The sequence below is a fragment of the Haliotis asinina genome, chromosome 16, assembly GCF_037392515.1.
Source record: "Haliotis asinina isolate JCU_RB_2024 chromosome 16, JCU_Hal_asi_v2, whole genome shotgun sequence".
Classification (NCBI taxonomy): domain Eukaryota; kingdom Metazoa; phylum Mollusca; class Gastropoda; order Lepetellida; family Haliotidae; genus Haliotis; species Haliotis asinina.
Window position 1 is genome coordinate 44,229,472 of NC_090295.1, and position 288,358 is coordinate 44,517,829.

The 288,358-nt window shown below is 40.1% G+C and overlaps 11 protein-coding genes and 1 pseudogene across 16 annotated transcripts; 7 read left to right on the forward strand and 5 right to left on the reverse strand.

The window, feature by feature from the left end:
* Positions 1-20,057: 20,057 nt before the first annotated feature.
* Positions 20,058-60,262, reverse strand: LOC137268197 (DNA-directed RNA polymerase, mitochondrial-like). The gene is made up of 32 exons (XM_067802734.1): positions 60,083-60,262; positions 57,791-57,931; positions 56,311-57,209; positions 55,355-55,483; positions 47,635-47,793; positions 47,134-47,202; positions 46,467-46,568; positions 44,957-45,106; positions 44,344-44,437; positions 43,604-43,677; positions 43,199-43,330; positions 42,445-42,561; positions 41,982-42,023; positions 41,447-41,523; positions 40,141-40,207; positions 39,504-39,639; positions 39,060-39,193; positions 38,496-38,596; positions 37,466-37,586; positions 34,309-34,393; positions 33,444-33,555; positions 31,096-31,174; positions 29,554-29,676; positions 28,922-29,044; positions 28,196-28,273; positions 26,608-26,796; positions 26,165-26,322; positions 25,362-25,460; positions 23,242-23,314; positions 22,866-22,948; positions 22,297-22,373; positions 20,058-21,553 (listed from the first exon to the last, which is right to left on the reverse strand). Exons 1-32 carry the CDS (start codon positions 60,222-60,224, stop codon positions 21,504-21,506), a joined length of 4,215 nt encoding a protein of 1,404 aa, XP_067658835.1. The 5' UTR covers positions 60,225-60,262; the 3' UTR covers positions 20,058-21,503.
* Positions 60,263-60,457: 195 nt separating this feature from the next.
* LOC137268373 (E3 ubiquitin-protein ligase TRAIP-like) lies at positions 60,458-67,240 on the forward strand. Its single transcript, XM_067802933.1, has 3 exons — positions 60,458-60,552; positions 61,615-62,161; positions 65,063-67,240. The coding sequence occupies exons 2-3, from the start codon at positions 61,642-61,644 to the stop codon at positions 65,884-65,886; spliced, it is 1,344 nt and encodes a 447-aa protein (XP_067659034.1). The 5' UTR covers positions 60,458-60,552; positions 61,615-61,641; the 3' UTR covers positions 65,887-67,240.
* Positions 67,241-71,471: 4,231 nt separating this feature from the next.
* LOC137268377 (E3 ubiquitin-protein ligase MIB2-like) lies at positions 71,472-88,687 on the reverse strand. Of its 2 annotated transcripts, none has more exons than XM_067802937.1 (19): positions 88,558-88,687; positions 86,196-86,412; positions 85,863-86,034; positions 85,341-85,447; positions 84,417-84,614; positions 83,639-83,775; positions 82,868-82,972; positions 81,024-81,128; positions 80,409-80,574; positions 79,435-79,616; positions 79,007-79,155; positions 77,895-78,051; positions 76,888-77,042; positions 75,953-76,082; positions 75,407-75,509; positions 75,046-75,131; positions 73,848-74,017; positions 73,290-73,519; positions 71,472-72,210 (listed from the first exon to the last, which is right to left on the reverse strand). In XM_067802937.1, the coding sequence occupies exons 2-19, from the start codon at positions 86,395-86,397 to the stop codon at positions 72,173-72,175; spliced, it is 2,592 nt and encodes an 863-aa protein (XP_067659038.1). In that variant the 5' UTR covers positions 86,398-86,412; positions 88,558-88,687; the 3' UTR covers positions 71,472-72,172. The 2 variants fall into 2 exon arrangements, with proteins under 2 accessions (XP_067659038.1, XP_067659039.1); XM_067802938.1 differs by having other exon boundaries at positions 88,513-88,635.
* A 1,501-nt stretch (positions 88,688-90,188) lies between these two features.
* LOC137268390 (translocation protein SEC62-like) lies at positions 90,189-117,493 on the forward strand. Of its 2 annotated transcripts, XR_010955031.1 has the most exons (10): positions 90,189-90,714; positions 100,440-100,548; positions 100,674-100,773; positions 101,666-101,795; positions 102,461-102,568; positions 109,240-109,317; positions 110,117-110,177; positions 110,682-110,801; positions 111,510-115,307; positions 115,340-117,493. XR_010955031.1 is itself a non-coding variant. In XM_067802958.1 (9 exons), exons 1-9 carry the CDS (start codon positions 90,622-90,624, stop codon positions 111,950-111,952), a joined length of 1,242 nt encoding a protein of 413 aa, XP_067659059.1. In that variant the 5' UTR covers positions 90,189-90,621; the 3' UTR covers positions 111,953-117,493. The 2 variants fall into 2 exon arrangements, 1 of the variants encoding a protein (XP_067659059.1); XM_067802958.1 differs by having other exon boundaries at positions 111,510-117,493.
* On the reverse strand, positions 110,742-129,402 carry LOC137268383 (uncharacterized). Of its 3 annotated transcripts, none has more exons than XR_010955029.1 (5): positions 129,306-129,402; positions 127,084-127,385; positions 120,234-122,819; positions 112,582-112,637; positions 110,742-110,816 (listed from the first exon to the last, which is right to left on the reverse strand). XR_010955029.1 is itself a non-coding variant. In XM_067802949.1 (3 exons), the coding sequence occupies exons 2-3, from the start codon at positions 127,382-127,384 to the stop codon at positions 121,345-121,347; spliced, it is 1,776 nt and encodes a 591-aa protein (XP_067659050.1). In that variant the 5' UTR covers position 127,385; positions 129,306-129,402; the 3' UTR covers positions 119,004-121,344. The 3 variants fall into 3 exon arrangements, 1 of the variants encoding a protein (XP_067659050.1); XR_010955030.1 differs by having other exon boundaries at positions 110,742-110,819; XM_067802949.1 differs by lacking the exons at positions 110,742-110,816; positions 112,582-112,637 and having other exon boundaries at positions 119,004-122,819.
* Positions 129,403-131,147: 1,745 nt separating this feature from the next.
* Positions 131,148-136,020, forward strand: LOC137268588 (enhancer of split mdelta protein-like). The gene is made up of 4 exons (XM_067803162.1): positions 131,148-131,687; positions 132,713-132,805; positions 134,724-134,799; positions 135,488-136,020. Exons 1-4 carry the CDS (start codon positions 131,661-131,663, stop codon positions 135,931-135,933), a joined length of 642 nt encoding a protein of 213 aa, XP_067659263.1. The 5' UTR covers positions 131,148-131,660; the 3' UTR covers positions 135,934-136,020.
* Positions 136,021-136,391: 371 nt separating this feature from the next.
* LOC137268403 (sodium- and chloride-dependent glycine transporter 2-like) lies at positions 136,392-167,181 on the forward strand. 2 transcript variants are annotated; one of them, XM_067802971.1, is made up of 14 exons: positions 136,392-136,417; positions 148,376-148,515; positions 151,057-151,188; positions 151,839-152,145; positions 153,436-153,568; positions 154,527-154,661; positions 155,615-155,718; positions 156,133-156,257; positions 156,816-156,928; positions 157,836-157,967; positions 159,799-159,898; positions 162,593-162,693; positions 163,335-163,505; positions 165,899-167,181. In XM_067802971.1, the coding sequence occupies exons 2-14, from the start codon at positions 148,395-148,397 to the stop codon at positions 166,022-166,024; spliced, it is 1,800 nt and encodes a 599-aa protein (XP_067659072.1). In that variant the 5' UTR covers positions 136,392-136,417; positions 148,376-148,394; the 3' UTR covers positions 166,025-167,181. The 2 variants fall into 2 exon arrangements, with proteins under 2 accessions (XP_067659072.1, XP_067659073.1); XM_067802972.1 differs by lacking the exon at positions 136,392-136,417 and adding an exon at positions 138,210-138,405.
* Positions 167,182-170,231: 3,050 nt separating this feature from the next.
* LOC137267811 (sodium-dependent proline transporter-like) lies at positions 170,232-178,139 on the forward strand (annotated as a pseudogene).
* Positions 178,140-179,857: 1,718 nt separating this feature from the next.
* LOC137267812 (sodium- and chloride-dependent glycine transporter 1-like) lies at positions 179,858-189,765 on the forward strand. Its single transcript, XM_067802247.1, has 13 exons — positions 179,858-179,978; positions 180,416-180,547; positions 181,383-181,677; positions 182,008-182,140; positions 185,482-185,616; positions 185,791-185,894; positions 186,342-186,466; positions 186,911-187,023; positions 187,770-187,901; positions 188,037-188,136; positions 188,447-188,547; positions 189,072-189,242; positions 189,637-189,765. Exons 1-13 carry the CDS (start codon positions 179,858-179,860, stop codon positions 189,763-189,765), a joined length of 1,791 nt encoding a protein of 596 aa, XP_067658348.1.
* Positions 189,766-199,773: 10,008 nt separating this feature from the next.
* On the forward strand, positions 199,774-207,451 carry LOC137267813 (sodium- and chloride-dependent glycine transporter 1-like). The gene is made up of 13 exons (XM_067802248.1): positions 199,774-199,894; positions 200,350-200,481; positions 201,347-201,641; positions 201,973-202,105; positions 203,360-203,494; positions 203,669-203,772; positions 204,224-204,348; positions 204,797-204,909; positions 205,620-205,751; positions 205,881-205,980; positions 206,291-206,391; positions 206,898-207,068; positions 207,323-207,451. Exons 1-13 carry the CDS (start codon positions 199,774-199,776, stop codon positions 207,449-207,451), a joined length of 1,791 nt encoding a protein of 596 aa, XP_067658349.1.
* A 5,276-nt stretch (positions 207,452-212,727) lies between these two features.
* Positions 212,728-237,338, reverse strand: LOC137268541 (E3 ubiquitin-protein ligase Midline-1-like). The gene is made up of 9 exons (XM_067803110.1): positions 237,219-237,338; positions 220,436-221,062; positions 219,402-219,497; positions 218,325-218,555; positions 217,651-217,673; positions 217,059-217,186; positions 216,151-216,302; positions 215,019-215,229; positions 212,728-213,094 (listed from the first exon to the last, which is right to left on the reverse strand). Exons 1-9 carry the CDS (start codon positions 237,336-237,338, stop codon positions 212,796-212,798), a joined length of 1,887 nt encoding a protein of 628 aa, XP_067659211.1. The 3' UTR covers positions 212,728-212,795.
* Positions 237,339-244,715: 7,377 nt separating this feature from the next.
* On the reverse strand, positions 244,716-246,029 carry LOC137267814 (uncharacterized). Its single transcript, XM_067802249.1, has one exon. It carries the CDS (start codon positions 246,027-246,029, stop codon positions 244,716-244,718), a length of 1,314 nt encoding a protein of 437 aa, XP_067658350.1.
* Positions 246,030-288,358: the final 42,329 nt, after the last annotated feature.

Genomic DNA, 288,358 nt, shown 5'->3' on the forward strand with positions numbered 1-288,358 from the left:
TATGAACACTTTGCTGTCTGTGCTGCATGAACGCCTATTAGGTTGTTTGTGACCTATTTTATCTATTGTACTACGTTGTGAATACTATGGGTTTATTTGACATTATGTTGTATATTTTTTAATGTGTGTCGTGATTAATATAGTGTGTATAGCGAATCTGTGTAAGATGTTTATGTTCTTTGAAAGCTTATTAATAACTATAATTGTAACATATTAATATTGAATTATCACGCAATCGTCCTGTGACTGCTATGTATTAAACTCCTTGTTTGTTTTACTCAGGTGTTGTGTTGTGTGTGGGTTGGTATAGCCGTACCTCTTGCCAAGCGAGCCAATTCCCCGAACTTGCGATTTAACATAAGGTTTCATGGTTTTGTGTGTTGTGCAATTGTTTTGTCTCCATACACCCAGATAAAATTTTATGCTTTGAAAGTGCAGATATCACAATTCGAGATGACCAAATTATGGTGACCTCGCACTGTCTAGGGTGCCAACGTTCGAGTCTGACCACTCTACACAGCATGGTCTTCACAAACTATCAATCTGCAAACAAGACTTCGTCATATGTGTATTTCGAAACAGCAGAAGTTGAAAATCAGTCCTGCTGTAAGGTGATGGGACTGACGACAAAAGTATCATCTACGCCATCGACAATACCCTGCAACAACGTCGCAACAAACATCATCATCTACGCCATCGACAAGACCCTGCAACAACGTCGCAACAAACATGATCATCTACGCCATCGACAAGACCCTGTAACAACGTCGCAACAAACATCATCATCTACGCCATCGACAAGACCCTGCAACAACGTCGCAACAAACATGATCATCTACGCCATCGACAAGACCCTGCAACAACGTCGCAACAAACATCATCATCTACGCCATCGACAAGACCCTGCAACAACGTCGCAACAAACATCATCATCTACGCCATCGACAAGACCCTGCAACAACGTCGCAACAAACATCATCATCTACGCCATCGACAATACCCTGCAACAACGTCGCAACAAACATCATCATCTACGCCATCGACAAGACCCTGCAACAACGTCGCAACAAACATCATCATCTACGCCATCGACAATACCCTGCAACAACGTCGCAACAAACATCATCATCTACGCCATCGACAAGACCCTGCAACAACGTCGCAACAAACATCATCATCTACGCCATCGACAAGACCCTGCAACAACGTCGCAACAAACATCATCATCTACGCCATCGACAATACCCTGCAACAACGTCGCAACAAACATCATCATCTACGCCATCGACAAGACCCTGCAACAACGTCGCAACAAACATCATCATCTACGCCATCGACAAGACCCTGCAACAACGTCGCAACAAACATCATCATCTACGCCATCGACAATACCCTGCAACAACGTCGCAACAAACATCATCATCTACGCCATCGACAAGACCCTGCAACAACGTCGCAACAAACATCATCATCTACGCCATCGACAAGACCCTGCAACAACGTCGCAACAAACATCATCATCTACGCCATCGACAAGACCCTGCAACAACGTCGCAACAAACATCATCATCTACGCCATCGACAAGACCCTGCAACAACGTCGCAACAAACATGACCATCTGCGATGATATTTGCGTCTGTCCAAGACAAACGCGATACACCCACTAGTGGAACCACCACCAGCAGGCACGCGAGCAGTTATTTTATTTATATTATATACATAACATATTTTTATTCATGAAAATCTAAATAACATGAATAAGGATTGGCGCAACAAGCCAAAGGCTTGTGTAAGTGCCTCTCCATTAACTACACTATAACGCAATCAAAACCGTCTACGGTAAAGAGGCACTGAATTATTTCAGAAGAAAGCAAACACAAGAGTTATTTACACAAAGGCATGAGATCATTAATATTCGGGATTAAGTCTACACAAGTTGCTTTAAATGGGTTCATAGTAATTGTAGTCTAGAAAATATTGAATTTATTTGAAAGCAGTATGTATTTATGAACAGAGTCAATAACAAGTTGAATAATTCTGTTGCTTGAAGTTTGATTACCTTGAAGAATTGAATTTAAGTCAAAGCCATTAGTGTAGAAAAATTGATCTGATCTTATTAAGTCATAATAGGGACAAAAAAAAAAGTAGTGGGGAGAGTCTTCCCGTGGATACCCACATGCACAATTTGGATTATCTGAAATATGTCTATCAAAGTGACGAGCGGGCCGTTATCACCTAAAGCGTACCATAGTAGCCGCAACAGAATAGTGTCAATAGCTCATTCATATGTCAGACTATGACGTTCGTCTAATGCATCCATGTGTCAACTGAAACCAGACCACAATATGCAAGTAGCAAGAAACTGTGTACGGACACATTCCCCATCAGGGCGATTCCCTACGCCATTTCCCCACACCTGTTTTGTAACCAGTAGGACAATCTTCTACTCATCATAAAATAGTAGCACAACGGATGCGATTGGATTAACTGGGCTGTGCATTATGTGTACTCGCTTGTTAGGGGCGATGTTTATGTGTGTTCGGGGCGGGGGAAGTGGGTTGGTATTGTGTTTCTTGGGTTTTGTTTGGATGGCATCTACCGAAGGCCTCATTACTGTATTTGGCCTTATTACTCGCCCGTTGAAGATACTGAAGTGTAATATTTTACGGTAATACTGCACTAGTAGTGTAATACCGCTTGACGTATGACGTCAAAATGGTTCAAAGTTGTGACGTCACAATGCTAATGCCGATGTCGCAATTTTACTAGCCCTTGCTTGACTGGCGGAAAGCTGAGAGTGATCACACTGTAGGGAATTTCGCGGTAGTTTCTGTCAATTGATGTTGGCGAGTAATAAACAGAATACTAAACTCACTTCCGTGAAATATCATTTTTATTAAACTCGTTAAAGATTTAGTATCAAACGAGCGAAATCATTAACTCGCTTAATGAAAATGGTATTACACGGAAGGTGCTTTAGTATCCTCTATTTATCCATGATTAACTTTATCCACAATATAACGATATTTACAGTAATATATAAATAATGTGGTAAATTACCGTCCCATCCCAAATTCTGAAATAGAATTCCAAATAACAGTGGAGGCCTGAAGCTCTGTGTATAGCTCCCGTATATGTATACTGTGCGTTAAACAAGGAAAAAACTCATATCAGGTGAGAGATTTCCTGCAGGATGGCTTTTGGCTGTAATAGTCACGTGGTTATTTTATGCTGGCAGATAGTCAAGTAAAGTAGTCATGGACATGAAGAGCTATACAATTATGCCCATAATCTGTACTAGCCACAGAGAAACATCATGAGCTGAGAGATCATCGATTAAGGTACCCATTGTAGTATGTATGTTTCTGTACCTGCAAGGATATCAAGATTATGCGATGTGATCCGTAGTCAACAAAGTACGTTACGTGAGCCGTTACGTGACATCGTGAATTTAAGTTATCGACTGCATCATGCATTGCACCTGGGAAACTATATAGTATATCAGATTATCCTTGACTGCACGTACACCTCTCGCTTCGTTTATTGTCACGTTACTCCCTAACTATATACTTTGGGAGTGTATACTTCAGAGATTACAAGATGATTCGTCTAATTTCTCAGCCCCTATACATGTGGTTAGTCCCACCTGTCCGGTTTCTTTGATATGCCGACAGATAATCCTGGACGGGGAATTACAGTCTTGTGTTGGATCAGGGATAGTCTACAACAGGGATAGGTCACTATTACTTGCAAATACCTTTCAACTAAACGTGTTTCCCTTCGAAAAATGAAACGAATGTGTGAAAGAGGTATTTATCGACAAAATTTAGTCTATCTTCGCAGTGAATCGAGAATGGAAGCCAGTGAGCTATAACATACTGACTTGAAACTTTACTACAAATATACTGTCCTAATACTGACAATAATAACAATTATTTGACTTAAACTGAAGTGAAAAAATAGTTAACTTATCTTCTAGATGAAGGTTTTCAGTTGTCACAACACTCAGTGAATATTATCAGCTGTTGAAAATAAACCAGGCTCAATCTTAAATACTAAGCTGCCGCCATATTGGCCACACTGGTCACGTGACGAGTTGAGGCGTACGTTCAGGGGGCTTTTCGAGGGGTTTCCTTTCCCTCTGTATAAAGTCTCCTTGGCTGGTTCCACTGACGCTTGTTTTGGGTAGTAGAATACAGGACAAGTCGGATCAATATAAGGGTATATCTTTATAGGGGTTAAAACTTTCAAAAGATAATCTATTATAGCAAGACTCTAATACTGACTATAATTAACAAAGCTTCATAATATGACAGTCTGACATTCATAACAATATATACACAATAAGGATGCATATCAATAAATAGCCAGTAAGATGCGACACTGCATCGAGGTATTGTACAGATGATTTTTGTCTGCTTAACACCAATTCTCACGAAATGTGCACCATTAAACATAACAAACTTGTGAAAAGTCAACTACAATATTTTATTTCGTAAACTGACATGGTGTAAGTACACCATTCTAAAAGTAAACATATGAATATTCAGGACTCAAACTCTGAAAGTAAATTCTGTGCTGTTGGTTATAGCTGACCCCTAATTTTTCGTAGTGTAACTTACGTTACGCACATCGAATGCATTCACATGCCGGTAATTTCTGTATAAAGCAATTACACAGGTGACATTACTGTGTTCATTACTACCTGGAGTCAGGATATATGAATAGGACATGTGAATATGTGTTCTGTCATCGGAGATAGCACACAGCTTCATTCAAAACAACAACTTGTGTTCTCAAGAAGTTGTGTGCATGGATAGCATCACTTTCACTTCAGTTAGCCCGAGCCTACATATATCTACCAAACAAACGTTTATATAATGGTAAATATCAACGCATCAACAAAAACATTGTTTAAAAATCATTTGCGGAATAATGAAAATAACAATTTGTCGACAATTCTGAAAATGTCTTGTAGATTTCCACTGTTAGTAACGAAAATTTCAGGTTTCTGAAATACAACGAGACAACACGAGGAAATGTAATCAAGTAACTAATGAATCATGCTGTAAAGGACATCTAATTAGTTCTGTCAAATATCCCGAAAAAGTCAAATTAACTGTTTTTTGGTATGGTATCGTAAATTACAGCACATTTCTGAAACTCTTGGTAATGTCTGCTTCATCATGAGATGTTAGTTTATACGTGCGCCGATAACGACCAATGGCTTGAGGGGGATGGACTGTGCAAAGAATATCCTTAAAGGACACCCAGATTTCATCCAAACGTTGTGGCCACTTGAAATGATTTGATCCTCCAGTTTCCTGCATGAATGATACAAGACAATCACTGTCGTCCGGGTCCACCTCTTTAACCTCTCCAAGATACCAATTTCCTTGATACACAACAGCAATGAAGTCACCACTGTTAGGTACGACTGTGCGGGGTTGATGTGTAGCAGTAGCTTCCTTCTGCTCAGGATCAGTGTGTTCCAGATCTGTTGGATGTTCTGATGAAGGCTCTGCTGTATGTTCTACCGGTGGTATCACTAAAGGTTCTACAAATGGCTCTGGTGTAACAACATCTGGTCGTGGAGCTGTGGTCTTCAAGATGGAAGAAGGTAACCAGTCAGTGTGGTAATTACCATCCAGACACATAGAACAGTAGCAAGATGTGGGTCTAGCCATAATGTTTCCCTTTGATGTTCCAATGACTGTATGAATGTTCATGGTACCTTTCAACGGGAATGTATCCTTAGTCAGTTCCTTAAGTTCCTCCCTGACAGCACCGATCTCGTCACTATTAACGAAGACATAGGTGCAGCTTTTGTGGTTCTCAGATCCCCATTTAAAGAAGTCCTCGGCATCCTGGATGACAGACTTCTTCTGTCGAACAGACAACTCTGCCATCCTCTTCGCAGTTCCCCCCACTCCGTCACATGGACCCTTCCCATGCCCTGTTTCAAAGTAGTTCCAGGTTGCAGGTATCCAAAGTAGGTTTTGGTGGTCAGATATTAAGAAGAAGACAGTTTTGTTGCGATACTGGGAGGACGGGCTGTCTGTCCAATAATGGATCCACTGAAGATCGCCAATATCCATCTTGAGTTTTGGAATTAAACGTTTCAGAAATGAAAAGACACTTCCTGCATTGTGTCCGATGTCATCTGAAACAAACATGTAGCTCGTGTGTTTCAGTTTCCCTGATGCTGATCTGTAATATACCACAGTTGGGTGCAGAGTGATAGAGCAGGCATTCCAGTAAGCACTCTGGATTTCATCAGCGTTATAACAGGTATAATTCTCTGCAAAGTCCATCAGGACAGTAACATGTCCCGAACGAAGTTCTTGTTTCAGATCATTTAGTGCTTTGTATTGCTCCTTTATTCTGACAGAATGTTCGAGAAACTCAGCAGTGTTTTTGTGGACAACGGAACAAAAGTCTGTCTTGCTAAGATGCCTTTCAATCACTTTCATCCTCTTCTTGCCATCACCACAATTAACTTTTTGCCACTGCTCGAAGGCAACATCTCTCTCTTGGATACAGGACAAGAGAGAATTCAAATCAATCTCCTTAACCTTTCTGGCATAATCTTCTGGATTAGGTGGAACATCAACCCCTGCAGTTCTAGCAGCTTTCAGAAGCAGAGCCATGTTTTGATGTTTTTGGCACAGGCATCTGTTTTTTGATGTGTACTTTGTGAGTGAAGAATGTCTGGGACGCAGGCGGCAGAATGTAGCAAAGGACATTTTCCATTCCTCTGATTCTGATGTGTACTTCAAGAACGAGTTCTTCAGATTGTCTGTCAATACTTTACGTTGTCTAGTTTCATCATCAATGTTCTTTTTGTCTGCCTTCCCTGGCATCTGTCGACTGTTGACGTCTCTAGACAAAAAGTGTTCAACTGACATCTTTGCCTTTTCATGCAGGACCTGCAAGCGCCGTTTCTTTTGAACAAAGCAGGTTTTGGAGCCAATACGAGTTCTTCTGTTCATGCCTACATTCCGACTAAGAGCACGTTTCATTCGGTATTTCTTCACAATTTCGCCTGAGACAATCTGGTTAATCACTTGTTTTCCCTTTATCCCAGTCACCTGCCTGGCACATTTCAGCTCATCACTTACAACGTTGGCCAGGAGTAGTTTTTTCACAATAACTTTAGGCAGCTTTGATGGACTAATGCCGCTGTTCCTTAATTCTCCATCAGTTCTCTTCCTAGGTGTAACATTAGATGAAGATTCAGGTGACTTGCTTGCAACTGGATCGATTTGGACAGCTATCATATTCTTCATCGTCCTCTCGTACCTCTTGCTGACCCTTTTATACTTTCTCATCAAATCTCTATTCATGGCTGTGAGCTTGTTGATTTGTTTCCTCTGTCTGGCAGATATCCTGCTAATCCTTGTTCTTGTCCTGGTCCTGCCTGGAGAGACAAAGGGTAACCATACCACGAGTGGATTTGGAGTGGGAACCGTGCTGCTCACTTGATTTTCATCCTCTTCAAACTCTGATCTCACAGTAGAATTATGACCCGCAGTACCTCCTTCCTTTACTTCTCTTTTCTTCTGTCTGTGCTTCTGAACCCCCCTCAGGACATCTTGGCGTCTCTTTCTTACATCTTTCTGTGATCTTTCCGATATTGGAAGGTAATATTTTCTCATTCGGTCCCTCTCCTTTCTGTGATAATTCTCCCCTTCTTTCTTTATCTTTCTCCTTCGGTAGTCTCTCTGAATCTCAGTCCTTGTCTTTCCCATGTTCTTTCTGCAAAGATGTAAGCATTAAGTAAACTTTGTGTCATTGTGTACTCAAAAGGAATAAACAATCGAAAGTGTAAGCTTCGTTACCATGTATGTAATGTTCGTTGTTTAGAAAACGCAAAACAAAACCTGATAGGTTTCGTACATATAAGGCTAAATATCGTCAATGAAAACAGACAATAGCCTGGAGGACGTGTTCCAGCATAGAAATATGGACTTACATGTCTCTGCAGCTTTGGAATTGGACGGAAATACCTTATTCTGAAATATTTGTAATCTCCGTTACTCATCCTTACTACACTGTGTAGTATATAAACGCCTTCTTTGTGCCGCATATATAAAAAACATTAAGTTCACTGCATAAAAGGCTATACGAAACCACAACCAAGGGACTTTCACCAATAATCTTTCAACAGTGTAGATGTAAGTTTGTTTCAAAAGTCCAGTCATCCGTAATCACGTTACCATCAGTGTGCTTGCTGCACTGTCTAATATTTCCAAAAACTACAAATAGGAAAGGACTTTATGTATGAACAAAAAAACCTATGATGGTATACAGATATACATTGACAACTTTACATACCTTTTCGTTGGTCGATAGTCAATCAGAGAACACCTTCCGTCATTCAACTTTTTCAAAATCGTATTCTTCACGTAAAAGTGTGATGGCCGCTCTAAACCGCGATTTTCACAAAGAGATGTAACTCTCATTTGCACAAGGAAACATTCCCGTCATGCATACCATCATAAACCAGGATCTTGGATGCAAGGTCTGAAATGTGATAACGAAAATTACATCACGAAAATTACACTTGGAATTTATTTAACTTGTCATTTTCAAATAATGTGTCATTTGACTCCAATCAGGGCATAGGGTATGTGTATATTGGTCATCAATTCCATATATGGGGTGGAGACACCTGCAGACTGTGCGATACTGACAGCAGGCCAGTATCGTAGATTACAGGCTTAAAACAAACCTCTCTTCCAGTAACTATAGGCACAGCGGCAAAGAAAAGCATCTTTAAGGGATGAAATTACAGCCTACATATGAATTTGTTGAGCATTTTGCAAATTCTTTGACCATTATGTAACTTTTACTTTGTACATTTTACATGTTTAAATTCAAAACAAAAAAATGTATCGAAGATTACAGAAAATTGGGGACAACATGTCAACGCACACATTTTTTTCTTGTGGTGAGGTGTTTGAAAGAGGGATATGTCTGTCAATATTACATGCACCGAAGGTCTCCATGATACTGTCTCCCTTGAAATACAGTGAATATAGTGATCAAGCGATAAGGACTTATTGGACTACCCCCATTGTGCGACATGGGTAAAATGAGCGAAACGAGGTGTTTATAATGATAAGTATTGTGCTAAACACTAAATGTACGTACCCTATGAATATGAATAAGTGGCTCTACGTGTAACTTTGTAATCAAAGTCATAGTAAAGCCCAAGAAAGCACATATAATTAACTTGAATGTCATCGACACGACATTACACCATTGTGCACATTTCGTGAGAATTGGTGTAAAACATTGTCCCTTGTATATATCCACTGCCTCCTCTATTTGACGATAGGTTGGTGGAAGCCAGTGAAGGATATATTATCATTGACCAGTACCTTGATTACTCACGCTCGCTGACTTGGTTGACACGTCATCGGTTCCCATTTGTGGAGATCGATGCTTCAGACTCGATTATTTACCGACTGCCATTTTGTGGCAGCCATTAAGCGGCTGCAACGATAAACTGGTCGGTGCTATTTGTAACCCCGCGGCAATCAAATAAGACGTTGTAAATAAGTCTAGACGGTGCCCAGTCAACGCTTACGCGGCGGAAAAACGTCTCTTACTGGGCAAATTACATCTCGTTTTAAGGATTTCTGATGTCATTTCTAAAACAAACATTGCAGGTAGGAAATGTCTAAAGTACTAAAGCTTAAATAAATGACCGGGTCATGTCAATATAATGTGCACTATGTCATAACTCAGCATTTGTAATGTTGCACGAAAACTGAGGGCATTTTATTGACGTTGCATTTAACGTGAAATTGTTAAGCCGTCTGTATCTCAACATAAAGCTTGTCTGTTTGTTGTTAAAAAGTACTAGTATATTTTCTTATTTATCTCACTGAGATTTTAAAAAATAATGTTCTCTTGCAACTAGAAGTTGTTAGCTTTTTAGATATTAGTTCAGAGAGTTAGCTCAATCTGTAATGAGGTAAGGTGAAAATGTGATGAGTGGGTGTGGTTATTATTGTAGTTCTGTCACAGAGCCACTACCTGAAGACAGTGCCAAGCGGGTTAGCAATAACACTGGAAGCTGACCTCAGATAGGATATGAAGATATTATTGACTACCTAATTAAGTCCCACTCATTTGATTCCAAGGAAATGAAAGCTTTTTCGAGCAACATATGCATATAATTATGTGCAGAATGGATGGTTAGGTGATATTCAAAGCATTGTGGAAAATGAAGTTCATTATTTTAAAGCATGTGTGTCACCCTCTCAGCCAGGAGCCTCTAAAGGTCCATACAGTCCTTGGATTGCTGTAGGTAATGATGGTACTATCTTAACTGCATGTTGTACTTGCCCAGCTGGTCATGGAAGGTCATGTAGTCATGTTGCAGCCATCATGTATACGTATGCTGTACATCTAGCCTGGTTACATGGATGAGCTGGTAAATCTTGGACTGATTTACCATGTTCATGGGGACAAGGGACTGACAGTAATGAATTACTCAGTGAATTAAAGGCTATGAATTTCAAGCATCAAAAGATATCTGATGATCCCAGTAAAGCTTCAGAAACGTCTACATCATTGAAAAGCAAGCCATGCAGATTTAAGCGATTTGTTACCACAGAAGAATTTACTGTGCATGTAAATATTTCTCCACTTTGTTCTCTTTGGAAACTGAAGGGAACACTTCTCCGTAAAACATTTTCAGCAACTGAAAATGTGAATCCTATCTGCAAGGAAACATCTAACGATGAATCCAGACATGGATCTCATGATATTGATTATAGCAAGACTGTCACAAAATTGAAATGTTCTGTTTGTCAGGAATTTTATGACAACTATGTTAATATTCCAGAGTACAAGAGAGAAAAATTAAGTACCTTAACATTAAACCAGGGTGCATCATCAAGTCCGCTATGGAAAGACAGCAGGTGAGTAAAAACACCTGCATCAAAGATCAACACTGTACCTAAAACAAGTACAGCTGACCCTGAGAAATTCCTGAACAGTCACTTGTATGAGAGGTTTAAGGGTAATGACAGCACCGCTTATGGAGTGAACCATGAACCCATAGCAAGTGCAGATTATCAGGTTATCTCTGGGAAGAAAGTAATGTGTGCAGGAACTGTTATATCATCACATGAGCCATTTCTGTCAGCTAGTACGGATGGAATCATTGAAGATTCTGCAATGTTAGAAATAAAATGTCTTGCAACATCAGTGCATGCAATGATTGACTCAGAAAAAGGTGATGTTCAAAACATTGACAGTGAACTAGTTCTTTACTCAAAAGGGAGAAATGGATATTTCACTCAGGTGCAAATGTGTATGTTGTGTACAGGAAAACATCAGTGCACATTTCTTATGTGGAGACCAGAAGAACGTGACAGAGTCCTGCTTGATGGTGCATATGATTCCAGTTTTGTTGACAATACACTGTCTAGATTAAGAGCATTTTATTTCAAACATGTGCTGGTTCAGTTGGTTGAGGACTTCAAGGCAGGTCGGTTTGTGTTGAGTGAGGAATACTAGAAGTTCTGTGTGTCACCTTAGCATGTCTAGGGTAATTAACACAGTGTCAGCTCATAACTTACAGTTCTATATCCTATTGATCTCAAATGCTATTTTATTATTGTTAATGTGAAGTTTGTTTCCTCAGAGATGAATCAATAAATTGCTATCTGTCGAACTGATGTGATGTATCTACAATGTTATGGCCTTACTTTTGCTGTTTGAAAAGAATTGTACATAACACGTAAGTATGTACATTTTTTTCCTCACTGACACCCGTGCTTTGAAACCCGCACCTTCAGAGTAAGGCACCGAATCGTCAGCCGCCTAGCCCACTCAGCCAACGTTACTTCCACCAAAATGGAAATCGGACAACCGGTAGTCTAGACTGCCTGCTTTGTGTATCTCTCTGATAAGTGTGAATTGGCACGACTCTACGAAAGCTATGATTACACAATGCCATTTAGAAAGTGGTCAAAAGCAACACATGGTCTTTGGCATTTCACTTTCTTAGTTAACTTAGTGTGCTGCTGATTAGGTGCCTGACTCTGAGGGTGCGGGTTCGAGTCCCAGATGGGACTCAACCCCAAATAGTACTAGAACTTGTACTTTACTAAGAACGTGAAATCCCAAATATGACATATGTTGCATTTGACCATTTTCTAAATGGCATTGTGTAATCATGCTTACATTAAATGAACAAAAGTATTGTTCAAGTCAAATATTATTTTACACACTAGTAATTTAAAACAAATGATTAGCACATTTAGGTTGATAAATGAATTACAATTTATCAGTATGAAATGAGTATGTGTTTTTGTTTTTAATGAATTGTGATCACTATATTGATCAGTATTTGTCTCAAGTAATTACTCAGTCATAAATTGAAATGTTTTACCTCCATGAAACTGAAGTATTGCAGTGTCACATATATCATGGGGCCATATATACAGTGGTAGAAACTTGTGAGAATTTTCTTGTGGCCCAAATGGAGATTTATCAGTGAAAAAAAGATCCCACTTTTTGTGGTCACTAACTGGTATGTCTTTACTAAATATCAGTGGCTCAAAGACAAAAGTGGTGACCACTTGACACTGGTAGTTTCTGTCACTGTATACATGGTCGTATGCATGTGGCAGTGTTAGGGTTAAGGTAAAGGTAAAGTGAGATTTACAAGTTTGCATTCATTGAAAATCTACAGGTTGGTCTTTAAACATAATACAATGATAACAAAGATCAAGGTGAGGTGAACATTCAGTTTAATGATTTACAAATCAATTTAATGAGAATAACTATTTATAATCTATCATTATTTTTTGTGAAATGTCATATTGTAAAAGCCATAACATCTCACTAGCTACAGTGACAAGTGACAAGTCTCTTAGTTTTTGTCCAAATGCTTGACCTTGCCAAATATGTTTAAAGAAAAAATACCTCAATAGTTATTTGGGTCTGAATTATCCCCTCTTAAAGAGGGGTAGAATCATACCAACACTCCACAAAACTGGAAACTGCTTTTTATCTAAAACTGAAGGTAATTAAAATTTCTAAATAAGGAGTGACACAAAGCCTCCTTTCGAAGAAGTGAGGGTACCCCATCTGGACCTGGTGCTTTATCCAGCTTCAAGAATTCATTGCTTTCCTTACTTCACCTTGTGTAATAGGATCTGACAAAATGCAAGAGTTAATACAATCAATACATTTGACAGAATTATGGTTGGAAATGAATTCAAGCTCACACTCTGTAACAAGTAGATGAATTAACAAATTTCTGAAATAAGCAAACCAAGATTCAATCGGTATATTGTTGCAGTCGTGAGAACCTAAAACACTTCACTTTTACAACAAAATATTTTAGAACTTCTTTCATCCATTACACACTTAATTTCATGCGCTATTTTATTTTTATAAAATACATTCTTATCTTTACAAACGTTTCAATAATGCTTTTTGCTTCTAGATATCATCTTAAATTATCTGTAGATTTGTATTTTCTCAACAAATTCAGATGAAAATATATGTACATTTACGTTTCAATTCAGAACAATCTTTATCAAACCACACAGGTTGTACTTTCTGTGTATGCATCTGTTCAGTAAAGTGAATAAAGTCTTCACCTGCACAATACAAAAACATCAAACGTCTATAAACAGCTGCATTAACATCATGTTCAATGTTCAAAAAAGAAACAATGATTTCTCAAAAAAGAGGTTGGGATCAACCTTTCAATAAACAACTGCTGACCACAATCACCCCACTTGTATTTTACTATAGGTTCAGTGTCAACATGAGCAACACAATCAGATCTATCATGCGCAGGCAGAGTTAGCTGTAGGTAATGAGATATGGGCAGATGATTTAGGTCAAGGGAAGAGGAAATATATACATTAACAAACACATCAAAGACTATTATATAGTCCACTAAGGGTGTTTAGTTATTGCTAATACAAGTAAAGGAGCCATTACTATCAACTGGTTTACAGGCACTGACAATATGGATTTCCCAAAGTGTATATAATTCTAATGGCAATAGTTCAAAATGGTTTGTTTATTCATGCTCTGTTTCTCTTTTCTGAGAAAATAGACTTAAATTATAAACATCACATCACCCTCTTCATCTAATAAGTAGTGATCATTCCAACCATGCATCAAAATCACCAATCAAAACTATGTCAACTTCATATGAAATACATGCAAGTTATGAGTTCAATCAATGTCACTTTGCTCCAATAAGCAAAATAAAGGTGATCTATGAGGCAAAATGTAGACAAAGCCTAAGATAACTGACAGAATATCATAATCAGCTGTTTATAGATTGAACCCACAATTGTACCACTCATCATGTAATCTTACAAACAGCTTGGAATAGCCCATTAGATTAAGCAGCCTACTGGACGTCTGAAACAAACGTCACTACTCAGTCTTTGTCTTGATAAGGTCTGGTCTGAGGTTACACAAGACTGCACACACTTTGACTATCTTATCCAACTTTTGAACAGAATTAAGAGGCAGAACCTCATTCAGTATTCTGTAAGACTTCAACCTGGCAATTGCCCTTTCTACATGTATTCTTACGAATGCAATTCTTCGTGTTTTTACACAACGACTGCTTTGTTCTCGGGTGTAGTATAACCAACCAAAATACTGCTTATACTACGGGGACTACTTTCTTCTGTTTCGTCTGCTTCTTAAAGAGACACAGACAAGCAACAGTTCAAATGAACCTTTATTTCGGAAATTACAATTATGCAACCATGACATTAACCATGACATGAAAATTCCAAAGACTCAGCGTCACGTGGTCGTCGTGGTCGTCGTGGACGTCGCCCTCACACAGCCTTGATGACCCGTTTACTTCCATTGCACAGAATGTTGCTCATCATCTCATCCTGTTGCTCGTCAACACTTTTATACTCCCCAATTGCATTGCTTAGAACTGTGCTCAATTGTTTGTGCGATCAACTGCTCATCCACCCCCTTGTCTAGAGAAGAAAGAAAATACAGTCAGAAAATGTACGGTATCAACGACATATTAGCAGAAATATTGAAAGAATTAATTTCAACTTTATTTTGTATCTTTTCGTTACAAATCCAATAAATACTGTTGAAAATATTAGGACGACTTGTTCGCTACGCTTAAAATAACTGGATTACTATGGTGGTGGTGGTTGCTAGGGGCTCAGCAAATTTGTACATGAAAATATTAAAGATTAAAAACTTCCGATAATGTAGTGGTGGTGTCATCGCTTTTGAACATATCCTGCAGGATGGTCGCTTACACAATGTACATGCTTCTGTATAAAGCCCACCACCTCCCCACTAGCCATAAATGTATGAACGGTCCCTACTGTAGTACAGGGAAATGTTCCGAATAATTCTTGTCCATTATTATTAGCATATTTCACATGGGTGCAGGCTAAAACGTCACCACAGCAAAACTGCACCTGGCGAAAACGTCACCCTTTGGACAGAACGGAACCTTCCCTTGGCGAAAACGGCTACAAATGTTATGGCAAAAACGTCACCATTTACAATTTTAAAAAGGATAAACATTGATATGATGACTTTATTGTATTGTGAACTTTGGATAAACATTCAGTGTTTCGCAAATAGCCTTTGTGAAATAAAAACATGTATATTGTAGATATTATTGGATTGTGAACTTTGGATGAACATTGATGTGATCACTTTAGTGTTTCGTAAATAGACTTTGTGAAATAAAAACATATATATATTAGGTAAGTAGACGTTATTGGATTGTGAACTTTGGATGAACATTGATATGATCACTTTAGTGTTTCGTAAATAGACTTTGTGAAAACATATATATTACCTAAATATAAATAAATAATATATCAGGAATATATCAGGTAAGTATGCCCATCAATATATAACACTAACACTCACCAAGCTGCTTGCATCATGTTTAGATAATAAATGCGTCTACTCTGCCGACAATGTTTGGAAAGTGAAAACATCGCACCTTTCAAACTGTATTTAAAGCACAGACATGTACCCGATACACATCATTCATCACAATGTCTCACCACTGTGTTGTATGCGATAAGACTGTCCGAAGAAATCAACATGCTGTGTCTTGCGACCAGTGTGAATTATGGACTCACAGAGTTTGTGGCACCGGTATATCTGTATCACGCTACCGTGAGATATGCGCAAATGAAGATTTCCCCTTTGTATGTGTTCGGTGTGAAGGGAATTCCTTTGACAACATGCTGGACACCGTCAACTTCCATCTAAGTCTGGAATCAACTGCCGAGTCAAATCCCCCAGAAGAAGAAGCTATGGATCTGGACGCTGATGTAAGGGCTCCTGATATATCTGATATTAATATATCATCAGCGTCACTGCCACCTCCAGACCGCCTGGTCCCAGAACGTGGTCGACTGCACACGAGCCACACGACTAATGTTGATGCTGACGCACGTGATAATTGTGCACGGGCGATAGGTTCGGCACGTGACTACATGTCTGTGCCGTATTACCTCTGGTGTGCCACCAAGCAAAACACGAAACATAGCAGAAACTAAATCCCACACTGGCACTGAATAACAAGGACACACTACATTATATACTGTTGTAATATGATGAGGACGAAACTCCTGTACTTAGATTCTACTAGATTCAAAACAAAGGAATTCAGAGAACACTTTGCGAGACGTATTGTTATGTGTTTAATATAAAAACTACGGTTCATTTAACACCCGCACAAGCATTGTGACAAAAATGAGTACGTGTTAATATTAACCTTTATTGCTATTTTTCACCTTCAAGGGGTGTTGTTTCTTCATTGTAAGTAAGTTATACGACTCGTATGAGCAGTTCAATCCACGAACTGGTTGGTTATACTTCGCGGCTCGTAGTATAACCAACCAGTTCGTGGATTAAACTGCTCATACGAGTCGTATAACCTCTACCTATACACTCTCTAGCACTCAGTTGTTTACGACCCTTCATGAAAGCAGGAATGTTCAGTTTCACTCTTCCAGCATAAAGTTCATTGCTTATTGTAAAGCCTCCATCTTTGAGTGAGTGAGTTTAGTTTTACGTCGCACTTAGCAATATTCCAGCTATATGGCGACGGTCTGTAAATAATCGAGTCTGGACCAGACAATCCAGTGATCAACAACATGAGCATCGATCTGCGCAATGGGGAACCGACGACATGTGTCAACCAAGTCAGCTAGTCTGACCACCCGATCCCGTTAGTCGCCTCTTACGACAAGCATAGTCACCTTTTATGGCAACATCAGGTAACAAGCTGAGTTCTTGGTGATATACACATCACTTGCACGACCCCCATAGTATCTTGAAATATACATAATATACCCATTGGGAGCAATTGCAACAAGAATTTTGGTAGTATTGTGACTTTTATATATACTATAGGTTTGAGCTCTAACCTTCTAAATGCACCTTGCAAGAACATTTCTGTACAATCAATAATGCAGGTAGTGTGTGGATAAAAAGTCTTAAAGGACTTTGGCAGTGCAGTCCTAATCACATCTCTTGGGAGCCAAACAATGCCATCTTTTAGCTTTCTGGCTAAATTTGAGATACACATTCCAAAAATTTTACATGCTAATTGCCTGGAAATGGAAAATCTTCTCCCTAGATCATGAAACTGAATTCCGAGCATAAGTCTCGTAAGTGTGAGTAGTGTTTGATCTGATGGTGGCATGTTAATGTTTGACTGCAGCACAGATGTAAGATAAGTTATTAAAGACAGAAACACTTGTAGAGTAAGACCAGTGTAAAACACAGAATCAGTGTCAGTCTTAATACTGTCTCCAGAAAAGGCAGGAACATCCACCTGAACAGAGACATTCTTTCGGGGGGTCAAGTAGTGCTGGTTTGGATACTGATGATCTACTGACGTCTTAAAATCAACATGTACTCCTACAGCTCTGTTTGAAATAGGTCTGTGAAGAGAAAACCAAAAGTTTAGTTTACAACATTCACAATCAGTTGGTCTGGAATCATCATCCCCCGTTTACACCTCTTCAGCTTGACACACAGGTTCTGCTTCAGCCTGATACTCCTCAGAGAGTTGATTGCTCCTTGGGGTCCGAGAAACATCAGTGAGGTGGTGTCGGAAAATGGCCCTTTTTCCTTATGTCACTTGGAGAGATGAAAGTTAAAGTAAAACAGGCCATTATACATTTCCATTTACATCAGTAGAAACAGTAGAAATTCATTCTTTCATAAATAGTTACCACCATAATTGTCACAATAACTTGACATTAAATATATCACTTGTAGGACTATATTGTACCTTACATCAAACTAAATGTACACTAACCTTCCTTTCATATCCCAGATGTAACACTGGATCAGGATTTTGTTTGCTTGGATGGCCATCCAAAAAATGAATTGAACATACCTGAAAAAGAGTTATAAAAATAATCACACAAGTAAGTACATTGGGTTATCAAAATTTCAACAATTTTTATTTCACTCCTGGTAAACACTAAATCTAGAGCCGTTATGTTTATGTGAAAAAACGAAATACTGACAATAAAGTAATTCTTTGAATCTGCGTACAGTAATGATACATGAACGGTAAACTAATTAAGTAATTAGGATAAATTGATCAATAATGTAATTAATAAGTAAAGACATACCGTGCCATACCATGTTATCGGGAATTTGTTGCATAGTTTTACCCCACTAGTACTAGAGCACTGTAGGCACTACATGAATATGTCTAATTATGAGATAGCATATTGCGCCACTAATTATCTTGATAAATACATACCACACTGCTATCAGATGTGTGAAAATTGACCTGATTAACCCGTGACACCCAAACACGACGACGGTCTTCATTCACTTCCTAGGAAACCTGTGGAGATGATAAGGAAACAAGCAGGGGCAGTCCATCCGTGGCACTTTATGAACTGTACAGATCGATTCCTTCCATATACGAAGATTCTTCTGGCTATTTGTACAGTCTTTCCTAGCACAGATTCTCCCTGATCCACGACCATAAGGGCTACTTTTGTTCTTAGGCATATTTTCGAAAAAAAACAGTAAGTTTTCCGACGTCAAACATCAATATAAATTTATTTTGACATGAAAAATATTTTTCGAACCGAAGCGAAGACAGTACGTTGCCAACCTTTGCTCGCTTCGTGCGCATGTAAGAAAACTGGTCATTTTATCTATGCTGCGCAACCCATTTGCGCTACAGGTTGCCTGTGGTCAATGTTATGGGTAGCCAAATAAGCCCGGGGAACAACATGCTCTGCATGCTTATTCATGTGTGTCCTCTAATCCAAGGATATTTCCTGCTGGCTGCTGGCAAATGGGGGTACACCAATGAAGTCTGGGACCAACTGACTTGGGAACCAATTTGTTAATGATGGATACAGATCAAACAACATCGAAGGTTGGCATAACAAGATCTACATAGTGACACTGTTTATTCAGTGGTGAAATCCCTGTTAAGTCTGAAATGGATTGGTCTCAATGCCTTTTTCATCGGTCCTAATCATAGCATATTCATGTACACATAAATAGAGATTAATACATGAGTGCGTGCGCCATAATGTTTTTACAAAACGAGTATCTGAAAAAAAGTCATACATGTATTTCCAGAGCGAGAGAAATTCGTTTTAGGGTTTATTACACGTGTGCAACATATGATTTTTATGTACTCGGTTATGTTTCACTGTATGTATAATAAACTTGGTTACAGTCACTTCCTGAAAATATGAGCATAAGAGTTACCGTTCTTAGACTTCTGGCCATGGAGATGGTCAAGGTCAAAAGTTCAATACCATCACAGTCACTGCTGACAAACCAAGTCAAACAGATGTCTAAAACTTTGCTGTGTCAAACTTATGATTGTCTCAAAATAAAATCTGGGTCCCTACACATTCCATATTTACTTATTCAAACTCACAGCATTATTACATCTGTCCTTTCAAACCTTACCCAGTGATGTTTCATTGTATCTCCAAATATAGCAAACTATTTCATGTGATACTGTTAAGGAACACAACATAAAATCTGTTAATGTAGTTTCATATAATAGTGATTTATTTATATAGCGCTGTGTATCTGTCTGACTGAAGTCATAACAACCAACAACCACTGAGGGATGATGGGACAACAAGCAAGAACATCAGTTCATTTGACTTCTAGTCATTGAACTGAAAATGAAAACAAAACACGAAATTCATCACCATTCATATTCATATTCTGTGAAGAAATCATTTTCCATACAATCCTCAAATTAAAATGCACACAAACCTTGTGTACATATTTTTCATTAAAAAAGACTTCATCAGTTTCAACCACACACCTCCAACACATCCTGCATTAACATGAAGCAGTAAGGCACATAATATTAGAGTGGGTGAATAGAGTCTGAATCAAATAAACCAGTGATTAACAGCGTGGGTATTATGTCACTCACTCACTCACTCACTCACTGGAATATGATAACGCATGATCTGCTGAATCACACAGCTGTCATTTCTAACTGTCAAACAATTTCTGCTGCTTAGAACACTGACCAACGACCAAAACCCAGGCCTACACCAGGCAGTATAATGACAACATTTGTACAGACACCATGATCAAAGCAGAACAGTCATGTGTCAGTATTTTTCTCATGGGTCAAGGTAGTAGACTGCACAGTAGAGAGTGACTGAGGGCTGGTTGGTTGGTTTAACATCACACTCAGCAATATTCCAGCTATATGGTGACAGTATATAAATTATTGATTCTGGACTAGACGATCCACTGATCAACAGCATTCAGCAAATTTGACCACTCAATTCCATTAGTTGCCTTTTACGCCAAGTAAGGGTAACCAAGTAAGCAGATCTTCATGCATGGAGTTACTGAGGTTGTGAACTGGGTTTAGAACCACATTCAACTGTATTTCAGATATGTGATATTATGTGAGTTTCTTGGACCATTTCAGTAAAATCCACAAGCATCTAAATGCATCAATCAGGATCCAAACCAGTGATCACAGCTTTTTCTTAAATTTCAAAGAAACATAGCAGCTTCCATGACTCATCAACTCCAAGACAAAGTTTCAAGGTGGAGGTCTGAAATCTGCTCTTGCGTTGGATCATCAGGATTGCTACTTGAATTTATAGTGGTAGTTATCACAGTATTCTGTCCCTTCTTTCTCCAGTTTTGACTAGAAATATAATCTTCATCTCTGAACTTCCACAGACAGCATAAATCTTGCTAAAAAGAATATAATCCACCACAAAGATTCCACAGAATCAGGACATTCACCTCTCTATCTGCAACATCCATCCCTTAAAATTCACAAGACAGGAGCCACTCTCAGTTGTTTCCACAAACCAAGAAACCATGATCTCATGTCTCATTTACAGCAACATTGTTTTCTCAAGAAGACTCTTCATGTCTTCCCCTTATCACAGTTGAAATGCTGAGGTCATAGTGTTCCAGATTCAGCATCGTGTACACCACTGGTCCCTCAGCTAAAGAAGTAGACAGACTTCAACACATTTGTCAGATCAAATGTACCTGAAAGGATACAAATAACAATCACACAACCTGTCTACAGATGTGGTAGCTGCTAATTTTAACATCCATGCCACAAGGTCCATGCTTGTTTGATGTTAAATTTAGCAATATTCTGGCGACGACTGTCTGTACATAATGGAGCCATGAGTCATACAATTCAGTGACCAACAGCATCAATCTATGCAACTGGGACATGTTAATGAAGTCAGCGAGCCTGACCACCTGATCCCGTTAGTTGCCTCTTACAACAAGCAGGGATTGTTGAAGACAATCCTTTCAAGGATTACATTAAAACAATATTAATTTTTTAGAGGACCCCCCAACTCCAAACACGGGCGGGTGGCATACACAGAGGTGTCTGACCTTGTCATGATGTATTGTACTGCAAAGCATTTCGAGCTGAGGTCAAAATATTATTTCTTTTAAATGTAATACTTGCAAAGACACAAAGGCCGAGATTCTAACCCGGTTCTTCACGGGTTTACTTGATACTATGTAACAGACATAACATTATGATACAGGTCTTAAGATAATAAAAATGAATTATATGCCTAAAGTGAGATTGACTTTTCTACAGTACAATATGCCTGGTAGTGTACAACAGGGCCTAGATTTTCAGAGCTTACTCAGTGCTAAGATAGTTGTAAGTACCACACATGAACATTAACCTAAGACTATCTTAGCATGAAGAGCTTTGAAATTATAGGCCCAGAACATGATATAAGCAATTGTGACATCCTCACCACGAGATGGGACCTCAGCCAACACAGAACTGAGGAATGTCTCAGCAATTTCAGGTTCAGTTTCTGAATCACCATCCCTGGAAGAAAACGAAGAAACACTCATGAATCTGTAACCTCATCTTAAGGACTGATAGCTACATAAACCATTTTCACATAGCTGCAGCATGATGTATAGATATTAATTTGTATACTGTTACCATGCTTCACCTACCTGTTCAAAACCTGGAGAAACTACGAAAGTGTGTCAATGTACCTACCTGCTGAACATCTGCAGAAGATACGGACACAGACGCTCAAGGTACAACCTATCTTCTGAACACCTGCAGAAGATTCTGACACAGGTATTGAAAGGACAACCTACCTCCTGAACACCTGCAGGATATACTGACACAGGTACTGAATGTACAACCTACCTGCTTCACACCTGCAGAAAACCCTGACACAGGTACTCAAGGTACCACCTACCTGCAGATCATTTGTAGGAGATATTGACACAGCTCAAGGTACCACCTACCTGCAGAACATTTGTAGGAGATACTGACACAGCTCAAGGTACACCTATCACCTACCTGCAGAACATTTGTAGGAGATACTGGCACAGATCTTCAAGGATGGGCTGTTCATGCAGGGCCACAAACTGCTCTCTGCATATCTGATCAAACACACATCAGGGAGTTTATTAAAATATTTTTTTACATTGGGTTATTTTTTAAGAAGGACACCACAACTATGCTTCACAGATCAGTCTTCACAGCTGGTGTCTGCTGACAATAACATATATGTATGTGATATGTATACTGTAATCTTAAGAACACTTGAAAATTTGTAACAAATCAAAATTTCAGAACACATTTAAAGCCAACAAATGTTTATTTTTTGTACATGAGGCCTGACAATTGAAGCCAGTCTAAGTCTGTGTTTATATATTGCATGTGTGAGACTCACTCTATTCATGATCTCCACATCAGCTGGATGTGTCCAGTAGCAGTCGTGTACAGACACGTAGGTGATGCCAGCCCTGAAACACAGAGTCCATCAGAGTGTCAGGAGGAATTAAATATACTGGACAAACTAAGTTAGGGATATTGGTATTTTGATGACTGATATTTTATCAGTATGTCAATGAATAAATACATCATTCATAATTTCAAATATTGCAAATATCACTCACTATTTTTGTCCAGTATATTATCACCGTTTAGATAACTAGAAGACTTTTCATTAATTCATAGCCAACGTATATGGGAAAACATACTCTAAAGTTTCACAGGTAGGATGTTGTCATCTAACCCTGTTTCAACAGGATGGAGAACCTTGACAGTTTGGTAACTTTGATAGTGACATCCAACTTGCATGGAAAATTCAACTATTATTTCACAAAAGGTTCTTTTGTATAACTATTTTGAGAATAGTTAGTACCTGAAGAAAAATCCCAAACGGTGGTATTGTTACGAGAGTGTATTTTCTGTAAATTGTATTATTGATTAAGTGATAGTTATTATTGGTCACATTTCGTATCATAAATGTTCAGCGCTATTAGTATCTTAGCAACAGGCCTTTAAAGTAGTGCTCCAGAGTTGCCTCCCTTGACTAGCAGTGTTTACTTCCAGGAGCCTGAGAAAGTTCTAATTTGGGGGCAATGTTGTTGCAACGTGTTTGAATATTCAGGAATTAGTGACTGTGAACATATATAAGGCTGATTATTGTGTTGACACACACACACATGGACACATGAATAACTGGAGAACATCATTCGGCCTACATCAATCTGCCTGCCTTTGTCAGTCTCTGACCTACATGACCGCTGCGTGACTGCGTTACCCTCTGTACAACTTGTTTCTCACTCTCAAACCAAGACTTTGGTGAGTTGATATATCTGTGAGATTGCCACACGGAAGTATGATGAGCCAGGTTGTTTGTGGTTATTGATTACATTGATAACATGAACACAATCATGCTGTAGTGCTCCCTGGGATATTAAATAACCCAAGCTGCATGTGGTGATCTCATCACAACTGCTACATGTGCGTCAGATCGGTAATGGATCGAATTCTTGGAAACCTTCACAGTAAGAATCCAAATTAGAAACACAGAGGTGACTTTGACTTTAACCCATGGGACCACCATACGACACATACAATGACATACATACTCTCTATGGTTCAACACAATCAACATTTGAATGAATGTGGATACACTGTGTCGGTTTTCTACAGGGGCACCTGCTTAATTCTGCATGTACACCTGTATGACTGTGTATACTCTGGGGGTTCACCATGTGGACGGATACCTGCATGACTGTATAGACTCTTATTTGGTTCATCTGTAGGGCTCTGTATACTCTTTATGTGTTCACCACTGGAATACCTGTATGACTGTGTATACTCTCTATGTGTTCACCACTGGAACACCTGTATGACTGTGTATACTCTCTGTGTTCACCACTGGAACACCTGTATGACTGTGTATACTCTCTAGGGGTTCACCACTGGAACACCTGTATGACTGTGTATACTCTCTATGTGTTCACCACTGGAACACCTGTATGACTGTGTATACTCTCTATGTGTTCACCACTGGAACACCTGTATGACTGTGCATACTCTCTAGGGGTTCACCATGTGGATGGACACCTGTATGACTGTGTATACTCTCTATGTGTTCAACACTGGAACACCTGTATGACTGTGTATACTCTCTAGGGGTTCACCACTGGAACACCTGTATGACTGTGTATACTCTCTATGTGTTCACCACTGGAACACCTGTATGACTGTGTATACTCTCTATGTGTTCACCACTGGAACACCTGTATGACTGTGTATACTCTCTATGTGTTCACCACTGGAACACCTGTATGACTGTGCATACTCTCTAGGGGTTCACCATGTGGACGGACACCTGTATGACTGTGTATACTCTCTATGTGTTCACCACTGGAACACCTGTATGACTGTGTATACTCTCTAGGGGTTCACCATGTGGATGGACACCTGTATGACTGCATAGACTCATATGGTTCACCTCCGGGACAACTGTCTTGACTGTGGGTCCATGTCACCTACCTCAAACAGTACAGGGATGTCAGCATCATGTGAGAGGAATCCAGTGAGTGGATGAAGTTTGGAGGGAAAGCATTTTTCTGTTTAACAGAATTTGGTTTGCTGAAAAAAAAAAGTACATGAAAGTTTTCTGTAAGACCAATCATAAATTCCGAAGTGCTTTATGTATGTGTTGAACAGTGTTCACCTTTCTTGTGACTCAACAGAATATGCTTGGCTCAATTTCCTAGTTATGAGGAAAGAGATGGACTTCATCTCCTTTTAACAAATATTTCAGCAAAACTGTGTTCTGCCAGTTATATACAGGAAGAAAAAGTTCAGATAGACATTCACCACCTTGCTTCAGCCCATGGATATGGGTATGGTGACAAGAATCACAAGCTTGTATAAACTGGAAACTGAATGTCTGATTGTTTCACCTTTAACACAATGTCACTTGTGCCATCAACAATTGACATCATATACAAGTTCAACTCAAACAGTAAGAAAAGGATAAGACTCAAAGTAAACACAGAGTAGAAGTCCACACTAGATAGATGTTAGCTGTTTACAGATGTACACATAATATTCCAGATGTTTGTAATCTGAATCAGAGTCTGCATCATCCAATCCAATGACCTACTTCAACAGCCTGAAGACAATATGGATGTTACCACACTGATCAACTAAACTTGAAAGTCTGATCCCATCAGCAGCCTCTTAAAACAAGCATTGCCTCCTGCATAACAGCTGCAACCTCAATCTCCAAAGTGCTTTCCCATCCCACACCCACCCATACAAAAAGACTGGAGTCAAGTTGTCCCTACTTTTCATTGATACAGGAGTCCATGATGTTCATTCCAAGCCTGCTGAAGGTCAGCTGTTTGTGGTAAGGCTGCACGACCAACAAACCGAGGGGTGTTATCCATTCCACTGGCTTGTGGCGGATCGTGGAAATGAGCTGCGCACTCAGAGTCAGCCAGTCCTGAAACACAGAGGAGATTCATGATGAGCAACATCAGATACATAAACCATCAAGTTCACATTTCAAACAGTGGTGTCTATCAGATTCTAACAGTTATCTTTATTAGAATCTGTACTATATCTTATAGAAGTACAGAGCACGATGAGCTTGATTTGGGGTAATTTAAAGACAACAGTGCATAGATACTACACAATTTCTGAAACTTATATACAAATGCTATCAAAACAAATATACAGAAACATAAGTAGTCACTAAAATGAGTGCGATGCCATAGAAAGTATTCACCTGAATTTCTCTTGTGGCAGTGAATTTCTCCCGGAGACACTGGAAGGTCTTTTCAGTGAGGTAGGTACTAGCTCTCCACACTTCCTCCTGGGGGAATTCTGGTATATCTTTCAGTTTACGCTGGATCTGGTACTTGGCACCATACTTTGTGACACCATACACTGTGGTCATGACAGTCTGTTTGATGACCTGCGACATGGACATCACACTTAACATGACAGGCTTCCACATCAGTCAGACAATGTGCTCATGACATAATGTTTAGGTAACACTTTCAGTTCACATCAGCAAACATACTGATGTAATACGCACCTCTGTTGCAGTGGGTCGCCTAGTGACAGTAAGGTTCAGATGAGCGTCAAGGTTCAATGTTGTTTTAACGCTCTCAGTAGCAGACTTTGCATTGTGTATTATTTTAATGAATGCTAACTTTGTGCCTTGAAACCAGAACCTTTCACGAACTTTATTTCAGGTGCTATGGTAGTTAAAGTCATGGCTAAAGATTGTCACAGAATAATAACAATTCAAATTCATCAATTAAATATAATTTAATAATTAATAAAAGTAACCAAACAGAATAAATACAAGCTTTCCTCACACCTAGTAATCTGTTTAGTGTAAAAAGAGAATCCTTACAAATTAATTCCTACAAAATAAAGCCTACTGTAATCCTATCATTTCCCCCATCCACCAATCCACACCACCCACACACACTAACTATAAGGAAAGGAGGAAGATCCCCCGACTTAATATACAACCAGGGTATCCTGAATCAAACAACTTCTGAGAGTGTTACATGCCCTTATATACCCCCAGCACTAACCATTAACCCTGGTCAAGTAGCTGCCTTCTGGCCCACAATGAAGTCAGCCAACCAATCATGGCAGCTCAACCATACTGCACTTGGAATGCGTATAAGAAAACACATCAGGATATGCCAACTGAGCTTGGCATGTCAGCACAAGCTGCGACTGTAAACTGACTGGGAAAGGATAATTCCAACAGAATTTAACTGTCAAAACGAAGGTAACAAGTGAAATTTTATAAACTACATGCATCCTCTTAAGAAATCACTTATTTCTGGTAACTAACATATCAAACTTCTGACTAATTAACATTACAAACCCAATACCTGATAGCATGGAAAATAACACTTCTTAAAAGAAAATCCATTTTCCTACACTGACAACACAAAACAAGTAAAAAGCTCTGAAAACGTAATATGAACTATTACTGGTTTGGTATTTTGTAACTGATAAAACATTACCAATCTCCTATGATCTTTGAAAAATGATTATAATTAAAAAAACACCCCAAAAATGTCATATTCCACAGGTGCATTTGTTTGTTTCTTGAATGTTATTTTATTGGTTTGTTTGTTCAGTGGTTGATATTATCACAGATCCACTGGTGTACAATGGTAGATAATCAACCAATAAGAAGTCAGCCGTAACAATGAATTATGAGCACCTGCCAACACACAAGAATACAAAGTTGTTGCTGACAGCCATTAGCAGGTGGATACAGCACAATGTAAATTTTCAGTATTATTATTCTTATGACACTGGCTGACTCTGCCTCTACTTACTTTTCGTCTGACAAATCCATCCAGCAACTTGGCTATCTCAAGTCCCTCCTCTGCATCCCGTTGCCGCACCTGCTCCACCTGCAACATGTACCACTGCATACCACCTGCATCTTCAACATAATCTTCATCAGCTTGATCACCAGCCTTCATCATATTGACATCACCATCATAAGCATTACCACATTTTAATCTACGTTAACTACATCCCCTAAATTAACAAATCTGCAACATCCAACTAAGAGAAAGGTGTAGCTACCTAAAAATTTAACAAATGTACATATATTCTAAAATAAATTTGTAAGTGAGTGAGTGAGTTTAGTTTCATGCCAAACTCAGCAATATTTTATCTATATGGAGGAAGTCTGTAAACAATTGAATCTGAACTAGACAATCCAGTGATCTAAAGCATCAGCATCAGTCTTTGCAACTGGGAGCCGATGACATGTGTTAACTAAGTGAGCAAGCCTGACCACCCGATCCTGATAGTCGCCTCTCACAAAAAGCATGCGTTACTGAAGACCAGTATTCTAACACGGACATGCATGGGTAAAATCAGCAAGCACATCAATGAATATTAACATATTTTTCAGATTTGCGGACTTTCAGATATTTCAGGTGTCAGTGAATATTTGACGCCAAGGATCATGTTCAAGTCTTCAAAGCATCAAATACCCAACTCTACCCTCAAATGACATTGTTTATCGCTTCAATCATCACAGTCCCTACCAGCTCCGCCACATCACTGTACACATCTTGAGGTTCATTAAAAGGACAGAGGTTGACAGACTCCGCACCCGACTGGTCCCGCCCCAATGCAGCGTAATGCTGCAGTCCATTACAAGACCCATCCTGAAACAAATATATTGGTATTTGGTGGCATTACATTTGCTTATCCAGGAATTATGTTTGTGCTTTTGTTTCCATACACCAAATAATAAACCAGGCACACTACCAAATAGAAAATACATGCTCACTATAGTCTCTTTGTCTCCAAATGAAAACAATGAAGTGCAAAATAACTGCAATTCTGAAATAGTGCAATAAATGTGAACACGATACATGGCAATGAATACCTTTCAGAGAGGCCTTAGGTAATATCAGTTAAGCACCTATTACCATCAAATGAAATTTCCTCATATTTTTCTAAAACTGGTGGTTGGGACATCTTTTTTATGAGCATAACTTGACAGCAAAAACTGTTTAACTTAAAAAATATAAATAGAAACACTAAGAAAAGAGGAAAAGAAAAACATTGGTCATCACACCATACAAGTAATAGGTGTGTGGGCACTGACAGTGCCAAGATATCAGGTCTGTCCAGCACTTCTGCCAAATGTCCCCAAACTTTTCTCCCTTACCTGATGCACGGGCAGGTGGCAGACATACTGAGAGGGGTCAGGTGAGCGGACAACGTTGGCGATCTCCTTGCAGCATGCCAGGGTCTGCCAGGGCTCATCTGATCCTTGCCACCACCTGTTTCCCTACAGAAAATAGACACAGGACAATGGACACAAAGCACTGCACACAATTTAACACCAGGACAGTGATTTTGGATACTGAATTCCACTCAAATGTCTAAAATCATTCTTCTTTCTTTCACATAAGTTTGTGATAATATTCTCTGAGCCTTTAGGTCAAGACTTTGATGTAGTGGTGACCAGGTGTATAAAACCTAAGCGTCAACTCTATGTGCAGAAACTTTCAGTGTTGTCACAACCTCTAGTGTACAGTACACAGCCCTGTGCACTTAAAAGAACCCATGAATCCATTGGTAAATGAATACATGCAAACACCTAGTTGTGGAAAAAGCAATGTCCAGCAAAATTTGGACAAAGTATTGTGACTATGTGTCCAAATCCTACCAGCTGTGAATGGGTACCTCGTAAGGATAAGAACGCCACAATGACTCAGACTCAGAGTTTTATAATCCCCAGGGAGTTGAGAATGATAGTATGATGTGATTACATTTGCATAGAACAGCACACATGTTGTCAATCTCATGATTGTCGGATCCAGACTCTATCATTTATTGACTACTGACATGTAAGACAAATATTACCAAGTGTGGCATTGAACAACAAACAAAGAAACTTTAAACCTAAATTTCTCAAATATTCTAACGGAACATCAAGTACTTCTGCTGACTAAAGTACTTAAGACAATTCAGGAGTATTCCAGGTTTATGGTGGTGGTCTTGATATGCAGAAAATCATCCAGATATTTATAGGATTTCTTTTATTTTATGATCAACCTTGTTTGAACTTTTTGTTATTTAAAGAGCTGTGGCAGTTCTTACCATATCAACTGCCGATTAATCTATCATCACCAAAAAAGGCAGATATGTACCCAAGTAAGGTCAACCCAATAATATCTATCATTTAATTACAAATGAATCCATTAGTATGTTCCACCGCTCGTCTGACAAGCACCCCTCCATTAGAAGCACCATCTCATAGACTCACCCAATGAAATGGTGAGTGAGTGAGTTTAGTTTTACTTTGTTTTTTAGCAATATTCCAGCAATATCACGTAGGGGTACACCAGAAATAGGCTTCACATACTGTGCCTATATGGGGAATCAAACCCAGGTCATCGGTGTGATGTGTGAATGCCTTAACCACTAGGCTACCCCACCATCCCCACTTAACAGTAACAACCCAACGGTCATCACTCTACTACATCCACATCACTGTTTTGCTAGACAAAAATCCCTGCTGTGCTAGAACCTTACCACTACTTCATCGTGTACCAATAATGCCTGAAGCTATGATTGGCTTGTAACCCTTTACAAACAGACAAACAATATGATGACAGACACACTGCTGAAAGTAGGACCAGAACACACTCGCTCAGGCCTTACAATGATAATCAACATTTCCAATTCTCAAAAGACAACATACCGTCATCGGATTATCTGCTGAGTCTAAAATATCTGGCATCATTTCATTGGCATACACCAATCGGTCTTTGTTTGATGATCTGGAAGAATACACAGAGAAACATTACAGGGATTTCTGTACACCTGTGCTCCGTTGTTCAAAACAACCTTATCTCTTAATGTCAACCATATCCCTAAGATTACAACCTTAGACCTGAGAGCAGAGAGTGTACAGAGATGGAATGAGTCAACTGGACATGCTACATTCTTGTGGTAACTAGGGACGCTTCCCTTACTCCTGCGATGAAGAGTTCAGCCTTAGTTAAGGTTACGGTCTGAGTTAAGGTTGCCCTAAGGTTGTTTTGTGCAACGGGCGCATCTTTTTCTTAAGGTGATCGCAACTCTAACCTTAGTGTCTATGGTTCATCATAGCCAAGGTTGTTTTGAACAACAGAACACTGCTTGGGAATGATATTTAGCCTGTGTCAAATACATCAAATGCCAGTAATCATTCTCAAATTGGGATTATATTTCCTGTATTGCAAGCAGTTACATGGTTCATAAGTTAATAAAAATCATCCTGGTTTATTATTCAATATGTAAAACACTGCACATATAATCAAATGAACCTTTGAATCCTGTTTCATCTCTTCACTTAGCAGTGGAGTCTTCATTTAAACTCATCAACACCAACGCCTAACATTCAGGAATCGTAAAAAATTAATAAACTCACATATTTTTTTTCACTCTTTTAACCATTACATATGAAAGACATGGCTAGTCTTAAGCAGAACCCCAGGTTTTTTTTCTTAAAAAATGGAGTTAATACCAAGCAATTAAAAGTTGCCAAAAAGTCGCCCTCTTCCCACTCGCCTGCTAACGAAACCACACACAGGTTACATATCTCTGTCACCAGAGCACTGCAGCGAAATGCAGTGATGGCATGGGAGGAAGGATCTTCAGTTACATATAAAATGTGTACATGTCAACAAAGACATGCCGAATCGTTAGGTTGCCATCAAATGCTCCCAGGTGTCAGGTGATGGTGTCACCATCCACAGATTTCCTTGGGACTCCTAAGTTCATGTTAAATATGTTGTTTGTGAGTGCAAAGTGAGCATTGTGGAAGCCTGTACCTATTAAATGGGGTGATTGGACACCCAACTAACTTCCTAGATAGAAGAGGCTATTTCCATCGAGTTAAACAAATCCAAAATACTTACTAATAAATGATTGACAACCAAAAGGATTTTGCACGACACAACCTGTAAGACAAGGATTTCTTCCTGGGAAGTAATCAAGGTTTTCGTCGAAGTGACAGTAATAGTACAAGTAGTATTATACTGACACCCACCTCACTTCCAAGAGAGAAATTGTTATGTTACAAGCAATGTCATGCAAAATCCTATTGTATATCAATCAAAATACATAGTTTACTACCAGTAGAAAGTAGTTTAGGTTTTGTAACTCGGTGAAACCAATCGTAAATAGCATTTATTCTCAGACTGACGGATGTTCTCAACTGGGAACCGCCATTTTTCAAAATTGTGGCATCTTGGTCTAAAGTCAGTTTGAGAATCAGTTAGATTTAGATTATTTCCTACTCATAGTTAACTATGTTTTTCAATCGTGACCAAAAAGATTTTGCATGACATGCTTGTAAGAGAATGATTTATATCCATTAAGAAGTGATTTTGATAGAATCGTTGATGAAAACTAGTTGTATCTCGGAAAATAAGCAAACCAGGTGACAAAATTAAATGGCAGTAGATTATGATGACATAAAGCTTTCATTTTCAAAATAATTGTCATGACTGTGGGTTAGACAAACATATAAACAAGACAATTTACCCCTGTAAATGTACATGAATACTACCGCAACCCACCCAGGTATACCTCATATTAAGTCAAAGGGGTGTGCTCCTCTAAATGGCTGAAATTTCGTCTGCAGGAGTGAAATGTGCACTGTTGTCAAAAAGGTTGATTTAAGGTAATTAAATGTCGAAATGAGTAGTTTTATTGATGGGGTTTCATTAATAACAATGTCAATAAATGATTTATGCATCTGTAACCCCTCAAAGAATATATGATCTTTAAGCAGCTTTTATCATTGATTTTACTTTAAACATGAGGAATAATATTACTTCGTAAGCAATCTTTTTCAGTAGGTCTAAAAGCTAATATTATCCACAGTGCCAACTTGACAAATACTCTGGAAGGAAATACATTTCCCAGCCAAATCTACATCAAAGTCCCCCTGTATCTGTCATGTCTCTCTATCAACATCTAAGTGTAACAAAACCGTCTTACAGTCAAACATCACAACTGTAAACAGATTACAATACAAGATATACTGCTGCTGCACTGTACCTCTTCTTGAAGCCAGTCAGATTGATGAGGTGAATCTTCAGCCAGTCCAACCCGTGATCACCCAGTGGTTTACCCTTAGCAAACATCAGAATACTCCGAGCTACGTCACTCCCTGAAACAAAGCATGACAACACACTTATGGAAAATGATAATAACTGAGTATAGTTGGTGCCACTACGTCATGGAGGACATACTCAATGCATTTCATTTACAATACCAGTGCGGGATGCAAGCGCGGCCCTAATTCCACAAGGCTATCTTAGCACTAAGACAATCATAATTGCTACTCTTTAACACAGGCTTATCATAATTGGAGGGCTGTGATCACATGGAGAGCTGGGCCCTGGGCATTGGGTAAGTCAGACTGAAGATATCATCACTTCGTTACATGACCTACTCCTTCCATGTTAGGGGCTACAGCTAGCATTGGCCTTGTACATCTCACAGACACATTTTCATTGAAATAGCGGCAGGTTTTCATTGGAACAGCGGCACTTGTGACGTACCAACCCACTGAAAGAACTGGCAGAGATAACTTTACAAGAATCTTTAATCTTCTAACACTGCTGAAGTAGCTTTGTTCCAGACTTTGTGATACTTTGTAATATCTGACACAGTTCACTCATATACATAGCTACCATTCCTTTTTGAAATGTCATAATATCACTCGTTATTAGGAGTTTTGCGTATAACCCAGTGAGTATTCATCCCGGAAGTGATGTTTCTGGCCATCTTCTTATTAACCTTGAAATTAAAATTGTTTAAAATATTAATATATTTTAGGTCCTTAAACCTTGAAATTTAAATCACCTCGAAAGCTCTGGGTGTCTCAAACCTCGAAATTTTATGCCTTAGTTCAACTCACCTAGATGGTTCAGGTGTGGGGGACAGGGGTACGTTCGACCACGGAAGTCAATGTTGTGGGGAAGCCAAAACACCTCATCTCGAAACTGAAAAAGATGTATTACTGTACTTTCAAAGACCAGGTTGTTTAACACTGCAGTGAAGCTGATTATGTCCTGAAGATACAGTGACTGAAAGCAGCAGCAAAGAGCAGCCTTGTAACCGGACCTTAGATACTTTAATGTTTTTGAAAGGCATTTAGAAATTGGACAAACATGAAAACATCACACGTGAATGCAGAGATGCCAACCCTATTTGGATCCCATGTGTAATGACGTTGATGAAAAAGTGTAATTTGGGGGGTTGGAAGTGTAATGATAAAACAGTTAAGTGAGCTCACATTTATTTTTATTACTGTAGAGAAACATGTTGCCTTCTTTGCTTTCTGCAAAAGATTCTTATCTGGGATTTGTTCATAGCATTTCAACTGTTCAGCTCCCATGGATGATTTCAAAATCATCATGGAAGAAAGTGCTTCTACAGATAGATTTGGCCTAAAGTCAGTCTTGTTTTTCGTCATTTGAGAGAAAATTCTCTCACTATCAGCATTGCTGTGTGGTATTACACATATACCCAGCATCACTTGTGGCAACAATTTGTACTTCATCTGTCCTTCTGGGGTTTTAAGTAATGATACTAAATTCCAAGCTTCATCAATTCTCTCTGACTGTAGGATCTCCTCATTCAACTGTCTGCTTGATAACTGAGAAATTCTGATTCCAAACTGTCACTGACATCACCAGATTCAGCCTGCAAGGATTTGGTCAGAACTGGGAATCTAGTGATGAAATACTCCAAAGAGAGAAACTCTGTAGTAGTTCTCAATGCAATGTCCAAAACTTCAGCATGCTGAAGAAGGTCCTTCTCCAATGGAAACGATTTCAGCATGTAGTTACATGAATTCACAAAAAACTGTCTAACTTCTCAGTAGAAATCTTCTACTGTCACAGATTTTATTCCTGCTTTAGTCTGGTCTTTGATATAAGTCCTGGCTGCAGTTCCAATAACTATCTCCTCTTTATTTCTCTGGTTTCTTCTATTCTCAATGTCAATACTAAAAATGTCCTTAGCTTCTGCCACAGCTTTTGGAGTTAAGAATCTCACATAGAGATCTGTTAACACTCCTTGTAGAATCCTTCTCATTTTATGGATTTGTGGAGACTTCATTTGTAAAGCCAGATTGGCTTTGTTGAAAATGGGCAAAATGTTTATCAGAAAGAGCATGTACAGTTTGGTTCTGGGGTCCTGAAAACCTGCCTGTATTCTTGTAATCCTTGCCTCACTACCATGACCTTCCTCCAGAGTCTCACTTCTACTTTGTTTCTTCTTCTCAACTTTTGATCTTGAAGCCTGTCCAGAGGAAGAACTTTCACTTTTCTCCTTTTGCTTCAAATTCTTTTGTGCTCCTGATTGGTATTTAGTTGTTTCCTTTGCCGTTTCAGCATGATCATTTTTCTTTGAGTGTTGCTGCTTTATTTCTTCCTTTGTTGAATGGTTAGGATTCTTAGTTTTCTTACTTTCACTGTCTTTTAGTTTATTCTGTTTTAATTTTGGTACTGGTTGTGACATGAAATATTCTTTCCGAGGATTCTTTCCGAGGTTCCCACAATACTACAAGTCTCTTGACACAATCTTCCAGTGACAGCCATCTAGTTGACACATGCTTTATCACTCTTTTAACTTTCATTCCATATTTCTGTTGCAGTTCTTGCACTTCATGTTTTCTTTTAGAGCTTTTGTCAAGATAACAGTTTATCAAAAACTCTTCAATGTTGCAAGTCAAAGCTTTGGATCCCTTTTGTGCAGCTAGGTGGATTAAATGACAAGGACAGCCTTCTATGTGAACATTTGGATTTTTGTCTAAAACAAACTTTGACACACCTTTGTGGACTCCCATCATGACTGAGGCATTACCTGATCCAAATGAAACACAATTTTCCCAACGAATGTTCCTCTGACTCAATTCAGTGTCCATAATTCTGAAAATGTTTTCACCATTCGATTTCCCATTGCTGTCAGGCATTGACAACAAGACAGTCACAACTCTGCCAAGCTTACTGTCAAAATATCTTACAACAATTGGGTACAACTGACTACTAGTCCCATCATTGCTGCCATGGGTACAAACTGACCCAAAAATGGACCCACTTTCATATGTTCTGACAATTTCTGTGTTTTATCTTCTGCTAAAGTATTCATAACTGCAGTAGTTTTACTTCTTCCACATGTGTATTCCTTTGCTATTCGTGAAACTGGAAACATGCTCTTGAATAATTTTGTTGCATGGTCAGACGCTGCAATCGGAAGATTGTGTTACCAAAAACTGCGTAAAGAGCACTTCAGCATTTGTAATGGAATTAACTTCTGTCTCCTGCTTAATGATAGACTGTAGTATAATCGGTATGTCTTTTTGTTTCAACATGTCTTTTGCAATCGTAATGGCCTCCATGAGAGATTGAAAAGTCAACTTTACACAATGTACAGAAAACATGCGTTTCACCTAATCGTGACGGTTTCAGGCATGGGCCATTCCTTACGATACTCCTGTCTGAACTTTTGAACTAATTTCTTTTGCTTTGTTGAAGATTCATTGCCTTCCATGTCGAAACGCTTTCGTTTTGACATCTTGATTGCTGAATCACGAACCGGAAGTACTGAGATGCAGCGAAGACATGTGCACACAGCTCCTTACTTTGATATGAAACATCACGTGACTTTAACTATCTAACATAATGTAGGAATCGTCTGGAATGCCATGCGGTGCTGAGATTGCTTAAGCATTACGGTGATTCTGCAGTTTGTTCCCTACCTGTCGCCTCTGTTATTTTGCACATAACAGACTATCAGTGATTTTTTGGTTAAAAATCATAATTGTTTTTAATGTGAAGCGTAACAGCGTAAAATGGGCATGAAAATCGTAATTATTACGCCAAAAGCGTAATGGTTGGCATCTCTGGTGAATGATGAAAGAGCCAGAAATAGCTCTGAAATGTTGTGCTAAAGAAAAAAGCGAATCCGTTATCCATAAAAAATGTCCCATTTGTTCAGATCCTGGTGCTAATCAGCCTTTACAACCAAGAAGTACAGGAAAACTCCACAGCCCATGGGAGTACACTTACATGGTTGGATATAGACAGTTTGTACAACTCTGTACACCACAGTCCATGAGCGTCACTCCTCTGCTGTCTAATCTTCAGTCTCTCCATGTAATGCTTTGATTTTTCCTGGGGTGTCATATTTCTGCAAACAACCAAAAATCAATGGTCAGGTATATATACTAAAGATACCACACCATTTATGCCACTAGTTGCTAACCTAGCTAATCTACATTTTGCCTTGGACTTCAGCCAATGCCAAATGGCTGACCACCAACATCTGAAAACACATTCAGATTGGTCCTCCTAGCCCTCCTGCCAACAATCAATCAATCAATCAGGAGCAACATCAATGACCACCTAGTACAATGACCACCTAGGAACAATGACCACCTAGGAACAATGACCACCTAGGAACAATGACTCACGATCAAGCCTGACCACCTTATCGAGTTTAGTTACCTCTCACAACCATCACCGACTGCTGAAGACCTACTCAAACTTCAACTTCCCATGGAGGAAGAAATGATGAAGCATCTCAAGGTTGAACATCAGCTCAGATTTTTAATGTAATCTTTCTATTTATATCGTGCCAAACTTCACACTAGGTATGCTCATAGTGCGAACTATCAATAGCATAGCACATTATTACCTTGGATAACCAAAGCTGCCTGTTGGGCACTAAAAGGTTATAGAAACATGACGTATCCCACCAGGTATCTATTTTTTTCCTTAGTGAATAGGGCAAATTTTGAACAAACTCACTTGCCTAAGGTACGACGTACCACATGTGCTTCATTGTGGGGCTGGACTGAAGTCCCAGCAACCCTCAGGTGTCGAGCTGATAAACACGGTCACCCTACCACAGACTCTCCGTGCTTGACATTGCTTAACTTCAACTGATGTGTGACCTCAGCTCAGCACAGGACCACCATGTCTGGTCAAAACTTTCATATACTGATTCACTGTCATCCAACATTACAAGAAGAATATTCTTGGATCTTGTTGATTAGTCAAATGATGTTGAGAATATAAATTAGTAAATGTCACTCACTGAGTAACTTTTGGCATGGGGGGACACTCGGACACAGGGGGAGGGATGTCAAGCTCCTGGTTGCCTTTGTTCTTGAAGATGTCAGTGATAAGGTCCAGCATCTGAAACAAGTGTGATGTGACAGGTACTACAGATGTGTTGTGACAGGTACATACAACTGTGTTGTGACAAATACATACATGAGTAATATATCCGGTAGCTGCTGGGGCAAAGGGTCAGCTGTCTGCAGGTGTTATGTGACAAGTTCATACAGGTGTGTTGTGACAGGTACATACAGTTGAGATGTGACAGGTACACACAGGGGTCAAGTGATAGGTACATGGAGGTGTGATATGTCCGTTAACTACTGGGGCAAAGTGTCAGGTATGTGTCAGGTGTTATGTGACAAGTTCATACAGGTGTGGTGTGACAGGTACATACAGGTGTGATGTGACAGGTACATACAGGTGTGATGTGTTTGGTGGCCACTTATGTAAAATGTCAGGCATCTGCAAGTGTGATGTGACAGGTATCTATAGGTGTGATGTGACAGGTATCTGTAGGTGTATTGTGACAGGTACATACAGGTTTGTTGATGATCCAGGCACATGCTCCAAGATTGTTCAGCGAGTCCAGCACAGCTTGGATCCTGCTGACTGGGGTTTTCTGCAGGCGGTCAGACTGCCTATTCAAGTTGTCAGGACGTCGCACAAGAGGTACTGTTGCCACAGATAAACATGGTTTTACTCAATATGACATGGGAAGCAAAAAGCCTGATCAGCAAATACTGTAATAAAGAGGCATGTTTCTTGGTATTGGGAAAGACATAAGTAGTAAGTTACACACTGTAGTCATGGCAGAAGGGGGTGGGATATATTTTACAGAAATATGTCTTAAAGTGGAGATATAAAAAACTGTTCTTCATTTACAATTACATGCAATATGAAAACCAGTTTTTGATTATTAATTCAAGAACATACATTACTATACACCGGTACATAGATTATGTCTGACGGTGGGAATATGTACCTGATCCCAGCAGAAACCCCCCATGGTTCATGGACACCCAGGGGATCGGTGGTACCAGCATTGGGAGGTCACAAGTGTCAAAAGTCATTTCATCAAGGTCAGCACCCTGATAGACACGCACTAAGGTAGGATTCGGCTGAAAAGACATATTACACTACATTGCATCCCAAGACATCTGACATTTTAACTCCTAAGTGATGTTCATGTAAATAATCATATAAATAATCAGGGCACGACTAATCAGTTGGTAACAGTGCAAGTAATGCTCCATGCCACTGGTTTTATGATGACAACATGAAGTCCTGGCTTAGAATTGGTCATTAGCCACTCATGCTGATTGTAAGAGGCAATGAACAAGATCTGCTGGTCAGATTGGCTGACTTGTTTGCATATCATCTTAGCCAGGTTGAAGTTCATGATGTCAGTCACCTGATGGTCTGGACCAGACTTCCTTGCTGACAGCAAACAAATTGATGACACTCAAACAATGCACAGATAGATTCTTGGTGAAAAGATTCATGGTGACTTACTGAGTATTGTCTGTACATACTTCAATTCAATCAAGAAAACAGCCTCTAAGTGAATCCAAAAACAAACCAAGAAAACTGTCACAACATACACGGAGAAGCCTACTTACTTTCAGTTCTTCAATCATTCGGTGCCCGTAGGTTCTGTACACAGAGTAGAAGGCTGGTACCATCTTCCTACAAACAAAACATCAGTAAAGTAGTACAGTCGTCAGTCTTGATTTGATGCCAATGAAAATCTCATGCAGACTGATCAAGAAAAAGACAAGCTCTTCATTAACTCAACTCAATTTTATCAGGGAGCCTCATAACCAATCAGATCAGACAATCAGGTGATCAACAACATGACCCTTGATCTACCTATTTGAGATGAAATGACGACCAAGACAGTAAGCTTGACCACCTGTTCCTGTCAGTCACCTCCTACGACAAGCATGGGTATCATTATTAGCAATGTTCTGATTAATTGAAACAATCGTAGATTATCTAGGTCACAGTGACTGAACAACAAACAATCGATTACATTTTCTATTAATCGAACACAAAAAATTTTGGAACTACTGTTTTAGTGTTTGGAACACTTGATGATGGAACATACCTTTGAAGTTGTCAGGTCCTGAAAACGTGTTATTTCTTAGAAAACTCATTTTATTAACTGAAAAAATTATTACTGAATATTTCTTAAAGACTCCACAGGAAGATTATGTTGGTGATATATCAGTCATCACTTTATGGCAGCAAGTTGCCTCATGTTATACTTATCTCAATAACAACCTGGATAGGGAAATCTGAAAAAATGACGCTAACCACATTTTTTCAGTGATTGTTCGATGGAAATTAAGCAAGCATCAACTGTGAGATTTCAACCAATTCCCAACACTAATCCCTTTGACATAATACGATTGCATATCGGTGACAACTCACACAGTCAGAAATATTCCAGTTATATTATGGCAGCCTGTAAATATTGCTCAGTAAAGTGTGGACAAGACAAACCAGCAATGGAATTTGATAGCATCATCCAGCCAGTCAAAGCACCAAGAGTGACATGCTCCAGATCCACTATGTGATCCACATAGTTACTTACTTTGACAGGGGACTATCAATCAGTCTGCAAATCTGGTTTCTCAGTCCCTCTTCTGACTAGCATAGGTTACTGGGGGCCTGACCTGGGTAAGATCTGGGTATGAATTGATCTTCAGTAAGCTACGTTTCTTGTAAGAGGCGATGCTAATTGGTGCTCATGCTCTTGATTACTGGATTGTCTGCTCCAGACACAAGTATATACAGACTGCTGCAACATAGCTGAAATTTTGTGTGGCAAAAAACTAAGCTCACTGCTGGAGACCTACTCAAACGCAGGATCTCCAGGGAAGATGCCTGTGTTTCGTGCCTAAGACCCAGGTTTGTTCTCACCTTTCATTTGTGTTCCTGAATAAATTTGAATCTATCTTCATGTCATACAGGATGACATCAAACAGGGTCTTCCCAATCTGTGGACAGACAAAACATGCAGGAAACAACAGCCATTCATGTGATAATGGTTTAATTACAAATCTAAGTGAGAGTGTTGTTTAGAAAGAACTCTCGGGATCACTAAAAATAGAAAAATCTGATTTCAGATGCAATTCTTCTGTAACCCAGCCATGCAGCCATCTAACATGGGCAAAGATTCTGACAGTGTGCAAGAACTCCTCTACCTCTTTAAAAGTACCTCTGCATGATTTGTGTAGCCATGTTTAATCGTTTAGATAATCAAAGGATCAAAAGTGAGTTGTGATTGGTACACTCAACTTCCCTGCATAAACACTTGATTGGATAAAAAAAACAGCCAATGGAGGTAATAAATTCATGCAAACGCATCTAGGGTATGGTGTGAATTTATGGGAACGTATACCCTGGAGATATGGAGGATAAATGACAGGATGAAAAATTGCTATGTAACACTTACTGACTTAATGATGTGGTCTGGCCAGGGTTTGGGTGGAACATCCTGAAAAACACACAGGGCAAATGACAAACTCATCCAAATGAAGATGTCATACCATGGTTGATTGTGTGTTATTGTTATAAAATTAGTCATACAATCAATAACATCAACTTGAGAACTTACACATGAAATACTACTGTGTGTTGGGCTGAATAGCAAACTAACCAATCAACAATCAACAATCAAACGGAACAAAATTGACGTGGGGTTAGCTAGCATTCACTATATAACGGTAGTGAGAGTGACTGAGTTTAGTTTAATGCTTCTATTATCATTATTCCTGCAATGCCATGGCAGGGGGACACCAGAAATCAGGCTTCACACACTGTACGCATGCCGGTAATGAAACCCCTGGTTTAGGTGTGACAAGAACCACTAGGCTACCCTACCATCCCTTAAATAACAGTAACTACTGGGTACTGACCAGTGATGACCACATGCCCTCCTTAGTGATGATGTGATGCCAGCACTCTCTGTGATTGGAGAAAGGGAAGTCTTTGTCATTGTAGTGTTGTGCGTACTGCTGATACAGTTGGCCAATCTGCAGTAAAAACAGGACAGTATTTTTTGGCTGTTGTAGTTTATTTACATAAACAACTGAGAACCTGCACAATCAACAAACCTACCTGTCATACCCAACACCCCACGACATTGCCATACCCATACAGTCATAGCCACCATCCCACCACCCTGTCATACCCATCACCTCACCACCCTGTCATACCTAACACCACACTGTCAAAGCCAACACCCTATGACATTGCCATACCCACCATTCCACCATAGAGTCCTACCTACCACCCCATCACCCTGTCATACCCACCACATCACCACCCTTTCATACCCAACACCACCCTGTCATACCCACCATCCCATCACCCTGTCATAACCAGTGTCCCACCAGTTGATCATATCCACCACCCCATCACCCTGTCACACCCACCACCCCTACCCTGTCATAATCAATGTCCCGCCAGTCTCTCATATCCACCACCCTGTCATAACAACTTGACAAAGCTTCTTGTCACCTCAAAACACCTCATTTGATCATTCCCTAAGAGACCCCATCTCACACCTAGTCATGTCCATCTCTACAACCTGTAAATTGTGGAATCCGACACACCAACCTACTATCAATAAGAACTAAACAAGACCCCCATTACCCTACCCTGACCCACCTTCTCATCAGCCCTGCTCTTGGTGTTCTGGTGCCGGATGAACCTGTTGTAGATGCTGTAGCCCAGCTGTTTTGACAGGATCCCCATGCTTGGACTGAACGACTCCGAAAACAATGCAATCTTCTCCATCTCCTGAAAATAACGTTACTACATATGTACCAATGTATTTCTGATAATGACAAAGTATGCTTATAGTTTAGCACACCAAACTGCAATTTGCCAGCAATGTAATGAAAGATCAATAAAAAACTAAATCTGGACCAGACAATCTAAGGATCGACATCATGATCATCAATTTAAGCATACAAAGATATATCAAATACAGTAAATCTGGAAGCGTGACCAACGAGTTCCATTAATTGCGTCTTACATCAAATATGTTTCCGAAGGTCATATTGTACGTACAGTGAACACACAGTCGACATATTCGTCTGGTGGCAGCAACTTGAGATATGGCAGGAGGGATACTCCATGGGTAGCTGGAAACACAACACACAACTAAAAATAGATGAATGATATGTGTAGTATTTTTATAGCATGAGTATCATTGTAACTCACATATAACGACCTACCAGCATTACCACAATTTCCAAGATAATCACGTAACCATGTTCTAGGATAGTATTAAGTAACCTTTTGTTGAAGTTAGTCTCCTGGTAATAAACCACCCAGGCAAAGTTGCCAGGACATGCACTTCATTCTTCTCGCCTGAGTGAACAGTACCACAACCATTCCGGCCTACACATGGTTCCTCACTGACCTCCCATGTGCACGTGCATGTCTCTCAAGCAAAACTACTGTCATTCCCTCTCCAGTACTCCAGCCATCCATACGTACACATACGTTAACACATGTGACTCTTGCTAATAACAGTTTTAATTTTCTTAAGCATAATGGAGAAGACAGTAGCCGAATGTTCTTAATTGTCCAGTGACTGGTTTTGAGAAGAAGGCATACTTTCAGAATTTCGAGTAAGTCAGCAGATATTGCTTCACGTAATGACTCACCTTCAAACATGTGTCAAGTAGTGTAACATGATGTTTGCATAACATGATTTTCATGTGAGTTAGCAGATCTTGCTTCATACTGTGACTTACTGGAAGACTCGTGTCAAGTAAGAGATTTAACATGACATCATGACTCACCTTTAGACTTGCGTGTCAAGTAGCGGATCTTCTTATCCAGGCCCTTCTTGAACATATCCCGCCACTGACTTCTCACAGCATCCAGTTTCTTCCGCTAGAACAAAACCAAATTATTCCTGAGATTGTTTAATGTCATTTTTATCAGAAATTCCTTTATGTCATTTTGTATAAAAGCACTTTCAGAGGCAACACAAACACCTCCAGAACATCATAAATTCCAGTTTGACTGTCATTCAACTTCACCAATGATTAAGCTATTTTCCATTCTGACTTTTTCAGGTCTGAGATGACCTACATCTTCAAATGACAGCAACATGTCTAACATGAAGCATACAAACTCATAATGTGAGAGGAGAGATTTTTTTTGTTTGGTTGTTGTTTACACCACACTCATCAGCTTTCCCGCTATTTCATGGGGGTCTGCAAATAATCAAATCTGGACTACACAATCAAATGACTGACATCATGATAATCGATTTACATAACTGGGATACCATGAGAGGAGTTAACCAAGTCAGCAAGCCTGGCCAACTGATCCCGTTGGCTGTCTCTCACGACAAGCATGGGTTACCAAAGACCGGTATCATAACCCGGATCAGGAAAGATAACTCACATAGTCCTTCATCTTCTTGGTAACTTTGGGTCGAGAGGCAATGGACTTGACTGTGACGGTACCCTTCAGCTCACGCTCCAACTGAGCCTTCATTTGCTGAGACAGCCTGTCAGGGGACACAACTCCAGCATAGGGATTGTGCTCCACCACCTGTGCACAAAAACTGTGAATGGTATATGGGATAGAAGCATGTGTAAGGTATGTTAACACCCTTAAGATAAATTTGTCGAATTCTGATTGGTAAATAGCCACAGGATACAAAACTATGCATCGGGATTTGCCAGGGTGTATACACCCCATCAAATCTGTCACATGACACGCTACATGGATTGTTCAAATGAAATTTACCTTAAACGGAATGTCTGCCAAACAGCTGATCACTTTGAAGTTAGAGTTGGCATATACAAGTATGGGCATAAGCAGAGCAATAAAATTGTTTCCATAATTTTGTATTTGTTTGTGTCAATATATACATCCAACAATCAAATATGTCTGTCTTTCATTTCTCGTTTAACAAAACCTCAAATATGATCATTTTATCATAAACTATGCCATCCTGGCACAGTATCCAAAAATACCAAAGCTCCGACATGTAAGATACATAGTTGTGGGTGCCAGTCAAGCAAGTTGATAAATTCAAATATCTGGGCTACTTGTTGACATCTGATGGAAAGTGCACTACCGAAATACAAAGGCGCATTGTCGCAGCCAAAGTCACCTTTACGAGACTACCATCAATCATGACCAACAGAAACATTAAAATGGACACCAAATTCAGAATACTACAAACGTATGTGTGGTCGGTTCTTTTATATGGTTGTGAGTGCTGGACAATCACCAACAGCACGAGGAAGAGATTGGAGGCAACTGAAATTTGGTTCCGGAGAAGGATTTTGAAAATATCCTGGACAGAAAATCAAATCAAGAGGTCCTGGAAATGGCAAATACAGAAAGGTCGCCAATAAAAACAATACGAACAAGACAGATGAGATTCATGGGCCATGTCTACAGAAAAGATGGAATCAAACAGCTTAGTATGATGGGAAAGATCGAGGGTAGAAGAAGCACAGGACAGCAGCGGGAAACATACGTAGACAGCCTGAACACCTGGGCAACATCAAAGAATATGAGCAACAATGGATTCATGAATGCCTCGAGTGAGAGAGATGGATGGAGAGGCATGGCCGTCAATGCCTGTTCAAGGCAGGACACCACATGATGATGATGATGATGATGATGATGATAATGCCATCCCGAGTTATCTCCCTTTATAATCATAATGAAACACCATGGCAAAACGTTTTCATCTCACTCTGCTGAAGGTTGTAGTTCTATATACTGTACTTCGCCATGTATCTGTACCATGGGTTGGCTGTAAGGACTTGCAGTCCATATTTGTATGAAGCAGTTTTTACTCTGTTTCCAATAGTTCTGAACTGCCAACACTTCAGAGAGATCACATGACAAACTGCTCTAGAGAATGTCCTCTTTTCCTGGGTATCCTGCCTACCTGATCACTGGGTTTGTTGAGGGTCTCCAAGAGGGGTCCTTTGTATGGCTCAAACTCTGGCCCTGGACGTGGTGTAAACCCCTGTTTGACCTGGAGAATCACCTGGTGGAAGAAACAGAAATGTCATCTGTGTCTGTGCTGTTTGAACATCAATTTCATTATAAAGACATGCATACTTTTAGTGTTTTGTTCATCTCCATCCCTGACCATTGAACAAGGGAAAAAGCATAAAATATAACAAGGTGTTACTGATTTCATGAAATGTTAGAATTTAGTTCACTTGGTTTTAGTCTTTGAACACTTAATATGAAGTAAGATAAGAAGCTCTGATTAGAAAACAAATTATTATCAATGTAGACAATAAAAAATGGTACAAGTGTTATTTTTTTCAAATCGGGGCATAAGATTTCCCAGCTCCCAGGAAAACCATTACTGTAATTGCCAGCTTACCCATTCAGTCACTATTCACACCGTCCATGCACTCACGCTCTCAACTCACCAAGTACTCTGTCCACTCACTGACTCACCAACTAATCTACCTTCTCTCTAATTCAACTGTTAAGTCATACACCCACATAATTTCACTCACCAGTTACTCCACCAATCCCTCACTCACTGACCCACTTTAACTCATCAATCACTCTATCCAATGAGCGACCCACCACACCTGCATAACTGCTTCAAGCTCCTCCTTCTTGAGACGACAATCGTTGAGGATGTTCTCCAGTTCCAGACCCTGATATCAACAGAACTCTGTTACTCTTATATCCCACAGAATAGGTCACAGCTTTGAGTGATCGTGAACCAGGCAGGTCTACAGTCAGTCAACTGAAGCCTCATATGAAAATTCATGGAGATCAATCAGACCAACTTAATGTAAGACTTATGTGGGAACTCTAGCATTGTCTGACAGCAAAGCATTGTCAGCCACATGGCCCATGCAAATGTCAAGCATGGAATACTGATGCAAACTGAATGGTCATTGGTCACTCTGAACTGGAACCAAGACCCTACTTCATGCATAGGCATGTACATGAACTCTACAGCATAGCAGTCAAATTATATGACTGGGAAGGAAAAGCTTTCTGCATTAAAACTAATGACACATTTCAGCACAAAGTTCCAATAAACCATGGTTTGATTTGCGTGATTCTGACAATCAATTTACCTGTTTTTCCAGATCGTCAATAATACTTCTACACAGATCCACATCCAGCTTCTCCTGGTGATGCAGACACTCTAGACAGGCCATGTATGTCTGCAGGGTCGGCTCAAGGCCATCTTTCTTTATGAAGGTGAACAGGTCCTTGATCTTAGCCATGTTTCCCTTAAGCAACATGAATAAACACTGCCATTATATATACCATGCAATTTCTGTAAAGCAGAGATTCTAGGATAGTTTGGGATAAGTCCATGAGCCTGAAGAACATGACCACTTTCCACTTTGAAGAAAGTTTTGGGTGAGTTATGAATGACAGCATGTTACATCAAACATAGGCATCACACAGTACAGCAAGGTGAATGTTAAAACCCCAGCCTTTGGTGACAACAGTGAGTAAACGTTGCTGAAACTATCTGCCATCCTTTGACCTACTTTATTATGTCTCATGACAGACTCCATTCATGGCGGTAGGAGGATAACGAACAACGGAATGGAACAGCACTGGAACATTCACCAGCAGGGAGCTGTTCGCAGAATACCCTGTACCATAGGAAACCCACACAATCTCAAAACAATGCACTTCAACCATTCTCTTCATACACAGTTTACATGTCATATATCTTAAAAAAAACCAAAACATTCTAATATGACCATATTTCCCCATTCTCATAAAATCCACTAGGGACAACACATCACAACATGAATTATTTCTCTTCTTTCTTCCCAATCAGAAGACCTGTTACACTGACTTAGATCCAACTTGCCTAACACAAGCAAATGTGGGGCAAAACATATCCCGTCTCTGCCGGGGACTTGTCTTGATGTGACACACAAGACATTCAATAGCTAGCTTGTCTGTTGTCCATGAGGGCTATGGAGACAAAATTGCTGGGGAAGAAGTTCCAGTTTTCCCAAGGAACATGGAAAATTACCAAGGCCTTACGAATAATCACTTTAGCAACAATGTTGCTAATTGCACAACTAACTCTGATTGCAACCAATCACAAATCCTGAACACTTGCACAATGAAAGGGCTGTATTAGAACAGCGGTTCCTAGGAAGATATGACAGGTAACCTCTGTGGGGTAACCACTGAAATAAATAAAACTGCCAGTCTACCATCAGGACCCATAGACTTAAAAAAGTTATTGACACTGACTTAACTATTCAGGCCCTCATAAAAAAATGAAGTATTTTGTCATGAAAAATGAATCAATGAGTAAATTTATACAAACCTGTAGAGGTTATGAATTCTTTGAAGAATGTCCTCCTTGGGGTACATATAAGCATTTTTATGTCCATTAAAAATCCCTACGACAGTTGTAACTATTTTGATAATAAAATATTTACAAAACAAAAAACTCGTTTTTGTCTTGTGGGACCACCTTTACAGGGCCCCCCAGGCCCCCTACAGCCAAGAGCAGGTAACTCTGGCCGTCTACCTCGCACCTCACTTTTCATGCTGAACGTATCAGACAGAATGAGGGGAGGCGGGTGGCCGTACCCCAAGGAGGACATTCTTCAAAGAATTCATAACCTCTACAGGTTTGTATAATTCTTTTTCAGAAGAAGTCCTCCTTGGGGTACATATAAGCATTAAACAGACTCCCGAAGAGAAGCAATTGGGAGTGGTATTCTGTCTGACAGCAACAGTCCATTCGATCGAAGTGCAAATCTACAATCACACGGAAATAGAAAAGGCACCGACCTGGTCACCTGACCGCTGATGTCAATCAAGGCGGGGGCGTGACAAAGCTGAGGACCCGCTTGTCAAAGCTTACATGCCCATTGGCTAGAATTTGGGAAATCCCAAATGAGAAACCCCGCCCACCCAAATCAAAGTTTGGAGACCTGGACGTACGGGACACTCGCCAAACTGAACCTTGTCCATACCGCACTAGCAAGCTAAGCAGGGAAATGGAAAGGAAAGTAAGGCACCCAGCCAAAGAGGGCGGGACTAAGAAACCATCACCAAATATCACCGCCGATAAAATGGGAATGGATAGTTACCCAACACCGAGTGCAAACAGATATAGTTATCAAACAAAGCTTAATCAGCTTGAGCAGAACTATTCTGTCTACTGCAGGGAACTGACTGACCGAACCGAGCACACTCTCGTGAGTGTCTGTTCAGTTGGTAATGACGGTTCTGACGTGGCCACTGCTCTCACTGAGTGAGCTGACAACCCCTTTTTGGGGAGATAAGCCTTTAGGTATATAGACCTTGCAGCCTGCGTATCAGTCGGATAGCCAGCCATTCCGCCACCACAACAGCAAAATAGCTGTTTCTCCGTACGGAGCAAGGCTATTCTCTTAAAATAACTTTAAGAGGTTTCATAACGTCTAATACACGAACCTTACGGTATGTATTATCAGACGACGCAGGCAGCATGCACCCAGTTAGATCGATAGGCGCGGTCATTCGAAGCGAATAATCGAATTTTTTTGGGCGGTATGAATCCGGTAAGCGAATGCTAACCCGATCCTTATGGAACATAGTAAGATCCGGGTCTGAAAACATGACGTGTAAGTCGCTTACACGTCTACCAGACGTAACCACCACTAAAAAGTCGTTTTCCAACTTAACAGTCGTAACGACGGGTTGGCCAAGTCATAAACGAGAGGAGTGGGTAACCATTCCAATACTCGAGACAAATTTCACGACCGGACGCAGTCTGTCCACGCCTGCAAGAAAACGCTGTACCCGGGGGTATTGTCCCAACAAGGCACCCTCAACGGGTATGTGGAAGGCTGAAATAGCCAGGGAGTAGCCTCGAATCGTAGAAGCGGCTAAGCCAGATTCTAAACGAGACGGTAAGAACTCCAATACTTCAACTACAGTCGAAGAAAAGGGATCGAGAATCCCTCTATTTCCACACCAGCGCGCATAACAGGCTCACCTATCCTCACACTGTACATTTGTGGAATCCGTCCACGAAGCCAGAATTGTGTCTGCAACTGATGCAGGAATTCCGCTCTTTTGGAGACGATTCCGGACAGTGGCCAGGCCACCCACTGAATCCTGGGGATTGGGGTGAGGCTGGCCGTCCTGGGATAGTAGGTTCGGTCGCCGCGGTAACAGTACCGGCGGCTACACTAGCGACCTGAGTATTACCGGAAACCAGCGTTGAGACGGCCACAGAGGTGCGAGAAGCACTAGTTGCCGCGCTGGTTGGGTGGCAAGCTGAGACAGAACTTTGGAAATCAGGGGAATTGGCGTAAACGCCGACACCACCCTGTCCGTCCAGTCCCGCTGGAAGGCGTCGGCGGCAATCGCTCTCGGATCAGGAATCCGCGAACAAAAACCCCGGAATCTAGTTCGTCACTCCAGAGGCAAACAGATCCACCTAGAACGACCCAGACAACTGGGAGATAATCCCGAATATCTCCCGATCGAGCAACCACTCGTGGGGAGCCAGAACACGTCGTGAGAGCGCATCTGCACGCACGTTGTCGATCCCTAAGAGATACACAGGCATAACCCGTATGCTGAACTGATCGCACCATAGTAGAAAACTGCCACGCCTCCTGAAGGAGCGACGGAGACACAGTGCCGCCCTGCTTCAGAATGTAGGACATCGCCGTCTGGTTGTCCATCTCTAGACAAACCACTCGGCTTCGAACCTGATCCACGAAGCGTTCGAACACCAACGTCACAGCTCTCAACTCTAACACATTGATGTGCAAGGTCGCCTCTTGGTCGGACAATAGTCCCGACATCACGAGGTCGCCCAGGACGCATCCCCCCCAACCCTGTGAGGGAGGTATCCGTCTGAACTGTGAGCGACGGTACCGGGGTCATCAGAGGTAAACCTTTGAATAGATTCCCGGTATCTGTCCACCACCGCAAGTGACGTATCAACCACTGGGGAATAGCCAGATTCTTCTCGTAGCTCTCCGAGTGGGACCACTGTTGTGCTAACGCCTGCTGAATGGAACGCATTCTCCGACGTGCACGCCAGACTATGTCCACCGTCGCCGCCATGTTGCCTAGCAACTGAAGCCACGTCCGTGCTGAGGCAATATGGGACTGAAGGAACCTTAACACTATGCCCTGTACCTTAAAAATGCGCTCTTGGGACAGAGAAACCACCCCTCGGGTTGTCTCGAACCTCGCCCCTAAGAAAACCAGATCCTGCCTCGGCACCAATTGATTTTTAAGATAGATAACCCAACCTAGTCTGGTGAGAATATCCATCACCTGCTGTGTGGATTCTCGACTTAGGTGTTGGGAGAGCGCTCTGAGGATCCAGTCGTCCAGGTACGGGAAACAAAAGTTGCCCTGCGCCCTGGCGACCTGAACTGGTACTAGCATGAGTTTGGTGAACACCCTTGGCGCCGTGGAGATGCCGAAGGGGAGCACGCGAAACTGATAACAAACCCCGTCGAAGGAAAACCGAAGGTATTTCCTGAACTCGGGATGCATCGGTACATGGAGGTATGCGTCTTTGAGGTCGATTGACGTAAGTCAATCCCCTGCCTCTACAGACGAGATCACTAACCTCAGTGTCTCCATCTTGAAAGACGGCACCTCTATCAAGTTGTTCAAACCCTTGAGATTTAGAATGGGTCTGAACCCTCCGTTCTTTTCGGTTACCAGGAAATAAGTGGAGTAAAACCCCATAGTCTCCTGTCCTGATGGAACCATCTCTATAGTTGCCTTGTCCAGTAAAGACTGAATTTCGGCACGGAGGATTGCCACCTTTTCCGGCGACTTCGGCACCGGAGTGCAGCAAATCCCGGCAAAAGGAGTAAGCTCTCGCTTCCACTGTGGCGTGTGGCCATCCCTGAGTAATAACGGGAGGCGACCACCCACAGGAATTTCGGGTAGAAGGCAAAGTGTCCCGGCCGACGGCAGAGATTGCCGCTTGCAACGGGACAACTGAGGGCTCCGGAGGTACTCCCTTTACCCCTGCCCTTGCTCTTCCGTGCCTGTAGTGGAGCAGTCCACTTCGGCGCATCCTTAGACTGAGTCGCAGGATAGCTTGAGCTGAGGACCGAAGGCCGCGAGCGAGAGGTGGAGGGTTGTTCAAGAAAAGACTTAAGAGTCCTTGAATTGACTAACGGCCTCCGCAGCCTCACTAACTCCCGTCAAAGCCCCCGGGAACAGGGTCAAGCCCAGTCGGAAAGGCAGAGACAGCAGTGCCTGCTGTGTAGCCGGTGAATACCTGGCGACAGCCATAACCTACGAAGGCCAATCACAGCATACATCATCTGACTCGTGAACGCATTGAGTCGCGCGTCAAATGTGAATGCACCTCCGTAAGTTGCCGCTCTAACGTGGACGAGGAAAAATCCTCGTCCCCGTCCTCCTGCGACACCACCTGCCTCTGCAAGACAGAGAGGTAGGCTGAGTGCACCGCAACCTTAAGTTGCTGCACGGCGTTCCGATATTGCTCCTCAAAGGAGCGGAAACCGAGCGCAACACCTGGTTCGATGAGGTACAAAGCGGCAAGCGGCGACCCTGACAAGCCGACGCCTGGCAGTGGCCAGACGACCCCCCAAGCGCGATCGAGGCGTACACGCACTCGTCGACAACGGGAGGGTCAAATAGCGCATCGTCCCCCATCAAGTAGCCGGTCAAGCTCTGGGAGATCGAACCGCTAACGGCTACCCTACAGGAGCGGATTAATTACCTCACTGAGGAGTGAAGGTAAAATAGGCAATTGAGCCTCAGCCACCCTACACGGAGCAAACGCTTCCCCAAGAAGACGAAACTCCGCGGGATCGGGGGCGTCCGCAGGGACGACCACCTGCGGCACAGCCCCTTGATCTCGGCTACCCTGCACGGAGTAAACACTTCCCAGGAAGACGAAACTCGGGTCAGTGCTACCGCGATCCATTCGCGTACCTGCCCCGGGGACGAACGGAGCGAAAAGCTCCGAATCGGCCTCCGTCGGTTCGCCGAAAAAGGAAGGCGTCGAGACCTCGTGAGATCGACCGCCGAAGTAGGGACCCCGATGCACTGAGCGGAACCGATGCAGGCGGCAAAGCCGGTGCTCGAACCGCCAGTTTGGTTGCCGGTAACCCCGACGCACAAGGGACCCGTCAACAAGGACAACAGACCCAGAAGCGCCGAGTTGTCGGAGTCGGCCTACCTCTGGTTCACTGAAAAACCAGGGTGCCGAGACCCCGTGGTGTCGACTGCCGAAGCAGGAACACCCGATGCACTGAGCGGAACCGAGGCAGGCGGCAAAGCCGGTGCTCGAGAACCACCAGTTAGGTTGCCGGTAACCCCGACGCACAAGGGACCCGTCAACAAGGACAACAGACCCAGAAGAGCCGAGATGTCCGAGTCGGCCTACCCCTGGCTCATTGAAGAACCAGGGTGTCGAGACCCTGTGGGGTCGGCTGCCGAAGCAGGGACACCCGATGCACTGAGCGGAACCGAGGCAGGCGGCAAAGCCGGTGCTCGAGAACCACCAGTTAGGTTGCCGGTAACCCCGACGCACAAGGGACCCGTCAACAAGGACAACAGACCCAGAAGAGCCGAGATGTCCGAGTCGGCCTACCCCTGGCTCATTGAAGAACCAGGGTGTCGAGACCCTGTGGGGTCGGCTGCCGAAGCAGGGACACCCGATGCACTGAGCGGAACCGAGGCAGGCGGCAAAGCCGGTGCTCGAGAACCACCAGTTAGGTTGCCGGTGACCAACGGTACGAGACCCGATGGACCGGCGCCGGCAAGCGGAATTGCACCCGAGCCGGTGCTCGGTGCAAAACCCCTAGAGCCAGCTGGGAAAACGACACCAGAGCCGTAGCTTGGATCTGAGATTCCCACAGGGACAGCAACCGTGCCTGAGCCTAGACCCAAGACTTGGGTGCACCCCGAAACTGTAACAATCAGAACCAACTAATGGTAACTGATGTACAGAAAACATACGCAATTGAACACACAATATGCAAAATATAAACGCACGGGCGATAATAAATTGCCAAAATACATTAACCCAGCTAAACAAGAAAGTATAAGCGGATAAATGCAATAACAAGTGTGCACACACAAGTGCGTAATGCAATGAAAAAGACGAAAAGTCTTAAAAACCAACATCCCCATTTTGACTGAAACAAGAACAAATGGGTTAAGACATCTTAGCATGTAAAACATACTAATAAGAAACACGTAGGAATAAGTGAGACGCAAGCGAAACACTTCCCGCACTAAAAAGAAGCCATAAAGACCGCCATCTTGCCTGCCACATGACAGGAAGATAGGACCCGACCGGCAAAGTTACAACAATATATGAATGAAAATTTCAGCCAAGAAATTCCAACTAACGCCCGTGCGAAAGAAAAGGAACCATACATACAGTAGCTGACTCTTTCTCACTCATAATTCCGTAGGCAGATAGCACAAAAACTATCTAAATGGACCACACACGTCTTTCTAGTCGAACGACAGCATGAAAAGTGAGGTGCGAGGTAGACGGCCAGAGTTACCTGCTCTTGGCTGTAGGGGGCCTGGGGGGCCCTGTAAAGGTGGTCCCACAAGACAAAAACGAGTTTTTTGTTTTGTAAATATTTTATTATCAAAATAGTTACAACTGTCGTAGGGATTTTTAATGGACATAAAAATGCTTATATGTACCCCAAGGAGGACTTCTTCTGAAAAAGAATAATTGCTGGCTACAAGGAGCTATACAGTTAGAAACGACCGGCCCAACACATAATACATCTGCCACCTGCCTTCAGACAATAGTTCTAAGGCTGCATTGACTCACTGTCTGACCTGTTTTGCCCATGCGCTGATCATCAGGTTGTAGGTGTCAATATCCAAGATGTGTTCCATAGCCGGGTTTGTTGGGTTGGACTTCATCATGAACTGGTAATACAATATGGCTGACTGGGCCTGGTCCAGCTGCAACAGCATCAACAGCCATCACAGCAGCAGGTACATCATCAACTATCCACATACAACAACACTACATGATACTAGTTATGCGCCATTTTGACTTTAACTTCGTAAGACCTTTCTAAATTCTATATTTCCTAAGGCACAGGACAAGGGGCCTGTAATCCTGTACATCTTTTGAAAACACAGAGTGATTAATTTATAACCTCTGAGATCTTTTTATCTAGCTTGTCTTTGAGCAATAACATTCAACCTTCGGCAGAATTAGACACAAAATATTTTGCCATGTTATTTCCTGAATGGCCATAAAGGGAGATAACTCCAGGTCGTTTAGTTTATGAAAAAAAATCAGCCGATATTGTTCCATAAGCTTTGGGTATTGACCAATCAGAATTAGACAAATTTGTCGCAATAAAATTCTACACTACATACAACACTGTACACACATTACCTCCAGCACCACACAATGACACAATACAACACCACCTTTAACATGTTCAAAGTTCAATACCACACTAGCACAGGCAACACAGTACTACACTAGTAGGCACAATACAACAATACATACAATACATCCCCCCACAATACAACACCATCAACAACACAACAATGGCTAAAACATGTCACATGATTCGCTGACTATTATACTGGATGTATGTCCATTTTTATACTATGTTGACAAGAAACACAAAGCTAAATGATACCTTGTATGTGCTCTAATTATCCATCAAGTTATGTATATGTATTCTGGGCCGGAGGTCTGTTCCTGGAATAAAATTTTGTTTTGTGGTATCTGTTATACAAAACCCTCCCAAATGCTTTCCTTCACTCACCATGCCTGCGGCAGAACAAGCCTCGATGTAATGCTTAACATCCTGGTTCAAAGACTTAGTCTTGAGAGAGGAAACATTAGCAAAGGGACTACCATACTCAAGCTTCTTGCCAATCTTGGAGGCACTTCTTGTAGAAGGCTGTCTAGTCTTAGGCTTCACTGAAGAATCTGTTTTCCCTGATAACTGATTTTGTAACTTCTCAGCATCTATCATACGTTTAATATCCTGTGCTTCACTGTGTTCATCATATTCATGTTCAGATATGTGCCGAGCTATCACAGCATCAAGTATTTCCTCTGGAATATCAGGAAAGGATTCAACTTCATCCTGAACAAAGGATCCCTGAAACATCGTCCCACTATCATCTACAAAATCTGTATATTTGGGACAAGATTCTGCATCCACTGCACCTGAAAGACTAGGCGTGAAAGTGTCAAACCCAGAGGCACCATGTTCATGGTGTTTCTTATCTGTCTTCTCTGAACCATATTCCTGTAAGATTGGTTGCCCTCGACGATGGGCTTTCTGGAAGTCTCTATGTTTTCTGTGTTTTAAAACATCCTCACTCAGTGACTGAGAAACATCCTCTTCCTTCTTTGAAATCAAGAACTGACTCCGGAACGCCTCTAGAGAAGCCTGCCAATGTTCTTCCCCTTGTTGTTCCCTGTACAAATCAGCAGAATGCTCTATGTAAGAGGCACCTGTCTTACTAAAGAATTTCCTGCTTTGTTTTTTTCTTTGATGTGGAAATGATTTTGAAAGTTCTGGGTCTTGTCTTTCTTTTAAAAACTTCAAAGAACTTGGCACAACAAAAATGGCATCTGACAAATCCTTGGTTGTCTCCCCTTCTTCCTGCATCATGGCTCCAAGGGCAAGCTGAGTAGTGCGCATGCTGAGCACTGTGGAAGAAAAACAGGATATGTCTGTCGATATGCATGATAATATCCAGTGGGGAATGAATTGAATTACCCTACCATGAATTTTATTTGTAAATGATGTTTTGAGAAATTTCATATTATCCTGCTGAAGCAGTTTACAAATGAAAACTGTACTCTTTGAAGATCCATCCACAGAAACAACACTGCATTCGTAATAACTGACATTCACATGCAGCTCAGAAGTCAATGTTGAGAGTTAAAATTTGTTAATATTTCAATATTTTCAATGATTGTCATTAAGGCTGAAAATATTAAAAATACTCTTAAGTACTCTGGAACTGTGTCGTCATCATGCTGGTCACACAATTTGTTTAATCATGTGTTTTTTAAAGAAATTTTAAAAACACAACATCTGCCAGTGGCATGGTACAATACAAAAAGGAAAGCCATCCAAAAAACTCAAAAAGTTACATGACATTACTTTTCTTTACACATTCCAAGTATACTCTCATTTTCTGTACAGCCTACTACTGGTCAATGTCATGTTTGATGGGACATCACCTGCTTGCATGTCACAACTGGCATAATGGTATTAAACATACCCCTGAAAAGGTCTCTTTCCACCTTGGCTTTCGAAATGACAGGTTTCTTCCTTTTCCATTTGTGTCGACCTGCAGGAACTGTAAACTTTACCTTTGCAGACCCACTGGAGGACAATGTTGATGTGCCACTGAAGCACCTACCTGGAAATTATGAGTAAGTGAATATGGTTTTATGCCACTTTAAACTGCAAATCTTTCCAGCTTCAGCTAGTTTAGGGGTAGGGTCAAAGAAATCATCAGGAATCAAGTCTCTTTGCCCTACATTGTAACCTTGAACTGACCTCTCCATGTTAAATGAAAACTTTTCAAATATGGACAAGAGTAAGAAATGATACATTTAGGAATACACTTTCTTAGTTAAGTTCAAATTCTTTAACGACTGACGGTTCAGTGTATGAAAGGCTGAACACTCACTTGTAAAATATTTGTCCCATTGGAACTTAGACAGAGTTATCTCCCTTTGTATGCATCATTAGTTGAGAAAATAATTATGGTCATCTGTTTCTGTAGAATTATTTTTATAAAATCACATTCCTGTGTCATAGCTACACTTCAACATCATCATAAAGAGTAAATAAACAATCATATCTTGCAAGTAAAATGAGACTTTTTATCATCTGTATTGTAATCACTGAAGCTTTCTGCAGTTGTGTTTCTTCAGAACTCAGTAAAACTTCCTTTCGAATTACATAGCTCTGAAACAAAAAGCTGATAGCCATCCCTGCAACCAGAAAATGTTTCCAGACAGAGCCTGAAAATGCTCCTTAGTGGATAATAAATAACAGAAGACTGAAAAGTAATCAGGATGAAACAAACTAAATAACAACAGAGTCAAAGAAGCAATTCCAACAGATTCCAGTTTCCATTGCCGCTTGAAACCATGACTGAAGAGCTTAACAGATTTCATTAACACAGCCATAGCCTACCTGGAAAATTCAGTCAACACATTGCATACTACAGGTTATCCAGGGTTTGACTGCTGGATAACAACTGTACATGTTAACAACAGTGGAAGTTAAAATATCTTTCAGTTTGTATTGTATACTTACAGAACATTGCAAACTAAGGGTAAAATCATTTTTAAAACGTTATTCCAAGTCACTCATGTGCCTCTATGAATTTATATGGCTAAAAAGGGAACAAAACATTTCTGACTTTTAAATTTAATCATCCAACTGGTGCCCTTTCTAATTACTGGTAGCCCTCATATTCACCAAATGCCAAATGACATCAGCTACCCATCAAACTAGGGGGCCATGACTTGGTTAACAGCCACCAAGAAATCCTATTGAATATTATGGATTATGCTTTTATAACTTTTCATCTTTCCACTTCATATACACGAGTAAGTAAGTATGCACAATCATGTGTTTCAGTATTCGGCAATAACATGTACACATATTAGCAACAATAAAATTCAGTTAATTTAATCATCAGTGACAACTCTTATATTTTCAGGTAAATTTCATGCAACAATTACGCCCATAATTACTGATATTAATTCTTCTTGGACATACAAGTTTTGTCACACAAGTTCTGAAATTGTGTATTTGTCATCCACTTAATGCACAGTTAACGACTGTATCTGTTTATTACAAGTATTATTTAGTGCTCGATTATCTAAACTATGTAGAATAACTCAGTTTTGTTCATGTCTCTGGGTGTCCAGAATAGGTAGTAATCACTGGTTCACATTTGGTATTTCTCATATTTTGTGTCAGGAAAGTACAATAATCATCAGCAGTGATTTCAGAGTAAGATGACCCACAAAGATTTGTTTTAAAATTTATCTTCAGTAACCCATGCATGTCATAAGTGATGACTATGGGATTGTGTGGTCATGCTCGCTGATTTGGTTGACCACCACATGTCGTCCTATCCTGCCTCCACAGAACGATGCTCATGCTGTTGATCACTAAATTATTTACAGACTGTCGCCATACAGTTGGAATATTGCTGACTGCAGCTTAAAACTAAAATAACTCACTCACTCAGAATAAGACACAAACGCATAATCAACCGAACGACTTGTCAGAGCACACTCAGAATTTACGTAAACTTGCTTGACGCCTTGCATAATCAGATTCATAAACTCTGCTGTCAACAAGCTATCCTGACAAGGATAGTGGGTGTTTCCGATCTATACCAATGAAAGCTCCACCTTTCGTGAAATAAATAGTACATACCATCACCCTTCAACTATTCACTCACACAGCACGTGTTTGAAGCACGTTCGTCTGCAGCGTTCCTGTTCATCTTCGCTGAACTTTCATCACATTGGTTGTAGCTTACCTGACACGCAATGAACCAGTGAATGTCTAGGATCTGTCGTAATTTCACACCCCTCTCTTAACAAGAATCCATTCAATGATGCTCTTCTGTGTATGTCGATTAGAAAAACAAGCGGTCTTTTCAATCGCAATAAATGCGACATCGTGTTTACCGTCAGCCATGAAACTCCATGCACTTCACCTTAAGGGAGACAGTATTGTACCGAAACAAAAACAAGTGTTTGCAATATAGTACATTTCATTTTCTGGAGATTTTATAGATTTGTACTATTAATACTTACAATATATATTTTTGTTCTACAACATACAACATGTATTCATATTAAAAGGTAATAAATAGGATACGAATAGTTACGAGCATAACTTCTCCCCGGAAGTGGACTGGAGAATTTCGTAATCAATCGGCGGGAAGGACGAATTAGTTACTCCGCGATCAAGATAAACAACGCAGGAGTTGTCCACATTATATAGGTATCTGTTTACAGATCAAAGACCTAGTTTGCTTTCGAAACGAGTAAGAGTTCCATCCGTTCCCGCATCCAAAGGTTACACTACAATTGTTAAAGAAAACTTAACAAATTACTAGAGAAATCACAATAAATTTGAATAACGACTTAAAGTCCAAAATTTCAGTTTGGCTTGAGGGAAACGGAAGGAACTCTTTCCCCGAAACGTTTTAGTTTCGTGTGTGTATAAAATTCCGATTCAGGTTCTTTATTTGACTTCGACACAGGCCAATCTGCTGAGAAAATATCCTTAAGCGTGAATGAAAACATTATTTCATACTCAGAATCACGGTGATACAGGATCATGTATTGCTTGTCAGAATGATGATTTGACCCATTCTAGGTCAGTTCCTGCTGCCTGATTACCTCTTGCTTAAATATGACACTGTTACATTTGACCAATATTTGAAAACTGCTGACAGTGGCAAAGAACCATTCACATCATTTGTGTTTGCTGTCTGATCTTCTGCAACTGCCCCCATTCTACTTTTGCTTATTTCTTTGTATTGGTGGGTCATTCCAGAGACCAATAATCCTTTGCCTCAAAGTTTTTTTTGGAAAAATCAATGTTGGTAGGTTGTTTATGTCACAGACAGCCTTATATTTTCCTACCTTTCCATCAGAAAGCTGCTTCCCCTCTGTCTTATAGTTATATAGAGAGTTACATTTGCTACAAGTATTTGGCTCACATACAAAATCACATGTTTCTCCACCTGTGACAATTTGAATTCACATTGTTGTCACACATTTGGCTGACAATACAACATCTAGTAGGGCAGTATTTCAGGGAAAATACACATGAAATGGTGGCCAGTGGCAACCATGTACTCAGCAAACTAGAAATGTCCACCCCAACCGTAAGCCTGGCTACTGTGCCAAACACATGCTATAATCGCACCCAAAACTCTATAGCAGCATGTCCATGAGCTCATAAGACACATCAGAAGAGATAGTAGGATTGGATGCCTTATCATGCTTATTAAATAACCTGTGCAGCTGATAAGATAAGTTATGACTTTTTTTTCAGATGTAGAGGATTGATGTCAACTTCATCATGAGAGCTCAGTGTTGCATATGTGCAGACCTCTTTGAAAATGATGACAATATCAACATTGCAGCAGTTCCCTGCGGACATACATTTCACGAGGAATGTGTCATGAAGTGGGTGGAGTCTTCTAATTCCTGTCCTCAGTGTCGTAAATATGTAAACAAGAAGCAGGTCATTCGAAAACTCTACTTTGATGCTGGAGACGAACCAAATGAGAAGGAGAAAGACCCTGATAAACTTCAGAATGAGTTGATGACATTGAGAAGCAAACTGAAACAGCGAGATCGAGAGAAAGCAGAATTAGAATCGTCCAAAGACTTGTTGCGAAAGAATGTACGTGACATTGAGGAAAGCAAGTCTGCAATACAGAAATTGTTGAAACAGGAAGAAGGAACTAGTTCATCGTTACGGAAGCAGTTGGCATACTTTGAGTCACAACAGAAGGCACTAAAGACAGAAAGAGAGTCATATAAACGTGCACAAGCCAAGTTGGCAGCGATGCAGCATGTGGAGGGATTACTGTCAGGTGGGTTCCTCTGGGGGTCACAGTTCACCCATATATCAGCACATCACAAACTTGCACCATCGCTAGACACTTAGTCCTACTCCTGTATCCATTTATGCTTCAATGTGGTATCAATCCTCCAAACTGTGTACTTGTTTTTCAATAACATGGCATGATTGCTAGTCAGGGTGGGTAATAATTATTGAGCATCTCAAACGAGTAAAATCTGATCAATGAACCACATGGAATACAAAAAACGTGAAATGGTGAAAGTTAACTATTGTCATTCATAATGTATTATGTCAGAGTGTTGTAACACTACAAGTGGAGAGTATAAGTGACATTTGTTATGCTTAAGATCATAATGATCAGAAGAGCAAATCAGCACGTACTGAACATGCACGGGAGAACCTTTGTCTACTGAAGCCAGCTTTTATCAGTTATTGAAAATAATTGGACTGAGAAGGAAACCCCACCTCACCTCAAACCCCACCTGCCATAAACATTGTGTTCAACGTTTGAACATTAGTAAATTAAAGGCGCACTGATGCGGAGCAATTTCCGTGTATTGGTGGTTTCTTTTTTTTTTTTTTTTTTCTCCTGTGAGTACCCAGATGATATCCCAGAATTCGTGACTGGTTCGTGATCTCTCTCCCATATGTGCAATTGATAGTTTATGTGTGGACTGATCAACAAAGATGAAGTCATTTTACTTCGTTATTATGAAAACAAATCAAACACCTTGAAGTTTACTCATCTGCCAGTGGTATAAAAAACCCGTTAGGACTGAGAAATAACGAAGTCAGTGTACGTCTTTATATTTTGTCTTATAACCTAATTAGTTACTTGTCACATTTGTATGCATTTTGAAAGTTAATTAAAAAAAACCCACACGGTCTGCTTATACTTACAGTGAATTTCTAACATGATTTAAATATCTAAACATTGTATAGATGGCCAACGTGAATCATATTTCACCCACACCCTATTCATGACCTAGTGCATGTTTTCTGTAATACAGATTCTGCTGTATGCTAGAAGAAATAAATTAAACCAAAACCAATTTAAGACGTACGAAAGTTATAGCAACTATGTCAGGCTATTACATCGTTCAGGAATGTATCCATCAATATCCACATAAAAGAACGATATTCCATTCGTCTGCAGCTGGTAAATACACCTGCTCTATGTCTTGAGTCTTTCAACAGTCTAATATGCGAAAAAAAATTTCACACTGGTGTATACGTAATCTCACTGGTCACCCAGGACATCACACCTGGCAACTAACTGTATGATGTCCGCCATTAGTTAGCCAATAATGAGCAACAATCAATCAGTCAAGGCAGTGGCGGTTAATTCTTTGTAGAAAGGATGTTGTTTTTATACCCATACTTTACAACAGGGTGTAAACAGTATAGATTACGTAAATCTACACTCATAAACACTGCTTTTTTGATAAATCCGCTGTGGAAGTAATTAATCAATCAGTGTGTTATCGGTTAATCCTTTGGTCGATGTTTGTTTTTGTTACTCAGCTGATAAACCCTCTTGCATCACTTACACGCACATATTACGTAACATTCAATACGTTTGCCGCTACAGACCTTAATTTATAATGTTGAGTATTTACTCCAGACAGGAGAAATGCCAAATGGGAACCTATGTCGAGTAATTTTAGTGTTGTTACCACTATTTATACCCATTATAAATTCATTAACTGACCATCAAGTGAATGATGACAAATAACACGTGTAGGTTTATACCACAAAACGCGAGTTACAGCAAGGAAAATGTAATCTCTGTGTCGCATGCAGCCTGAAAACACTTATGGGCCAAAACTATTTTGAGGATACCAACGGAACTTCATTGTTACAGAAGAGTGAGTGAGTTGAGTTTTACGCTGCACTCAGCACTATTCCAGCTATATGGCGGCGGTCTGTAAATAATCAAGTCTGAACCAGACAATCCAGTGATCAACAACATGAGCACCGATCTGTGCAATTGGGAACCGATGTCAACCAAGTCAGCGAGCCTGACCACCCAATCCCGTTAGTCGCCTCTTACGACAAACATAGTCGCCTACTGTTAAATAAGAAGTGAACATAGGTATTTGTTGTGTACTTGGGTAACTGGGTATAATCATTTTTTTTTACGTAAGAAAATTTTCAGATTTCTCTACCAATGGCAAAGTCGTTGTTATTAGTTTATGAATTCAGATAAATCAACTGTGTGTTTTTTATTATCATAGATAATAAACCAGGGTCATAGCTACAAAAATTTATGTATGATGTTAGTTATGACAGCTGGACCAACCCTCAAAACTATCTAAATATAAAGCTTTGCGATCTTTATGAAACAAATGGCTTGCTACGTGCCTGTAGACATCATATTTTCACATGACATGATTAAATATCGAGGTAAAAAACACAGAAATAGGATCAAATTGGATCAGTCACTATACCATCCAGGCATCAGAAAAAAAAACTACACTGCTGGGATGTTTTGTTACAATCAGATAAGGAATACCATGGCTATTTTTCAATAACAGCATGTGGCATCCGGCCTAGTCACTTTTTAGGGTGAAGAAATTCTGCTAATGTGGACAGGAGCCCAGTCCCTTTGTCCATCACGGTCGAGGGAGCGAATGCTGACCAATTTGCTGCTTGGTTTCATAATTAGACCGTTGGTGAAAAACGTTATTCGTTCCGCATCAGTGCCCCTTTAATACTTGCATGGACACAATCTAGTATGCCACTCTGTTATGTAATCTGGTGGACAATCTCAATATAGTTCAGTATTTTCAGTAATCACCTGATCACAACCTCAAAGACTTTATTCCCTGGCAAACTCTCATTTAATCCTTCCATTGTAGCATATTTGTAGTTGCAAGATCCTTAACACATCAATAATACATCTCTTCAGGTTGTGAAAGTGATGCAGAGTCCATCCTGGAACAGTATGGAGAAGGGAAGTCAGCATCGAGGCAGCTTGCCCATTTCTGTTCCATTATGAAGCGTGAATATGAACAGGCCAAAACTGAAAAAAGACTCCTGAAGGACCAGCTTGATAAAGTGAGGCGTGAGTTGTGCACCAAGACCCGTCTTCTGTCAGAGTGTAGCAAGGAGCTCCAAACACTGAGAGACCACTTCACCCAGTCAGAGGAAGACCTCAAACATGCAGAGCAAGATAAAGAAAGAATGAAGAAAAAAATTCATCATTTAAAACGAGCTATAAAAAGTCCAGATTGTGCTAGTTCCAGCTTTGTTGCAACATTGACTGAAGACAGTCCTGCATTTATCACTCCTGTTAAACCAGGTCTTCAGGGGAGCAAAGATGGTGTCATTGACCTTGAAAATACTCCTGACCCAAAACTGGCCTTGACACCAGATTTGTTCAAGGATACACCAACAACTGAGGCCAAGAAGCATTGTGTTGAAAATAATATGAAATTTGTGAAAATTAGCACTGCTTCTACACAAAACCCTGCCAAACGACCAAGAAACGAATCAAATGATCCAAATCATTTAACAGCTTTGGGGTCCTTGAACATCTTCAAAAAGAAGCAAGGCCCATGTTACCCCTCTGTGTCAAGGAAGGGTTACGATGGACTTGGGGGTCATACAACATTCACTCAGGGGTTAGGTGGTAAACCCAAATTTGCAGTGAGAAAAACAAAACCAACACTGTCCAAGAGAAAGGACTGCCAGCAGCCTGATTTACCATCTCTTGGTAATTTCCTTGAGTGATACAGGAAGAAAGAGCCATGCTGTTTGTGATAAGTGATTAAAACTTTGACCCCAAAATTTTATTTATCAAATTCAGGTGTGAGGTTCCTCATTTACACATTGAGGGACTTCTTTTCATAATGATTCCAGTTTGTGTCAGTGTTTTTATTATATTTAACAGCAGACATTTGATTGACTGATGCCAAACTGCTGAAGACCTGGATAAGAATATGATCTTCAGTAACTCATGCTTGTTGTAAGAGACAACTAACAGGATCAGGTGGTCAGACTGACTGACTAGGTTGACACGTCATCGTATCCCAATCGTGTAGATAGATGCTTATGCTGTTGGTCACTAGATTGTCTGGTCCAGACTTGATTATTTACAGACTGCCACCATATAGTTGGAATATTGCAGAGTGCATCATAGAACCAAGCTCACTCAGTGACTAATTGAATTTGGATGTCAGTGGTATCAACACATGTAGCTGATGTGCTTCTATATAAGTGATGCTCATGATGTTGATCACTGGATTGTTTAGTTCAGGTTTGATTGCATGTATTTACAGACCGCAGTCATATAGATGGACAATTGTTGAGTGCCTCGTTATAACAATGAGCAATCATAATAAATGAGTCTCTGTTCACAGTATGTGTGAGTAGTGTAAATCTAAATTTACTCATTTGAAGTACACTGGACCTGAATAATGATCTTGTGATACTAAACATGTTCGTGTTATGTGTTGACCACAAAGCAGGAACATATAATTGTACAGATTTATCATTTCTTGACAAATCCTTTGTAAACCTTTAGATCATTTGGTTTTTTTTACTTCCAATCTTACTTTTGACAATACATTTAGAAAATGAATCGTGTCAAGTCAGTTGGCAAGACATGGTGTAGTATAGCTTATTAACCTGATGCATTGAGGAAATAAGGGATGATATTAATTCCCTGAAGACAAATGCTATTCGCAGAGAATGCTTACTCCACAAAACTGTGTAATGAACCTGTGGCCCAGTCCATGAAGTATTCGTAGCATTACGCCATTCTTAAGCCAAGGCTATTTTATGGCATTACAATAAATAAGACGTTTTGTGAATCAGGACCCTGAACAATATGTATGTAATCATTATCATATGTTTCCAATTGATCTTAGAGATCTGTAGCAGATTTCTGTGGGCATTACTGCCTGTTTTCTCAAACAGGTATTGGTTCTCAAATGAAATGTGAACATTTCCACTGGTTTTGTATGGTGAGAATATATATGTATTTATATTGGTTAAAAAAAAATATGTGGCTACTGACATGAAACCCTTTAAAAGAAAATGACAAACTTTACAGAAAAAAAAGAAATTATATTTTGCCTCAAAAGCAGACTTTTGTTATATTTTATTTTGGTGTATTCAGGTTACAGATCTTGCCAGTGTATGCTGGAACTATGATGTATGGTCGATATGTACCGCACACTATAGTGACTATAATCAGTATCTCCATCTGTTTGTTTGCGTCACACACTTACAATCAGTAGGTCACCTGCACAGTAACTGTTGGCTCATCATCCCAAGCAACATCATAAATGAATGAATGAAAACATGGATTTAAACTTTTCACAAATGAGTGTTGTCCACGAAACATACAAGTACCTCTATATGCTTTTCCATATCATTTCAAAATGTCTATATGTGAAAAAGTTATATTTGCAATCCATGAAGAAATATGTATGGATGACTTATATTTCGAGCAGAAATCTTCAGGGCCACGCATTTCCATTTTTAGGGGGGTTTTTTTCGGGGGGAGGGGTATTTTTAGAGTAAATGAATGAGTTCAGTCACAAGTAGTCATACAGAAACCATAATAGAAGAAAGATTAGCAAGATGACACCTACAGAAATTTATCCCAGCATAATGAGAAAATAGCCTCCAAGTTACCCTTTTTCTGAAAAAGGTGTGACATCTAATTTGATTACCAATAACTACCTGTAGGGCATCAAGTCTGATGTGTTAATACTTGGACCAGAGATTCAACAGAATCCGTTATCTGTGATGAGTTTTGTGCACCCAGTGAGGAAGAGGAAATTAGCGACACCATTGTCAAAACCACATTCAAGGGCTGGAAACAGTTTTAGAAAGATATATAGGTGTACTGACCCTAACCAAGTAGCTTCTATATATTTCTTTCTAACACTGGTTCTAAGGGATGCACACCCCTGTGGAATACATGACAGTCTGACAGTGATAGTGCACTTTCATGTGCATATTTGTTACAATACAAGAACATAAATATGACTTCAGACTTGACCTCATTACTGACCAGTGGTCTAGCAGCACAGTATGCGTGACTTTCTCCAAGCAAGTTACAAATATTAGCAGCCATCACTACTTCAGACTTCCAGGACCTGACCCAAAACTCAAGTGTTGAACCATTCTCTCTCCTAGTAACAGCATCTGATGGATGAAACCTCCATTTGCTGGTGCATGATGTAGTCAAATGTTTAAAGAGCTGTTGAGTCAAAGAACGTTGTTACATTCTCCACGTGGGTAAGATATGTGAAGCCCGTTCTTGTCCCCACTGCACTGTAATACCGTCATAAACTGTGAGACACTCCACTGACAACAGTGTCTGCCAAGAGAGAGATGGTGGTACCATGTCCATAGCCTTATTAGACCAGACTAAAAATGTCAGTGCCATGCCTGCCACACTGCATTAATTGAACCAGGCAATAATCAGCATGGTGTCTGCTCAGCCCCTTCTATGTGGGGCATCATGGCACAGTGAAAAAACAAGCGCAAACAGAGAGAGGTTCATGAATCCTTTTCACCTCTATCTGTAATAACTTGGTGTAAGATCCACTGGGTTACATGAACGAGTGGGAGGAATTGCTAGATCTATAATTCTCCTGAGATAAAGAATAAAGACAGATAAAAAAAATGTTTGTGGACATTGCAGTGACTGACTGGTTTTGCTGTTAATACCTTCAGGACAAAAGCTGGACTTGCTATCAGTAACGTCCGCTATCTGCATGCAGCAATTAAACGACTGAGGAACTGTGACATCGACGGTCAAAGGGAAGTAACTGTAAACGCTCTTGAGGAACAGTGTCATTGACGGTCAAAGGGAAGTAACTGTAAGCTATGTTTTCAACTTGCTAAACGGATTTACTTCCCTTTAGAAATCTGGCAACAAGTCTACATTTCACGTGGCTGGGTCCCGTGAAACTCCAGTAATAGATTTGGGTGTTACTTTGAGTGGGTCCAAACTGATGAAAATGTTTTTGGACCCCCTCCAATGTTAAATAGATGGGCAGATGTAAACTAGAGGGGGTCCTCACTGAATTTGATGAGTCAAAACACTCCCAAACCCTCTCTTGAGCCCACACTGAAACTCCCATCCCGTAAAACTTTTTTCGACGACCGCTAAGTGTTTTGTTAATTAATTCAAATAACCTGTTAAGTGGCCAAGATCTGAAGCTTCTGGTGTGTTTTGTTAAAGTCAAGTGGTGATACATTCAGTTAGAAGTTTCATGCGTTCCTTGTTTTGTTGATAGTAGAATGTTTCCTGATTGGCTAGATGCATAGCTTCATGGACAACAGGTAGGCGATTTCAGTCAGATGAAACCAGGTATTCTGTTACCTCAACAAAACTCATTATATCTGAGGCGCCGTTGGACTTGCAACCACTGTCACGGATGCAAAGGGCGGGGTTTTCACAGCCGAGACAGGCCGTGGATGGTCAAAGGGAAGTAACTCTAAATCTCTTTTTCCAATAGCTAAACTGGCTTACCTTCCTTTCAACAAGGGACACAACTCCTGACAATTTATGAATGCATTCGTAACTACTCGTGTCATTCCGGCAAGTCGGATCGAGTAGTTACGAATGTTCATGAGTGGTTCGCTCCCATGCTTTGAGAGTACATGGAGCGTGGGAAGTTTTAAGCGGGACGCTGAACGGAGTTCGGACAAGGGAGTTCACTCGAGTACAATCACGATTACTTCCCTTAGACCATAAACAACACCATGTAATCTTCAGCGTGGTAGTTTTTGCCATCAAGATAGACGTAGAAACAAGATAGACTTAGATGAGACGGAGGCAGGTGTCGTATCTGAGGAAGTGAAAAACTGTAAAACATCATTCATCCAAACTTCGGGTCATGCACTGATCAAGGACTGAAGTGCCTCTTGCTGTTTTGGTAATGTTTCCTTAGCTCAGTGACTGCTGATGTATTCAAAATGGTCAGACAGAAATAATCTCACAAAGTTTGTCTATAGGAGTCATTTAGATGTACTTTGGATGTGTATTTGGCTGGTAGGTGATTCGTTATCTCCCGATGACTTGTTTTGCTTATTTGGGTTTTTTTCCCCTTACTTTACTTTTCCGAATCCAGTTTTAGAGGATCAATGCCCTCACAAAGAGAAAAGAATATCCAGACGTGTACCTTCAGGTTTAATATACTTAACTATCAACAAAACAGAGTTTCCAATAACATGTAGGTACTCGGCGCTATAATCGCAAGCCCATGATTCAGAGGAATGGCTCAGAATCCACAGGTTGAAGCTTAAGGTGAGGCCGTTTGACTTGTGAGGTGAAAGTTATTAATGTCTGGAGTCGTGTTAATGACACAAACAGAAGCGCCAGAACGAAGTATAATGCATTTATAAACGTTGCCATAAGGATCTGCATTGCGTATCGTGTATGTGATCCACAGGATGTTTCCATAGTCTGGCGCCATCGTTGCATGCTCCCACGCAATACGAGTTTGTATGGTTGCTCGAAGAACTGCCTTGCTGTTTGCACTCAACAGGAATTTCAGTATGTAAATAAATGAGTCTGGACCAGACAATAGGAATTTCAGTATGTAAATAAATGAGTCTGGACCAGACAAACCCCTTTTGCCGACATCGTATATATACATATCACGGTACAAGAGCTACTGCTTATTTCATTTTGTTTCATTAAAGAGTTGCACAAGGGTTCCATACCAATGTATGGGTTTCATCATCACAAGACATCGATTGTACCCTCTCTGCAGTCTGCTTGCCAACATCCGCTTTTACTGTCGGGGCATGTTCGTCTTTTGTTCCAGCCGTTGAAATAGTTATATACAACTACCAGATTTGACAGTGGAGCCACCAAAAGTAACAAGGGCACGTCAGTATATAACACTGAATGAATATATGTGCAAATGTTTTTGCTTAGCTACAGATCTTGTGTTCCAAAGATTCTTTTAACAACCAATTTGGCATTTGCTCTTAATGAAGTGTAATGGACGTTCATTGGTGTTTAACCGTTAATAATTAATCCTTCCATCGTTCAGATGTCCCATCACTACCCAGCTGACTATATAGTCCCCAAATTATTACCAATAATAATTGGCCCAACAGTCAGCTAACTATATAGTCCCCAAATTATTACCAATAATAATTGGCCCAACAGTCAGCTAACTATATAGTCCCCAAATTATTACCAATAATAATTGGCCCAACAGTCAGCTAACTATATAGTCCCCAAATTATTACCAATAATAATTGGCCCAACAGTCAGCTAACTATATAGTCCCCAAATTATTACCAATAATAATTGGTCCAACAGTCGGACAGAAAAATACATATATTCTTAACATTTTAATCTCCACATTCCACATATTGTGCTATTGCCCATTTAATATCATAAATATAAGGAAACATGTACATATCACCTGTCAGTTACACATAAAAACAAAATTAGTCCATGTTCTCTGGTCCAATACTTCACTAGATATGTAGGTCAGGCTCAGGTGAAAGTTACTTCCTTTGCTGTGGTTGTTAGTACGTGGTCCTCCAGTTTCCAGGCGGCAGAGGAGATCTGGCTTCACTATCAATCCAGGTGCCGTCCAAAATCGTCATACACGATAATTGAATTTTACACAAATGTTAAGTACATCCATCTTGTAAATGTATCTAGAATACAACAGTAGTATGCGCACGTCTTATAAGTTTCGAAAAGGTATATCTTTCGTCGAAACTGAACATAAAGACTTCGATTTCATCTTTTTATTCCTTGATCCAGCGTTCCAGGGCCTGTTCATCAAGGAGCATCTTTTATTTCGTCTACATTTATACGAAAATCATCTCGGAAGACGCTTTCCGATGCAAAAACTCCAGGTTTTGTACGTGTAATATCATTTTCAAATCACAATCTGCAGACCATCACAATGTACAAAGGTATCACAAAAAAACAAAGACTGGCGACTAATTCCAAATGTCAAAATAAAATAAAAAATTGTCTTCATCTTCAAACACTCTGACGTCAAAGAATACTTGGTTAGGATCACTGCACTTTGCACAATTCAGCGGGGTCTATTTCAGCTGAAATGAAAATATTTTCGTCAGGATGACGGTCGGAAGAGATAAATAAACAACTGTAGTATTGGTCACCAATAGAATCAATATGCACCTCCATCAACAATAAACCCGACCCACCATGTCTCAACTCATCACATTCGCCGATATGTCACGCCGAAATGTTTCTTGTATATTATTATTATTATTTAGCAAGAGATCGACACTGTTGATGAAAGTGAAATGTTCACTTAACCACCGCCCTAAAACAAACTGTAATTCTATTACCCACGAAGCAATGCCTGAAATGGTTTGTTGCTTAACGTCACACGGGGCAGGATTCAGTGATGGAGTCCCCACCAAACAAGTGATTGGCCCCATGAGCACCAAGCTACGCAGTAAGGATACTGACATACACCAGCAGTCAGCGAGCCTCACCTCCCGGGCCTCCTTTCACACAACACTATGATGATCGTAAATCACTAAGGTAAACTTGGTGCCATGTTAAAGAATGGGAGTCAAGATTAACCTTGGAAAACGCTGCTTCGTGATAGGACCCAGGGTGTCTTACAGCAAACATGGGCTGCTGAAGACCAGTAACAGAATTCAATTTAAAGAGGCCGATATACCTCAATTCGTTTTGTACTAATACGCGTCAGCTCATAAGGTTTCATACTGAGTTATGCATATACTCATGTATATCCATATATCCGTATATCCATGAATGTAACATAAATACACAAATGCAAGTGTCAATCTGTTACTGACACACTGACACTGAAGACAGGTCGGACACCTGCTTACACAGATTCATGCGCACATATTTATCACTGCAACATGTGCATGGGAATGGTAGTGAAACAAACGATGCACATATAGCTGACAAGTGCTGGACCAGGGTTGGGAAGGGTATACAAGTTACCTGTACAGACTGGGGCTGAAAAAAATGTGGACCCCGTGAAACCAATATGCAGCCAAATGCATTCAGTGTCCATTCTTGTGTAAGCCAATCACTCAACCTTCTTTTAAGTACCTAGACAGTTATAACGTCAGATACACATTAACTCTTAATTCAGGGAGATTCCCCTCCACTGACTGGTTCTTACCCTCTCTCTGCTGGATGGTGGTATTACACATGGGGCACTTGTTGGTTTTGGTGCAGCAGGACCGACACAGGACCTTGTGGTTGCACGGCCTCAGGGTGATGTCTGACATCGCGCTGAAGCATCTGCAGCAGGGCAGGGCCATGGTCAGGGTAGACATAGGGTTCTGATCATCTGCCTTTGCTTGTGGTCGCTGTGGGGAGCTTCCAGAGCCAGAGTTCAAGGACCCTTGACTGAAAGACACAATCTGTCTTGGACCCAACTATCGATATACATGTAGTGTATTCACTCAGAGTCACCTTTCCAAAGCCAAAAGTTCTTTACAACTTCATATGTCAAATCTGGAAAATATGTTTTGAGACACTTTAGATGTCAATCAGTCAAATCCGAATAAATGATCCAATCAAATGCTGTGTAGCATCAACATTGCCGGGGCTTGGTCTCCCTTTCATGTTATTGAAGAACTGGAAAGAAGAACATAAACTGAAAACGTGTGTTGCAATTTCATGATATAGGTTTCGACATATTTCATACAACAATCACAAATACGTTTAAATTTACTTTTTCTGAATGAAATTCTTGACGATGAGCTTTATCCTCTCGCTGTTACACAACTGGAGTGGAGCAGCGCCTATGTTGTTCTTGAGGTTGTAGGCAGCCTGGTGCTTCAGAAGTAATTCGGCAACATTCACATATGTTTGAACATCCCGCGGAGACAGCGACGCCTCTCCCTGGACAAATACAACAATATAAACATAATAAATATAAATAAACAATACATATAAACAATTATTATCCCTAAACGGAGACAGAAATAACGGAATCAGGTCCATTCCGAAGTGAAGGTTTGAGACATTCATTGTAAAAATAACATCCGAAAATACTTTACAAATGTTGCTGAGGGAGAGAGAAACGTATCTGTATTACTTGTGTTAGAAACCCATGACAACATATTCATGAGCTAAGAATGTAATGGGGCTGTGGGGTCACGCCGAGGGCCCGGGTTCGATTCCCCACATGCGTACAATTGTGTGAAGTCCATTTCTTGTGCCCTCCGCTGTGGTATTGCTTGAATATTGCTAAAGGCTGCGTAAAACAAAACTCGCTCAATCACAAAATATGTGTAATATCGTGACAGCACACGTGCATGATGAACTATTTTGACTTGAGCAAATCGTTGCAGCGGGCGGCCTCAGCAACATGTGTCTAAAGAAACCGGAAGTTATATACATTTCCGGTCTGCTGACCTTGACATTCACAAGAACTTGCAAGAGTTGGTAGTCTGAGAAGTGAGATGTTTCTGAACCATAGTGTAAATAGTCTATAATTATCGCACGGCACTGACATGATGAGGTGCTAATGTCAATAACTGAGCTATGTGGGTGTCAACTAAAATGCCCAGCACGAAGATTCTTTCAGTTCTTGTTGATCTTACCTTTCAGAAACATGCTTTCTTATCACATGAATAAAACCAAAAGGTCGTGGGGGGTCGGTCATGTTATAGGTAACTTCTGATGACCTTTTTCTTTACTAGAGGTTACCTACCCAAAACGCGGTCATTCCCCGATCCTTCAGATGATATATATCGAATCATTTCATCTTACTGAATTTAATACTCAGGATGAGACCTACATATAATTGCTTTAACGACCATGTTCACACGATACAACCATCTAAAATATGTCAGGCTATCATCATAAAGCCTCGATCTCATATATGACCTTGGCCTACACAGGACCTAAAATATCAAATATCTCACTGCTTCTTTCTTCTTCATTGAACTGTGAACGAAAAGCATATGGAGTGGCGTGTCGCCTTTATCGTTGGTATTGTTGACATCGGCACCTGGAACAAGTAGAACCAATAGAAATCAATAACAGACAACAACTGGAAATGTGTCGAAAAAAAATTTTTTTTAGTTGCGATACTCAATGAAGATTGAAACAGCTTACGCTCATTATAAGAGGCATTTAGGGTCGGGCGGTGAATTAGCTCAAAGCGAGTCAGTACGAAAGTAGTTGTTCATAATATCACTCACTCGGTTGTCGGAATCAGACTAATTTACAGGTCGCGGGAAAACAGCTGTGACGGTGCTGGACACGGCGTAAACCAACACTCACCTTTATCCAGCAGTAGTTCCGCTACACGGTAGTTTGGTTTGATGACTGCCGTGTGTAATGGAGTGTCACCCTTCAGTCCCTTCCTGTTCACATCGGCTTTGCCCTGGACATGCGCGTAGGCATCAATATACAACATTTCATTCCAATATAGGGTAAATATAATATATATCCTATACTGGTGACACCAGGTGTCCATGTATTTTTCTGTATATAATTGCTTTGGTTACACATCTATGCTTTATGGGTTTTTTGTATCATATCGTATCAGTCAGGATCTGTCACACTTTTCTTTTCAGATGTTTTCCAATTCCTAATGTACAAGTGTCCATTGCAAGCGTCTATCTTTCTATCATTCGATGATCCTGAGTTCAAATCCAGATTCTCCCTTTTTCAAGGTTAGTCAGATCTCTATAGATCTGTGCTTGGACATGATGCAGACAAACCGTCGTCTAACCGAAATGCTGTCCCAAGCGGCATGGAACCCTACTAACGTGGACTCGTTGTCTCAGAAGACAACACTTCTCAAAGAGAAGTTACAGGACTCACTTTGTCGATGAGGAGTCTGGCACATTCGACATGGTCGTTGGCTGCAGTGATGTGTAGAGCACAGAAGCCACCGCCGGCCATGAGCAGGTCCACCAAGGATCGGTCACGTTCTAGGATCTTCTCTACGGCACTATCATAGAAAATCATATGATGAAGGAAACTGATGTGGCAGACCTTCAAAGTGTTCATCCTATTCAATAAACCCAACTAAACATATTTCAGCATAACAAAGGATAAAGTACGTCTTTTAGTACCCAATGATCCAGATAGCATTCAGTGTTGGGCCAACATTAGCCGACATTGGCCCAACGCTGATAAACACTGGGTCAATGTTGGGCCAACGTCTGAATGCTATTTGGGGAACTTTCATTTCATTATGATAAATTCAGTTGATTTGTTGGTCATAAACCCGTATCCGAAAAATACTCCTTTGGAGCCTGTCTGGAAAGGTTGGTTGCGAGCATAGCAGTCAAATTAGTACGAAACAGTTATAACCAAGAGAAATCCTCAGCTCGTTACGGTGACATTAATGTGGTGATGTCATTTCCAAAATTAACTTGGTTAATAGTTGCTACTGGATCTACTGTGTCCATCATGCTGTGGAGTGTGGAGTGAGTGGCCTCAACAACATTAACAAACAAATCCATCAAGAATACGAAACGAAGGATAAGATACATAACGTTCTGTTGGTTCGTAAACTAGTATTAAGCAGACCATGTATCTTATTGAATGGAATGGGCTACTTCAAACTACATCTGCACATTTACTACCAAAGCTGGGCACATGTAGATGATAATTAAGCATACAGCTTTATCAGAATAATCGCCATTGCAGAATACGGCCTTCAACAGCAAACAAAATAATCCTAAAGATAAAAAACACCTATCACCAGAGCATGTTCCAGAAAAGGTTGGTAAGTAAAACTTATGCCTTACAATACATTGCCCCTGAGAGAGGCCAGATGAAGATGGTTGAAGCTCCTTTTGTTGCACAGCCGGAGGTTGATGTTTCTGCTGCCCAGAAGAACCTCTACGCAGTCATTGCTCCTGACCTCGATGGCATCATGCAGGGGCGTGTCCATCGATCCATCCTGTTAAAGAAATATAGAATCTTAGACGCTACAAATTATGTTGTTTTTGTTTGTTTGTTTGTTGTTGTTTAACGTCGTATTCAGCAATATCCCAGCTATGGAAATAATCACATCAAAACCAGACAATCCAGTGATTGACATTATGAGCATCGATCTATGCAAATGGGATACGGTCACATTTGTCAACCAAATCAGCGAGCCTAACCACATGATTTCTTAAGTCGCATCTTACGACAAACAAAAGGTTGCTGAAGACTAATTCTACAGACCAAATCTTTATGGGTGCTATTCACCATGTACATAAGGACGAAAAGGAGCATATTTCTCTGGAATCGAGATGTCTGTTTAAATCCTGCTTGTCAGTCCTTTTAATTGCCAGTAATCATACTGTGCAGTTTCCTGCAATATGTGAAGAACACTCTGTTGTCCATTCAAGACATTTACGAAAAATCCTTATTTTAACCATAACAAGGAAAGATTAAGAAAGACAGCATTTCGGAATATATCCGTACTCCTTCATGAGGTAAGCTAAAGCAAAACTACGAAACATTCTGTTCCTATCATAAAGAATTTGGCATCCATCAATCGTTCCTGTTAAGTGAATCACTTCTAACTGGCATTCAAAAACATCGTCTCACCATTAGCAAAATTGTATCGCGTTAGTTCATCGTGTCGGGAAAGAAGAAGTCTACAGAGGTTTTCTGTGGTACAGAAAAAACAATCACCTGTGGTAACTGATAAACAAGAACGATAATGACTGGATCACTAAAGAGTAGCATCTCTTCACAACTACCCCATTCACTGAGAACTCAGTACTGGTATTACACATGTGAAAAAAATTAAAGCACTTACCACAGAATTAACATCCACTCCCTTCTGGATGAGCAGTTTGAGGGTCTTCGACAGGTTCTTGTGTACAGCCAAATGGAGCGTTGTTTGTCCATCGTTCAGAGTCACGTGAATGTTGGCGCCCCTTTCAACCAGCAGCTGAGCAACTACTTCTTTGCCACTGGCAGGGAATGTATTATATTCTCATGATGTTATATGTAACGACATCAGTTATTACGATATATTGGTTGGTGATTTGTCCTCTGACAGTTGCCAATATATCTGTTTTTCAAGGCATCACTGAACTGAAAGTCTACATATACGTGAAATACATGGTATTAATCATAAGGCATTACCTTAATCCACCAAGGAACAGGGAGGCATGGAATGGGTGAGTGACAATGGTTTACCCACGATCTTTAATATAAGCAGGGTGTGTCAACGAACAGCAGTGAGCCATTGGGGACAGATTTCCGTTTGGCTTGAAGCATGAGCTGTGTGAATGTACCAAAATGAAATGCGAATGCAATTTCCGGAATTAAACATGTTGTGGAAAAGTATCACAGAGCGTTTCTTTGTTATTTTACGTTTGGGTGGTTTCTGCATTTATTCTTCTGTTACAGCTCTTTGTATTCACATACCTATTTAGCTCTTGACCCACTCAGATTTCTAAAGATATCGGGCTTTCACGCTGGATGCCAGATTGAACCGTTCTTGTTTTGGGCGACGACGAATCCACTGCTCGTCATGGCAAGATGTTTATATATTTAGCAGCCCTGAATCCGTAACATGTCTCTAAAGTGAAGTAACTGTGTGTTCTGTATTGTTGTTCGGCTTTGTCACGATCGGGAGTATTAATGACACCTGCTCATATTTTTGGCTCGTTTTAATATGGACACCTTCACCATCATAGCTTTATTTCAAACGTGACGCCATTGTCCCTCCTACCATTAACATCGCAGCACAGAGTGTCTGTGTCTGTGGCTAGCGCCTGGCTACTCGGACCTATTAATGTTAAACAAGTTTGTAGCGCTTAACCCTAGGCACATAGCATCTAATGGAATGTTATGGATTTGTAAGATAGCGGATAGTCGAACGTTTTGAACTTAGAACCCCGCAACAAGTCATCTGCTCACCCTATTATTGCTGTTGCGATGGCTGTGACACCCTTTTTACCTCTGGCCTCCATGTCAACCCCGCTGTCGAGGAGGATTCGAACAATGTCTGCCTGTCCTTCGTGGGATGCTATCATCAGAGGAGTCAGTTCTTTGATCGTTTCTGTAGCCTGCATAGGACAGTGAGTGAATGGGTGAAAATGCAGAGATACCAGGCGTCTTGTGTCTGGGTGAGTGGAGATCAGAAAATGTTTGTGATCATTAACTTTCTGTGATGCATTTGCAGCAAATATTCTAAACAATACAAAATTGAAGGGGAAAATGACTTCAGATTCTAACTGATTCATTGCTCTCTCTAAGTTTCTCAAACATAGATCTAACTTTGAACTGTGAGTGAAATTCTCTTTGCGATCCAACGAAAACTAAACGGTCGTCAGCCAACTATTCACCATTTTAGGGTTGGCTTTGATGATGGATTTGACTGCCTCTTTGTCCCCTGCCAGGATGGCCTTGAAGAGGTCACCCGAATTTGCCCCTGGTGCAGCAGCTCGCGCGGCCATGGCAGCCATCATCCCCATCACCTGTTTATCCAGGAGTCCGCCCAGGAGCTGCATCAGGGGACCTCCTAAACCTGAACACAACCGGACTTTGCGAATACAAAAATCCTCAATAGTACATGGTGATAACGATAGGCAGTGTAGGAAAGACAGCCCGCCCCAATGTCCGAGTCCGAATTTTTTTAGGACGGGTTAAAATGAAATTAAATCTAGTCCGTTTTCATGTCGGGTCAGTTTTAGCAAACCATGACATATATAATGAATATAACCTTTCTGAATATTGCCAAAGGATACTAGAATAATCAAACAGACAAAATTATCGCAAAGGAATTCGATGACATATATTTTCTATAACCACGTATCTGACTTTTCAGATCTTAATGGAGATGTTGATGACTTGTCTGAAGCCTAGTTCTGTAATGTTGTAACCAGGTGATTCCACTAGGAGATATTTAACAGTACAAGCTCTCTCTGTGTGCATATTAAATGATAACTTAAAATAAAAGAAAAATGTTTAAGTCTTGAAATGGCGCTTCATTTATATTTGGAGGATAAGCTAGATTTTGGCAGGAGTGGTAAAAATTTGACCAGCCATTCCTGTGGACAGACTAGATTTTCTACATCTTTCATAGGTTTTGTCTGAATAGCAGTCTTAGTATAGAACTGAAATATAATAGCTGCTGTTATTTAATGGTCTTTATTTTTGCTATGTTTTATAATGTTACTCCAACGAAATGTACCCTCTCATCCAGATAGTCTGGCACAACGGCTACGGCAAAACTCCATCAGTTTAATGATCAGGAGAGTGCATCATAAAACAGACAAATCTAGCAGTCATTTATTTATATGTATGAGTTTCTACACACCTCCAAGTCCAGCAGTTTCCCCTCCCCCAGCTTCCACATCGTCCACCCTTTCCCCGGGGGCGGGGATACAGCATACTGGATTAAAGATCCACTTGGTGGAGCCAAAGGACACCACAATATCGCCGTCACTGTCCACTCTCACGACTCGACCAACCTTTCCCAACACCTGAGAAAACAGGTCCAGTATAAACATCAAACTTATGGCTAAACCTAAGGCCTGACATTGGGTGTTTAAAATGGACCAAGATGACAAATTTAGGTCAGCTTTCATATCACTGCAAACTTCAATGTTCTGTCTCTATATGCATGTATGTTTATCTCTATTCTATGTGATATCATGAAATACGGAAATATCAGTGGATCAGTGTACTAAATTAATATTTCACTTTAACAACATGTTCTGCCTTCACTGTCCGATTCAGTGACCACTTCATCAATGGCTACACACATTTCAGAGTTATTTCAAGAAAGATCGTTGAGAAAAATAAAGTGAACATTTATATTTTCTTGTAAAAGCATTTTTTTCTGATGGTTGATCGGAAAAAAAATTGAACTAACAAGGAAGACACTATGGGATGACGTTCTTACAGTGGCGGAAGTGATGAAGCCCCTCACCTGCTCCATCCTGGAGTTCCACTCGCCATGCCCCTCCTGGAGCTGCTGCACCTTCTTCTTGTCCCCCAGGACCCGCACCACGGTGTTCAGCGTGTGCTCGGGCACCTGCAGTGTACACACAATACAGCAAGAGCCGATATCGAGAGTGCTTGCTTTTTCACCTCCATTAGTCATATCATAAACATAGCATTATCACAGCATGTACCCCATAATTTTCACACATGTTACCCTGTGTGGAATTGAACCCGAGACTTCGGCATGACGAGCGAATACATTAACCAGTAAGCTATTTATGTTTGTCAGGTGTATATCGCAGGTGTACTGTTGGCATTACATTTACACTCACTATATTACCAATTCATAAGCTGTACCGCAGATAACATAACGCCATTTAAAATTTTGAAAGATGAAATGCGACTATCAATTTCCAGCAAACTATACTGAAAGGCGAAAAACAACGTCGTAGTTTTCAGTTCATGAAATTTATATCAATGACATAGTTAGGTCAACTGTTTTTTCACTTGATAATATCAACCAACATTTATGAAACATTATTTAAAGTGAAAAACACGTCGGAAACATTTTCCTTGAAAATTTGAATACTTTTCACTGTTTTTGGACAAGGATCACTTCACCCAAACTCATCATTGAAAGCACAATGCACGTGGATCTCATGGACATCCAGGGTATAAATTGCCACCCTGACTGCTCGCATATCAGTCGTTTCCTGACTACAGCAGCTATGCAACGGTAAACAAGAGATCAACGTCAACAGGCCATTGGACGTCTACATGCTGGACACCGCGCTTCTGTCATCGCCATTGATTTCAACTGTTCTGTTAGAACGATTGAACGTCTCAGAGAGCGATTCCACGCCACTAACAGCACAGATGACCGTCCACGTAGTGGTCGTCCCCGGGTAACCACACAACGCCAAGACCGTCAAATCGTCCGTCAACATGTGCAATCTTCCAGAAGCTTGGTCCAGGACGAGGGAATGGTGTGACAGCTGCCCGGTACATTGATCAAGTCCTTAGACCCCGCGTTGTGCCGTTTTTTGCACGTCATCGGAACCATGTTTTCCAGTAGGACAATGCACGTGCACATACCGCCAGACTCACCAGGGCATTCTTGGATCAACACAATGTGGAAACCATGCCATGGCCAGCCCTGAGCCCAGACCTAAACCCCATTGAGCATTTGTGGGATGAGATCCAAAGACGCCTCAATGACGTCAGACCACGGCCGACAACTGGAGACCAACTACGGGCAGCGTTCCTGAGAGTGTGGGCACAAATTCCTCTGGCCTTTGTGAATCGGCTCGTACACTCCATGCCCAGGAGGTGCGCTGCAGTGGTCACTGCCAACGGTGGTCACACACGATATTGACTCTCGCTCCCTTCAGTGACGTCATCGATGATTACCATGTTTCAAGTAACCAGAAATGCAATATGAAACTATTGATTATCCAATAACAGTTTGTTGTCTTTTAATTGTAGCCTTGGTCCTCATAAATATGGTGGTTAAAATTACACCAGTTATTACCACGTTTACAAACGACGTTTCTTTTGCCTTTCAGTGTACATATGCCATACACTGTTCTGGGCAGAAGAAAATATGTACTTATTGTCCACAACACAACCAGCAGCACCCATTCAGTATTTCTTCATCGTTTCGTTTTCAACAAACATCAAACATAAGTGTATGCTTCCTTTCGCTTATCAATTCAAGCTTGAAAAGATTGATAAAATTCATAAGGAGATTCACAGAACGTTGTCATAGTAATTCATGATGTACACAGATTCAAATGCTACTGGGAATAGAGAGATAAACTGTCTCGGTACCTTCATGAGTGCCTCTGTCGCTATCCGGTACTTACTGCTCCCGAACTCAACACTGGCCATGCCCTGACTGGGAATGTCTTTGATAACGCCGATTTTCCCAATACACTGAAACAATCATTCAAGCCATGATTTCTTCCTGCATCCCTGAGCTATATGACAGTTCTGCTGCCATGGCTGTTTTTGGTGTTAAAGAGGCCCTCATAATGACATTAGTATTTAACTCATATCACGGCGGATGTAAATGAGGGGAAATAATTCTGTGATTGAAATGATGAGCAATAATCTACGCCGTGACACAACCAAACCAAATTATCGTGTGTGATCAACCGTTAGATTACAGTGCCTCTCGCGACCAGGATAGGTTGTGGAGGTCCAGTTCGGGCCTGGAATCCTCACGTGATCCTGTCCTCGGAAGGATCGCATGCGATCCCTAACTGTGCGATACCGACACAGATGGCTAGGGCACTCACCTGGGGAAATGGGTTTTAGTTTAATGTATATAAGTACATATGTTCGTACGCATGTGCTTGTGGATGTAGGCGAACGCGTGATGCGTGAACGCATGCTGAAGCCATTGTTTCGGTTCTTGTTCACTGAGCTGCCATGCCACAGTTTAACAGCCAGATATAACGACTCCTGGCCTACCAGTCGCCCTTCCATCTTTATAATGCCGGCCCTCAGACACGGTACCATTTTCTGGTCTCTTTTGGTGTGACAAGACTTGATAGCAAGCTATCCGAGTTGACAGGTTCCAGAGTGTTGCAGCAGTACCTGTGACATGCCTGCTGACCACCCTCCTTTGGCCACCTGGATCTGTTTGAAAGCGTCCTTGTCCACTTGAACACACACTTTACATCCGGCCTCTAGCCTCGTATTGTCCACGCTGTCCCTCCGTACACTGCTCACGTCTGAAAAAAGGTACAATGCTGAGTGCGGCGTAAAACTAAACTCACTTATTCACTCATTCACTCACTTGTGATGCTGATTAACCTCATTTTTCGTAAACTGCAATCTTAGAGCTTAAAGATCAAAGCACCCATTATCACAAAATCTATATGTTTTCTTAAATCGACTTACACAGTGACTCGCTGATTAGTTCTTTCCCAAAATGGATGACGTGTTGTACTGAGGAGCATATTGGGGCTTAAGTGAATACATGTTTGCGTGAAAGTCTAGGAGACAGGACGAAAGGACGATCCACCTCGTTATAACGCAGAAACATACTGACTTCAATTTCCTTCTCAGAAATACGTCAACAATAACCATAATCGCACATTGACTACGCAAGCATTGCCACAACACAATGGCAGACAACAGCCACATTGTCCATTTCATTGATGCAGCTCTCATTCTGTTTTCAGGAAACAGTACTTTATCGGGACGGTGTCATTATGCTAAATTATCATAGAGAGGGTAGGGTTGTGAATGGTTTGAGCAGTGTATACGGAAGATATAAAGTACACGAAGAGCGCAGTATTGGGTTCAAATAGTGTTTGCGAAAGATCGGATTTGTTTGTGTTATTATTGATGTAGCGTTACATGTATGTACCCAACACAGGCATGTTGTCCCTGTAGTAGGACGGCCCGATCCCCTCCTCTATGTACTTGAGGTCAACCTTCCCCTCATGGCCGACTCTGTAGATGTTGGAGCGGCCGTTATCCCACTTGACCCTCGCGATATTCCTGATGGTGGTCACGTTGTGCTCTTCTGGGATCTCAGTTATCTTCCCCTTGCTCCCCGGCCCGCCTGCAGAGAAGGCAATACTGACACGTGATTCTTGATAGAACGTCCTGCACAACTATTATAAACCGACAGTGACGTCACTTTATTGTTCTTAGGGGACACTTTATCTGATAATATCCCTTAAATTTGATACAATCTCACTTCCTTGGGCAATTATCTAAATAATGTCCCTCTGATCCGGACATTATCTTAATAATGTCCCTCTGACACGGGCATTACCTTAAGAATGTCCCTCTGATACGGGCATTATCTTAATAATGTCCCTCTGACACGGGCATATCTTGATAATGTCCCTCTGCCCCATGCATTACCTTAATAACGTCCCTCTGTCCTTGAACTTTGAATTATTATTTGTTTTGAAGACTGATACGACTTTGTCTTGCCATCACTGAATATGATCGTAAATATGATAGTATTGACAACTTCCAAAATGTAGTGCCAACATGTAGTGCCTGCGTCCCTTGGGCATTTCCCGCGCGAAACGGACTCACCTGTCAATAATTCCCTCGGGTCATGTTATATCCTACACTTAAAACATACCTCTAACCATGTTCTCATTTCTTTTCTGTCTGCATCAAGTGATGTAAGGTCACGAGTGAGTGTATGAGTGAAACGTGGTTTCACACCAGAATGGACATTACACATTGTACCCAAGAACTAATCCAACCCGGGCGTACGCTTTAACCATTAACCACTTGCCACCCCTAATCTGATATGACCTTGACCTACCGTCCTGTTGACCCCACTTCCAGTCCTCTCCCCGAACAACTCGCGCTCCAGGGAAGAGTCCAAGAGATCTGACCTTCAGGCATCCGGAACGTTTCTTGACTTGAGTTCTGAAGAGGTAGATATAATGATACCTTATCTCTGTAGTCTACGGTCAACGGCCTACCTGGGGACATCTATTGGCCTACCCAGGATGGGCAGTGCTTGTCTTCAGCAAAAATGTTTGTTGTAAGAGGTTGCTAGGAGGATCGGGTGGTCAGTCTCGCTGACTTGGTTGAGGCATGTTATGCATGATATCGAATCCCACTTGCGATTGTTTTCAGATCCTAGTAACTGGGAAATTGCTGTGAGCGTGGCGTTAAACAACCAACAAACAAACCATCTATTGGTCAGGGAGTCTGGGAGTTCATTTCAGCCATTTAAGATTTCCTCGTGTTTCATTCCTAGACGAATTGTTATGCTTGATTTAGCAGAAAAGAAATCCCGATTAGCCACCCTGCAGTGCAATAATCTCCGTTGCTTTACCCTTTGTCCCCTGGGACGTCATGACGCACAAACACGTGACTGAGGTCATGCTTGTCCGCGGAGTAGCAGAGGCAACACAAGCTGGCGTCCTTGCACTGACTGCAAGTCCATTTCGTCCCGAAGAAGTCCTTAGTGTCACACCCACAACACGTGACACCCTTGTGACGTATGCCTGGGGTTGTAGATAACAGATACTGCATTAACAATCATAATCATTTTCGAAATGTCCACTAGTGACAAATGATTTGAATATTAATTCTATATTTATATAAGCCAGAATATTATTCCAGCATGTCGTACAGATTCGTTATATATACACAGGGGTGCACATACCTACAGTAGAACTGTCAAATACTCTCAGTTCATGCTGGCCATTCTTGCCCGCCTTGCACGTGCTTCTCTGACCACTGTCCCAGATAACGTCAACAGCGCCAGCGCCCTCTAACGTCGCTACCGTACCAACGTGACCTTCACCTCCATCGCATTCGCTGTTTGTCCAATCAGGCCCTCGGATAACTCTTAGACCAATAAACATTGTTTATGTTGTGTGCTGTAAATAGATTATGGACACCACTGACATAAGATACATTACTGGTATGTAACGTTTGGAGATCACTAAAAGTCACATATCTGTTATTTGGACATCCACCTCAAAACACAGATGGTTCTTACCACCCATGTCTTCTGAAGTGTTGAGTAAATTCTAAACATGTTTATTAAGCATTAAACACACATGATATATATATAAAATCATCCTCGATATCTCCAGGGCAAACGTTCCGGTGAATCTCCACTATACCCTGGACGCGTCTACGAGTCCGATAATTTTATTACCTCCCTTTGCTGGCTCCGTATTCTGGGAGAAGAGGATCAGTGGCAAGATCCCAAAACTGGCTGTTTCCGGGTGACGTAATTAGGAAGGTGCTATAATCCACTTCCAGAAATGGGACTGATGGAAATCGCACTGCCATCATTAATTACGACTAATTAGACTGTGTGAGAATGAAATTGGGTTAATTAATCCTGTGTGAAAATTAAATTGGCTTAATTAATGCATTGCATTGATACCATTGCTACCTTAAATGGGACTAAATCCAATCAGTTAGGCCGTAGTTACAACTGAGCTTGCTCGTGTCAACAGAGATAGGGATCGCAACTGCGAAGGTTTGTTCGCGTTGCGATTCATATTTTGGGGAAATAATACAGACAAATTGATAGGTCCGAAACCTAAATATGCAAGAACTCCTTCTACCTCTTCCAGAGCATCTCTGCATGGTTTTTGTTGCACGTTTAATCGGTTTGATGATTTAAAAAGCGAAAGCGAGTTCTGATTGGTTCGCTTAACTTCCCAACGTAGACACCTGATTTGATAAAAAGCCAACCAATAGAGGTAATAAATTCATCGGACTGAGCCGTAGATGCATCAAGGGTATAGTGGAGACCTATCGGAACGTATACACTGGAGATATCGAGGATGATATAAAATGCATTTGTAGGTGATCTGAAATTTGAACTTACATCAAATTATAGTCATAAGGAAGGAACCCATTAAAATGGTCTTGACCAACCAAATGCCCATGACATCATACAGAGGTGCAAAACTCATTCACCACTTCATGCTTGAAAACGGTATTAGTGTCTATACCGCAACGCTGGTGCGAAAAAAATTAATTGGCTTTTCGCGTGAATTATTGACATGAAAATGCTGGTCTAACCCATCAACCCTTGATTGAAAAAACATGAAACAGCGCAAGAAATGAAACACATAGCCACATAGATTACAACTTCTTTTTTATAACGTTGAGCGATGTTTCGATATAGATTCTTACATTGTTATCAACCTATGTGAATACAACCAAATAATGAGAAGCTTTATATACATGGTATGTTGTGTCAAACAACAGATTAACAACAGCATGTAATAGAATAAACAAGTGGTACATAATTGGAAGGGGCCAGTAGGGAACCAAAACAACAAAAAGCACTTGTGATGAAGACAGTGACGAGGGAGATTAAGTATTAACAACAAAGAGACAATGCTTATATACTCCATATGGTTTGATTAGTTCTTCATAGGCCGATGGTATGTAGTATATTTGGTCTCTATTGATCAAAGGTTTGTGGCGGAGGATTTCGATGGCTTCCTTTTTTGTGAACTCTTGGTTTTTGGTTGACAGGACTTCGAATTCGTCGAACGTTAACATCGAAACGCCGCCCAACATAATAAACAAGAAGCTGTAATCCATAAAGCTGTATGTTTTATTTTTGGCTCACCAAGTTCTAGAATGCCCATTGAACAAGTATTCAACATCGTGACTACTTGTGTCCAGCTCACCAACACAGGTTTCTGAACGTGTCACGTAGGACAGTTCTCTACCTGCAGATCGGATCATGATGACATTCATACGCGATCACAGTAACCTTTATGCACAACGCTGGCAGACAGCCAACATTGTATATTAAATTTCTGAAGGTCAAGTTCATAAAGTGATTTTTTTTATTTTTAATAATGTATCACTGCAATAATCTGCATATATATAAACATGTATTCATTCTAAGAAGGTATTTCCTGATAAACAGCGTGTTAGTTCTTACCCTGAAGACTGTCCATCCTTTTTCAGGAATGGCATATTGGTGCTGTGTTACGTACCTTCTGTGTCTGTATTTATCTCTCTAGCACAGTTTCCACGCTTACCGATTCTAGGAAGACACCAGGTGTGCCAGCAGCAGGAGAGGTGTTCCTCCGATGCCCATGCAACAGTTACACCCGACCAGGAAGCTATCCGGCCAGGTCCAGACTGTGACAAGGTTCTAAACTTAGTTTTCCTTATCAGGGTTTCTACTTTCGGTTTGAAACAAACGCATTTACTCGTCGCTGGCAGAGTTTGTGTTCCTCTGAGTTGTCTGTTCTACGTCCGTCATTATGGAGGACTTCAAAATGATTGGGGAACGTATCCACATTTCAGTATGTTTTAGGCCACAAAATCCGAACGTTGCGTCAGCGAGTGAGTGAGTTTAGTTTTAAGCTAAGCAATATCCCAGCTATATGGCGGCGGTCTGAAAAGAATCGCTTCGGGACCAGACAATCCAGTGATCAACAACATGAACATCGATCTGCGCAACTGGGAAGATATGACATGTGTCAACCAAGTCAGCGAGCCTGACCACCCGATCCCTTAGTCGCCTTTTACGACAAGTATAGTCGCCTTTTGTGGCAAGCATTGGTTGCTGAATGCCGATTCTACCCCGGACCTTCACGGGTCTCTGGACGATGAACCAGTGTAAACCATCAGTCCAAGTGTTTTGTCCAAACATCTAACGAGTTATATATCATATATATTAAATCAACAAGTATTTATAAAAAATGAGTGATAATTGAGGAAATTGTGTGGAATATAATATTGAATTAGTTAATGTGCATCTGAAAGGTGAAGCATATATTAACCGTTGATGAATGAACCTGGTACATTTCAGAACAAAATTTATTTTAAACGCAGGGGGCACTGCTTTAAACCAATAACCTCGCTTGTGTGGAAACATGGAACATGATGAAGAAGCTGGGATAGGTTGGCCGTGTGGTTAAAGCTCTAGTCACTGCCTAGACCTGGGTACGATTCCCCATAAGGGTGAAAGATGTGAAGCCCATTTCTGGTATATCTTGTTGGGTGTTGCTGCAATATTGCTAAAAGCGGTGTAAAACTAAATTCACTCGCTACATGATGTCGGGGTCCGAGTCACAGTTAGGTACATTTGGGTAATACGTTTTATGTCCCGTGGATATTGAAAGAATATCACCAGATGCGGTGCAAAACGACGGTAAAGTTAAGTACTTCTAGAACTACGGTGCATGAAGGTTGCTGTTCATGCCGTCTGTCTGCGGGCCCTCGTTGACACCGATCCGCGAAACAGGGAGGCTGCATGTGAAGGTTGTCTGGTCTGGGTATGCTCCTGCCATTTCCTGACTCTTTCTCCTGCAACGTTTATCGTTGACGCCAGGTCTACAGTTTGTCTCCAGAAAAGAGTCATCCTGATTTCCTCAGCTTTGACGACTGACCGCTATGTTGGTTCAATTCCTGTTTTCAGTTTCGCAGAAGTAAAACAATATTGCATACTGTGACTATACGTACACTGACATTTCTTTAACACACTTTAACGCATGCTGTTCTGGTGGAAAGAATTAGTTATCTGGAGAACACTATTAATTTTACTACGGATAAATAGCGACATATTTCTATATGATCTAAAACGAGTTCGGTTTGAGTAAATGCTCTTAGAAGGAAGTGCTATTACACGTGTTTATGTTTATGTTTCATTTTCAGAATTTTTAATCTACCATGCGTCTAAAAGCATAAACATGTAAAAATATACTTTGAGGACTGATTCAGTACCAGTGTAGTTAATTTTGTTTATATGATATTGCAGACTAAAATCAACTATTTAATACTTTGTGAAATCTTTCATATGCAGCATGATTTGACATAATCAGAGACCATATATAGATTATATGGTCTCTGACATAATGAATCTTATTTGTGAAATTCGTCTTTTGCTTTTGGATGTTTTTGGGTTTTTTTTTTCATTATTCAAAAATAAGCGACAGAGTGGATATATTACTGTGGCACGTTCAGAGACTCTATAAAGGTAAGAAATTTTACACACGCGGGAATCGAACGCATAATCAACTTATGGATGTATATAACAGTATACACAAAGGGAAATATTCTGGGGAAATTCTCTGTTATCCCCCTTGATTGGTCACATGGGGGGGTTTTCCCATTTCGAACCAAAGCGAGGTCAAAGCCACGTAATGGCGGTCGAAAGAAAGACGAAGAGTCGGCGCAAAATGGACGAGGTAAGTCTCTGAATGAACGTATGGTGATCTTTGCGGTATCTGACGCAACTTTGCTTATTATTTATCCAATACATCCTGTCGAAATGAATATCACGTTCGGACGCCAGTCACAATCTGCCTCGGAACATGGAGTTGACTGGCATATGTCAAAACCAACAACCTGTGGTTTTGTAAACATTGATGCATGCGTCGTCCTTGAACATTAATGATAATTAATAATGAGACCTATTTCGTACATTTAAATGGGACAATGTATCGATCGTTTATTCCAGTCAGTAAATTGATCAATTTCCATCCATGTCCTCTCACAGTGATCATCAACGTATACCAGTGCCATCTGTTACTTTCAAAGTAGGCCTAATCATCAATATCATAACAATTCAAAAATAGAAATACATTCGGCGATCGTTTAACAGTTGCCATAATATATGCCATACACTTTATAGTTAAAAGTTTGATCCGATGTGAAACTGATGTTAAAATTACCACCAAACGTGAATAGATAGAATTATCTAATAGATAATGGATTTCAGACTGAGAGCCCAGTTCTGCAGTCTTTTTCATAAACGTCACTTTAATAACTTAGATATCTTCTGCATTAGTGTATTTTTTTCAGGTTTCTTCCTTAACGTATGTTGTATGGTTTTGAGTGTGACAGACTATTACAGACTAGAATAGCATATGTCTAATATTTCTAATATAAATGACAAACAAGCCCTTCCCATAAAATGGTAAACCATGTGCACTATATTATTTTCATGACACCAGGGTCTGGTGTTCTAACATCTACTACTGGGCACCCAACATTTCGTATTCCTGTATAAGTGTGATGTTGCTTGAATATTGCTAAAAGCAGTTAGTCAGTGTTACAGAAATATTCTCGCTTATGAAGCCGATCTCTTTGGAGTGATGGGATAGCCAAGTGGTTAAAGTGTTTGACCAGGTTTGATTCCTCACATTGGTGCATTTCTGGTGTTCATCGCCATGACGTTGCTGGAGTATTGCTAAAAGTGACGTAAAACCTTACTCACTAACTCACCTTTTGGAGTGACGAGCGAAGGTTTATTATTACCCCAGATAACCTAAACCGTCGGTGAAGCACTAGAAGGTTGGTGATCACGTGACTTACCCGGGTATCCATTTTCTGCTGGGTGATACTGAGGCAATATTGAACAAACTCTATGCCCAACATTTTCTAACTTCAACATATTGATGACCTGCACAGGAACAGTATCCACTTGCCAAATTTTGTAGAATTGCATGGACTGTATAAGTTTGTGACTGGGTCCACATGACAGATATTGAGTAGAGCTGACATACAGTACAAATGCAGAACAATAGGAATATGATTGATGAGTTTGTTTTTGAATGTTTTGCCAATTTATACTCTTTCAAGTGTCAAACATCGCTCATCTATCCTTAAGAGGAACAATATTTAAGTTACATTTAGTGATGGTTTGTGCTGTTTTCAAATGATTGATTAAAGACAAAAGAGTAATCATGCTAATATTATATAAGTCATTCTTTCCTTATTGTTGTCTTAGTGTCTGAGATTTGAGACCCATTTGGAAACAAGTGTAATACTTATTCTAGCATGACTTCAGTAAATACTGGATTGTGATTGGTTAATCAAAGTCATTCAGGGGTATACAATGAGGTTATATACCTCCGATTTTCCAACACAGTGTATAGTTCTTACAATATCTTAATAAAGCAGTTATAGTAGAATAGAGGTAGACATGCTATATTGGCAACCTACAGGTATAAAACGAAATTATAACTGAGATTGTATGAAAAAAAAACATATGGTTGGGTAGGAGTGGGTATTGCAAAATATTGCGATGTGAAGCATATATTAAGATATGTATTGGAATATTTTGCAAGAAGTTTTTTTCAACAAGAAAGTCAATGCCGGGGCATCAAGTTAATTCTGGGGCAAAAACACAGAGTCACTATGTTATGAAGTTTTCCGAATGTGTGTAAAAAAATACCAGTTTTCGATCAGCGTATATCGCAATATGTATTGCTTTGATGCCTGAACCTGTTATTATCAGTAAACTGGTTATATTGCACGTATCTCAGGGCATGTATCTTAGTGTACCAGTCATAGCACACACTGATATGGCTAGCAAGCTTCCAATTAACGATAGCTTAACATGTTTAAGTTTGTGAAAATGAGAACTCCCAAACGTAATCATTTTTACTAATATTAAAACCATTACTAAAACAAGAAGCACTTCCATGTTCTCATACTTTATGATATACTCTGATATGTAATCATTGAACAGATACAAATGTTTTTGTACCTGATGAAACATGCCTGTTTCAAGGCAGTAAATGTTTCCAATTACAATGGGGGTAGCCTAATGGTTAAAGTGTTCGCTCATCACGTCGAAGACCAGGGTTCTGTTTCCCATATGGATGCAGTGTTTGGAGCCAGTTTCCACTGTTCCTTACTGTGGTATTTATGGAAATACAGTAAAATACTTTTATAACGAACTACAAGGGACCACTGAAGTTAGTTAGTTAGTTCGCTATTCATGAAATTCCCATTGAAAGAACAATAAAACCCACTACGTGTATAAGATACAACACATTCCTACTCAGTTTATTCATGCATTCATTCATTCATTCATTCATTCATTCATATTACATTCGTTTCACAACAAAGTTAGTGATCTTACACTGTGCACGCTTGACCAACTGCATACATCCCACAGCCTCATTCAAGTCGACAAGCGGATCGAAAGAAGACATGTCAGTTGTTTTCTGTGAGACAAGAAAGTTCTTCAAAGTTTGAAGCACCATATTGGCTTCTGCGAATGAAGGTGGGGCCTGGTCTCTTTCATCAATGTTTGGGTCGTCATCATCGCATTCCGAATCAACTCGGGATATTCCGTCGCGCTGATCGGAAACTGTCTTTATGATGTCTGTTTCAACGCGGACCAAAGTAAGCATCGCTAAATGGCAGTGACACTGATTGAGTTCGCTCAGTTCGTTATTCACACCATTAATTAGTGTTACCTGGAACTCGCGGGGATTGCAAATCAATTCGCTATAGCCATTAGTACCTTATAGAGAATTCGTTATACACGACTTTTTTATATGATAATATACAGAGGTTAATTCAAGACTTTTAAAACAGTTCGCTATAGCTGTCAGTTCGTTATATCCGTGTTCGTTTTAAAAGTATTCTACCGTATTGCTAATAGCAACTCACTCACTCACTCACATCAATCTTAATTAAATATTTCCTAATATCTCCATTTCTTCATTGTTTGCTTTGAGAACAGACAATCTTTGGCTTATAAGAAACTGTACAGAACAAGCATAACTAGTTACATTTTCACATCTAAAGCTCTTATGAACAACATTATCTCATACACTGATGAAATATACAGTGTCAATAATAGTGAAAAGTCAATTGTAGACCCATGTTGGTTAACCCAAAAGCTGACACTAATCATTCTGCATGATTCTGGTAGGTATTCATGCACCTATTTTCATATCATGAGACATTGCAACCAATGTGCATGCTCCCATATATCATGGGATATGGGTGTAGTCTCATGGACACTAAAGGCTGGAAGAAGTTAAATGACTTACACCCAAGAAATGTAATAAGTGGTGGCAGAATTCATTAAGTCTGAAAACTCCTGAGAGACGAACCATAGCAACAAGGTATTGCAATACTTTTCACCATTGAATAGATTGTATTATGTGTCCAAGGAATGTCAAGATAAGAAATACATTTGACTGACTACAAGCACTCCTGACACAGCATTTCTCCATGATACAGAAAGTATATGCACACTGCTGTTCAGACGGAACTGCTCAGAAGTTCAGTTACATTTTCTGTTGCTGTGCATTGACTTATAAAAGTATGGCAATATGAATTAAACTTATCATTTACTTTTAAATTACAAAATTCTGACATATTTGACATGTTGTTTAAAGTTTATACGGGTCAGAAGTTTGATTGCAGGTCAGAACACAATTGCATGATTAACTTCACTCTTTACTCCACCAAATGGAGGGGAAAAATGGTAATTTGATACCACCTTAGCATGTAGACATTTATTTAAGTCAAGTAAATATGACTGGAGTTCAATGTTGTTGTCACACAAAGGCCCAAGTTTTATTCTCCACTTGGGTACAGTATAAGTTATCACATCGTGACGAGGGAAATACAGGGTTTTATCAGTCCCGAGTAAGGTTGTATTCCCCGAGTCAGAGTAAGGTTGTATTCCCCGAGCCGGATAATGTGTGAAGTCCATTTCTGATGTCCCCAGCTGTCATGTTGCTAGTATGAAAATTAAAGTGGCATAAAACTATATTCACTCCCTCCCTGGCCGTACAGTTTATACTAGATAACAGTAGATATGGCACCTATATGGGGTTAATGTTGTGCTTTGAAATGAGCATGGTTTCACTCAGATATTTACCCCTGGAGAGATGAATAATCCTTGGTGGTTCAAGGTTTAAAAGTCATGGACCTGAGCTGGCATCTCACTGTACTATCAGTAGTCAGAAGTTCTCTTGAGTCTGATGAAAGAGTCATTTTCCTTGTTAGTCTTCTCCATCTTTTCATGAAACATTTTCCTTGTTTTTCTTCTCCATCCATTGATGAAACTGTCATTTTCCCTATTTTTCTTTTCCATCTTCTGAAGTAAACACAAAGAAACAGGCTTAAATAAAAGTGAAACAGGACATCAGAAAAATTGAGAAAATGACAGAAGACAATCATTATGTCTTTATCATGTTTACATGTGCTAACAAAAACTGAAAACGCTAGGTATGTGTTAAATTTTCTGAATTATTTCCTTTTGTGTGTATCCTCATATTTGCCTTACCTCCAGTGGATTTGGGATAGAACATGACGGAGATGTAGAGCATGCTTCCTTGTGTTGACCACATTTTAGTTGTGTACCAACAGCCACATTCTGCTTACTGCACTAACTAGTCACAACTGAGTAGTGACAGCATGGCCAGTTTCTCTGACGATGAAGATGAAGATCGCTTGCCATGGGTGGAAAGGGTAACCCTTTCTAGTAGTTTACAGTTTTTGTGCTTCTTTTCATTTACATTTTGTAGCAACATTTATGATGTGTTATATTTGGGATTATACTTTCTCTGAGAAGTACAGGTTCTTGTAGATTTGTATTTTCTTGGATTGAGTCCCATCTAGGATTTGAACCCATACTCTCTGAGAGAGGCACCTTATCGCCAGCATGCTCAGTCAGCAATCTATTAACACTCAGCCACAAAAATGGATGTCTGACAACTTGTGCTGCTTGTAGTGAAGACCACATTCTCTTTGTATCAGTTCTGTAAAGCCCATTTCTGGTGTCCTTTACCATGATATTGCTGGAACATTACTAAAAAGCATCATAAGAATTATTTCATTCATTCACTCTTTGTACCCATCTGAGAAAAATGTAAATTTTCATGGCTTCTACAGATAAAAAAAGTTGTGAACAGACTTTGACATTTGACCAATTTCTAAATAGCATGAGCATTTTGGTATCATATATTATCAAGTGTCAACACCTTGCATCAACACAATCTTATGTCATACACCACATTATGCTCAAGATCTTTTTCAGATTTTGTCATATTATAGAATTGATAGAAATGTCTGAAGTATAGTAATGGAATTGTTACATTCTATAATAATGATGGATTTCTATGGAGCCTGGTATCCAGGTCGAAGCTGTTCAACAGTGTATCACAAAGTTTAGGAGGGAAAGGTTTCTGAGAAGACACAAGTTGTAGCAGTTGACTGAAGGAGTCAAGAATGGTTTGCGTCAACAAGCAATGTATACATGTATCAGTTTTAGTTTGTATCAGTATTATCATTAGAGCTTTGTTAGCTAAAAGTATCAGGATGATTTGTTCCTGAGTTGGACAGATGGCACTAGTGACAGACCGATCAACATCTGAACTGAAGGTGTCATTGTTATGATTGATTTGAGATCGCACATGCTCAAAAGTATCATGAAAATCAATATGTAGGCAATCATGTTAAAAATAATATCAGTTACTCTGTATGTGTATTGATAGAGATTGTATGTAGAGCTACAGTCTGTAAAATACAGATTCTTCTGTATATCAGTATATCATTAGTCTGTCATTTTCAAAACAGATATGTACATTTGTGGAGATGACCTTTGTTAAACAACATGGACATTGATTAATTCCTGATACATCCAACGAGATGCCATCCTCTACAGTTTTATCGTAGTCACTACGAATTTTAGCCTCAAAACTACACCAATACACTTAGAAATTCAACAAAATTTGGAGAAAATTCATTAAAATTTCTATATATGAACAAAACATTTATTCTTTTCCATTAATAAATATATTTTCAGATTTCATTTACCTTCCATTCATCAGATTTGACATATTTGAGCTGGAATCATTGCAAGTAACATTTTGGAAGTATGGAAATTAAAACTTCACTCTTGACTGGTGCCATATTATCTTTCTCACAACCCACCATGATTTTTAGTATTTAGGTGAGTACTAATTTTATGGTCAAGGTACTAATTTTGGTAGTTGAAAGTACTGTTTACAATACCTTGGGATTGGCATCTCTTTATCCATACAGCGACACACATTGACAGTTAAAAACTTAGGTTGATTATCTTGTCTGACCTTTCTATCATGAGTGGAACAGTTTTTAGAATTCTCTACATGCTGACATATCTTTGTCTTACTGGCTAAGGTTACCAGAAACAGATACATTCATTATCAGTCATGTTGCAGAGTGGCTCACTTCAGTATTCTATGTCAGTGCAACTGCATGTAGATTAGTTGCCATGGTAGTTGGTGCATTTTCATTCTTCAGCTTTGCCTTTTGATATTGACTGCAACTCCTATCAGCTCACCCGCACATAGAAGGCTGATCAGACAATTAGAGTGTCAGCTGGTGTTAAAGGGGCACTGATGCGGAGCATTTTCCGTGGACTGGTGTAAACTTTTGTTATTGTTTTTCTCCCGTGAGTACCCGGATGATATCCCAGAATTCGTGACTGGTTCGTGACCTCTGCTGCGCAGTCCGTAAGCGCAATTGATAGTTTAATTATAGACATATAAACTGAGGTGAAGTCAATTGTACTTCATTACAAATGTATTATGAAAACAAATGAAACACTTTGAAGGTTAATCATCTGCCAGTGGTAGAAATGGTAAAAAAGTATTAGGACGGAAAAATAACGAAGCCAATGTGCGTCTCTATATTTTGTCTCATAACCCTAATTAGTTTATTGTCATATTTGTATGATTCTGAAAATTAATAAAAGAACACACGATTTGCTTATACTCATAGTAAATTTCTAACATAACAGCAACATTTATACATTGTATAGATTGCCAATGTGGATCCTATTTCATACACATACGCGATCTAGTGTGTGTTTTCTGTCATACATATTCTGCTGAATGCTACAACAAATAAATTAAAACAAAATGCAAATAATGAACGTAAAACAGACTAATTTTATAGCAACAGTGTCAGGCTACTACCTTGTTCAGGAATGTATCCATCAATATCCACGTAAAAGAAATCGTATTCCATTCATCTGCAGCTGTTAAATAATCCTGCTCTGTGTCGCGTGTCTTACAACTGTCTCATTTGCGAAAAAGTAACACATCGTTTCACGTCTTTCGTTGGTGAAAACTAGATAAACCTCTCATTGGTCTCCCAAGATAGCACACCTGGCAACTAATTGTATGATGTCCACTATTCTAAGTAATTTAGTTGACCAATATTGAGCAATCAATCAATCAACGCAAGGGTGGTTAATTCTTTGAAGGAAGGATGTTGTTTTTGTATTCACACTTTACGACAGGGTGTAGTCATCTACACACACTGCCTTTTGACAAATCCGCTAGAAGAACAAAAGTAATTAATCAATCAGTGTGTTATCGGTTAATCCTTTGATCGATGTTTGTTTTTGTAACTCAGGTGATAAACCCTCTTGCATCACTTACATGCACATATTACATAACATACAATACATTTGCCATTACAGACCTTAATTTATAATGTTGAGTATTTACTCCAGACAGGAGAAATGCCAAATGGGAACCTTTGTTGAGTAACCGAAGTGGTGTTGCTACTAATTATACCTGTTATAAATTCATGAATTGACCATCAAGAGAATGATGACAAATAACACGTGTAGGTTTACACCATCAAACGCGAGTTACAGCAAGGAAGATGTAATCTCTGTGTCGCATGCAGCCTGAAAACACTTATGGGCCGAAACTGTTTTGAGGATACCAACGGAATTTCGTTACATAAGGAATACACACAGGCATTTGCTGTGTACTTTGGTAAATAAGTGAAATAAGTTTTTTTTACGTAAGACAATTTTCAGATTTCTCTACCAAAGCCAAGGTCATCGTTTTTTTGTTTACGAATTCAAATAAATCAACTGTGTGTTTTATTATCATAAATAATAAACCATTGTAGCTACCATAGCTACCAAAATTTACGTATGCTATTTGCTATCACAGCTCAACCAACACTCAAAACTACCTAAATATACAGCTTTGCAATCTTCCGTACTGAAACAAATGGCTTGCTACGTGCCTGTAGACATCATATTTTCATGTAACATGATTAAATATCGAGGTTAAAAACACAGAAATAGGATCAAATTGGATCAGTAAGTATACCATCCAAGCATCTGAAAAGAACTACACTGCTGGGATATATGGTTACGATCAGACAAGGAATACCATGGATATTTTTAAACAAATGGCATGTGATGGGCATCCGGCTTCCTGACTGTTTAAGTGAAGAAATTTTGCTAATATGGACAGGAGCCCAGTTCCTTTGTCCGTCACGGTCGAAGGAGTGGGCGCTGACCAATTTGCGGTCTGCTTTCGTAATTAGACCGTTAGCGAGAAGCATTATTCGCTCCGCATCAGTGCCCCTTTAAAGCACCAAAGTGTCAGCTGTTGTGAGTTTATGGTGGAAAATTTACATGATTGACATTATACAAGGAGAAAAAAACAAAAACAGGCTTTTTCAGGTCACCTATCAATTGATATATAAGTATCACCCGATTGGCCAGTCGCTCTTGTATGATTTTCTATGTTTCCCACTTACAAGTAAGTTGCAGGTAGCAACTCGGTACTTCGTGGTAGTGCTTCTTTATCTATAGGAACATGGAATCATGCATGATAAATGGAAATTACTGATGTTTTAGAAATGCATATCAATGGAAGGGAGATAAGCCTAAATCTGTTTTTCTTGTGTCGTCTGCAAAATCTAGTGATGGCTATGAAACGATGTGCCTTGCATTCTAATAAATAAATTTTGACAAAGCGTTCAAATGTAGTCTCTGTTAATATTAGGATGGTGAATTACATCACAGTGACTTTACTGAGACAATACCAGTTGGAAAAACAAGAAGAAGAAGTGTACGATCAGATACCTGTGCTTAAAACAGTTCATAATTAACATTGAGGTGTTTGGTAAGATAAATATGTTGTTCACTGGCCCCTAGGGACCCTTGGGTTGATGTACCTTTAAGAACCTTCAGGGTCAAGGAACATAAACAAACATCGAGAGTACATCAACGTATGCCCCCCTCATGACCAGCAAAAAATTTAATTTGTACAGAAAATGGCAAGGACATAGCATCACCAGGTAAACATGTTATATCATTCCTGGGAAACACTAAGTGTTGATTGTTTCTTTGTCACAGGTGCAGGAGAAGCCCTCGAAGGAGGAGTATGCCGTTGCCAAATTTCTCAGATTCGGTGTTCCAACCAGACAAGGAAGACTGGTGGGAATGACAGTTCAGTGCTTCTTCGGTAAGTCTGATGAATTGAGGTTTATTCCGACAGATGAATCATCAAATAGGTAGAAGGAAGATGTAACACACTGTGTGTTCGATGATGCAACAATCACCTGCTAACATTGATTTCTCTGTCTGCAGCCAATAAAGCTGTGGATGCTCTGCTGGAATCCAAGTGGTCGAAGCAGGCCAAGGAACCTCTGTTCACCAACCGGGCCTCTTGTGTAGCCTACTGCAACAGGTACCTCTCTTTCATCACCAGTTTTGACAACAATCACACCACGAAGGAAGTCACAAACAGAAATACATACACAAGGCATATGTGGGCAAGGCTCAGATACTGAACTCTGCTCTCGTAATGTGTTTGAAGTAGGAAGCAGAATGAACTTTGAAATAAGCCATTTCTGTATGCTTTGATTGTTAACAAGTTCACAGACAGAATGAAAGTCCAGATATCTGGATATTTCAGTTTAGAGGGCATTTCAGAGATACCTCTCATTAAGCCTGGTCATTCCCGTCATTAACAGTTTGTTATTTGTAAGTAACTGCTCTCCACTAGCCTGGATTGTATCTGTTCCACAAGTCATAAAATATTTAACCTGTGAAGGTCCCGGGGTAGAATAGGCCTTCAGCAACCCATGCTTGCCATAAAAGGCAACTGTGCTTGTCATAAGTGACGACTAACGGGATCAGGTGGTCAGGTTCGCTGACTTGGTTGACACATGTCATCGGTTCCCAAATGCACAGATCGTTGTTCATGTTGTTGGTCACTGGATTGTCTGGTCCAGACTTGATTATTTACAGACCGCCGCCATATAGCTGGAATATTGCTGAGTGTGGTGTAAAACTAAACTCACTCATAAAATATTTATAAAATTTTTGAACAAAATTATGCTTTACTCAAAAATATTTGTCATCTGTTCAGATTGCAGATCACATTCATGATGCAACTGAATCATACGGTGGATAGGTGGGGAATCCTAGTAGTTAGAGCTTAACACACCAAAAACCTGGGATTGAGTCCCCACATGGGTGCTGTGTGTGAAGCCGTGTTTTTGCTGGAATATTGCCAAAGGCAGAATAAAACTATACCCCCACACACTCACTCTTTCACTCACCATATGGTGTTTCAGATTGCTTCAGAAGGGTCTGTTCCACAGGGCAGAAAAGGTACAGAGAAGTAAGGACCGAGACAAGACTAAGAAGAAGAAGAAACTCAAGGATGGAGAGAAGGATGAAGAAAGCAATGAGGAGACAATTCGGGTGAGGTGGTTACACTATGAGGGAGGGAGAATGATCAGCCCTTCAACTATGAAATGCACAAAGAATTAATTAGGATCAAGGGGTTAACTCCCTTACCTCTGCTGTATCACCAAGGATTCTAGATGCTCAAACTAGTCTACTTGAATCACTCTGCCATGTAAACACATTGTAGTCCTTATTATAGATATGTCCCCATTCATTGCATTCTTCTCTTTCATCACACTTGATTTTTTGTACGTAGTTAATTACATCTCTGGTTTCCTGTACCTTAATATATATTTATACTGTACTGTACACTTAAGTCATTGTCCACCTGAAGAAGGGGAAAGAACTAGCCCAAAACTTAAGGAATTAAGATGTTTATCCAAATTCAAACCTCATGCTGTACAGTGAGTTGTTTTCAGTTGGATTCAAAGTGATGATGTATGGTCAGGCCATTGTCTGATGCATTTAGTCCTATATATTACCAGGACTGTGAGGAAATCTGAGGAACCAACCTTTGCTGACAGATTTACAGCAAATTAGGAAAACCAGAATTGTATGAAATTGACTTTGTTAACCCTGTTATAGATGAATTAGTTAAGATTTCTTGTCACATGTTATCAAAAAGAGAATTTGAAAGACGATGAATCTGAAAAGCTGAATTATAAAATGATGTGATTCAGGAGAGAAAGAAAAAGGAAAAGAAGGGCAAGAAGGATGGAGAGACAGAGAAAGAAGAGGTAGAAAAGAAAGAGGAAGGAGATAAAAAAGAGGAAAAGAAACCAGAAAAGGTAACAGGAATATACATGATGATGTTGGTCATGTGATATCATCCCTGAAATAAGTGTCAATCACCATCAGGACATCAAGTGTTGGGAACATGGTAGGAAAGGGAGGTAATCCTTCATGGAGGCAAGGGAGGTAAGTAGGATTAGCAGGTAACAGAGAAAGCTGCAGTAGAGTGCAGCAAGCTGCATACCGGCTACAAAAGCATGTTCAAAGAAATACAGAGTATGGCATGAAGATTAAAAGCAATTTTTAACTTACCTTACCATAGGTCTTATGCATATTACCTCAAGCTTCGCTAGTAGAGATCAGACAGACGTTGATTCGCCATTCCCTGAATGGCTACCTCGTATAATCTACGGATGTAGTCACGGAAGTGACGTGATCTCCCTACTCGCGGGAAAGCGAGCCATCCCAAAATTCACTTTTACTTCTAGCGTTCGTCTGATCAGACGTGTTTGTTTCGCTCGGAGTTTTCTATTGTGTTGAATAAAGTTGTCGTTCAACAGGTAGGTATGTCTTGTTTCCCTAGGTGTGTGGTTAGTTAAATTGAATTTAACTTCACTTACCTTGCTACCTCGTGTTGTAAATGTTTCTTTTTTTTCTCACTTCGATGTGGGTTTTCCTGCGTTGTTTGTGAGGTGTCATGGCGGCCTTGGAGGTTCTTTATTCCGTCAGGAATACTTCCTCCATCTGTTCTGCTATTTTGTATGGTATTTCCTCCCGATTTTTGCCGTTTTTCATGTGTTTTTTTGTCCCACGTGGCATGTTTCACAGGTAGCCATGTTGGTTGCTAGCCGTCGCTGTCGCGAGCTTACAGGCGTACCCACTTTAGGTTGGGGGTGCGCTTTTGCTGCATTTTTTTATGTAGGGGTGTTTTTCGTTTCTACCTCTAGCGTTATTGTTTTATTTCACGCTTCGGGTATGTTTTTATCTGTTGCAGTTAACTGTGTATGACTCGGCAGTTTTGTACTGTCTGCAAGGGGCAGAAGTCAGCCAAGGATCCCCACCCCTGGTGTCCGGATTGTGCATCGCAGACCTGTTCCCTTGACAGCCGCTGTCAGCATTGTACTAGTCTTTCTGTGGCGGATTTCAAGACCTTTTTAGCTGTCCGTAGAAAGAGGTTTACTCAGCGGAAGAGGAGAATGTCTTCCCCAGCTTCTTCTTTAGGTTCTTTACAGGACGACCCGGAGCTGCCTACCTTTACAGCACCAACGCCGACGTCTGGTTTGGAGCGCTCATCTACGACGCCGGTTCGATCGTCTCCGGAGCCACTTCGCTCGGACGCCTTTGTTGACTTATCCCGTCCGGACGCCTTAGCGCACCCAGAAGTTCAGAGGCTATTACGGTCTCTCCTGACGCCCAGCACTTCTACTAGAGAGCCAGCGCCGACCTCAGCTACTGTGCCAGCGCCCATGTCAGCGCCTGCCTTGATTCCCGAACTAATTTCAACGTCAACGCCTACGCCTATGCCAGCACCGACACCTACGTCAGCGCCTATGCCCACGTCAGCGTCTACAGCCTTGATGGGGACACCTTCACTGGTTCCAATACCAGCACCTATACCTACGCCAGCGCTTGTTCAGACGCCGGCTCCTGTGCCTCCGCCAGCGCCTTACCGGATCCCCAGGATCTCTCACACGCTATCTAGAGAAGAGGTGCTACAACGTCAGCTAGACGAGGAGCGCGCTCGGCGCTTAGAAGCTGAGCGCTCGAGACGCAGATCATGGTCCAGATCTCCGAGGAATCGGCGCTCCCGTTCTCCTCACCGTAGTCGGCGCCGGCGCTCGCGCTCATGCTCACGCTCTCCTAGACGACGGCGCTTCCGTTCGCGATCCAGATCTCCTCGGCGCTCTTCCAGAACCCGGCGTTCACGTTCACCAGAGGCCTCGCGAGTTTCACTGAAGGATTCTTCTACTCGGACGCCTTCTACCTCTTCCACCCAGCGGCGGGAATCGACTTCAGTCTCTTGGGAAGATTTGGAGGAGCAACACTTCTGCCCTGACTATGAAGAAGAGGCAGGTGTAGGCGAGGATGATGGCACCTATCTACCACTATCGGCAGTGTTTGAGTGGATTGCTGACAGGCTACCTGACTGTCCTTCTCCGTCAGTCGATCCTAATAATCCGGCGTCCATCCGTTTGTCCCCGGAACTACTAATTCCACCTCATCCTATGGTGGCGGAGGCAGTGTCTCTCCTGGACGAGGATTTTGCCAAGCTGTCTCTGAATCCTACGATCAAGGCGTCTAAGTCAAGGAAGTCGGATTACAAGATCCACAGCCTAGACTTCACAGATAATGGTGCAGCCCAGGACGACTCACTCAAGCGCTTGTCAAGTTCTTCACTCTCAGCTTATAAAGTGCAGGACTCCAAATTAGCAGCTATTGACACGGAACTCAAGCGTATGCTTAAACCCATTTCGGCGTTAGCCTCAGCTACTTCAGCGGCTGCAGCAGACCTATCAGAAGACAACGCCTCCAGGGTGGATCATCTCACGACGATTTTCCAGTGGCAGGGCAAAGTTCTTCATGACTTACTCGGTCACTTACGTGCAGCGTTGGCTATGACAACTTCGGTTCGCCGCTCCGGCTTCCTGGATACATGTAATTGGCAGGAGGAATTTAAGCGCCAATTACTTCGGGCTCCCTTCACTTCCAAGTTTCTGTTCGCCGACAAGATTCCAGATATTTACAAGTCGCACGCGGAATTAACGAACACTGAAGTCGCGCTGTCTACCTTTGAGGCGCTTGGTTCTGCCTTTCGTGGCAGAGCCAGAGGAAGTGGAAAGAAGCGCTATATTCCCAGGAGGGAATCCATCCGCTCCTCCTTTGGGAGGGGACGGGGCCGCACCAAGGATAATGACACTCAGCGGAAGCCCCAGGAGCGCAGCCGGAACACCCCCTCGATGCCAGGGCGAGGCAGAGGCAAGCGCCCCTACTCTGGTCGCTGAAGCCGTGGATGTCTCCGACTGGGACCTCCCACCCCCAGTCGTACCTGTCCATCCGACTCCAGTAGGTGGGAGACTAGGGATCTTCTGGCCCAACTGGTCATTCCTAGAGGATCCGTTTGTAAGCAAGATTCTGAAGTCCGGCTACAAACTACCATTGGTCGAGACTCCACCGCTGACATCTACTCCCCAGTCGCGGATATATCCTCAACACCAACTAGCTCTCCTAGAGTCCAATATCGACATTCTGTTATCCAAGAGAGCCATAGAGACAGTGCTGGAACCCCACCGCTCCCCGGGGTTCTACTCACCCATCTTCCTGGTGCCAAAGAAAGATTCCGACAAGATGCGCATGATTCACAACATGGCGGTCTTCAACAGACAGTATCTGGCCGACCCTCCTCATTTCCGAATGACGTCCCTAGAGCAGATTCGAGCCAAATTGTCTCCCGGGGCTTGGCTAGCCAGTCTGGACCTACAGGACGCTTACCTACATGTTCCCATACATCCGCGTCACAGGAAGTACCTGAGGTTCGTCTTCAACGGAATACATTACCAGTGGAGGGTGCTTCCGTTTGGCATTTCTACGGCCCCGTGGCTTTTCACACGCATCACGCTTCCGGTTACCAGGTTTCTTCATCTAAGGGGAGTGGACTTCGATCCATACATAGACGACTGCCTTCTCAACCACGGCAGTCCTCTACTGCTACGCAAACACTTGGACTTCTCCACCCGCCTGCTGCATCAACTGGGTTGGATGGTCAACACCAACAAGTCACATCTGGAACCAACTCAAGAACTGACCTTCATCGGGGGATTATTTTTAACAAAAGACAATCTTGTCAGGATCCCTCCAGATCGATGGCTAAAGATTCTGGCGTTTGCGGATCGAGGTCTCTCTCAACCCATGACCCTCAGAGAGTGGCAGTCTCTGTTGGGTCTTTTGACATCGGCGCAGGATCTTACTCTCAGAGGGCGCCTTATGCTACGGCCCTTACAGAGGTTTCTGTCACCATTCATCCAGATGAACGACCTCAAGTCACGGGTTCTTCTACCTCCACATCTACATCAGTATCTCCGGTGGTGGATGGTAGAATCGAATGTCTGCGTCGGCGTCTGTTTGGAAGACTCCAGTCACGACCACGAGTTGTTCGTGGATGCGTCTCTACTAGGGTGGGGCGCCCATCTGGCGGGCCGAACGACCTCAGGGCTGTGGTCCGACGCCGAAAGGTTGTGGCACATCAACAACCTGGAATTGCAAGCCGTCATTCTAGCAGTTCGCCGCTGGCTACCGATTTTGTCCAACACCAAGCTCCTGGTGGCGTCGGACAACTCCACAGTCGTCTGGGTTATCCGGAATCAGGGCACGACCAGGTCCAAGCAACTTCTAGACCAGATGTTCGTGTTAGCAGATCTGCTAGACAGCAACAGGATCACAATCAGGGTTCGACACATACCCGGCTGCAAGAACATTCTGGCAGACGCGTTGTCGCGCCCAGGCAGACCTTCACCGACGGAATGGATGCTTCATCCAGACGTGTTTCGTCAGATTTGCCTTCGCCACGGGAGACCCTTGGTGGACCTCTTCGCCACCAGCTTCAACCATCAGCTACCAACTTACGTGTCTCCCGTACCGGATCCACAGGCTTGGGCAGTCGACGCTCTATCTCTGTCGTGGGAGGGTCTAGACGCGTACGCTTTTCCACCACCCGTTCTTCTCCCAGAAGTGATTGGCAAGATCAAGCAGACACAGAACCTGAGACTGCTTTTGGTCGCGCCCTGGTGGCCAGCCAGACCGTGGTTCCCCGATCTGCGACGCCTCGTCAGCGGAGATCCGGTTCAGCTTCCAGATTGGCCACACCTCCTTCGTCATCCGCACAGCCAACAACTCCATCCAGATCCGCTGAGATTCCATCTGCACGGCTGGACCATTTACAGAAGGCATTAAGGACGAAAGGCTATTCCTTGCATGTGGCGAATGCCATAACCCGAGCTCATCGGACATCCACCAGATCCCTCTATGATGACAAGTGGCGCTCATTTGAAAGCTTTTGTGCTCAGAGATCACAGGATCCCATGACAGCTTCCCCACAGTTCGTGGCGAATTTTTTGATGTTTCTACGTAATTCCAAGCATCTCAAAGGGAGTACGTTGGGTACCTACTTGTCAGCATTGAACTCCGTCTTGGCGGTCAAGACGGATCGTCAGATTTCTAAAGTTCCAGAACTGGTTGCCCTGCTGAAGGCGTTCAAGTTGGAGGACCAGAAGGTCAAGTTCCGCCCTCCAGCTTGGGATCTGAATGTTGTTTTGCAACACTTGAGAGGCTCCCCATATGAGCCCCTAGAGGATGCTTCCTTCGAGCTGTTGTCCAGGAAGACGGTCTTCTTACTTGCCCTAGCTACGGCAGCTAGAGTTAGTGAGATTCATGCCCTGGATGTCACACAAGTGCGTTTTGAACAAGCTAGGCATGGTCGAGTCCACTTGGGATTGCTGTGGGACTTCATTGCCAAGAATCAGCTTCCCGGGCAACCAGATAGACGGTTCTCCATCCCGCCTTTATCGACCATCCTCGGACGACATGATACGGAGGAGGAGTTCCTGTGTCCAGTCAGGGCCCTTAGATATTACATCCAGAGGTCTGCCTTGAAGAGACATTCCCGAAAGAGACTGTTTATCCCTTTTTCTTCATCGTGCAAGGGGGAAGTTAATAGAAACACTATTGCTCTGTGGCTTCGTGCGACTATCCTGGCGGCGTACGATGCCAAGAAACTCCCCCATCCGACGGCGAACAACCCCCATGAAATTAGAGCCCTGGCGTCCACTATGGCCCTCCACAGGAACTGTACGGTGCCACGGATTATGGAGGGTTGTTTTTGGAAGTCGTCCACCGTTTTTGCCTCACACTACCTGAGGGACTTGGCTGTCGAGGACATGGAGGGGCTTCAGTCTTTTGGCCCGTTGGTGGTTGCACAGCAACTCACCCAGCCTTCCGCCCATTAGGTAATTGTGTTGTTCTTACCTTTGGTCTTAAGATTAACCTCACCCTCTGGGTGCGTCGGTTTCTCTTTGGAGTTCCCTTGGGTTATCCTTTGTCCTGTTTCCAGGTTTGCCCTGTGACGTTGGCATTGGTCTCCCGGGTCTCCTGTGCATGTGCTTGGTCTGCTGAAGATGTGAAGGTCCTCCGGAGTCCACACCACCGTCCTCTCTGTCGAAGCCATATGCATAAGACCTATGGTAAGGTAAGTTAAAAATTTATTAAAATCTAAATATTTTAGATATTTAAATACTTACCTTACCATAGGGCGGTGACTCCCTCCCAACGCTGGATGCTCCTCCCCACTTTGGACTCATCGGACCTTTCTTTCCTGCTGCCAGTAAAAGTGAATTTTGGGATGGCTCGCTTTCCCGCGAGTAGGGAGATCACGTCACTTCCGTGACTACATCTGTAGATTATACGAGGTAGCCATTCAGGGAATGGCGAATCAACGTCTGTCTGATCTCTACTAGCGAAGCTTGAGGTAATATGCATAAGACCTATGGTAAGGTAAGTATTTAAATATCTAAAATATTTAGATTTTAATAATTTTGTTGAAATGCCCGAGGAAAATTTACACATGTCTGTATGCATCGTAAAAAGGGATGACTGACTCTAAGTATGCCTCATGTGTCCTGTTGGACGGATTCATATACTTAAAACAGCATACTTCACAATAATTTGGTTGTTTCAGGAGGAGGAAAAGAAGAAAAAGGAGAGGAAACTGAAGCTTAACATGCATGACGATCAGCGGTTCTTGGATGGAGACGAGGTGAGACAGGTCATGAGACAGGTCATTAATGTGCAGAGAAGGGTGTTGCCTCTGTGGAGATTTAGGAATGGTGATGTAACCAGATGGTTAAAGCAACCCCTTGTCATCACATTCAAGATCAGGGTTCAATTACCACATAGGTACACAACCTGAAGCCCCTTTCTGGTGTCCCCCATCACAGTACTGCTGGAATATTGCTAAAAATGATGTAAAACCTTACTCACTGTGTGGTGGATTTTCTGGTCCAGACTCAATTATTTACAGACTGACGCCATATTGCTGGAATATTGCTGAGTGCTGCATAAAACTAAACTCACTAACTCTTTTGAGGTTAGCAGTAGTAGTCTTGTTTGTATCAAGACCTGACTAGATATATATCAGTTTGTTGTAGTAGTGAAGGACCAGCTTGCTTGTTACCAGTAGTTACTCATGCTGTCAACCGATGGTTCACTCGTTTTAGAATGTATTTTTATTTTTGTGTATTTGTCCCTAAAATATATATTGATTGTTGATGACATGCCCAAAACACTTTGTTAAGTTTGGTTTTAATGAAGATGTTTGTGGTAGTATGAGTTGTTTTCCTGACAAGCTAGGGGCCCATTTCACAAAACTTTCGTAAGCCTAAGATCTCTTAAGTTTTCTCGTAGCCATTGTGCTTCCTATACTGTAACACAGGAGCTACAGATGCTACGAGAAAAGTTACAAGATCTTAGGCTTACGAGAGCTTTGAGAAATGGGGCCCAGGTGTTTCATAGTTCAAATGTGTTTCATAGTTCTGACACAACCTGTCTGTTAACAGGTGTATGTATGGATATATGATCCCGTCCCACTCAAGACCTTTCTCATCGGCCTTCTCATGGGTAGGTAGTGTCTATGGTTGCACAAACATTATTTTCATTCATAGATGAGAATCAGCGCATGGTTCCAAACACCTGTTGTTGGTCAGTAGTTCAGGAAACTAGTAGCCTAAGTTAATGGACTTGGATGGAACTCTGGAGGATTGATGAAACTGACCCTACTGTTCCTAAGTCTCCCTAGCCTCAGGGGGGTAGGGTAGCCTACTGGTTACATCGGTCGCTCATCATGCTGAAAGTCTGGGGTTTGATTCTCCAGAAGGACTCAATGTGTGAAGCCCATTTCTGGTGTCCCCTGCCATGACTTTGCTAAAATATTGCTAAAATCAGCATAAAAACCTCTCACTCATTATAATACAGAACACATGTTAAAAAATAACATGAATGTGATATAAATTTGAAAAATTGTGATATTGCTGGAATATTGCTAAAGTAAAAAGAGCGAATATACTGCAAAGTGCAGTGTTACATGACAGTGATCATGATGAAGTGTTGATGCTGGTGTTGTAGTGTTTGGTGCCACGGCTCTGTGCCTGTTCCCGCTGTGGCCTGAGGAAGTGAGGGTTGGAGTCTACTATCTCAGTCTGGCTGCTGCAGGTTTTGTGGGCTTCATCCTTTCTCTTGTTGTCGGTGAGTAACTCCATCCTGCTTTTAGAAAGAAATATGTGGAAAGAATAGATGAACTGATTAATTAGCATTTTCAGCAGAAATGAATGACTGATCATGCTAATTAATGTATGTATTAATTATCGTGAATTCAGATTTATTAGTCTAGTGGTTAAAGCGTTCGCTCTTCGTACTGAAGACAAGGGTTTGATTTCCCACATGGATACAATGTGTGGAGCTCATTTCTCGTGTCCCCCATCATGATATTGCTGGAATATTGCTAAAATCAATGTAAGATTAAACCCACTCACTCACTCACTTACATAATAAGTTAAAGGATTTTGATGGGACTCTGGAAGATTGATCGACATCAAACCATACACTACTGTCCCAATATCTCTTTAGCCTCAGGGCCAGTTGTCTAGTCATGTAAAGACAAGGGTTTGATTCCCCACATGGGTACAATGTGTGAAGCCCATTTCTGGTGTCCCATGCCATTGTTATGCTGAAAGACTCACTCACTCACTCACTCACTAATGATTGATACATGTATATTACATGTTCATAACATGTTTATGAAAATGGTGAAGAGCATTTTGTCCTCATGGTATATTGCTAGAAGTGGCATAAAACAGAACTCACTATGAAAATTGTCATGTTGTTAGGACAAAAAAAAGTGGCATGTTAGTCATTTCCAGTGTTATGCTTACATCATCTGTTTTTGGTTTCCAGTTCGCCTTATATTATTCTGCCTGGTTTGGATTGCTTCACTTGGAAAACATCACTTCTGGTTCTTACCAAATTTAACAGAAGATGTTGGTTTCTTTGACTCCTTCAAACCTCTTTATAAACATGATTACTTTGGCAAGGACTCAAAAACAGACAAGACAAAGGAGAAACAATCCAAGGAAGAGAAGGAGAAAGGAAAAGGAGAAAAGGTTGAGGAAGCCAAGAAGGAAGAAATTGAAAAGGATGACAATTCTGGGAGTGATAAAAGTGAAAATGGGGAATTTGAACTGGTGGATAAGAATGAACTTACTGAAGAAGAAATCGCAGGAACAGGAAATGAAGAAATTCAGGATGAAAATGATGATGAGATTGATGATGAAGATAATGACTTTGATGATGAAGAAGATTCAGAAGACGACAACACTGAGGGAAAGAAAGATAAATGAGTTAACAGTTATCAGGATTTGATGAAGTAGCACATGCTCTGCACTGGTAGCAAAAACATTGAGCTAAAGGGACCTGGATATGAATGAATGCTTAAGAATGCTAAAGGTTCTATTTCATCAAATATTGATCTATTATTTGTTTTATTGGGGAAATATGACTGTTGTAAAAGCTATGTTAGTACATGGTTATGTCATCATCTTTGTATGTATGTTATTTACAAGGTATGTAACACTGTGTCAGTTTAATAAACAATGATCATCATCTCCTGGTCATACGTAATTATGCCGTATGACCCTGGCCTTTTCTTTATCAAGAATTATGAGATATAGTCAATTACATTTTGGTATTCTTATTAGAAGTGTCCACCACAAACATCTACTTACACATTCAGATTATACAGGCTAGTTCATGTCAGTCTGTGCATGAACTTTTCCATGTGGTCTGGCTGAGAGATTGTTGCTATCAACCAGATTGTGTTTAACTCATCATCGATTTAGTATTCTGCTTTGGGCAGCTTTGAAGGTAACATTGTATCAGGCTTGCTTATTGCAAAATTTTGTAATTATTGCATTTTGAAATCAAATTTGTATTTCAGTGTTGCAGTCTTTGCAGTACCCCTTCTACTTACCTACTGTTTGATCAGTGAACTTCAAGCCGACTACACATGTGTTGTCACCTTGTTAACTGGAATTAGAAAATTTTGGCATTTTTCACTCACACTTGAGGAAATATCTGAGCAGATGAATCCCAGAGGGGAAGTTTGGGTATGGTAGCAAACTGAAAAATAGCAGATGCAATTCCTGCTTTGGAGTAAAATCTTATGAAGGTATTCTGATCTATGATTTCTGTCTTAGTTGTTCGTTATGATGAACTTCTGTCCTGCATGTCTGTGATAAGATAATAGCACTAGTAAGTGGAGTTATCTCCCCTTTAATGTGGTGGCCACCTTCACAGCACTCAAATAACCTTGGTAACATGCACTGTTCATGTCATGCCCCTCCTTGAGAGTAACAATGATTTTGTGAAGCCATAGCACAGCACCACCTACAACACTTGAATGTTATACTGATGACATGACAAGACATATATTTATGTGTCCAAGCATTGTGGGTGTCATGTGACAGAAGAACCCACTATAAGCAGCAGGATGTGCATACTGACATGTACGTCAGTTATTCAACAAGGCCTTTCTTATTTTAAGACCAAGAATTTGTTAAATGTGAAGTTTGACAACCCAGATATCAAATAAAATTGGGATGACTGTTATTGTCTTTCTGTTGCAAGCCTCCTTGCTTCGACCTGTTCATCAGTGTTGTAGCTCTGTAGCAATAGCAATATCAGTAACCGGAGATTCCAACCCATACACCAGTTTCATTGTATTTGTTATAAGAAAACAACAAAATATGTGACTGCAAAATATGATTTGTTTGAAAAAGTACGTGAAATGAAATTATCAAATCGCATTTCAACTACACTTTATTCAGTACCAAACTACTGATGTAAGTGAGTACAATGTTGGAAACAAGTTTTTGTTTTTTATTTATGTATATGTTACTTCTATCTTTGGCCCTGAATATTGAAATGTTTGGCCCAAATACTAACTGGTCTAAGTAAGGACTGGCATCTCTGTATTCCTGGCAGATCGATTATGTCACAGTAGCAGTATAACAAACTGATGAGTGAACTAGTTGCCTTTTTCATTTGTTGCTTATAGAACCAAAATATTTTACTTGAATTAAGTTTGTTAAGAATTAAGAAATAAATGATGTATGTCATAGCATGGTGATGATTAAAATGGTGGAGATGATTCACTGTATGCGTTAAGTCTTTTGCATTTCAAAGCTATAGACCTTTACTGTGTTGAGACATCTACCAGGTATGAACCAAATGTCTAGGGACAATATCAAGATCAAGCAAAGTATACATAAAGTATGTGTTGTCACCTGAAGAAAAGTCATGATGAAAAAACTTTCTAGTTCAGACTGGCTCACAATAATTCATCAAGTCACACTTACACTCTTATATATTTAGAACAGATTTTTTGAAGAATTATCATCCTCTCACACCAACACACACTCATATGCACACATTCACACACACTATGAATTTTTTAATTAATTCCTTGTAGGGTACAATACCTTGTATGTGAGGAGGTAAGTGTGATACTAACAAAAGTTATCTCCCTTTAGTTTCACCCATCTCCACATCTGTCAAATAACTGTGGCAACAAACACTGGTTACCCCAAGACACTACCCACCAATACAAACACATTAGTACACCTACCCTTATTTAATCACAGTTTTTGCTAACTTGCACTACTTCAGACTAGTTTGTCTTCCATTCCGCATACTGCCATGTTGATTTATGACATCACTGATGAACTGTACCTACCTTACTTTCCTGCCCACCCAGTGGACTTTCAGATTTATGACTGCTTTCCCCATTGTATGTCTTTTTGCAAGTATATTACCTGACTTTGTAAGTTCAGTAGTTTGAGCATGTGTCTGACTCAGGTATGTAATTCTTCACTCACACAAGGATACGTTGCTAAGCAGAGTTGTGTCCCTTTTGTCATGGTTTAAGTGCATGATTAGGGGCAGTAGGGTAGCCTAGTGGTGAAAGTGTTTGCTTGTCATGTCGAAGACCCTGGTTCCATTCCCGAGATGTCGACAATGTGTGAAGCCCAGTTTTGGTGGAAATGTAGCTAAAAGTAGCAACCATACTCACTTGAGTACCAGAATAGTCATTGACAGTGTCTGTTCCTTGTTAGCATCATGTGCTCTTTGGATACTTCTGTATGATATACATCTATGACCTGCATTACAGTTGTGTTTTCTCAGATAAATTAATAATAATTACTGAAAAATACTATGCTTACTCACTGGAGGAATTTTGAACATCTAAATAACAGTTGCCAACTGCAGGCTTGTAAAGAGAGTTGAGTCAGCAGCAAGTTGTTCACACGTTTGTGTTAGGTCTCTATGGTTAACATTTGTCTGTATATATTGCATTTTAGAAAGTGCTTCACAGTTCCTTTACTTCGTTTTACATTTTACTGATTGCAGGTTACTGTCCTTTGCTTTTTGTGACGGACCATAAGTACATATCAGTGGACTATTTACAGCTTTTCCATATAACCTATACATTGTTTGTGATGTCAGGAAAATGGCTTTTTTATATTTCATGAAAAGTTTTCACACATCTTTTCTAAAACATGTCCACCTATCAGAATGTATTCTGTTACGAACTGACAACTGAAGGCTGGTGATATTTTTGATGATAGCCATTTAATTTCAGTTTGCTAAGCAATGAATTTAAAGGTTATTAGATCTGTATAATCTACCAAACAATTCGTCTCTGTTACATTGTGGATGGGGCACAGTAGGGTCAGAAATGGAAGAATGGACACAAAGGGGAGACAACTTCTGTATATCACCATAGACAAGACATGTTTCTAAGTACCTCTTACAATCCCTTTAGGCCAGACCAGTTTTTTTTCTATCTCTCTCTCCTGCGTTTAGGTTTTCTGCTCCAAAAATAAAATCCCCGGGTTTTTTTTACCCAAGATGTAAACTTACAAGAAATCATTTTCTTGAGATTGTTCTTTGCCCCATATACTTAACAAATTGCCAGAAGTAAATACTGTTAATACTTACAACTAATGTTACTTTGACTGCTGATTTATTATTCTCTCTCTCAGCACTTAGTTCAGCTGAGCTGGAGGTTTTTTCGCATCTGCTTTTCACCAGCCACATAGCGACGATACCAAGTATGCACACATAGACATTTTAAATCTCTCTCTCTCTCTCTCTCTCTCTCTCTCTCTCTCTCTCCCTCTCTCTCCCTCTCCTGTTTTTTGAGGACCAAAATCCGTAAAACAAGAAATTAAAATTGGTCTGGGCTTAACTACATTAAAATCAACATACATCACTCATTGGGAATTGCTTTCATTCTGCAAGGGTTACAAATATGCACAGCGTGTATTTGTTGTCTTGGCAGTAGATTCTGTTTCTTGATTAGATGTCAAGGCCCGTTACACAAATGTATTGATTATATATTAGTTTAGTTTAATGTACCACTAAATAAAACTTCATGATTTTGTGTGTGTTAAAGGAATCAGATTTAAACATTGTTCTTTGTAATGTCTTTACATGTTTTAAGGGAGTTAAAATATTTTTGTATCACTTGGTACCCATTGACAGATTTGTAAGATTCGTACTATAATTTTAGCTTGCCGACATGTGTTGAGTTACTTCTGACATCAGGTAGAGTGAAACACAGCTGTGTCTTAGTTGTGTAGAGGTATTAACATGTCTAGTCATCATAGGACAGTAGGTGGCACTAAGGTTTAATTCCCCCAGTGTACAATGTTCAAAAAATGTTTTCGTATGCTATGACGCAATGGGGAATTGAAACATATTTTGCATTTGAAACATTTCATGTCAGTTTAACTTCTTAGTGAAAGGCATTGTGTATTCTTGTCTTGAGTGTTGCTAAAAGCTGTGTTGACCTCAGCTCAACCACTCACTCCCTCTAGTCAATCCGAAACTTAATCAGTCTGTCACCATTCTTCACACATCATTTGTCATTTTTAATTTACATAAGTTGAACATGTTTAACAAATTTGGGTTTAGTTATATATTTAAATAGCAAAGATTGATCACTCAAAATTAAAGAAATTTGCTTGTTTATATTGTCGTTGTTAGGTTAGCATGTACTTCTGGGAGATGAACTCAGGAGACATCGATGCTTTTCTAGTTTAACGTGCCTATCTTTTGGATTATCATACTTCTTTGGTAGTTAGGTTATTTTCTTGAATTATTAATTATATTCTTGAATATTACATACACAGATACAGAGAGTCAAGGAAACAAGATGGTAGTTCATCCTCCAGTCAGTTTGTATGCTTCATGCTGATGTCAGCTGGCTAGCTACGTTGACTTTAGTCTTGACAGTGGATACCATAATCTGCAGTTTCATGGCCTTGTAATAATGTGTGAAACAAATCCCTAAACGAAACCCTTTCTGTCAAATATTTGTAGTCACAAACTGCTAAATTGGTACTCACCTTAAAATCTGAACCAGTATACACTATTACTGATGTTTGAGGGACAAATCTACTTGGCTGGGATGCCTGTTCTCCCAAGTGTAGTTCCCCTTTAATTTCCTAGAACTGTCATTACCTACAGTCAAACTCGTGGCATAATAATATTGGGTTGAATATTATTTTAATTATATCAATATGAAGCAGCTGCTACAATTTATGCATTTATTTGAAGTAAGGATTTGGTTTGCAGGAGTATTTACTGTTATTTTCAAGCTTGTTGTGTTGAGAAATTCAGATAGTTCTATGTTGTAAAATATACATGTCAAAATACTGAAGGCCTACTGTTAATTGTTAAGTTAAAACATGTTTTGGTCTGTAAAACGTTTTAAACCCAAACTGTTTTGATGAACCATTACAAATTATTTTACAAAATTATGGATTTATGTGAATATTGTTATCATAGGCAAAGAATAAAAATACAAAGATATGATATGGATGTGTTATGTTTTTTTGACCCAACTAAGGAACAAGAAGACAACTTCATTATTTCCAAGACACCTTAATTCTTAATCAATATTGAAAAAAGACAAAAATGCATTTACTGAAGGCCTGCCATTTTGGTCCGTGGTGTGCAAATGTTACCTCATTATGAATAGCTTTCATATATCAAATGCCTGTCCAAAACAAAGGAACTCAGTGGACTTGCTGTATGTAACCGGGATGGTCGGGTAGCCAGTGGTTGCAGTGTTTGCTCGTCATGTGGATGACCAGCATCTGATTCAACACATGGTTTCCGCTGTTCCCTGTCGTGATTTCACTTCAGTATCGAGTAAAGGGGAGTTAAAACTATATTCATTTACTCCAGTCTGCAGAATATTTTTACACAAATGACATTATTTACAGTAATTTGGATTGAAATAATATAATACATGTATATGTTTTATGATATGTATATATCAGCAGGGAAGTCTCATCAACATGTAAAATATTGTAGGTGCCTTTCTTATGTACACATTGAATTTAAGTAAGCATCCCCTTATACACTGCATCATAGTGATGTAGCTGTCGATTACTCCATTGTTTAGTAGCACATTTTGGATAATGAAAACAAGGTTTCAGTTTGAAAGATTTTGCCAAAAACACAACCCACATGCATGTGAACCACCCTATCCACTCATATGAAAAGCAGTACCTCTGCCTGGCTGTTCAAGGGTACTGACATGTGAAAAATATGCCATCTGTTTCATCCATACACAATAACATGAGGAGGAGACTTTAGGTGGGATTGAGATTTCAGTGCCCTCAGCCATCAGCGTGGTCAATGACTTACTCATTAGAAGACTTGAAACCGAAGACACAAACAAACAGGTGCTGTCAAGGATCAACCAATTCCAGGGCAAACAAGGAATATCACTCCAACAGAAGATCACGACCTGGCCCGATACGTGAGGTGTGGACCTTTGCCACGAGCAGCTCTGGGTGCACCAACAGTTGTTGGTCAACCAAGGCGGTGTGTGAACCTTTTTCAGGCTCTTGATTTGAGGTCCTGAATGGTCATCAGGTGTCTGACCCTTACTCTTTAATATTAATGGCAACATCTGCAGTGGTGTTTTGCTCAATGACCCTGGAACCATTGGACCTGGAGACAAATCCATTGGTTATGTGAAAGCAGGTGACTGCTCTATTTTACAGATGGTCGTCTGAGAGTTTGAAAGTACATTAACACTGCTGGTGTCCTGAGGATCATTCATCCAACTGTTCCCTTTTGTGGAAGCTAAGTTATGGAGTGGGGATGTGTCTCCGATGAGTACAAGTCAACATTAATAACTATGCAGGGAAATTTTGGCTAGCACAACAGGCCGTTTGCCACAAAGCGGACCAATGAATTGCAATCTAACTCAACTAACTTTTTTTTTTACCATTTTAAACAAATACTTTCAACTTGGCCACCTCCCCGATCATCCATTTGTCCAGTGTGAATATACAACTCATTGACACGTGCTAAATTTCCCAAGCTGTATTTCTGAGAGAAAAATAAAATGTGTTTCTCCCTCATCACTTTTTTTGCTACCAAAAATTAAAAATCAGTCCTACCGCATGCCTTTCGAACAAAATGTGCACAAGAAACATTTAATTATTATTATGCAGCCTAATCAACATAAAACACCTAATGAAATGCTGATCAAAGTCCAAACATGAGTAACATTTACAAAACTAGAACACACTGCAAATATAAGGGAAGTCTATGTTATACCACAGGGAGAGGAAAAGCAAAGTTATAGACCTCATTTAAATCTCAGCCAACAGACAGGTATTCAAAGTGATCTGGTTGATTATGTGGAGGTGGGATGCTGCTTCCTATTAGCCTATTATAAAAAAAATCAGTCCAGTTATATTAACATCTACTCTCTGAAACAAACATACAGTATTTGATAGCAAAACGGTTCACAAATAATAACTGGAAAATGTAATGAAAGATCCCAGACACCTTTTTCATTTACAGATAATCTCAACCTGCTACACTTTCATGAAATAATAATAATTCCATTCACGTGTATGCTCAGAGTGAGTGAGTGAGTTTAGTTTTACGCCGCACTCCGCAATATTACAGCTATATGGCGGCGGTCTGTAAATAATCGAGTCTGGACCAGACAATCCAGTGATCAACAACATGAGCATCGATCTGCGCAATTGGGAACCGATGACATGTGTCAACCAAGTCAGCGAGCCTGACCACCCGATCCCGTTAGTCGCCTCTTACGACAAGCTGAGTCGCCTTTTATGGCAAGCATGGGTTGCTGAAGGCCTATTCTACCCCGGGACCTTCACGGGTTGTATGCTCAGAGCACAACAGAAGTAGAAAGTATGTGTCAGAGAGGCATAGGTGGAACAAAGTGCTATTTGAGCTCTTGATGTTTGAATTGGGTCACTGATGGTAGTCTTCAACTCAATTGAAAGAGTGTTCCAGAAGTCCAGATAAACTGCGTATGTGGGTAACATATGAATGGAAAATTACGCATTGAAAAATGATTGGTGCATACCGATTATGCATTTACAATGTTAGATACACCATTAGATTCAAACAAATGTGAATGGAATATTTTTATATAAATTGCTTGCATAATTAAAAAGACATTCATTGCTATCGAGTTGTACTGTCAGAGTAGGATGAGTGAAAACAATTCCATTATATTTAAGTTGGTTTTGATTGGTATGACAGAGCAGTACATACCTGCTCAGTAGACTCAGTGACATCTACTTAGCAGACTAAAATCACTGAAATGCCAACATGTTTGAAAGCAGAGGGTAATGGAAAATGAAATACCAACTCAACTTTCACAATACCCACTCCATAAAATACAGCGGGTACAGTACCCACATGAGCTAAATCTCATCTGTGCTGAAACTTAAGAGAATGATCAGCATCCAAAGGTTTTCAGTTTGGTGTGCTGACCAACAAGATTGTGTTGCGAACATGATCTGAGTCTCCTGGGTGCATGGTACTCGCTGACCAACTCTCAAAGATGGCTTGATGCTGTTCTGTTGACACGTTGGTAGGTGAGTTTCAAGACTTTGAACTGGAGTATCTGGAATGGGAGCCAAAGCATGGACATAAGAAAGTGCTTTTGTGATCTGGTAAGAATCCTTGTAGCTGCACTCCAGATCCCCTGTAGATGATGTATCTGCTCTGTGATGCTCCAGCAAGAAGACTATTGCAGTAGTCAAGCCTGGTGCTTCCGTGCCTATGCAGAGGAATCACTGAGAATGTTGCAGATGTTGCGGATGTTGCAGATGTTGCGGATGTTGCAGATGTTGCGGATGTTGCGGATGTTGCAGATGTTGCGGATGTTGCGGATGTTGCAGATGTTGCGGATGTTGCAGATGTTGCGGATGTTGCGGATGTTGCAGATGTTGCGGATGTTTCTCATGTAGACACAGCATTTCCTGACTATGGCTTGGTCTCCTCACATAAATATACACTTCTGCTTTCTTGGATACATCTCTATGACAGACTGTATAATCCAATATAATCCACCTGTACTCCTGGTCAGAGCATGTTTATACTTACAGGTCACCATCATCCCAATGAAATAAATACTATGGCATTAACCACAAATCAATACACATGGCTGTGAAAGCCACCAATAAATATGTCCTGAAATATGACCATTGCTGATATAGTATGAAGCACTCATCACATATGCTGTCTGGGTTTGGTATCATTCTGTTTCACATTCGAAAAACATCAGTTAAGGGAAACCTCTTTTGACATCCTTGCATACAATTGGTTTTGAAAGTTTTTTTTCAGGGGATACATTATTTGTAGAGGTATGTGACTTAAGTCAATTTTCTGTGCTGAGCTTAAATTTCTTGATCATCCCCATTCTCTCTACCACAAACAAGGCATCCATGTATCGACAGACACAGACTGGGAACAGGATGCCATGCTCTCCTGTGAGGACAGTCACGTTATCTCTACCTTCTCTGACCCACACAACATTGTTTCCTTCTGTGTCGACTATATAGACCTTGCCGTCATGGCTACATGCTATCCACTGTAGTGGACTCTGGAGCTCCAAACTCTTTCTCGTAGAAACCAACCCTGCTTTCGTTACATGCAGGACCTGCCCCATTTTTTCAGCAACCAAATAATATCCCCGCGGTGACGTGGTGATGCATGTGGGGGATTTGAAAAGGTATTTATTCATGACCTGGGCAATGGTTTTCAGGATGTTTCCTTTCAGGTTCACGATGTGTAAGGCAGGGGGGTGTTCGTCTTGACCACAGGCTATGACTGAGTCAGCATCTACAGTGGCAACACTGAACAATTTCTCTTTCACTTTATTCTTACTCACAGTCTTAAGCTCAGGTGAGACCCTGACTGTGAGGATAGACTTTTCATCTGGACAAGTAACAACGATCCTTTCATTTTTAAGTTCTGTGAGTCCCCATGGCTTACCAGATAGCTTTAAGCTGCTATGACAAGATCCACCTTCATCAGTGTAGAAAGACTTGACACACCTGTTGTTCTCATCTGTCACAAGGATAGTTTCCATATCACAGGATTCCATGACAAGAATGCTCTTTATCCAAGGATCATATTCATCTTCCAACTTACAATCAGTTTTTACCACATGGCAATGGGAAAACTCTTCCATCTCATCCTCATCATCAGACTCTGAATCTTCCAGATCATCCATAGTAACCTCTATGGTCTCCATCCCAGGATCATTAGAATCAGAGGGGGCCAGTCTCAGGTGTCCAGTTTCCTTAAAGTCCAATGTTGTCCTTGCAGATGCCAGTGAATCTCTGTAACTACTGTTGATGAATGACTCAACCTTTGAGGACAGCTTGATTGTGGCTACTGCTTCCTTGCCATCCTCTTCATCCAAATCGTCAGATGAGCTGAGATCACTACTTTCATCAGCACTGAATACTGGATACAAAGAGTCAAATTTCTCAAACACTTCATCAACAACAGCAGCAGCATCTGCTGTAAACTGCTTCTCCTTCTGCTTGATGTTCTCCACACCTCTTTTACAAATGTCATCAATTTTAGAGCTGATTTCTCGTTTCACTCTTTGGGACATCTTTTTTCTTTGACTTGATGATGAATTTGTTTCCAGGCTGATTTTAAAGTTGTAACATTCATGCTTGACAGGAGGGATACTGGCAGCTATTCTCTTCACATGGTGGTCTTTGCAAGTAGGGATCATTTTGTGGACAAGAATGCAGGACTGGCAGAATGTGAGCTGACACTGAGTACACTGAACCACTGCTTGGATATTTCTGTCATCACCTCTGCAAATGTCGCAATCTGGAAACAGATATCAGATAGGGAATAACAGTCATGAAATATTTGAAACATACATCAGACATGCTATAACTAGTGTTATACATGAAGTGGTGTAAGCAAGGGTGTAGCACACATCAGATATGGAATAACTACACCATCAGACATGGAGTAATGTTAGCAGAGGAGTAACACACATCAGACATGGAATAACATCTGACGTAGCATAGCATGCAATAAGTGGAGTGATAACCTCCCCTTCCTAGTTCCAGCTGTACTTTCTACTGCTGGTCATCCCCAGTCCATACTCCCTGAATATCTCTTGGGATTCCAGTGAATTAATTGTGAACTCAAAGGATATATTTTACTGTGTAAAATGTTTTATAAGGTTATTTCATTTCAAATTTCAAATGATTCAAGAGGTTTGTGTGACATAAAATGAGCAATGAAACCTAACCTAAACTAATTTAAATTTAAGAATCTCTGCAGTCATGTAGGAGCATGCCTCCCTCAACAAGTGCACCTCCTCCTCCATCTTGCTTTGAAAGGCCAAAGCAAGGCCAAAGCCCGGTTATTATCCAAAGGGATGCAGGAGTGTAAGTACACCCGAGTTGGTTTAGTTTATCTGAACTGAACCCGCTTAAACAGGACAAAAGGAGAGGGAGTAAAAGGGTTAATGTCCTTTTGATTATTTTGTGAGATGTACCTCAGATTCTCAGAAATGCATTCAGTCATGAAGCACTTGGCATCAGTGAAAGAAATAACGTTTGTCCATGATGTCCTGGAATTGTTTATTTCCATGCTATCACAAGTATTGATAGTCATTCTTTTTTGCAGATGAAAGAACTGCTTCCCCCGTCCCACATTTACCTGTATGAGGACCAGTTGAGAAGGGCCACCAACAAAATCTCTCGGAGTCCAGATGGGAGGAGGGATGGCTCAAGCTGTGCCAGGTACTTGTTGGGCATATTCTTCTCTAAAGAAGATATGTCAAACAAGTCCCTGACATCAAATGGACAATATCCCTGCCTCAACTCATACCTTGTGAACGGGATAATTGGTGTGTTAAATTCAGCATTTTGATTTGTTAGAACCTGAATAACTTTAGTAGATTTAAAAACTTCATTTTCAGGTGTAAATTTGTGTGTTTTTTTGTTTACACTTGCTTAAGTTGTTTTGAATTGCATGCTGATTGAAGTATTTTAAAGATAAACATTTGAAATCAGTGCTCTATTGCCAGCGTAAAACCTCAGAAACATCTCATATAGCCAACTTTAAATTTGTTAAATTGAAAATGTATATCATGGATTTGTATGTATGCATCTCAATGACACTGATTGATTTATTCTCTCTTTTGTTTTTTGTAGAATACACTATGAGCATACCAGACTCACTCAGGTCAGGTATGACCTGAGTCCTCAGGAACAAACTTTCGGCCTTCAGATGCCGGGGGAAAAAAGCAGCTGAGCAAAGCTGAAGCTGTACTGTAGACCCGGCCCTTCTGTGACTATTTCTTTCCCTTAATACCAATGTGTGTAGGAGGCATATACACAGGCTTCTGTGGAGGTGTATTTGTTGGTTCTCATTAAATCACTGAAGATTTAAGTTGCTGTGCGGGAAATATACAAAATTAAGTAGTCAGCACAATCAAATTGGTTGATAAAATAGCAACAAATATAAGTGTGAAAATAAGAGGAAATTCAAACGTCTTTCATACAAAATCTTGGTAAGAAGAATTTTGAAAATGAATGAAAACATATTTTTACAGAATCATATAAAAATCCATTCTTTCAGTGTAATGTGTTGGCCAATCAGATCATGTGAGTTAGTGAAGTCAAGTGTTGACAATATGATTTTGTATACCTCCAGCACAGCAACTCAGTCTTTGGTGATTTAATAAAAAAAAACCCAGATGCCTCCCCATGGAAAGCCTCTGTATATGCATCCTATACACACTGGAAAAAATTACAAAAGCTTTTGATACTTGTGGCACTTTTAAAATACAGTATATTAATTGCTGAGTACATTATTGTCTGGTTAACATATATTTCTGTGACGGACCTTTACATGTTATATACTAGAGAGGTTGGATGGTAAACCTGGTCTCAGTTTCTAGATTTTCTTACCTACAGTGGGTTATCATTTTCCTAATGATAAAATATATGCACAACTGACAATTTTAACAGTTGAATAACATTGTATGGTAAATGAATATAAACTTAATGTGTGGGTACATCAGCAGTATATCACATAAACAAATTGGTCTAAATTCTCCAGAGAACATCACCCTCAACACATTCCATGTTAAATTTTATTCAGATAACTTATTACACTCCCACTAGGAATTAGCAGGGTACATAGTGTCCATTCCATCCTGCCCATCATTCCATCCTGCCCATCATTCCATCCTTCTGTATTGAAACTTTGTCTACAGAATATCTCTTAAACTTCACATGCTGGTACACTAAACTTCACAAACTCTTAATCATAACCCATTGATGTGCCCTTTGCTGTTTCAATTTCAATTTTTCCGAATTTCTTTTGTTGCTGTTTCCATAGAAACATGAATTGGTGCAAAGTATGCTTGACGGTTACCTGGCCACAGCGTATCACCAAAACTCATAATACATGCTATAGCTAGGTTCACCAAACTTAATACACAAGTGAATCATGACCCACAGATATGCCATGTGCAATTAATCTGTGATTATTCTGACTGTGATTATTCAAAGTGACGTTAACTTTTCACTTTTCATGGTCTTTCTTGATGCCAAGTGTACCAATATGTGGTAGATTCTCTGTATCTAGATTAGTTGTTTACTTCATGCTATCAACATGTGATATATTTTCTGTATTTGCATGGATTGTTTTGGTCATGTGATAAGTACAAATATAGTTCTGATTGATTCTAGATAGTTAATTTCCTTGTTTCATACATGCACAGTCTAAGTGAACTTAGTCTCAGTGTATTTCGTTAAACTCCACCACTGAATCTAACAAAACCTAGTAGAAGGTCGCGTCAGGCAACCTTTGAGCAACTAATCACAGTCCAATGAAATGCGAGACGGTAAAATAGATTTAACCAATCAGACAACGGCTACTATTTAGGGATCGGAGGTACTTTCAAAATATTGAGGTCACTGACACAGATCTCTCCACAAACAAAAATCTGCATATAAGACCGTTATTTAACCTGTAGTATATACGCTTTAGGGTTTCTGTTGACATGGTTACCATTAGCTAATATTTCCGCAAGATGACATCATTGAATTATATTAAATATTGCCAAAAACACCATTTTCAGCATCTGTTTACTCGCCGTTGTCATGGTTGCAAGTAAGCAGTGTGCATCACTTGGAAGCGAGTGCAAGCTAAATAGCATTCGGAATCATTCGGGTATGAACCTTTTCGAGATAAAAAGTTCAAAAGGTACCGGTATGTGTGAATGTCCACTTTCATGATTTGGTAACCTGTGTTCCGATTGGTCTATCTCAAAGGTTACCTGACGCGACCTCGTACTAGGTTTTGTTAGACTCAGTGGTGGAGTGTAACAAAAAGTACTGAGACAAAGTTTACTTAGACTGCATACATGCATAAAGGGGTACAAGCCAAAACTATCTAACATGTATTTAAAATTTAATAAAGTCAACAAGAAAATTTTGTGAGCTGCTGATCACAACATATATCAATATCCATGTCCCAAAGTGAGAAGTGAGGTTGCTCACTTCTACATTTGTAATGATGTTGTACACTGATGATTTTTCAACAAACAAAAGTCAGGGATTGTTGATGGAATGAAAACATTTGACGAGGTGGATATATATATGCAAGTTTCAATTGTGGAAGGGCGCTTCCATTGAGACCCCATTTAAAACTAGGGCACCTCAAATGAGACTCCATGCAGACAGCAGTGGGCTTCCACTGAGACCTTAATGGCGCTTAACAAGGGGACTTACAATAAGACCTCAAATGGCACTCCAAATGGTACTTGGGTAAGAGACTTTAAAGTTTAAGTCTTTAGCAACTTATGACATTCTAAAGAGGTGACTAAACGGTTCTGGTAATGATGTGTCTTAACTCCCCACTGCATAAATCATTGCTCATAATATCAATCACTGGATGACCTGATCAGATTCAAAGTTTCCATGTCAACATCTTTCGACTGGAATATATTGTGAAGTGCAACATTACACAGCAAGCAAACTGCACAATCTAACCTACCCCCTCCCCTTTGACCCCTGACCTTCCTCCCCAAGCCCACCTTCTTTCCATGCAACCACCCCCTCACCTCTGTCGGAAGGCCTGTGCAGGCCCTCCTCAATGGTGTTCCTGATGATGCAGTTGGTCCGCAGCTGGGAGACCCACTGACGCAGTGGTCTAGAGGGGTCGGGGACCTGCGTCTCTTCTCGGCAGCTGGGACATTTGATGCCCATCACATGCTTGTCATGCTGTGCTGATGAGTCAAGATACTTCTGGAGACATGAAGCACAGAAGTTATGAAGGCACTGAAGAGTTTTAGGATCTCTCAGAACCTCAGTGCAGATAGGGCAGCTTAGGTTTTCCTCAATTGCAGCTTCAGCTCCCTCCATCCTATACAAAATAAACAAAGACTATTTTTCCTTGATATCACTAAACAACCCTACATGTAATAAACAATGTTTGTGATATCACTATTCCCTTTATCCTACATGCAATGCTTGTGATATAATGACTCCCTCTATCCCTCATGTAATGCATGTAATGATATGTAGTGATATCACTACTCCCTTTATTTTACATATGTTTGTGATATCACCACTTCCTCTATACTGCATGAAACAAACAATGCTGCTGATATCACTACTCCCTCTATCTTACATGTAAGAAGCAATTCTTGTTAAATCACTACTTCCTGTATCCTAATGTAATAAACATTACTTCTTAATGTAATAAACATTACTTCTGATATGACTACTCTCTCTCCTCTGTATGTAACAAATCTTGTGATATCACTACTCCCTCTATCTTACATTAATAAAAAATGTTTGTGATATCCCTACTCCCTCTTTCTTACATTAATAAACAATGCTTGTGACATATCACTGTTCCCTGTTACCAACATGTAATAAACAATGCTTGTGATATCACTACTACCTGCATCCAACATGTGATAAACAATGCTTGTGACATATCACTGTTCCCTGTTACCAGCATGTAATAAACAATGCTTGTGATATCACTACTACCTGCATCCAACATGTGATAAACAATGCTTGTGACATATCACTGTTCCCTGTTACCAACATGTAATAAACAATGCTTGTGACATATCACTGTTCCCTGTTACCAACATGTAATAAACAATGCTTGTGATATCACTACTACCTGCATCCAACATGTGATAAACAATGCTTGTGACATATCACTGTTCCCTGTTACCAGCATGTAATAAACAATGCTTGTGATATCACTACCCCCTCTATCTTACATGTAATAAGCAGTGCTTCTGATATCCCCTCTCTCTCTCTGTCCTACATGCCATGTTTGGATCACCACTCCTCCCATCTTACATACAATAAACAATGCTTGTGATATCACTACTCCCACTGTCCTAGATGCACTGTTTGTGATATCACCACTCCCTCTATATTACATGCAATAAGCAATGTTTGTGATATCACCACCACTGTATCCTACATGCAACAAACAATGATTGTGATATCTGAATAATAAAAGAAGAATGTCATTTGTAATATTACCACTTTCTCTATTATACTAGTAAAAGAGAATGTCAGGTGTGATGAAATTCTCCCTTCCAGCATGTCATTAGCTAACATGTAATGTGATGCTATCAGTACACCCTCCATCCAGCATGTCATCAAAGGGAATATATTTTGTGACAGTATCAGAACTCTTTCCTCCCGCACCTAATACACACAGAACACCATATGTGTGAACTTTAGTCCTTCTATTCATAATTCGTTTTACCACAAGTAGTACGCTGTGTATTTCCAGGAATCCAACTTTCGGTTTCAGGAAATGGATGGTTATGGTTTACTGTGAAATAATAGGTACTTTCAACAATTTCTTTCAAGTAACAAACATACACTGTTTCTTTTTCCTTACAGCGTACGTTACATGTCGTAATACTTGGCGAAACTCTTAATAACGTATATTGGTAAAAGACGAGTGTACTCCATATACTCCATATGGCATATATTGATCTAATACATTACACGTGTTAGTACGTCCTGTGCTAGCCTGTCTGTCCAATGTTAAGCGGTTGCCGTCTTGTATAGCGTCACTTCTGTATGTTCTGAGAACAATACAATGTTAGGCAGCTCTTTTCCGTGAGGATGCACCTATCTCTGATGAAGACTGATTTGTATTAATGTATTAATTTCTGTCAAACAAGATCTGTCCTTGATAAAATATTTGTAGAACAAAGAACAAAATAAAACAGAAATAAATTCTACTCAGAAACACCATACTGGAAACCAACCCTATTATCTCAGTGACAAAAACATTTACCTGTTTCATGGCTCGCTCTTAACTCGGTATATCAAGACAGAGCCCGTCTGTACCAACCCGCAGCGCAGTGTCACGGTGACATGGACCTTTCAAATCTACTAGCCGGTGACAACTTGTTGTCGTTTAAACTCAGACAGACATCTGTTGGATGTAATCGCACAAGCGATGTAGATATGTAAGATGCCCAATCTGAATATTGAATATGGAGAAAAGTGAATATGAAATTCATATTCATATTAATATTTGATAAAACAAAAACTGGAAATCATGAGATAATGGATTGAGAACTATAATGACGCCGCGTTGAAATATGTACAGTCAAGTCAGCTGATTCAAGATGATCTGAGCGAGGGTTCTGACACACCTGCACCTGTAGATACATTCACACATCCCAAACACATACACGCACGCACATACATACGTACGTACGTTCGTACACACACACGCGCGCGCGCGTAACATACGTCTAAGGTGCCTCTAACCGCGATGCATTTTGCATTACGTCACAATGTGTTGACGTCGCTGCGCCATTCCAGTCTGCCCCCTCGTAATCGAACTTTTTTGCATTACGTCACAATGTTTGAGCTGGAATATTCCTAACAGGGATTTTAAGCCAATGCACTTCCATACTCGTATCGCGTTCTTGACCTGGACCAAGCATTATCGTTAATCCACTATGGCAGAAAACTTGTTGAATTACGCAAAGATCGGGGAGAGTGTTTGCGGATGTCGACGTCTTTATCATAAGAAAGTCAATGTATGATCACCCTCATCAGGTCAGTGGATGTCAGAATGCAGAGACTCGAATATATGAGAGAGGTAAGTTGACAAAGAAGTCAGGACTTAATTAGTAGTGACAGGACGAAAACTTTACAATGAAAACCAGTATAATACTGATTGAATGGGAAGCTTATAAGGGGAGTCATACAAATACATTAAAAGTAATGGATAATTTTTTTGTCGGGATAATAATGTCTTAACAAATTTGCAGTCAGGATTTATGCCAGGAGATTGTACTGCTTATCAAGATACACATCTATATGACTTTGTAGAAAGTTATAGGAACGTCAATAGATCCATAAACACTTATTTACAATTTCATTTTTGGGTCTCAACCTAAGTATGTGCAGAGACCTGGTCTCTGGTAAGTGGTACAAGACAAGGGCTACCTTAAGTGATAGGTCCATATTTTCTGTGCGAAGTAGCATGCAGAATTTGTAAATAACAAACAAGAGAATTACAATGACAAATATGGTGACTTAACATCGGAACGCCAGCACGTAATTAGCAGTAACTAGATGGCAACTGAACAATGGCTGGTCGGTTGGTTGGTTGGTTGGTTGGTTGGTTAACTCCGCACTTACCAATATTCCAGCTATATTGTAAGTCTGTACATAACTGAGTCTGGACCAGACAATAAAGCGATCAATATCATGAGCATCAATATACACAATTACAAGGAGAGCCAGCACTTATTTAGTACTGACTTGCAGTAGCAAAGTACTATTTGAAGCCAGGAGTTCTGACAGGTGATTAGCACTGATTGGTATTGATGCTGATGTTAATTTTTTAACCAGCGTTATTAACTGTTAATCTTTCAATATGTATGACTTCTAAATGACATTATAAGAATTATCGCAGACATTGTCATCCTAAGAAAATCAAAAGTATGATAATTATCAATATTATCAATATTCCAAGGACATGGAACAATGTAGCTGTCAATGACGTCACGGCTGACTTTGTTTAATACCGCATTATACCCAGCCCAAAATGTTTTTCGCATAAAATGTCAAAAACGTTAATGAGCGAATAAACTGCAAAATCCACCGTCTTCAACACGACCACTCTACCTAGCAGCGGAACAGCGGGGACGTGACATAATTGTCTATGGAGCTTTGTGGCACTGTCACGCACGAGGCTTTGGGATTTAGGAGGAGCGCAGTTAACGAGGAACAACGCTGATTTCCCTCCCACCCCCTCCGATTCCAGTCATTTTTACATCGTACACGAATCGTTTATATTTCAATCTTTTCACGGGTCAGGGAACAATTTCTACACCCGTTTTGTACTCACCTCATCCCCATTAGCAAATCTCGTGGACGAACAATTCCATGCAGACCGTAACTGTCTCCTTAAATCAACCCGCCATACAACACAGTTACCTATGATCGCGTAACGCCTTTTCTTAAGGGGGACGTAGGGGGGTCTTCAGCATGATGGAACGCTCATTAGAAAGTCGTGAAGGAATTAATGGTGACTAAAGGATTATGTGACCATTACTTGCACCACTGACGTCGTGGTGAGCTTGAAGTCTGCAGACAGTCGTCAGATTGTACCTGTTCGGCTGCAGACATGGACGCACACCGGAGAGAGAGTCTGGTAGGTCTTTGTCAGCTGTATATTAACCACATTACACCTTTGGTGTATAGTTGTTATGTCAGCATACGTTATGAATATAATTGATATTGCCGAATTTACCTAGTTATCTCTTTATGAAATATGTATAAGATCTGTTGATGAACTTTTTTTAGCAATTTGGTGGGACGATTTGATATAGCTTCTTACAGAATTATGAAGCAGGGGGTATTTAGGGTTGAAAAAGAAGTATGTGTACAACTGTATCTCTGCAGTCGTTATTTCGTTATAGATCTAGTGCGTTTTCTGGAGGAACAATACATGTGTTTGTGTTTGCATAGTATTAAGCTACTGACAACTTTTAAAAGTTTGTTTTAAGGATTTTGAGGGTGTGATTCGTTAGACCAAAGTTTGGCCATTGAAAGTATAGTTATTTTATAAAAACAAAAAATTCCATTAAATTGAAAACAAACTCAAGCAGATTCAGAACCTGAGGAAAAAACTTTATTTGGTTCCATTAGGGCTTTCGGTTTGCAGTAAGTGTTGGTTGAAGGGGAAAGTAATATGTCGTTTGGAAAACGTAAGATAAAGTACATTCGTTACATCATGTTCTGTTGTATGTTTAATGTTGGTGATGTTATTGTAGCTGGAAATACACCCATCGATATCCAGTCGTTAAGTCTGTGATATGACCGATTAACTACCTGAGTGATGACAATTGGAGTTACATTGTTTCCCCGTGCTGAACATAATCAGTGTTGGTTTTGCGTTTTGAGAAATACTTTTGAGCATAGTATCAAACGTTATCTTTGTTGTTAGTCTCTCAGGATATTTCGTAAGATGGACGCATGATGTTTACATACGCATAGTAGAATTAGCGCTCGTCGTCGTCGCCGCCGTCGTCGTCGTCGTCGTCGTCGTCGTCGTCGTAGTAGTAGTAGTAGTAGTAGTAGTAGTAGAAGGAGAAGAAGAAGAAATCACTTTAACCAGTATTTTAGGCAACTCTTCCATTTATTTTCTGCACATAAATGTATATCAATCCGTTCCAGACACGTAAACACCTGGCCGAACGAAGGAGACGAGCCAAGATAAATTACTACCTGGATGAAATTGAAGCTTTGATCTCACCGCCGGCCACCAAGGTAAGTTAACTATGTCCAATCTGATTAAGGTGAAACAGTGCGTATATCCGCCTACTGTAACTCATATAATTCACTCAAATTAGGACACAAGCAGAATATCACGATTGCGAAAAATTAACAAACTCATTAGAAAGTTAATAATACGAAAATCTGAAGAGAAGACAAAGAATATGAAGTAAGGGGACATACGGAGAGAGATGTACCAGCACATGCATGCTTTGTAACTATTATGTCCAATTCAACCATTGCAATACCTGTTTGTCGTATGTCTTACATTATATATATATTTTTTTTTCAACCTCATCGGGACTCTCACACCTTGGTACACTTGGGCGTAATCTGTTTGCACATGCCCTTGAACTTGGTTGAATTTGTGAGAAAGTACCTTTGAAAATCTTGTGGATTCTGAGTTACAGTAATGTTCTTGCACAACGTTTGGTAAAATTAAATACAATCGCATTACAAGCACATAAATCAGCAGTGTGAAAGGTCTCCAGCACCCCGTGTCACGGACAATAGCCTACAGTATTGCTGGACAGTTTCAACCATTAGTTGTTGCCTGAGGCCCATTGGCCAGCGACGCTTACCGGCCCCTTTCCGGCCCCCAGCCGTCAGGTTACACAACTCCCCACCCATCCCCTCCCATCCCTGCCCCCAACACACCATCCCGACAAGATACCATTCACGTCGGAACCTCCAAATACCTATTAAAATTAGTTCTTGCTTCCCGTCATCCGCCCATCAAACATGTGACAGTCACGTGGCCTCTGCTCAAGGGCTGATTATAACCCTGTTCGTCCACTAATAAGCACTTGTTAGTGTTTTCTTAAGTGATTTTGACGCATGAGTAGAAAGGCTGATATGTCTATACATTGGCTTGTCACAGTGTAGCCATGGAGCGTATTGTATCGGGTGCTGTGGGCGGGGTAAACCGCTGGACGACGATTCATTCGGCTTAGATTTTCTGTTAAGAGAAAATTACGCTTTCAGGGACAGTGATTGGATAATGAGATAAGAATTATCCGAAAACTTCATATTGTCATTGTTGAAATCTGACTTAAAATACTTGACTGTCCATAATGTTTCGTTTCACAGATTGCAGACATATTTTACTGAAATTATGATCAGTTGTTCGGGTACATTTTATGATTCGTTCTTATTAAACGAACAACGAATTCAGAATGAAGAGACCTTGTCCAATGTAGCTTATACAGAACTGCTGCTGCTGCTGCTCCACCTCCTCTTACTACTACTACTACTACTACTACTACTACTACTACTACTACTACTACTACTACTGCTGCTGCTGCTGCTGCTGCTGCTGCTGCTGCTACTGCTGCTACTACTACTGCTACTACTGCTGCTGCTGCTGCTGTTGCTACTCCTACTCCTCCTCCTCCTCCTCCTACTACTACTACTGCTGCTGCTGCTACTGCTACTACTACCACCACCATGCACCACCACTACTACTACTACTACTGCTGCTGCTGCTGCTGCTGCTGCTGCTACTCCTACTCCTACTCCTCCTCCTCCTACTACTACTGCTGCTACTACTACTACTACTACCACCACCACCACTACTACTACTACTGCTGCTGCTGCTGCTGCTGCTGCTACTCCTACTCCTACTCCTACTCCTACTCCTCCCACTACTGCTGCTGCTACTACTACTACCACCACCATGCACCACTACTACTACTACTGCTGCTGCTGCTACTCCTGCTCCTACTCCTACTCCTGCTCCTACTCCTACTCCTCCTACTACTACTTCTACTGCTGCTGCTGCTGCTACTACTACTACTACTACCACCACCATGCACCACCACTACTACTACTGCTACTACGACTACTACTACTACCATTCCACCAGCACCACTACTACTACTAGTACTACAGTCTACAACATGCTGTGTTGCAGGGGACACCTGTGAAGATGGAAAAGGCTGAACTACTCGAGAAGACAGTGGCATATTTAAGAGCCCTACGTTCGAACGGTAAGAATATACTCCACGTAGTGAGTAGAAATCAGTCTTAGCTTACAAAATAACTTACACGTTCAAACGTCGACAACTGGCCATTGTCCGATCTTACACTTTCAATTGTTTCACTTCTGACATGGTCAAATACTGATCATTACGATTTTGATAAATTTCTCAGTTTACTTAGGCTAACTTAATTCTCCACTGTGCAGATTGCATAACAGACTAAACCAATGCAGCTTTCTTCCGGAGAAGGTAAATCTGCGTTGTTATGATGCCTGGTGGGTAAAGCGATGGCTCGTCTTGCCGAAGACCCGGGATCGAACCCGTACATGGGTACAGTGTGTGAAACCCATTTCTGGTTTCCCCGCAGTGATGTTGCTGGAATATTACTAAAAGCGGCGTCAATCACTGTAGATGAACCATTTCTTATATTAATCTAGAATCGGGTACGGCTGATTCTTAAAACCAAAGATGAAGACCCGGATCTGTGGTTATGGTACCGGAGAAACCTATTACTAATGGAACCACTCACAGCAGTATGGCTGAGTAAGGCCCTTTGCCGATGGCCAAAGGCTTTTTTAGTTTTAGAGAGTGGTTAGCACTTGATTATCGGCTGCCGCCACATATGGGGCGTGTTTGAACATCAAACACAAACTGTGACACACCCACTCACTCGTTTATACTAGTGTTTCTGTTGCAGGTGTAGACTTTCGTCATTTCCGTCAACTCCCGCACCGATTAAACGTCTACTCTCCATACACAATTCCTCCAATGACAAGCAGAACGTCACGTCAAGATAACGTCGCCACCGACAGAGTCACTGACGTTATTCAACCATTGAACTTGAAGACACAGACAAACGACGATGTCAAAGAACACAATTCAGTCACGACGCCTGAAGACCTTAAAGCAGAAACCCAAGAGAGGAAACCCCTAACGGACAATTCCAAAGCTGAATTGAATTTATTCACTGCGGTAAAGGCTGAGTGTAACGGCGACCTTCGTGTTTGTGACAGTTCTGTGGAGGAGAATATGATTTCCAACCTGCTGGTGAAGCAGGAGAGGACCACAGACCTTTCATTATACGAACTCGAACAATCCCACTTAGGAAACATAGTGTGGAGGCCGTGGAAGGGAATAGTTTAGTCCGCTTGGGTTTGTCATGTAGAGGTCGAATATACTTGCGGACAAATTCAGTGCATTTCAAGAATAAAAGTTTTTGTTTTTATTAAAGACAGCTTTCAGATTTGTGTTTGTTTACCAAAGGTTTCTTCAAACATACCAACACACGCATGTCAGTCTCATGCTTCATGCAGCTATGTACTGCAAGATAGTTTTGTGGAACACAGGGGTTAAATGGTGGGGGAAAGCACCAGCATCTTAAACTGTAAATCGGCTTGGTCAATTTATACGAGTGAGTGAGTTAAAATATACGTGTCACATCAGCAATATATCAGCGAGATCGTGACCATAATTAAATGTAAATTATAAAACACCTGTCAAGGAAGGACACTAAAACAAACAAGAATATCACAGTATTAAGAGTTAAACCTAGCATCTGTCTCTAAAACTGTATTTAAGTTCGGACAGTACAGTATAAACGTAGGCTATAGATCTCCACCAAATGAAGGTAGGTCACCACACTAGGGACCATGGGGACTTTTGCTGTATTCTGTATATATCTATAATGTACATGGGTATATTTTGAATATTATTGAGCAGATTGTAACCTGGTTATGGATCTTTATTAGATTGTGAACATGGAGATATTATAACGTCTTCTTCGTTGGTTCTAATACACGTTAAGAGCAACTATTGCCCGTCATGATTAACACTGCGTAATCGTTGAGTTGAAATAAATACTCCCTGATTTATTGATATAATGCAGGGCCTATGTACAAAGTAAAATATGACGATTTGAATATGCAGTGCCCTTTAGAATTAGAAAGTGAAAATGAAAATGAAAGCCAAATGAATAAATGCGAGAGAAGCCAGTGGTCACCGTCTGGTTGGACTCGTGTATTTCCATAAAATACTGATGGAAGGGGCACACGTGCCAGCACAGTTACTGGTATATTTAGCTGGGCTATGTCATCTCCACCCTTTCTAGCACATCAAACTGTTAATCACAGTGCCCCTGCCTCGTAACAAATAGTGAACTGAGTAAAAATGATAATGATTTTTTGCTTTTGTTTTATCTTTAGGACATAAATTCTGTTCAAACATCACAGAGGTGTTGGGATGTTTTGATTATGATTTAGCGTTTCATTGAGTAGTATTTGTTTGTTAGCTTTCGAATGCAATTCATCAGTCCGCTTTTGGGTCAAACGGAACGAATGCGACAGAACTGACAGATGTCCAGAAGAGTCCACTGTGGAGGACCTTCATGAGGTAGTTTCCCCTGCGGAGATCCGCCATCAACATGATATACCTTCTTTACAGGTCTGTATATATCTGGCCTGATGGTGTGGACAATGTTGGTTTCAGCATACACACATATATTGCATACATGCATGGCCACATTATTACCTTGAAATACCTGAGCTGTTAACAGTAAACGTATCACATATTTTAGTTGGATCTTAGGCGCTTAGTGTAGTGTAGTGTAGTGTAGTGTAGTGTAGTGTAGTGTAGTGTAGTGTAGTGTAGTGTAGTGTAGTGTAGTGTAGTGTAGCATAGTGTAGTACAGTGCAGCATAGTGTAGTGTAGAGTAATACAGTACAGCATAGCACAGTGTAGTGTAGTGTAGTGTAGTGTAGTGTAGTGTAGTGTAGTGTAGTGTAGTGTAGTGTAGTGTAGTGTAGTGTAGTGTAGTGTAGTGTAGTGTAGTGTAGTCTAGTGTAGTGTAGTGTAGTGTAGTGTTGTGTTGTGTAGTGTAGTGTAGTGTAGTGTAGTGTAGTGTAGTGTAGTGTAGTGTAGTGTAGTGTAGTGTAGTGTATAAGACCAAAGTCAATCATGTGGCACCATTTCAGGGGATATTTATCACCGATAAATCTCATTCTGCAGATCCGGTTGTTAGCATATATAATTCTCCGTCATGTTAAACAGATTCTGTCTATTAAATTAATACCCAGATTGCGGAGACGTGAATAGTTTCCACGGAAACACATCAGAATGAATAGTCTGCGTAGGAAGACAGTAGGTAGATTACTAACTCTGGCAGCTCTCACAGCATGGTATTGTGTGATGCTTGGTATTTTTATACTTAATGTTCCGTCGGTAATTAAAATTAACCACGTGTTTCAATGTTTATGACTTATACTGAATTTGACTATATACAGTTTCCAGTTGTTGACGTTCAGCGTCACTGCTGTAAGTATTAACTGACTCAGTGTTCCATAAATATGAGTACATTACAGCTTTTAGACAAGACTGCACAGATGTACATCTGATGGTTGTTGAATGCCTAGTTACGTAAAATCAATGTAGCTTAGCAACCATAGTGATCCGTAGGAAAATATTTGGTGAGTTTAGTTTTACGCCACACTTGGTTTTGAATAACTGTAGCTTCTTTAGCTTTCGAGTACTAGCGATGGATACGCTCAGTATGCCCTACTTCCGGTTCCAAGGGATGTTGTCTTGGCTGACGATCATGGAACAACATACTAGTTAATGCAGGTCTGTAAACTGTAGAGTTACCATGCTGGCAGTTGACATGTCGTATTGTGATATGGTAGTGTAATGTTAATCAGTGTTGCAATTGTATGACATTAGTTGAAGGGAGTGGTGAGCAATTTACCATCCTTAGACAAGGGGACCAGTTTAATCGGGAATATTCCAGAACAACATAGTCTAGTCCAGCATCGAACAGAACATTGTGGTCGCTATTTAGACGATAAAACCGGATAGACGGACTTCAGTGTCGTTTCACATTATTAATATCAAGACCGATGACTGGCAGACTAATGCTTAGTCCTTGAATATATCCCTTTGCCAGTCGTCAGTAATGATGGAAGACAACGTTGGACCATCGCCATCGCCGTACACAAGCCTTATTTTCAATATTTGTATTTGCACTCAGAGAATACTTCTGAATTAAATTTGTAAAATATGTTTTGATATAAAATTGTAAAAAGAATACGCACAATACTGATGAGTATTTTAAGACGATAGCAGGGCAAGCTGTAGCAAGTTTGCTCTTACCTCTGTCTTCACTGAATCTGTTTTTATGCAAAACTACCTGGCCACATATTTCTTTTTTCAACCTGTGTCAGGAACGAGCAAATGTTACAATAGAAACAATCAGTAATCAATAACCAGCAATCATATTATGAAGCTCCGGCGATTACTGCTTTACTTGCACGTCCCACATACTTCAGTAAAATACTGTTATGTGAAATTCGTATTTTCTTAAAATGGTTGCTCACCGTGGTTTATGCACATGCCGTATGCGACGAAGTGTGACAATAGGAGCATGCATTTATGCTATGCAGTTATTTCCCCTTTTCTTGCTTCTCGTCATACTTCCTAATATTTTTGCCTCACAAACATGTATCCTGAGGTAAACCCGGACAAGCGTTATCTTCCCTTATTAAATTTATTTTTGGTATACTGTTTTGATTGGCGATACTATTCATACCCCTGGTAACAGTGTGAATATACTGGTAAAAATTCATTTTATATAGAAAACATTGTCAGTGTAAAAAAATAATTCTCAGTGATTTTTTACAACATTCCTGTTTTTCAGAAGTTAATAAATGTGTCATATCCAACATACTGCCTTGAAAATCAATTTTTGTCCTTTATTTCATATCAGTACTGAAATATCTTTATAAAAACACCAACTGAATAAAGAAAGTAAACAATTTACTTTTAAGAGAACTTTTATTGACAAATTACTTTTTACAGACGGTATGCCAATTGCCATCAGTATTTGCAGTATTGTACTGGCTAAAGCGCCAGGCTAGTGATCCAGCGAGGTAAAGGTTTCGGGATCGAGCCCACCTGTGACCGGGTTTAAAAACCTTGGAGTCAACTCTGTGTGCAGACTCTTTCAGTGTTGTCACAAACCCTAGTGTACATTACACAACCCTGTGCAAATAAAAGAACCCATGAAATCCGTTGGTATATGACCAGATGGTGGCCACATGAACACTTGCATACACCTAGTTGCGGGTATAGCAACGTGCAGTAAACTTGGACAAAGTGCTGTGACTATGTGTCCCAGTCCACCCAGCTGTCAATTGGGTACCTCGCTAGGATGAGTGAGCCACGATAAACTCGGTGCGCCTAGTGACATCAAGAGTTGTATACTCCCCAGGGAGTTGAGATTGAAATACGATGTGTTGTTGAGATTGACATCCGGTGATCGAAGGAAAAATATCTAGCGCCTAGAGAAATTGCCTTGCAGTTTGATTTGTGCGCCATACAAGAACACTTAGAATAATAATAATATTGTTTTTTACCGACTGATAGCAATTTAGCAATTTCTTTACATTCTGATATATAGTATGGAAATGAAGGTATTACATTTTTCTCTGTATTTGAATGTTTGCCGTTTATCACATAAGTGAATACTTAGTATTGCCCGAAATGTGTGAATGTGTGACTTCTATCATCGTGTTAATGTATTCCTTTATGTGTGAGCCTAATAACAACACATACGTGACTTTAATCATTTATGGGTTTTTAACCCAAATAAATAAATCCTCATATGACTTTAAGAATGAATGGCATTTATAACTATATGAATATTTTACGTTTATCATGAACATGTGTACCATCGTCAGAAGAATGGACCCGTGAAGGTCCCGGGGTACAACTGTACAACCGACTCTCCGCCCGTCAGATATTTCTTATGAATTAGGAAACATACGGGTTTTGTCGATGCTATCATTAAACGAAACACTGCCCTAGTTTGCAAAGAAACAATGAGCCCGCGGCGACTGTTGCATAAGAAATCGGAAATGTCCAACTCGTGGCTGTCCCGTGTTTGTGGGATGTGACCTCAGGGACACGCTTGACTGCAGTGTTTTATCTCGAGAGCATTACCCTGGACTGGTGACTGTCCGGTGAATTTGACGACATCTGCTGAAACAGTCTCTGGACACTGAATAGTGATATACACCCCTCTCACCTAAGGTAAGGTTCCACTTAACCATTTCGTGCCAGTACATGAAGATTGGATGTCGAAATCGTCATTCATAGTTTATTGGCCATTCAACAATACCTTTGACATAAGATGATGACATGAAATTGTGTGTGTCATAACACAAGTGGGATGTGGCATGTTTTCTGTGAGAGCATGGTTTCATTCGAAAGCGAATTGATAATTAATGAATAATTAGATAATTATAAATATCGGTGGAAGTGCTAATCACAAGACTAACCGTTCTTGTTCCCGTAAGTAATTTTTCAAACATTCTTCAAAACTCCTTGAAGGTGCGGGGTAGAATAGGCCATCAGCATCCCATGCTTGCCATAAAAGGTGATTATGCTTGTCGTGAGAGGCGACTAACGGGATCGGGTGGTTAGGCTCGCTGAGTGGGTTGACATATGTCATCGGTTCCCAGTTGCGCAGATCGATGTTCATAGTGTTGATCACTGGATTGTCTGGTCCAGACTTGATTATTTACAGACCGCCGCCATATTGCTGAGTGTGGCGTAAACCTCAACTCACTCACTCACTGTTCAAGTACTTTTAAACAATCTGAGGAACGTTCTCATATACCAAAGAGGAGTGAACAGGATGTGCAGTTTGGTTCACTCTGATAATTTGTATCACTACGTACGATATAAACGTTAGTTTTCGACAGGTTTCTGGTGTTAATTTGGACTTTATTCTTAAAATGGAAACAGTGCTGTAAAAAGATAAATTTATTTCATCATACTTCAGCATACCAAACGTATATTTAAATTATATTTTGTTATATTTGGTGATCTAACGTTTCAAGGAAAGATCTGGGTTAGAACTGATCTTCAGTAACCCAGGCTAGTCGTAAGAGGCGACTAACAGGATATGCGACTAAGCGACTAACTTTTGATAGTTTATCGTTTAAAATCAAGAAATTTAATTTTTTGTCAGTTACAGTTATCTGCTTGTGCACATTTAGTGAAAATAGGTGATGGTCAGGCAAACACATTGTTCTAGCTCTCCAGTATCGGTTGGGGAACTTGAAACGATCTCTGAAAGGTCCCTTGACGTATGCTGGATTCTTTAATACGAGAGGGGGAACTCGAAACAGCGTCTTCCCATAGTCAGCTCCAAATTCGGCTAAGTTCTGGGTCCTTCACCGGCACATTCAGGGTGGACCTCCCCACACTTGTTTCGTTCGTGTTTGTAGCTACCCATGTACATGATGTGCCGACGTCGCCAAGTATATCAAACAACCACGTCAACTCCAATGGTGTCTTTGCTCCAGGAATTTCATTACATTTGAAAATAAGGCTGGTACTCAATTAATCATGGCACATTATGTGTCAAAATACATATACACAAGCATGGAAGCAGAATCAAAGAACCTACGTGCACACAATGTAAGATTGTCCTTTTCAATATTACTACCCGTCTCATGTTGTACGAACTCTGTCTTATGGTTTGCAGTTCTGCCCTGTACCATTGTGGATTTTTGTATTGGAAACAAAACACCACGAAAATATATTTATTACCTGTGTTTTACTGTACATTTGCCTGAGTAACAGGGACATAGTACTAACTTTAGCGGGGTTCAGCTCGCTTTTCTTTATGCGTGTGTAGCCGCTCTATCCTGGCGATGGAGGAAAATCTGTCCTTGTAAGTTATGGAATGCAAAGCAAATCCCCTTGATAAATATTCATGTCAGTCAGATTTCAGACGGCATTTGTTCGCTCACAGTTTTGGTAAGAAAAATAAGGTCATCACAGTCTTTGTAATTATTTTCGACGTGTAGTCCTGTACTTCCACGCATGAAAGATTTCGGTCAACTCTTTACAGAGACTTTTTTTCAAACCGCCCTAGTTTTTGAGCGTGCATTAACACTATAAGATACGTGCATTAACACTTCCAGATAAATTTGATATTCAGAATTTCTGTGTAATGTTATAGTTCATCAAGTAGGATTTTCACTTTTCTGACAATACAATATTGTACTGCAGAAATAAATCCCGCAGACCGAGAATTGTGAATGGAATTTCAATCCAAGTTGCACAAGACAAACTGCCAAATTAAACGACGCTTTGTATTGTACACAGTGAGATTTAGAATCTAACAGTCTCATAGTTTTACTATGCCATTGTTTCCAGTGACAGTTCAGGTTTTGTAGGCCTGTCCTTCCGGCCTTGATGCTGACTTCGAGTTTGCCATTCGTCGTCTCTTACTGGCGATCTTTTCATTATGTCCACATGAATTTCCCTGGTACCTGTTCCCTGTCATTAATGGGTAAAACAAGGACAGGTCAACTCGGAGTCAGTATACTGTGTCTGAGTAGGGTATTTATACTTAACTGCAGGATAGTATCTCACTGAGCTAACTCTATAAAGGATAAAACAGGCACACACACAATCACACGCACACACACAATCACATACACACAGACACACACGTCGACATGTCAGGCAGATATTCCTCAGTGCATAGTGAAATTATTAAGTCTAAATGTAACGTTCAATTTGAAATATATTTTGAGGTATGGTGAATTTACTGGCAGATGTATGGACAAGGTTAACTAAATTTTTCACCAAACCACCGACCTGGCTAGCTGCACATTTAGACCGCCCATCAGAACATTTTACCCATGTCGGACAGCCGAACAGGCCTTTTTCGTACACTGCTGTATTTCGCCCACAATAACCATTCCAAAGACGTTTTTTGAACAAAGTTAAAACGTCATAAAACGTTATACTCCGATTTCTGTTGAGGTAAGCCACCCATGAAGGTGGTCTTCAGCAACCATGTTTGCTGTAAGAGACGACTATCGGGTGGCCAGACTCGCCAAGCATTGTCACATGTCACCGTATCTCCTTTGCGTAGATCGACGCTCATGCTGTTGATCATCTCACTGTCAGATCCAGACTCGAATATTTACAGGCTACCGCCATACAGCTGCAATATTGTTGAGTGCGTGGTCAAACAACACCCAAACCTAAACCAACCCTCCTTGAAACACCCATACCTTACGTTCATATCGTTCGTTCAACACATCTTCGCTTCCATTACCCGTCCTTCACTTGGATGCTTCTCTGGATAGTTAAAACTACCCTCTCCTTAGCATTGATTTTTCTTATCTTATCTCACACATTAATGTCGCAGTTTGATTGGCAGAGTGCTCTTTTATTATTTTCATTGTACCCAGTGTACAAGCGAGGTATATTGAAGGTGGTCAGACTCGCTGACTTGGTTGACGCGTGACGTCGTATTCCAGTTGCGTAGATCGATGCTCATGCTATTGATCACAGGCTTATCTGGTCCAAACTCGATTATTTACAGACCGGCGCCATGTAGCCTGAATATTGCTGAGAGCGGTGTCAAACAACAACCAACCATCTAACCAACCACTCAAATTAAACATGATTCTAAAAGGGTAGGAAGTCTGCAAATTCTTCATTTGGATAACACTCCCTGGTTCATTCATCGGACGCTTTGTAAGTAACTTTAACGTTTTCCAGTTATTATGGCTTGACTTGACAGTACAGTTGGAAAGAGTTTGTTTTGTGGCTTCTATATGATGTCGACGAGCTCCAGACGTGCTCCTTCAAACTGCTGTGAAACCACTGATGAGGAGGTAACAACATCACCATTGTCAGAACATTCAGTTCCACCCGAAAACAGTCACTACATTGGTGCAACGACTAATTCATCAGACATTCTCGAAAATGCATCGGTAAAGTTTTGCGACAAGTTGTGTAGCCATTTATCTAGCAAGAACCACATGACATGGTCTACCAACACGATAACGCAAGAGAGCAAGACTGACAAACGACTTTCCTCATAACGCCACGTTGTACTTTAATATATGTGTTAATATATCTATGAATAAATGCATGTATAACACAACCTTCCGATGTGTAATGTCAAACAATGAATTAGATATTTCACAAAAAATACATTCATTGGAACAGATGTTTCTCGGGTCATTTCACCTTCACTTATCTCCAGGAGTAGCAGTAATTATCCCAACAAAAGATCTTTTATGGATAAATCGTCTTTTTAATTCTTTGAAACACTACGTTTCGGGGTCATTTCAGACCCATTCATCAGGTGGACTGACAGTTGATGCTATGACGTCACCTCTATGACGTCATGACTGTGGGAATCACAATCACAAGGAAGGGTATAGCATAAGTGTAGTTTTAAAACACTTGACCTGTTACAGACAGATTTTTATTCAGTATAAGGCTTTTGCTTTTTACCAATGACCTGTTACTTACATAATGATTATGAATTTATGCTACAGTTTGAAAGTCAATACACATTGATGATGAATTTATACCAGCTTTTAAACTTGACAGTTAATACATAGTGATTGCTAATTACACAATGATTATTGATTACTTCTGAGAACGAAGAGATAAGTGACTTCACATGTATCAAACCTCCATCATGAGTTAATTAATAGGTCCCACGCGCTTGGCAGGTAGACACCTTGGTCACAATTTGTGTCTTCTGATTTCTACTGCCTCTTGTAATACCTTTCTAAATACCGCGAAAGGACAGCATGTATATTGTTTTGAACAGACTTCCAGTGAATGAGTGACTTTGGCTTTACGTCACTTTACTAATACTACAGCACTATCGTGTCACAAACACTAGAAACCACTGTACCCATGTAGGGGATCGAACCCGGGTTTTCGGCATGACGAGCGGACGCCTTATCTACAACACACTCCAGTGATGAGCCTTCACGTCATTTACCAAATGTGCTGGGTACCACGTCTAATATTATACGGTTCATTTAAGACCGGCACATGTTTCTTGGCACCTTATTTACCCAATTTCTAATCCGATGCCGTAATAAGCTACCTTGTTTGTTGTTTAACACAATGCACAACAATATTCCAGTTATATGTAGCGTTCTGCAAATAATCGGGTCTGGACCAGCTTAACATATCAGATTGGTCAATTGGAATTAGGGGCAGATAATCTGAGATGGCGCGAACCACAGGTCCAGATCCAATGGTTGCTATGGGATGTCTAGCATCCGTGCCTTGGGTGAACTTCAAGATCGGTCTTAGGTAGTATTGCATCACCAAGATTTATTCACAAAACTATATTACGAACTGTCCGATATACACTTTTTAGTCTCGACCATTGACTGTGTATATTATTTGAGATGAGTAAAGTGAACTATGGTTAGCACGAATAATAACTGGTGGTCCATTTTTATTTATTGTAATTGGATTTTGCTGTAAATACAATATTGTATAGGAATAATTGCCTTTGTTTTATAATTACTTGTGGTGTTTATTTGATCTTATGTGATGATATTACATCAACATTCATACAGTCACAAGCATAATTTACGACATAGACAATTGGGCTTGTTTGAATACAACTCATACAGAACATCCCATTGAAAAGAACAATTTCCATGACAATATGAAATTAATCTTTTCGATCAACATGTTGAATAAGATTTTCGATGCGTATATTTAAACACACAGAAAACACAATGGTAAAATTTCGGGATTTTAACTTTTACTGTTCTGCTCACGACAGTATACACATGAAATATTGGAAATGCTTGTGATCGCAAATGTATGCCTTGTTCGGAATAAAACATGCATTATCCGATCCATTTGGAAGCATATGGCGTTTCTTTTGTCTTCTGCATTTATAAACAGAAGCCTGTTTATCATATTAAGAAGCCTGTCTATCGCATTAAGGAGTCTGACTGTTTATAGAAGCCTGTCCGACACATTAAGAAACCTGTTTAAAAAGATCAAGACGTTTGTCTATCACATTAAGAAGCCCATCTCTCACATTAAGAAGTCCATCTCTCACATTAAGAAGTCCATCTCTCACATTAAGAAGTCCATCTCTCACATTAAGAAGTCCATCTCTCACATTAAGAAGCCTGTCAATCACACTAGCAAGCCGATGTATCACAATAAGAAGACTGTTTATGACATTAAGAAGCCTGTCACATTAAAACACCTGTCTATCACACCAAAAAAGATTGTCACATGAAGAAGCCTATATAACACATTGAGAAGCCTGTCTATCCCTTTACGAAAGCCTGTCTATCACATCAAAAAGTCTATCTATCACACTGAAAACCCTGTGCATCACATTATGAAGCATATCTGTCACATTAAGAAGCTTCTTTACTATGAGTCAAGTTTATCACATAAGAGGTTATTTCTGTGATTCAGGTATTGTTGCTTATATGAACCGGTCAACCTTTAGTCAACTTGTGCCTAATGATCATCTGTCTACCACAGTAAGAAGCTTGCCTGCTTTTTCTACACAACACTGGTGAAACAAATACCATGTTATGTTCTGTAGGCCTTCAACCTCTTTGGATAATAGTTTTTATTATCAACAATCAGTTACACCTCAGGCAGTATTTACAGTACCAGTAGCGTATGTGTTCACTTGTGTGCCGACGGCATCACTGGATGTCATTGGTAAAAGTTCTTTGGAGAAAATCATATTTCAGGCTTTGATGTTTTACACACAGCTAGTGGGCAGCATATAAGACAATAATTTAGCTCACGCTAACCGCAGAAGCGATTTTAGACAGACTTTATCTACCTAAATGGTGTTTGATACATTCCTTCGACTTTAGACAGCTATAAAATAAGAAAATGTGGAAACATTGCTATTTGTTAACTATAAAAAGGACAGGTCTCACACTGTTATATGGAAGTCGACAATAACTGATATTTCATGTGGTGGTGTAAAGTGTGAAACGACACAAAATCTTGGTATTTTCTCCCGTTAGTGGAGAATGAGAGTGTAGATTACATGCACATTTCTGCTCGGTGACCTCATTGCATGTGCATAGATATTGTACAGATCCCGTTACCTCAATTCAATTTCACATATCATTACAACAATTAAGCTCTAATTATTTAAGTGCAGACCATAAGATCATCATTAGATCGTCTCCATCGGTGTCGTAGTACTTTGTAGGTAGTGAACATCAACTCCACACTGAAGAGTTGTGTGCGCCATCTGTTAAGCGGGTGCGATACGCAGCCATTCTGTGTCGATCACCGTGAAACTTCCTACACTCGATGAATTGGGATATTCACCTGAAGCAGTCGGGACACAAAGTGGGAGGATCTGTGTGGGCATTGTAATTACTGATAATGTATTCAATCTACACGCGGCTCAAACACCTGACTCGGCATAGCCTGTAGATCCCTGCTGTAAACGTGGGGGCGTTGTACAAAGAGATCTTGGTACTGAGGAGATCGTTTAGATCCCAGTCTTACTTTGATTTACAGCAACCGTCGTGTTAAGGTTGTTTTGTACCAGATTAACCTCCGGTATGTTCATCCGTGAAAACGTGAAACTGTCGTCATTTAACTGAATTTGTTCGCTTGCTTAGTTTACAATATAACGCATCTTGGTAAAGGTTAGGACACTGGCGATGAATGGAATGACTGGGGCGATCACATGATATATTTTGTCAAACCTATGTTCTTTTCTGTTCTTTTTTCTCAGACTGAGGCAGTGAACAACAATGTCTGGACATCGAGGGAATTGGTCCAACTGGTTGGAGTTTCTGTTCTCTATGATAGGCTCTCTGGTTGGTCTGGGGAATATATGGAGGTTCCCCTACATTTGCTTTCAAAGTGGAGGTGGTGAGTGTGCTGCCGTATGATAGAACCCACATGGACAAATCTTGAAGTAGACCAGACGTTATTTATATAATGGGGGGTGCCAAATGGATCGTTTCTTTCATATAGAGGCATTCGCTCGTCACGCTGAAGATCCGTGCACGATTCCAAATACGGGATACAATGTGTGAAGGCCATTTCTGATGTTCCTCGCCGTGTTATTTCCGGAATACTGCTAAAAGGCGGCGTAAAACTCACTCACCTTTACATAGGCAACTTTGACAGTTGGCCAATCGTCCTACAATGTCGGATAAACCCGGACAAACATGCTGACTTGCACATTACTGACTAGGTGGACATTGGGTTTTGTAGAGCAAGTTGAGAATATATGCAGTTGACAGTATGCTCAGTGCACCGATTGTTAATCATATGCCGCATTAGGCCTCAAGCAACCCAAACAGATGGTTTTGTTTCATTAGCTTTCAAGAAATTGGTGAGTAAAAAATAAAGGCAATGACTTTATGGATAACAATACTCATTCTGTAGACTTTATCAGTTTACTCCCTATTTGCTGTTTGTTATTCGTATACTGGCGTCGCCTGTTCTCGCGGTACTTCTGGATATCGGCTGAAAAAATAATATAAACAGTTCCTTTCGTATGTATGCTTGTTGTATTTAAATGAAGAGATCCCCCCTTTAACATCTACATCTATCAACTGCTTGATCCGTCAGGTGTGTTATCGCACTTGAGCTCGATGAAAAACATGGTCGACCGCCGCTGACTTTTCGAGGCGTCTCCTGTTCTCGCGGCATAACGAGAAAGTAACGTTCATTAGGTCAGGGAGCCTATATAGAGGTTGTAGAGTATCCCTGATTAGGTGTAAGGAAGGGGAATCTTATCGAAAAGGGCGGGGGAAAGTTACGATTTTTCCAAGTTGGTTAAAACTCTCGAATATTCGTTACATTGCAAGATTTTGATAATTAACAGTCCAAGTAAACTTATCCTCAGTACTTTTCGTTACACTCCACTACTGAGTCTAACAAAACCGTATGGGAGGTCGCGTCAGGTAACCTTTGAGACTGACCAATCAGAACACAGCTTACCAAATCGCGAGTGCACATTCGCACATATCTTTATCTCGAAAAGGTTCGTACCCGAACGATTCCGAATGCTATTTAGTGTGCGCTCGCTTCCGGGTGATGCACACTGCGTACGTAAAACCATGACAACGGTGAGTAAACAGTCGCTGAGAATAGTAATATTCATGTATGTTATCTTGTTATCTTGTTATCTTGCGGAAATATTAGCTAATGGTAACCATGTCAGCAGAAAACCCAAAGCGTATATACTGCAGGTCAAATAACTTTGTTATATGCGGATTTTTGTTTGCGGAGAGATCTGTGTCACTGACCTGAATGTTTTGAAAGTCCCCCCGATCCATAAATAATAGCCGTTGTCTGATTGGTTAAATCTATTTAACCGTCTCGCTTTTGATTGGACAGTCATTGGTTGCTCAAAGGTCACCTGACGCAACCTTCTACTAGGTTTTGTTAGACTCAGTGGTGGAGTGTAACGAAATACCCTGAGACTAAGTTTACTTATACTGCCCAGGGATAATTCACAGACTAGTTATCGGTCAGTGATGTAAAGAACCGCTAAGTATCACGCATCGGCGATCTCGGCAGAAAACGTGTTTACCGCGAAAATAGGAAACCCACGAGAACAAGAGACGGCCCTACATCCACAACACACTATGTATAATTTATATATGTATAAATAATAGGCTGTAGACACTTTTAGCTTTATTACAGTGTAGATATCTATACCGAAACTGCGCTCTGTGCTAAAAACAAGACGTTGTTATTCAGCATATTAGCTCAAACAGACACTGGAATTAGATGGTGAGAATCTGTGACTGGGTTGAGTGCGTGTCATCGTGCCCCTGCAACGCGTTGAGCATTATGTTGTTTGTATGGTCGAGATCTGATTAATAACAAAAGCTGTAGAATACACGTTACCACCTTGCACTACAGACCCAACTACTAACATTACAATACAGAATGTGAAGGGTTCTTCATCTTTAGAAGCGTTGCCCGAAATTGGACCAATTTGAAGAAATGAGTTCCATGTCCGCTGATATTAGTTCCGGAAAGCTCCGTTCGAGCGCGTATGCCCCATCCCCAACACGCCGAGCGAATACACGATTACATGACGTGGATGCAGAGATGTATGTATTGGTTATTGCCATAGCCTTGGTGGGTAGCTAGTAGTAGAAGCGTTCGCTCGTCTCGCAGGGTTCGAATGTGTACTAGGCGTGAAACCCATTTCAGGTGCAGTGATGTTGTTGCAATATTGCTAAAACGGCGTAAAACTAAACTCACTCACTTTAAGTGCTACTTTACATTTCAACTAACTCGGTCAGTCAGACTCGGTGGTCCGCTACAAATACATAATATCGTTTACTAGGGGCGTAATTTTATAAACACCCAGGTGCACTTCAATATTTAAATTTCCATTAAAACCATTACAAACGTGATTTTTGTATGTTTCCCCAAACATGTCAGCTGCCTTCCTGATTCCCTACTTCCTGGCCATGTTTGTATGCGGAATGCCAGCCATCTTCTTAGAGCTGATGTACCCTCAGTACTCCAACCTCGGACCCGGAAGAGTGTGGATTATCTGCCCATTGTTTCAAGGTCAGTGTTCGTTTTCCAACATTGTTCATGTCATACGTGTCATATTCTACCGATAATTAAAATTTTGTGTAAAATATGAATTTTGATACTTAAATACATCATGTTTTACTATCATATTTCCAGAATCGTACAATCAGCAGCAGATATTTCTCGTGTAATGTTTTTTGTTTCGTTTCTGTTTGCAGTTTCTATTTCTTCTCGAGGTTGATACTATGGCACGTGGATATGTTTGGCAGTGAGAAAATAATGACACTCTAGAGTCACAAAAATAATATGTGGTGCAAACTATTAAAGGACTGAGACAGTCCATCCTATGTCGATCAGTTTTTCTTTGCAACAAGCACAGTGGTTAATAAAAGAAATTCACTCTTTCGTTTAAGTACTAAATTAACCCTTTGTCCGATTACTCCTGAGCGATTTGAGAAATTTCACGTGCAGCACATGCATGTCTGCTTTTCATTTTATTCATATGGATTTGCATCAAGTGATAGAATGCAAAAATGTTTGAAACCCTCGCCTCCGGATGATACGTTAATGAAGTTGTGGTAGGTGTTATTTCAAAACTGGAAAAGCGTGACTGTTTTTTCCATGTTCCAGCATGTACCATTTCAGGATGTTCTACGCCATGTACAAATTTAACTGTGTTCCAGGTATAGGTTACGGCATGGTTGTCCTCACTGCCATCATCAGCATCTACTACAACGTCATCCTGGCTTGGACTCTGTTCTACATCGTGGGGTCATTCAGTTCAGTCCTACCATGGAGCACGTGTGATAACGAGTGGAACACTGACCATTGTCGTGTCAGGACTGACCAGTCCAATACATCACATGTGCCTAACTCTGGAAATGAAACTCAAGTAGACACATTATTAGAGCTTAGAACAACCGACACCCCAAACGCAATGCTGACTAGCATGACAAACCAGACGTTGACACCCGCGGAAGAGTACTGGAGGTGTGTCCTTTGAGAAATGTTGCTTTATTTTTGAGTGTGCTTGTAACTCACACTCCGACATCAAGGCATATACTGTATAAATGACGAGGTCTTGACACTATATAAAAGAAAAGGGGATGTAACAAGGTCAACGCACCAAGATCTTTCCAGGGGACCCGTAAAGGTCCGGGTTAAAATATTGATCTTCAGTAACCCATGCTTGTCGTAGGGGGTGACGAACGGCATCGGGTGACCAGACTCTCTTACGTGGTTGACACATGTCATCGTATCCCAGACCCGTGAAGATCCGGGATAGAATAGGGCTTCAGCAACCCATGCTTGCCATGAAAGGCGACTATGCTTGTCATACGAGGCGACTAACGCTATCGAGTGGTCAGGCCCACTGACATGGTCGACACGTCATCTGTTCCCTGTTGCGCAGATCTATGCTCCTGCTGTTGATCACTGCATTGTATGGGACAGACTCGATTACTGACAGACCGCTTCCATACAGCGGGAATATTGCTGAGTGCTTCGTAAAACTAAACTCACCCCACTCATTCGTTTCAGCACGAATTCATCAGTGCCCTTGGTATAAACAATTTAAAACTGTACATGCATTTCAATGCATTAGATTTACCTACACAATGAAAAATACATTACAACGATCCAATCAGTTCTTTTGGAACCAGTGAGTGAGTGAGTTAAAATCTATCGTCACATCGGCAATATTTCAGCCATATCGTGAGGTGAACGGTTAATTATAAAAAAATATGTAGTAATTAATGGCACATTGTAAAAACGTGTTAACGAATGACAGGAAACCTAACTATAATATCACAGAAGCTAGTAATTAGATTAAAACATTTTAGCTGAAGACAATACGCTATAAAAATGGGCTACTGATTGCCAACAACTGAAGGTAGATCACCACACTACTTTTGGAACTATAGACTTCGGCGCAGAAAGTACGTGATCTACACTACTAGTTGTCAGACTTCTGCTTCTTCATGGCTCACTGTTCCCAATACACTCGTGCGTATCAGAAGCAAGACACAAAGCTCCAAGTCCTACGTAATGCCTCGCTAAATTCCATCATTTTGCTGTACACCCTCCATACTACCAACACACCCAAACCATAACGTACTTAAAATATGCGGACAAGGGTTAATTATCTCGGAATTAAGAAACTATATTTCAGGGTATATGGCACTAAAATTACATACATGCGTGTACGAATAAAGTCAGCAGAGTTTTATTCATCCTAAAGCATTACTTGATCAGAAATGACGTTTAATATGTGTACTTCAGACACAACGTGCTTCAGATGTCCTCGGGAATCGAGGATGTGGGAAGTGTTCGGTGGCAGCTACTTGCGTGTCTCCTGGTAGCCTGGCTGGTGGTCTTCCTCAGTCTTATAAAGGGCATAAAGTCGTCGGGCAAGGTAGGGTTACTATGTGTATGTGTGGAGTCCAAGAACCACAGATGGCAGCCGAAAATTGGCGTATAACTTACCGTAGTGCATAACCTTCCCTCTGTAGTGTATAACTTTCCTTCTATACTGTGGTGTATAACCTTCCTTATATACTTAGGTGTATAATCTTTCTGATATACAGTAGTGTATTTGGCTGCCTATAGATAAGTAAGTGACCCAGGCCAAATGTTCTTCAGTCAGTTAGTCATTGGCAGTTAGTCTGCTCAGAAGGGTAACACGTGTTAAATCCTGCAGGTTTTGATTGATTAAAATATATTTTATTCAATTAAGAAACGGAATCAGTTAGCATCCGTGTGAAGGTAATTAATATGGTGTTGGTCAGCATCATGTATAAAAGAAGTAATTACATGTCTGTCCATTCCTTTAACTCATCACCCAAACGTAAAGGTTCTTGGTAAAGTACACTATTTCCTGTACAACCTAAACATGTACGGAAAATGTATGTACGTCTTGAGAACCACCCATAAACTCGAGTGTAGGCTCCATCACATATAGTCTTGACAGGTATATTTTCGGCTACAATTACTTCTAATCCTCCTGTTTCCAGAACAACGTTTCACTGCAGAACCTTTATTAAAGCATCCAAACAATCTCCCCGATGCAGTTTGTTTGGCGGCAGTTCTATTTAACCACTTTAAAAGCTTGCTCGTAACCACTATGTGGGTGATCCAGCTGTCGAAGTCGTACAAAATAATCTTGTGGGTAATAAAGAATGTCAGCTTTAAACGTAATGACGTTACGTATTTGTGAATACGTTCATGAAATATGTTACCATATAACGGGTGTAAATGCGTATTCTATAATCATATTTAATGACACACTTTGGTATAAGTGAACACAGGCTAAAAAGAGGAAATTTAATCAGCCTAATAATTTAATGTCATTAATGCCTGATACTTTTTTTCAGGTCGTTTACGTTGCAGCCACCATTCCGTATCTGATTTTGATAGCTCTGCTTGTTCGTGGATTGTTACTACCGGGAGCATTAGAAGGAATAAAATACTATGCTATACCACAGTGGACGAGACTATTGGAAGCTAAGGTCTGTCTGTAGAATAAATGAATTTTATTAAATCCATGAAGGTGCCTAGTAATGTTATTGTAAGTTCTATGGAAATTCAACTTATTGCAATCAATGCTCACGACGTTTCGGTGTTACTGAAGCCGTTATCAAGCAAGTAACACATAGAGTTGAAACAAGGAGAATATGTAACACAAACAGTTGAAACAAGGAGAATACATAATACAAAGAGTTGAAACAAGGAGAAACTTGCGCATTGCTCATTCTGACCTGTGAACACCTGTTAAGATCCGAGATATAATTGTTTTTCAGCTATCCATGCTTTTTGGGGGGTCTCTAAGCAAGATGATGATGCTCATGCATGATGCACCCCAGTTACGGAACTGGCTACGATGTTCATCACTGGAGTTTCTGGTTCAGACCGCCTTCATATAGCCATAATGTTGCAGAGGCCAGCTACAAACAACTATTTTTCTAGCGTTTTAGTAGATTGTGTCAAGCTTCACCTCTACCGAAACCTTCATAGTTCTAAGAGACCAAACCCCTTCATATCTATGAGAAATGTCTGCTAAAAGCAAAGTCGACTTACAACTGTGACTATATCATGAGTATATATTTGTTTCAGTAGTATTACAGCTGGTAGATGACAACAGACAATGCAGAAATTGTCACCATGCGATGCCTCTTCGCCTATTCCAGTAAACCATGACTTGAATAGGATATGTTTGTTTGTTGGTAAACGTCACAGCAAAATAACGGTGGTATATTTATTACTAAGTGTGGGCAAAGCAATCCAATGACCAAAATCATGCGATCTGAATAGGGATACGATGGCACGTGTCAACCTAGTCAGCGAGCTTGACCACCCGATCCCCTTAGAAGCCTCTTACAACAAGACAAATGTGGAGACTAATTCTAACAGGGATCATCACGTGTATTAAAATAGATGATCAAGAGATGAACATTTCCTCCAGGTGTGGCGTAATGGGGCGTCCCAGGTGTTTTTCTCAGCTGGCATTGGCTGGGGAGGAATAGCTACCCTGGCTAGCTACAACAAGTTCCACAATAATTGTTACAGGTATGGATTGGGTATGGTATTATTTATTGTTGTCTCTTGATGTATTGCTGGGTACCAGATGTACCACAGAATCCCCGTTTCATAGATTAACCAGACTCCTTCCCAGAAGAGAAGATGAACATTGTTATATTCACAGGGATTATTTGAGACGACTTGGATAAATGCCACGTGTCAACTCCTCAATGCGTCACGTGTGTTTTTGCATTCAAGGAAAGCACAAAGCTGACTTGTGATTTCACAACTTATACTATGCCACATGGCAATTGTTTTCTTGATCTATGATGCACAATCTACACTGGTCGATGTCTGGTGTTCTGTCGCGTTCCTGTTTCTTATATAAAGTGACGGTACTTTGGACATTTGCGTTATAGAACTGCCAACTGAGCTAGCCCCATCGATCTGTTTCTGTCTCAGAGATGCTCTGGTGCTCCCTGTGTTGGACTGTCTGACCAGCTGGTTTGCAGGATTCATCATCTTCGTGTTCCTGGGTTACATGGCCCACCAGTCCAACCTGCCTATCTCGGAGGTAGTCAAAGAAGGTGAGTTTGATATTAGTTTGAAAATTCTTAGAGCATTGCCCATACCTCATTCATTACATATATTCCAAACGAATGTCGCTAAGTTTTGACAAATGGTTTACAGATATCACCCTGAACGGTCAAGCTGACTATTGCGTTAGAGCATCTACGCCGAAACATTGCATATGTTTCAATAAAGAAGCAGTTTTGTATCCATAGAAAAGTCTCCCTTGTTTAACTTCCAAGGGTCACTCAAAGGAGTGTAACTTTTTGTCCCTTTGGTTTACGTACAACTGAAGTCCCTACTTGATCTGGATGGAGAGTGTCATTTTGGCCACCTTTGGTACAATCAAAGACACAACTGTCCTCACTCACGTACCTGTTTCGTAAACGACGCCATACAGATGCCTTGACTGTTCCGTTCGCGCAACCTCTCGACAGTGCAGTCTGTTCGTGGAACTTTATTCTTGCTAAAGGTCAGGAGTCCTCACAGTGCTTTAGTATGGCAAAGACGGACAACCTTTCTAATTAGACCCGGGTCTCACTTCGATCCTTGTTCATGCGAGTCGTATCATCCAGGACCTGGGCTGGCGTTCATAGCTTATCCCGATGCTGTGACGACAATGCCGTTGCCGCAGTTGTGGGCCTTCCTCTTCTTCCTTATGCTGTTTACTGTGGGACTTGACAGTCAGGTAGGTATTGCCCTTTTACTGTACGTCTTTGACGACCTCGGACAAAGACGATATTGGTGTATCCATTAAATAACATTCCTCTTTTTACTGCTCACTTGAAAATGTGACTCGATGTCGGGGTCTGCTTGTCCGTGGTTCGGTACCCGTCTTAATCAGCAACCACTGAACCAGTGAAGACTGTCCGCAGTCACATTAAAGGAACAGGCCGTCGTGTCTTAGCATTTAAGGTTTTATTTGTATCATTTTAGAGGTCACGCCCGACTCAGAATGCTTCATAGTATGATAAATCATAATCAAAATTTATAGTGTATACATGGTCAGTAGACATCGATGCTAGTCTTAAGTAATTAGAAATTAAACAGAAACTTAATATCTTAATGCCTGTCATACGTGTTTCCATTATATAAATTTGATACTGTTGACTACATACTAGTATAATGGTAATCCACGTGACTATTTTTGATCATAAAAAGACCGAAAAACCCCCTTGATTTGGGAAACTATAATTGAGAATTCTCGGCCATAGAAGTAGAAGCGATAGAACCTTTCCCACGGCCATATGAAATCATTCATGAGTTTCAGCAGTATCACAGTTATACGATGTTGTTTAAAATCAAATCGAGTCTGGACCAGACAATCCAGTGTTCATACATAGTCCATCCGAAATACCAGTCGACATCAAATTTACATGCTCCAAACATTAAACATAATGTTTCCGAACAAATATGTTTTAAAATATTAAATATGTGAATCGTAAATAAATATGCTCTTGGCGCATCCTTAAATCATTGTTTCATCACACTTAAAAGCAAATTCAATAATTATTTTAAACAGTTTTAAACTATAGAAGGAATTTACACAGTATATCTAGATGCTGTGCTTTAATTAATGAACATATCTGTAACAGTTCGTCCACGTCCAGACCATTGTCACCGCCCTCACCGACGCCTTCCCTGCATCCCTCCGACACCGGAAGCTCCTGGTTACCGCTAGCGTCTGTTTGATTGGGTTTATTTTAGGGCTGACGTGCGTTACACAAGTAAGTACTGACTAATACTTCTGTTTTGTCTCACATCTCATAGTTCGTAACCATGCTCAGCGGGTACACCAACCTTGAACCTTTATCAAGAAGGTCGGTCAGTTGATTGGTTGGTTGGTTGGTTTGTTTGTTGGTTGGTTGTTCAATGCCGCACTCAGTAACATTCCCGCTGCATGGCGACTGTCTGTAAATAATCGTGTCTGGACCAGATAATCTAGTGATCAACCAGTTTAGTAACGATTTATGCGTTTGGGATAAGATGACGTGTCAACCAAGTCAGCATGATTGACCACACGACCTTAGTTGCCTCATATAGCCACGAAATGATCTCCTGCGTCAGACGGGCACATTCTCCACCTATATAATTATTGATGTACTCTACGGTTTGGGTTTAAACTTTAACACTGCACATCCGCTTTCATTTCAAATTACATACCTGTGGGTGAATACTTCTACATTTTTACCACTGTCGTCACGAGATTGTTTAGGGAAGTGGTCGATTGTTTTATTTCTGTATTGCATACCAATCCCAGGACCTAGTGATTTGCAAACGATACTGTGTATGGTTCAATCTGTTTAGAAGAATGGGTCTCTTATATATGACTGTCCCTGATAGTGATTCTCCATTTGTCGGCAGCATACCCATCGCTGGTACCGGCAGTACCAGTGTGATATTGGTACTATAATTGGTTCCAAGAGAGTCTTTGACTTCACCCTCTACAGTGCAGCAAAGTAGCAAGACACAGGGTTAGGCCTATGACCTAATAGTTCCAAGGGAAGTTCAACACAACACAGTGAGGCTTGGTTTGTGGAGTATCACCCATGCGAGTGAGGAGACCCCGTTGATGTTTGAAAAATGTGCAGTTTAGTGATTCTCGGCGTTAATTGGTCGATCGTATATTTGTACTTTTTCTTTGCATGCCAGACCTACTTTCACACCACTACCTTCATTCAAAATATTTCATTGATTCATTGATGAATAGTCCGTGCTGGCATCGCACTGATTCGAGACTTTAAAATAGAACCAAAACACATAAAAGATTTCGATTTTAATGCTACTAAAAGCTTTGTTTTATACTTCATAACAATATTGCGTCGTATACTCAATAGTATGTCTTGCAATTTAAAAAAAATGTCATGGTAACAAACAAACATGGTAACACGATGGGTGCAATCAATGTCAATGACCTGGTAAAGGCGGACGGATTCGTATCTGGGCGTGCAACAAGACTAATACAAACACTTGTAAGTGGTAAACATTGAACATGGTAGAAGTGTTGCTGGAAACGACATCGAGCGAGTCGGCATCTCGCCAAATTCCAACTTGCCTGAGAGTGTCATAATGCAAGCTGACCCATCAGTCCCACACAAACCTTTTGACTGGTACGTTCCTGTTTTTTACCACTGACAATGACAATCTTCGGGCTGCAAACGAAAACTATTGTTGTGTGAGACATATTCCCCGTAATCACTCGTACCTCATGGCCTTTTCTGTATTCATATACAAGATTGTTATGAGATCTTCGCGAACACCTGATCATCAACCCTTTTTTGTGATCCTTCCATTCAATGTTCACAGTTGCTTTGCCGTTTACGGCATTTGTAATATGAGCAGCAGACAGTGAAAATTTGTTGATATCTTGCATTGTTATTATTGCGTTGTATGCACTTTTAACTTGCCTGGGAAAGCGTGTGCTCGTCAAGCCGAAGATCCGGTTTCGATTCCCCACATGAGTACAATGTCTGAAGCCCATTTGCTGGGATATCGCTAAAAGCGGCGTAAACCTAAACTCACTCTCTCACTAACTTGAGTGCTGTCTTGTTCGTACAGGGTGGTATCTATGTGCTGACGCTGATGGACTGGTACATCGGGAGTATATCCGTCATGGTGCTGGCGATGTCGGAGATGGTGGTTCTTGCCTGGATATATGGTGAGTCTTCTTACGGAGATTGTCAGATTCACCAGTGGTAGCGTGGAGCTATCCTCCTGTTTAGTGAGTGAGTTATGATTCCGTCTCCTCTTCAATATTTCGGTCCTGCTGTGACTAACGTATCATATTAAACAGCTATGTATCCGAAATGGGATCCCTATATTTTGACTCTAGACGACGTCGTGAACGGTACCAATGTTGTGTACAGGAAGTCAACAGATTCGGGGGCGGAAGTTGCATGGTGTGGGGTGGTTTCTGTGGGAACAACCGTTTCTGACTTCTGGTTATCCGTGGAAACCTCACAGCTGCTCACCCCTGAACTCGTTCCTTTCACTGCGGCTCATGGACCAGGTCTACAGTTCCAGCATGATAATGCTCAGCCCCCTACCGCGATGTTGACCGCGATGAATCCCGTCATGGACTGGCCATCGAGATCCCCTGACTTTAATCCAACAGAGCACATGTGGGATGCTTCGCGGTCTTGGGAACCAACCTGTTTGTAGGAACTTGGCGCTGCCTTGCAAGAGCAATGACGCAGAATCGACAACCACGTGTTCACACGCATCAGGCGGTCGCTGAGGAGACGGTGTTTGACAGTGGTGAATGCGCGGGACGGCCATACACAATATTGAGAGATTTAGAATTTTTATTCTATATACGCATGTTTTGGAACGACGGTGTAGTCTAATGGAACTGATTGTGGCACTGTCAGTGTATCGAGTACACCACACAGATCTCAGCAATGAAATAATAACAATTTAACCATCTTACTATCTCTTGTTCTTCTATAGTGCCCTGAAGAAAGAATGTGAAGTTTCTTTTTTGACTGAAATGATTGGATAAGGATAGGAAAATAACTAGAGTATCACCGATTTATACCTACGACTAGCATATGACCATTCATAAACATGCATATCGCCATAAATATAACCATTAATTCCTCGTGTCCAGCAAAGAACGTTTTCAAAGAGTCGTATGAAGCTGTTTGTACGATTGTATCTCAAATGCTGAGGAATGTAAAAGATTTCCGGTTACATGCGTTATATTGAAGAGCCTGTTCTGATTCCAAACTGCCCGGCCGCACAATATGACTTTGCTAGACCGCACCAAGTGTACAACCATTCTTGGCTGTCACATCTGTTGAGAGTGTGCCGCCAGTCTATGTACAAAGCTCCTAATAGATATCTCAACTGTTTCCCTATCTAAAGGTCACGTGGGTAAATCAGTGTAAGGGAATTCACATCCTCGATATCTACAGGGTGTACGTTCCGATAAATCTCTATTATACCCTGGACGCATCCACAGGCCGTCCCGATAATTGTATTACCTCCCTTTGCTGGCTCCGCACAGTCACTGCAGCCAATCAGCTAATCCCCCGTTACAACCGAACTTGCGAGTCTTGACAAAGATAGCGGTCGTCGCACCTGCAAGGGTTTGTTCGCAGTGCGACTGAGATTTTGAGGATATCATAATCACAAATTGAAGCCCAAAACTTCAACAAAAATATATGCAAGAACTCCTACCTCTTTCAGAGTACCTCTGAATCATTTGTGTTGTCAAGTTAGAGACTTTAAAAAGTGAATATGTGTTATGTTTAGTACGCTCAACTTACTAGCGTAGACATCTTGATTGGATTAAAAGCAAGCCAAGGGAGGTAATAAATTCATCGGACTGAGCTTTAGGTGCATCCAGGGTATAGTGGGGACTTATCGGAACGTATACCCAGGAGATATCGAGTATGGGGAATTGACTACTTGATGGTTACTGAATGGTGTTGAACTTCAATGCTATCAATGAGGGAGCCCATCATTTCACACATTTTTTTTCTCAGTATACTTCAGTTGAGATTTTTGTCAAAGTGTCCTAAATCTCAGAAGACAGGCACGTAGGGATAACTGCTCTCACTACATTTATTAGCAAATACCTGGGATCAAGGAATGAAGTTTTCCTTGAGTTTGTCATGTGTTACAGCGGTATTCTGGGTTGAAAACTGAAACGTTTTGACAGAACTAGGTCCATTTTGGCGGGGGCGCAGGGGACGAGCTGGCTAAGACGCCAAGCTACTGATCCAGCAAGCTTGAGGTGACATGATCCAGTCCATCTGTGACATTATGTGAAACCCTTGGCGTCAACTTTGTGTGCAGACTCCCTTAGTCTTTGGACAATCCCTAGCGTGCAGTACACAACGTTGTGCAGAACCCACGAATCTCTTGGTACATGACAATATGGTGGCTAAATGAATGCATACAAACACCTAGTTGCGGGTATAGCGACGTGCAGTAAACTTGGACTATCAGTCCCAGTCCACCCAGCTGTGAATGGGTACCTCGTTAGGATGGAAAAGCCACATGAACATAACTCTGGACATTGGGGATATCTTACATATTGCTGCATCATTGCATTTCTTGAAGGTGTTTAATGCGTGTGTGTATCCAAAGCCTGCGGCACAAACGCCCCAAGCATATGCAAACGCACACCTGGCCCATGTCAGTGCCTACATTAACCGGAAATCATTTCTCTGGGCTGTTTACACGTCTCGCATAACTCCGCAGTGAAGTTTGCTTTGTGTATAATGACTGCCTCGCAAAATCCAAGTTAAACATGGCGGCTGTTTCAAAGTTGTGTATTCCTCAACATTCCTCAACACGAGTGATAAAACTGAAACTTGTCATTATTATGTGTTATTATGGGCAGGTGTAAACCGTCTGTATGATGATCTGGCGATGATGATTGGCTACCGAGTGTCTCCTGTCTGGAAGGTCATGTGGGTCGTCGCCACTCCCCTTTTTGTTTTTGTGAGTACTCAAGGGACAAGGCTTCCTCACGCTCTTTTTCACAAAAGTTTGGTCTATAATATATGTATTGCGGGATATGCTTAAGCCTCCTTTTGTTGCAATAGATCCTTATTATCCTTTTGATCTTGCCTGAAAGCGATAATTGAAACTTCCGGGCGAACAGCTTCCAAACATATAACATTTGCCATACATGGAATGTAAACTATTGCTCCACATATCGATAACTGTCGTACGCGGTGTTGTCAGTGTTTTACCGAACAGGCTTTCCATGCGTTATAGGATATTCGTAAAAAGCGTTCTCTGTGGGTTTCGCTTGAAATAAAATTTGGTCGGCAGAGGTCACGAGAGTCGAGTTAATGTAACGCTGCATTAATTCATTCGATTTTTGCTAAATGTCATATTGTAATGTGAATACACATCATTATCGGAATAAATTATCTGATTGTTTCAGATCGGGCTGATATAGTCCTTTTCAAAAGCGTACCAATGAATTCCAATCTAACTCGAAATCTAATAAACATGAAATACCCCATGAAACGCTGATTATAATCAAAGCTTTTACAGAATTTTTGTCACAAGAAATATAAAGTTGTTCTCTCTGACGTACGGGAGGAAATGATGTGTCGTTGTTTCTTCTGCAGGTTTTGTTTATTGCTGGTCTTACAAGCATGTCCCCAGTAGCTCTTGGTGGGAGAGAATTCCCATTTTGGGCACAAGCAGTTGGTTGGCTGATAGCTGTGTGTCCGTTACTTTCAATACCTGTGGGTATGGTACTGGCCATTTGGAGGGAAAAGGATGGGTCTTTGAAAGAGGTCAGTAAGAAGAAGAGACTTTTTGCAAAGAAAAGAAAGTAAAAGTTTCACTGACATGTCGCAATGCCCAATGCAGTAAGTCATACACTGCTCATTGCCTTCGCGCCACAGCAATCCAAGCCATGAGTAACGCTGGCTTTGAACATGTCGCTGGATGCACGCAAACGTTAATGACATTCAGACAAAGTAAATACCAGCATTAACACCTCCGTATTTGTGACTTTGCCACCTTCTTAGTAGATTAATCCTAGTATGACGTTGTCACAAGACGTTCGCCTTTAAATACGGTATATTCGCAATGTCGATGCCAGGGAAGATTTCACACATTGTGACCATATGGGGAATAGAACAAGTTGGCTAGCGGATGCTTGAGCCACTGGCTAATACGAGGGGATGTCAATAAGTTTTGAGCCTTGAGCATTTTTTCATACCCAGGTGTCACAGCCTATGGTACCACATTGAACCTTGGGGTGTAGCTGATGTGATATGTAAGTTTTGGTATCCTACTCTCCGAAGTTATTGAACAACTCACATTGACAGAAAGAGACCCCCCTCAGGGCATTGAAAATGAATAAAATTGAGTATAGAGCTGTGATTAAGTTTTTAGTTCTTGAAGGAAACTCGGCGAAGAACATTGAAGAAAGGCTTTCAGCAGTTTATGGGAAGTCTTCCCCTTCATCTGCTACCATCAAACGATGGGTCAATGAATTTAAGCATGGTAGAGAGTGTCTTGAAGATGACCCCCGTCCAGGTCGCCCAACAACAAGCACTAGTCAGGGAAACATTGACAGAGTGCATAGACTTGTGCTGGAAAATCGTCGAATCACACTCCACGAGTTAGATGAGGCCAAAGACATTTCACACGGATCCATCGAGACAATTCTTCATGAACATCTCGTCATGTCTAAGGTGTGCGCAAGATGGGTGCCAAGAACGCTTACAGATGAAATGAAGAAAACAAGGGTCACCATCAGCAACTCCATGCTAACCAGATACAACAAGAATCCAGAAGAATTTCACTTTAGGCTAGTAACCTGTGATGAAACCTGGATCCACCACTATGATCCTGAGAGCAAACAAGAATCCATGGAATGGAAACATGTCCCTTCTCCCAGGACCAAAAAGTTCAAAGCCTCCAGATCAGTGCAGAAGTTAATGGCGACAGTCTTCTGGGATAGCAAAGGCGTCATCCATATAGATATACTTACCAAAAGGAAGAACAATGAATGGGAAATATTACGCTAACTTGTTGAGGCAAGTGCGACAGTCAATCAAGGACAAGCGCCGGGGCAAGATCAGACGTGGTATTCTTCTACATCAAGACAATGCTTCAGTACACACCTCTCGCGTTGCAGCCGCTGCTGTCCAGGAATTCCGGGTACGGAATCTTGCCGCATCCCCCCTACTCTCCAGACCTGGCACCAAGTGATTACCATCTGTTCCCAAATCTCAAGAAACACTTGCGTGGTCGTAGATTTCAGGATGATAACGAGCTTATTGCTGCTACTGAGGCTTGGTTTGAGGACCAAAATGGCACCTTCTACAGAGACGGCATCAGAAAAGATGGAACAAGTGTCTTGACTCACAAGGGGACTATGTTGAAAAATAAATGTGGTTCATACCTATATTTTGTGTTTTTCTATGCAAGGCTCAAAACTTATTGACATCCCCTCGTACATATGAAGCAGGGTTCATATACATCGACGCCACCGACCCGTGAAGGTCCCGGGGTAGAACAGACCTTCAGCAACCCAAGCTTGCCATAAAATGCGACTATGCTTGTCCTAAGAGGCGACTAACGGGATCGTGTGGTCAGACTCGCTGATACATGTCTCCTCCCAGTTGCGCAGATCGATGCTCATGTTGTTGATCACTGGATTGTCTGGTCAGACTTGATTATTTACAGACCGCCGCCATATAGACGGAATACTGCTGAGTGCGGCGTTAAACTAAACTCACTCACTCACTCACTCATCGACGCCACCTGTTTAAAGGTGTTCTAGAAAAAATGAATGTTACATTTGTTCGCTGCTGTCCTGAAAAAATGTGTTGTAAATTAAACATTACAACAGACTTTCTTCCACGAGCTAATTTTTAGGGGTAACCTAGTGTTTATAGCATGCCGAAGATCTAGGTTTGATTCCCTACATGGGTACAATGTGTAGCCCGTTTCTGGTGTCATCGTCGTGATATTAATGAAAACAGCGTAGAACCATACTTACTCACACTCCTTCTACGAGAGAAAAATGTTTGATATACCTTGTCTCAAATAACCAACAACCCCTGCCTCTTACATAGTGGATCTCTATGAATTTACTGAGAGAGTTCTGGATGACTGTTGTGTTATTATCGTTTGTGCAAAGTAGGAATAGCCCAAATGAGTCTGTTTACAGAGGCTGATCCAAGCGACCAAGCCCAGGAAGGAATGGGGGCCAGCACTCGGCGCAGAGACTGAAGATGGGAAGGGCAGGGTGGGCATGAAGACAACAGAAGTACTGCTCAGTGACGCCCATGGTTAACGAAATGATGCAACTTGTTCATTGTAGATTTTAGGTAGCAGTGGAAATATCAGACTGCGGTAAAGGTATTGTATCATGCATTGTCAATTAATTTGGTGATGCCACTGAGTCACGTATTGCCATTGAATTTGGCAATGCCAGTGTATTATGCACTGCCACTGAATTTAGTAATCCCAGTGTATTGTGTAGTACGATTTAATTTAGTAATCCCAGTGTATTGTGTAGTACGATTTAATTTAGTAATCCCAGTGTATTGTGTAGTACGATTTAATTTAGTAATCCCAGTGTATTGTGTAGTACGATTTAATTTAGTAATCCCAGTGTATTGTGTAGTACGATTTAATTTAGTAATCCCAGTGTATTGTGTAGTACGATTTAATTTAGTAATCCCAGTGTATTGTGTAGTACCATTTAATTTGGTAATCCCAGTGTATTGTGTAGTACGATTTAATTTAGTAATCCCAGTGTATTGTGTAGTACGATTTAATTTAGTAATCCCAGTGTATTGTGTAGTACCATTTAATTTGGTAATGCCACTGTTTATCATGTACTGCCATTGAATTTTGTAATAGCAATCTACCATGTACTGACATTGAACTTAGCCATGCCACTGTATCATGAGCTGACAACGACTTTGTTAATAATAATGTATCATGTATTGTCATTGAATTTGGTTATGTCTCTGTACCAGGTACTGCCATTGAAAATGGTAGTGGCAATGCGCCATATCCTGTCATTGAATTTGGTAATAGAAATGTATCATGTCCTGTCACTGAATTTGGTAATACCATTGTTCCATGAAATAGCATTGTATCATTTACTGCCATTGAATTTCATTATAGCAATGTACCATTTGTTGACATTGAATGTGGCAATAGCAATGTATTGCATATTATTTTGCTGTAATTTGTTAGGAACACGTTTATGTTTAGAATCCAATTATTATCTGCACAACCTTTCACTGTTACTTGTTCACACTGAAATGCATTTCCGTGCAGATGAGTATTTTAACGTATCGTTTCAAATTGGAATCAACACGTGACAGTATCAGGTACCGTAATAATGGGAAAGTGAATGATAGAACAAAGAATCAAATGTTTGTAGATGAATATCTTGGCATTTATCTAACCTCACACATAAATGCATTTTTCTGATTAGCTGAGCGCTCTGCTGTTATTTTCAATAACACCCTTACACGCGAGATACATTGCAGTATGCCCCGCTGCTAATAGCGACTCATTCGGTACTTCGTTGTTGTTACCTTTTATCTCGAATAACATTCAAAGACGAATGATGCACGGAAATTGCCGATTTCTTGCGAGTGGAAATCGACTGAAGGGAGATAACTCTAAATCTGTGTTTCTTGTGTCGTCCTCAAAATCTAACGATGGTTACGAAAACATTTAACAATCTTTCCGATAAATATTTTTGACAAAACGTTCAAATGTAGTCCCTGTGAATATTAAGAGGGTTAATTACATCGCAGCGACTTTACTGAGACAATACCTGTGGGAAGAAAAACAGCAAGATGCAAGATTCGAATCGTTTGATTCACACAATTTGGCTGAAGTGTGCTATCCGATACCCATGCTTCAGACAGTTCAAAATTGACATTTAGGTGCTCGATAAGATAAATTCCTTATTCACTGATCCCCCGGGGAGCATGGCTTGAGCCCGAAGGGAACAAACATCGAGAGTACCTGAAACCATGCTCTCCTCGTGACGAGAGAACAACTTATAATGTGCCTTGTTGTAGTAACCTCCTGCATTTAGAGCCAAAATGAAATACTTTTAAGAATGTTCTTCGGTATATAATGTAAACTGCAAGTACGGCAGCATACACAATGAAGGACTGAAGATAACAAACAATTTTTGAGACTTCCAATGTTTTTCTCTTCACGACTTATGGGTCTATATATAATCCACACACAGGGGCCACTATTTAATCGGTCACTGTTATTGAAACACGCCGCAGAATACTGATTACAGCGTACATGAGTGAATCACAAGCAAACTGTCGCGCAAATGGGGTTGCACAGCATTGAGAATATGACAAAGTAGCGCAAATGAACCGGAAGCTGGAAGGGGGAATGGAGGCGAAGAACGATCTGATATACCACGAGTTGCGCTTAAAATGTTGAATAAAACATATTTCACGTGATTGATTGTTCAACATGGTGTTGGAAATATGAGAGCACAAACCAGTGAAGAACTGGGTGTATACCTTTGATGATGGCGATGTTTTATTTTGGCATGAAAAGTATTTTTCGAACCGAAGCGAGGGAAGTACGTTGCCAACCTTTGCTCACTTCGCTCGCATGTAAGAAAACTGGTCATTTTCTATATGATGCGCAACCCATTTGGGTTACAGTTTGCCTGTGTGCGAATGCAGAGGCACGTTGAAGCACACTGATAGTGTCCGAGGCACTGACGCTCACCTTATGTCATCGAAGTGTTGAACGCCAAAGCCAGAGGATACCCAGTCTCGATTATGATCCGAATTAGGTTCATCTGGCGCAAAATAATGGTGAAAAATGAATAATAGTCAAGTAAATCTGATGTGATGACTCCAGGTGTTCATAAGAAGGCTAGCATAAGGTAGTGTGTGGTTCCCTGCATATCGCCCAGGTCATGGATAGGTGGCTGTGGCGGACATCAGTCACAAACAAAGCTTCAATACTTAAGGCTTCCCATTACTGTTTACCAGAAAACTATGTTGGTATTCACCTACTGTCAGCGTCATACCGACACACGTTATGTAAAGTTGACATATCGGAAAACACAGCGTTGGGAACGTAAGGTAATTTTAATTGATAATCTGACACTAACTGAATTGATTTATGCTGTTAGCAGCTTCTGTCATGATCTGCGTTTGATTGTGTCAGGGACGGGGTAGTCTACTGGTTAATGTGTGTCCCCAGCCATGGTATTGATGGAATATTGCTAAAAGCGGCGTAAACCTAAACTCACCCAGTCTTGTGAGCCCGTGTGTATGTGTGTTTGTGTTATAGTTCCAGCTTATCACTTTATAACTACCCGTGAAGATCCCGGGGTAGAACAGGCTTTCAGCAACCCATGCTTGCCATAAAGGCGACTATGCTTGTCGTAAGAGGCGACTAAGGGATCGGGTGGTCAGGCTTGCTGACTTGGTTGACACATGTTATCGGTTCCCCATTGCGCAGATCGATGCTCATGTTGTTGATCACTGGATTGTCTGGTCCAGACTCGATTATTTACAGACCGCCGCAATACAGCTGGAATATTGCTAAGTGCGGCGTTAAACTAAACTCACTCACTCACATTATAACTGGAACGCAGTTGAAAGTGGTAAATACGTAGTTAAATATCAACAGAGCTCTTTTTTCCAATTGTTTTTCCAGTTTTATTCACAAAACATTCAAAAGTTAATGAAACGTCGTCCAGTTATAAAGAGGCAGTCTCCAAGGTGTAACTGATTTCTTTCAAGTCACATAACCGAAGAAAGGCAGCCACGTGCTAGTCTGCATGGGTTTCAGAAGTGAAAATATCAACTTCAATTCTTTTCGCTCGAACGTTTTAGCATGTCCATGAACGGGAGATGTTTGGGCGAGTCCTTCTATCCAATAACGATACACCAATTTGAAGCATTATTTGAAGATATTTATGGGTAGCCCTAATTCATGCCAACCAACATCATATAATTACCACATCGATCGGCCCGTGTTAAGCACGACGCTTGTCATCTGGAAATGTCGAGAAGGATCCTCGTCACTGAATATAATGCCACGTCAGTGACTGAGTCGCCTGACGCTATACCAGTGTACCCACGCCATGTGGTGAAAGTCTGTAACAGCAACCATTCTCAGGCCATCACCCAACAACCTGTGAACCCGCATGGGACGAGGTAGGATAATCCAGTCATTTGGCACACTGATAAGTTGGAATTCACCAGAAAATAGAAATTCATCACAGAAGGAAATAAAAATTGAATAGGATTGAATGGTCTGAGTAATCTAATACTGTTCTGCTGCAGTTACATGATATTTGTATCTAGTCAGGTATATGTCGGTGAGATTCAGTGCATGTTGACAGTGTTGGTGTTCAAGAGACTGCCTCGTCATGGTGCAGTCGCCTCCAGCTTATACTATTCATGTTGCTTAACGTTGTAGTTTGTAAAGAGGGTATAGGTCGTATTCGTCATTCTGTTCAGCCAAACCTTTGAAAAATAATGTTTGGACATCGAGGGAATTGGTCCAACTGGCTGGAGTTCCTGTTCTCTGTGATTGGTTCTATGGTGGGCCTGATAAATATATGGAGGTTCCCCTACATCTTTTATCACAGTGGAGGTGAGTGTTTGCTTGCATTAGATTAGAGGGTATTCATTGCTTTAAATATGCCATATAGTTTGTGTTGTTTAAGAAGTTTGGCTACCTTTCTCGAAACGTTCCTTGCCGTACGAAGTTATTAAACCCTCTCTTAACACATTAGCTTAGGGCTACGAACGTTTGGGGCCTGAATGCGGGCACCGGTTCTCAAGCTAAAGGATATAATGGTGTTAGGGATAATATTAAATCTGGCATTTAGAAAATGATTCCCAATTATGCAAGAACCAACATAATATAAACACACACAAGTCTAAAATATTTAAGATTTTATATTGAGCAAAGAGCAAGATACAATGATTCACAAATATAGGTTTCATGTGCAATGCAAACTAAAGTAATGGGTCACAAATATAATATCATCTCACCAAAGTCTTGGTTTGAGGGTGTAATACTGAATGTAACGCGGCGAGATGTCAGGCAGCGGTCATGTAGGGCAGACACTGACAAAGGCAGGCAGATTGACGCACTCCAGTTAATCCGTGTGTGTCCGTGTGTGTGAGAGAGATCAACTCAACAACCAGCCTTGTGTATACAGTCTATGATTCTTGTGCATTCGCGAACAGCAAGTCAAAACACACCAAACGGAGGAAACTCTACCTTATAGGCCTGCCGATAAAGTATTAATAACACTGAACATTTACGGTACGAAATGTGACTCATAATAATTATCGCTGAAGGATTTACACAATTTACAGAAAATACACTCTCGTAACAGGGGCTTAATGTTATGTACAGTGTAACACTGAAGGTGCACATGTAGGTCACCTATTCAAGCACTAAGCGGTGACATCTGTAATCCTTACTAGGTTCGGCGACTTCATAGATTGGTATTTATGCACCAACAAAATATTCACAGTGGAACTAATAGTGTTAAACAATCACAGTAAATATCATCACATTGCATTGCATTGTGTCTCTAACGTGCAACCAAGTGATAGGTTTATTAAAATATGCATATTTACTAGTGCGGGGACCATAAAGGATTATGCAATATACACCTAACATTGCTAAAGAAAAGATCTAAATAATTTTTTTTTCATTTTTACAAAATCATGTCAGCTGCCATTCTCTTCCCACAGTGGTTACTTGTCACATCTTCCTATGTAACCTCTGTTTTAATACGACCCTTTCATGGTGCGAGTATTCAAGACTCGTGATTGGAGGCAATCAGATTTAGTAGTGCAATCAGCGACCTTGTATCAAAAGTGATCGTTCGAAAGATCTCGGTAATTTCCCGATGCATCGTGAAAACTAGAACCTCTTCCCGAGCGCGTTACTCGAATGTTTCTTCTAGACAGAACTCAGTCTTGTCATATTTGTTTCTCCACATTGCTTGCATTTGTCAAGTTGAATCTAAGTCGATGTCACACGTGTTCTGATTGGACAGAAAAAAGGGAGATAAATCTGCTGCCAGTTTTTGCCGCTAGGAGATTTTATGAGAACCGCGAATTATGGCCGTATTAGAATAGAGGTTCGTAGGAAGATATGACAAGTAACCTCTGTCGGAAGAGAATGGTCAGTTGCCATCCTGATCCCTTACGTCCTGGCCATGTTTGTGTGTGGGATGCCAGCCATCTTCATGGAATTGATATACACTCAGTACTCCAACCTCGGACCCGGAAGAGTGTGGATTGTCTGCCCTTTGTTTCAAGGTCAGTGCTCGACTTCCCTTATACTCATGTAATACATTGCATATCCGTCTATGGTAAACATTGGTTGAAATAAGTCAAGCAAATTGTTTGCAGTTGCTCTCCTTGGCAGGGGAAGTTTGTTAGAATTTTGATGACGATATGATTTTCCTCGTCAAGTAATACATCTTGAGACATGAAATGAGAAGTTCTATGTGGCAGCAATAAATGTTTTAAATATATTAATGAGTGATGTAGCTGTAGATTAAAGTGCTCGTAAATTGGGTTAACACCCTTGTTATCCAGCCGGTTTAGAGAGCTCTGCGGCGAATTTAGCTTTGATTTCAGGGTTCACGTTTGTGTTTCATCCTGGCGTACAAGTCTATTCTTGTGTTATGATATTGCTATTAAGTTAACTGAAGTGACAAGATTTCCCGTCTAATATTTGTAAACAAACAATATAACCATATTTTAAACCGCAAACACTGATAATTTGGTCGCACACTGAACTACATAGATGATAGATATTGACTGCATTTCTGGTGCTGTGAGCTCCTTTCTTGAAACAGAAGTGACATTATCCAGAATTTGTCAGAGGTTTTTGTGCAGAAGGACCATTCCGGACGTACCAATGGCTTTGTTGCTAAATGAGTTAGGGTAATGTGCATTAACATTTTTCTTTCAATGAAGATGACTTCGTTGCTCTTCAACTTGACATGACTTAAACAGACCAGAAGCAGACTAAGTGAGCTAACGTCAACGGGCTATCCAGACGTTCACATCTACAATCTACATTCCTGTTTGCTTTGGCATTCTGTCAAATCGCCCCTTTAGAGGGAACCTAAATGCATATCTTTTGACTGGCTGTAATAACACTGGCTGTAATTGCCGTGGCAAGATGTTGCAGAACCTCAGTCTGTGTTACAGGTATAGGTTACGGCATGGTTGTCCTCTCTGCCATCATCTGTATCTACTACAATGTCATCCTGGCTTGGACTCTGTTCTACATCGTGGGGTCATTCAGTTCAGTCCTACCATGGAGCACGTGTGACAACGAGTGGAACACTGACCTTTGACGTACACGGACAAACCAGTCCTACAACATTGTCATATCCTGGAACAGCTAGCTTCTTAAACCTGGTTACCATAACTGAACAAGCGGTGACACCTTCTGAAGAGTAGGTGCGTTCCCTGTTGTAGGCTGTGGTCAACCATTTGATTCTAAATTGACAGTGGCGAAATTCTTCCGGTACAAGACTGATTATTTTTATGGATAGACAGCTTTTTTATTGGATGATATATTTACCGAAATTTATAACTTTGAAATTGTTTGGACTCTTAAATATAGACGGCGTTTAATATGTGTGCTTCAGACACCACGTGCTTCAGATGTCCTCGAGAATCCAGGATGTGGGACGTGTCCGGTGGCAGCTACTTGTGTGTCTCCTGGTAGCCTGGCTGGTGGTCCTCCTCTGTCGTTGGGCAAGGTAGGGCCACTATGTGTATGTGTGGAATCCGATAACCACAAATGGCAGCTGAAACATGCTGTATATCCTTCCTTCTATAACGTGATGTATAACCTTCTTTATATACCATAGTGTATAACCTTCCTTATATACCATGGTGTGTAGTCTCTCTTCTATACCGTGGTGTATAACTTTCCTTACATACCCTAACGTATACATTCGTGACACCACTGAATTTGAAGAAGTGTAGAAGTGTCCCACACCAAGTTCACAGGACATGATATAGGTGACATACTTTCGAATAAAATCAACTCATTCCCTGAGCCACTGTTCTTTATTACTGTTGTCATTTTATTCACTGGTCGTGTATGTTGCAGTCACCGTTCCGTACATGACTTTGATAGCTCTGCTTGTTCGTGGATTGTTACTTCCGGGAGCTGTAGAAGGAGTCAAGTACTATAGTATACCACAGTGGACAAAACTCATGGATGCAAAAGTTGAGAGAGCTATGTTTATAACGTTAATCATATTGATAATATAGCTGTTTTAAACATTTTATACGTACTGATTCTGATTCGTCTTGTTCTCCAGTTCCCACTTTGAATTGGAATGAGATGTAATAAAGATGAACGACTGATGAACTATTGATGAACTATTTCTCCAGGTGTGGCGTAATGCTGCTTCTCAGGTACTCTGTTGGAATTGGCAACGCAGGAATTAGCACCCTATCCAGCTACAACAAATTTCACAATAACTGCTACTGGTATGAATTATTTGTACAACATTCCGGCTCATCGTTGTGATTGTCAGTGCGTTGCATCATTTTGGAAATATGGTATAACCATGGCAACTTGATTGTCAATGTGTTGCTTCATATTGGAAAAATGGCATAACCATGGTAACTGCATAGACATACCACATACGGTAGTACAGACAGACAAGAGCTAATCCACTATTGTGACTTTGAAACTTGGTCAAGGTATGTATTGCTATACGTATGACTACAAAAAGAATGTCAATGCAACACAAACAACAGTGCTGCCCACAAAACCTCTGGGCAATACGAAAGTAGTCATAAATAAATTCCAGGAAAGGGGTTAACTGAACTGATAGTGACTACGTTTACATTGAGCACACGGAAATATATTCCATCATTTATGAAACATAATCTAGACTGGTTATTCTCTCGTGTTCCTGGCTTTTAAATAACGTGCCAGCTGTTTTTAGATTCACTTTAAGATTTGCCAGGTGAAATGACCTCATCGATCTGTTTCTGTCTCAGGGATGCTCTGGTGCTCCATGTGTTGGACTGTCTGACCAGCTGGATTCATCATCTTCGTGTTCCTGGGTTACATGGCCCACCAGTCCAACCTGCCTATCTCGGAGGTAGTCAAAGAAGGTGGGTGTGATATTTCAGTCCCGGTTACATATATTTAAAACGGATATCTCACTACAGACTAGATTACATGTTCTCATTTTACTAGAACAAAACACGTGAATACTCTAATCATTGCCTGGATGTTTTCCGTGTATTTCCCATGAGTGGTTAGGACATGAAAAGTGCAAAATTCCCCTTCGGATTATCCTGTGCAAATATGCATGTGCTATTTGTTGCACACGTTTTGGTTTTGTAGAGGGACAGATCAGCTACTTTGATAGTCAAGATTGGGAATTCTTTAGCACTGACGTTGTACATTCATGAGAGTTCCAGGGTTGGAACATTAAGTGAATAAGACTTAATGTCACCTCATCCTTTCCGCTGGTCCCGCTCTATTTCAATTGTCGGTTCTTATTTGTCTGAACCCCTGTAGCTATGTATTGTGTCTCGTGGTTCCCAGGACCTGGTCTGGCTATCATAGCGTATCCTGATACTGTGACGACAATGCCGTTGCGGCAGTTGTGGGCGTGTCTGTTCTTCCTGATGCTGTTTATTGTGGGCCTTGACAGTCAGGTAAGCCACCTGCATCTATCGGAACAGAAGCTGTGAACACCTTAACCTCGTTTGTAAATGGGATACGATGGCATGCATGAAACAACTCAGCGAACCTGACAAGCCAATCACACAAGTCGCCTCTTACGATAACCATGGGTTACTGAGTATTCAAATGAAGCAGAGCTGGGTGTTGGTAATTTGAGGGAGGTCGCTCTTCACAGCGTCCATAGAAACATATTTGCCACACCTTTTGGAAGCGCCTTATTTTTTCCGCTACAAGTATTCATTACAAGAAATGTAAAATTGATCTTATGGACTTGTAGCCAGCCAAGGTCGAGGAACGACTGGCGACGAGATGTAATGCGGGACAAGATAATGCGGGACAAGATAATGCGGGACAAGATAATGCAGGACAAGATAATGCGGGACAAGATAATGCGGGACAAGATAATGCGGGGCAAGATAATGCGGGACAAGATAATGCAGGACAAGATAATGCAGGACAAGATAATGCAGGACAGGATAATGCGGGACAAGATAATGCAGGACAAGATAATGCAGGACAAGATAATGCAGGACAAGATAATGCAGGAAGGTTTATCTTGTCCCGGAGAAAGTTGGGCAGTTGAGTTTAGTGTATTGTTGACGGGCGAGACTGACCTTGTAAAGACTGTCCGATTTGACTGAAGTTTCTCTTATCAAAGAACAGAACATTTCTCATATCATTGAAAACTGTGAGTGTTTATTTGTAAATGATATATTTCAGAGTTCTTATAAATGAACTTGAGAGTATGTAGAGAAATGACGTGTAAGACTTCTTGAATTGGAGGACTTGAACCAAATTCACTCACTCACGCACTCTCAACACTGCATAAAACTACATTTAACCAAATGATACAACTAATAACTATGCCCCGTCAGTTCGCCCACGTTCAGACCATTGACACCGCCCTCACCGACGCCTTCCCAGCATCCCTCCGACACCGGAAGCTCCTGGTTACAGCTAGTGTCTGTTTGATTGGGTTTATTTTAGGGCTTACGTGCGTTACACAAGTAAGTGCAGGCCTTTACCTGTGTCGTAAATCGCAATTCGTTCTAATGTATAAACACCCGAAGCCTTACCACGAATAGATTGACCATCGTAGGAGTTTACTCACCTCGGTCGTCATCTTATCCTTTCAGGGTGGTATCTACGTGCTGACACTGATGGACTGGTACGTCGGGACTATTTCACCTGTCCTGGCGATGTCGGAAATGTTGGTTCTAGCGTGGATATACGGTAACCTTGTCTCCCAGCACTACATAATTAAGACTCTTTACTTATTCTTGACCTTGTGTTTACCGCTTCTCTGTACGATACACACCGTGTCATGGATGATGTACAGTTTTTCCAATGATTGTGCACGACTGCTTATGGTTGCAGCACTTTCTCTTTACGTTCAGGGTGGTGATTTCCTGACCCATTACGTCATCATAACATGTGTAACAATGACGTGTACATTGCGTGGGATTCGAAACACGGATCTCTCTCCAGAGAACCCGGGAATTAAATCACTCCAGATCTGAAATATTGCTGTATTAAACTTCATTGTTGACATGAGTTGTTGATAAAACCCTAACTCTCTTCTTGTATACAGGTGTAAACCATCTGTATGATGATCTGGAGATGATGACTGGCTACCGAGTGTCTCCTGTCTGGAAGCCCATGTGGCTAGTTGCCACGCCTGTTCTTCTTTGTGAGTACTCTGTGGAGATGAGCATCTGTGGGAGGTTTCCTCAGTGTGTTTGCTCGATTTTACAGAGACACAGCTAAGAAATAGTTTTCTGTACACTTTTGTATTGTGTAATAAAGTATTGTTTTGTCTTGAACTATGTTAGTTAAAGTGCAATACAGACGGAATGGTATTTGTAGTCTAACTAAATACCGTATATAAGTTACATTAAGCACGTGATACACAAAGATTACTGTTGTCATTATGCGGAAACAAGGCTCCAGGATTCACGGACTCACGAGTCCTGAAGGCCTTGACTCTGATAATCCACCTCATTGTTTGGATCTGTGTTTTCAGTGTATGTTTCTGATGTGAACAGATACACTAGAACTGTAATGGGGAATATGTTTGGACAAAATAGTCAATGCCTTTATTGATCGTACTCTCTGAATGACGTAGATGTAATGTGTTATTGTTTCTTGTACAGGTTTTGCTCATTGCGGGACTTACCAGCATGTCTCCAGTAGCTCTTGGTGGGAAGGAATTCCCTTCTTGGGCACAAGCAGTTGGTAGCGGTTAGCCCTGTCATTCCAATACCTGTGGCATGGTGCTGGCCATTTGCAGGGAAAAGGACGGGTCTTTGAAAGAGGTCAGTATCGCAAAAAAAAATGGTACATCGAAATCAGGAGATAAACTTTTCACTGTTATGCTTTTGAATGTTGGGGAGATCCAGATCGTTAAGATAAAAACGCCCAAGATTGAAACACTACGAAACTCTAATCATTAAGCCGCTTCAGCAACATGGTGGGTCATGTTACTTCAGTGGTGTTTTCATTTATAGTGTTTTTATTAATAAGAATCATATGTCGTAGTGTGTTTACAGAAGCTGATCAAAGCGACCAAGCCAAGGATGGAATGGGGGCCATCATTCAGTGGAAAGACTGAAGAAGGGAAGGACGAGATGGACATGAAGACAAAAGAAATACTGCTTAGTGACGCCCATAGTTCATGAAATGGAGGAAATGTCTGAAGAGGACGTTGATTAAAGATGCACCTAGTTGACGAGAGCGAGATCACTTGGAAGTAGAAGTGGACATAGGTTGATGATAGACATGGTCGCGTGGAAGACAACGGTTGATGTAGACACCGCGATCCTTGGCCGGTACTCATCACCATGGTATCCCACGGAACCATCTGAATAGATCAATAATTACACACCTTCTTGGAATGTAAATCCGGACATCACAAGCACCTCTTCTAGCAGTCATGTTTGGACGAGTCCACCACACACCAAATTTACATATATAAGTTTCATATAATGATGTGATAACGTCTTGAGTGCAACGTTTAACGCCATCTGACTTCGCACAACACCTCATCGCGTTGCATTATACAGAATCACACTGATTAACTTTTTGTGTCTTAACAATTTGCCTTTCGTAGCGACAGCTCACAACTACATCCAGTATTCATAAGATGGACATTCACATATTGGTGTCTGAGAGCCCAGTAATGTTGGCGAGGCTGGTTGTATAAGGCTACCTAATGAACCGGGTGATGAGACTATGAGACTTGGTTGTATGCGGGTCAAAGTGACCTGATAGTGTGGCTCGTTGCTTGTAATATTGACCACTGGCCTGTATGTTCCAGATTCATGTAGTTACATTCTACAATAAACAGCTGATAATATAGATCAATAAAACCCGATCTTTGTGGCGGTTGAGATACGTGTCCATTTGCTTTGTTTCACATTTGTTTCATCAATGTTGCAATGTCCCACTATTCTTCATTAATTTGTCTCATTTAGGTTAAGATGTAAATGCGTCTGGTCTTAGTTTCTTCTTGCGGGAGCGACGGTGGGGTGGTCAAGTTCTTAACGTGTTCACACCTCACGACGAAGACGCGGGTCGAGTCCCCACAAGTGTACTATGTGTGAAGCTCATTTCTACTGGTCACTACCGTGATGTTATCGAAATATTGCTAAGAGCGGCGTAAAACTAAACACACTCACTCACTGACTCACTCTAGTGTTCCTGTGTGTATGTGCGTTTGTGCTATACTTCCAGTTTATCACGTTACAACGTTACACCAATTTGAAGCACACACACTCATGGACAACCATACCTTATGCAAACCTACATCACATAATTACCGCATCGTGTTGTGGCACACTTTAAGCACGACTCTTGTCACACAGAACGTTGACAAAGATCCTCGACAATAATCGAGTCGCCTGACGCCATACCAGTGGACCCTTGCCATGTGCTGAAACAGCAGCCAGTCACCCAGAAACATACTGTAAACTCACGTGGGACGAGATAGGATACACCAGCTGTGTTGCACGTTGCATATGTCAGTGAGATCCGGTGCTTCTTCCCTCAGTGTGTGTTCAACAGCCTACCTCGTCATAATATATTCGCCTCCACCTCACAATGAGGGAGTTTAGTCTTATGTGACAGTCAGCAATATTCCAACTGCATGGTGGCGGTCTTTAAATAATCCAATCCGGACCAAAGAATCCAGTGATCCACAGGATGAGTATCGATCTTTGCAATTGGAATAATAGTCGCCCCTTAGAACAAGCGTGGGTTCCTGAAGATCAATTCTAAACAGGATCTTCGAGGGTGTCCTGCTCGTAGTATTCATGCTGGTTAGCTTTGTAGTGTCAGTGTAAAGAGGGAGCACACCGTATCGAGTCGTCTTTCTATTCAGCCAAGCCATTGAAAAACCATGTCTGGACATCGAGGGAATTGGTCCAACTGGTTGGAATTCCTGTTCTCTATGATAGGTTCTATGGTTGGCATGGGGAATATATGGAGGTTCCCCTACATCTGTTATCACAGTGGAGGTGGTGAGTGTTTCCTTACATAAGACCAGTTCTATACATTACTTCACTTCAAAACGCCATATATTTTCCTTTCTTTAAGATATTCTGTGCTCAAGCAATGGTGACCAAAGTACAAGCTATTGAGAATTAAATTAAATCTAGTGTTTAAGCACAATTAATGATTCCCAGAATAAATGCTGTTTAGAAGAGAACGAGGTGTCATGTAACAGGGTAACACTGAAGGTACCAATGTTGATCTTCCTCACATTCGGGTCAGCGTCCAGCAACCATTGTAAGGTAGTAAGAGGTGCCATCTGCAAGGTAGTAAGGCTCTGTGACTTCGTAGAATGCCCCAACAAAGTTGCAGTATTCGCCGAGGTCGACCTAGAATTGCACAAAGAACAATATCGAAAAGAGTCTTAATGTTTTGGGTTTTTTTTATTTTCACAAAAACATGACAGCTGCCTTCCTGATTCCCTACTTCCTGGCCATGTTTCTGTGTGGAATGCCAGCCATCTTGGTGGAGCTGATGTACTCTCAATATTCCAACCTTGGACCTGGAAGAGTGTGGATTATCTGCCCTTTGTTTCAAGGTCAGTGTTCGTGTTCCATTGTTGCACTTGTAGTACATTGCATGGCCTGCCGTGGTTTAGGGTAAACACCGCAAGCATCATTGTTTAAGGCTCTTATATTTATCAGCTTTCAAACATGGGCTGATGAGATGGTTGATTTTACACTCCAAGAAATGCATTCTGGAAACATGAAACGAAGTTTTGTGTGTCGAAAATAATTGTTTTAAGTATATTAATGAGTGATTGTTAGTGGCAGTAGGTTAAAGTGCTCTTACAATGACGTAACATGGATTTACACTATAGTTATACTGTTGGTATAAAGAACACGCTGTGAATTTAGTTTGATTTCTGGGTTCACCTTTGCGTTTCAACATGGCTCCAAACTTCTATCTGATATTATTACACTGATATTAAGTTAGGTGGCTTGGTAGTCAGCAGGTTTCTTGAAACAGAAGTGATATGAGACTAACCAGAAGTGTTCATCATGTCCAAGGATTGTTGGTTTGACGATTTTGTCATACAGAGGGCATTTATTTCCGTGCCATACCGGAAGTATCAATGACTTTGTCAGTATCTTTATTTGGAAAATTTGGAGGAACTGTTTTCTTCAACTGAAGAAGGCATCGGTGCTCTTCAACTTGATGTGACGTAAACCAGACTAGGTGTAGCTACAATCAAAGGACTGCTTTGCGTTCTGTTGATTCTTCCTTAACAAGCAGTTAAATGCATGTCTTGGGCTTGTGTTCCTTCTTCGTTTGGCTGTAATTAAGGATACCATGACAGTGATTAACACTACGTCACCGGCATATGCTGTACAAGATGTTATAGTCATATAGAAACTACATCATTATTCCAGGTATAGGTTACGGCATGGTTGTCCTCATCTCAATCGTCGGCGTCTACTACAATGTCATCCTGGCTTGGACTCTGTTCTACTTCGTTGGGTCATTCAGTTCAGTTCTTCCGTGGAGCACGTGTGATAACGAGTGGAACACTGACCTTTGCCGTACACGGACAAACCTGTCCAACTTGCCTCTGCGTGGAAATGAAACCCTTGTTAATACAACATTGTCATATCTTGGAACAGCTAACTTCTCCAAACTGGTTCACATTACTGACGAAGCAGTGACCCCTTCTGAAGAGTACTGGAGGTGTGTTCCCGTTTGTAGGATGTGGTCAACCATTTGATTCTGATGTATGTCTGTGTGTGTTAAAACCTATAACAAAAATACAGTGGTGAAAAGGAGCACTGAAAGGCAAACCTCTTGCTATATTTACTTTCCATTTTTTTATGAAGAGACAACTTCTTTATTGTAATGGGTGCGACCTTTCTGTGTACATATATTTACCGAACATTTAAATTGTGAAATTGTATGCTTTGACATTCAAAGTCAATAAATGTTTTCATGACATTCCAAAGAATAGTAATCCACCATTACTATTTCAATATCTATAAAATATGTTTAATATTTGTACTTCAGATACCACGTGCTTCAGATGTCCTCGGGAATAGGAGACATGGGAAGTATCCGGTGGCAGCTACTTGTGTGTCTCCTGGTAGCCTGGCTGGTGGTCCTCCTCAGTCTTATAAAGGGCATCAAGTCGTCGGGCAAGGTTGGGTTATTATGTGTATGCGTGAAACGCGAGAACAACACATGACAGCTGAAAGATGGCGTATAACCTTCCTTCTACACAGTGGTGCATAACCTTCTTTAAATATCATCATGAATAACCTTCCTTCTATACCATAGCGTATAACCTTCCTTCAATATTGCGGTGTATAACCTTCCTTCTATACCATAGTGTACAACCTTCCTTATATACCATAATGTATAACCTTTCTTCTATATCGCGGTGTATAACCCTCCCTCTATACCATGGTGTATAACCTCCCTTCTATACCATGGTGTATGACCATTTTTACATACCGTAGTGTATAAACTTCATTCTATACCATGGTGTATGACCATTTTTACATACCCTAGTGTATAAACTTCATTCTATACCATGGTGTATAACCTTCCTTCTATACCATAGTGTATAACCTTCTTTAAAAACCATCATGAATAAGCTTCCTTCTATACCATGGTGTATAACCTTCTTTATATACCGTAGTGTATAACCTTCCTTCTGTACCATAGTGTATAACCTTCCTTCTATACCATGGTGTATAACCTTTTTTATATACCGCAGTGCATAACCTTCCATATATAACATGGTGTATAACCTTCCTTCTATACCATTCTGTATAACCTTCCTTCTACACCGTCGTCTATAACCTTCCTTCTCTACCGTGGTGTATAACCTTCCTTCTTTACCATAGTGTATAACCTTCCTTCAACACCGTGGTGTATAACCTTCCTTCTATACCATGGGGTATAACCTTCCTTCCACACCGTGGTGTATAACCTTCCTTCTACACCATAGTGTATAACCATCCTTCTACACCGTGGTGTATAACCTTCCTTCTGTACCATAGTGTATAACCTTCCTTCTACACCGTGGTGTATAACCTTCCTTCTATACCATAGTGTATAACCTTCCTTCTACACCGTGGTGTATAACCTTCCTTCTGTACCATACTGTATAACCTTCCTTCTCTACCGTAGTGTATAACCTTCCTTCTGTACCATAGTGTATAACCTTCCTTCTATACCATGGTGTATAACCTTTTTTATATACCGCAGTGCATAACCTTCCATATATAACATGGTGTATAACCTTCCTCCTATACCATTGTGTATAACCTTCCTTCTATACCGTTGTGTATAACTTTCCTTATATACCTTATTGTAGAACTTTCCTTCTGTAGCGTGGTGTATAACTTTCCTAATGTATCATGGTGTATAACCTTCCTTCTCTACCGTGGTGTATCACTTTCCTTATGTACCATAGTGTATAACCTTCCTTCTATACCGTGGTGTATAACTTTCCTTATATACCATTGTGTATAGCCTTCCTTCTATATCGAGATGTATAACCTTCCTTCTATATCGATGTGTATAACCGTCCTTATTCATCGAGGTGTAAAACCTTTCTTCTATACCATGGGGTATAATCTTCCCTACGTTCCATTACAATCGAGACACGGCTATGAATTCAGAAAACGCCGATCATCCTTCTATACAATAGTGTATAACCTTCCTTCTACACCGTGGTGTATAACCTTCCTTCTGTACCATAGTGTATAACCTTCCTTCTACACCGTGGTGTATAACCTTCCTTCTACACCGTGGTGTATAACCTTCCTTCTATACCATTGTGTATAACCTTCCTTCTATACCGTTGTGTATAACTTTCCTTATATACCTTATTGTAGAACTTTCCTTCTATACCGTAGTGTATAACCTTCCTTGTACACCATGGTGTATAACCTTCCTTATATACCATAGTGTATAACCTTCCGTATATACCATTGTGTATAACCTTCCTTATATACCATAGTGTATAACCTTCCTTATATACCATTGTGTATAACATTCCTTATATACCATTGTGTATAACCTTCCTTATAAACCATTGTGTATAACCTTCCTTATATACCATTGTGTATAATCTTCCTTATATACCATTGTGTATAACCTTCCTCATATACCATTGTGTATAACCTTCCTTCTATATCGAGATGTATAACCTTACTCTATATCGAGATATACCACCTTCCTTCTTTATCGAGGTGTAAGTCCTTCCTTATATACCATAGTGTATAACCTTCCTTATATACCATAGTGTATAACCTTCCTTATATACCATAGCGTATAACCTTCCTTATATACCATAGTGTATAACCTTCCTTACATACTATAGTGTATAACCTTCCTTCAACACCGTGGTGTATAACCTTCCTTCTATACCATGGGGTATAACCTTCCTTCCACACCGTGGTGTATAACCTTCCTTCTACACCATAGTGTATAACCATCCTTCTACACCGTGGTGTATAGCCTTCCTTATATACCATTGTGTATAACCTTCCTTATATACCATTGTGTATAACCTTCCTTACATACCATAGTGTATAACCTTCATTATACCATTGTGCATAACCTTCCTTATATACCATTGTGTATAATCTTCCTTATATACCATTGTGTATAACCTTCCTTATATACCATTGTGTACAACCTTCCTTCTATATCGAGATGTGTAACCTTCCTCTATATCGAGGTATACAACCTTTCTTCTTTATCGAGGTTTAAGTCCTTCCTTCTATACCATTGTGTATAACCTTCCTTATAAACCATTGTGTATAACCTTCCTTATATACCATTGTGTATAATCTTCCTTATATACCATTGTGTATAACCTTCCTTAGATACCATTGTGTATAACCTTCCTTCTATATCGAGATGTATAACCTTCCTCTATATCGAGGTATACAACCTTCCTTCTTTATCGAGGTGTAAGTCCTTCCTTATATACCATAGTGTATAACCTTCCTTATATACCATAGTGTATAACCTTCCTTATATACCATAGCGTATAACCTTCCTTATATACCATAGTGTATAACCTTCCTTACATACCATAGTGTATAACCTTCCTTATATACCATAGTGTATAACCTTCCTTATATACCATTGTGTATAACCTTCCTTATATACCATTGTGTATAACCTTCCTTCCATACCATAGTGTATAACCTTCCTTATATACCATAGTGTATACCCTTCCTTATATACCATTGTGTATAACCCTCCTTATATACCATTGTGTATAACCTTCCTTCTTTATCGAGGTGTAAGTCCTTCCTTATATACCATAGTGTATAACCTTCCCTAATTTCCATGACTATCGTGACACGGCTATGAATTCGTAAATCGTCGATGATCATGCGTTAAGTTCAGGACGTACAGTTGTCACACACCAAGTCAACTCGCAATTATATAGGTGAATGAATAGTAACTTATTCACTTGTTCATTGTTGTTTATTACTGTTGTCATTTTATTCCCAGGTCGTCTACGTTGCAGCCACCGTTCCGTATATGATTTTGGTAGCTCTGCTTGTTCGTGGATTGTTACTTCCAGGAGCTGTAGAAGGAGTCAAGTACTATAGTATACCACAGTGGACAAAACTCATGGATGCAAAGGTTAAGAGAGCTATGTTTATAACGCTAATCACATAGCTATTATTGGTGTTTCAAACATTTGCACGTACTGAGTCTTATTCCATAAGGATAATTCTTCTTGTTCTCTCGTCTTCTCCACTTCTCATTGTGAAGTAGATTTAAACCAGATGAACTTTTGATGACATATTTCTCCAGGTGTGGCGCAATGCTGCTTCTCAGGTATTCTATTCTGTTGGAATCGGCACCGGAGGAATAGTCACCCTATCCAGCTACAACAAATTTCACAATAACTGCTACAGGTATGAATTATTTGTACAACATTCCGATGCATCGTTTTGATTATCAGTGTGTTGCACGATATTGTAAATATTGTAGAACAATGGTAACTGCATAGACATACACATGCCATAGTGCAGGCAGGGAAGAGTCCACTTGTATGACTTTGAAACTTGTCCAGGGTAAGCCCGTACTGCTATCAGTATGATACAGACTACAAAAAAGCAAAGGTAAGGCAACACAAACAACTGTGTTGCCAACAAATCGTCTTTAGGTTCCAGAAAAGGAATAAACTAACTAATACTGCGTTTACATTGAGTGCACGGAAATATTTTCCGTCATTTATGAGACATAATCTAGACTGGTTATTCTCTCGTGTTCCTGGCTTTTAAATAACGGGCCAGCTGTTTGTATTTTAACATTATAGATTTGCCAGTTGAACTGATCTCATCGACCTGTTTCTGTCTCAGGGATGCTCTGGTGCTCCCTGTGTTGGACTGTCTTACCAGCTGGTTTGCAGGATTCATCATCTTCGTGTTCCTGGGTTACATGGCCCACCAGTCCAACCTGCCTATCTCGGAGGTAGTCAAAGAAGGTGGGTGAGATATTTCAGTTGTCATGGCGAGGCTGGTGTTCAGGTCCCCATTACATATATTTAAAACGAATATCTCACTGCAGAATCGCTTACATCTTCTCCTTCACAGCTCTAATCATTGCCTGGATGTGTTGTATTTCCCGTGAGTGGTTAGGACATGAAAAGTGCAAAATTCCCCTTCGGATTATCCTGTGCATATATTCGTGTGTTATGTCTTGCACACGTTTTCCGTTTTGTAGAGAGACAAATCAGCTACTTTGATCGTCAAGACTGGGAATTCCTTAGCACTGATGGTGTACATTCATGAGAGTTCCAGGGTTGGAACTCTTAAGGGAATACACCCTAATGTCACCTCATCCTTTCCGCTGGTCCCGCTCTATTTCAATTGTCGGTTCTTATTTGTCTGAACCCCAGTAGCTATGTTTTGTGTCTCATGGTTCCCAGGACCTGGTCTGGCTTTCATGGCGTATCCTGATGCTGTGACGACAATGCCGCTGCCGCAGTTGTGGGCGTGTCTGTTCTTCCTGATGCTGTTTATTGTGGGCCTTGACAGTCAGGTAAATCACCTGCGTCGACCAGTGAATAGGAGCTTTGAGCACCCTAAACTCATGACCAAATGGGATAAGATGGCTTGCATGAAACAAGTCAGCGAGTCTGACCAACCAATCACGTTACCTTTACGTTAAACATGACCCAGGTTACTGAAAATTCAAATCAGGCAGTGCTGGGGATTTGGAGTATAAGGAAGGTGACGGGACTTGAGGATCGGCGGACATCTTCATAGATGTCATGGGATATGGTTCAGCTTTTGAAAGCGCCTTATTTTGTCTGCTACAAATAACCATCAGAAAAAAATATGTATTAATGTGTGTATTTACTATGGACGGGTAACTAGCCTAGATCCCAGAATGACAGACTAAGATCGGTAACGGCAGCGTCCAAGGATATTCAACTTGTCCTGGACAAAACTGGGCAGTTGACCTTATCCGGCGAATAAGGTGGAGAAATGACATCTGTATTGTCGAAAAACGTGACTGGCTCGTAAAGACTGTCCTGTATGATTGAAATTTCTCTACTCGCAGAAGAGAAAATTTCTCATATCATTGAAAACTGTGAATGTATCTTTGTGAGTGATGTATTTAGTGTTCGTAAACTTCTGAGGTTTATAGCAAAGGCTATGAAGAGAAATGACGTGTAAAACCTCTTGAATTGGAGGACTTGAACCAAATTCACTCACGCACTCTCAACACTTCATAAAACTACATTTAACCAAATGCTACAACTTATAACTATGCCCCGTCAGTTCGTCCACGTCCAGACCGTTGTCACCGCCCTCACCGACGCCTTCCCAGCATCCCTCCGACACCGGAAGCTCCTGGTTACAACTAGTGTCTGTTTGATTGGGTTTATTTTAGGACTGACGTGCGTTACACAAGTAAGTGCAGACATCTACCTCTGTTTCTATCATAAATTGCAATGTGTTCTAATGCATAAACACCCGAAACCTTACCACGAAGAGATTGCCCATCGTAGGAGTTTACTCACCTCGGTCGTGATCTTATCTTTTCAGGGTGGTATCTACGTGCTGACACTGATGGACTGGTATGTCGGGACTGTTTCATTTGTAGTTCTAGCGATGTCGGAAATGTTGGTTCTAGCGTGGATATATGGTAAGCTTTTCTCCCAGCACTACATAATTAAGGCATTTGACTTATTATTGACCTGCTTGTGTTTACTGCTTGTCTGTACTTTCATCGATACACACCATGCTTTGGGTTGTATACAGTTTTTCCAGTGATTTCCTGACCCATTACGTCATCATAATGTGTAACAATGACGTGTACTTTACGTAGGGTTCGAACCACGGATCTCTCTCCAGAGAACCCCCGAATTAAATCACTCCAGATCTGAAATACTGCAAAAATAGATCATTGTTGACACGAGTCGTTGATAAAGCCCAAACTGTCTTCTTGTATACAGGTGTAAACCGTCTGTATGATGATCTGGAGATGATGATTGGCTACCGGGTGTCTCCTGTCTGGAAACCCATGTGGCTAGTCGCCACGCCCCTGTTCGTCTTTGTGAGTACTCTGTGGAGATAAGCACCTGTGGGATTTTTCCTCAATGTGCTTGCTCGAATTTATAGAGACCCAGCGAAGAAATAAGTTTCTACATCCCTTTGTATACTGTGATAAAGTATTGTATTGCCTTGAACTATGTTAGTTAAAGTGCAAGACTGCGAGTTTCAATACAGGGTTCACAGATCTTGCTGAAGAAGACGTAATGGTAATTGTAACCGAAATGAATACCGTATACAAGTAACATGAAGCACGTGATCAATATAAAACAATGACGACTCTTGGCAGGGTCATTATGCCGAAGCGTGACCTCCAAGATCCGCCGATCCTCGAGTCCTGAAGGCCTTGGCTCTGATGATCCACCTCATCGTTTGGATCTTCGACGTTTTGTTTTCAGTGTATGTTTCTGATGTGAACAGATACACTGGAACTGAGATGGGGAATATGTTTGGACAAAATAATCAATGCCTTTATTGAGCGTACTCTCTGAATGACGTAAGTGTAATGTGTCATTGTTTCTTGTACAGGTTTTGCTTATTGCGGGACTTACCAGCATGTCTCCAGTAGCTCTTGGTGGGAAGGAATTCCCTTCTTGGGCACAAGCAGTTGGTTGGCTGATAGCGGTTAGCCCTGTCATTCCAATACCTGTAGGCATGGTGCTGGCCATTTGGAGAGAAAAGGACGGGTCTTTGAAAGAGGTCAGTATCACAAGGAAAATTGGTACAACGAAAGTTGAAGATAAACTTCTCACTGTTATGCTTTTGAATGTTGGGGAGATCCAGATCTTTAAAATAAAAACGCCCAAGATTGAAACACTACGAAACTCTAATCATTAAGTCGTTTTCAGCAACATGGTGGGTCATGCTATTTCAACGTCGTTGTGGGGTTTTTTTGTTTTGTTTTGTTCTGTTTTTTGTTTGTTTGCTTTGTTTTGTTGTTTTGGTTTGGGTTTTTCTTGTTTTCTGTCGGTTTTTTTGTTTTTGTTTTTTGTTTTTTGTTTTGTTTTGGTTTTGTCTTTTGGGGGTTTTTTTTGTTTGTTTCTCTTTATAACATTTTTTATGATAAGAATAATATGTCTGAGTGTGTTTACAGAGGCTGATCCAAGCGACCAAGCCAAGGAAGGAATGGGGACCAGCACTCGGTGCTAAGACTGAAGAAGGGAAGGACGAGATGAGCATGCAGACAAAAGAAATACTGCTCAGTGACGCCCACAGTTCATGAAATGAAGGAAATTTTATTCCCACTAGATTTTCCATACACGTAGATATATTATTTGAGCTTTTCTCATTGTTTAGTTCGACACATGAGTTTGGTTATTTGCATTGATGCACAGAGTTTCATTGTTTGCAGCATGACGTCATGGCGTTGTATATCACTGTCATAAATAACTGAAAATGACGTCACAAAACCTCTTTGAAATAACGAGAAATAGAGAAGAGCAGATGTCCCAGTTCAGAAAGAGATCAAAATGTCAGCATGTTTCTATATACATATTCTTAAACGAAAGGTTACTTACTCGGAACTCTGAAAAACGGATAGTCTCTTCCTGGGTAAGATTTTGAAAGGCCTCCTCTTGGTATTGAGGTGGACAAGGGCTATTCGCCGGCGACACCAAACTACATCTGGCCGTTGAACAATAGATTTTGTGCCCTGTCTTGCTTAGAATGATGAAATAAAACTGAAAGTCCGCTTTGTTTTCGCTGTTTCTGAAGAGGAAGTTGAGATGTAAAGATGTACCTAGTTGATGAGAGCGATATCATTATAAGAAGATACTAGTGTCCTTGGGCCACGTGCAATATTGAATGTGGAAATAGGTGGATGATAGACATGGTCGCGTAGAAAACAACGGTTGATGTAGACACCGCGATTCTTGGACGGTACTCATCACCATGGTATCCCACGGAACCATCTGAATAGATCAATAATTACACACCTTCTTGGAATGTAAATGTGGACATCACAAGCACCTCTCAAGAAGTCATGTTTGGACGAGTCCACCACACACCAAAATTCATATCTATAATTTTCATACAATTATGTGATAACGTCTTGAGTGCAACGTTTAACGCCATCTGACCTGCCACAACATCTTATTACATTGTATTATACAGAATCACAACAATTAACCTTAGTGTCTTAACAGTTTGCCTTTTGTAGCGCAAGCTCACAACTACATCCAGTATTCATAAGATTTGCATTCACATATTGGTATATGAGAGCCCGATGGTGTTGGCCAGGCTGGTTGTATAAGGCTACCTAATGGACAGGGTGGTCAGACTGTAAGATTTGGTTGTTTGCGGGTCAAAGTGACCTGATAGTGTGGATCGTTGCTTGTAATATCGACCACTGGCTTTTATGTATATGGAGCTCTTTCCAACAACCTTTTCAAGGTTGATATAGGTGTGCATTTGCATTTTTTAGGCTGAATAAAAAAATGAAATGTGTCTCGGGCATATTTTTTCAAAAGTGATGAGGGCGATAGGACTTTATTTTCCATTTTTGATACAAAAAGTGACGAGGAGGGAATATATAATATTGTGATGGCCATCACGAAGATTGAGAAATTATTTTTTCCAGTTTAATTGCAAAATTCATAAGATACAAAAGCTTGTAAATGATTAGTCATTACGAGATATCTTTTTATGTATTTCCCTTTTGTAATTTTTATAGTTAATGGCAGTGCAGAAATTATTACCATAATTATCATATGATTAGTTTTGCGAGTATATACTAGTGTTATTGGCACCCTCGTTTTCACGTAATTCAGTGTTTTGAAATGATCTCTTTTTTGGTACGAAATCTGTCAAAGATCGTAGCATGTTGTTTCAAGCATTATAATGTATTGCCATTCGTAAAATATCATAAGCTATTGCCATCACATTACGCTATTGGTTTAGAACACAGTTGTACTTTGTAAGAGTCAATGTCAACAACGTCGCCTGTCAAAACGATCTTGTTTACTTTTTCAAGCACTTTTGAATTGACCGCACTTTTTTTTTATATTTCATTGTTCTAAGCATCCAGTTTCGAAAACTGACTATCAGATATGGATTACTCTTACCTTTTCCTTCAACAAATTGTGACATAATTCCTGTGACACTTGTTAATTAACCATTCTTTGGTGAATTTGTGATCTGGGCGGAGCTACGTGTTTCGGTGACGCCTGTACTGAGATGCACATCTTCGGGAGTTATCTCCCTTGTATTGTACACGGCGTTTTCAATGAGTAAACCAGTATGTCCGACCTGTACACAACGTCTCTGTGTTTAATCCATTTCGAGATCTACAGAACGTTACATTGTGTCAGAAGTGGTTAGAAAAGTCATCACGAGTTCTTTCTAAAGATATACAAGTGTTTGCAAGTCGACAAGTTACCAGATCTGAGGTAAATTCGAAATTTTATGCCTCATCAACCGCGCACGTGGTGTTACAAGTCCCCAAGTTTTCGAGCAGGGACGTGAATGCAAGTGTTACGTCGTACACGGACCTTTTTCAAAGAATTCTTGTTATGAAACGCATCTTCTGTCAAGTGTACTCAACTTTGATGGAACGAATTGTGACAATTCTCTCGATAAACTGCAAAATCCATATCAGTTACGTTTGACTTGAAAATCTAGACTTGCCGAGGCTTCACTGAAGTTCACATTTACTCAAAAAAAAAAAAAAAAATATATATATATATATATATATATATATATATATATATATATATATATATATATATATATATATATATATATATATATTCCTATCATGGCTGAAGGTGAAGAAACTGTTGCTAAAGTGCTATATATGCCTTCTGCAATTCCTCTACCGCCAAAATTGGATCTGAAAGGGAATTTAGCCACAAACTGGAAAAGATTCAAACGTGGATGGGACAATTATGAAATTGCTCAGAGACTTGTTTCAGAAGAAATGAGATTTAGAACAGCAACGCTTCTTACAGCTCTTGGATCTGATGCTCTTGAAGTCTTTGATGGGTTTCAATTTGCAAATGAAGGGGATAAATCTAATATAGACATTGTTTTGGAAAAATTTGAGACATTTTGTATTGGTTCCACAAGTGAAACGTATGAGCGTTACATCTTCAATAAACGTGAACAGGAAGGTGGTGAATCTATTGACACTTATGTAGCGGCTCTGAGATCTCTTGCCAAATCCTGCAATTATGGCACACTAACAGATTCATTGATCAAGGACAGAATTGTAGGAATTCTTGACAATAGTACAAGAAAGAAACTGTTACAAACTGCGAAGTTGACTCTAGAAAAGTGCATCACTGTGTGTAGAGCATGTGAAACAACAGATCATCAACTCAAATCTATGAGAACTGATCAGGTGTCCTTTGTTAGAAGAAACAGACATGGAAAGAAGAAGGGTCAAAGCAAAAGTGGAAGATCAGAGAGGGAACAACCTAAACCAAAATATCTGTCTTACATAGAAGAGTGCAAATTCTGTGGCAGATCTCATGCTAGAGATAGAGACCAGTGTCCAGCATTTGGGAAAAAGTGTACCTATTGTCATGGCATGAATCATTTTGATATTAAGTGTAAACATAAGAAAGTGAAAAGCAGACAGAAAGGGAACAGGCAACAGCGCGTCAGTGCTGTTGAAGATCTCTCCACTTCTGAATCAGAGAGTGAGGAAGGAGACTATGCCTTGAGCCTTGAAGAATCAATCCTGTCTGTGAATGATAACCCTCCAAAGAAACTGTTTGCACAGATGAAAGTCAATAAACAGAATATCAAGTTTCAACTTGATTGTGGTGCAACCGTGAACGCTATGCCAGTCTCTTTGTTCAGGACAATATTCCATGGAAAGGAAGAAAGTTTGGATCCTTATAACACTCCACTGATACTCTACAACAATACAGAAATGGATACAATTGGGAAAACTCAGATTTCTGTGGTGAATCCAAAAAATTGTGAAAACCACATGCTTGAATTCATCATAGTTCAGGATGAAGTAAGACCTGTTCTTGGTGCACAGGCAGTCCAAGGGATGAACCTGATTACAGTCAACTTCGACAACATAATGTCGATTTCTAAAGACACTCTAACTGAAGAGTTTTCAGATGTCTTCATTGGTGAAGGAAAGTTAGAAGGCACCCTTAAACTTGAGATAGATCCAAAAGTCTCTCCAGTGAAGATTCCTTTAAGGAAGACTCCAATAGCTATTAAGCCTAAGCTCAAGGCGGAACTGAACAGACTGGAAAAGCTTGGAGTGATACCGAAGGTTGATGTACCAACTGAATGGATTTCATCCATGGTAGTTGTCATGAAAAGTAATGGACGTCTACGTGTCTGCCTCGATCCACAACCTCTCAACAAAGCATTAAAGAGAAATGACTACTCCATGTCAACAATTGATGATGTGTTGCCTGAACTGTCAAATGCAAAACTATTTACAGTGGTTGATGTCAAAAACGGATTTTGGCATGTGGGCTTGGATGAAAAAAGCAGTTACCTAACCACATTTGATACCCCATGGGGAAAGTTTCGGTGGAAAAGAATGCCCTTTGGTATCTCACCTGCCCAAGAGGAATTCCAGAGACGACTTGATGATGCATTGGAAGGTCTTCATGGAGCTAAAGCTATACATGATGACATCATCATCTATGGATCAGGCAGCAACATGGATGAAGCATCACAAGATCATGATGCAAACCTCAAAGCCCTCCTCCAAAGATGTTGGATGAAAGGCATCAAACTGAATTTCCAGAAAATGAAACTGAAATGAACTGAGGTTACCTATTTAGGTCATGTGATATCATCAGAAGGTCTAAAAGTAGATCCTTCCAAAGTTGAGGCAATCTTGAAAATGCCACCTCCAACTGATAAACAAGGGATACAGTGTCTTTTGGGACTTACCAACTTTGTGCAGAGAATAATGATAAGATCAAAGAAAGCTGGCACAGATCCCTATCTGGCCCTCCTCGATTGGAGGAATACACCTACAGAACACATGGGAAGCTCCCCAGTTCAGCGACTCTACAGCAGAAGAACACGCACGTTGCTGAGTTTGTCAGCCAGACAACTGTCTCCCAAGATAGTAAATTCAGTCCCAAAGAAACTTTCTACCAGAAAGGCAAAACAGAAGAAATATTATGACAGAAATGCCAAGAACCTCAGAGAGCTAAAACCAGGTGAGACCATCGTAATGAAGCCTTGTGGGGAAGAAAAGGAATGGAGGAGTGCTAAGGTGAAAGACAAGGTGGGAATAAGATCTTACTGTGTCGAAACTGAGGACGCGATGCAGTATAGAAGAAATCGCAGGCATCTCAGAGGTCCAAACCAGTTGAGGTTTCAACCTAACATCTCGGATCCAGTTGATAATATGGTCCCAACAGAGAAACAGAACACAACAGAACCTGAGGTCAAAGCGGGCCCAGAACAGTCAACAACCAGTAACACATAGAACTGCCCTACCCTGACACGAAGTAGCAGATAGGTCAAGCCACCCCAATATCTTAAGGACTATGTGACTAGCTAAATCAGCAGTATCATACCAGACAAGTCACATTGTCAGAACTGATAAAAAAAATGTCCAGGTCGTGTGAAAAGACTTATTTATGAGTTTTTAAAAAAAATACCCAATGACTTCAGAAATAATAATTTCAGGACTCTTAACAAAACGTATTTCACATGGATTTTCCAGTGACTTATTTCTGTAAACTGTAATCATCTTCTGTATACTTACATATGTTTTGTTTGTACATCTTAAAGAGGGGAGATGTACTGAGATGCACATCTTCGGGAGTTATCTCCCTTGTATTGTACACGGCGTTTTCAATGAGTAAGCCAGTATGTCCGACCTGTACACAACGTCTCTGTGTTTAATCCATTTCGAGATCTACAGAACGGTACAACGCCCGCCATTTTAACTTTGTGACAGATAGCCTATGTCGCAATGAGGATACCGCTACTTTTGACTCAGATTAGTGTTTTGCATGATAAGTTTACGTAATCTTGTGAATTACGAACAGAAGAACCCAGAATTGTATTTGATGATATGTCAGTTCATCTTGCAAAGCCGATGTTAATTCTGACAACAGTGATTCCCACTGTATTCATACGCGATGTTCAGCATTATTATTTATGAACATGTTTTCTATAAATACGACTTCCAGTGCCACTGCCAAATTGTGTGAGCGACTGAGTCATGTTGTTAAACATCTTATGTGCCGGATAAGCTCCAATTGCCTACTGACATCTGTAATCTTCCTCTTTGAATTGTCCATCATTGTTCCCAGTCGACGTCGCTCTTTGTTATTGCGTCCCCCTGAGCAGGCAGCAAGGACGTAGCAGGACGTAGAGAGACGCAATTGTTGATCTTATGATATTGGAGGGCATTTAATGAATTAATTACGCGTAATTAATTGGTGGGTAAAAATAGTCATTTTCGTCCCAGATTACCTTCTGAGGTAATGCGTCTTCCCCTTTATTTCAGTGGTTTCATGTTGTGAAAGTAGATCCCTCAAAAGAAAAAGGACGTATCGGGACGTAATATCTCGTGATTTGATTGGTCTAGAACTGACATGTGACCATTTTCTCGCACCTATAAATACGATGCGATCCAATTCGGGTCATTCTGACTTTGGCAGTCGTCAGGTCAGTCTCAAACTAAGGGCAGATAATTCAGCCCGAAAGTTCCCCTTGTCCTTACAATTCTAATAGCTGATGCTATAAATAGAATGCACTTTTCGAACATGGACAGAAGTTATTATCTTAATAACCATCGAGTGACTACCACTGAAGCCATAGGTCATACTTTTAGTGCCTTAACACTGGTCCATGCACATAAACCTTAAGCTTGAGAGGGGTCTACTTAGTGAAAAAGAGCATTGTGCTGAATTATATTTATACCCATGAATAAACAGCTATTTATTCATTGAAAAGAAGTGTTTGACTTTTCCTGAAAACAAGACTGACAAGGTTTATTGAAAGTTTGAGTCCCGGCCGCCACAATATTTATTTTTTCCTCTCAGAGAAATACAGCCTGAGAAGTTTAGCACCTGTTAGTGAGTTGAAGAGTCTCACTAGTTCTTACAGAAAGCCATGCTTATAGTGAACAAATGGATGATCGGGACGCAACCAAGTCAAAAGTTTTTTAGCCTTACATTTCTTTCTTCAAATACAACTGCAATGTCCCAGTTTTCTTCATTAATTTTTGTCATTTAGGTTAAGGTGTAAGTACCCAGCTGAACTGGAACCATGGTTGACCATGTATTACCATGTTTTACCGTGCTAAACCGTGGTCACCAACATTTCTTCTCATGGTAGACAATGGTCTGACATGGTCATCATGGTAGACCATGGTCACCAGAAACCATGCCAGACCATGGTCATCCTTCTCATTCAAAGCAGTGGTTGACCATGGTCATCTCATGAAAGTCCAAAAAAATGAAAAGGGAAAACCTGACAGTTTCATGACACTGTGTTTAATTTAAGAAAAACAAATGACCGGAGCATTCAGTGAAATGCTATACCAGCACGATGCCATTGCTGCTAGTGCTATATGTCACGTAGACCTGTGTGAGCGCGCAAAACGAGCGAGGGGCAAACCTTTGGCAAAAGACAACGACCTAAGCGAAGAATAACCCTAATGTATTTGCGATTCACGGATGTTCGATGATAATCCAATGATGGACATGTGAATTATTGCCGATGGATACATCTCATTTCTAGTGGAGATGAGAACGAGAGGTAAGTAAATAACAGCAATATTTAAATTGTCTTGAGCGCCGCGATATTTAGATTGTTTTGAGTACCGGAAGGTGCACATACGGACATAGGTGAAGGGGTAAGCCACACCCTTTGATTAGAATGATGTGAGACAACATAACAATAACATATATAGCAGTGTATGAAGTGTTTATTTTATACATTCTCAGTGAATATCTCTCAAACGGAAAGAGTCATGAGTGATTAACGCTAATTTGTGCTTTAATGTAATATGTTCCACTCGTTTATGATAAGACACGATCTGTATGTAACGGTACTTATAAAATACCGGTATGACTAAGAAACTTTGAGTCATGTTTTCTGAGTCAAAGTTCACGGTGCTTGTAAGGTCATCTTGAAAGATTCAGTTTCTTTGGCTTAGATTACGAACACAATAAAACACATTCAAATGATCAAAATTTGTTTAAGAACCTTTTGAAATGGAAACACTGTTATTAAATTTTGTTTGTGTTTGTCAGATTTCCTCTGGGTGATTCTGAAGAAATGGTACTCATGTTGTAACAGTGAAGATAAAGTTCAGCTGGATGATTATATTCCTGAGCCATTTGCCCTTGACACTGAAGACCTGGTTTTGACACTGAAGACCTGGTTTTGATTCCTCACATGGGTGCAGTGTGTGTAGCCACTTTCTGGTGTCCGTCGCCATGATATTGCTGGAACGTTGCTAAAGACGGCGTAAAACTAAACTCACTCAGTCACTCGCTATACCTGAATCGGTGTGGGTATCTTCTGTGACTTCCCACTGCTCTTCCTGAAGGTTCTTCTGACTTGTGTGCCTCCTGTTTCTTCTGAGAGAAATTGTGATGCCCCTTGTAGATGATTTTGGGCACTCTTGTAAATTCTCTGTTGGTCGTGACTCTCATTATGTCTACTTTTAAACCGTATAGTCTGATGGGATTACACTTTCTGAAATTGTATATTCCTACATGAAATGTTGTTCTGAAAGAGTTCATTTTCCTGGATACAGACTGTAGGACACCCAATTTCCATTTCCAAAGAATTAATAAGAATGTCCTCTGAAAAATGATGAACATGCCCACGTGCCATTTGTCCTCAGCAGCGTAACCGGATATACAATTCCAGTTTCCTTTAGACTTGTACTAGCTGCACAGGATATCCCTCAATCCCAGTGAACCTTCCAGCAGCTATCGTCAAATTGTCTTTCATTTAAATCTGAACCAATGTTAGTAATAAAATTTGTCCTCATAATTTAAACAGTTTGTTTTCAGTGCATGGGGGTTGTTTAATGTTTATTTTTCGATATCTGATATTCTAATTGATCTCTTTGTCATGGTCTATGTGAATATATCAATTTTCTGTATAGACTGTGGTCTGTGATGATTAGTTTGTTGTGCGATCTAACGAACATGTTGTTGAACATGTTGTCTCATTTTTTCAGTCTCTCTTTGCAATGGTTTTACTTTACCGTGGTAAACTGTGGTGCTATTTACCGCCACTATGGTGTTTTGTTATCATAGTTTTTGCCACAGTTGATCATGGTGCACCATGATCTCTATGGTATGGTCTTTCTTTTACCATGTCACCTTAGTCAATGTTTACCATCGCAGACCATGGTTTTATTTTACCATGACAAACTATGGTGCCATTTACCGCCACCATGGTCTTTTGTTACCACGCTCGATCATGGTAGACCATGGTCTAATTTTGATATGGTGCACCGTGGTCTCTTTAAACCATGGTAGACCATGGTCTTATTTTACCATGGTAAACTGTGGTGCCATTTACTGGATGTGGTAAGTCATGCTACACCATGGAAACCATGGTCTGTGAACCATGGTTTACCATGTATACCATGGTGTTTTATATGCTCATTTCAGCTGGGTACGTCTGGTCTTAGTTTCTTCTTCCAGGCGCGACGGTGAAGCCAAGTGGTTAAAGTGTTCGCACGTCGCGCCGAAGACGTGGGGTCGAATCCCCACAAGCGTACTGTGTGTGAAGCTCATTTCTACAGGTCACTTCCGTGATGTTGTTGAAATGTTGCTAAGAGCGGCGTAAAACTAAACACACTCACTCACTCACTCTCGCGTGCCTGTGTGTATGTGCGTTTGTGCTATAGTTCCAGCTTTTAATTTTACAGCGTTCCGCCAGTGTGAAGCACACATATTCATGGACAACCATACTCTATGTAAACCTACATCACATAATTACCGCATCATGCTGTGGCACACTTTCCAGTCGCCTGACGCCATACCAGTGTACCCACGCAAAGTGCTGAAACAGCAGTCTTTCTAAGTTGTAAACTCACGTGGGAAGAGGTAGGATACACCAGCTCTGTTGCACACTGCATATGTCAGTGGAATACTAGTCGCCCCTTAGAACAAGCGTGGGTTCCTGAAGATCAATCGAGGATCTACGAGGGTGTCCTGCTCGTGGTATTCATGCTGGTTAGCTTTGTAGTGTCAGTGTAAAGAGGGAGCACACCGTATCGAGTCGTCTTTCTATTCAGCCAAGCCATTGAAAAACCATGTCTGGACATCGAGGGAATTGGTCCAACTGGTTGGAGTTCCTGTTCTCTATGATAGGTTCTATGGTTGGCATGGGAAATATATGGAGGTTCCCCTACATCTGTTATCACAGTGGAGGTGGTGAGTGTTTCCTTTCATAAGACCAGTACTATACATTACCTCAATTCAAAACGCAATATGTTCCTTTCTTTAAGATATTCTGTGCTCAAGCAATGGTAACCAAAGTACAAGCTATTGAGAATGAAATTAAATCTGGCGTTTTAACAAAATAATGATTCCCAGAATAAAAGTTGTTGGGAACGGCACAAGGGACCTACGTGCCATGTACCTTGTAACACTGAAGGTACCAATGTTGATCATCTTCACAATCGGGTCAGCCTCCAACAACCATTGTATGGTAGTAAGAGGTGCCATTTGCAAAATAATAGGCTCTATGACTTCGTAGAATGGTATTTATGCTCCAACAAAGTTGCAATATTCGCCGAGGTTTACCTAAAATTGCACAAAGAACAATATCGAAAAGAGTCTTAATGTTTTGGGTTTTTTTTGTATTTTCACACAAAACAACATGACAGCTGCCTTCCTGATTCCCTACTTCCTGGCCATGTTTCTGTGCGGAATGCCAGCCATCTTGGTGGAGCTGATGTACTCTCAATATTCCAACCTTGGACCTGGAAGAGTGTGGATTATCTGCCCTTTGTTTCAAGGTCAGTGTTCGTTTTCCTTTGTTGTACTTGTAGTACATTGCATATCCTGCCATGGTTTAGGGTAAACACCGGAAGCATAATTGTTTACGGCTCCTATATTTATCAGGGGAAGCTTTCAGTCATGGGCTGATGAGATGGTTGATGTTCCGCGCCATGAAATACATTCTGGAAACATGAAATGAAGTTTTGTGTGTCGAAAATAATTGTTTTAAGTATATTAATGAGTGATTGATAGTGGTAGTAGGTTAAAGCGCTCTAACAATGACGTAACATGGGTTTACACTATAGTTATACTGTTGGTATAATGAACACGCTGTGAATTTAGTTTGATTTCTGGGTTCACCTTTGCGTTTCAACATAGCTCCAAACTTCTATCTGATATTATTACATTGATATTAAGTTAGGTGGCTTGGTAGTCAGCAGGTTTCTTGAAACAGAAGTGATATGAGACTAACCAGAAGTGTTCATCATTACCAAGGATTTTTGGTTTGATGATTTTGTCATGCAGGGGGCATTTATTTCCGGACCATACCGGAAGTATCAATGACTTTGTCAGTAACTTTATTTGGGTAATATGGATAAAGTGTTTTCTTTCATCGAAGAAGGCATCGGTGCTCTCCAACTTCAACTTCAACTCTTCAACATGACGTAAAAAGGCGAGGTGTAGGTTAAGTGAGCTACAATCAAAGGACTGCTTTGCATTCTGTTTATTCTTCTTTAACAAGCAGTTAAATGCAGGTCTTGGGCTTGTGTTCCTTGTTCGTTTGGCTGTAATTAAGGATGCCATGACAGTGATTAACACTACGTCACCGGCATATCCTGTACAAGATGTTATAGTCATATAGAAACTACATCATTATTCCAGGTATAGGTTACGGCATGGTTGTCCTCATCTCCATCGTCGGCGTCTACTACAATGTCATCCTGGCTTGGACTCTGTTCTACTTCGTTGGGTCATTCAGTTCAGTTCTTCCGTGGAGCACGTGTGATAACGAGTGGAACACTGACCTTTGCCGTACACGGACAAACCTGTCCAACTTGCCTCTGCATGGAAATGAAACTCTTGTTAATACAACATTGTCCTATCTTGGAACAGCTAACTTCTCCAAACTAGTTCACATTACTGACGAAGCAGTGACCCCTTCTGAAGAGTACTGGAGGTGTGTTCCCAGTTGTAGGATGTGGTCAACCATTTGATTCTGATGTATGTCTGTGTGTGTTAAAACCTATAACAAAAATGCAGTGGCGAAAAGGAGCACTGAAAGGCAAAACTCTTGCTATATTTACTTTCCATTTTTTTTATGAAGAGACAACTTCTTTATTGTAATGGGTGCGACCTTTCTGTGTACATATATTTACCGAACATTTAAATTGTGAAATTATATGCTTTGACATTCAAAGTCAATAAATGTTTTCATGACATTCCAAAGAATAGTAATCCACCATTACTATTTCAATATCTATAAAATATATTTAATATTTGTACTTCAGATACCACGTGCTTCAGATGTCCTCGGGAATAGGAGACATGGGAAGTATCCGGTGGCAGCTACTTGTGTGTCTCCTGGTAGCCTGGCTGGTGGTCCTCCTCAGTCTTATAAAGGGCATCAAGTCGTCGGGCAAGGTAGGGTTATCATGTGTGAAGCCCGAGAACTACAGATGACAGCTAAACATGGTGTGTAACTTTCCTTCTATACTATGGTGTATCGCTTTCCGTATATACCAATGCGTATAACCTTCCTTCTATACCGTGGTGTACAACCTTCCTTCTATACCATAGTGTATAACCTTCCTTCTATACCGTGGTGTATAACCTTCCTTATATACCATTGTGTATAACCTCCCTCTATACCATGGTGTATAACCTTCCTTATATACCATTGTGTGTAACCTTCCTTGTATACCATAATGTATAACCTTCCTTCTATACCATAGTGTATAACCTTCCTTCTCTACCGTGATGTATAGCTTTCCTTATATACCAATCCGTATAACCTCCCTTCTATACCATGGTGTATAACCTTCCTTCTATACCATAGTGTATAACCTTCCTTATATACCATTGTGTATAACCTTCCTTATATGCCATTGTGTATAACCTTCCTTGTATACCATTGTGTATAACCTTCCTTGTATACCATGGGGTATAACCTTCCTTATATACCATAGTGTATAACCTTCCTTATATACCATTGTGTATAACCTTCCTTATATACCATTGTGTATAACCTTCCTTATATGCCATTGTGTATAACCTTCCTTGTATATCATGGGGTATAACCTTCCTTGTATACTATAGTGTATAACCTTCCTTCTATACCATAGTGTATAACTTTCCTTCTATACCGTGCTGTATAGCTTTCCTTATATACCAATGCGTATAACCTTCCTTCTATACCGTGGTGTATAACCTTCCTTCTATACCATAGTGTATAACCTTCCTTCTATACCATTGTGTATAACCTTCTCTGTATACCATGATGTATAACCTTCCTTCTATACCATAGTGTATAACCTTCCTTCTGTACCATGGTGTATAGCCTTCCTTCTATACTATGGTGTATAACCTTCCTTATATACCATTGTGTATAACCTTCCTTCTATATCGAGATGTATAACCTTCCTCTATATCGATGTATATAACCTTCCTTCTTTATCGAGGTGTAAGTCCTTCCTTCTATACCATGAGGTATAACCTTCCCTACATTCCATGACAATCGTGACACGACTATGAATTCGTAAATCGTCGATGATCATGCGTTAAGTTCAGGACGTACAGTTGTCACACACCAAGTCAACTCGCAATTATATAGGTGAATGAATAGTAACTTATTCACTTGTTCATTGTTGTTTATTACTGTTGTCATTTTATTCCCAGGTCGTCTACGTTGCAGCCACCGTTCCGTATATGATTTTGGTAGCTCTGCTTGTTCGTGGATTGTTACTTCCGGGAGCTGTAGAAGGAGTCAAGTACTATAGTATACCACAGTGGACGAAACTCATGGATGCAAAGGTTAAGAGAGCTATGTTTATAACGCTAATCACATAGCTATTATTGGTGTTTCAAACATTTGCACGTACTGAGTCTTATTCCATGAGGATAGCTCTTCTTGTTCTCTCGTCTTCTCCACTTCTCATTGTGAAGTAGATTTAATGCAGATGAACTTTTGATGACGTATTTCTCCAGGTGTGGCGCAATGCTGCTTCTCAGGTATTCTACTCTGTGGGAATCGGCAATGGAGGAATAGTCACCCTATCCAGTTACAACAAATTTCACAATAACTGCTACAGGTATGAATTATTTGTACAACATTCCGACGCATCGTTTTGATTGTCAATGCATCATATTGTAAATATTATATAAGCATGGTAACTGCATAGACATACCACATACGATAGTACAGGCAGGCAAGAGTCCACAGTCATGACTTTCAAACTTCTTCAAGGTAAGGCTGTAATGCTATAAATATGCTACAGACTACAAAACCAACGGCAAGGCAGCACAAACAACAGTGTTGCCCTCAAAACCTCTGGGCGGTATAAAAAAATAAGTTCCAGGAAAGGGATAAACTGACTAATAATTAGTAAGTTTACACTGAGCACACGGAAATATTTTCCGTCATTTTATAAGACATAATATAGATTTGTCTCTCGCGTTCTTGTCTTTTAAATAAAGCTGTTTGTAAATTCACTTTATAGATTTGCCAGTTGAACTGGCCTCATCGATCTGTTTCTGTCTCAGAGATGCTCTGGTGCTCCCTGTGCTGGACTGTCTTACCAGCTGGTTTGCAGGATTCATCATCTTCGTGTTCTTGGGTTACATGGCCCACCAGTCCAACCTGCCTATCTCGGAGGTAGTCAAAGAAGGTGGGTGAGATATTTCAGTTGTCATGGCAAGGCTGGTGTTCAGGTCCCCATTACATATATTTAAAACGAATATCTCACTGCAGAATCGCTTACATCTTCTCCTTCACAGCTCTAATCATTGCCTGGATGTGTTCTGTGTATTTCCCATGAGTGGTTAGGACATGAAAAGTGCAAAATTCCCCTTCGGATTATCCTGTGCATGTATGCGTGTGTTATTTCTTGCACACGTTTTTGGTTCTGTAAAGGGACAGATCAGCTACTTTGATAGTCAAGACTGGGCATAATTTAGCACTGACGTTGTAAATTCATGAGAGTTCCAGGGTTTGAACACTTAAGAGAATAAGACCTAATGTCACCTCATCCTTTCCGCTGGTCCCGCTCTATTTCAATTGTCGGTTCTTATTTGTCTGAACCCCTCTAGCTGTGTTTTGTGTCTCGTGGTTCCCAGGACCTGGTCTGGCTTTCATGGCGTATCCTGATGCTGTGACGACAATGCCGCTGCCGCAGTTGTGGGCGTGTCTGTTCTTCCTGATGCTGTTTATTGTGGGCCTTGACAGTCAGGTAAGCCACCTGCGTCGACCAGAGAATAGGAGCTTTGAGCACCCTAAACTCATGACCAAATGGGATACGATGGCATGCATCAAACAAGTCAGCGAGTCTAACCAACCAATCACGCTAGTCACCTCTTACGACAAGCATGAGTTACTAAAAATTCAAATGAGGCAGTGCTCTGGGTTTGGAGTACAAGGGAGGTCACTCTATCTTCATAGATGTCATGGGAATATATTTGGTTCAGCTTTTGGAAGCGCCTTATTTTGTCTCCTACAAATAATCATCAGAATAAAATATGTATTGATGTGTGTATTTGCTATGGACTGGTAACAGCCTAGGTCCCAGAATGACAGGCTAGGATCGGTAATGGCAGCGTCCAAGGACATTCAACTTGTCCTGGACAAAACTGGGCAGTTGACTTTAGTGGAGAAATCACATCTGTATTGTTGACAGACGACACTGAATTTGTAAAGACTGTCCGATACGATTGAAATTTCTCTTATCAAAGAAGAGAAAATTTCTCATATCATTGCAAACTGTGAGTGTATATTTGTGAATGATATATTTTGGTGTTCTTAAACATCAACTTGAGAGTATGTAGAGAAATGACATGTAAGACTTAGTCCTTTTGAATTGGATTACTTGAACCAAATTCACTCAGTCTCACTCCCATCACTACATTTAACTAAATGCTACATCTAACAACTATTCGTTATCAGTTCGTCCACGTCCAGACCATTGTCACCGCCCTCACCGACGCCTTCCCAGCATCCCTCCGACACCGGAAGCTCCTTGTTACAGCTAGTGTCTGTTTGATTGGGTTTATTTTAGGGCTGACGTGCGTTACACAAGTAAGTGCATTCCTATACCTGTGTCATGAATCGCAATTTGTTCTAATGCATAAACACCCGAAGCCTTACCACGAAGAGATTGGCCATCTTAGGAGTTTACTCACCTCGGTCGTGATCTTATCTTTTCAGGGTGGTATCTACGTGCTGACATTGATTGACTGGTACGTCGGGACTATTTCACTTGTAGTTCTGGCGATGTCGGAAATGTTGGTTCTAGCGTGGATATATGGTAAGCTTTTCTCCCAGCACTACATAATTAAGGCATTTGACTTATTATTGACCTTCTTGTGTTTACTGCTTGTCTGTACTTTCATCGATACACACCATGCTTTGGGTTGTATACAGTTTTTCCAGTGATTTCCTGACCCATTACGTCATCATAATGTGTAACAATGACGTGTACTTTGCGTAGGGTTCGAACCACGGATCTCTCTACAGAGAACCCCCGAATTAAATCACTCCAGATCTGAAATACTGCAAAAATAGATCATTGTTGACACGAGTCGTTGATAAAGCCCAAACTGTCTTCTTGTATACAGGTGTAAACCGTCTGTATGATGATCTGGAGATGATGATTGGCTACCGAGTGTCTCCTGTCTGGAAGCCCATGTGGCTAGTCGCCACGCCCCTGTTCGTCCTTGTGAGTACTCTGTGGAGATAGGCACCTGTGGGATTTTTCCTCAGTGTGCTTGCTCGAATTTATAGAGACCCAGCCAAGAAATAGGTTTCTACATCCCTTTGTATACTGTGATAAAGTATTGTATTGCCTTGAACTATGTTAGTTAAAGTGCAAGACTGCGAGTTTCAATACAGGGTTCACAGATCTTGCTGAAGAAGACGTAATGGTAACTATAACCGAATTGAATACCGTATAAAAGTTACTTTAAGCGCGTGACACAATATAAAACAATGACTACTCTTGGCAGGGTCATTATGCTGTAGCAAGGTCTCCAGGATCCTGAAGGACTTGGCTCTGATGATCCCCCTCAGCGTTTAGATCTTCCAACCTTTGTTTTCAGTGTATGTTTCTGATGTGAACAGATACACTGGAACTGAGATGGGGAATATGTTTGGACAAAATAATCAATGCCTTTATTGATCGTACTCTGTGAATGACGTAGGTGTAATGTGTCGTTTCTTGTACAGGTTTTGCTTATTGCGGGACTTACCAGCATGTCTCCAGTAGCTCTTGGTGGGAAGGAATTCCCTTCTTGGGCACAAGCAGTTGGTTGGCTGATAGCTGTATGTCCGTTACTTCCAATACCTGTAGGCATGGTGCTGGCCATTTGGACTGAAAAGGATAGGTCTTTGAAAGAGGTCAGTATCACAAGAAAAATTGGTGCAACGAAATTAGAATATAAAGTTTTCTCCGTTATACCGTCGAATATTGGGGAGATCATGACCGTTAAGATTAAAATGCCCAGGCTTGAAACACTACGAAACTCTAATTATTATGCTGCTTTCAGCAACATGGTGTGTCTTGCTATTTCAGCTTTTTTGGTGCCTTTTTTGTTTGTTTTTCTTTATAACGTGTTTTATGATGAGAATAATATGTCCGAGTGTGTTTACAGAGGCTAATCAAAGCGACAAAGCCCAGAAAGGAATGGGGGCCAGCACTTGGTGGAAAGACTGAAGAAGGGAAGGACGAGGTGGACATGAAGACAAAAGAAATACTGCTCAGTGACGCCCATAGTTCATGAAATAAAGTGAATTGTTCATACTAGATTTTAGATAAATAGAGATCTTTTGATTTCAGCCTTTCTGATTGTTTAGTGTGGCAGATTAGTTCGGTTGTTTGCACTGTTTCCGAGGAGTTTCACAGCAGCTTGGCACTGTTGTAATAACACTGTCATAAATAACTGAAGGTGACTTCTCCAGGCTGTAAAAGCACTGTCCCCATCGATATTTGTTGGAATGTTTTGTTGTTTTTGTTGGTTGTTTTGGGTTTTGTTTTTTGTTTTGTTTTTGGTTGTCTTTTTATGTGTGTGTGGTGGATGTGTGTATCTTTCTTGTCCTCTGTTGTTTTGTTTTTTGTTTGTTTGTTGGTGGGGAACCGTTTAATTTATCCACGTTGCTTGTTTGTTCATGCTGAATACCTATACCCGATCTAGATAAAATCTTGCAACAATCTTGGTTTTGTTGTTGATGCTTTGGCCATGTTGCGTCCTCTGTCGGCACAGTAAATGTGCAGTTCTAATTCAGTGTTTGAAACACTGAGATAGGAGAAGGACACTTATGGAAGGCATACATAAATTATGTACATTTCTAAGTGGGATATTTCAGATAATGATCACAGAACACACCACCAGAAAAGCTGGCAAACAGGCCCCGTAGTCATAAGACCCATCGCCACACGGTAAGGCCACAAGTTCGATTCATCAAAAGGGGTACAAAGTGCGATAGTGATATTGCTGGAAACTCATTTTAAAGAGATGAGATTCTGTGGCCACGCGGTGCTATTAAAGCCTTGGCCTTTTGGAGATTTACTCGCGGTTGTCCTTTAGGAGAATTGCTGACTCATGCCTGAAACCGACCTTTTCTAGTTCTGTCCCGGAAACTGGTCTCCCTGACTTAGGAGTTTGTTCTTTCTTTTATACCAAAAACTGTTCCACGTAACGTTATTTGATATATTCACCAAATGTTCATACTCTAAGTGCATCACCAGACCGTACCCGCGTCTTCATATTTCAAAAACTCTCCCAACCAATTAAGCCCACAGTTAATCAAATATCCATCCACTTAGTGACATCGTTCATGGCTTGTGCCTTGTTGCCCTTTCTAATCAAACAAGCCAATCGGATAGAGGATGCGTCCGCTCGTGGCGTAGAAGATCTGGGTTCTATTCCCCACTTTTGGTTTCCCCCGTCGTGACATTGCTGGATTATTAATATTGCTGTTTTAACACACTGCGTTACAAATGGAATATGCCTGGTGCAACTGGGTCCTTGTCATAGGTTGCACCTGATGCAAGGAGGGCAGGTCTTGAATTCAGCCTCATAATAATTATAATGTCTCATCTACCAAGTCGGTACTCCTCGTCACCCAGGTCGTTGTACAGACCACCATGATTTACTTACTGCCTCCTGCACAACTCCATAGTGAAAAGCCTGCGGATATCGGATTGATACAAAGTAACTGGGGACTACCTGTGCTCTGTTTTCACGTACACGCATAAACAATTAACATAAAATAATTAATTTGTAGAAGTGCCATTACATCGAATGCACATATTTAAAGCATTTTTTAAAAAAATAAACCGTGATTGTTGTAACGCATTACCTAGAATATCACATATAGCATATATCCTAATTGCAGAGTCAGTGGGCTTCTCTCATTTCCCAAGGCCTACTTTCAACGCTTCTCCCAGAAATAAAAACATAAACCAGATAGTGACATATTTTTTTTTATTCAAATATAACAAGCAACGTGTTGCGCATGCAACATACACACTGCCATGTGCAGTATGTTTATGACCTCATTCGAAAGAGCCGATTCCTCATTCGTCACCACTCGCCCCTTTCCGTAACCGCTCTTCGGCAGGTCCCGAAATAACACGAGTTGGTCACGAATGCCGAGTCTGTTTTTATTCAATACCTGTTCCTTTTCCTACCTATTTTACTTTCAAAATATGGTATTCTTTCATGCAACAAAGATGCAATCTTTGGTCATCGAACATCTGAGCAAATTCATACGGTTTTTGAAACTACTCTAACCACTATCAATGACCTTTGCAATAAATACGGTATAACGGTAGTACTCAACAACCGAACAAAACACCGGGTAATGGTTATTATGGTAACGTAACTTTCACTACTGTCAATCGATGGAAAACTGTAAACAGTATTTCCATGCTAATATATAATAACTGTCCAATCCAAAATTGCTTCGAGACTACAACATAATACTTGCATGTGTGCATGTGTGTCGGTGTGTGTGCATGCGCTTTGTGTGCATGTGTGTCTATGCAATTATTCCTGTTACTCACAGATTCAGGTTAAAAATAAATCCCCTTTCAAGGAAATATTTAAAGAACCATACATATCAAATGTTTGAGCAAGGTAGGTTATAACAGTGAGCCAAGCGTCATCTTGTACATAACTTAAGGCAAAAGATGTTTATTGATTGAAAAGTCAACATGAATATGTTAGTCTTAACTGGAACAAATATAAAGAATACATGTCATAAATATTTGGACGGATGTTTGTAAGATGAAATATCTCATAAGAAAACGATGCTTGCCTGCATATAATACTATACTGTACAGTTCTTACAAACTAACTACAAGAATGCAAGATTTCAATGCCAAAGCTTCAAGGCCTTCATATAAGATGTATCACAGCGGTTCGGGTACTAATGACTAGAGCACGGCATCTCCATAGCAGACCGAAGTCATCTGCCAAGCTGTTTAGCAGGGAAGCTAACAATCCCAAATACAAATACTGTAATAAAAAATGACAACATTCTACAAGTTATCTACATTCTACATAAATAATTTGCATGATTATGTAAAACAACATAAATTACCTTGACTAATAATGAAACTACTGATTACCTTGAACAGAGTTCCACCCGTACGTCCCACCCCAATCAAAGACAAAAGTTAAACTGACATGAGTATCTCACCCTAAATATGCATTCAATGAACTAGGACAGGTATCAAACACAATCAATGAACTAGGACAGGTATCAAACACAATCAATGAACTAGGACAGGTATCAAAGACAATCAATGAACTAGGACAGGTATCAAACACAATCAATGAACTAGGACAGGTATCAAACACAATCAATGAACTAGGACAGGTATCAAACACAATCAATGAACTAGGGCAGGTATCAAACAATCAATGAACTAGGGCAGGTATCAAACACAATAAATTAACTTATTTCATTGTTGGAATATTACACTGGGGGCGATGGAAATATAAACCATGTAAGAAGAGGGACGGTGGAAATATATACCATGTAAGAAGAGTGGTGGAACACTTTCATTACTTTGTATCATCTGCCTTCTGTTAAGTTGAAGAAATACATCTAGCCTTAATTGTGTCATCTCAACAGGACCAAGATCACCTCATCCAGATTACACTTATTTACTGGTTGGTTAAGTAAACTTTTCCAAAACATGAACTATCACAATGAGGTACACAATACAGTGAGGTACGTAACTGGCCTCTTCCCTCTCAATCGCTTGCCATGCGAAAGACCCGAGTTCGATTCCCCCACATGGGTACATTTCTGATGTCTCCCGCCATGATATTGCTTAGATATTGCTAAAAGCAGCGTAAATGTAAACTCACTCACTCACCCTCTCTCCCCCTTCGATAACACAGTGGCAGTGAGGATAACAACAAGTTTATGCACAGCACCATAAGTAAAATTTATTCCCTTTCCCAGATCCCTCTTGCGACAGATGGCGGGGTAGCCTTGTGGTTTGTATGTTTGCTTGTAGGGCCGCAACCATTCACTCAGACGTCCACTCCATTCCATTTTCCATATTGGATCCTCAATTTCGTCCTTTTTGATTCGATTCAAACATCAGATTTCATTTAACTCTACAAGTTGGCACTTTTAGTATAAAATCCATCATCAACTGGATGATGTCTACTATCAACAATTTTCATTGGACATCAGCCAATCACGTCACCTTATTCCAGGACTCAAATCTGCTGGAGTTGGAGTCAAAATTCTGGCCGCGTGGCAATATGTTAAATAAGTATTCAAATATTGAATTAAAACAATGATAATGGTTATGGAAATTGAAACTATGATGTCACATTTGATTTCGATGACTCAAACCAAACTGTTGCAGTCCTACTGGCTTATCATGGAGAAGGCCATGGTTTGATTCCAAAAATATTAAATGAGTGAACCAATTGCTGGTGTCCACTGCTGTGATATTGCTCGAATGTTGCTGAAAACAGCATTAATCCTTCCTCTTGTTAGGTGTCCATCAAGTTCTGCTCTAAAAAATGACTGTATCGGGTCTTTGAATTGTGTAGACATAATGCAAAATACATAAGCATGGGATGTTTACAAAAATAGATTATCTGCTCAAAGAAAAGCATACCGACCTTCAGGGTATATCTGCAACAGAAACACAGACATGCCATGAATATATCAGATACTGAGTGGGATCATACATTTTGGCAAACATAGTGGTGAGTCTTCCAACTAGTGCAGTCAGTGTTGTAATATAGTTCTGTCCAGACCAAAAATCATCTGCTTTTTTCTCATTCAGCATGGTATTAATATGTACAAAATACTCATTCTACACCCTGGGTTATATTGCTGCAACACTAGTAATATACATTCACTCACAGGATGCCTGTGCATGTATTGCACCTGTGTAATGAGCAAAACTGTTACTTGATGGGTAGGTAGTGTCTTGAGCTGAAGGGTATCCACACTAATTAAACCCTTGTATTTACTGAGTACTTGGCCTTTTCCTTCACATTGCAGATAAAGCCAGCGCTGTTGTTGAACCTTATCAAGTGTCAAGATAATACAGTTCTGTCTGATGAAAGAATGTTGTAATAGCCTACTGTAACATCTCACACTGCATTGTCTGTAACTGGTCTAACATGACAACCTTTTCTAAGATCAAGTATCTATGTCTGCAGTGAGACTGTTGTCACAACCTTTTATAGCAGTACACTGGCAGACAGCTGTCTGTAGTGTGACTGTTATCACTAACTTCAACAAATAAATATCAGACAGTAGTTCTGTCTATTCTGAGATTTATCACATTCTTCCACAGAACTAAATATCAGACAGTAGTTTTGTCTGTTCCAAGACTTCTCACTATCTTAAACAGAATTAAATATCAGACAGTAGTTCCGTCTCCTCTGAGACTTATCACAATCTCCAACAGAACTAAATATCAGACAGTAGTTTTGTCTGTTAAGAAACATCACACTTGTCCACAGAAATAAATATCAGACAGTAGTTCTGTCTGTTCTGAGACTTATCACAATCTTCAGCAGAACTAAATATCAGACAGCTCTGTCTGTAGTGAAACTGTTCTCACAACCTTCTCCGGCATCAAATAGCAGACAGCTCTGTCTGAAGTGAGACTCTGTTAGAAAGCTGACATTCCCCACGAGAGTTACATGCCATTATCACAAAGTCATATTCCGTGTTGGGCTCCAAGCCAAACACACGATGTTCCTGGCGCCCATACAGAGACACACTCTTCCAGAGACCGTGTTGGCCCTGGCCTGACGGCCGATACAGCAGGAAGTGGGAGATCTTCTGCTCGATGGCAACATCCAGGGGGCTGGAGCTGCACACCTGTATGGATGACATGAAGCGGCGACACAATGTCTCCAGGATCACCGGCACTGAAACACATGTTACAAACATAAAGTGGTGGCACGTCTCCAGGAGCACCAACACTGAAACATGTTACAATCATAAAGTGGTGGCACAATGTCTCCAGCATCACCAGCACTAAAACATGTCGCAACCATAATGTGGGACACAGCATCTCCAGGATTACTGGCATTGAAACATGATACAATCTTAAAGGCAGGGGCTCAATGTCTCCAGGATCATTGGCACTGAAACACATGTTACAATCATAAAGTGGTGGCACGTCTCCAGAAGCACCTGCACTGAAACATGTTACAATCATAAAGTGGTGGCACAATGTCTCCAGCATCACCAGCACTAAAACATGTCGCAACCATAATGTGGGACACAGCATCTCCAGGATTACTGGCATTGAAACATGATACAATCTTAAAGGCAGGGGCTCAATGTCTCCAGGATCACCGGCACTGAAACACATGTTACAAACATAAAGTGGTGGCACGTCTCCAGGAGCACCAACACTGAAACATGTTACAATCATAAAGTGGTGGCACAATGTCTCCAGCATCACCAGCACTAAAACATGTCGCAACCATACTGTGGGACACAGCATCTCCAGGATTACTGGCATTGAAACATGATACAATCTTAAAGGCAGGGGCTCAATGTCTCCAGGATCACCGGCACTGAAACACATGTTACAAACATAAAGTGGTGGCACGTCTCCAGGAGCACCAACACTGAAACATGTTACAATCATAAAGTGGTGGCACAATGTCTCCAGCATCACCAGCACTAAAACATGTTGCAACCATAATGTGGGACACAGCATCTCCAGGATTACTGGCATTGAAACATGATACAATCTTAAAGGCAGGGGCTCAATGTCTCCAGGATCATTGGCACTGAAACACATGTTACAATCATAAAGTGGTGGCACATCTCCAGAAGAACCTGCACTGAAACATGTTACAATCATAAAGTGGTGGCACATCTCCAGAAGAACCTGCACTGAAACATGTTACAATCATAAAGTGGTGGCACATCTCCAGAAGAACCTGCACTGAAACATGTTACAATCATAAAGTGGTGGCACATCTCCAGAAGAACCTGCACTGAAACATGTTACAATCATAAAGTGGTGGCACATCTCCAGAAGAACCTGCACTGAAACATGTTACAATCATAAAGTGGTGGCACATCTCCAGAAGAACCTGCACTGAAACATGTTACAATCATAAAGTGGTGGCACATCTCCAGAAGAACCTGCACTGAAACATGTTACAATCATAAAGTGGTGGCACAATGTCTACAGGATCATGGGCACTGAAACACATGTTGCAATCATAAAGCAGGGGCACAGCATCTCCAGGATCACTGGCACTGAAACATCTGTTACAATCATAAAGTACATACTGGTTTAAAGCATGACTAGTCCAAAAGTTTTTTACAAAGCTGGCCTTCAGTGTTAAATATACATAGAGTAAAACAAAGACTTCTATGGTCTTCTATGAACACTACATTCTTTTTGTTTCTCACTTCGACTATGGCACTATACCCTGGACACTGCCGACTAGACTCTGACTGAGAGTGCGACACTGCACCACCTCAACATACCTGGGACAACACTCTCACTCTGACTAAGAGTGTGACACTGCACCATCTCAACATACCTGGGACAACACTCTCACTCTGACTAAGAGTGCAACACTGCACCACCTCAACATACCTGGGACAACACTCTCACTCTGACTGAGAGTGCGACACTGCACCATCTCAACATACCTGGGACAACACTCTCACTCTGACTAAGAGTGTGACACTGCACCACCTCAACATACCTGGGACAACACTCTCACTCTGACTGAGAGTGCGACACTGCACCATCTCAACATACCTGGGACAACACTCTCACTCTGACTAAGAGTGCGACACTGCACCACCTCAACATACCTGGGACAACACTCTCACTCTGACTGAGAGTGCGACACTGCACGACCTCTGAGTTGGCACTCTTCCCACTTGAGTTGACAGCAGACAGACAGAAGTAGTAGGTGGTGGCTCGGTACAGATTCTCCAGGAGCAAGACCTCACAGCTGCTGCTCTGACTCAAGCCCTTGATGATCTGCCGGTCTTCGGGGCAGCTCCTCACAGTCACTGTGTCCTGCCACATAAAAGAAAATGTGTCACACAATGGACAAATACATACATTCAGTCTGGAAGCTTCATTCTCTGAGACTGTTTGTTAAAAATTTAAAATATTATTAATTCACTAGTGAGAAAGATGTTTTAAACAGCATTAAGATCATTAATTTTTCACCTGGCTTTGTATTCACTGTTTTGCATTTAAATTCTGTAGAAACAGATAAACAAGAGTCATCAGAAGATGACAAATCCCCCCTGGGCCCAACAAACTTGAAAGACAAATCATCTGACAGTTACTGACAAAAAGTTGGTTTGTTTGGACTAAGTTCAAATCATTTCCATGAAGTCATGAAAAATATAAATCTGTAAATAGCAAAAGGCACCACTTCTTTTTGAAAGATATTGAACCGTTTTCAAATTGTGCTCCGGAAATGAAAACAAACTCCTCCCTTTTGCGACTGAGACTAAAATGTTTACAAGAGGCCAAGATTAAATAGAAATGACAAATATTTGTAAATAGCAAAAGGCACCATTTTCTGTTTGATATATGTACAAAGTTTTGGTGAAAGACACTGAATGTTTTTCAAGTTGTGAAGACCACCCCTCCCTTCTAAGATTAAGTTCAAAAACATTTTCATGGAAACGAAGAAAACTAAATCATTTCCATGGAAGTCATAAAAAAAAAAAATCTGTAAATGATTACATATTGAGAGATGGGTGAGGGGAAAAAAAACAGGAGTACACATGTCAAACAGTGTTCATCATTAAATGGAGGATGTTAATAAATCAAACAGGGCAACAAGTTAATTGTGGAGTTAATCATGGGACTCCAAACTACCAAAAAACTGCATTTATCAAAACTACCAACAGCTTGATCTCTATGTAGGACTGTAACATGTACATAATCAATAGTAGCAACTTCACACAGTGGACATCATACCTCTATTCCTACACTCTTTTGTTCCTCAGTGCAGTAGCGGAGTTCATAGCTGTCAATGACCTCCTGGCACATCTTGGATGACGACACCACTAGAGCTACTGCGTCTTCACTACGGGAACACTTGGTCACATCAATGATGGGGGTGGAGGGGGCTGCAACAACATGGATGTTTGTTTAGTTATTCCTGGTATATATGGTCAGTCTGTCATACTGAGGAAGTGTGATCCTAAACATTAGATGTCACACTCAAGAATGTACTTCCTCGATGATTTGATCTCACCCTTTTCTACTAATATATATCTCACCGACTTCATAAAGTGATCTCATCTATTTAGGCATTCATGTTTCACTGATTCAGTAATATAATGTCACATGTCTACTAATATGTGAAGGTCTGAGGTAGAACAGGCCTTCAGCAACCCATGCTTGCCACAAAAGGCAGCTATGCTTGTTAAAACATACTCGATTACTTGGTTGACATGTTCTCAATTGCATATATCAATGCTTATGATGTTGATCACTGGACTGTGTGGTCCAGACTCGATTACTTACAGACCGCCGCCATGTAGCTGAAATATTGCTGAATGCAGGAGTAAAACTAGACTCACTCACTCACTAATTCATGTCTCACTGATTTTATATGGTGATGTCAACTGTCATTTGATTTGTTTCTCACGCACCTCACAAAAGAATCTCACCTGTCTATTACTTCATATCTCACTGGCCTTCCTACAAGGATATGTAAGTACCAAAACATTCAAACAAAATTTTGATCTACCACAGACTAATAATATGATCTCATTTTTCTACATTGTTATGTCTCACTGATCTATTAGAACTATCTCACCACGTTATAAAGATATCTCACCCGTCTATGAGTTCATATCTCAATGATCCAGTGATCTCACCTGTCAGGTAGTGAAGATCCCTCAGTGCTGCCTTCTCCCTCTTGAAATCTACTATCTTAGCCTTGAGGCTACCAAGGTCACATGGCTGGTACTGGCAACTCTCACAGTCAGTCTCTGCCTTGGATATCCTGGACAGAAATAAACAGTAAGTCAAGGATACAACTTATGACAGGAGATGTCAGGATGTCAGAGAAACAATGTAATGAAATATGACTACTATTAGGCAGGGAAACAACACCATGTCAGGGGGAAACATCTCTACTGTAAGTCAGGGATATCGATGGGAAATCCCAGGGCGCCACTCGGAAACATGACCAATGTACACCAGAGAACTTATTTGTATCATAGATATATAAACAGATCCTGTTTAATCACATGTTGTGTGTTACTTGACAATTGCTGCATATTTACTGCTTTGCCTGAACCTTGATGCTGATAATGCATCTAGCTGAAAGTGAGCATGTTCAGGTGTTTAGACAAGTTACCTATTGTCCTCACAACAGACATATATACTTTATGATCCCAGATACTTTTATATCATGACTGATAAAGATATTTACAGAATAGGAAGTTCATAAGATTGTTATCGTACCTTTCATTCAGTGCTGAAGCAACCTGAAAAACAGTAAACCGAAAAATACATGCAAGTCAGGTGTTAGAGTAGTAGAAGCAGGTGACAGTAATTGAGTCCTCTGTGGAATTACAAATATCAAATAATGTCAACATAATTGCATCATGGAATGACTTTCCTGCTTAAAATTGCTCCACAGGATTACTTCTACCAGAGAAATATAGTCAAAAGTAACGATTAGAAAACAGGAATAAAGTTTCAGTAACATATGCTGACACATCAAGGGAGATAACTCTTCATCCTCAACTCACCTAGTAATTGCATCATGCATTCATAAAATCTCTTACGATTTCAGGATCTCACTTTGAGGTGGGGGGATTATAAAACCTGCATGAAGATAGACTGGTACAAGAATGCATTTGCATACATACACGTACATACATGTGACTTACATGGGATGTTTGACAGGCAACTGATTTACTTTTGAAAATAGACCTCTGATATAAAAAAGAGCCCATTTGCGATTTGCAAACCACAAACCACCAACAAAATCAACTGTGCTGCTGTGGGTACTTTATGGAATGTCATAAAGTTGGTGATGTGGTGATGTGAAGATCTGTGTAGAGTGCCAAGGGTGCTAACACTGGTACCCAGGCAAAGGATAAGCCCATGGACTGTTCCACTCGTTGTCTCACCTCCAGGAAAGAAGCAGGATCCCGCTTCAGTATGTCTTCGGTGTAAGTCTGAAGACTTTGTGAGGATCCCAGGATCTTCTCAAACAGCTTAATGACTTCCTCCACAGTATTCTGTCGGACACGCTCCTCGTTCTCAAGATCGGCCAGGAAGAAACTGCGCTTGTTTTCTACCTCTGCCAGCAGAGAGTCACACTGCATGTTGATATCATCACGCTTCCTGTCTACCAGCAGCTAGGGGAAAAACATTTCTTAATAAGTCAAGCTGTTCCACAAATATGTGAGGAGTCACTGCTTACACTGTTTTCACAATATCCTACGCAATTTGTTTCTGGACATTTTATTTCATTTGGACATTCTAAGCAATAACAAATTGGATTAAGAGATCATCACTTTAAACTTGTTAGTAGAAACAAGTTAAAGAATGACAACAAAATATGTCAAAACCTAAATCTAATTCTAATCAACTTTGAAATAACAATGGTTGTCATATCCATAGCCTGCATGTTTTCTTAAGGCATGTGGTGAGTAAAACATCCCCACACCCTTGTAAGTAAATGTAATATGCCTGTATGTCCTGGAAGTGATTGTAAATATACCACACTATTTTGTCCTTCAGATGATCCTCCATATAACATACCTGTATGTCCTTATGTGCTTACATCTGGAATTACACATAATGTACCTACAAGTTCTTGACATGATCCTACATACATACCTGCATGTCATTGAAGTAATCCTATATATACAACATACCTTCATGTCCTTGAGATGATCCTATATACAACATACCTGCATGTCCTTGAGGTGACCCTATATACAACATGCCTGTATGTCCTTGAGGTGACCCTACATACAACATACCTGCATGTCCTTGAGGTGACGCTATATATAACATACCTGAATGTAATAGAGGTGACCCTATATACAACATACCTGCATGTCCTTGAGGTGATCCTGTCTATAACATACCTGCATGTCCTTGAGGTGATCCCGCCTATAACATACCTGTATGTCCATGAGGTGATCCCGCCTATAACATACCTGCATGTCCTTGAGGTGATCCTGTCTATAACATACCTGCATGTCCTTGAGGTGATCCTGCTGCAGTTTGAGGGTAGTCATCATCTTGCACTGGCTGTCGGTGAGTCGCTCCAGTCTCTCCTTCAGGTTCAGCTGAGAACAACAACATCTAATTCAATATCCTTGGAATGATGGTTCAGTCTATTCTACTTCACACAGATTTGAGTTTGTCAGTTATTAAAAAGTCAACATCTAGACCTTGTTTTATTTAAATCCATTATTTAACATTCTGGCGGATTGAGATCACTGGGCTTTTAGTGAAACATAGGAGCATATGTTGTATAAAACTAAACTCAAAACAAATAATGCCTTAAAAACTAACTCAAGGTTCCCATGTTTTTGTGATAAAAAATTCTACGATTTTTCGGATAAATAGTGTGTTGTTTCAAGATACAACAACATATGTTCTAGGGTATTTTGATTCCTCTTAACATATATTACTGTGTTTGAAATGAAACGTCGTCAATGCAGTCTCCGATCTCCCTTTACAGTTGTCCACACCTCTATGATGAGATGACATAATATAAATGAAACATCAAGTGCAGCAATTTTTCTTTAATGTTTCAGCTATCTTATTGACATGTAACCAAAATAAAACATGTTATTTAAAGTCATAAAGGTTTGATATGCTACAGTGTAAACTGCAGACACATTGCATGATAACACTCACCTTAACTTCTGTTCATATAGGCCAGTTACCGTACTACATTTCTGAGCTTATGGTAAGCATGGATTGCTGAAGGCCTATTCTACCCCAGGACCTTCACGGGTCACATGTATTTAAACAAGTATTAACATATTATATGCATACTAATCCAGATTCATATGTTGATGACTAAATTAGCCCTTGTAGCACTGTATGATGTACAATTTCATTAGACAAAAAACCTAAGATTGTTCTATAATTTCATCCAGGTCTTTCTTTAAATTCCAGGTTTTTTCCAAGATTGGAAAATGGCATGTGAAATTTCCAGGTTTTCTAGGTCTGGTGGGAGCCATGTGACTGAGTAAATCAACATTAATGTACTTACTTTCAGTTTTGCGTATCCCTCTTCAATGGAGACAGTGGGGTGGTCAACATGAAGTTCAGCTTCATCACATGCCAGACAAAATGGCCGCCGGCACTGATAGCAGAACAAGCTCAGAGCTTCTCCGTGTTCAGAGCATAATGCTAATGATGCCCGCAGCTCTTTCCGGGGTTCAACCAGTTCATGATCTGTGAATGGTTCTCTGTTTGGATGTGACAAACGGAGACAGTTTGAGCAGTAAGATGCATTGCAGTCCAAACAGGACTTTGTTGCAAGTCTGGGGGAAATCTCACACAACTGGCACAAAATTCCATCAGATGATGTTTCTGAGCTGATAGCAAGAGCTTCCTTTTCTTCCCGGTCCTTACGTCGTTCAGCCTTGTACTTGTCAATTATGTTCTCAAGGGTGATAACTCTTGGAAGACTTGAGATGCCTCCACTGATGTAACAATTGTCACGGCACACTGGGCAGCGGATGAAGTCAAAGTCAAACAGATTCTCTGCACACGGGGATCGGCACAGGATGTGAGAGCAGGGGAGGATTATGGGATAGTTGAACAGCTCAAGACAAATGGGACACTGTAGGTCACTATCAACCTCCATGGTCCGGCCTAAACTGGACCGACGCCTCTGCAAAAACATAACAAATACATAACAAATATGACTAACTGTTTAGTTTACTCTTTAATTAGCGCTGAAAAAAAGAGTAAAGATCAAAATAACTGTGGCTCCTTAATGATAACTGCTTTTGCAATATTGACCTATTGCACCATAGATTTACAATATTCAGGCTACCTTAATCTGCTCATGTATAATGTCCTGATTGAAGATGATAATAAAAATGGTTCACTGGCGGCATTTTTATCATTCAGAGTGAAAATGAACTAACTACCTCCTAAAATGTATTTTCATATGATCTTTTGAAATTCAGAATGCTAACAGTTACAAATAGTTGTGATCCATATTTAGGCTGGAATAGCTGTCATAACATGGAAAGTGATATTCATTATATGTCTGAAGCTTCTTAATTTGTTCTGACAGTCACTGTGTGCATTAAGTATGTTTATGACATCATTGACTGTCCAACTTAGCTGTCACAATGTATAATTATTAGCTGTCACAATGTATGATTATAATTATTACATTCAGGGTCTGTAGATTTTAGAGCTGTCAGTCAGCAGCGGGCCCTGATGGCCACCTGCCAAATCAAAGTACTGGAAACACTGCCTGTGGGAGACCTAGCTCCATCAAATCCATCAACAATATCATTTACTGGATTGTCTGGACCAGACTCATGTATTTAGGTCAACATCATTGCATCTGGAATACACAAATAAAATCCCAGGCACACAAACACACAGTCACAGACAGACTTTATGGTATTTATAAACTACCGATATGGTTGCTAATAACTACTGATAATGTTAGACCTTCTCTACATGCAAAGCTCTCATAAGAAAACACTAAAAGTATACAGATTTTTTGTGTTTCAATTTTTTTTTCTGCTTTCATTCTGTCAACATTACTTTTATTTATCTTATGGAAGTTTGCATACACTATCCTCACACAGCAGTAAATGGGTACCAGGAGGGGAAAGGACTGCTAAGTCATTGTAAATCTGCTGCCTCATGAGACAGTTTTGGACGTATACTTCCCATTGAGCTGAGAATACAATTCACGTACACTCATATCTTTGAGCTCACTATTCAGCATGGAAAAAGTGACTAACAGATTGTTATTATCATCATAACTATTACTACAACAACAAAGAAGTTCAGTCACGTGAATCAAGAGAGTCTATAATGCCACCTAATGATGGACCTATTGAGTGAGTGAGTAAGTTGGGTTTTACACCCCTTTTAGCAACACTCCAGCAATATCACAGCAGGGACCATAGAAACTGGCTTCACACATTGTACCCATGTGGAGTACAAGCTTAATTAACCCATAACCTTTATACAGTGTTATAATATTGTATTAACACACATGACATGACTTAATGGCAGGGCCACTGTCATGGAGTCATATTGACACTTTGAGTATTAATTTCCCAAGCAATGGAGCCGCAAGATTGTTGTGAATCTGAGCCTGGCGGTATTGTCATAATCTGTCAAGTATTAGTCATAAAGGTTGTAGCAGGCAGGTGTTGAAACCCCTATCACCTCCAGTAAGTCCTCTACCTAACTGCATTGATAAGACTCTTAAGATCTACCTAATAAGATCCAAATATAATCTGTCTAGAAATATGTTACACTGAAGCAGAGTTTTAAGTGGCTCGGAGCAATGTTCAAGCAATAGCGCAAGAGATAGATATAAAAATTAACATTGCAGGGATTTGCCTTGACTCCTGTAATTGAGGGTCCCTGGGACTCATACTCTTAATTTTCTGGGGTCCTGGACTATAAAATGGGGGTCACAGACTCTTAGATATTATTATTAATACTATGTTGTATTGTGTATCATGATCATCACAGTAATTAAACTGCACATCATCTCATAACCCAGCTGGGTTCAGATTCAGCGATAACTAATTCTTACTTGATCAACATTCAAAAGAGTATGAACTTTTTGTGCGTCCCTGTCGACACATTAATATCTATTCCATTGCATCCGTTGTTGATTTTTATGCACATAGGACACAAGAAGTTGCGCCCTGTAAATCCATGATATTGATTTTGTATTGTTTGGGTGAGATCACAGATATAGGATAATAGGATATATTACTACAATGAAACTACCTCACAAAGCCTTGCAGATCATTGTGATGTCATCATTAACTATGATGTCCAATCTTAACTAAGTACTCTCTATGCCACTGTAGCTTGTCAGGTTAGCTGACGTTTTACACACACTTTCACACAGTGTTTATTACCGACTACAAACTGAAAAGATTGAATGCTGACTTTGGATGATACACGGAAGCTTACCCTTGTGTCTTTTCATTGAGTAAGCATACATCAGGGTTTTAAACATTCATAAAAATATATTTTGGCAAGTTTCTGTTTCCCACTTTGCTGATCAGTGAAGCAGGTTACAAGACCACAAGCCAAACAATAAAATTCTTATCTATCATGGACATGACATAACATCCTTGAGCATGACTGAATTTAAAACAGATAATTCAATACTGACTAAGTTTCAGGAAAATAAATACTTTTATTTCATGGGTATGTGAGTTTTGATAATTCAATACTGACAAATTTTATGGAAATTCTTTTTCTACATCATGTTGTGATGTTTCAATATACATTCTTGTACGACATCATTCCTGCTTGGCAACAATACAAGAACATTTCTTAATATGTGGATTGCCTGTTCCGCATTCAAGTAATCACAGAATGCCACTATAAAGTTGCAGGAATATTGCTAAATGTTGCATTCAGTTATAAATGTTCAGTGCCATTATGCAAAATATGGTGTATTTGCAGCTTTGTTCTATCCTTCCTTTATGTCAGTGTGTCATAAAATCTTGCTAGGTCCCTTATATTACACTGAGCACAAAATCTAAATAATTATATCTCCAACTGTGTCCCAATATAATAAAAGTCAAATGCATATTTAAGTGTTCAATTTTTCTAGTTACTAACATTACACATTGATTAAAAAGTTTCACTTTCTGATCTTTCCAATATTGTTTCAATATGGCAAGTTTAACTTTATCCTGTTTACAAAAAAATCAGTATTCAGACTCAAACGCATAATAAGGTCTTTCATGTCATGTTAACGTGCAAAATGCAAGACCAAGACTTATAACACATACACACTATACCATCCAACATAACCTTCACCAACACAGGTACTGTTCTCACGAGATTGCTACCAATTCCTCATTTGTTTACATTTTCAAGCCACATCAAACACGTACAAATATTATTGGAAATATATTGCAATATCTATAAAAATATAGACATAAGCTCCTCAATGTAGCAAAAGGCGTTGAACAGCCTTAATATTTTGGAAACAAACAGACATTATGTAGAGAAACACACACAAGTAGTGATCTTCATCAATCAGATGTTGTACACAGCCAACCGTTGTCTATACAACGGCTGGTGTCAGGCAGTACAACACTGCCAAACAAAAAGTCATGCTTCTGTGTACATCTTACCTTAAATACCATCTGTAGCATTGTGTACCTGTCAATTCAAGTCATCAATTTCAAATGTCAAACTCAGATACCGCTGTTCCGTCCATGTCAAACGTAATCCATTTCAACACTGACAGTCTAGCCATGCCGATATCACAATGAATTAACATTGTGTAATATCCAGTATCACACTTGACAAATTTATAGCATGAACTCAAAGTAAATGTCAATATGAACTCATTGAAATAGACTGGATTAGTTTGAGCAGCACAGTGAAATGTACATGCTTCATAGGAATGTCATTACATTGTGTTCAAAAGAGTAATGGAGTCGGCTGATTTCTATACAGTTCTGCTTAGTAAATGCATTCAGGTGTGTAAGCCAGAACCCACTGCCCTCAATGATTGGGGAGTGGATATAAGCTTATTTATTCACTAGGGAGACACAGCATTGTTAATTCACCGCCTCTACCTATGAAACTCACACCACCATTGCTCATTTCATTTGCACTGGTTGGGATATATACAGCAGATCAGTGTTAAATCACCACCTCCGATCTGTTAATGAAATGCACGCCAACACTCATTTCATTGATACTGGATATACAATACTATATTGCTTCATGCCAGTGATGTGATAATTAACACTCCCTTCAAGCCAAAGACCTGTAAAATTTTTAAGGGCCATGGTGTTGTCTAGTGTTTAAAGCATTCGCTTGTCATGCCAAAGGGTCTGAATCCCCACGTGGGTCAATGTGTGAGACACATTTCTGGTGTCCCCCGCAATGATATATTGCTGGAATATCACTAAAAGTGGCATAAATACCATACTCACTCACTCACCCTAAATATTTGATTCTTTTAATGCACAGATCAAGGCACGGTTAACAAGCACCATCTCCTCACAGGTGGAAATGAAACCACAGACCTACTTACCTGCAGACTTTCTATCCTCTGAACTAAGGAGATGACATAAACACATATCTGACCATTTATATCCTGGAGAAAATGATCACCTCCTCAGGACATCAAGACATATTAACTCAAATGTCTAGGATCCATACAATGTTTACAGGATCGACAACATATTTTATTTCAAAACATCCACATTGTCTACAATTGTTTTGGCACCATTGAAGATAAATGAGATTTACCAGCATCCTGAAGTGTTTTTGACATGACCAATTTTATTGCTTGTTTTTAAGGATCTGCTTGTAGGATTTTTTCAAGAGTAAGGAAAAAAATTCCCAGCTCATAAAATATAATTCTAATGTTTTTAATGGCTAAAAATGTAAACTAACAGAAAATTATTTTTGGACTGTTTTGTTTGTTCCATATACACTTCATAAACTGCCAAAAGTAAAATACTTTTAATATTTAAAGGGGATAATTTCTTTGTCTGGTGATTGTTTTATACATTTTTTCCATCAAAACAAGAAATAAAGTGTTCTTGCCTTAAAATCCCAATCAACACAACTACCCCAACTACTAGCAATATTTTCAGGTGAATCCCTAAGCAAGTCACTGTCAGGTTATAACAACTACTGCCAATGAAAAATGACAGGTGGATAAGGATCCTTAAACCAGGATATCATGAGATGATGACATGATCCTGAAACGAAGATATCACATGATATTGTCATCCACAGCCATGCATCATTTCAGGTTTGATAAGAAACAAATAAAAATTGTATAATTTATGGAAAATCACATATTTTCAATTTGTATGTTATGCAATCTTATACTGGTGTATCTGGGTATACAAGTCAGTAGTACTGGACCCTTCTGTTCTAACCCTGGGGCAAGGCTCAGGCAAATGAGTTCTAGATCCCATATCTAACAAAGTCTGAGCTTCAAGCATACTTAACTCTCCTATTAACAACTAATTCCTCAATTACAGTCCACACTCGCCATGGGTAACACCATTAGTAGACTACACTGCAGGCTGGCATCAGATCTGGGGGACGTATCAAAAGTGTCAAAACTAAAATATACGCTTGTGAGAGTAAGTACTCTGCTGTCTGCTGCTGGATTTCGTAGACATTTCAAAATATTGTTAATACACTATTTATGTATATGGTTTAGTTTTCTATTGATTTGTTCAAATAATATGATGTCATAATAAAGAATTTGCAATATCTTTCCGCTAAATATTGCCTATTCTTTATTATGACATCAACTTGGTAGCATTAATCTATGAAAAAATATACACTATACATATACAAGATATTAAACACATAATTGCAATAAGACCATATTTCCACAAAAAATGGAAACTAACGCATTAACACATGAAGACAAAATCCTTGATTTTATTCACCATACTCCAATAGAAATTAAACTGTAACATTTACCTCTTAGTGTATCAAATTGAGTGTGTTGTTGGTCTGTTGTTGATCTGTGGTCAACACCACAGTAAATATTCCAGGAAAATATAGGACAGCAATGTGACAATTTACTGACAAGTAATCAAATCTGGACCATACAATCCAGTGATGTATGGAATAATAACTTATTCCTACACTACTTTGAAACGGAAGCTGGCAGGGGTAATGGAGGCGAAAAACGATCTAAATACCACGAGTGGTGTTCAAATTGTTGAATCCAACATATTTCATGTGAGTAATTATTATACATGGGATAGGAAATGGATACAACCGAGTGAGGAAAAGGCAGTGTACCTTTGATGGTGGCGATATTTAAATGGCATTAAAAATACTTTTTGAATCGAAGCGAGGGAAGTGCGTTGCCAACCTTAGCTTGCTTCGCTCGCATATATGAAGACTGGTCATTTTCTCTACGCTGCGCAACCACATTTGCACTACAGTTTGCCTGTGGTCCAACTCAACTTCATTTCACATGACCACTTAATGATGGGAGCATGACTAAGAATCTGCAATGCTGGGGGTAGCTGGTGGTATATCTATTCCAAACACTCACCAAAATATGTTGTTTGGCCATGGTTGCTCCTTTCAATCACGACTTAAATCACAACCACTATAATTCACCATTGTGAAAACACTAACGCATCATGATAAAACTCAAACATACAACACATAGGCAACACAAAAGAACAAATACAGATTTGCATAAATCAACACCTTTTGTGACAACTTATGCTATATGACCTTAAAATGTGTTTGTATATTTTGAGATGCCCCCTGATGATTATCTGGCCAGTTATCTCCCATTTACAAGTAGGACCAGGTACCAGTGAAAAGAAGTCATTCAGTCAGTGTAAACGCTGGGTAAATACTTTTACAGGTTAACAAAGACCGAGCGGAGTCAGTGATTGATTGTTACGTACAGGTTCATGCACATTACCCGGCTGATCTACCTGTAGTCCTGCATGGGGGAAATCTATGCTGTCGGACTACTGGCTTCTGGGATTTACCTGGACTGACTCTATAAATCATTTCCAAGCCTACAGCATGTATCAGTAAATATTCCCAAATTGTAATCAAATAATTCTCAATTCATGTTATCAAAGTTACATTAATTTAAGGGCTTTGTAGACATGTTATGTATTGCACTGATAACATGACCAAAATTTTAGACCCTGTTATGGTTAATTTCAAAAGCAATGTTGAAATACTTTTGAAGTTGCAGAAAAATTCCTAATAACATATGAATTAATGTTTTCCAAAAAATGTCTGGTAAGGGCATTTTGATTGGAATCCAAGAGAAATTCTGAAAATATGCTCACAGATATGCAGGATCTCTGGAGTTATCTATTACATACAAATATGATCTGTTTGATATCTATTACATACAAATATGATGTTTGATATCTATTACATACAAATATGATCTGTTTGATATCTATTACATACAAATATGATCTGTTTGATATCTATTACATACAAATATGATCTGTTTGATATCTATTACATACAAATATGATTTGTTTGATATCTTACATACAAATATGATCTGTTTGATATCTATTACATACAAATATGATTTGTTTGATATCTTACATACAAATGTGATCTGTTTGATATCTATTACATACAAATATGATCTGTTTGATATCTATTACATACAAATATGATCTGTTTGATATCTATTACATACAAATATGATCTGTTTGATATCTATTACATACAAATATGATCTGTTTGATATCTATTACATACAAATATGATCTGTTTGACATCTATTACATACAAATATGATCTGTTTGATATCTATTACATACAAATATGATCTGTTTGATATCTATTACATACAAATATGATCTGTTTGATATCTATTACATACAAATATGATCTGTTTGACATCTATTACATACAAATATGATCTGTTTGATATCTATTACATACAAATATGATCTGTTTGATATCTATTACATACAAATATGATCTGTTTGATATCTATTACATACAAATATGATCTGTTTGACATCTATTACATACAAATATGATCTGTTTGATATCTTACATACAAATATGATCTGTTTGATATCTATTACATACAAATATGATTTGTTTGATATCTATTACATACAAATATGATTTGTTTGATATCTTACATACAAATATGATCTGTTTGATATCTATTACATACAAATATGATCTGTTTGACATCTATTACATACAAATATGATCTGTTTGACATCTATTACATACAAATATGATTTGTTTGATATCTTACATACAAATATGATCTGTTTGATATCTATTACATACAAATATGATCTGTTTGACATCTATTACATACAAATATGATCTGTTTGACATCTATTACATACAAATATGATTTGTTTGATATCTTACATACAAATATGATCTGTTTGATATCTATTACATACAAATATGATCTGTTTGACATCTATTACATACAAATATGATCTGTTTGACATCTATTACATACAAATATGATTTGTTTGATATCTTACATACAAATATGATCTGTTTGATATCTATTACATACAAATATGATCTGTTTGACATCTATTACATACAAATATGATCTGTTTGACATCTATTACATACAAATATGATTTGTTTGATATCTTACATACAAATATGATCTGTTTGATATCTATTACATACAAATATGATTTGTTTGATATCTTACATACAAATATGATCTGTTTGATATCTATTACATACAAATATGATCTGTTTGACATCTATTACATACAAATATGATCTGTTTGACATCTATTACATACAAATATGATCTGTTTGACATCTATTACATACAAATATGATCTGTTTGACATCTATTACATACAAATATGATCTGTTTGATATCTATTACATACAAATATGATCTGTTTGACATCTATTACATACAAATATGATCTGTTTGACATCTATTACATACAAATATGATTTGTTTGATATCTTACATACAAATATGATCTGTTTGATATCTATTACATACAAATATGATCTGTTTGACATCTATTACATACAAATATGATCTGTTTGACATCTATTACATACAAATATGATTTGTTTGATATCTTACATACAAATATGATCTGTTTGATATCTATTACATACAAATATGATCTGTTTGACATCTATTACATACAAATATGATCTGTTTGACATCTATTACATACAAATATGATTTGTTTGATATCTTACATACAAATATGATCTGTTTGATATCTATTACATACAAATATGATCTGTTTGACATCTATTACATACAAATATGATCTGTTTGACATCTATTACATACAAATATGATCTGTTTGATATCTATTACATACAAATATGATCTGTTTGACATCTATTACATACAAATATGATCTGTTTGACATCTATTACATACAAATATGATCTGTTTGATATCTATTACATACAAATATGATCTGTTTGATATCTATTACATACAAATATGATCTGTTTGATATCTATTACATACAAATATGATCTGTTTGACATCTATTACATACAAATATGATCTGTTTGATATCTATTACATACAAATATGATCTGTTTGATATCTATTACATACAAATATGATCTGTTTGATATCTATTACATACAAATATGATCTGTTTGACATCTATTACATACAAATATGATCTGTTTGATATCTTACATACAAATATGATCTGTTTGATATCTATTACATACAAATATGATTTGTTTGATATCTATTACATACAAATATGATTTGTTTGATATCTTACATACAAATATGATCTGTTTGATATCTATTACATACAAATATGATCTGTTTGACATCTATTACATACAAATATGATCTGTTTGACATCTATTACATACAAATATGATTTGTTTGATATCTTACATACAAATATGATCTGTTTGATATCTATTACATACAAATATGATCTGTTTGACATCTATTACATACAAATATGATCTGTTTGACATCTATTACATACAAATATGATTTGTTTGATATCTTACATACAAATATGATCTGTTTGATATCTATTACATACAAATATGATCTGTTTGACATCTATTACATACAAATATGATCTGTTTGACATCTATTACATACAAATATGATTTGTTTGATATCTTACATACAAATATGATCTGTTTGATATCTATTACATACAAATATGATCTGTTTGACATCTATTACATACAAATATGATCTGTTTGACATCTATTACATACAAATATGATTTGTTTGATATCTTACATACAAATATGATCTGTTTGATATCTATTACATACAAATATGATCTGTTTGACATCTATTACATACAAATATGATCTGTTTGACATCTATTACATACAAACATGATTTGTTTGATATCTTACATACAAATATGATCTGTTTGATATCTATTACATACAAATATGATCTGTTTGACATCTATTACATACAAATATGATCTGTTTGACATCTATTACATACAAATATGATCTGTTTGACATCTATTACATACAAATATGATCTGTTTGACATCTATTACATACAAATATGATCTGTTTGATATCTATTACATACAAATATGATCTGTTTGACATCTATTACATACAAATATGATCTGTTTGACATCTATTACATACAAATATGATTTGTTTGATATCTTACATACAAATATGATCTGTTTGATATCTATTACATACAAATATGATCTGTTTGACATCTATTACATACAAATATGATCTGTTTGACATCTATTACATACAAATATGATTTGTTTGATATCTTACATACAAATATGATCTGTTTGATATCTATTACATACAAATATGATCTGTTTGACATCTATTACATACAAATATGATCTGTTTGACATCTATTACATACAAATATGATTTGTTTGATATCTTACATACAAATATGATCTGTTTGATATCTATTACATACAAATATGATCTGTTTGACATCTATTACATACAAATATGATCTGTTTGACATCTATTACATACAAATATGATCTGTTTGACATCTATTACATACAAATATGATCTGTTTGACATCTATTACATACAAATATGATCTGTTTGATATCTATTACATACAAATATGATCTGTTTGACATCTATTACATACAAATATGATCTGTTTGACATCTATTACATACAAATATGATTTGTTTGATATCTTACATACAAATATGATCTGTTTGATATCTATTACATACAAATATGATCTGTTTGACATCTATTACATACAAATATGATCTGTTTGACATCTATTACATACAAATATGATCTGTTTGACATCTATTACATACAAATATGATTTGTTTGATATCTTACATACAAATATGATCTGTTTGATATCTATTACATACAAATATGATCTGTTTGACATCTATTACATACAAATATGATCTGTTTGACATCTATTACATACAAATATGATCTGTTTGACATCTATTACATACAAATATGATCTGTTTGACACTGGTGTTTGGCATCGGTGAGTAATAAAAAAGAAAAATACTTTACCAATGATATCTTCTTTTTGATGTTTGATGCAACATTTCTGTATCGATGAACAGAAACATGCATTTATACACTTTTATAGAACTTGTATCCTACAAAACTGTGTTCCACAGGAGATTTTTGCTCAATGCCCTGACAATGCTATGATGTCATGAACTTGATGATGTCACAATGCTATGACGTAATTGCACTTTAAATCTAATGCCAGTGCTGTGTTCAGAGATGTACATTTTTCATTGAAAACTAATGAAGAATGATTTTGGATGATAACAGAATCTCACCCTCCTGTCTACTGATATCATTTATATCAACACTTGTTCATAAAGGCAAAAATATCCTCGGCAAGTCTTGTATATTTCTTTACTCTATCAACTCGTGTTGATACATAAATTGATATCAGTAGATACTTAGGTTAGATTCTCTATTTCTCATTACATACAAATAACTTCAAAACAAAATAAATACATTTCAATCTTGTAAAACTGGGAGGCATATAGTGATATCGCAATGATATACACTAATTTCATGACAGCATGTACAATTAATTGAAGTGAGTGAATGATGTTTTGTGCCACTGTTTGCATTACACAAAACTTAACAGCAGTTTAGAAAACTATCATGCAAATCTCACACTACTGGATTATGTGTCCCTTGTGAATGAATGCTCCATATCCTTAACCACAGGTACAGGATTAAGCAATATCTCAGACAGATAATCAATAACAGTTGTTGTTGGATTAATAGCTTATCTTCCACTGAACAGCGAAACCCTGTTTAACGCAGAATGGAAGATATTCTCAGAGCAAAATCTCCCAGACTAATGCACTTCCTGATTAAGTAATAACTGGTGTAGTACACAGTGTTTCCCATTAGTGATTAACTTCCACACTGTGATAAATGGCAGTTGGGGACAACCTGGTGATGGTCACTTCTTGACCATTAAAACTTGAATAATGCTGGGCTTGATTTAGTGAGTGAGTGACTAGTTTTACACCGCATTCAGCAATATTCCAGCTATATGGAGGCGGTCTGTAAATAATCGAGTCTGGACCAAACAATCCAGTGATCAACAACATAAGCATCGATCTGCGCAATTGGAACCGATGACATGTGTCAACCAAGTCAGCGAGCCTGACCACCCGATCCCATTAGTTGCCTCTAACGACAAGCATAGTCGCCTTTCATGGCAAGCATGGGTTTCTGAAGGCCCATTCTACCCCAAGACCCTCACAGGTCCACAGCTTGACTTAACAAATGCTAACCTACATGCACTAGGTGCAACCTGAGATAAATCAATAGGTGTACCAGCCTAAATCTGGTTGCACAATATTTTGAACTTTTAAGTTACACATTTATTTCTCTTCATTTTCACACATAGTATTCTTTCATTTGTCGACATGGATTTTCAGGTGAATTCACAAATCAAAGCTTGACTTGCAAAACTTTTGGTTGCACCAGTGCAAATAACATAACTTAATGAAGGCCTGAATTGAGTTCCTTCGTTTCACTGAGTACCAGACAAATTAAGGTTTTCAGTGGTTCATTGCGTCAAGATGAACTAATTAAAATGAAATAACAATGGCGTTATCTCATACTTAAATATGGAGGTAAAACTTGCCCAAGAAAGGACAAAGATCCATGCTTGGAGACAGGTAAAGTAAACTTCTAACACTAGTAACATTAAGACTTGTCATGGTACATGTAATAAAAGAAATGGAAAAAGCATTAATAAAACAAATGCAAAAATCAATAAGTAAATTTGACATCCTAAAACCAGAACACACCTACCTCGGGCAAATATTACACCAACATGACTCTAAATGACAAACAATGACACACAAATCAGATCATACTAACAGTTCCTCAGACTGGTCAGTATCCCACAATACAAGCCATACTTCTCCACCCGGTGTTCCAACACAAAGACACACAACAGCACTTGAACATCAAGTCCAACACTACAGTGTTGCCTACCTTCAGCCTGCACACACTACACCAATCACAGACCTCTCCACTGGCTTATCGGACCTGCCTCTCATCAGCGAAAACTCTCCAAGTAATCAAGCTCTTGGTTTTCACGGAGGTGGTATAACAGTGTATTGTTAACAGGAAGGGTACACAAACAAACCACTTGGAGACGCGGGCCTGCAGGAGGAGTGTGGAAACTGGGGTCGCCTAAATTGTTTATTTGGTTCAAACTATCTCAGAACTGACTGAACTTTTACTGGGACTACACTGTTTACTCATTGAAAGTTTTCGAATCTATTATTAAGGCTGAATTATTTAGTGCTTCTTATAAGTTGCTAAACATGAAGTGATAGCTGCCTACACAAATCCAACATGTTGCACATGATCACATTTGTGGCCAGATGAAATAAATGTCTTGTTATTCACACATTTTGCCAAGGTGCACAAGGAAGTACATTGCAAATATAAAAACTATTGTCAGGTTGATTTATGGTTTTTTTTCTTCTATGAAACACTTTGCTCTAAAAGTGTATGGTTTTACATAAAAGTCTTTTAACAAAGTCCAGCAATAGCATGGTGGGGAGACACAAGGAAAGGACATCACACATTGTACATGTGGGGAATTGAACCTGGGTCTTTGAGTGACAAGCAAATACTTAAACCACTAGGCTACTAGTTCAAAACTTATTGTTCAATGCTGTATTTTCTGTTGCTCCACTATGATGCCAGTCTGTGATATAATCAAGTCTGGACCATACACTCCAGTGAAGGACATCATGAACATCCATCAATGTAATTGGGACACGTTGACATGTGTCAACCAAGTAAGCAACAGTTATGAATTGCCAAGAACAAATCTAACCCAGATCTTCACACGATGGCTAAAAATTGATCAAGCTAAGTATTATAATCAGGTTGGGAAAAGTCAATATGAAAAAGAGACACCATACAAATGTAAGTCGAGAATCTGATAGGGCAAATCACTGAAGAAACACAAACAAAGACGTGTAAACAACTAAAAGTTGTACCGTGACCAAGCAGGCACGAATTAGTGTCTGTGTGCACAGCCAGGTGATATATATATGAACACTTATGCTGGCTATGTCTACACTGATATATGACCCACTGATGTCTACACATAACAGCAGTGGACCTGCCTGTGCGTACAGTCAACATACATCCTCCCAAAGAATCCTAGACAGCAAGCTATCTGGATTTTACTACCATGAGTAAAATACAGCTTGTCATCCTCATACATTCAAATCTAAAATGTTCCCACAATATCACTCAGTTCGTAAGTTCTCGTCTGGGGGCAAACATCTTTCATTGGCACTTCATACCTTATCTGATTTTTAAGGATTTCTGGTACTTAATCCTTTTTTCCACCTGGGAATTCCAGGACAGAATAATTGTTCAGTACCAAAGTTTTTCTGGCTGTGGAAATTTCAGGATTGAAAAAAAAACCCACAACTATACATGACACACATGAATGACGATACCAAGGGCCTTGAGAAAAGGTGGTGCATTCTGACCCATAAATGGCATTCATCACAAACACATGCAGAGGCAAGTCAACAGTCTGAAAACACATTTGAACATATGGCCACAATAGGTAACTGATGAGACACGCCTTCATGGTATTTTTCCCTTCCTGACTCCCTGGTGTCATGAGAAGGTGTCATGGATATGTTTTCAGTTTGGAATTTTCACTAAAACCCCCACTAAAAAAGGGTCAGGTATTTAATCAGCACTGAGCAGGCAAACATTAAACTAAGTAGTTTTAAAAAGCATTTAGATTATCCGAACTAAGGACCCTGGGTAGCACTGCGTCAACAATGATACAAGCTGCTAAATTCACTAGGTATTTCAGATAACTTGTGCTTCAAATTCACAGGGTTTCTGTGTCAGGGCAAACACTGCTTCTTAATATGCACAATTCTGCCATCACAGGGGTCTCCCAAGAAGACAAGGATGGGTGATTTTCTTATTCCATCCCAAGAATACAAATGGAGAGACAGACATGTGGTGCCTGTGCTATCATGGAATAACAATGGACTGTTTACGCATTATGCACTGGTGATATGTTTTATCACGTGGGAATCCCCACAGGGAGACAATCCTCCTGTGCTGGGGAATCTTTCTGTTGTTAGAACCTCCATTGAGGGACATTCATGGGGTATTGGTGATCTATTGTATCCTGGGAATAATCACGGAGAAACAACCCTCCGGTGCTAGGAAATCTTTCTGTTGTTTCAGAAATGTCATGGATTATTGGTGATCTATTGTATCCTGGGAATAATCACGGAGAAACAACCCTCCGGTGCTAGGAAGTCTTTCTGTTGTTTCAGAAATGTCATGGATTATTAGTGATCTATTCTAACATGGGAATCCCAACATGGGAACAACCATCAGGGGCTGGGAACCTGTCTGTCCCTGGAAAGCCAGGCATAGAGTACTGGTGTTCTAAAATGGGAATCGTAACAGACAGACACTGACCATCCAGACTATGGGACTATTCATCCTGGAGTGACAAGCCAATGGAGAACAATACTTGGTTCTATAGGGGCCAATTCCCCTAACACTCTTACATCATGCCATAAAATATACAAACAAGACACATTTTGATCAGTATTTAAAAGAAAATAAACAAATAAAATATTGTAAAAACTGACAATTTGTAACTACTGCAGAAGCCAAAAATACCTGTTCTATTTACTGCCTGCAAATATCTACTTCAAATGGTCTAACTAAAGCATTATTGCAAACTGGATCCTATATGCTGCTGTGAAGCCTGTACAAAAAGCTGACAACATGAAGATACTTACAGCGAGGAAAGAGCACCTGTATCTCTGGGGAGAATCCAGCAAGTCCATTGAGTATTGCAACGGCAATTCCTCACGCCGCCACACTTTCCATAAATGATACATGTAAGTCGGCGCTGCCATGGAGCAAAGAAACAGTCACAACAGCTACTTTAATGAGCACACGTCATTAAGGAGATGAACAGTTTATACTAGTACAATACACTTAGTTCCTTGACAGGTATAACAGTAGTATCTTCCATCCAGCTATCTTGAAATGGTTCATCAACATCAAAAGTCAATACAACCTGTCCAACCCTACATATATTGTCATGCCAATGAAGACGGATAATAGTGGACTTGATCATGTTTGATCAATATTTGTTTCCCCAGTCAATCAATAAACAACATAAATGTGCTTGCAATGAAATACCATTTCGAATTTGCAATAAACTGAAGCAATAACAATTTATTCTCATACTGGAATTATACTGCATGTTGGTTAATATTTGATTCCAATGTCATCTTGATGCATTTTGTCCACATGCTGAACACACAGTCCATTTCCTCAAAATCAATCACAATTCATGAAAAACAAGGAGGCAACACATCCTCCCTGGCTGATTCCATGCTGGGAATCAGTCTGACCTCAATATATCTCCGTCAGTTCTCAGGACAACTACCACAAATACAGCTTGTCATCCTCACAGATCATATCCTCACAAACATTTTCTATCCAAACGCAGACAATGATGTTTAAGCAAGTAGACATCTACTTTCAGTCCTCTTCAATCCTTGAATATGACCCTGCTCACCTCTTACTATTCAGACGTTTACACAAGATGTGAGAATTGAAAAATTAATGACAAGGACTGCACCAAATCATTTCATCAGCAAAAGTATGGACCAACCACCAACCAATCAATGGCACATCCGATGTCACATGCAGAGTCTGTCGTGCCTGGGAAACATTTGTCTTCCATTCACGATCAATTGATCCATTTAGATGTATTTCTGTGTAAGCATTTTCCATAGAAGTAATGCTCAACAAAATCAATACTTTAAGTAAAAGATGTCTACTCCGGTGTTCACTGACTTAATTGTTACTGGTTGCCATGTTATATGTAAAACTGTAAATATTTAATGGCTTGGACTAATTGCTATCAGCCAAAGTGCTTTGGAGATTAAATGGTGTAAGTCTGAATCAAATTCCTCTAACATTGATTAATTAATTTTTTTCATCCAAACTATAACATACTATGAAAAAAAATATACTAAACATTCCGAAACAGCTAAGTGATGTGACAACTTGTTACTTTGTAGCTAAAACACATTTATGTTACAAATGATTTGTAGACAAATCAAGGTGGAAATTTCATCAACTAATAAATCATTATTTTTGTCCTCACCTGCAAAACATATTTCACAACTTCTAATCTCACAAGTGAATCATGCTACACAGGTAAATGAACGTGCGGTAGACAAGTTTGAACTGTACTGTTAAATGAAAGCTTGTTTGATCAGTGACTAGCTGTTGGGTTAGCAAGGTGATCATGACCTTATGGCTTCAAACAAATTTTACGATTACAAAGCCCTGACATGACTTGAAATAACATGCTATATCACCCTCAAATATTTATCAATTAGCACTGGAATGGACACACAACATGCAAGAATTCATAATAAGACATTAAAGAACTAAAACAATTGCTGCATACTTTATAGGGTTGTGTAAAAGCAATATATTGCAATTCAGGTACCTGTATAACATGTTGAGCTATTTTCGAGGTATATTGGGAGCTTAAGTGACACTAATTGCACAAAATAGTGCACAGATCCTCTTCCTCCACATTACGACCCTAGAAAATAATGCATTGGCTCTGATAACCTTGAGCAAGTTCTAATTAGGCTGGAAAGTTTTGTACCCTATTTATTTTCTTTTTTTCAACAATTATTAGAATGTAAGTATGCTATGTATCATTACGAAGGAAAATATCAGCTGTAAGTGAAAGCGCGTGTAAAATTTAATTTAAACCATAGAGATAATAGCGAAATTTAAATATTTTTTATTCTAGATACTGTTTTTCAGATGAAAACATTTATATACCCATTACTCAATAAATGGCAGTAAATACTGTACTGACCATATACCAGTAATACTGTGCAGTCCTAAAACTCTGCTCTGCTCCAAACATAAGTTAAATTATTTCTGTACAATTAGTAACATAATCTTGCACTCTATAGACATATACTGATTGAAAAACATAAGGGATCACATGAAAGCACAAGTGTTCCCTAATTTTTTCCTAGTTTCACAAAACAAATATATGCTGTATACAGACTGGCTGAAGAAAGCAAGTGAAATTGTGTAGAATCCAACTTGCCTGTGCGCAGTGACTGATCAATAAGTACATCACAACTCCTTGTGTGGTAATTCTGCATGCACAATAATTTATTCATACTGATGAAAATCATTTTACCATGATCGTAAATAATGGATTTATTTGGTTTTGATTTACGACATTCATTTGCACATTTATATTCATTTCCAACATTTATCCATCCAACACTTGATGCAAATGGAGCTACCAACATCAGTCTGTGTGGCCTGCATGCAGTTCACAAGAACAGTCACTCTGGAACATAGTTTAGGTTCTCTCCAATTCTGCAATGGAGGTATATTTAAAACTATTGAGTACTGATTTACAAGTATTGATTCTTGTTGATTCCAAGGAATGCTAATAACATATTTTTAATGGTCAAATTTCAGGTGCGTGAGTCCAGTTTTACACTCCTTTTAGCAATATTCCTGTTGTTTCATACTAGGGGACACCAGAAACAGGCTTCATTCAGTGTACCCAAGACGGGAACTGAACCTGGGTCTTTAGCGTGAAGAGAGAACACTTCAACCTCTATGCTAACCCATCGCCCCACCAGAAATGGACTTCACAAATTGTTTTCATAAGATAAACAGATTTCTATTCACCAATGTTTCACATGATTTCAGTTTCATTTGGAACAGAATATATATTTCATACTTTGTATTCAACCAATATTTCATTTGACAAACAGACATATCCTACCTGCAGTGTATCCTGTTAAGGACCAATCCTCCTTCTTGGAACTGGTGTTTGTGTATACATCATTCAGCACCGAAGGATCTGAAAAAACATCAATATCTTCAGGGGACGGATACAGCTTTTTCAGAAAGGTAGGATACACACTGTTGCAAAAAGGAGGGATGAACAGTTCATTTCCCAGTTTCAATGGTCATATAACAAAATTTCAGGACAATACTGGTGATCTTAGACACCAAACCAGAATCTCTGCACATATCCAGCAGGTGCTCCTTGTACCATCAGTGTCCTCTCTTACACAGAACCTTCTCACAGGCACAAACAAACATTCAACACAAACTCATCTTTCTGAAAAGACAACACCAGGCCAGAATAGCTGCACATATCCATCGGTTTTTCCATGTATAGTCACTGTCCAGTGCCATGTGTAACCTTGATGCAAGAATGCACAATCAAACACAAAATACATATTCAATATTTCAAAAGCTCAGAGAGCATTTTGTCTTAAAACAGCCGATGCAATGGTATCACTGACAACATCATTGATATAATCATTTCTAATTTTCAATCCGAACTTTTCATAATATTGCTAGTACCATAAGTTGGTTTGAACAAACAAACCATGAGTTTGTACACTTCAAAAAGTGCTTCTGTTTACCTGCTCATCACATTAGTCTCACTATCTAAACTTAAATTTCACGTCCATTCAGAGTCAAGTCCTAGGATTTGGCCCTAGGGACTAATGTGAGTCCTAGCATATGCGATAAATCCATGAAACATCTCACTATACAAACAGTACCTCTGTCATGTGGACACCCTCCACCAACACAATTTCATCACAACATATTCAAAATGGCTGCTGCTACCAAGGAAGGACTGTCACTTTCAAAAGACTTTCTATAATTCAAAATAAATTTGCTGACAGTTTGATATGAGATATACTACTTTCCTGTTAACTATACAAAGCATAATTGTGAATCCTAGCTCAGCCGTGGAATCTGTCATAATACAACCCACGTGATGGGATCAGAGGTGAGGGTTGCAGTGTGTTCACTCTGTCCTGGTGAAGGCAATAGACACAAGACTATAATCCAATGCTTGGACACACAATCTACAAACATGTTTCTTTTCTCACTGACATAAAGACATATTGTAGTACTGTTTCAATGGCCTGCACAGCTTATCTGGACATATGCCTGTACACGCTCAACATCGGGGACCCATCAAACAGAATCTGATAGTACTGTCTGGAGTAAAACATTCTTAAATTATAATCTGCATAAAACAAGGAGGAAAGGATGATTGTCTTACAGTTTGCCTGAGCCATCAGTAAGGTGTTTGTGCTTGCTCAACTTGCTCAAACCGTAATGTTCAAACTACAAGGAGTATACTTTCATCAATTTATAAAAGTTGTTCATATCCTCTTCAGTTTCAAAATCATCAGGTTATTTTGCAAACAGTCCTTTAAACATTAATATCAGACCCCCATTTCTTGAAACAAACTTAAGTTTTTACTCAAATCTCAAACTGAGTTTCACAATTTGAAACAGCTGAATTTTTAACTCAGCTGCATTTTTGACATATAAAACCCAAACAAATTAACTAATCTTTTCACGAAAATCAAATTGTTTCCTATATTTTGAGTTTTGTGTCAATTTCAGTTCATTCTGAGAAGTGCCTTTTCTCAATTTTGTGTAAAATCTCAGACTTAAGTCAAAACTCAGACTTAAGTTTGTGCGAGAAATTGGGGCCTGGTCCTTTACAAACATTTATCCAGTTTACTTGTATGAAAGTTTTGTCTGTTTGACTTAAGAGAACAATCATTGCAGAAAATAAATGACTTCTTAGTGTGCCAGGAGGTAATTTATGAAACAAAATTATTCACCATGTTGCAGCAAAGCAGTCTGTGTAACTGTATTATAAATTTCAGATCTTCACTGACAAAACTTTTGTTCCTTCACACACAAAGCTGCTGTTTTACCTAACTACATAAATGTTGCACAGCTATCAGGTTTGAATTTCTTCAGAGGGCTGTGTTTCCCTAGTAGATCTCCATTGCACTAGTCTTAAATAACTTGAGATGATGCTTTATACACAATGGATGGCAAAATATAATTTCCATAAACTAAAAATTGACAAAAATAAAGAAACTAATATAATTAATGAATACTGACAAAACTTCCATTCCACAAAACGTAACTTCCATTCACAAAAATTTCATTGAAACATACCTTTTCAGCCAGTAGACCTAAATCTCCAAGCTCACACCTCAGCATCATTTTAAATTAGACATCTGAAAAAAGCTTAATCCTCTCCATGAAATCTATAAAACCATGAAATCTCCTTACCTATGAGTGACAAGATACATGCAGGTGAGAAAAAGCCACAAACTGTCTACCTGCCTGAGCAGATACACCGCACTAACCTGAATTGCCGTTCTTATTGCCTGAGTGTCATAAACAGAACACTGTGCATGCAAATCAACATTCTAGCAGCGAAATAACAACCTTCTTTGAAAGTCCAACACAAATGATTAATGCCAGCTCTACACAATAGCCTAACTGCCACCATAGTGACTCGGTCTTGGAAACGTAATGTTCTCAACTCCTGAATGTTCACTTAAGTGACAGTTTGTTGTTGAGGATTTCTAGGGGTCAGTAAAATATTTGTCAGAGTAAGACTGAAGCCTCTCATTAAATGTGTTTGATGTCTGGAGAATTACCGGTTCTGGGGGACTTCACACTTCATATACCTGGCTCTGATAATGGATGTTCCTCTACACCTGTAATCTAACACTACATAGGTACCTTGTCCCAGTTTGACAAGTGATCTGATAATACACGAGTATCTTCTGGAATAGCCTGGTCTCTTCTTTGAGGTGTGTCTAATCTGCTTGTCTTACTTTTCCCTTATTTATCCCATAACTTTGAATGGTGAATATATTCAGTTGTTCATATTTTAGTTTGAGATTTTTATTACAACAACAGTTAAAACAGCTTTGAGATGTATGTCAGACACAATGTTTATTTTTTATTAAAACCTAAACAAAGGTATGCTAAATAAAAAAAACAGAACTATGTTTTGAGAAAACAATCCTTGCTAAAACAACTTAATTTTCAGGGATACCTGGTTAGAATATGTCCACAGCACCTTTGCACTTCAAATATGGTAAATACACAAATTTTGTGGTCAGATTTGGCAACTGAATTTATCATCTGACAGTGTCATTATCCTTATGGGAGCGAATGAGTTTAGTTTTATGTTGCTTTTAGCGAAAAACCAGCAATACCGTGTCAGGGGACACCAGAAATGGGCTTCACACATTGTCCAAACCCAAGCCTTAAGTATGGCAAGTGAATGCATAGACCACAAGGCTACCTCACTGCTCCTTTATTAACAGAATCCAATATTTTCAGTCAGCTAGTTCTTAGAATGAAAACATGTAACAAAACCACATAAAATGGCAAATGTCTTTCTAGTTCTTGATGGTGCTATAGCCGTTGGTCATTTTGATAAGGGCTTAAGGACTACAACCAATTTCTGTCCCTATGTGTGGCACTTTGCTCAAAATATCAATCACCAGTTTCACTGGTTCAGTCTTGATCATTAACAGACAGTGTCAGTGGGGTAGCCATGTGGTTAAAGCATCGATTTGTCACATCGACGACTTGGTTTGATTCCCCAAATGGAGACATTATGTGAATCCCATTTCTGGTGTTCCATGCTATAATATTGCCAGAATATTACTAAAAGTGGCACAAAACCATACTCATCCTCTGTTAGCAGACATCTTGAATGTAGTGACAGTGAGATGTTAAGCAACACACATAAATCTACTGTGAAGCCCCAGGACATGATTACTGTGTGTGTTTATCATGAAGTGTGTAGAGAGGGATATAACTCACCATGAGGCTGTCTAGTGCTACTGAGTATTTGTATGTGAATACTCCAGTTTGCTACAAGTATTCCTGACATAGCTCCTCAAACACAAGAAAGACAACATTTTACTCACTGATAAGCTCTGACACAGTGTATGGTGGTTGTGGTAAATCAATCAATGCTATGTGACGCAGCCTAACAGTTGAGGAGTTTGCTGACGGGCTGTAGTAAAACATGTACAGTAGTGAGTCTGAATAGCTAGCTCACAGTCAGAGTGTAGTAATTGCTGTAGTAAAACATACTGTAGTGACACCTTGTATCTAGCTCTAAAAGTACGAAGGGGCTGTAGTAACACACACTGTTGTGAGTCCATGTACACAGCTCACAGTCAAAAATGTAGTAAAGGACTGTAATAAAATGTTCAATGTAGCGATTACTGGCACCTAACTCACAGTCAGAGAGTGAAATAATGGACTGTAGTAAAATGTGTCATGTAGCAGGAGATGTCGTACCAAGCTCATGGTACATAGTACATTAAGTAAGGACACTATCTATTTTCACTTGGCTACTTGGCCATATGGCATGTTCGAGCATCAAACCCTTCAATGTTCCCACCCACAAACCTCACACCACAATCATCAGTCTTCCCACTCACAAACCTCACACCACAATCATCAATCTTCCCACCCACAAACCACACACCACAGTCATCAACCTTCCCACTCATAAACCTCACACCACAATCATCAGTCTTCCCACTCACAAACCTCACACCACAATCATCAATCTTCCCACCCACAAACCACACACCACAGTCATCAACCTTCCCACTCATAAACCTCACACCACAATCATCAGTCTTCCCACTCACAAACCTCACACCACAGTCATCAATCTTCCCACTCATAAACCTCACACCACAGTCATCAATCTTCCCACCCATAAACCTCACACCACAGTCATCAATCTTCCCACTCACAAACTTCACACCACAGTCATCAATCTTCCCACTCACAAACCTCACACCACAATCATCAATCTTCCCACTCACAAACCTCACACCACAATCATCAATCTTCCCACTCACAAACCTCACACCACAATCATCAATCTTCCCACTCACAAACCTCACACCACAATCATTAATCTTCCCACTCACAAACTTCACACCACAGTCATCAATCCTCCCACCCACAAACCTCACACCACAGTCATTAATCTTCCCACCCACAAACCTCACACCACAGTCATCAATCTTCCCAATCACAAACCTCACACCGCAATCATCAGTCTTCCCACCCACAAACCTCACACCACAGTCATCAATCTTCCCACTCATAAACCTCACACCACAATCATCAATCTGCCCACTGACAAACCTCACACCACAATCATCAATCTGCCCACTCACAAACCTCACACCACAATCATCAATCTTCCCACTCACAAAACTCACACCACAATCATCAATCTTCCCACTCACAAACCTCACACCACAATCATTAATCTGCCCACTCACAAACCTCACATCACAGTCATCAATCTTCCCACCCATAAACCTCACACCACAATCATCAATCTGCCCACTCACAAAGCTCACACCACAATCATCAATCTTCCCACTCACAAACCTCACACCACAGTCATCAATCTTCCCACCCATAAACCTCACACCACAGTCATCAGTCTTCCCACTCACAAACCTCACACAACAGTCATCAATCTTTCCACTCACAAACCTCACACCACAGTCATCAACCTTCCCACTCACAAACCTCACACCACAGTCATCAATCTTCCCACTCACAAACCTCACACCACAATCATCAATCTGCCCACTCACAAACCTCACACCACAGTCATCAATCTTCCCACCCATAAACCTCACACCACAATCATCAATCTGCCCACTCACAAACCTCACACCACAATCATCATCTGCCCACTCACAAACCTCACACCACAGTCATCAATCTTCCCACTCACAAACCTCACACCACAGTCATCAATCTTCCCACTCACAAACCTCACACCACGATCATCAATCTTCACACCCACACACCTCACACCACAAATCATCAATCTTCACACTCAAAAACCTCACACCACAGTCATCAGTCTTCCCACCCATAAACCTCACACCACAATCATCAATCTTCCCACCCAGAAACCTCACACCAGAACAATCAATCTTCCATCCCTCTAACCTCACACTACAATCATCAGTCTTCAAACCCACACATGTTACCCCACAATCATCAGCACTCCTGCACAGATATCTACTGCTATTTGATGTTCCTTTCCACACATCTCCTGCTGGCAAAATATTTATAATGAATAATATGCTATTTGAAACTAGTGTCCAGAAACAATACATAGGTAATTTTTGCATGTTCACATGTTGATATTTGAAAACATGTCATCCTTGACTGTTTTTATGGGAGCTTCACCATAAGCCTCTCACGTGTATTTTTCACACGTTACGGTGCTGAGATTTGAAAACATGTCATCCTTGACTGTTTTTATGGGAGCTTCACCATAAGCCTCTCACGTGTGTATTTTTCACACGTTACGGTGTTGAGATTTGAAAACATGTCATCCTTGACTGTTTTTATGGGAGCTTCACCATAAGCCTCTCACGTGTGTATTTTTCACACGTTACTGTGTTGAGATTTGAAAACATGTCATCCTTGACTGTTTTTATGGGAGCTTCACCATAAGCCTCTCACGTGTGTATTTTTCACACGTTACTGTGTTGAGATTTGAAAACATGTCATCCTTGACTGTTTTTATGGGAGCTTCACCATAAGCCTCTCACGTGTGTATTTTTCACACGTTACTGTGTTGAGATTTGAAAACATGTCATCCTTGACTGTTTTTATGGGAGCTTCACCATAAGCCTCTGACATGTGTATTTATCACACGTTACGGTGCTGAGATTTGAAAACAAGTTATCTTTGACTGATTTTATGGGAGCTTCATCATATGCCTCTGATGTGTGTCTGCATGGAATTCCTTCTCTCTTCTTTATGTTATACAGACCATCAGTCACATGACGGCCAACAGAACATTCTCACACACAAACATGACAAAATTTGTGACATGTCACATACTTAATTTTTTACTGCCATATCCCAATATTCCATAATAAGGATTAACATGCAGTTATGTAGATATCATTGTCTTATGTTCAACCATAAACATAACTAACCAGTACCATGTATGAAACCAGCACTGTAACCAGGACAACGATTGACCTTCAGTTCAAGACTAGACAAAGAGGGCTCTGGATGACCAAACTCAAACTCCCCAGGGCTGTTCCTATCATAAACACAGTACACTTTAGCGTCTTCACAAGTAATTACTAAAATGAAATCCCATATAGGAAATAACTGACACTATATATATGATGATAGTATATATGACATAGTAGCACTCTGGGTACGTTTTAACCTGTTTCAGTAAGGATATGCATAAAAATAATCTTGTTTCTCATTGCCGCTTGATCAAAAACATTAATGGATGCAATTTTGACTCTCGCTTCTAAGTTTTGATTTTATATCGGAAAAAGTTGTAGATTTCCACCGAAATCACGGGGTTGGGACAAAACATACAGCTTGAGACCAACTCAGATTCCCTAATCATTCCGTCACGTCTACAAAATTACCAAAAACAAACCTGTGTCATGGGACCGTTATGTTGAGAAATTGTCTCAAAATACTTACGTCTCAACTCAGCCCTCAGTTATGTCGAGGTTCACCTGCGCGCCAGCGATGCCAACGAGCCCTAGAAGCAAACTTGGCCTATCTGAACCATCATATATGTAAGGAATACGTGTGCGTGGTTGACTGATAGACTGTCGTCACCAACTCTCGTCCCCGATCTACTTCTGTGAGGTGCGCAGTTCAGTTATTGCGATGCACGAGGAACTTCTATTTATGTTCCAGACTTTGTTATTGTACAGCACCGGAAATGTCATCAAGGGAAAGTTTACCATATATCATGTTTCACTTCCGGATCAAAGATTTTGCGTTGTCTAGACACGGGAAGCTATTTGTGTCAGGAGAGTTGGGTGTTGTGATTTTTGCCAGCTCCTGGTCAGCAGTTGTCACGTTTTGTTGAAATTAGAGTGGATTGGAGTAAACGCCGATTTGAACAGTATTCTATCTGTAGCACAACGTGTATAACCTTTATGTGGGAGCAATATTAATGTGCGAATCGTTTCCAAGATTTACTATAGGCAGTGGTGCGAGTTATATATATATGCCTGAAAGGTACTAGCCTACAGAACAGTTCACTAACCGAAATGTAGAAACCAAACGAATAATTACAAAAATAGATGAGAATAAGATATTGTCGGCATGACATGGGTTTCATCTTTAAGCTGCTAATATAATTATGATGGACAATTGTGTCAGGCCATATTATCTATCATCCAAAACTGCGGTCCACAGGAGATATCGCTTGTGTGAGATCAGACGATATCTCCTAGGAGATATCGCTTTGACAGTAGATTTTGCACAATGCCCTCACAATGCAATGGCATCATGAACTTGATGACGTCACAATGCTATGACATAGTTGCACTGCAATTCTAATGACAGTGCTGTCTTCAGAGATGTACATTTTTCATTGAAAACTAATGAAGAATGATTTTGGATGATAAATAGAATCTCACCCTCACTTCTACTGATATCAGTTATATCAACACGAGTTGATAAAGGTAAAAATATCCTCGGCAAGCCTCGAATATTTCTTACTTTATCAACTCGTGTTGATACATTTGATATCAGTAGAGATTCTCTACATCTTGCATGATTTAAAAGCGTATTATAACTTAACAAGTCGGAGAGAGAGATATCTCCTTAACATACCCCATGAAAATTATGTCGCCAATCGGGCCAGTGACTGCGGAGATTTCCTGGCCCGACTGAAATTTCACTAGCCATGGGCTAGCGAGCCATTGGTTATTTCGCACACTGTATGGAAGAAAAGCCCCCATATAAACTTGTCACAGATCGAGATTCCATCCGTAAATGTTTCTCGGACTCTCGGCAGATGTTTCTCTGCAAAGCACCCGACCCCACTGAGTCTGGATGTTTTATACCTCATATATGTAATGGACAGTGTCATTGTGTCTATGAACATGTGACGACCCGATCAGTAGGCATCCAGCTAATGTTTGATATTTTCTTGGGGAGAGAGTTCTTTATTTTAAGGTACACAACGTTTCAGAGTATATCCTTACTTCCTCGTCATTCACCTGACTGTTATTTTGACCCGTAATCTGTAAATGAGAGAACTTGGAAGCACGCTTTAAATAATGATAAAATAAAAATAATTTTGACGAAACTCAGAGAGTAGACCGAATTATGGAGCAAAACGGATTAAACAGAATTCGGATTTGACAGATTCCACTGAATTCCGACACGTCGTGTTCCTCACGATATCGATCATACAAAAACTTAACTCTCTTCCTTATGTCTGTTCTTAAATGCCTGTCAAAGACCTAATGTTTTCCACATCATCAGTTGATCACTGGATTGTCTGATCCAGACATCATTAGACCGTCAGTCTTGTAGCTGGAATATTGCTGATTGCGGCGTAAGACTAAATTCACTCACTCCTTGTCATCACCATACGCTCTTCCATTTCGTTATCGCATTTGTAGACATTCAATGCTAAATATGTTAGGATACATATCAGCTGATTGGGCGAGTTTTAATTAGTTAAGGAGAGAACAGAAACGCAGTATCCACATGCATTGCTATAACTCGCATTGACGACATCACAGTATGATCAGCTTTGAAACGTACCATGCTCCGATAACCTGCTTATTTAAAGGCATATCTCACAAATCCCGGTCAACAGGACAATCTCACACGTTAGAAACATAAAGCGTCGACAACTAAGAAAACCCGATGGAACCGGATGACGTATCTACATGAAAGAACCGATTTACATGAAAGCGAGTGTGGGTTTACGCCACATTTAGCAATAATCCAGCAATATCACGGCGTGGGACACTTTAAATGGGCTTCACACATTGTACCCATGTAGAGAATGTTGGGAGTGTTCTGCGTGACGAGTGAAATCGTCAAACACAACGTCAGATAGATACTTTTTTAGATACTCCAGCAGATAGAGGATGGTGTTTGATATCAGGGAACAGTATCGTATGTAACAGTATAATCCATGCAGATCCGAGTGTCTGTCACTGATACGTTTGGAGTCAAGGGTCTCATTGACAGTCATTCCCGAACATCTCAGAAACTGGGTTTTCAGTCGAGCCTACATATGTAGCATATTTATACTTACAGAAAAAAATCGTTCCTCCCCAGCTTAGAACGTATTCCACTCAGATAATATATAAATATACTCTAATTTGACATCAGACCATTACATAAAAACAATGTGCACCCTTCCAACAAGATTACCTAACCCTCCTTAACCGCTGTGCGCTGTGCACAATCCTGTCAATCCTGCTCGCAATCATCTTGAATGTAATTCTCCCACAGATAACTGGGTAATTGTTTATCGCTAATTTCTATTGCACGAATCGGTTAAGTTCTATTGGACAGACAAAGCAGGTTTGGTTGAGGTCATGAGGTTCAGATCTCATGTCGAATTCTGGTTTTAAGCTTTTATACAGGCCACATGCGGCATTATAGATTCCAGCGATGCCCGATCTGCAGCGTAGTGAGTTTTCACAGGGGTTTGTACGAGTAGTGCTAAGTTGGTGGAGGCACGCGATGTGTGGAGAATGATCATGATCCACGATAAGATATCAAACGAATGTCACGCTTTAGGTGTGTGAGAAACGTATCTTTGAAATATGAGACACTGCGTTGTTACTGTTCTTACGGGTTCGACAGTCAAGTGATTTGGTGACCAGAGAAGGTATTTTATGTATGTGTGCATGTGTGTGGACATGTATGTTCATATCTATAGATATAAGTATTCGTATATATTTATACGAATGTGTGTGTTATACAGGGGAATCCAGAGGAATTAGAGTTGAACTCTAATAACTTAACTTGAAAAACTTGAAAAACGGGTGTGAATGGCGTGTCCAGTATATTTAAACAGTATGGAATGTTTTGCAAAAATTAGTTTAAAACAGTTGATTGAAGTAAGTGACCGCGTATAGACTAATGAGTCTATACATTTGGATTGAAGTATACTGAAAGGGAAAAGAAACGTCATAATATTGGACATGACATGCAAGTATCAGTGGAGTGTTTGAACCTATTTTTCTAAATATACAGCGGACGTCAAAATTGAGGAAAGCATAAATCGTGGTCGTATAGCATGTTCTGCCCAGTAAAGTGTTGTTTGAGACTGAGGTTAGAAATGTTTTTGTTTGTGAAAAGTGGAGAGTTTGCACAAACACAACACTGAAATCGAGATGCACGTGCATCATGCATGCATACAGGCATACATTGGCGGCTTGAATGGCAATAGTACACTAAGGCTAGGTTAACGAGTAAATACTCCACTGATACTTAAATATCATTTCCAATATTACCACGTTTCTGTGCCCTCCAGTATACATAATGCCACCACAAAAGAAACTGCACCAAGCATGCAGATTGTGAAGAAATGCGTCAATCTAAATACATACACTGTGTTACCCAGATGATCTTAACACAGTACTGCCCAATACCTGCACGACATTTTGTTCCCTTGTTGATCTTGTACATGCAATATAAAAGTGACTTGCCACAATGACAAACACGATTTTGCTGGTAACAAATATGTCGTCGCTAAATTTTTGTGTCACGAATAACCACTTCATAGTGATATAAATAAACAGATCACATTATGAAATACGTCGGGTAGTGATTATATATTTATTATGACGTAAAACGTTAGTACAGTGGGAATACCTGACTGACTGAAACTGAGGTGATGACTGGGAGATTTTACGTGCGCTCTCCGGCACACTTCGTAGCTCGCACGCGGTCCACGAGGCCATTTAGTATTTGACAGTTTAGATGTGAACATATATACAGTCATTGACAACAATGGACAGGCGAAGAAACAAACATGAACGGACACAGAAACAATACTATTGCCTTGGGCTAATTGATGTCATGGCAGTCACCGCCAAAGTGAATGTGAGTGAGTTTAGTTTTACTCCCCATTTTGCATTATCAGCAAAACCACGGCAGCGGACACCAGAAATGGGCTTCACACATTGCACCCATGTAGGGTCAGGAACTCGGGTCTTCGGCGTGGCGAGCGAACGCTTTAACCATCGTGCTGTTTCACCGCCATACACTGCATAAGTTATAAATGTCCTAAACGGTAATAAATGTAACAGAGTGGTACAGGTTGGCTGACAAGTCAACATGCACGTTCAATGCGGTGATTAAGAGGATTAAGGGTGGAAGTCTACTGATGGAGATTAGCGTCATACAAATAATTTCAATAAATAATGCCTTGACTACATCGGATTTGACTTTTGGAAATATTTGACGATGGCTGTCATGAATCAGTCGCTATTACTAGACACTTACATCCATTTTGACGTATTCCACGATAGGGCATGCCGCATAAACGCGTCACGAAGACACCAGGTGTCGTCACGGTACAACTGACAGTGACTTGTGAGCATAAGGTCGTCATTCCTGTTTTTAACTTCATTAAGGCCGGCTGAATCTTCTAAAATATTTTCCTCTAGATAGGACACTTTGATTAATTCTATCCCGTGCTTGCCATGACCTCGCCACACCTCACAGTTTGTGTGTGTGCGACCAGGATACTTGGCATGTTTAGTGTCGAATGGACGCCTCACATGACTAGCATCTCTTCCTTGACGTTTTTTCGTATTCTCTTGTCGCCTTATCGTATTTCCATCTGACATTAATGTTTCTTTCCGTTTCTTTCACAAGACAACACTGGTAGTTGCTGATCGGAGAGATTTTCCACTGCAAGCCTTCTTTGAGGAGAAACTTGTTCAAACATTGCGTTGTGTGTGTTGAAGACATCTGTGAGTTCAGATCGATGCCGGTTTGAATATTCCTCGATTTCCCTCTCTGACCTAGTTCCTGTTCAATTAAACAACAATTTCATTACACGTTTCCCCATATGAACTTTGGACAGCCCTGTAAGATTTGTCAAGAACGTTGCTCAAAGCAATGTTAAAACTTGTTGAACACTGTTTTGATACGCTAGCTTGTAGTAACACCCGGTTCCAGACATTTTCAATGACGTTTCTACTACTTACATGAAGTTATTTCTTAGTTGTCACATTCAACATGTCAAGTGTGACTATAAACTAAGTCAGGTTTCCTTGATGATTTACTGTATCCATATCTCCAATTACTATTCAGTCTCATATTAGAATTCAGTTGGTACCAGAGCTCCAATATAAGGAAAGATCACACCGACAATTACAGGGGCAATACACTATTCAGTCATGTTATCAACTTACGTATTTGTATCGTTAAAATGCTTTATGGCTAGCCGAGTGGTTAATGCGTTTACTCGTCACGCTGAACACTCGGTTTCGATTCCCCACGTCGGTACAATGTGAGAAGCCCATTTCTGGTGTTCGCCACCATTATGTTGCAGGAAACTCACAACGTCACGACAATGAAAACCTTACTACTGTAACCGCTACTGTGGGCAACTTGTATCGCCTTTGTGGATTTAAAATCATTTAACTATATGAGTTTTAGTTATGTTTTAGAAACCACATACACGCGCACATACAAAATACGTATGTATATCTCAATGAAACTTCACCAATCTAAATGATAAATTCCGGTTTTCACACAGGATCGTGTTACACACTTTTAAGGCTTCAACCGTGCCTTTGATTTTTTTAACGTTGATATGTTTCACAGACCTTTGAGTTCTTTTAACCAGCGTTGGCATTAATGTTATAGATTCAACATATCTCAACGTTAATTATGTTACAAGGTGTTTACCACTTAGGTGAAACCAAACAGCAAGACACGCTCATACCTTTGAGGAAATTATTAGCTCTACCTCAATCGGTTTGAACAGAAATAGTTACATCCGCCCTCATCAATACAAAATATTTCGTGCCCGACGGTATTACTGTGTCTCAGGGACGAGACTATAACACGCAGTATGTATCACGTTTTAATGAATGCCAACTCAACATATTCCACATAAAGGTCATGCTTTGGAAATCTATGGGAAAGCTCGTCGTGTGTAATCTAAATTTTCTTTCATTATACTGGTGTCAATAAATTGACCTTAGAAAGATCCATTTCTTTATACCGAAATTCGACCTGGTACCGTGGCCGAGGCAATATAATCAATATAAAACGCTCTAAAAATCTGGCCATGACATTCTAGACATGCCCTCTTTAATTTTATATGCCAAAAAAATCGTAAGCGGGCATTCATCTGTCGATCGATCAATACAGACTTTGAACAAAAGAAAATGAAGTTTAGCGAGCACATTGCCAAGATATCTGATGTGTGAACATTACCCTTCGCTCTGACACATTCCTCCTTGCCCTGGAATAGTATGACTGTTCTACATATGTTTCCCCCAGTGGGAAGCGTCATCTTTTAAACATGAAACAAAAAATGTGAAGCAAATTCTTAAGGGAATCTTTTCACATATGGTGGCAAGAGGTCGTGTACATGGAGCTTAGATCACAGTCAGGTGAAGTTAAGCACATTTGGGCTCGGAGAATCCTTGGATGGATGACCGTGGTTGCCAACTTGACTCCTGAGAGTTTAAGTGACTTTAGTCCTGCCCCACAACGAAGCAAATGACACTTGGTCTCACCTTAGACAAGTGAGTTTGTTCAAAATTGCCCTGTTCACCCAGCAGAAAATGGGTACCCGGTAGTATAAGTCATGTAACCACTAACTTTCTAGCGCCTAACAGGCAGCTTGGGTAACCGGGGTAATAATATTCAGGCTGTTTGGGCGCTTCGAGGTTGTACTGTGCATGGAGTAATCCATGATAAATGGACTATTACTATGTGGTCGTAATGAAAATTTTACCATTGTTTCAGCATACTGCCTGTGACGAAATATATGGAATAAATAGAACGTCCCATACCTTCATGGTGACGGTCACTCTACGGAGGTGGAAGGAATCTATTCTATATTGAGAAGAGACGTTTTGTTTTATCACATAGACAACACACAGGGGTTTGTCAAACGATGCTGCTTCTTCAGACTGATTTAAGCAACATTTTAAGCGCAACTCGTGGTATATCAGACCGTTCTTCGCCACTTTTACCCCTTCCAGCTTCCGCTTCAACGCAGTGAAGGAACAGGAGGGTATTATTCCATATGGAATGCTTACAGTTACCTCCCCTGCTTCATTCGCCCATTACGCCAGAAGTCTTTTTATGTAAAATAAATGTTGCGAAAATTCTAACAATTGCGACGACATATAAGACAAATAAACTCCAACAGGTTCGTGATAAAATTAGGCAATAGGGTATTTCTTTTTAATTTCTGTTTATTCTTGTTCCGTCACTCCAATCAACCGGAAGCTGGCAGGGGTAATGGAGGCGAAGAACGATCTGAATACCACGTGTGGCGCTTAAAATGTTGAATAACACATATATCACGTGAGTAATTATTAAACATGGGGTAGGAAATGTGAGAGTACAACCAAGTGAGGAAATGGGAGTGTACCTTTGACGGTGGTGATATTTTATCTTGACATGAAAAATAGTTTTCGATCCGAAGCGAAGGTACTATGCTGCCATCCTTTGCTCGCATATACGAAGACTTGTCATATTCTCTATGCTGCGCAACCCCATTTGCGCTACAGTTTGCCTGTGATCGAAAGGAATCACGTCTGCAGGTGGTACCGAACATACCAGAGTATATCGGAAAGAATCACGTCTCCAGATGGTATCGAACCTGACAGAGTATATCGGAAAGAATCACGTCTCCAGGTGGTACCGAACATGCAAGAGGATATTACCATGAATCTGCTTGGCTGCTGGTGAATGTCGCTGTTTTAAAGAATTTCAAGAATCCTCATGGCACCAAGGATTTTGTCAGGTTGAAGTGTGTCAAGGAACCTCGGGGAACCAAGGTTGTTGTAAGGCTGAAGTGAGTTATGGATCCTCGGCAAACCTAGTATGTTGTTAAGCTGAAGTGTGTCAGGCATCCTCGGGACACCAAGGATGTTGTCAGTTTCAAGTGTGTCAGGGATCCCCTGCACACCTAGGGTGTTGTCAGGTTGAAGTGTGTCACGGATCCTGGGAATACCTAATATGTTGCCTTTTAGCGGCATTTAGAAGTTGTAGATGATCAAGATATTTTGTGGATTTTGTTTTACACACAACGACGCCGAGGATGTTGTCAGGTTGAACTGTGTCAAGGACACTCTGTGCGTGAGTGCATGCGCGTGTGTGCGTGCGTGCGTGCGTGCGTGCGAGTGTGTGTGCGAGCATGTGTGTGTGTGTGGCCTCAGGAAACATAAACAAACAAACATCGAGGGTACATCAAGTCATGGGCCCCGAGGGACCAGTGAACAACCCATTTATCTTACCGAGCAACCTCAATGTTAAGTATCAACTGCTTGAAGCATGGGTATTGGATCGTACACTTCATCTAACCTGTGTGAATCAAACGATTCGATCTTGCATCATGCTGGGATTGTTTTAGTAAAGTCGCCGCGATGTAATTCTGCTTTTTAATTTTCACAGGGACTACATTCGAACGTTTAGTCAAAATTTATTTACTGGAAAGAGAGTCAAATGTTTTCGTAGATTTTGCGCACATTAGAAACACAGATTTAGAGTTATCTCCCTTCCATCAAGTTCCATTCGCAAAACATCGGTAAGTTCCGTCCGTCACGAGTATTAAGTGTTATACGAGATGGAAAAAAAGTAACTACCACGAAGTACCGACTGAGTATGTATGTATGTATGTATGTATGTGTGTGTGTGTGTGTGTGTGTGTGTGTGTGTGTATGTATTATGTATGTATATATGTATGTATGTATGTATGTATGTATGTATGTATGTATGTATGTATGTGCATGCGTGCGTGCGTCACGGTTCAGATATGGCCTCGGTCGTTTTTTGAGTGGGTTGTATGTTTGATGGTTATCTTCCCCTCTGAGGTTTTGAGGACAAGGGCAAATGTAATGGATATCACTTTTACGACTGCCACACACGTCTTGGATTTTACTGTAAATACCCCGCGACAAGTACTTCCCAAACCACGAGGATGACCAAGCTCCAACAGAAAGTCTCCACGGTTCTCTATTACAGCATGTACGGTGTTTAGCCTTGATCATACATATAAATGTCAGTATAATGCAGGAATTGTAAAGCGATTCTTTGAGGACAGCATGTTTTTCTTTCCTGTCGTCGGTGTGGTTGTGATGGGGATAGTTAGTGCAGCCTTCGAGGTTCCATCGCCTGCGAGATTTCAAGGAGTAGAACACAAGGTCTTCCCCGCACAAGCATTTTCAGAAGGTATTTATTATAGAGGTTTTATCTCAGAAATGTTAATACTTTTTTTCTTCATCTTGCGTTTTTTGCTTCACGATAAACTCACTTGGGATCATCTTTTATCAAAACTATATATGTATGCAGTTTATATTGTATTTGTATAATCCCTGTTTGTAGGGAACAAAAAGAAAACGCATATCAAACACTATATATAATGAGCTTTGTACCAGAAGTGTTTGTTGCAATTTTATTTGCTACATATAAAGAGCTTTGCACCAGAGGTATTTGTTGCAATTTATTTTCTAATCACGGTCGGCAGCAACAAAGAACTCAACGTGACTATCCCAGTAAGTGTGTCTATTTGGCAGGGTGGTTGATTTCAGCTATCGAAACATGATACTTTCTCAGGTGACTACTTCCAAAGCCTACGTTTTTTCTAGAAAGATACATTTCTCTTGTTTCATATTTTCGGTATGCATATCAAGACACTTCAAATGTCCTTGAGGACAATGATATTTCCCAGCCTCGGCTTGGACACATTATTTTTTCTGAATATACATTCTTAGAACCCTGTGCCATGAATATATGTCATGGATTGTGCCTAACAAGAAAGCAGATCTACCTTGTTCACACAGTTGTTCTCAAAATGTACTTCTGTTTGTAGATGAAGAGGTCCTTAGGAGCATCAAGATGTCAGTGGACAATCTAGTGGAGGCGTCCTCGTCAGTAGCAGGTGCGTCACTAGGTCTTTGTCCTCTCAGCAGGTGCGTCACTAGGTCTTTGTCCTCTCAGCAGGTGCGTCACTAAGTCTTTGTCCTTTCAGTAGGTGGGTCACTACGTCTTTTGTCCTCTCAGCAGGTGCGTCACTAGGCCTTTGTCCTCTCAGTAGGCGGGTAACTACATCTCACACAAGCAATATCTCCAGTGGAACACAGTTCTTGACGATAAATTTACTGCTCGAGACGTTTGTCAATCAAAAATGAAACTACAATCAAGATGGCAATAAGATGTTGGTATTACCAGTGGCTGTGATGGAAAGTTATTATAATTTGCAGGCGTGAAGAAATAAAGAGTAGTTTCCCCACGTGTGGAACCCCATGAACAATGGTGGTCTTTATAAAGAAATAAAGAATAGTTTGCCCACCTGTGGAACCCCATGAACAAGGATGGTCTATAAAAACGGCCAATCTTGTTCATGGAGTCCGCAGGTGGGGACACTACTTGCCCATTTCACTTACAAGCATTTGAGCCATTTCATTCTAGTTCTACTGATAAAGTAGACATATTCTTGATCGGAGGTTCAAGTTGTAATTATTAGCATCAATGTAAAAGATCCGTTCTGTCGGACTGTGTTGATCAGATTTGACGAAAGAGTCTTCCATAACTTAATGGCAATGGTAATACATGTTCAGTTCTATAAAAGAGGAAGTCGCTTTCAGCCCACTCAATGAATAACACATACTGAAAACAAGAGTAGTCCCCCTAATAATTGACCCCTGAGACACGCCTGCATTTGAAAGGTCAAAGTCTGGGATTTTGTCAGTTTCCGGTTTGTTCCAACAGATTTGCTTACTTAATACATCTTCAGTTCTATAAAAGAGGAAGTCGCTTTCAGCCCACTCAATGAATAACACATGCTGAAAACATGAGTAGTCCCCCTATTAACTGACCCCTGAGACACGCCTGCATTTGAAAGGTCAAAGTCTGGGATTTTGTCAGTTTCCGGTTTGTTCGAAAAGATTTGCTGTGTGAAATCTGAAGTCGCTGTATCGCTGTATCGCTGTATTATTGCACAAGATATGGCAATTATTAATGACACATAAATTGTTCCGTGCTATTTTACATGTCAATGTATTAATATACACGTTTTTACAGAGGGTGTGTCACGTATGCAATCGATCGTGAAGGAGAATGAGAAACGTATTCCAGAGATGGCAGGTAACACACTGGACGAAAAGTCAGCTTTCTGTTTTCAGAATTTCTTCCTTTCTATTTTCCTATATTCTTCCGAAATGTCTTAACCTCCGGAGCAAAAATGGTAGGAAAAATGAAGCATAATTTGTGTAATGCCATTTGTAGGCACGTGTAAGACATGTTGCAAACAACAGACAGACATCTTTCTACTTTCTACTGACTGTTTTGTACTTTCGTATCATATTAAGTTGTGAAGCCCCGCTGAACTGTAATATTGCACTTGAGTGAGTTTGAGTCAATACGAACCCTTTTATGTTCCTGAAAAACGTGAAACGTACCTCGTCGCCAGCACACAGAGACCAAATGTACTTCAGGTGCCCAACTCTGAGGAACAAGGTTCGAATCCCGAATGGGACTCAACTTAACAAAACTAACAGAGTCTGTACTTTACTGAGAAAAGGGATTCTAAAAATGTCATACATGTATGTTACATTACCGGGGGCGAGATTATCACGCATGAGATTATCCGTATACTGTTTGTAATGACGTGTCACGGATTAACATATTGTTAGTCGTATGCAATTACGTATGATTTATCCTGTATAATTTCAATGTTAATATGCACGTCTTCAGAGATGATGTGTCACGGGTAAAGGCAGTGTTAGTCGTATGCTGTTAAGAAGTATGATTTATCCTGCAAATGTCAATATTAATATGTACGTATTTACAGATGATGTGTCACAGATAAAAGCAATGATGAAAGACAATCAGAAAAGGATTCCCGATGATGCAGGTAACACACTGGATGAAAAGTCAGGTTTCTGTTTTCAGAATTTTTTCCTTAAATGTGTAAAACTTGGCAAGGTCTCGAAGATGTTGATTTGTGTGATGCCATTTAATTCCCGTATTGTTAGACTGGGTATTGGAACACGATCAGCACATGATACCGGTGTGTAAGACGTGTTGTATATGATAGTGTGACAATTTCCTACTTTCATATGCCACACAAAGTGCTTAACGTGGCTGATATCTGTTCTGTACTTTCATAATCAGTTTGGAAGGCCTGCTTTACTGTAATACGAAGGTCGGTCAAGAAGTAGTCAGCCTCAACTCAAAACTGATACAAATGCAGCTGTTTTTATGTTTTATATTTCTAAATATTATCTGTCAACATCAGTCAAATCGTTTTTGCTATGTTCCAGTCTTATAATGCCCATTTAGTTTGTCTTATCTTGACAACCCCACCCCTACCAACCAATCCCCCCAAAATAAAACAAACAAACAAAAAACAATGCAAAATCTGCACAAACTGCAAGAACCAAAATGTTCAAGAAACATAATGTGTGTTTGAGATAGTTAGAAGTCCGCTAGAACCAAACTTAGATACTAAAATGTAAATGAAAAATGAAAAGGCAATTTCAAACAACTGCTTGATAACGTGACTCTCTGTATAATGAAAATGCTTGTTGAGAAACACTACCTACCCTAATTTCGGACTACGTAATCATAATTACATAACTTTTTATAATGTTTTCTCTTCATACGTCATACCGAGGGTTCAAAGAAAGTATTGAATGGTCACACAAGTGTCAGCTCTTGATATATATTGTAAACAGTACCGGCTTCAAAATCTGGATACAATGGTTTTGAAAGATTAGAATGGTATCGAAAAAAAGGCCCCAAGCTAAACATACATCAAGCCATCCAGATTTTTCAATGTTGATCATGACGGGAAGTCATCCAATACTATACTGAACACAAATTATATGACAGTTTCTGAAGGCATACTATTGTCCAAGAGGTACCTACCTGACAGACCGTTTTTCATTTTCCGCAATTTTGTCAGAAATAGTATACCCAGTGTGTTGTGATGACAAATATCCGTTACCCACAATGCCCACATGTCTGAAATTTCGGATATGGCTTGGGAATGATTCCTAAAAATCAAATGAAAGTAAACAGTGAACACCGAGATTATAGCTCGGTCGACTACTTTTTTGCTCTCGTATTGCATCGTCCCAGCCAGTCGGAACCCTCTCCATATCCTGAAAACATGAGCCGAACCTCATCGCCAGTACTCAGATGTCGAGGGGGTCTGATCGATTAATGGCCATTAGATGATCGACTCTGAGAGTGGGACTCAACTCAACAAACGTTATAGAATCTGTACTTTACTGAAAAAGTACAATCCTCCAAAATAACATGTTACGTTTGATCATTTTCTAAATGGCACGGTGTCTTCATTTCATCTGGCTACTTGATTACGAGTTTCGGATGAGACCATTAGAAAATGTTTTATACTAAGATCAACTCCAAGGTCGATGTCCAAGTGCTACCCATTACAAATCCTCATATTGCCAACAGACGTGAGTGGTTTACACAACGTCGACACTGGGAAAGTCTTCCTCGCTGGTCACGTGTCATTTTCTCAGATCATTCGCTCGTCTCTTTGCCTGGTGGTGTCGAAAACCAAACGTGGTTTAATGCTGCAGTGCTCCAGCTATGTGAGGGCAATCTGTAAGTAATCGCATCTGGACTAGGCAATGTAGTGCACAAGATCATGAGCACTGATGTACACAAATGGGATCTGATGGCATGATACACGTCAGCGTGACTGACGTGTCCGTTTACGACAAGCATGGGTTGCTGAACACCAGTTTTAATCCTAATCTTGATGGGTTTATGTGGCGGCGCATAGCATGACGTACAAGGAAGGGAAGCACTGTCTGGACATTTGTTGTTGCAAGGCGAACCCTTGATGGTCTGGATTAGAACTGGATTTCTGTAACCCATGAGCGTTGTAAGAGGATCGATTGTCAAGCTGACTTGGCAGATCTGATGGTCACGCTCTTTGATTTGACTGACATATGTCATCGGTTCTCAAGTGCGTAGATCGAAGCTCTTAATATTCCTCACTAGATTTTGTCTGGTCCAGAGTCAATTACGTAGCTACGTAGCTGAAATATTGCCGAGTTCGGCGTAACAAATGTTGCAAGGCTCTGATCGACAGCTCCCATGGTCCCCGTACACAACTCATCAACTCCATCCATGAAATATCATAATGTCCGGTCATTCCCCACACTGACCCTTCTGGAACAAAACGGAGAGGCATATGCTTCGATGTCGCTTGTCTTGATCAGGGCCCACTTGCACAAAGCAGTCTCAGCGCTACAATGTCCGGTCATTCCCCACACTGACCCTTCTGGAACAAAACGGAGAGGCATATGCTTCGATGTCGCTTGTCTTGATCAGGGCCCACTTGCACAAAGCAGTCTCAGCGCTACAATGTCCGGTCATTCCCCACACTGACCCTTCTGGAACAAAACGGAGAGGCATATGCTTCGATGTCGCTTGTCTTGATCAGGGCCCACTTGCACAAAGCAGTCTCAGCGCTACAATGTCCGGTCATTCCCCACACTGACCCTTCTGGAACAAAACGGAGAGGCATATGCTTCGATGTCGCTTGTCTTGATCAGGGCCCACTTGCACAAAGCAGTCTCAGCGCTACAATGTCCGGTCATTCCCCACACTGACCCTTCTGGAACAAAACGGAGAGGCATATGCTTCGATGTCGCTTGTCTTGATCAGGGCCCACTTGCACAAAGCAGTCTCAGCGCTACAATGTCCGGTCATTCCCCACACTGACCCTTCTGGAACAAAACGGAGAGGCATATGCTTCGATGTCGCTTGTCTTGATCAGGGCCCACTTGCACAAAGCAGTCTCAGCGCTACAATGTCCAGTCATTCCCTACACTGACCCTTCAGGGACAAAACGGAGAGTCATATGCTTCGATGTCGCTTGTCTTGATCAGGGCCCGCTTGCACAAAGCAGTCTCAGTGCTACGACTATCCTAAGCCTATGTTGAAGAATGGGAGTTACAATCATTGTAGCGCTAAGATCGCTTCGTGCAAGTCAGTTCTGGAGCTGTAAGAAGGTGGAGAAGGCTCCTGTCGCCATTCGGATTCTCAGACGCAGAATATCTCTATTAGTGACAGACTTGTTCTACAAATCATGACGGTATTACGAGCTACCAACCCAAAACACGTCAACTTTAAAATTGTTTGATGGTAATAACATTCACTGTCATATCTCACAATCGTTGTAACGTGTCCCCGTTTCATACATATAACAAACAACTGTTACTCCGTTTTTATAATTTTGGCCATTCTGTCATGACACTGTTTGAAAGCATGATAAAAATGAGATCAATGTGTGATGAGAACGTCAAGAAAGAAACATGCATACCACGTGATATACATCCCATCACTTTCATTACGTCCGAGAATAGCCAGTCCCACATACACATATTGCATAAACCGTAAACGGTAAAATAGTGATGGGAATTTGATGAATTGACCAATGAACACCAGTGTAGACATCCAGCGCTGTGGAAAAAAAAGGAAAACCAGATGTACCATTTGCTAGTTTTGTCCAGGGGGAGCTTACAATATGACGATGTACACTGGAGATGTCGACGGTGCCGGGACAGACGGTGATGTCATGGTGCAACTAATTGGGGAGCAGGGAGTGTCCAAGGAACTATACCCCGATAGTCCAGCGGATGATTTCGAGAGAGGAGCGTAAGTTCAGTATGCATGAGTGAGTTTTACGCCGCACTCAGGCGGCGGTCTGTAAATGTTCGAGTATGAACCAGACAATCCAGTGATCAACAACATAAGCATCGACTTGCGCAATAGGGAACCCATGACAGGTGTCTTCCAAGTTCAATATGCAGTTTACTGGATAAGACTATTTCCAACACACTGTCGACATACAATATACTCCATTCAGTAGTATTTGTCTCTGACAGTCTTTCATGCACATGTATAGAACAGATCTGTATATTTCGGTTCTTGTATGAGTATGGATTACTATATGCTCCATATTTCTATGTGTTTCCCGCGTTTTGGTGATTCCTTCTGTTGATATGTTTTACTCGGGCCTTCTAAAACGCAACAAAACGTATTGATAACACCATCAGGCTTCAGTACATGCCAGAAAGTCATATCAGTTTAGGGTTCCGAGTTTGTTTCCTGTTTGGATAAAAAAAAACTGCGTTTCTTATGCGTGTGAGCATGTTTCATCGATTCATTGGTGAAGTGACCGTGCTGTATTTGTACTGATTCAATTGAAAGAAACCCAAAAATATTCATAATTTCGATTTTGATGCCCATTTAACGCTTCATTTAATACTCCATTAACAATACGGCGTTGTTTACTTAACAACATGTTCTACAGTAAAAAAATCTCTGACCGTATTAAGCAAACATGGCTACCCAGTTAAGTGCAATCAATTTCAATGACCAGGTCAAGGAAGATGGATTCATTACGTGGACAGAGAATAATACAGCCTCTAAATTCCTTTCATCGTTAAGTGATAAACACTGAATATCGTAAAAAGGAAGTTATGAGGTATAGGCTTACTGCAAGATGATTTTCAGGTAGTAATTTATTAATGTTTGAAGAACACGAGTACATCTTTGTAGCTACCACTCAGGAGATGTAGCTACAGAGGCATCCTCGATATCTCAAGGGTATACGTTTCGAAATATATCCACTATACCTTGGCGGCATCGACGTCTTTACTGGATGATTTTATTACTTCCCCTTGCTGGGTCCGCGTCCTCACAACCGAGCTTGCCAGTGTCAACAAAGCGGTCACAGCAAATGTTCGCAAATCATACAGACAAACTGTCAGGTCGGAAAATTTCAAAAATATATGCAAAACACCTTCTACCTCTTTCAGAGTTCCTCTGCATGATTTGTTGCCAAGTCTAATCGGTTAGATAATTTAAAGAACGAAAGTGAGTTGTGACTGGTACGCTCAACTTCCCAACGTAGACACCTGATTGGATAAAAATCAGCCAAGGGAGATAATAAACTTTTTATCGACTCGAGCGGTAAATGCATCCAGGATATAGTGGGGATTTATCGGGACGTATATCCTAGAGATAATAAGGATGCTACAGAGGATACAAACCGGTAAAGACAGATTATATTTTCAGTAAAGATCCGGGTTAGAATTGCTATTCAACAACCCACGATTGTCCTAAGAGGCGTCTAACGGGGTGGGTAGTTGGATTCGTTGAGCTGCTTGACACATGTCGTGTCCCATTTGCGTAGATTAATGTTCATGGTGTTGACCACTGGGTATAGTTAGAGAGAATACACAACACCCATGTGGTAAAGCGTCACCCTGGATCAAGATATTAGACGTTTCTCAAGAAGGTGGAGCAAATTATTGAAAGCACTTGTGGCTGGAACATTGTGAGCTTAACTGAAGTAAAAGTAGGTGGAAGAAAGGAACCACCCCGATTTTTGTAAATATTTTGGACAAATCTAATCTTAACTATTAGCAACGTTTTGGCAGTTTCAATAAATGAATGCTAATCTGCCAAAACAATGAGCGCTATACATCTGGCTTCTGCCCGATAACTGTCAGGTCGTTTTTACCAATCCAACAGTATGTACAACAGAATGGCACCAGCACACACATTCTTGTAATCTTCGTGGTATGCGTGTCCTGTGTTGAAAGCAAAGTAAAGCTACCGCAATAATCAAATAAGTCCGTGTAAAATGACATTCAGTATTTGTATCTTTGTGATGATTATGTTTGCAGGGTTGAGTCTTTTCTTCTGGCACTGGCGCCACTTGGCACTCTGACTGAGATTAAAGTCAACTGCAGTGAACAAAACGCCTGGTTTCTGGACAAGGTAAGGGCCTGTCGACGTCTCATCTTTCCTTCTCATCAAAGACATGCCCACAGAATTACACTAGTAGACGTATGATTGGGATAAGATTCTGACCCGTCAAGTGGCATGTGTTAGAGACAAACATTCACTCGATCGGTAAGGTAACTATCCTCAATGTTTTCGTCAGCCTCTCCAGGTTGTAGATCTAGGTTTCGCTATCCTCCATGCTTTCGTCTGCCTCTCCGAGGTGTACGGGAATGAGGTAAGGTTATGTCCGTTTGGAAACGTATTTCATTTATACGAGTCAGTTTTATGTGGTGGGAAACCGAAGGGAACCCATGAGAACAGATATTGTAATAACAAATGATTACGTGATGGACAGTAGATCATTGAAGTGATCCATCATGCTTTGTTTCAGATTGTAGTAAATAAAGCGAATTTGATGGAGACCTATGTTTTCCGTTATAACAACTGGGTAAATGGCACGGTTCGAATCCTCCCAAGTTCTGAGGTGAGCCTCCATGAATTGAATGTATTAACCAGTTAATGCTCTGCTCTGTTTGTTTCATAAAACCGACATTAAAGATAGGATCATACCTAAAAGGGATGTAAGACCAAACTCATCTCCCGACGCAAATATTTCACAATGATATTCAATTTCTATAACCACCATTGAGGCTAATGAAGACTAGAACTTGTAATAAACAAAAGCACCAAAACATCATGAAACTAAGCTGCACAGCTTTTGCAATAGTACATGTGTTTAACTACCTCCACAAGATAACAAATCTATTATTCCTTTACAGTAACAGTGCATGGTTGCCATGACACCTAGTGATGAGACCAGAATGCAGATCGGCCATATTCAGTTGGTGAAACTGATGTTTGTGAAATACTGTTACAAATACAGAGTACTGGTCCAGAATAAGTGCGTCTTGTTTTAACTCAGTTCAGAAAAAGCTGACTTCCGGATATAGAAATATCATTGGATATATGTGTGTTTCAAAGATTTGAGTGGATGGCTGTTGATGGTTATTGGGATTAGACTCAACGCCTTGATCAAATTACCGTGTTTTTATTTTGTCATTACAAACTTGGTTCCAGGAGTGACGTGCACAGTTTATCTGCTGACATAGCAACAATTTGATGTTTTGGAAAATATCTGACACAAACCAGTCCATGCTCAATCCCAACGAGTAGGGGAATGGCAAACGTTTGAAAACAGAAACGTTCAACGAAAACGTAACGTTACACTCACGTCTGTAGTGACTCGTCAAAACGCACCCTGCATGAAATACACGTACATTATGAAATTGTGTATAACCCTCAGTTGAAGCCTATGACTGTAGGATTTAAAAAGCCGTATCAATGGTACTCCACATGCATTGCTTTAAGCCTCAGGAGACGACAAAAGAATGAGAGAACTGACAGAAGCTCAACGACACAACGCCATAGGCCGTTTACAAGGATGGACGCCGCAGCATGAGGTAGCAAGGCTCTTCGGCGTTTCCTCACAGACCATCTCAAACCTATGGGCCCGATACAACAATACTGAGAGTGTTAATGACAGACCCAGGTAAGGTCAGCCTAGAGTTACCACCTCCGCCCAGGATCGATACATCGAAGACGACTTCGTTCAGACACCGCGGTCGCATCATACACAGCAATCCAAATCTCTGGACAGCGCCGAATCTCTGACCAAACAGTGCACAAATAGCTATGGGAAGCCAAACGTTTAGCCAGTAGACCCACTCAACGTCACGTTGTTCCCATCATCAACGTCAACGGTTGATCTTTGGAACATGGCAATGCACGACCCCACTATGCATGTGTCAATGCTCGACCCCACTATGGATGTGTTTGACAGGACTTCCTCCAGCAAAACAATGTTCAAGTGTTACCTTGGCCTTCTCGATTACCCGATTTGTCCGGTACCCATTGAACATCTAAGGAATACTCTTGATCGATTCTTGCGCCAGCGTAATCGGTCACCTCTGACACATAACCCAAGAACTGCACACAGCACTTCAGCAGGAGTCAAAACATTGCTCAAGACATATCCTTTCTTCTATGGGTCACCGCTGCTGTTGTCTATCCTTATGGTGGTCCCCATATTTTACATTGAACAAGTGGCTTTGATATTCCTTTGTGGTTTGACCGAACACTTTCCAGATAATCGTGTTCCGGAAATTTATATACTGATGATGACGAGGATCATGCATCAAATTGGGGAAAGCCATGAGTAAATGTGAACAGTTGCGTTTTGGTGTAAAGTTTTGTTAAAGGTCACATGCAACCAAAAAATCAAACATAATTAAAACACATTTATCACTTATTCATGACATGTAATATATATTGTTGCTTTTAAAAAAAACAAATTAACAAAATTATAAGTGTACAATAGCTATTCAAAAGTGCAATATTTTGTACTTCGGCTCACTTCTCCCGTAACGAAGCCCTCGGGAGACCGAACCCAGTCATAGCGGGTGGATATGCACTCAAGTGTAACAACGTCTTCCGATTGGCTGTTTCATTTGCTGACATGCTGAGGGTTCATTGTGTGTATAGAAAGATGATCTGTTTGATGAGCATTTTAGAAGTATAGCCAGTCACAAGAAAGTAAGATTCTTTATGGATAACAACTTCTTTTTGTGTACTTGATGCGTCGTTTCAGTATGGTATCATATACTGTTGTCAAACAAAATCATATACACTAAAAGCAGTCGTTATCCATGAAGAATGTATATAGAGATGTTGGGTTTGGAAAATACATGTTCTCTGAATTTGCGCTCGATCCAATAAAAAATCATGTCGGTAGGGATGGTAAACTAGTGCGCGTCTGGAATCCGTCCAAGTACAAAGCAGGACTTGAACCTGACAAGCGTTTGTACCAGTTTCCGTCAGATCCAGTCATCCGAAAAAAATGAATGTAGTATGTTTGCAACCCACAGACATAAAACATGCCATGTGTATCACACGTGCCTAATTACATAATTTGGTAGACACGGGACTCGGGTGCACGAGTCATAAATCAACTTATTTTCTTTTCGTCGTATAGTCTGATAGGTGCTAAGTTCAAATTGCACGTGGTCAGTGACAGAAACTGTGTATTGCATGTTGTCATTAAGTAGACAGGCAGGCAGACAGACATATAGGTGTGAATAATCCAGACACTGAGCTTTCTCTGTGACAGAGACTGCTTACCACAATCAACAAGTTTTTTTACGTAACGAGTGGATTATTTACTTGTTTGTGTACACAACCAAGATTAGACTACTGCTCACGACTTAAGACGCTGGGCATGCATACTGTTTCAAGCTCCACGAACCTATTCACTGCGCATGCGTTATGGACGCAGCGGAGCACAGCTGTTGAAACCAGTTTTTCCCCCAGCGCTGGGGGGAATTTAGTGAAACGTTTGAACTCCGATTTCGCGTTAATTAAGTGTTTGGTCTACTAGACATTTGGATTATGTATATGATTACTTGTCTGCAAATGAACTACAGTGCGAACACCGGGTGTCATCCCTCCTTGATAGTGCTTCATAAGCAAATGTCCATGACATAGTACACTCTGCAGCTGGCAAATTCCAATACATACGGAAAGGATTTTGACGCTTTTATGAAACAGTATTTCCTAAGTGCCGCCTGATGGTTTACGCGGTTCTTTGATCAGGGCCGCTTGACAAATCTAATTTGCATGCACACGTGACAAGGGATTTAAGGAAAAAAATTACATTTTTTGTTGGCCATTAACTCTTAGATGCGGCGCCATGTCCTCGCCTTATTCACGTGGCTCATCAGAGAAAGGAATTGTCTTGTGTGTGTGTGTGGCTTTTGTGTCTTCTCAGAATGAGACAGTTATGAAGACTAGTCTCAGTAGCATTAAAAGCTCTCACTGTAATTCACTTATACATATCAATCTATAGATTAACGCCTAGTCTTTGAATATGAGAGACACTTGCCCCTTTCTTACCCTACCAACTTCTAAATGCCTGTCAAACATCTAATCAATGTGGTGTTAATGCGGGGACACCAGAAACTTGGCTTACACATTGTACCCATGTGTGATATCGGCCCCAGACCTTCGAAAAGCAAACACTTATCATTAAGCTACACAACAACCCTGAGGCTGGTACAGGGACAAAGATCAGTGCGTGTGACCCTTTCTAATTTACTTAAAACTACAATACACAAACGGGTGTCAACTGTACGGTTCATTAAATGTACGGTCACTTTGTACATACAATTCTAACCATATCATCAGTAGTCCCACCTCCACCCACCAATCATTTCTGATGTTTGCGTTAAGACTGGCGTGATTATGCTACTTAAAAATAGACGTACGACAGACGTTGCTAGGGTCGCGCTGCACCAGAAGATTTATCGGCCTACGAGCAAGTAGTATTCTTGCATAATCTGAAATGTTACCAATGGTAAGCTTATTACATCGTCTTGACAGAATGCAAAAGTGCGGAATGTTCACCTGAGCGTCGTCACCTCTAAGCCATCTTTGTGCATGAGCGAGTGTAATTCCTGTAGTTTATGGCTGACTGACGACCATCCTAACACAATCAAAGTGTTATCATTGCGCCCTGCTTACTCGCTTACTTGTTCCACTGTACCAAACTAGAAGTCTTACGAAGAGAACCTATCGCGGACACAGGGACATCAAGCATTTGACTCTAGATTTGTTGTGGTATTTTAGATGAACATATGTACACTGGTTTAAAGTGATCCTGGTTTTCAGTGTGTAGCGATGTCATTGTTAACAAGATGATACTAAAGGTATCCAGAGATATTTTTCAAGCGGGTCATTGTTGATGTGGAAGTGGAGTCGGTCAATTATGCTTCCAGTGCTCGGAAATGTACAATTTCTTTTGTTTTTTATAACTGCTCTATGATCACATTATGCCTGTTTGTCTGTTTGTCTGTTTGTTTGTTTGTTTGTTTGTTTGTTTGTTTGTTTGTTTGTTGTGAGACTCCGTGCATAGCAATATTCCAGCTGTCTATAAAAAATCAAATCTGGACAAATACCTCTGGAATCAGTAATTGTCGAAGGTTAGACGGCTTTCATACGTTTAATATATTGCATTTTTTTTTTAAAAAATGGTTCATTGTGATTATTTTATGTAGTGTTCATATTTTTGTAAGTAGGGTAGCCAGGTTATACCAGTGTCTGAGCCAAAAAATAATACGAAATACGCAAACATCCCTATAATATTTCCATATCAGTCCAAAGGTGGACTTTGTGTAACATAAATCAAAATGAACCAGGTCTTTTAGAGCAATATATTGTATTTTTATCAATATTTGACAAACATCACATTTCCAGATGATCAGTGCTGGTGAACAGGTGACATTGTCCAGCCAAATGTATGTACTGTTACTGAAACGAAATGATAAACGTTGGGGTTTTTAAAAAAAACAAAAAAACAGTGGAAATATGGTCACATATATCAATAGATATATATGCAGCACAATTTTAAAGATAAGCAAAAAATATATATTTAATCGGTGCGTAATTCTTAGGCGATGCTAATGTAATGAATGTGTTTCAGTCTCACTTCTTCTTATCTACGTTACGTTTAAATGATAGATGCACAAGCCTGTCATTGCAAATGGCTCACCTCAGTACTTGCAGGAATTCGGACCATGCCGTTTACCCAGTTGTGATAACGGAAGGTATAGGTCTCGGGAAAACTGACTTTATTCACCACAATCTGAAACAAAGCATGGTGAATCTAAACTTCAGTGACCTTTTGTCCAGAGGAAAGGTATGACGTCATCAAGTAATCATTGGTCAATACTATACCTGCTCTCGTGGGTTCCACAAATCCTGTAATGTCCGAGAAATACTTATTTTTGGATTTCCCACCACATAAACCTGACACGTCGTCGTATAAATAAAATACGTCTCCAAACAGACGTAGCTGTACCCTACTCATGTACAGCCTGGAGAAACTGACAGTCATGAAGAATAGTTACCTCACCGAAACCTGGATCTACAACCCGGAGAGGCTGACGAAAGCATTGAGGACAGTTACCTTACCGAAACCTGAACCTATCGCGGACACAGGGACATCAAGCATTTGACTCTAGATTTGTTGTGGTATTTTAGATGAACATATGTACACTGGTTTAAAGTGATCCTGGTTTTCAGTGTGTAGCGATGTCATTGTTAACAAGATGATACTAAAGGTATCCAGAGATATTTTTCAAGCGGGTCATTGTTGATGTGGAAGTGGAGTCGGTCAATTATGCTTCCAGTGCTCGGAAATGTACAATTTCTTTTGTTTTTTATAACTGCTCTATGATCACATTATGCCTGTTTGTCTGTTTGTCTGTTTGTTTGTTTGTTTGTTTGTTTGTTTGTTTGTTTGTTTGTTTGTTTGTTGTGAGACTCCGTGCATAGCAATATTCCAGCTGTCTATAAAAAATCAAATCTGGACAAATACCTCTGGAATCAGTAATTGTCGAAGGTTAGACGGCTTTCATACGTTTAATATATTGCATTTTTTTTTAAAAAAATGGTTCATTGTGATTATTTTATGTAGTGTTCATATTTTTGTAAGTAGGGTAGCCAGGTTATACCAGTGTCTGAGCCAAAAAATAATACGAAATACGCAAACATCCCTATAATATTTCCATATCAGTCCAAAGGTGGACTTTGTGTAACATAAATCAAAATGAACCAGGTCTTTTAGAGCAATATATTGTATTTTTATCAATATTTGACAAACATCACATTTCCAGATGATCAGTGCTGGTGAACAGGTGACATTGTCCAGCCAAATGTATGTACTGTTACTGAAACGAAATGATAAACGTTGGGGTTTTTAAAAAAAACAAAAAAACAGTGGAAATATGGTCAGATATATCAATAGATATATATGCAGCACAATTTTAAAGATAAGCAAAAAATATATATTTAATCGGTGCGTAATTCTTAGGCGATGCTAATGTAATGAATGTGTTTCAGTCTCACTTCTTCTTATCTACGTTACGTTTAAATGATAGATGCACAAGCCTGTCATTGCAAATGGCTCACCTCAGTACTTGCAGGAATTCGGACCATGCCGTTTACCCAGTTGTGATAACGGAAGGTATAGGTCTCGGGAAAACTGACTTTATTCACCACAATCTGAAACAAAGCATGGTGAATCTAAACTTCAGTGACCTTTTGTCCAGAGGAAAGGTATGACGTCATCAAGTAATCATTGGTCAATACTATACCTGCTCTCGTGGGTTCCACAAATCCTGTAATGTCCGAGAAATACTTATTTTTGGATTTCCCACCACATAAACCTGACACGTCGTCGTATAAATAAAATACGTCTCCAAACAGACGTAGCTGTACCCTACTCATGTACAGCCTGGAGAAACTGACAGTCATGAAGAATAGTTACCTCACCGAAACCTGGATCTACAACCCGGAGAGGCTGACGAAAGCATTGAGGACAGTTACCTTACCGAAACCTGGATCTACAACCCGGAGAGCTGAGGACAGTTACGTCATTGAAACCTAGATCTACAACCTGGAGAGGCTGACCCCAAGCATTGAGGACATTTACCTCACCGAAAACTAGATCTACAACCCGGAGAGGCTGCCGAAATCATTGAGGACAGTGACCTCACCGAAACCTAGATCAACAACCTGGAGAGGCTGACGAAATCATGAAGGATAGTTACCTTACCGAAACCCAAATAAAGCCTACCAGTGAATGTTTGTGACTAACGTGACTGCCCTGGGTCATATCCCAATCAAACGTCTACTAGTGTCATTCTGTGGGCAAGTCTGTTATGAGATTCAAAGTCAATGAGGAGACATTGACAGGTACTTACTTTGTCCAGGAACCAGTCGTTTTGTTCACTGCAGTTGACTTTAATCTCAGTCAGAGTGCCAAGTGGCGCCATTGCTAGAAGATAGGAATCAACCCTACAAACACAAACATCACAAATCTACTTATATACTGAGAATCAGTGAACATAGACTTACTGGATGATTACGGAAGCTCAAATTTTCCTTCAACACTGCAGACTCATATTCACACAGTGTCCACACTGTTAGATTAGCTAATAAGGGAAAAGATAACCTTTTGATGTGAACATCTTGACAAATATCGCCATATTAACCCCACGCTGTGATGATTGAAGAAAATATAGTCTAAGTGTGTGAATACCATGCACATACATACATCGAATAGCAAAAACTATAGCAAATGTCAGGCTTTCAGTTTCAGCGTTGATGACTGCCTCTGTGGTGTAATGGGTAAAGCGACCGCCCGAGGAAGGTTGCGGATTCGATCGCCGTTCCCGTCATGCCAAAAGACGTTAAAATATGTTTGATGCTTGTCTGGCGTTTGACTTTAATGGGCACAAGGACCTGTCGGCTCGGAGTCAGTACAGGGTATGAGACTGAGTAGGATATTAATGCTTATTTGCAGCATGGTATCTCAGTGAGCTAGCAATACAAAACCAGCTTAAGTTTGGGATAGCTACACATACACACGCATGTACGTCATTCGTAAGTCCGACGTTAAGCCATTTCCGTGTCACCTTCGGCGTTGGTAGCGATGGTAAATTGACAAACTATAAACAATTTGGTCTCCAACACTCTCTGTAGGGTAGATGTTTTGGTAAATTGACAAACTATGAACAATTTGGTCTGCAACACTGTCTGTAGGGTAGACGTTTTACATATCCGGATGTTCATGATAAGAAGGTCAAGGACAAAACACTTTCACACCGGCTCTCCTGCTCAAAGCGATCTTTTCGCTACGACTATCTTAGCCTATGTTGGAGAATGGGAGTTCAATCATTGCAGTGCTAAGATCGGTTGATGCAAGTGAGCCCTGTAAGAAAACATGGTTTTCATATACCGACTTGTGTAGAATCATAGTAAAAGTCATACACACAGTCATACGAGAACCTAAATATAGTCATACGAGAACCTAAATATAGTCATACGAGAACCAATACATACCTCGATGGGAATAGACAGATTGTCGACATTGTGTTGGCAATAATCTTATCCAAAAAGCTGCATACTGAACTTACGCTCCTCTCTCGAAATCGTCATGGATACTGTCGGGGTATTGTTCCTTGGACACTCCCAGCTCCCCAATTAGTTGCACCATGACAGTTGCATCCGTGTTGGCGTTACCGACATCCCCCGTATACAGCGTCATATTGTAGACGTATGCTGGATAAAAGAAACACATGTTAAACTTTGATTGCCCTGTGTTGCAAACACCTGATGCCTACACTGATGTTCATCGATCAGTTCATATCAGTTCAATCTTATTTTACCGTTTACGGTTTATGCAGTTTATTCATTCAGATATTCGGGACTGGCTGTTTCGGACACCCAATGAAAGTCATCAGATGTAACACATAGGATAGATGGGATTGTTCTTTCTCTGTAAAGTACACGTTCTAGCATTTTGGTAATATTGAGTTTGATCGGGGATTTAAAGCAGGAATTGAGTGAGATAGTTTTGTGCCGCTTTTAACAATTTTCCTGCAGAAATGGGACACCAGAATGGGCTTCACACACTGTACCTATGTCTGGAATCAAACACGGGTCTTCCGCGTGACAAACCAACGACCTACCCTACTAGGCTACCCCACCGCCCCAGGGGTTTTATAAGAAAGTTCATTCAAATGTTTTCAAGTGACAGTGATTCATTTTGATACATACTCATTCAAAACGTCGGTGTTAAATAGCAGAAAAATGACAGATATCAGTTTCCAGTAACAGTTGCAGAAATATAATGAATTAATTGGGAACACATCAGAACGTGAAATATACTTTTAAAAAGTTACGACTGGGAAAAATGGGAGATATATCGGAGTGAGTCGATGTGATAATAATGGCTTGTTTTGGGGTGCATAATCATTATGGCGGTTGCTGTTAGTCCTGTAATCTCTCTTGAAAGATGATTGGTGTATAACATGAAGTTTGCATGTGCACGGTTTCCATTTCAAAATTGCGTGACGCTAGATGATTTTCAAAATTAACGATCTGCTGTAATTTATCGAAATTCTTGAAACCCGTCAAAATCAGGAATAACACGCCATGCATGTGTATCCAGTACGTTGTGTTTGTAGGTGGTGATACAGAGGGATGGTGTTGCGTTCATAAGATGTGTCTTTGAAAAGATTAATAAAGCCCATGCTGCCTGTCCAAACTGAAAGTTGAACTTCATCTACTCTTTTCTGAAGATTATATAACAATACTATGATACCACTAAAGATAATGAGGATGAATATTGGCTAGATATATACTTGATGTCACTTTGTGAAAGATTCATTCACTCGCCGAGGCATTCCATGTATGAGTATCCGTATGGCGATTTTAGTCTTCCTCACTCTTTGTGCAGCGCCTACCCAAGTTAAGAAATCCTACTCAATGCCGTTAAAACGTGACAACTGAGGATCTCAGTATGGTACATTACTGCCTCTTCTACCTTGCACAATGCAGATCATGGTGATGCCCTTCCACGCCATAACCAATCTGTCATGAACCCAGGAAGATCCGGGTTGGCATTGTTCTAATGGAATCGGGTGGTCAGTCTCGTTGACCTCTTCGACACACGTGATCGTATCTCATTTTCGAAGATCGATGCTCATGAGCAGTGTGTCTTGGAGTGTCTTGTCCAGACCCACATTTACAGACTGTCCTCCATACAACTGGAGTGTTGCTTAGAGCAGCTTTAAAGCAAAGCAAATCAGGTATGGTTTTACATTCCTTTCGGAACAACCTGTCTTCTCACAATGAACGTTTTAGTCCAACTTGCCCCTCTCACTGTGGCGTGGAGCGATGCCATATATCTGGGTGTCTTGGTAGTTTCAGCAGGTCGCTGCAGTGGACTTTTAACAGAGTTGTTTACCCGAACTATGCAAAATTACAGTGCATTTGGACTTCAGAGCTCAGTATGATAGGAAAGCACAACATAGACTCCAATCCTGTTAAGCATTTTGTGTAAGCCACTTAAATATTTATAACACGTCTTACCATTTAAGAACTATGTTCCTACTGATCCAAAGAACTCCAGAACTACATATAATCCCACATATACGCCACAGTTAGAAATATCCAAGCAATATCAGGGAGGGGAACACCAAAACTGAGTTTAACCTATTGTATTCTACCTAACCACCTTTAAAACATTTAAAGAATACCTTATTATTTCAATTTATGGCATTTTTTAGTCCGGGAAGTCTCCAAATTTATTGTGAGAAGTCCGGAAATCTTTACAGGTATGTTACCTTTCATCTCAAATATTCCTTTCTGATGTTTCATCTCAGATATAATTTTCTGATTCTCTTTCACCATTGCTTTTATGTGTGACACATCATCTGTAAAAGATGTTGTAAACACTGATGTAATACGTGGTAAATCTGGACTAATCATGAGCGAATAATACGGACATGTGTATGACAGATAGTTTAAAATAACATACAAATAACATGGGCTTTATATATGATACATAATTTAAAATAGCATACTACTACCATATCATTAACTTTATGTATGACATATTATGTAAAATGATATACTAATAAAATGAACTTTATGTATGACACATACTTTAAAAGAGCATACTCCTACCATAAACTTTATGTGTCACATATGATGTAAAATAACATACTAATAACATGAACTTTAAGTGTGAGACATAATGAAAATAACATACGAATAACATGGAATTCATACGGTGGAACAGTAAGGAAGGATAATAATATATGGATGAACGACTTATTTATTACTGTGAGAGCGAGATGTGGTTGTAGATTCTACCACCGTTATCACGCAAGTGGTTTGAAAGCAATATACAAGTAGTTTCGGAACTGAACAGTGATTCCCACGTCCATTGCTTTATTGTACAATCTATTGTCAGATCTATTAGACATAGATTCCACAGGACGAACCTAAGTGAAGATGACTATTATCCAAACCACTTTAACTCGATCTAGAATATGTCAAATCTAACTGTTTGTGAATGACACGAATGTGAAATAGACATATCTCTGATGAGCCTTCTTATCCCTGGGCTTCTATAGCGGGGAAACTACTTAATATTTCTTCCCACCCTCTTGACAAATCGCAAATGTAAATCAACAATTTCAGCATCCACTTATGACTACATTCATGTACATGAAACAAAATACTTACAACTGATCACTACACAGTTTATACATAAGCAGTCTATTACCTAACTACCATCACATCCATTGGTGCTACCAACATCATATTGCCATCCTGACTGTATTACAAGACAAAGAAATATTGGCACACCTGTTTACAGGACAAAAGATTATTGGAGCACCTACTTACAGGGCAAAGAAATTCTGACGCACCTGCTAATGACGACGACACGTTTACCAGATTGCCCACTGACGACTTGATGCTCTTAAGGATGTCGTAATCTTCAAATAGAATTTCATGTGTAATGGCAATTGCGTGTGTGAAGATTCAGCAGGGCACCCCTGTATCTTGTCAGGAGTTTTACATTCAGTGAAGATAAGTTGTCACTACTGGAAGAGTCAATGAGTTTTTACGTCTCACCAAGGACATTTGAAGTATACAATGATACGCAGTCTGAAAATATTCGATTCTAGAATTGTAAGAATAATGTTGAATAAAATAGGATTTCGGAACTAGTTACCTGAGAAAGTATCACGTTTCAATGGCTGAAATTATCCACTCTGCCAAACATACACACTTACCGGGACAATACATTTTGAGTCCCTTGTTGCTACAGACAATGATGAGAAAACAAAGCTGAAACAAACACTTTAGGTACACATTTCTTTACATGTAATGTTCGATAACTATTTTCCTTCGTGTGTTTGTATACAGAGTATACCCTTCATGAGTTATGATCTTATAAAAACAAGGGTAGTATATCGTAAAACTTGTTATGCGCTTTCAACCCTTTAACCGTTGTTATCCTGAAGAGAATCTCCACCATAATTACCTTCTTCCCAGGCTGGGTCGATAATGGATTTGGGTACCACTGCTTGAAATGATGGCGCAGCACCAACTATCCCAACCACAACCACACCGACGACAGGAAAGAAAAACATGCTGTCTACAAAGAGTCGCTTTACAATTACATTATGCTGAGATTTAAATGTATGATCGAGACTAAACACCGTACATGCTGTAATAGCGAACCATGCAGACTTTCTGTTGGAGCGTGGTCATCCTTGTTGTTTAGGAAGTGCTTATCGCGGAGTATTTACAGGGAAAGCCACGACGTGTGATTTACGTTACATTTGTCCTTGGTCGTGTTTTTCCCATAAGAGTTTCCATATAGAAAGAAACCAAAAGGTGATTTGCCGTGTCGGACTGGAACATAAAAAAAACGTATGAACATTCCACTAACATTGTTCTGACACACTCACTTGCGTGAACATCTACATATGAAATCCACACCGTGTTTACAATCCTTCTGTACTTAACGCATGTATATCCTATTCTTACCGACAACGCGATAGCTAGACAAGGAAAACAGTAATCAACAGTTAGAAATCACATGACTTTTGACAATTAACTATGTTTTCTTTCTGAGGACAATTGTTTTCCCACTCTTTAACAGAAACACACACCGAGTAGATCCGTCAATACTGGGTAATAATTACAAATGTTGCAAAAATCAGGATTTATGATATCAGCAGTTTGAGTCACTATACAATGAACGTAAAATCACCCAGCTCCGTTTACCAATTTACGATAGTGATCGCTCACTAGGTACATAACTGTACAAAAGGTGCGTACACTGATGCTCATGTTGTAAGTCACTGGATTGTCTAGACCGAACTCGATTATCAAAATACATCCTCCATTGGACGGGTGGCGTCAAGGACATGTGTGCTGACGTTGCCCATACAATACAAATAATAATAAATTGCAGTGCATTGTTTGAATCTTAGAACATTGTTCAAGCCTCCAAGAATCACGCCAAAGCACGCACGTGCCGAGCCTACACACATAAACCATTAAATAAGCAGTCTGTTTCCCACCATGGCTTACCTTAACTTAGATACATGTATCTAAGCGGATTTGAAACCAGGAACCATCGCATAGTTAATGTTTTTGACAAATACTTCCACCAGACTCGCCGAAAGGTGGACGCCATCCCTAGAGAACATGGAGTTGTCAGCACTTTCCATATCATGCCTTATTTGACCGTCTCAAAATAAATTGTACTCGCCCGGCAGATGTGTTCAGCTTCACAGCATTGACGGCAATGCCTGGTTGGTCAGTTGAAGCCTGTACGAGCTCTGAAAAATCCAAAGAATGCGGCACAGAAAACAGCTTTGACAAGACGTTGCTCGTAGACGTTGCTGCACACAGCCAGAAGATTACAAATCATTAACTTTAACAATCAACAGTGATTGTTTACGTTTGCCACGTTGCGACTGCTCACGTGACAGGACAGCAAGTAACTTAGAAACCAAAAAGTGATCAAAAGCTTATTGTTTATACGAACGACCGCTTGATTGTAGCAGTTAAACACTATTCGGTTGTTGGATAACGACTCACCCCAAATTAGGAAGACAATGCAATAGGAAACAATTCCAAGAGCGTCAAATCCCTCCTCACGTCCTCCCGCACCAACTAATGCGGCCACCGCCCACATGTCCACTTACCCTGGTTGCAAAGACCAAAACCTACATCTCCTGCTGCGTCAGTAGAAGCTGCATGGTCGTGTTTTACGTCCACACTGGACCGTGAAATCTGATATGCCATTAAAATGTTCTAGAAATTGTAACCACAATACCAAGTCATCCTTGATGCCCTTTGTGAGTGAACATTTGTGAAATGAAGACTTCGACTTGCATATCTCGTTGATTTGGAATGGCTCCACAATGAAACTGAGATTGCCCATAAGAGATTGGAGGTCTCGTTTGGTTACCTTCCTACGATCAGAACTCGGCCACCCTCTGATCTGCGCGGTCGTCCCAACAGGTTTGTGCTGTGGGATTCGAATGTGCCTGGCAGCTGTGTCTAGCTCCAGGCCAAGGAACTTAATATTTGTTGCTGATGAACAGTTTTCACAGATGCCACTAAACACTGAAGTGATTCAGTGCACGCATAACCAGGATAACTCCTAAACCAATACGTAAGATCAAAGTATCAAAATATCAGCAGCAGCACGAAGAAGGAGACGGCTTCCATCGGACCAATGGATCCTGTGCCATGTCCTCTGATTGTGGTTTTGCCGTTGATTACACCACGCCAAACGTTGAGCCTTGTGTCTATCAGTGAGTAAGAGACGTCTGATTGGACGACGTGCACGGAGTCCAGAGGACCTGAGCCTCCTTCGGATGGTGCTGGTTGAGAGACGAACACCCACTCTCCATTGTTCTCTGACATCTTTGGCATTGGTCATGGGCCTGCGCCTCACTAGGCGAACTAGGGCACGGTCATGACGAGGAGTGGTCTTTCTCAGCCTTCCTGATCGTGGACGATCCTTGGCGTAACCAGTGGCCGCATGTTTCCTTACAAGGCGACTAATGACACTGTGATTGATATTCAATCTGGACCCATAATCTGCCATTTGGTATTTTCAGAAAGCCTACGCCTCAGCATGTCCAAACTATTCAATTTCAGCACTCTTCATTTATTGATGCGTCGATAAGAAAGCAGTAAGAATACTTCATTTCACCTTTTTATACACCTTAGTCGATTGTACCATGACAACACTTTAGCATGAAAAGCAAGCATTTGAGTCAGCACGGGAATTTCATGCTAACTGCATGTGTATTTAGGTATCACTGGTTGACTTCTCTGTTTTGATCCCTTTTTGTTGCAATCGACAATTATTTTTGGTGGTGCTTACTTAATGCTCACGTGTAAACAATTATTGAGCAGGCTAAGTGTTAAATAATGTTGTCAGTCCTATTATAGCTTGTTGGGTGGAACTGGTTTACAGGACACCAACCCAAAGGCGAGATGTGGTGTTTCAATTAACGTTGACATGTTTGGAAACTGCAGGCTGCGACTCACAACGGTGATGTTTTGATGTATGATGATTTCCTCATTCCACAAGGAATTATAAAATACACACAATGTTTGTCTTTGTATATCGACACTGCATACTATTCTTCTTACCCACACGTGCATATTGCTTTGCATGCTGTCTTCGTGACGTTTTTGGGTAATATTTCTTCAAACGATTCTATGAGAAGGGGAAAAGTTAAAATTGTTGCGTTTTGGTGCTGATTGCGTTTGCAATCACACACAGAAAACGTCAAGGAAAGAAACGGTATCGTTTTTGCCGCAGTCGCATGTGTCCAATGTTCCCAAATCACCCATGCGTTACTTCTTATTGAGTGTATTGATGAAACGAAAGCTGTATGGGTGGGTGGGTGATTCTGCTGCAAACCTATTAATTCATTGTTGTTTACAGACCGCCGTGGTATCGTGGAAGTCCCGATGTGCGTCAGACAACATACACACACTTAGGTGTACATGTGAATTGAAGGGCGAGCTCCAGCGACAACAGAACGTGTTTACCCCTTTTCGCCTGATCGTTTTACGCGATCCTTTATACAACATTCATTATGTTTTGCATTTTACTCCCACTGTTTTGGAAGCTGTCCACACTGACTATGCACTGCTGCTGAAGTTCCATACTCTATGCGTTTGTTCTTCACGCCGAAATCCCAGGTTTCATTTCCTTCAAGTCAACAAGTTTACAGCTGTAAACATATGACAACCCAGAGTCACCAAGGGTGCCTAGTAGTATCGTATTGTTTTAACGTCAGGTTGGTAGCACCATAACCGTTGTGTCCAGGCACGTGTCGTGGGCACATTTTTTCAAAGGTGACGAGGGCGGTAGGACGTTTTCCAAATTTTTGATAGAGAAATAGTGACGAGGGACGAACACATTACTGCTTGGGAAGGTTAGCACGTGTTAATGAATTGTTCATTTATTCACACTCGTTCTTACAGATAGTCATTCTTATAGTTATTTTTTTAAATCACAATAATAATTGTTACGTGCACAAATAAAAGTGATGCGCCGATTTCCTTATTAAATAAAGAAAGAATGGGCATCCAACAGAAACATGACACGTTTTATCACATCAATTTCCGCACATTGGCAAAACCTCTGACCGAACAACGTTCTTAAATCGACCAGCCTTTCTTTCGATACATTTATAACCCACAACTATCAATATGTCAGCTGCCTGATGTCAACACACAGAGACACCTAGAACACAGATGAGACACCTAGAACACAGATGAGACACCTAGAAGATGGTCACCCGGTTTATTGTCTTGCTTTTCACACTGCGATCTGTAGCTGGTTCGTATAAAGTCCAGTCGTATAAAGTCCAGTCATGAGTGGTAACACTTTAACTAGTTTTGAATTATATATCTGTGATAGTTTGATTATTTTGCTGTCCTCTTGTGGCAGGCTTTATGTACCAGTAGTATTGTACTCATTTGAACGTCACTCTCACTGGCATATTATTTGAAATGTCAGCAATATGTAACAAGAAATCCCAGCATCCTTTTTCTCATATCTGGTCTTCCCTTCTATTTTGAAACACGAAAGGCGTTCAATGTAAGAAAGTAACACTGGGAAATAAGGTTCTCAAGAATCTATTTGTCACAAACAACCCTTTAAACGCATCATAATTAACGCCAATGTTAACCTGAAAAGCGACACTCATTACAACAAATACCACGGCTACAAAGGCCAGGGTTGACATAAACACTTGGCGCAAGGAACTTTCTGAAAGGAGACTGTTGTCATCACACTCTGAGACAATCTGATATAGACTGACACCGATATGATTTGAGACCCTAATAGTGAAGGCATCTTGCCTGTTGCTAATCATCGATCAATATTCTGTAGAATCTCTTGACATTATCTGTGTGATATTTACATAACTACGAATATATTTTCTAATGTGAACTGAAAATGAGAAAGGCCGTATAGATGTATGCTACAAAATTTAACTCTTCTATTCACAATGTAAGTAGGACGAGCAGTTAGTATGAATCTGTGTCTGTGTGTCCGTGTGTGTGTGTGTGTCTGTCTGTCCGTGTGCGTTGTGAAATCACATATGTTTTCTGTTAATACTGACGATAGCGTGACCTAACGATAGTGCTTCTCTTGACTATCGTTATTCTCGTGACAAAGTATGTTTAATGATTCTTTGGTTCGTTGCCACCAATTACTAGACTGAACATGACGTTATGAAAAACTAACTGAGAAAGGACTAAATGCACTTCTAGCTGACATTCGTCTATTTGTAACATACATGTAACTGATCTGGGGGACCACACACAACAAAACTTTGTATAGGTTAAAGTGTAACTCGTGAGGCATTTTATTAAGGTTCAACAACACAAGTACCACATCTGTCACTATTTTCAAGATGAAGACGCACCAGTATCACCACAACGTATGCCAACACGTTCCGGGAATAACTGAACGGCATTCGTGGAATCATCGCATCCAATAATTGATCAATTTACTGCAGTGTCTGCAGCAAATTGAGATCGAAATCATCTCCAACTATTCCAAAATTGACAATTGATAGTTATTTAAAAGAGGCAGAAAATAGCAATGTAAATTCATTTGGGAATATAATTCCAAATTAACTACTGCTGCTGCCAGGCAAATAAAGCAATCATGTCTGTTTATTCCTTCCAAAGAAACTTTGGCCATATGACAGCGAATGATCTTATTAACTTGTTTGATGCAGTTATTTTATCAATTGTATGATGTGCTTCTGAAGTATGGGGAACTTCATATTGTATGATTACTGAAGGTTTCCAAAGTGATATTTACAGGCTGTTCTTAAGAGTTGGTAGAAGTATTAGCATAGGTTTAGTTCCAACTGAATGTGGCAGGTTTCTATTATAGTGTAATTATATGTCAGGAGCTGTATTGTAGACTAATCCAAATGGGTTCACATGTTCACAGTGTTCAATGTTACTATATGGTAAAATACCTTGGTTCCTCTGAGGGCAAACCCGGACTACCCATATAAATATAACAGACATTTTATTTAATTCTTGATTTGGTTGTTTTCCCAGAATGTTTAATGGGATATTTGTGCGCGAATTCGTTTGTAAGATAATCTTAAAGAGTCATGGCGTACCTCTGTTAAACGTATACCAACTGAAGGGAGAATGTGCATTTTCCATAGAAGTAATAATATAATATCTGTTGAAAGTAAAATTCACATTTTGTTAGTGTGTAAAAAATAAAGACCAAACTTACGTTTACTTTCCCTTTTGTCAAATGATTTGATAACCAACACAATTTTGTCAACATTGTTAACAATAGAAACATAATATGGTAGTAACATTCTTGGAAATCAGCAAAATCACGAAATTCTATAGTCATATTCTCTGATTATATTTTATGGGCACATTAATTATTCAATGACAAATGATTTGCGTTATGAGTCAGTGGCATTTTTATTTCATTAAACTGTCTGTCTGTTTGTTTAACATATATTTAAAAAGATACATTAGCCCTAGTCTACCTAAAGTGTGCCTCGCAGCATATCGACAGAGACCTTCAGCTACTTTAGTTAAATGAAGAAATGTGACTTTGTCAAAACCTCCATACTCGGTTTGAAATATATAGATAACCTTACCTCTTCAATAATGCCAAGAATACATAACAACTCACTAAAGAAACGCATGAAATCATGGTCAATGTTGTAAGTAAATCTGGAAATGGAAATACCAGTATTACAACCTCTGTACCAAGCTGAATGACAAGAGGGATCGCTTCGATTTTCTCCTTCGAGAATTTTCGTTTCAACTCCCATTTGATAGTGTATAAATTTCCCAGTGGAATGACATATCAATTTAATGTTCATGAAAAAGAACACTTTGATTACAGGTACGCTTCTATCATGTTTCACCATTCAAAATTGGTTGAGGCTTTCCAGGAACACAATGATATAACAAACATTCGTGGGAACGTGCTGAATTCACATTTTCAACCTGATACTATCATTAATTATATGATACTTCCACTTCCATTTAGTATTGCCGGTTGCGACGTCCTGGCAAAACATGTACATCCGAAATTGAAATTCTGTGGGTGGTGATATCTGTACAGCAGGACATGCAGGACATTCTTATCGTTTTAGCTAGTACACCGTGTCATTACATTCAATGATCTGTTGTTTATAATTGTCATCACTATTTTGTTTTCACACCCATGTGAATATGAGTAGTTGCCGTAAGCTTTATGACTGAATATTCACTGACGCTAAAGTTTTGATTTTACTTGTTTGCACTCAGAATCTGAATAATTGTTTAAACGGACTCATCAAAACTTAATTTCCAGAAAAGGGTCACTGATGGGTAATACATTAGGGAATTATTTCTTCTGACAAATAACCTGTTTACAGGCAACGAATTGGTATTAGTCAGATTGATATTGGCAGGGGGATGTGCCTTGCTGTGTCAGTACATTTTGAGTGACCGGTAATTTGACTGCATGATGTTATGGCTGTCAGATAGATAAGCTGTGACGTTTGTGATATTTGACAGAACGCTGGACGAATGGATAGGAATGCCAAATAGTGCTTTAAGGAGTACTTCTCAGCGTTGTCTCCAAGGATTAAGGAGACTGACCCGGTGACCTACGAAAGGCTGGCCCGTGACACATCGTCCACAGTGGGCACCTGTTCCTTATACTGATGGATGGTCAACAGATGCTATTATCGTCATGACTGACTAGCCGTGATACAGCAACGTCGAGCAGAAAACACCATCAAACCAAACGTTGGAGAGGGTATTCTTTGGGGTATTTTTTTGCTTGCAGCGTTACTTGTTCAAATTATCCTCAACATTACACAAACACTACAAGACATTCAGCATTGGGGCCTAGACCGCTTCATCCGTGCTTTGCACACACTCTTTGCTCATCAATATTTCAGCTACACGTAAGCGGTTTGTAAATAATCGAGTCTGGGCAATCCAGTGATCAACAGCATGAACATCGATCTACCCGATTTGGATACGACATGTGTCAACCAAGCCAGGGAACTGACCACCCGATCCCGTTACTCGCCTCTTACGATAAGCATGGGCACAGACGACAAGTTCTAATCCTGATTTTCTGACCATATCTTTGCGGGACATGTATGGACAATGAATGCTGGGTGCCCTATTGCAACGTTGCAGCTTGCAATATGTGAACCATCAGTGGTGATGGCAAAGTGATTGTTCATAAACAATATACGCTACGGTTTTGTCGATATTCCCTTGTCTGCTGTATTTTTTGTGCCCATAAGGACTATCTGATTACATGCACACACATGTAACACATGAACACATACGTATGTACAGCGATGTCAGTTTTTACCTTTGAGAACACTTCAGTTCACATTACCTTGCCCATGCTGTAGCTATATAAAGTCTCACCTTTATGTACCAGTTAGTGTCAGCGTCTTCGAACCCCTCCATTACAATCAAACTTAATGCAGACACACGACATGATGAGGCAATTGATATACTAAAGCTGAAGTCTGCAAACAACAGCCAAAACACCATCAGTGCATTCGATAATCCTGATCCAATATCATCAAAGATCAAGTGAAGTGTGCAATGGGAAAACATATTTAAGATATGTGTTCACTACAAACTGCGTATGTTACAAACAGCAGCTATTTAACATAACTTTGGTGTCTTGGGTTTCATGACGTCTGTCGAAGGTGAGAGCGACTCAAATATCTTATTATCAACTACAATGTGTGAAGCCCATTTCTGTTGTCCACCGCCGTGATATTGTTGGAATATTTCTAAAGGCGGCTTAAAATACATATGACTGGCTCACTCACTTATTAAACGCTTGGAACATTGCTAAAGGGCCCGTAAAGAGATATGACTCGAAAACATACTATGGGATACATGCATCAGCGTCATCTCTGCCAATCTCGTCTAGAATTGGTTTGGTCACCCCTTGATTATCATCATGACCTCGTACGATTTGTCTACCTCACTATGCTGCATTACACAGATTGGGTTGCTCTTTCGTGGAGGTTGAATGGTGTGTGGCACCATCTGTCTTAAGTGAGTCATCCGTGACAATATGCGTGAAGAAAAGAACGTTCACTCAGGATCAGGATAATTTGAAGTCAAATTGAAACGTGGTCAATTTTGAAAGATAATACGT

Coding starts and splice junctions, on each gene's coding strand:
- LOC137267814 (XM_067802249.1), bottom strand. CDS start 246,029: ATGGGTGGGAAGATTGATGACTGTGGTGTGAGGTTTGTGAGTGGGCAG.
- LOC137268541 (XM_067803110.1), bottom strand. CDS start 237,338: ATGGCAGCGCCGACTTACATGTATCATTTATGGAAAGTGTGGCGGCGT. Junction 218,556..219,401: donor ATCACCTCAAGGACATGCAG/GTATGTTATAGA, acceptor TTTTTCCCCTAG/CTGCTGGTAGACAGGAAGCG. Junction 213,095..215,018: donor GAGTGAGAGTGTTGTCCCAG/GTATGTTGAGGT, acceptor CATGTGTTTCAG/TGCCGGTGATCCTGGAGACA.
- LOC137268403 (XM_067802971.1), top strand. CDS start 148,395: ATGTCTGGACATCGAGGGAATTGGTCCAACTGGTTGGAGTTTCTGTTC. Junction 148,516..151,056: donor TTGCTTTCAAAGTGGAGGTG/GTGAGTGTGCTG, acceptor CAAACATGTCAG/CTGCCTTCCTGATTCCCTAC. Junction 154,662..155,614: donor CGAGACTATTGGAAGCTAAG/GTCTGTCTGTAG, acceptor CATTTCCTCCAG/GTGTGGCGTAATGGGGCGTC.
- LOC137267812 (XM_067802247.1), top strand. CDS start 179,858: ATGTCTGGACATCGAGGGAATTGGTCCAACTGGTTGGAATTCCTGTTC. Junction 186,467..186,910: donor CTCGGAGGTAGTCAAAGAAG/GTGGGTGAGATA, acceptor CATGGTTCCCAG/GACCTGGTCTGGCTTTCATG. Junction 188,137..188,446: donor GGTTCTAGCGTGGATATATG/GTAAGCTTTTCT, acceptor TCTTGTATACAG/GTGTAAACCGTCTGTATGAT.
- LOC137268383 (XM_067802949.1), bottom strand. CDS start 127,384: ATGGAGGGAGCTGAAGCTGCAATTGAGGAAAACCTAAGCTGCCCTATC. Junction 122,820..127,083: donor GCACAGGCCTTCCGACAGAG/GTGAGGGGGTGG, acceptor ATCTGTTTCCAG/ATTGCGACATTTGCAGAGGT.
- LOC137267813 (XM_067802248.1), top strand. CDS start 199,774: ATGTCTGGACATCGAGGGAATTGGTCCAACTGGTTGGAGTTCCTGTTC. Junction 201,642..201,972: donor CCTTCTGAAGAGTACTGGAG/GTGTGTTCCCAG, acceptor TTTGTACTTCAG/ATACCACGTGCTTCAGATGT. Junction 203,773..204,223: donor TTTCACAATAACTGCTACAG/GTATGAATTATT, acceptor TTTCTGTCTCAG/AGATGCTCTGGTGCTCCCTG.
- LOC137268588 (XM_067803162.1), top strand. CDS start 131,661: ATGGACGCACACCGGAGAGAGAGTCTG. Junction 131,688..132,712: donor CACACCGGAGAGAGAGTCTG/GTAGGTCTTTGT, acceptor AATCCGTTCCAG/ACACGTAAACACCTGGCCGA. Junction 134,800..135,487: donor AAGAGCCCTACGTTCGAACG/GTAAGAATATAC, acceptor TTTCTGTTGCAG/GTGTAGACTTTCGTCATTTC.
- LOC137268390 (XM_067802958.1), top strand. CDS start 90,622: ATGGGGGGGTTTTCCCATTTCGAACCAAAGCGAGGTCAAAGCCACGTA. Junction 90,715..100,439: donor GTCGGCGCAAAATGGACGAG/GTAAGTCTCTGA, acceptor TCTTTGTCACAG/GTGCAGGAGAAGCCCTCGAA. Junction 102,569..109,239: donor AGGAAAAGAAACCAGAAAAG/GTAACAGGAATA, acceptor TGGTTGTTTCAG/GAGGAGGAAAAGAAGAAAAA.
- LOC137268197 (XM_067802734.1), bottom strand. CDS start 60,224: ATGTCGCATTTATTGCGATTGAAAAGACCGCTTGTTTTTCTAATCGAC. Junction 37,587..38,495: donor CCCATGCCAAAAGTTACTCA/GTGAGTGACATT, acceptor GGTTGTTTGCAG/AAATATGACACCCCAGGAAA. Junction 33,556..34,308: donor CCCACACCTGAACCATCTAG/GTGAGTTGAACT, acceptor GCTTTGTTTCAG/GGAGTGACGTAGCTCGGAGT.
- LOC137268377 (XM_067802937.1), bottom strand. CDS start 86,397: ATGTTTATTGGTCTAAGAGTTATCCGAGGGCCTGATTGGACAAACAGC. Junction 81,129..82,867: donor CGACAGAGGCACTCATGAAG/GTACCGAGACAG, acceptor TGTACACTGCAG/GTGCCCGAGCACACGCTGAA. Junction 73,520..73,847: donor AAGAATTTCATTCAGAAAAA/GTAAATTTAAAC, acceptor TGTGTCTTTCAG/TCAAGGGTCCTTGAACTCTG.
- LOC137268373 (XM_067802933.1), top strand. CDS start 61,642: ATGAGAGCTCAGTGTTGCATATGTGCAGACCTCTTTGAAAATGATGAC. Junction 62,162..65,062: donor TGTGGAGGGATTACTGTCAG/GTGGGTTCCTCT, acceptor ACATCTCTTCAG/GTTGTGAAAGTGATGCAGAG.